General features: G+C 44.4%; 2 protein-coding genes and 1 non-coding gene across 10 annotated transcripts; 2 read left to right on the top strand and 1 right to left on the bottom strand.

The window, feature by feature from the left end:
- The first annotated feature begins 19854 nt into the window (after positions 1 to 19854).
- Positions 19855 to 19927, top strand: TRNAK-CUU (transfer RNA lysine (anticodon CUU)). Its single transcript has one exon. It is a non-coding gene; the product is annotated as a tRNA-Lys (tRNA).
- A 39694-nt stretch (positions 19928 to 59621) lies between these two features.
- LOC133628591 (ubiquitin-conjugating enzyme E2 R2-like) lies at positions 59622 to 78831 on the top strand (the record flags this gene model as incomplete). The annotated part of the gene is made up of 4 exons (XM_062016980.1): positions 59622 to 59714; positions 73480 to 73577; positions 77426 to 77560; positions 78615 to 78831. Coding segments are annotated over 4 exons (543 nt in total), but the record flags the coding sequence as incomplete, so codon positions are not given.
- Positions 78832 to 88544: 9713 nt separating this feature from the next.
- On the bottom strand, positions 88545 to 223697 carry LOC133628520 (ubiquitin-associated protein 2-like). Of its 8 annotated transcripts, none has more exons than XM_062016794.1 (30): positions 223551 to 223697; positions 183626 to 183765; positions 178485 to 178562; positions 176738 to 176848; positions 166256 to 166409; positions 164489 to 164566; positions 156852 to 156906; positions 155663 to 155766; positions 140460 to 140512; positions 131839 to 131889; positions 130149 to 130216; positions 129671 to 129860; positions 128754 to 128967; positions 125816 to 126090; positions 123339 to 123499; positions 122079 to 122289; positions 119784 to 119823; positions 110547 to 110730; positions 109525 to 109569; positions 106934 to 107000; positions 105417 to 105615; positions 104861 to 104952; positions 104205 to 104252; positions 98315 to 98393; positions 95438 to 95640; positions 94037 to 94136; positions 93845 to 93952; positions 91896 to 91963; positions 90788 to 90979; positions 88545 to 88707 (listed from the first exon to the last, which is right to left on the bottom strand). In XM_062016794.1, the coding sequence occupies exons 2-30, from the start codon at positions 183722 to 183724 to the stop codon at positions 88612 to 88614; spliced, it is 3423 nt and encodes a 1140-aa protein (XP_061872778.1). In that variant the 5' UTR covers positions 183725 to 183765; positions 223551 to 223697; the 3' UTR covers positions 88545 to 88611. The 8 variants fall into 8 exon arrangements, with proteins under 8 accessions (XP_061872778.1, XP_061872777.1, XP_061872781.1 ...); XM_062016793.1 differs by having other exon boundaries at positions 104205 to 104255; XM_062016797.1 differs by lacking the exon at positions 109525 to 109569.
- Positions 223698 to 259222: the final 35525 nt, after the last annotated feature.

Here is a 259222-nt window from a genome sequence, read left to right on the forward strand (position 1 = left end):
ATCTTTGAGCAGTATCTCTTCTGCTTGCATAGGTGGTATTGGTATGTAAAGGCAATTACACACAAGTGATGTCTGGCAGCTGTTCGCATATGCAATTTTCCTGTCTTTTGTTGTCTAACCTTTACATTGAGCTTAACATAAATCTCAATAAACAATACCTTAGTTCATAGTTTCTTACAATCCCCCCTTTTTCTTTTATCCTATTATTGTTTATTAGACACTATTTTCATTTTCGGCACTGCAGGTAAACCTTTTTCCACAATTTCGACACTTATCATAACACTCACAATACAATCCCTTACAGTTACAATCATAGTTTTCACGTGGCATATCACATTCACAGTAATTCTCGTCATCTTCATCTTCATTAGTAGATACACTTTTATAATTTGTCTCAGGCCTCGTAGTTAGAATGAGCAGTTTAGCTATGTCAAACCGCTCCTTAACAAAATAACCGCTCCTTAACAAAATGTAAAATATAGCGTAATATGCATGGTCCAAATATAAGCCCCAGAATCAACATAATAAGTGGTCCTGCTAAAGCAGACAATAAAGTGGTTAGCCAGGGTGAAACGTTAAACCAATTTTCATATTTATCTCCTGTTGTTTTCTACTCTGAAGCTATTGTCTCACAACCCCAATATCCACAATAATAATGCCCAGGGTAGTTACAATAACTTTTTCCAGGGTTTGATGCTGGGCATACGTACCATGCCTTGCATTGTGCTTGTTTTCTAGCTATTTGTCTATCAGGGGTGTCACATATAGTCCCTCAACAACCCGTTTCAAAAGATATTAGTGAAAATAAATGTACAGTAAAATTCCAATTTCCTCCCGAAGCGCTTAGATTTTGTATGATCTTACTCTCTTCCAGATTATATATTTTCCAGAGCATCGGTTCATGAGGGTTTCCATTTACTTGGATTATTACTAAGAACAACACTAACGGTATACCAAGAGAAAGGGTATTTATCAATTTTGCTAATTTAAGTATGTTTTTACCAGTCCTGGGGAAGTTTGACCATTGCTGCTTTTGCGTCCCACTGTTCTGGTTCTTTTCTCCACAGTTTGTTCCTCCTCTGCCTCGCCCGTCGACTCGGTTGCTTCGAGCCACGGGGTGTACCATCTTCTCGGCAGCAAGGGAACTCTTCAGGAGAACAGCTGTTTCGGGCTTTCTGCCTGTTTACATAGGCTTCCCACTTCGCAGCTTTAACTAATGGGACAAAGCAAGACACAGTTAGCACTTCCCTTCTGCACTTTATAGCTAGGATTTCAGCTACAAAGGGGACTGATTCATTGAAATGGTAACAATAATATTGAGAGTTTATTCCTTTGGCAAAGATTTCCCACCACTCATGGGATTTTTGAGTAATTTCTTGTTTAGACTCTAATTGTTTTAATTTCCACTCAGTGAGAGTTCTTTGGATTCATCAACACTGTGTGCAAACTCCTATTGGAGGGTGTTCACATTCACAGTGGGTCCACCATTTATCTTGGCATACCTTACTCCTAAAACAAGTAAATGGATAACGATTACAGTTCAAAGATTATAATTCAAATCATTAAGCCCAATTCATATACTCTGAGTGCATATATTATTTACATCAGTATATCCTCTATATTCAATATTTTATAGTTGCATAAGTTTAGTAATTTACTTCAGCACACTTTGTACGCTTCCATATAATAGATAAACAAAGAAATAATTATTGCAAATGTAAACAACAATACACTCTTTATACCGAAAGGTAACACAACAAAATAATCAAATAAAGTCTTAAATAATCAAATAAAGTCTTTGTCATTACGTTATCTTTTCAGGGTTATCTTGGTGTCACCTGGAGTACTGATTACTTTCCAGTGGGGTCTCGTTACCGGGCCTTTAATGTGACTGGCATGAGTCCATCCACGCTCAGCAGTCCGGACAGCTGTTTCTGTTGTAAGCAAAACAAGATAAGGTCCCTCCCAATTGTGCTTTAGAGTTTCTTCCTTCCATACTTTAATCAATATCCAATCTCCAGGTTTAATATTGTGAATTTTTAAATCCAACGGGGGTCGTTGTACAATCAGTCCATGTTCCCAAAGCTTGTTACGATGTGCTGCTAATTGCGAAACATATTCATTAATCACACGATCTCGAATTAAAACATTTGTTTGTGGACTTTCAATTCTATATGACATTCCATACACCATTTCAAATGCTGATATTCCCACATCTGCTCGGGGCCTGGTTCTGAGAATTAATAGTGCCATAGGTAGGCACTTAATCCATGATAATTTGGTTTCTATCATTAATTTAGTCAAAGTAGTTTTGATTTCTCCATTCATCCTTTCAACCTTTCCCGAACTTTGTGGATGCCATGGTGTATGGTATTCCCATTTAATACCCAAGTTTTCTGTTAGATCCCTAACAATTTTTGACACAAAATGTGTTCCCCTGTCCGAATCGATTACATCAGGTACTCCATATCGAGGTGTAATGTGTTCAAGTAATATCTTAGTAACTTGGTTAGCAGTTGCCTTGGAGGTAGGAAAAGCCTCAACATAATGTGTTAAATGATCCACCATTACTAATAAATATTTATAACGCCCTACCCTAGGTAGTTCAGTAAAATCCACTTGTATGTGTGAGAAGGGTCTGTATGCTGGGGAATGTCCTCCAAGAGGTTTTTGTCTCATGTTGTTTCGATTAACCCTTTGACAGGTCTCGCAGGCTGCTGTGACCGTTTTTGCTATGTTATATACGCCTATACAGGCAAATTGCCGATTGAAATGATCAACTAACGCCTGGGTTCCCCAGTGTGTTTTACTGTGTATTTTTGAAAATATTTTGAGTGTTATGCCCTTTGGCAAGACTTCTCTCCCATCTGGCAATATGTGCTTACCATCCTGTTCTTTAGCTCCCATTTGTTCTAGTTTTTCCTTTTCTACAGGTTCAAAACTCAAATTTTTACTAACAGGTACTTGTTGCATAGTCAAAATCATATTATAATTGCCTGCCACTCGTTTTGCTTCTGTATCAGCTGCATTATTTCCCCTAACCTGATAATTTGTATCTCGCTGGTGTCCCTTTATATGTACAACTGCTATTTTATTTGGCATTTTCAATGCCCCCAGAACTTGCCAAATCAATTCCGGGTGTATCAATTCTTTTCCCTGTGAGTTAACAAATCCTCTTTCCTCCCATATTTTTCCAAAAGTGTGTACTACTCCGAACGCATAGCGTGAGTCTGTATATATAGTTCCATCCTTTTCCTTCAGTGACACTAATGCTTTCTACAATGCATACAGCTCACAGGCTTGAGCCGACCAGCTGGCACTCAGGGGGCCTGATTCTATTGTCTTAAATTCTCCTTTTTCCAACTTAACGATGGCATATCCGGACAATCGTTTACCTTCCACTATTCGTGATGACCCATCTATAAATAATACTTCTCCATATTGTAGTTCTTCTTCTTCTAAGTCTGGCCTAATGCGTGTTTGCTGTTCAATTGTTTGAAAACAATTGTGCAATAGTTCATTACCTTCTCCTGGGTACAAAAATTCCGCGGGGTTAACCGCTCCAATAGTTTTCAAAGATAGTTTAGGGGATTCTATAAGTATCCCCTCATACTTTAATAATCGGCTATCTGTAAGCCATTTCTCTGCTTTTTGTTGTAACACTCCCCTGATGTTATGAGGCGCATATAAGACAACTTCTCCATTAAAGGTAATGCGATTTGTTTCTTCAAGTAATAAGGCAGCTGCAACAATGATTTGTAAGCAGCTCGGCCAACCCCTGCTCACAGGGTCTAACAGCTTTGATAGATATGCCACCGGTTTCTTCTGTCCGGCCCATTCCTGAGTTAATACTCCGAATGCCGTTCCTTCATGTATGTTAACAAATAAATGGAATGGCCGCTTTAAATCTGGTAGACTTAAAACCGGTGCTTGACTTAGCTCTCTCTTTAGACTGGCAAACTGCTCTTGATCCTGAGGTCCACTTGGATATTCTGTCTTTAGACAGTTGTTCATATAAGAATTTAACTTTAAAGCTATAGTTCTCTATCCATTGCCTACAATACCCAAATAGCCCTAATGCCTGCCGAATTTGCCTCTTAGTGACAGGCATAGGTAATTCCAGAATTCCTTTAATGCGTTCTGGATCCAGTATCTTTTTTCCGTTAAACAAATAATGTCCAAAATATTTCACTTTTTCCTCCACAAATTGTAACTTTTCTCGTGATACCCGTAGTCCCTTTTGTGCAAGAAAGTTTAGGAGTCGAATGCTTTCTTTTCTTACATCTTCCTTATTATTCCCTGCTATGAGCAGATCATCTACATATTGTAACAGTACGTTTCCCGTTTGTACCTGCTATTCCTTTAAGAGCTCTTCCAGGGCCTGTCCAAACAGATTAGGAGACTCAGTGAACCCTTGGGGGAGCACGGTCCATCTCAATTGCTGTCTACGGCCTGTTTCTATGTCTTCCCATTCAAAGGCAAAATAATCACGGCATTCTTCTGCCAGTGGACAGGCCCAAAAGGCATCCTTTAAATCAACCACACTATACCAGGAGTTATGGGGTCCTAGCTTGCTTAGCAGTGTGTATGGATTTGCTACTACAGGGAACCGGGTGATAGTTCTTTTGTTTATTTCCCTTAAATCATGCACGAGCTGATATTTTCCATTTGGTTTTTTTTTACAGGCAGAATGGGGGTGTTAAAGGGTGACATACAAGGCTCTAAAATTCCTTATGTTAATAATCGATCAATTTCTGGTTTTAATCCTCTCCGTCCTTCTAGGGATATGGGATATTGCTTTACCCTCACAGGTATGTGGGGTTCAGAAATTTGGATTTTAATCGGTGGGATTTCCAATCTACTAATTGTGTCTGGGGAGTACCAGACATCGGGATTAATTTGTTTTTGATCATCCACGGTCAAAGGATAAGCAGACACTGTTAGCTCTTGATTTTTTACTTTAATTTCTAATTGCAATTCAACAATTAAATCTCATCCTAGCAGATTAAATTCTGCTTCAGGGACGAGCAAGAGTTCACCCATTCCAAATTTATTTTCAGTTTCGAATACCACATTTTTGATTTTACTTACTTTAAAGGGTTCTCCTTTTGCCCCAATTACTTGTACTTTTTCAGGGGAAACTTTACATCCCTCAGGTATTTGCCTAATAGTCGATTTCTCAGCCCCAGTGTCTACTAAAAAGGTGAACTCTTGTTTATGGGGACCTATTTTTAATTTTATCAAGGGCTCATGATGACTCCAGTCCCCTAAAATATAGAGCCCCTGACTCTCCTATTCCGCTTTCGATATTTCCTCATCCCTAATCCTTTCTCTGCAATTCTTCTTTATATGTCCCTTCTTTCCACAATAAAAACAACATCTCTGTTCCTTCTTTACTACTACATTCCCTTGTTTCGTTCCAGCAGCAGTTTGTCTTTTACGATCCTCTCTGACCGCTGCTACCATCATTTTCACTTGCCGCTTGCTGCTCTCCTCCTCTCGCCTTACATAGACTTTCCGGGCTTCCCTCAATAATTCTTCCAACTCTCTAATTTGCCAGTCTTCTAACTTTTCAATCTTCTTTCTGATATCTTCCCACGATTTTGCTGCAAACTGAGTTTTGAGGAGTGCTTGCCCTTCATCAGGATTTACCCCGGAATACAGCTGAAGGGCTTTCCTCAGTTGTTCTAACCACTCAGTAGGGCTCTCATTTTTCTTTTGCATTTCATTAAATGCTTTATTGATATTCTGGCCTTGGAGTGGCCATTTAATATTTGCTTTAGGTCCCTGGGCATGTTGCCAATTCCGGTGGGGGAGTGGACGCCCTGGGGACCTCTGGAGGGGCTGTGGGAGCAGGAGGTAAAGTCTAGCTCCCGGTCTTTTTAGCCATACTTCCGCATATTGACTTTCTTCCGGGTTAAGGGGTTTTTTATTATTAACCCAGAGATTTAATTGTTGTCTTATCCAATCTTCTCCTGACCCATAAACTGGCCAAAAAACGTTTTTAGAAATCTTCTTCCCTCCCCATATCTTAGTACAGTATTCTATCATTTTTTGCTTATCTTTCCCTAAGGTTCCAGGGAAATATCTCCAGTTATCTAAGATATATGCCAGAGGGGTATTCTTAGGTACAGCGGATACCCTTCCCATGGGAGTCGAAGGCTTGCTGCCCTTCGCCCCCATCTTCTGGATTATCCACAAACATGGTATGTGGAGTCCTACACGACAAGTTGTTGAGGCCACTGAAGGAGAAGATGAGTCAAGTCAGTTTGCTGAAGTGAAAGCCATCCAACTAGCTCTAGAGATTGCGGAACGAGAGAAGTGGCCAGTACTCTGTCTTTACATTGACTCCTAGATGGTGGCTAATGCCCTATGGGGATGGCTACAGCAATGGAAGAAGACCAACTGGCAGCACAGGGGTAAATCCATCTGGGCTGCTGCATTGTGGCAAGACATTGCTGCTCGGGGGGAAAACATGACTCTGAAGGTACGTCATGTAGATGCTCACGTGCCCAAAAGCCATGCCACTGAAGAACAATGGAACAACCAACAGGTAGACAAAGCTGCCAAAATTGAAGTAGCTCAGGTAGACCTAGACTGGGAGCGTAAAGGTGAGCTATTTATAGGTCGATGGGCCCATGAAACATCAGGACATCTGGGAAGAGATGCAACATATAGATAGGCTTGTGATCGAGGGGTGGACTTGACCATGGAAGCCATCACACAGGTCACCCACGAATGTGAAAAGTGCTGCAATCAAGCGAGCCACAAGAATCAAGTCTCCCTGTGTTATAAGTTGCTGTGATAAAGTTCACAAGCCAATTCAAGTGACTCATAGATCAAATTTATTAAGCAAGCGGCAAATAAGCAAAACAGCGCTGGGCGGCTGGGAGACTCTGCTCCACCAACAGCGCGCCCCCCCCCCTCCCGTATCAGAGTCCTTTTATACAGTCCTTATCGGTCGGGTGCATCACTCCCTGATGTACTCTGCACATGTGCCCCTCTTGTTACTAGGGGGTCTTCTTCTGCCTCCTGGTGGTCGTAGGGTGGTCGCTGGGATGAAGTCAGTAGTCTTCCTCTAGTGGCCCGCTCATGAACTCTTCTTTTGGCTCTTATCAGCTCATGCACAACCTATTGTACCTCCTATAAGCATCTCAGCCAACTGCACCTGTGCACATTGTAGGAACTTTACGGTTAAAGTTTTACAAGACTTTTACAATGACTTTAAACGGTTCCTTGCACAACTATTCTTTCATGATTTGATTAACAAACATGACCTCTTCCATTACAATTGGAACAGAGGCTGATGATAGGGTTTTCAATATGGTGAGGCCTGGCAAATTGAGTATGTTGGACCACTACTGTGAACAGACCAAGGCAAGCATTATATACTCACCATGGTGGAAGCAACTACCGGTTGGTTGGAAACATACCCTGTAAACCATGCCACTGCCCAAAATACTGTCTTGGGCCTTGAAAGGCAAGTTTTGTGGTGACACAGTACTCCAGAAAGAATTGAATCAGACAATGGGACTCATTTTCGAAATAATCTCATAAACTCCTGGGCAAAGAAACACGGCATTGAGAGGATATACCACATCCCCTATCACCCACAAGCCTCTGGAAAGATTGAAAGATATAACGGATTACTAAAGACGATGTTGAGAGCACTGGGCAATGGGGCATGGAAGCCATGGAAAGTGGGATAAAAATTGAGCACAAGCCACTTGGCTGGTTAACAGCAAAGGTTCAACTAACCGTACTGGTCCTGCCCAAACAGAACATCTACATACTGTGGGAGGAGATAAGGTCTCTGTAGTGCACCCAGGGAAATGGCTGGGTGTCCTGGTTTGAGCCAGGATAGAGTTAATTCCCGTGAGGAACCAGGAAAGGGCACAGCCTGAACAGCTGATCCAGGCTGGCCAGCAGGTATTCGATACCATCCTAACCGTCATGCCCAGGGTACAGGTGGGCTCTTCCCCGGAATAAGCTCTTTCGGGGGGGGGGGGGGGGGGGCGCGGATCTCTCGGTCGCGGGTCCGGAGCGGTCGCTCACGTCGGGTCCCGGGTGGTGAGCAACTGTATCACTCACCAGTTTTCTTTGTAATATCCCCTTGTCTTTGTTATAGTTGTTACTCTTCAATTTCCCCAGTAAACTGTTCTTATTTCAACTTACGCGGGCTCTTTTACTTTTTTTTTTCCTCCCTCTCCGATCCCCTCCGCATTCCGTCGAGAGGGGGAGGGGGAGGAATCGCGGTTTTCTTCCCCTTTGCTCCGGCTGGGCAAAACCACGACATTAATTGGCGCCCAACGTGGGGCCCGCGAGGTTGAAATTGAACAGAATGGATTTAAACAAAATCCTTGTGTACACTCCTGATACTAACTGGTTGCTGATCACAATGTTGGTTGATATGCTCGTATGGTGGTATTACATGTCCTCTTATCTGCATAATGTATATCTTGTGATAGTGTTTCTCGTCGGTGGAAAATGTATAAAAATTCTCATGCTACTGCACTGGATGGTATTGGCTTATGATATGATTTTGTCATGGATTATTAAGTTGGGTTGGAATGTGTACATGGCTTTTCTGTCTCTTCCACACTTTCTCCTAGAACTTAATAATGGCACTCAATTTATGGGAAAAGCTGACGTGTAATTCCTCTCACTATGTCACTTACCCTCATTTCTTCAAGATGCTTCTAATGGATTCTAACAATAATACTTTGAATGTTCTAATTACCATGTCTGTATTATTTTCACATGTTTCTACCTTGGCTTGGATTGTAAAAATTTTTTTGAGAGCTGTGAGGAAAGGCATACAGAATATGGACAGGTGTCCAGGGAGCTTTTTACCTGTAAAGATTTGGAGAACTCAGGAACCCATTCCTAACTCAGCTGTGCCAGAACCAGTTGCTGTTACCACTGTGGACACTCATACCCAGACTGTGAATATCGTTGTTATGTCCACTCAGACTGCTGCTACAACTGTGGATGCTCAAACCCAGACTGTTGCTATTACAACTGCGGCCACTCAAACTGAGACAACTGATACAATTGCTGTTGAATCAGAGTGTCAGTTTGTGCCAGTATCAGTTGCCCCTGTACAGAAAAAGAAATAAACAAAAAAACCAGTTCGCAGCACTAAGGATGAAGATGAACAAGGGATATCACAGAGGGAAGAAGAGTTGGAGCCAGAGATAATCAGCCGGTCCTTGTCCCTGAGTGAACTGCGAGATGTGCGGAAAGATTACAGCCGTCACCCAGGTGAGCACATTATCACCTGGATGCTCCGATGCTGGGAAAATGGAGCCCACAGTTTGGACTTAGAGGGCAAAGAAGCCAGGCAATTGGGCTCCTTGTCCCGGGACGGGGGTATTGATAAGGCTATGGGAAGATCGTCACAAACCCTCAGCCTCTGGAGGCGACTTTTGTTGGGCGTGAAGGAAAGATACCCCTTCAAGGAAGATATTACAAGCCCCCCAAGTAAGTGGACCACCATGGAGAAAGGCATTCAGTATTTGAGGGAGTTAGCTGTGCTGGAGATTATTTATAATGACTATACACCCACAGACCCAGATGAAGTTCAATGCATACAAGTTATGTGGCGAAAATTCCTACAAAGTGCACCACCAAACTATGCCAGTTCATTGGCAGTTGTCTCCTGGAAAGAAGATGAGAGGCAAACGATGGAACAACTAGCCGCTCAACTTAGGCAATATGAAGAAAATGTGTCTTCTTCCCTACAGGCTGTTATTTCAGCTGTAGAGAAAATGTCACGGAAGTTTGACCAATTAATGTCTCGCTCTCCACCTGCCAGTACTCCAGCTTTTAAGAATAAGCATCCCCATGCTCAAGAGCAGGAACATAAGGAGTATACACCCCAGGATGTTTCACGGTCCCATCCACAGGACCAAGGAGAGAATATGAGCAAGTGGGATAGGCCACCTACCCCATCTACTCCAAGAGCACAGGCACAGGAGTTGCGTAAAGGAAGGGTTAAAAGAAGTAACTCTCCTTGGAGGAATGTCGCTCCAGTTTCCAGTGAGCAACCCCCTAGACAAGATAGGAGGGTTGATTTCAATTCTGATTCCCTCGAGGGGACCTCTGGTGTTTCCTGGGAAACAGTAAATGATGACTGCAATGACCAGTATTAGGGGGGCCCTGCCTCCAGCCAGGTGGAGGAAAGGGATAATCGGGTTTATTGGACTGTGTGGATTCGTTGGCCTCGCACATCAAATCCACAAGAATACAAGGCTTTAGTGGACACCGGTGCACAATGTACTCTGATGTCATCAAATTTTAAAGGGACAGAATCCATTTGTATTTCTGGAGTGGCAGGGGGATCTCAACAGCTATCTGTATTAAAAGCTGAAGTGAGTCTGACTGGCACAAATTGGCACAAGCATCCTATTGCGACAGGCCCCAAAGCTCCATGCATCTTAGGCATAGATTATCTTAAGAGAGGGTATTTTAAGGACCCAAAAGGATACAGGTGGGCCTTTGGTGTGGCTGCAGTGGAGGCAGAAGTGATTGAACAATTATCCAGCATGCCTGGCCTTTCAGAGGACCCTTCTGTTGTGGGGTTGCTGAAGGTTGAGGAGCAACAGGTACCAATTGCAACCACAACAGTGCACTGTTGGCAATACCGCACCAACAGAGACTCTGTGATTCCCATTCATAAGTTGATTCGCCAATTGGAGAGCCAAGGGGTGATCAGCAAAACTCACTCACCCTTTAACAGCCCTATATGGCCAGTACAAAAGTCTACTGGAGAGTGGAGACTGACAGTAGACTATCGTGGCCTGAATGAAGTCACGCCACCGCTGAGCGCGGCTGTGCCAGACATGTTGGAACTGCAATACGAATTGGAGTCCAAGGCAGCCAAATGGTATGCCACCATTGATATTGCCAATGCATTCTTCTCAATCCCTTTAGCAAAAGAGTGCAGGCCTCAGTTTGCTTTCACTTGGAGAGGGGTGCAGTATACTTGGAATCGACTGCCCCAGGGGTGGAAACACAGCCCCACCATTTGCCACGGACTGATCCAGGCCACGCTGGAGGAGGGTGAGGCCCCAGAACATCTGCAATACATTGATGATATTGTGGTGTGGGGTGAGTCAGCAGTGGAAGTCCTTGATAAAGGAAAGAAAATAATTCAAATTCTTCTAAAGGCTGGCTTTGCCATTAAACGCAGTAAAGTCAAAGGACCTGCACAGGAGATCCAGTTTTTAGGAGTAAAATGGCAGGATGGACGTCGTCATATTCCAATAGAGGTGATAAACAAGATTGCAGCCATGTCTCCACCAACTAACAAAAAGGAAACACAAGCTTTCCTAGGTGTTGTGGGTTTTGGAGAATGCATATTCCAAATTACAGTATGATTGTTAGCCCCCTCTACCGTGTGACACGGAAGAAGAATGATTTTGAATGGGGTCCTGAGCAGCAACAAAGTTTTGAACAAATTAAACAGGAGATTGTTCATGCAATGGCGCTTGGGCCAGTCCGGACAGGACCAGATGTTAAAAATGTGCTCTACACCACAGCTGGGGAGAATGGCCCTACTTGGAGTCTTTGGCAGAGAGCACCTGGGGAGGGTCGAGGCCGACCCCTCGGGTTCTGGAGTCAGGGATACAGAGGATCCGAGGTCCGATGCACTCCAACCGAGAAGGAGATACTGGCAGCATATGAAGGAGTTCAAGCTGCATCAGAAGTGATTGGCACAGAAACACAACTCTTCCTGGCACCTCGACTGCCAGTGCTGGGCTGGATGTTTAAGGGGAAGGCATTCCCTATGCATCATGCAACTGATGCTACATGGAGTAAGTGGATCGCACTGATCACACAACGAGCTCGCATAGGGAAGCCTAGTCGCCCTGGGATCCTGGAGGTGATCACAAACTGGCCAGAGTGTGAAGATGGTGAAATATCACCAGAGAAGGTGACACGTGTTGACGAGGCCCTATCGTATAATGAACTGTCAGAAGACGAGAAGCAGTATGCCCTGTTTACTGATGGGTCCTGTTGCCTTGTGGGAAGGCATCGGAGATGGAAGGCAGCTGTATGGAGTCCCCTACGAAAAATTTCAGAAGCTGTAGAAGGAGAGGGTGAATCGAGCCAGTTTGCAGAGGTAAAAGCCATCCAGTTGGCTTTAGACATTGCTGAACGGGAAAAATGGCCAAGGATCTACCTCTACACTGATTCGTGGATGGTGGCAAACGCTCTATGGGGATGGCTACAGCAATGGAGACAGAACAACTGGCAATGACAGGGCAAACCCGTCTGGGCTGCTCCACTATGGCAGGACATTGCTGCTCGAATGGAGAAACTAGTTGTGAAGGTGCGCCATGTAGATGCTCACGTACCCAAAAAGCAGGCCACAGAAGAACATCTGCATAACCAGCAAGTTGACAAGGCTGCTAAGATTTTTCAGATAGATCTGGATTGGCAACATAAGGGGGAGTTATTTTTAGCTCGATGGGCCCATGATACCTCAGGTCATCAAGGCAGAGATGCTACCTATAAATGGGCTCGTGATCGAGGGGTGGACTTAACCTTGGACACTATTGCACAGGTTATCCATGAGTGTGAGACGTGCTACAATTAAACAAGCAAAACGATTGAAGCCCATATGGTATGGAGGACGATGGCAGAAATATAAATACGGAGAGGCCTGGCAGATTGATTACATCACACTGCCACAGACTCGCCAAGGCAAACGCCATGTGCTCACAATGGTGGAGGCGACCACCGGCTGGTTGGAAACGTATCCTGTGGCTCATGCCACCGCCCGGAGCACCATCCAGGACCTTGAAAGTCCTCTGGCGACATGGCACCCCAAAAAGAATTGAGTCAGACAATGGGACACACTTCAGGAACAACCTCATAGATGCCTGGGCCAAAGAGCATGGCATTGAATGGGTTTATCATATTCCCTATCATGCACCAGCCTCAGGAAAAGTTGAGAGATACAATGGGTTCTTGAAAACCACACTGAAAGCAATGGGAGGTGGAACTTTCAAGCATTGGGATACACACTTGGAAAAGGCCACCTGGTTAGTCAACTCTAGAGGATCTGTCAATCGAGCTGGCCCTGCCCAATCAGAACCCTTACATATTGTAGAAGGGGACAAAGTCCCTGTGGTACATATAAAAGACGTGTTAGGAAAGGCAGTCTGGGTGTGTCCTGCCTCAGGTAAAGGGAAACCCATCCGTGGGATTATTTTTGCTCAGGGACCTGGGTGTACTTGGTGGGTGATGTATAAGGATGGGAAGACCCAATGTGTGCCTCAAGGGAATTTAATTCTGGGTGAGAATAACCTGTGAATTAAATTGTATAATGATAGCTGTTGAATGTCACAATTCCTATAGTTGCTCTCCGTTATGTATGTGTAGGTGATTATGATGTTTAAACCTAGACATGATGTGTAGATGGTATAGAATAAGGGGTGGAATGTCCTGGTTTGAGCCAGGATAGAGTTAATTCCTGTGAGGAACCAAGAAAGGGCACAACCTGAACAGCTGACCCAGGCTGGCCAGCAGGTATTCGATACCATCCTAACCGTCATGCCCAGGGTACAGGTGGGCTCTTCCCCGGAATAAGCTCTTTCGGGGGGGGGGGGGGGGGGGCGCGGATCTCTCGGTCGCGGGTCCGGAGCGGTCGCTCACGTCGGGTCCCAGGTGGTGAGCAACTGTATCACTCACCAGTTTTCTTTGGAATATCCCCTTGTCTTTGTTATAGTTGTTACTCTTCAATTTCCCCAGTAAACTGCTCTTATTTCAACTTACGCGGGCTCTTTTACTTTTTTTTTTTTTTCTCCCTCTCCGATCCCCTCCGCATTCCGTCGAGAGGGGGAGGGGGAGGAGTCGCGGTTTTCTTCCCCTTTGCTCCGGCTGGGCAAAACCACGACACTGGGGAAGGCAGTATGGGTTGCACCTCCAATGGGAAAGGGCAAACCCATTTGTGGGATTGTCTTTGCTCAGGGGCCTGGGTGTACTTGATGGGTGATTGTAGAGAAGTTTCTTGCTGATACAGGACATGGAGTCCTGTTAGAAGCATGTTTACACAATCCAAGCTTTCACATAGATAGCAAGGTCAGCTTGACCTTGGGTGCATGCCAGGAAGAGGCTGCCTGAAAACAGTGAGCAGCTAAGAAAAAGCAGGATATTTTTAACCACAGCTATGCTGAGATATTACTTAAACTAAGAGTGTGAGCATTAGCAATTAACCAATTAGCTTGTGCCGAGTAGCATATGGCTTTGTAGATGTAACCAATTAACGTTATGTTACTATCACCTGAATTCTGTACTATTGTATAAATATCAGTGTGCATTACTAATAAACGAGCACTGACTCTACCTCCATGAGGATACATCTCTGACTCCAAAAGCTCCCGTGCTTTTCAATTGCTTCAGGTGATGAGAAAGGATGGGGAAACTTGATGTATACCTCAAGGAGATTTAACTGTTGGTATCAATATTATGACTACTGCTCGCACAGCATCAGGGCTGTCCCTCCAGCATTCCTTACCCCACCTTCACCAATAGCTGTGAGTGGGCACAATCTTGGGAGGGACCACGGCCAGAACAGCTGACCCAGGCTGACCAAGGAGATATTCCATACCATATGACGTCAGCTCAGTAATATAAACTGAGAGAGAGGAGCAGGAAGGGCCGGACATTGCTGCTGATGGGAAGTAGAGAGTAACAGCTTTATTTGCTTTTGCTTCGGTGCTCGCACACATGGCTTTGCTGCTTCTTTATTAAACTGCTTTTATCTCAACCCACGAGACTCTCATTTTCTCTCCTTCCCTGGCTTGCTGTGGAGGTGGATGATAGAGTGGTGTGGTGGGCACCTGGCATCTATCCAGGATCAAACTACCACAATCCCCCTCCCCATGCATGCACAGTGGGGCTGAGTGGCTGCAGCTTCACTGGCTTCCCACATCACCTCCCCGCCCCAAACCCCACCTCCTGAGAAGTAGAAGTCCAGAGAAAAGGTTCTAGGTTAGAGGCATGTTTTAGGGAAGCATTAAATTACGGGGACCCTGTGGCATTTCTGGTGATTTTAAGACCCCACCAACAGCTGCAACATGAGCCGCTGCCATATGCGTTTTTTAAAAAACTGCAGAAAAGTATCAATGAGAAGGGGCTTCAGAGCCCATTTACAGCAGGTACATTGGAGGGAATCTCTAGTGGATATCAATTGGAACCATAGGACTGGCAAGCACTTATAAAAATAGTGTGAACTCTAGCACAGTATTGCATTGGGAAGAATCACAGAATCACGGAAGCTCAAGGGCTGGAAGGGACCTTGAAAGATCATCTAGTCCAAACCCCCTGCCAGAGAAGGCCACCTAGAGTAGGTCACACTGGAACTCATCCAGGTGGGTTTTGAATGTCCCCAGAGAAGGAGACTCCACAAGCCCTCTGGGCAGCCTGTTACAGTGCCCCGTTACCCTCACAGTGAAGAAATTCTTCCTTGTATTTATTTGGAACCTATTATGTTCCAGCTTGTATCCATTGCCCCTTGTCCTATCATTGGACATTATTGAGAACAGCTTGGCTCCATCCTCCTGACACCCGCCCTTTACATATTTGTAAACATTAATGAGATCACCCCTCAGTCTCCACTTCTCCAAGCTAAAGAGCCCCAGCTGTCTCAGCCTTTCATCATAAGGGACATGATCCACTCCCTTAATCATCTTGGTGGCCCTGTGCTGGACTTTGTCCAGCAGCTCCCTGTCCTTCTTGAACTGAGGGGACCAGAACTGGACACAATATTCCAGATGTGGTCTCACAAGGGCAGAGTAGAGGGGGAGGATAAACTCTCTCAACCTACTAACCACACCCCTTTCTAATATACCACAGGATGCCATTGGCCTTCTTGGCCACGAGGTCACATTGCTGGCTCATGGTCATCCTGCTGTCCACCAAGACCCCCAGGTCTCTTTCCCCTGTACTGCTCTCTAAGAGTTCATTCCCCAACCTGTACTGGTACGTGGAGTTATTCTTTCCCAGATGCAAGACTACACTTGCCCTTGTTGAATTTCATTAGATTTCTCCCTGCCCAACTCTCCAGCTTGTCCAGGTCTTATTGAATGGCAGCACAGCCTTCTGCTGTGTCAGTCACTCCCCCCAGTTTAGTATCATCAGAAATCTTGCTGACACTTGTGGTTTTGTCCAGCCAGAAAAAAAGCACCACAACAGTCTCTTGCTCACTGCCCTCCATCCACCCCCATCCTCCTTAGGACAGCAGAGGCCGCAGCAAGATGGGAGGAAGAAAAAGATACCCAAGGATGTTGTGGATCGAGACAAGGGCAGGGAGGGCTCACTGACAATTACGATTCCAGGCAAAACAGACACCACTACTCAACTGAGAGAGGAAAGTAAGGAAAGTTTATTCTACTGTCTACAAGAAACAGAATAGAACAAAAAGTAAAAAGATAAGAGGATGATGAGAAAATTACAACCAGCATTTTAAGATCTCCCTCCCCCATCCCTCCTTTCTTCCTGGGCTCAGCTCACTGTTTCCAGTATCAATGCCTCAGGAAATGGGGGATGTGGACAGTCTCTCACAGATGGTCTCTGCCACTTTTCTCAGAGGAGGATGACTCCTTGCATTCTTCCCCTGCTCCAACACGGGGTCCCTCCCACAGGACATAGTCCATAACAAAATTCTCTGGCGGGGGTTCTTCCCATCAGCTACGGCTTCTGCAAATATGAAGTCCCTCACACGGGACACAGCCTCTTCTGCGTACAGTCACTGCCCCTGTCACAGGGTCTTTTACGAAGTGCAAACAAAACTCTGCTTCACCTGTCCTCTCTGCAAGATGCAGGGTGGAGTCTCTGCTCCAGCACACCTCTTCCTCTCTTCCCTCACTGACCTTGGGGTCCACATTGTCACTTCTCTCTCTCCCAACTCCTTGCACCACCACCAGTCAGAAAAGAAGGAAGGAGGGAAGAAGAAGAAACAGGAAGAATCCTTCTCTTCTGGTTGCTTCTTCTTGAAAAGCGATCATGGAGGCATCTAATTAGCTCAGTCCCAGAAGTGGGTCTGGCTCAGAGCTGGGGAGAGTTTTGAGCAACTTCTTCCATGAGTCATCTTTACAGCCCCTTCCCCATTAGCAGAAATGGCTTCATGTCAAACCATGACAACAGTGCCCTCTCAATGGGCACTCATCAAAGTCATTAATGAATAGATTGAACAGTACCGGTCCCAGCACTGACTCCTGAGTGACTCCACTAGATACAGGCCTCCAACTAAACCCTGTCCCACTGATCACAACTCTCTGCCTCCTTCCCTTCAACCAGTTAACAATCCACCTCACTACCTCATCATCCAGCCAACACTTTCTTAGTTTTGCTGCCAGGATGCTGTGGGAGATGGTCTCAAATGCTTTACTGATATTGAGATAAACCACATCCATTGCACTCAGATCTTTGTACTCAGCAAGCCATGGAATATTTGACTGATGGCACACCAATGGATTATGAGATGCCAGTATTTTACATGTATTAGCTTTCCTGAACACTGGAGTTGAAGTTACTGTATTACACAGTGATATCAATAATAAAAATCTGTATCACAGTTATGTGGATTGGAGGGAAGTTCGATCCCACCCTCCAAGCTAAGGTTGCCTTAACAATAGGAAATGCTGTGCCATTTACCACTATGGTGTTAATTACCCCAAATAAGGAGTGTGTTTTCAGTACTGATGTGTTGGCAGGACACATGGTTGAAACTTTAAGTGGTCACTTTTTCTCCGGACTTCCCAGGCAGCATTTGCCATTTGATCTGTAACTGTCCTGCATGGAGTCCCAAAGTGGGATCTGGTTGTGCTGCCTGTGCCTAGCAAGGTGGTAACTGTATTTCAATATCATATTCCAGGGGGAGAGGAGAAAATTACCCAAACCATTCAGGCACCGCAAGAATCAGGAATCATTAGGGAAACTGTGACTGCCTTTAACAACCCCATTTGGTCAGTCAAAAAAAAACAGATGGCACTTGGAGAATGACTGGAGGTTATAGAGAACTGAATAAAGTTACCCTCCCCTTGCAGTTATGGTAATGGACACAGTAACTCTTATAGTAAAAATCAGCAAAAATGTACAGCCTTGGAACATGGTGATAGATCTTGCTAATCTTGTCTTTTCTATAATTGCTTCAGAAAAGCAAGACCAGTTTGCCTTTACCTGGCAACAAAAGCGTTGTACGTTCCAGGTATTGTCTCAGGGCTACAAACACAGTCTTTCCATTTGCCACCAAATGATAGCAGCTGATGTAGCACTATGGTCTGGTATTGTCACTGTTTACCATTATATTGATGATCTATTGATTATATCAGACTCACAACCAGAAATTGAAACAGCTGCTGAATTGGTGACAGCCCATTTACCAAGGCTGGACAATAAATCCAAAGAAAATACGGGACCCTAGTGCTACTGTACAATATTTGGGACTATTTTGACATGGACAGATTAGAGACATACCAAATAAGGTACAGCAAACAGTCCAGAGATTTCCTGTACAAACTGCAGTGAAACAGTTACACACCTTCTGGGGATGTTTAGGGTATTGTAGAACTTTTATGCCCATACTAAGGGAAACTCCTCCTTGGAGATATCCCTACATTTACTGTGGAGGAGGCCTACCCTTATGACAAGTTAATAGAAGAGCACAAAGAAGATGCCTGGTTTACTGATGAAAGCACAATATACACAGAAACTACAGGGGAAATTGAATCGATTCCACCTACAGGTTACACAGTGGGACTGAGACCTATTAGTCTACATGTGAAGATCCATATAGTAATCCCTGAGAATGTCGTATGGTTCTGTACCCCAACTTCTCTTATTTTAAATCCTTTGCTGATATCAAATTCCCGAGTTCTTATATTTCAGGTATCGTTGACAAACACCTGTATCTGATCTAGAAGAGACAGTATTGGAACAGTATTACTGATATCGTGAACCCAACATCGGATTGAAGTCCACTCTGAAAAAGTGAAGCCACAGCTCTCCAATGTGTGGGCAATTATCTCACATCAGGTTACCAGACTCAGACTAATATTAGCTGAAGTAGCTGGAGCTACTGAAAGATCATACTCCTGTTTTCCTCTTTTATCACAGGTTGGCTTGTTGTGCCTTGTAGTCTGTGCTTCAAGCACGTATACTGCACATATTTCTGCAAGATCACTATGGCAATATTTAATTCAATTAGACTCTACCTTTCACATTGAAAGAGGTTTATATCTTTTAACAACGTGTTTCACTGGTGTGCCAATCCCAGTAGAACAATAGAAATTCAGGGCAGAACTTTTGAAGGTCTTATAGACACAGGAGCAGATGTTTCTGTGAGCATACATCATCTGAGCTTGCCCAGACTGCCAGAAGACCAAGGGTACTCTCCTGTCAATGTAATGAATCCAAGAGGCCTGGAAGTCAATGAAATTTGGCAAACAGGCATAATGCATATACCATCGTTTGGTTACTGTAGTGATATTATGACTTGGTGGACATCTGGCTAAACCATCACAGTCTTTTTTGGAAAGAGCCTGCGTCTTAGGAGCCCGCATCTCTCTGTGTTGCCCAAGCTATGCTGCAGTGGCTATTCACAGGCACAATCCCGCTACTGACCAGCATGGAAGCTTTGACCTGCTCCATCTCCAACCTGGGTCGGTTCATCCATCCTTAGTCAACCTAATGTGCCTTGTCTCCCTGTGGCTCACCATAGTGATGCTGGCCTTAGCGTGGACGCCCACTGGCATAGCGCACTGCAGCTCAGAACTCCTGGGCTCAAGTGATCCAGTGGGCTCAGCCTCCTGAGTAGCTGGGACTAGAGGCTCATGCCACCTAGCCTGGCTAGCTCAGTTGGTAGAGCATGGGACTCTTAATCCCAGAGTTGTGGGTTCGAGCCCCATGTTGGGCGCCAAAAAAGACTGTGGTGATTTAGCCAGGTGTCCACCAAGTCATAATATCACTCCCCCTCCCAAATTGGACAGGAGAGAGAGTAATATAACGAGCGGTTTGTGAGTTAAGGACACAGCAATTAGCGTCACGGGCAAAACAGACTCAACTTAGGGAGAAAAAGGTTTGATTTATTAAAGGAACAATAAGAACAGGGAGAGGATAAATAAAACTGAATCCTCAGCCCTCCTTCTTCCTTCTTATTTCCCTCCCAGTGGCATGGGGGATGGGGGTTGCGGTCAGTTCATTACAGATGAACTTTGCTGCTGCTTATTCTCAGGGAAGGCCTCCTCACACTTCCCACTACTACACTGTGGGGTCCCTCCCCATGGGACACAGTCCCTCATGAACTTCTCCAGCATCTAGCATGGGGCCTCCCACGGGGGCAGCTCCTCACACACTGCCCCAGTGCGGGTCAGCCACTGGGAGTACAGTCCTTTAGCTACTGACTGCTCCAGTGTGAGTCCCTCTCAGGATCACAAGTCCTGACAGCAAACCTGCTCTGGCATGGGCTCCTCTCTCCCCACAGACTCCCAGGTCCTGCCAGGAACTTGGTCCAGGGTGAGCTTCCCACAGAGTCACAGCCTCCTTCAGCCATCCACTCACTCTGGCGTGGGGTCCTCCACGGGCTGCGAGTGGATCTCTGCTTCCTGGTGGTCCTTCATGGGCTGCAGAGGGACAACCTGCCTCACCATGGTCCTCACCGCAGGTCACAGGGGGAGTCTTTCTTCAAGTACCTAAGCACCCTCCTCCCCCTCCTTCTCCACTGACCTTGGTGTCTGTGGAGATGTTTTCACATTCTCACTCCCTGTTGCTGCTGCAGTTTAGCAACTGCACAACAACTTCTTCTCAAATATGTTATTCACAGAGGTGTTGCCTCAGACACTAATTGGCCAGGCCTGGGTCAGGTGCAGGGTCCACCTTAGAACTGACTGGCCCTAGCCCTATCAGCTACAGGGGAAGCTTCTGGCAGCTCTTTGTTTAAAGAAGCCACCCTTGTAGTCCCCCTGCTACCGAAAAGTTGGCCCAGGCAAAACCACTATAGTCACCTACGGTGGTTTAAGTTAAGCTGGAAGGATCAACCATTCAACCTGATACCCTATGTCGTGGTTTGGCCCAGCGAGCACAGCAGCACCACGACAGTCTCTCGCTCAGTGCCCCCATTCACCCCCACCCTCGTTAGGATGGTGGAGGACCCAGCAAAATAAGAGTAAAAAGATAAGCAAGGTTGTTGTGGATTGAGACAAGGGCAGGGAGGGCTCGCTGCCAATTATGGTTCTGGGCAAAACAGACTCCAATACTTGACTTAGAGAGGAAAGTAGGAAAGTTTATTCTACAAGAAACAGAATGGAATAAAAGCAAAAAGGGAGTAGGACGATGAGAAAATTACAACCTGCACTTTAAGATCTCCCTCCCCCATCCCTCCTTTCTTCCCGGGCCCAGCTCACTGCTCCCGATATCTCTACCTCCTCCCCCCTTAACAGCTCAGGGGGGCAGGGAATGGGGGATGTGGTCAGTCTCTCACAGATGGGCTCTGCCGCTTCTGTCTTCTCAGATGAGGATGACTCCTGGCATTCTTCCCCTGCTCCAACACAGGGTTCCTCCCCCGGAACATAGTCCTTAACGAACGTCTCTGGTGTGGGTTGTTCCCAACAGCTGCGGCTTCTGCCGATACAGGGTCCCTCACACGGGATGCAGTCCTTGGTGAATATCTCTGGCGTGGATTCTTCACCATGTTTGCAATTTCTGCAGTTGCAGGGTCCCTCTCTCAGGACCAGGCCTCTTCTGGGCATAAGTTTAATGAGCTGCTTTGTCGTGGGTTCCACCCCACAGTTACAGCTGTGGATATTGGGTCCCTTCCTCAGGACACGGCCTGCTCCGGCCATAGTGATAAAGTGTCCCTCCTTCGGGACACGGCCTCTTCTGGTCATAGTTTTAAAGAAGAAAATCACTGCCCCTGTCTTGGGGTCTGCAGTGAAGTGGTTGGGTCGCTCTCACGGGACACGGCCTCCTCCGGCCATAGTCACTGTCCCTGGCTCGGGGCCTTTAATGAAGTGAATTGTTGCCCCTGGTCCCTGACCAGCTTTAGCAAAATGAGTCTCTGCCCCTGATGCAGGCTCATTATCAAAATGAGTCTCTACCACTGATGCGGGATCTTTAAAGGAATGAAAATAAATCTCAGCTTCACCAGTCCTCTCCATAGTATGCAGGGGAGTCTCTGCTCCAGCACACCTCCTCCTCTCTTTCATCACTGACCTTGGAGTTCGCATGGTTGTTTCTCTCACTGTTCCTACTCCTTGCACCACCACCAGCCAGAAGAAGAAGAAGGGCAGAAAGAAGGAAGAAGATGGAAGAAGAAATCTCCCCTTCTGGCTTCTTCTTAAAAAGTGATTGTGGAGGGTCTGGCACAGGGTCTAGCTCAATGCTGGGGAGAGTTTCAAGCAACTTCTTACATGAGCCATCTTTACAGCCCCTTCCCCCTTACCAGACAAGGCTATCATGTCAAACCATGACACCCTAGATCTCCCCACTGACGGTGCGGGAATCAACACACAGGCAATGGATTCCTAGGAACTTGGCGACTGCAGCTGTCACTTGGGAAAGTTTGAAACAACTACAACAGAATGCAGAGTATATGATGGCATGAGTAGGAGCAATGTCAATGCTGGAAAATACCTTTTTTTTACCTATTCGGCCCTAATTTAAACTAACTCAACAGTAAGTATAATTTTACTATTCTTATTTTGTCTGGAAGCAACTAGTCACATATACTGGGCACATGTCACCTACCGATTTTGCCCCGGTAAGTTGATGGGATCCCAATATACCAATAGGCAGTAATAACACACAGTAGACTGGAGGAGCTTGGCTTCCTCCTCAGGGCGCATCATTTGAATGTTACTAACATAACATTGTATGTGGAACCACACAATTTATAGCCTTTACAATGATGGCGCCATTGATCATGAGATCACTATCTGCACAACTCATCCCTGCATTTTGTTGGCTAGAATTCAGGCATAATTAAGCAATAGTGTTGGTTGTTATCAGATTACCATCACAGACAGAAGTGCTGAGGCCTGAGCAACAGGCTCTGAACCAAAGTTGACCTCTAGATGAACATTTCAATGAAACATTAAATAAGTAGCTCATCATAAGTGAAATATGCATGATTATTAGCGTAAGATGTAGCTTAGACAAAATGTAATTATTGACGAGGATAAAGTTTCCGATTATTAGTGAAGGATGTAGCTAAAATGTTTAGAAGAATGTATTTTTAGATGTATCTATTTCTGTATGTACAGGGGCTGGTATTCAAGGCTGAGAAATCAGATGTTTAGCCTTAGTCGATAGTACATGAAAAAGAACCAAGTAGATAAGGAAACTCCCTTCATTCCTTCTGTGGCATTGGCCAAGCTTCAGGTGGCATCTCAATGGAGAATAAAACCAGATGCTCCGCTGGTAAAATTATGTAAGATTATTCAACAATATAAAAGTCTGGACCCTCTTGCAGTGATTTTGGAGATCTCATCTATGGGTGAATGCAATGCGTAGGATCTCCCAGTTTCCAGGACAGGTTCCCCAAATCCTCACTGCAACAGGGACTCCCCAGCGGCTGCAGGTCTTGATGATGGTAAAGTATTAGGGAAATGGGTTGTGTATATTCCTTGATCACTATTCTCATGTAGTAATGATTAGATGCATTGCTTTGCTTATGCTCTTTGCTGCTTAGAAATAACAGATTGTTGTAACTGAATGCATTTTGTTTATGCATTTGTCATTGCATTGTGAAAGGGAACAGGGGATATATATGGGGAAGCAATACTTTAAAAGCTCAAGATGTTTGCTTAGACACTGAACAGAGTGTATGTCATTTTGAAATGTATTCTGATAATGATCCAGAGTCTGTCCTAGAGTATGTTGGAAAAGGCTGTGTATGTCTGAGAACACTTTGTGATAATTTGTTAATAGACAACCTGGAAGCATCACTTAACAATCACTCAAATCTAGGCATTTGCAATTTTACTTGCATTTCAGCGTATGACTTTAACTACTCAATACTGAGGACTGTATACCAGAATATACAGTGACAATGCCTTATTACCATCAGATTCCTAGGAATCTGTTGCCTGCATGTTGATTCCCGCATCGTCAGTGGGGAGGTCTTGGGTATCGAGTTGAAGGGTTGTTCCTTCCAGCTCATGATATGGCTTAACTTTTCTTGCCAGTATCCACCAAGGACCTGTGGGCGATAAAACACAAGCATATCCCTCCCCCACACCAACAGGTCTACTGTCTCTTTCCAATCTGGGTCTTCAGGATCCTTGTACAGAACCCATGTCCGTTGTAGTGCTGAAATGGCGTTCCACAGCTGTCAGGGCAAAACAATTTCTGTTTAAAAAATTAAGAGTATATAAAGCCATTGCTAGCTGATTATGTGGTGTGTCCGAAGAATTCCCCCTTCTTTGTTTTAAAATCAGAGCCTTCCATGCAGCATGTGCACATTCGACTATTGCCTGTCCTGTGGGGTTATACAGAATACCTGGCTCATGTCAAATCCACCATTGCTGCAAAAACAGTTGTATATTTTGAACTGCGTAACCAGGGCCATTAACAGTTTTTATTTCTTTCGTCACCTGCATATTCACAAAACAGCTCAACCAGTGTAGGCACAGATGTAGCTTGGACCAGCCAGTTTGAATAAAGATGGTATGGACAAGTTAATGCAGCTGGCAAGCTACTTAAAACAGGTGCTCCAAGTTAATCAATTGGGCCCTGGGTGATCTCATGGTCAGAAGCAGCATATAAGGAGGTAGCTAGCAAAGGAAGGGTGGTATTGAGTAAACTCTGTTGGTTGTGCTATGTTGCCTGTGTATGTCTCTGCATGTGCATTACCTAGTTTCTCTACATCTTTGAGTGAATATTGCTTGCACCACTACATTTGGTAACTCGATGTGATTCGCCAAATTGGTTGGATTAAGAACCCTTGGCAGAAAAGCACCTGGATTCCTGCTTGAAAAGACAAGTGATCTGAGTAAACCGATATAATGGGAAAAATGATAAGCAAAGAGTAAAATTCTATTGACACCCTCCAGCATATCCTTGCTGAGAAAGGATTCAATTATGAAAGAGAGGATTTGCGAAGACTTGTAAGATGGGGACAGGAAGTAGGTCTCTTTGTCTCCCCCCAAGAAGTATATGAAAAGGGACATTGGGAAAATCTAGGAGACACGTTGAGTAATGCTATTGGTCTGTGTAAATTGATATAATCCATTATACAACAGCTAGAAGCTGAGCATACTACAGCTGCTGCCATGAAAGCAGAAAATGCTGTACCATCTGCGTTCCCAGTAGATGCTAAAAGGTTCTTTGGAGGTGGTGACTTTATAGTGCCATCGGCTCCACCTCTAGAAGAAAATACTAAGAGACTCTTTGGAGGGGATAATGTTGTAATACTGTTATAGATTGCTGTGATAAAGTTCACTAGCCATTTTAAGTGACTCATGGATCAAATTTATTAAGCAAGCGGCAAATAAGCAAAACAGCGCTGGGTGGCCGGGAGACTCTGCTCCACCAACGGCTTGTGACCCCCCCTCCGTATCACAGTCCTTTTATACAGTCCTTATTGGTTGGGTGCATCGCTCTCTGGTGTACTCTGCACATGTGCCCGTCTTGTTACTAGGGGGTCTTCTTCTGCCTCCTGGTGGTCGTAGGGTGGTCGCTGGGATCAAGTCAGTAGTCTTCCTCTAGTGGCCTGCTCATGAACTCTTCTCTTGGCTCTTAGCTCATGCGCAACCTATTGTACCTCCTATAAGCATCTCAGCCAACTGCACCTCTGCACATTGTAGAAACTTTACGGTTAAAGTTTTACAAGACTTTTAAAATGACTTTAAACGGTTCCTTGCACAACTATTCTTTCATGATTTAACGAACATGACTTTTCCATTACAATAGCCTCAGCTCCACATTTAGAAGAGGAGAGTATGGATGTGAGCCCACCTCCCCCAGAACTCCCTAGAGCACCATTCCAGGAGCCAAATGCACGCATTGCTTCTCCTCCCCTCCCACCCACCCTTCACCATCCTGCCCTGTCCCATCCTGCTGCTATGCCTGAAAGAGTACCTGGCAGAGAATGAAAGGTACGCTTTACAAATGACACTATGGATCTGCCATTGCCCCTGAGCTCATCAACCCCTGAGTGTATTTCTCTTCCATCATCACCCCCAACATCTAGTGAAGTTGAAGATCAACAAAGACAATTATTAAAGGAAGAATTAATAAGACACAGAGGAGATATGAAACAGACTTTGGCCCATTTGGAGGAACTGATGGAAAAGCCAAAAGCAACAGCTAATCAACTGTTGGAACAGATTAATGAATTAACTAAACCAGAGATTAAAGTTTCACCCCCACAGGTGCTCAGAGACCCCCGGCCAGATGACTATGATCCAGCTAAGAAATGGAGAGGCCTCATACGTGACACAGTAATTGGAAAGAGAATTTATTCCACAAGCCTTTCCAGTAATAGTAGCACAAAGAAAACAACAATGGGCACCTTTGGATTGGGAGTTGGTAAGGGAAGGCCAGAAAGCTGTGATGCAATATGGGTTGACCAACCCATATGTTCAGACTTTATTGGATCATATTTTCACCAGTGGATTAATGACTCCATTTGACTGCCGGAAGCTAGCAGAAACCTTCCTGAAGCCCACTCAGGTATTACTATGGGAGTCTGAACGGGAAAAAAGAGTTGATGTGGCAATAGTAGAAAATATGGACTTACAACAGGGAGATCCACGGCGAGTCGTCACAGCAGATATGATGTTAAGAAAAGGACCGTTTGCTGACCCTCAGGTACAAGCCCGACTCCATGAAGCTATTTTGCAGCAAACACAGACACTGGCTCGTCAAGCGTTTAAGATCGTCCCTGACATGGAGGTCCCAGTTCCATCATACACAACCATTATACAGAAACCCAATGAGCCTTTCATGACCTTTTTAGACCATCTAAGAGCAGCTCTGGATCATATACCTAACATGTCGGCTGAAGTAAAAGCGGAAATAGGATTCCACTTAGCAGTTGCGAACGCTAACCATGATTGCAAAAAGATCCTGCAGGCTCTTCCGCGGACGGCAACTTTGATCAACATGATAGAAGCCTGCTCTTGGGTAGGATCATCAGCACATTTAGCTGAAGCCATGGCAACAGCATTGAAACCATTAGTTCAACAGCACAAAGGAAATGGGAGGCCAAAATGCTTTAACTGTGGAAAAATAGGACATGTGAAAAATCAGTGTCGGTCCAGACCATTGGTATGGACTAACAGCTCCACCAGACCATCGGGGTCCAACGGCAGATTTAATGGTAATTGTTACAGATGTGGCAAGTTTGGACATAGAGCCACTGAGTGCCGTTCTCAAGTGGCTAGACACGTAAGGCCTAAGGGAAATTGGTTAACAAGTGTGGAAGCGTGGCTTACATTAAAAGGTCATGTTCCCATCAGTGAGATAAAACAGAACAATACAGAGTTGAAACTGTAAATATGTTAAGTATGCTTGCAGACCTTAGTGGCACCAGCTAATAAGCAAATGTAGTAATCTGGACGATGTATCCTTGGCGGTTATCTGTAACTCATAAACAAGAACAGATGCCTGAGAAAAAGGATCTGAAAAGGTACTTTGTAACCACAAAAATATCTGTCTTATGTAATGCCATCAGTTATATCAAACCAATCATAGTGTGTGTATTTCCATATTCATGAGTTAGTCTTATATTAATCAAGCGTAGACCTGCAATAAACGAATCGTGTTTATCGATCATATTGGTCGTATTTGATTCCTCTCTGCTGCAACAAACGAGAACAAAAAGGGCGAGCGCGATGACACAAAAACATCCTTCAACACTAATGGCTGCCTGGTTGGCCTCAGATGAGCCACTGCACGAAGCGCAGGAGTGGATGTGGAAACAGCAGTAGATGTAACCATCCACAATACAGAGGTAACGGTTATCTCATCAAATGCTAATGGAACCCTTGGCTATGGTTTAAGTGCTCTACTTTTAGGACAGTCGTCGGCCTCTCGACAGGGTATTTTTGTGCTCCCCAGTGTTCTTGATGCAGATTATGAAGGAAACATTGGAATAATGGTTAAAGTTTGGCAGCCACCAGTTGATATACCTAAAGGAACTAAAATAGCTCAGTTAGTTCCTTTCAGGGCTAAAGTTCCATTTGCGGGTAGTCGTAAGCATCGAGATGGTGGTTTTGGATCCACTGGAATACCTGAGGTAAGACTGACAATGCCACTTTCAAGGGAAAGCCCACTCAGACAGTTGTTTTTCAAAATCCAAATGGTGAACACGTGATTGGGTACAATAAGTTACTGGATATGGGAGCAGACGTTACCATTGTTCCATTATCCTATTGGCCAAAAAGCTGGCCTTTAGAGAACTGAGATACTCCTGTTGTTGGAGTAGGAGGAACAAAGATGACAAAAATTATCAGAGACCTGATTTCAGTATGGATACGGGACGAAGAGAATAAATGTGTACAAATTAAACCCTATGTAATGAACAGTTCAGTTTGTCTTTTAGGTAGAGACACCTTAAGCCAAATGGGCTTTCGTCTGTCGAATGAAAATTTTTAATGGCGGTCATTGATGGGCGACCAATCCTGAAGTTAACCTGCCTTACAGATAAACCAGTTTGGATTGATCAATGGCCACTAAGCAAAGAAAAGCTCGCCCAGATTCATGAATTAGCAAATGAACAATTAGAAAAAGATCATATTAAGCCATCCACTAGTCCATGGAATACACCAATTTTACTATCCCTAAAAATATCAGGGAAATGGTGGCTGTTACATGATCTAAGAGCTGTTAATGCAGTGATGCAGGACATGGATGCTTTACAGCCAGGATTACCCTCTCCTGCAATGCTTCCAAAAGAATGGCCCCTGTTGGTGATTGACCTAAAGGACTGTTTTTTCACTATTCCCCTACATGAGGATGACAGTGAGAAGTTTGCTTTTACAGTATCATCTATTAACAAACAAGAGCCAGCAAAACGATATCAATGGACTGTTTTACCTCAGGGAATGAAGAACTCACCAACTGTTTGTCAAATTTATGTTGCCTGAGCGCTAGCACGTCTGCGCAAAAAATACCCTCATGTCTTATTTTACCATTATATGGATAATATCTTGATTGCAGGAAAAGACTTGGACCAGCATCAGATTCTACAAGAAGTGAAGCGACAGTTGAGCATCTCTGGGTTAGTAATTGCACCATAGAAGGTACAAATGCATGCCTCTTGGGAATATTTAGGTAATATTATCCTCAAGTACACGCATTTATCCTCAGAAGGTGGCAGTTAAAACTGAAATTGCTAATTTAACAGACGTTCAAAAGCTAATGGGTGATATCCAATGGGTACGAACCATATGTGGTATCATGAATGAGGATCTTGCACCACTAATGCATTTGTTAAAAGGCTCAGTAGAGGCTGACAGTGCGCGAAAACTGTCCTGGCAGCAAATACAAGCAATAGAAAAGATAGGAAACAAGATAGTCAATAACTACAGTCACCAATATGATCATGACTTGTCAATTAACATTGCTGTGATAAGTCAAAACCAGCATGTAATGGCAATCTTGATGCAATGGGATTCCGTAGCGAAAGACCCATTGAGGATCCTGGAGTGAATATTTTTGCCATATAATTTGCAAAAAACAATTGCCACGAGGCTAGAGGCAATTGCTAAAATAATAGTTAAGGCCAGGAAACGTCTGCTGGAAATAGGAGGGATTGAGGCAGACGTCATTTTCGTTCCTCTCACAGATGAATTCTTGAACTGGGCACTGCAACAATCTGATGAATTACAGTGGGCCCTATTGTCAAATCCAGGAACTATAAATAATCATTATCCGGCCCATAAATTGTTTTCTGTTAAATTTCAAATGGAAGACCAGCCGTTGAGATCAGCAGTACCCGTTAAAGGCCTGACTGTTTTTACCGACGCAAGTAAGATCCAAGCCAAAGCAGGAGTGGTTTGGTGGGAGAATGGAAAATGGCAAAATCTAACTGTTCACTGCCCAGGCAGTTCAGTTCAACTGCTGGAGCTGATGGCTGTAGTTAAAACTTTTGAGAAATGGCCATATGTCCCATTAAACATCATCTCTGATTCCCTCTATGTGGTCGATGCCGTCATTCGATTAGAGAGATCATTGTTGAAAGAAATCTCTAATCAGAATCTGTATAACTTATTCCTGCGGCTCTGGCATCAGATAAATGAACGTCAAACTGCTTATTATATTGGACATATTCGAAGTCATTCAGACTTAAAAGATGGCCTATCAGTTGGCAATGAAATTGTTGACAAGATAGTGGCAGCTCCTTTATTGATACCTATGAGGCCAATAATTGACAAATTTTCTCAAGCCTGAAGATCACACGTTTTTTTCATCAAAGTGCGAAATTGCTGACAAAGCAGTTTGACCTGACCATATCAGACGCTCAGGGTATTGTTTCCACATGCCCTGCATGTCAGAATCAAATTGGTCAAGGAGTAGGAGTCAATCCCAGGGGTCTGGCACCATTAGGAATATGGCAATCGGATATCACAGTCTATGCTCCCTTTGGGTGATTTAAACGAATACATGTCGCTATTGATACTTATTCAGCCATGGTTTGGGCCACAGCCTTAACCAGTGACAGTTCTCGAGACTTCATAAGACATTGGAGGAGTTGCTTTGCAGTCCTTGGTGTTCCAAGAGAGATAAAAACTGATAATGGCTTGGGATACATAGCCAGTAAAACATGTAAGTTTCTGAACTTATGGGGTGTTAAACATACTACTGGAATCCCAGGAAATTCCACCAGTCAAGCCATTATCGAACATACATATCAAACCTTAAAGGGACTGCTAGAAAAACAAAAAACGGGGGAAGAGGGGGTGAGCCCTCAAGATAGACTAATGAAAGCCCTTTATACAATGAATCATCTCAGAATTGTGGCAAACCAGAATGAACCACCAGCATTAAGACACTTTGCCCAAATGAGTCGCGATTTGGATTTTACTGACAAACCTAAAGTTTGGTATGAGAATCCTGCTACTGGAGAGTGGCAAGGACCTGCAGATCTGTTAACATGGGGAAGAGGCTATGCTTGTGTCATTACAGTTCAAGGTCCCTGGTGGATTCCAGCAAAATGGATTAAGCCACATCAACAGAAAGGACTTAATGACTGTAAGACCAATGGAAAGAACAATCTTGAGGAAAGAACCAAGTGATCCACCCTCAATCCATCACCCTATTAAAATGTAAACCCTGTCAACTGTGGCACCACGTACGCTGCTGTAAATTCCTCCAGTTATCTGTATTGCATTAAAAGAATTGAAGAACTTAACAAGACGACCAATGAGAACTTGAAAGCAAAAATGGTGTATTTTCTACGGATGAAGAGATACTTCCATCTTACAGATAATGCTCATAGATCAGCACATTAAAGAATCTGAAGAAAAGTCCAGAACTACATTCAGGAAACAGAAATATCAGTGGAGCTACCAAGAACTCATCCCTTCTTGCCAGTATGCGTCCCTCCTAGCAACATATACCAGATTATGTTTATTTTGAGTTTATGGATTTCTGTATTATATTGTTCAGCGATGTAGCTGTTATTGACCTTTTGTTGTTAACTCATGGCCATGGGTAAAAATATTTATGTTTTCTTCATGTACCTTTAATTTTGAAATGTTTTGCTAAAGGCTGGCTGGTCCAAAAAAAAAAAAAAAAAGAAAGAAAAAAAGAAAAAGAGGGGAATTGTAGGCACAGATGTAGCTTGGACCAGCCAGCTTGAATAAAGATTAATGCAGCTGGCAAGCTACTTCAGAAACAGGTGCTGTAATTTAATCAATTGGGCCCTGGGTGATCTCATGGGCAGAAGCAGCATATAAGGAGGTAGCTAGCAAAGGAAGGGTGGCTTTGAGTCAACTTTGTTGGTTGTACTACGTTGCCTGTGTATGTCTCTGCACGTGCATTACCTAGACTCTCTACGTCTTCGAGTGAATATTGCTTGCACCACTACAACAAACCAGTGACTTGGTATACACGTAACCTTTTCCCCAGAGGCTGCAGTGGCATGTATCATCCCAGAAAATGAATCAACCATTATATGAATCCACCATAGACAACCAAACGATGGTATATGTTTTATGCCTGTTTGCCAAATGTCATTGGCTTCCAGGCCTCTTGGATTCACCCCATCAACAGGGTGGGTACCCCTGGTCTGCTGACAGTCTGGGCAAGCCCAGATGACATATGCTCACAGAAACATCTGCTCCTGTGTCTATAAGACCTTCAAAAGTTCTGTCCTGAATTTCTATTGTTCTACTGGGGTTGGCACACCAGTGAAACATTGTTCAAAGATCTAAACCTTCTTCAATGTAAACTGCAGATGAATTACTTACAGTGGAGGCTCAGTTAAATATTGCCATACTGATCTTGCAGAAATATATACAGTGTATGTATTTGTAGCACAGACTACAAGGCACAGCAAGCCAAATTGTGATAAAAGAGGAAAACAGGAGTATCATCTTTCAGTAATACATACGCTGTTGCTCCAGCTACTTCATCTAATATTCGTTTAAGTTTGGTAACCTGATATGGGGTAATTGTCCACACACTGGAGAGCTGTCTCTCAAGTCTTGGCTTTCTGAAGCAATTATAGAAAAGACAGGATTAGCAAGATCTATCACCATATTCCAATGTTGTAAAATTTTTTGGCTGATTTTTTTTCTATAAGAGTTACTGTGTCAAGTACCATAACTGCAAGGGGAAGGGGGAAATAACTTTATTCAATTTTGTATAACCTACAGCCATTCTCCAAGTGCCATCTGGTTTTTGAACATGCCAAATGGGGTGGTAAAGAGCTGTCACAATTTCCCTAATGATTCCTGATTCTTGAGGTACCTGAATGGTTTGGGAAATTTCCTCCTCTGCCCTTGGAATACGATATCGATTTACAGTTACCAACATGGTAGGCACGGGCAGCACAACCAGATCTCACTGGATTGGAGATGTGAAGGTTGGAGGCAACCTTGGCTGCAGCGACCATGAGATGGCAGAGTTCAAGATCCTATGTGGAAGAGGCAGAACACAAAGCAGGACTGGGATCCTGGATTTCAGGCAAGCCGACTTTGACTTCTTCAAAGATCTACTTGGACGGATCTCATGGGATATGACTCTAGAAGTGCCCATTATAGCTGGTCAATCTTCAAGCACCACTTCCTCCAAGCCCAGGATCAGTGTGTCCCAATGTGCAAGAAAGGAGGAAAAGGAGGTAGGAGGCCTCCAAGAATGAGGAAGGATCTGCTGGGACAACTCAGGCAGAAAGCAGCCTTCTATGAGAGGCGGAAACAGGAGCTGGCTTCTTGGGAAGAGTATAGGAACATTGCCAGGGCATGCAGGGGTGCAACTAGGAAGGCTAGAGCCTTTCTAGAATTAAATTTGGCCAGGGATGTTAAGGACAGTAATAAGGCATTTTCCAAGTACATCAGCAGCAGAAGGATGGCAAGGGGGAATGTGGGCCCGCTGCTAAATGTTGAAGGTGCCCTGGTGTCTGAGGATTCAGAGAAAGATGAAGTACTGAATACCTTCTTTGCTTCAGTCTTTACGGCCAAGGCCGACGCTCGTGAAGCCCAGTCCGGCAAGGATAACAGGTTGGCCAGGACAGCAGAGAACTTGCCCTGGGTGGAAGAGGAAGAGGTTAAAGACTTGTTAGCCAAGCTTAAGACTCATAAGTCAATGGGTCCTGATGAGATGCATCCTAGAGTGCTGAGGGAGCTGGCTGATGTGACTGATGATCTCTAAAGGTTCCTTCCAACACTACCATTCTATGACTCCATGATTTTTTAACAATCATGAAGGACAGGCAAGATGACTGAGGACTGGAGAAAGGCCAATGTCACTCCAGTCTTCAAAAAGGGCAAGAAGGACAACCCAGGAAAGTACAGGCCGGTCAGTCTCACCTCCATCATTGGAAAAGTGATGGAACAACTCATCCTGAATGTTGTCACTGAACATATGAAGGATAAGATGGTTATCATGGGGAGTCAACATGGCTCCACCAAGGGGAAAACCTGTTTGACCAACCTGATAGCCTTCCATGAGTGCGTAACCAGCTGGCTAGATGAGGGCAGAGGAGCGGATGTTATCTATCTTGACTTCAGCAAGGCTTTTGACACTGTCTCCCATAACATCCTCATCAGAAAGCTCAAGCAGTGTGGCTTGGATTAGTGGACAGTGAGATGGATCAAGAGCTGGCTGAATGACTGAGTCCAGAGGATGGTGATCAATGCCACAGAATCGAGTTGGAGGCCTGTGGCCAGTAGACTTCCACAGGGATTGATTCTGGGGCCAGTCTTGTTCAACATCTTCATGAACGACCTGGATGAGGGAACTGAGGGTACTCTCAGCAAGTTCGCTTATGACACCAAACTGGGAGGACTGGCTAATTCCCCAGAAGGCTGTGCTGTCATTCAGCGAGATCTCAACCAGCTTGAGAGTTGCCAGGTCCAAGAACCTGGTATCAACAAAATGATTGACAGCATCCATAATTCCATTTTATCACTTCTGTAGTTTCAGCTTTAAAGATCCTTGAAGTTCAGAAGTCCACTGTCCTTCTGGAGCTCTTTTTGCTCGGGAGTAATGAATCCAGGCAGGTTGCTCCCATATCTTAATAGCTGTAAAGGTTGTCAGCAGTACTTGATATGGTCCATCCCATTTCCTCCGAAGAGGATCATCTGAGAAATTTTTAACATAAACTCAATCTCCTGGGTTAAAAGGATGTATAGGGTGATCCAAGCCCCTGATTCTAGTTCCCAGTACATTCTTATTAATTAGTTTAAATTGCTTTCCCAGAGAGATTATATAATTATGAAGGTAAGAATCTCGCAGTTGACTCAGATCCTCCCCCTTATACTCAGTGTGGTATGGCCTCCTATACAGTATTTCAAAAGGACTGAGATTTTCTTTAGCTCTTGGTTCTACATGTATCCTGAGCAAAGCTACTGGCAATGCTTGATACCAATACAGGTTTGCCTCTTGGCATATTTTGGCTATTTGTTTTTTTATTAAATGGTTCATTTTTCCACTTGTCCACTTGCCTGAGGCCTATGGGGAGTGTGTAATTGCCAATTAATTTCCAATAGCTTGCTCACCTGCTGCACTATTTGTGCATAAAAGTGGGGTCCTCTGTCTGATGAGATGTTTATAGGTATCCCAAACCGAGGTATTATTTCATTTAAAAATACCTTAGTTACTTCTCTGGCTTTGTTGGTCCTACAAGGGAAAGCTTCTGGCTATCTGGAAAAGGTATCTGTCAGTACCAACAGTTATCGACAACCCCCTTTCCTTGGGAGTTCTGAGAAATCAATTTGCCAATTTTCTCCTGAAGCATTTCCCTTCTGAATTGTACCTAATTGTACCCAATTCCCAGTATTAGGATTATTTTTCAAACATATTTCACATTGTTGTGTCACTTGTTGAACTGTTGTATATAAATTTCTCCCTATCCATTTTTTATTAAGGTATTTGTACAGGGCATCCGCTCCCCAATGAGTTTTGTTATGTTCTGCTTTAACCAGACCCCAAATTAAGAAGGAGGGTATTATTGTCCTTCCATCTTCTAATCATGCTCATCCTTTATGAGGGACTTTTATCCTTAGGTCTGTCATTAATTCCTGGTTTAATTTGAAATATTTAATAATTCACATTCTCTTTCAGCTGCCCGCTTAGCCTCAATATCAGTCAATCTGTTACCTTTTCCTAGATCAGTGTTACCTCTCATATGTCCATGGCAATGCATAATGGCAACTCTAGCTGGTAATTTGTTTTCCTTGACTGGTCAAAAGTCCATGTTCCTTCCAGATTGCTCCATGGGTATGTACAACTACAAAAGCATATTTAGAATCTGTCCATATATTTATCTCTTTACCTTTTGCCAATTCTAATGCTCTGGTTAGGGCAATGATTTCTGCTTTCTGAGCAGATGTTCCAACAGGTAAAGATGCAGATTCGATTACCTTGTCAGTGGTGGTTATTGCATATCCAGCTTTATGAGTACCTTGTTGGACAAAACTGCTACCATCTGTGAACCAGGAATCGTGAGCATCATTCAAAGGCTTCTCCTTTAGGTCTGGTCTGCTGAAATATACAACCTCCATCGTCTCTAGGCAATCGTGGGTCAATGGCTCAGTAGTCGTTTCACTAAGGAAAGAAGCTGGGTTCACAATGTTAGTGACTTCTATTACAACATCATCAGATTCCACCAGGATAGCTTGATATTTCAAACATCTGGATGGGGAAAGCCAGTGATATCCTTTTTGCTCCAGAACAGCCGATATAGTGTGAGAGACCATCACTGTCAGCTTTTGGCCTAGAGTAAAGTTTTGAGCTTCCTCGATATTCAGTATTACAGCAGCCACAGCTCGTAAACATCCTGGCCAGCTTTTGCTTGCTACATCTAGTTGTTTGGAGTAGGCCACAGCTCTTTTATGAGGCCCTAGACGTTGGGCCAAAACTCCCAAGGCAATGCTTTCTTTTTCATGAGAAAAGAGCCAGAAGGGTTTTGTAATATCCGGCAATCCAAAGGCTGGACTATTTTTCAAAAGTTCATAGAGAGGCTTTACTATTATCCCATAGTTCTAGATCCACAGCCGGCACCAACCTGTCATCCCCAGGAAAATGACAACCAACACTTTAAGATCTCCCTCCCCCATCCCTCCTTTCTTCCAGGGCCCACTGCTCCCAATATCTCTACCTCCTCCCCCCTCAACGGCTCAAGGGAGCGGGGAGTGGGGGGAGTGGGGGATGTGGTCAGTCTCTCACAGATGGGCTCTGCCGCTTCTGTCTTCTCAGATGAGGACGACTCCTGGGATTCTTCCCCTGCTCCAACACAGGATTCCTCTCCTGGCACACAGTCCTTAACGAACTTCTCTGGTGTGGGTTGTTCCCAACAGCTGCGGCTTCTGCCGATACAGGGTCCCTCACACGGGACGCAGTCCTTGGTGAATATCTCTGGCGTGGATTCTTCACTACGGTTGCAGTTTCTGCAGACAGAGGATTCCTCTCTCGGGACAAGGCCTCTTCTGGGCATAAGTTTAATGAACTGTTTTGTCATGGGTTCCTCCCCACAGTTACAGCTGTGGATATTGAGTCCCTTCCTCAGGACACGGCCTGCTCCGGTCATAGTGATAAAGAGTCCCTCCTTTGGGACACGGCCTCTTCTGGCCATAGTTTTAAAGAAGAAAATGACTGCCGCGGCTTGGAGTCTGCAGTGAAGTGGTTGGGTCCCCCCCACGGGACACGGCCTCCTCCGGCCATAGTCACTGTCCCTGGCTCAGGGCCTTTAATGAAGTGAATCACTGCCCCTGGTCCCCGGCCAGCTTTAGCAAAGTGAGTCTCTGCCCCTGATACGGGCTCATTATCAAAATGAGTCTCTACCACTGATGCGGGGTCTTTATAGAAATGAAAATAAATCTCAGCATCACCAGTCCTCTCCGTAGAATGCAGGGGAGTCTCTGCTACAGCACATCTCCTCCTCTCTTTCATCACTGACCTTGGAGTCCGCATGGTTGTTTCTCTCACTGTTCCTACTCCTTGCACCACCACCAGCCAGAAGAAGAAAAAGAAGGGGCAGAAGAAGGAAGAAGATGGAGGAAGACAGAGGAAGAAACCTCCTCTTCCGGCTTCTTCTTAAAAAGTGATCGTGGAGGCGTCTAATTGGCTCAGTCCCAGAAGTGGGTCTGGCTCAGAGCTGGGGAGAGTTGTGAGCAACTTCTTACAGAAGCCATCTTTACAGCCCCTTCCCCCTTACCAGAAAAGGCTATCATGTCAAACCATGACAAGTGTGGACTCTACATCATCAGACCAAGATCCCTCTCCATGTGGCAAAGCGGGTAGTTGCTGCTTGCCCTCAATGTGCTTGGGCGCCACCATGGGAAGACGGAGTTAATCCCTGAGGGTTGCTCTCAAATCAGATCTGGCAAACGGATGTCACAATTTATGAGCCCTTTCATCCCAACCATCACCTCCATGTCACCATTGACACCTGCAGTGGCTACATACTAGCTACTCCTATGCGCCGAGCCACAGTGCGCCACGAGATTAGGCACTGGCTACAATGTCCTAGGATGCCCTCAACAAATCAAAACTGACAATGGGCCTTGTTACACCTCCCATGTGACACAGGAATTCTGTCGAACTTGGCAGATTAAATTGGTGCATGGCATCCCTTACAATAGCCAGGGACAGGTGATTGTTGAACGTGCTCACACTACTCTTAATGTACAGCTCAATCATCTTAGGGAGGGGGAGAGCATGGGACATAGAACTCCCCCCAATAGTCAGCACCGGTAGCAGTAGATAAATTACCAACAGTCAAATTGCGGCAAATCAACACTGAGGAGTGGGAATCAGGATGGAGGCTTAGATGCCTGGGCCGAGGGTATGCTTGTGTAGAAAAGGAGGGAACCCAGCAGTGGGTCCTGGTAAAATGAATACAACCAGAAATACGAGTCTAACAGTCTACTGAGTTTCTTTTGCAGGTTGGCGTGTTCTTTGGAGTGCTCATCGCAACGCAGATCCAGCTGAGATCACTCAACTATTGGTGAGATTGGGCAGCGAAGTGGAACACAACCAGCACCTGTTTATATCTTCCCGCAACTGGCTCAACTAGCATGTGTGCTGGGCAGACTTGTTATGTATCAGCCCGTGCCACAGGATGCTGGAGTCATCGAGCATAGGGAGGGGGAGATGTTGTAGGCGTCCGGAAGATCTCGGGCTGTAATACGAGAGATGGAGGGTACAGAAGAGGCAGGCATGGGGTGGAGTGAAATGAGGTGGAATAAGCTGGAATAAAGCATCATCCATACTGAGTATGCAGTGGTCTTGTCCCCTCAGCGGTTGGTGAGCTGAGTGAGCTGATGTTGCCGGTAGTGGCAACATATTTAGATAAATACAATTTAATTGAACACCTCAAGGAGAGAAGAAACAGCTGTAAAGGAATAGACAAAGCAAGCAATGCCTAGTGTAACTGCTCACCACATGGAACATGACGGTCAGTCCCAATGGAACGGCCACAGTTCCTGCACCAACCAGTTCCCCCCTCTATACTGAGCATGTCAGCATGGTATGGCATAGCCTGGCCACACCCCCTTGCAGTGACTTGTGATAATTAACCCTATCCCACTCAAGCCAGGACACTGATTAAAATTAGAATTTCACTGCCATCCGTTAATGAGTCACAATTCTCATCTTCTTCCCAAGTTTGAGTTTTTGTCTGGTGGTTTGATTTGTTTTCACAGAATGAGAATTGCAAAATAGTTGAGGTTGGAAATGACCTCTGGAGGTCATCTTGTCCAACTGCTATAAGCCAGACTTAAAACATTTTTCATTTCCATTGTATTTTTACTCAGGAATACTATTCAGTCATTTGTGCAATTTCTTAGGCATCATCTATACTGATATTCCATTAACTTTTATCCATAAGAACTTAACTGCCTCAGAATATTTTTGAGTCATTTTCTTGGATTTGGAAGGCAAGGTTTTAGTAGCAGGGGGCTATAGGTGTAGCTTCTGTGAGAAGCTGCTAGAAGCTTCTTCTATATCCAGTAGAGCCAATGCCAGCCAACTCCAAGAAAGACTCACCACTGGCAAAGGCAAAACTAATTAGCCATGATGGTAATGCCTCTGTGATTAGCATATTTGAGAAGGGGAAAAAAAATCCATCACAGGAGCAAACTGCAGGCACTGAGGTCAGAGAAGGAGGGGAGGAAGTGCTCCAGGTGCCAGAGCAGAGATTCCCCTGCAGCCCATGATTAAGACGACGGTGAGGCAGGCTATCTCTCTGCAGCCCATGGAGGTCCATGGTGGAGCAGAGATCCACCCTGCACCTGTGCTGGAGCAGGTTCTTGGCAGGATCTGTGAACCCATTGTAGAATAATTACTAGAAGTGACTTATTGAGACATTGAAAATAGTTATATCCACATTTTAAAAGCAGCTACAGCATTAAGGAATCTTTCAGGGTGGAATGCAGGCAATATGCACAGAATCTATTCTGTTCCACTACAGTTCTGTAGGCAACATAACCTGCAACCTTGGGTGTTAGTTACACTAGGGGAGCTTGGTACGCTGACTCTAAGAGAAATAGCAAAGAGGGTAGAGTGAAGACATCACGGGCAGGGTCTGTGATATCACTGCAGGGATGGGAACTTAATGGTGCCACAAAACTGATAAACTGTCAAATTACTACCTTGAACAAACAGTTTTTCATTTTTTGTCAAAATCGTGTCCTTTGGGTGAACTTTGCTCATTATAATACTAAAATACACTTCCATCCCACCTCCAAGGTGTGACCACCCCTTGATGAGCATGCACTCTGAATTTCTTCTAGTCTATACCTTTAAAAGCAAAGCAAGGAAATTTTACATCAATTATAACAAAGGTATGTATGACTAGAGTCACTCAAGCTCCACTTAAAAGAGGATATTAGAAGAAGACAGCATGGCAGATGAGTCAGGAGGACCTCATTGCTGCTTTTGGGATCAATTGACAGACTGAACCTCTCTTCTCCCCCATAGGGACATCTATTGGGTGAGATTCAAACACTGGACTGTACTGAGTGCTTTCCCGGGAAAATCAGAAATGTCTATAGAGTCATTTCATTTGGGATGCATCAAGAAGTGTGTGGCCAGCAGGTCGAGGGAGGTTCTTCTTCTCCTCTACTCCACTCTGTTGAGGCCACATCTGTAGTACTGTGTCCGGTTCTGGGCTCCCCAGCTCAAGAGATACAAGGAACTTGTGGAGAGAGTCTAGCGCAGAGCCACCAAGTTGATCAGGGAACTGGAACATCTTTCATATGAGGAAAGTCTGTAGGACCTGGGACTGTTCAGCTTGGAGGAGACTGAGGGCTTATGTCATTAATATTTACAAATATCTAAATGGTGGATGTCAGGAGGTTGAGACATCATATTTTTCTGTTGTATCTACTGTCAGGACAAGGGGTAATGGACAAAAGTTGGTACACAAAAAGTTCCACTTAAACCTAAGGAAAATCTTTTTTACTGTAAAGGTGAGGGAGCCCTGGCAAAGGCTGCCCAGGGAGGGTGTGGAGCCTCATCTGGAGATTTTCAAAACCCACCCCTTCCCTCTTCCAAGGCTCAGAGCCCTGATCCCAGTGTCTTTTTCTTCCCCCCCTCTACTACACAAGCCACACGCAAACGTTAGGCAGACCCCCACCCCCTGGAACCTGCATGGTCCCGATACTCCTGTCTGAGTGGAACTCCCTCTCTCCCCAAGGGGAATATGAAGTTCTCATTAATTCCCTAACACCGGGAAGTTGAAACTACCAGCAAATTTCTTGTTCCCATTCCTTGTTCTTGTTCTCTACCTTGATCAAGTAAAATAGTACTATTAAAATATATTTCTTGATCCCCTTGATTTGCATTAAACATATGTAGACAAATTAACAAACAGTAGAGTTACTTCACATGCTTTATCCTTCTCGGGCCAGTCTCCTCACGGAGATACGGGACCGTGGATAAGGACTCTGCACTCACTTCACAATCCACACTCATTACAGTTTTGACTATAGTTAAAATAAACCTGGGCACCTCCAACATAATAATAAAAATATTATTATACCAGTTGTTATCCCTCCAGCAGCTGAAAAATAAACTAAGTTGCCACAAACCCATCCTTTTAGGGACACTGAGTTACTGAATCACCTTATGGCTAATAACCCCCATCCCAAATGCCTATGTTCATTTGTTTGGAGCCACTGAGTCATTAAGCCGCCACCCCTTGTGATCAGTAACCCCCTCCCCAACTGCCAGTATCCCTCCCTAGGGCTAACCTTTACCTATACCTACTGGGGGAATTCTATCGTGTGCCAGACTTCTCTGGGTGACTTACCGATCACCTTGACCACTGTTCTTTTTCACAGACCTTGTCTGCAGAACAGATGGTCATTGTCTGCTCCTGCAGTGAGTGGCTGGGAGCGGAGTTCCTCCGAGAAAAGCCTCGAGCCACGGCTAGGACGTCTGTTCCTCAGTCGCTCCTGCAGCTGAGCAGAGTGCATCTCATCTGGGGTGACAAAATGACACGCAGAACAGACTGTACAACTCAAACAGTTATAAAGAAGGTACACTGAGCACAGGAGAGATCGCTCCACCATAAACGTGTGCACCCAACTCAGCAACTTACTTGACATATTAACTAAAGAGTTACAAATTCATGAGATTGCATCATCCGCCTATAGATATACATAACCTGTCCCCACTTTGCATGTAAATTAGATCTCCTCTTCCCTGCATTTGCAAAATGTCTCCAGGTGGTGATCCTCAGGGGCCATGGGGGATGAAGTCTGAGAGTCTTGAGTCTTTCTCATCCCTGATCTTTGCCCAACCTCAGATACCACTTGGCCTCCACTGAACGGGTTTCACTCTTTTTTCTGCCTTTAAGGAAGTTGGAGGGTCCCTGAGTGCAGAAAATGTTAATGTTGTTTTTGCAGGATGGAGCCAAGGGGATTAAGACAAAGAATTTCTACCCATATCTGTTTCTTTGAATTGTTAACCAGATACATGATGAGCTTTAAATTTTAAATAAGACTGTGGGGGTATGGGTGATAAGATCGTGAATAAGAACCAGACATCTTCTGAGGGGATTGTAGTCACCTAGGGAGTAGGATACCTTGGAGTATCTAATCAATGGGGAAACAAGGGAGGGACCTTGTGGCCAGGATAGGGAATAAAAAGCCGAATACTATATCTATCAGGTGTGTCTACTAGCTAGGACACCTGCTCTTGCAAGAACGTTTAATAAAAGTGCTTCACTACATATTCTGACCTGAGCCTTTCGCGAGAAAACTTGTTTGTTTGTTACAGATGGGGGCTAATCCAGGATCCCAAGTCGTCTTCCTGGGGAACCTCTGTTGCTGAAGGACAGAAAGACACATCCTGTTGATTTCAACGGTCTCGTGGATCATCAGCAGGACTTCCAGAGGAGACGGACCGGATCCTGAGAACAAGTTTGAAGGCAGACCCAGTGAACCACAGGGGGAAGGATAGGAATAGTAGACACGATCATACTGACCTGGCAACTCTGTGCACGGACCAAGGTAAGAAAATGGATCGGGGCATTCTGAAAGACTTTCTGTGTGCAGAGGCCTATGGCCAGTGGAGTTCCACAGGGATCGGTTCTGGGGCCAGTCCTGTTCAACATCTTCATCAACCACCTGGATGAGGGGACTGAGGGTACCCTCAGCAAGTTCGCTGATGACACCAAACTGAGAGGACTGGCTGATTCCTCAGGCTGTGCTGCCATTCACTGGGATCTCAACCGGCTTGAGAGTTGGGCAGAGAAGAACCTCCTGAAGTTCAACAAGGACAAGTGCAGAGTCCTGCATCTGGGAAGGAACAATCCCATGCACCAGTACAGGCTGGGGGTTGAACTGCTGAAGAGCAGCTCTGCAGAGAGAGACCTGGGAGTCCTGATTAATAATAAGCTAAACATGAGCCAGCAATATGCCCTCGTCACCAAGAAGGCCAATGGCCTTCTGAGATGCATCAAGAAGAGTGTGGCCAGCAGGTCGAGGGAGGTTCTTCTCCCCCTCTACTCTGCCCTGGTGAGGCCTCATCTGGAGTCCTGTGTCCAGTCCTGGGCATGTCAGTTCAAGAGGGGAACCAAACTGCTGGAGAGAGTCCAGTGCAGGGCCACCAAGATGATCAGGGGACTTGGAACACCTTCCTTATGTGGAAAGGCTGCAGAACTGGGACTGTTTAGTCTGGAGAAGAGAAGACTAGGAGGGGATCTCATTAATATTTACAAATATCTAAATGGTAGATGTCAGGATGTTGGGGCATCACTTTTTTCTGTTGTATCCAGTGACAGGACAAGGGGTGATGAGATGAAGCTGGAACACAAAAAGTTCCATTTAAACATAAGAAAAAACTGTTTTACTGTTGAGGTTAGGGAGCCCTGGCCCAGGCTGCCCAGGGAGGGTGTGGAGTCTCCTTCTCTGGAGGTCTTCCAAACCTGCTTGGACAATGTTCCTGTGTGACCTGATCTAGGTGGACCTGCATTGGCACAGGATTTGGACTTAATCTCTAAAGGTCTCTTCTAACCCCTACTGTGCTATGATGCAGATAATGTGCATCAGCCTGATTACTGGCCCTGAGCTTGGATTTTTTTCTTAAGCTTGACTTCAAAGCTCTTGTGTTCCTTCTTGACAAAGCAGGCTTTTGAGAGTGCCTGATAGCCTTCTTCCCGACGTATGGAGTGTTTTATAGGAAGCTTCACATTCATAAAGAAAACAAAGCATCTATGTCCCTTTTTTGTAAACTTGAGTTGCATTGCTGGATCCCGTTCTGCTACTTTCAGCTTAACTATGCTCCTCTCCTTACGCATGGCTATGATAGAGGAGGAGTGGTAGCTGGTGTTCAGACACTTTAGATGTCTGATCTGGTGTTTGTTTAGCTGTGCTAGGCTACCAGAGAGGCCTCTTCACTTGGTGATTTTGATTCCTTGTTCTTCCTTTCTCAGATGCATTTGTTCTAGGCAAGTTTGATTGTTCAAGGTCAAAGTTCTAATTAACTTTAAGGAATAATTCAGGCTTCTTAAATAATCCCTGCTATTCTTTTGTTGCAATATTTTTTATCTTGTATGATCCTGCCTTGTAACACAGTTTTAGAGCAATCTGTGTTAAGTAGGGTGAAGAACTAAAATTGTGCTGAAGTGTCTGAAATATCAACTTCATTATGGAGGAGTGATATTAAGGGCCACCTCACTTATTTTAAGTGCCCAGCTTTGTAGTGGGTCTTGGAGGGATTCAGCCTTATCTTTTCTAGGGACAACTGTGCCCTCCCTAGGGCTAGGGCTTGCATGCAAAGTTTACTATGTGGCTCCAGTCAAAACCTGGTCAGCTTTGGCTTATAGCTTGGAGATGTGTTCAGTTTCCTCTTCATCTTGAAGGGATTAAGCACATATCTTCTGGTTCTTTTGGGGTAATGTAGTCATCAGACTGAGTTTATACTAAGGAATCCTTTGTTGAAACTTTTATTTCCCGGGCTTTTGGCTACACAGTGGAGCAGGGCCAAAACCCATCTGGCAGTGAGGAAATGTGCCTCTGAAGCCTAAAGTGCTCAGCTGGAAGAAGGGATTGCTCCTGTTTATCAGCTCACTTTCCAGTGTGAAATATAATCCTGACATCTTTTTCCAAGATGACTTTAAAATCTATCCTTATAAACACTTTGACATTGACTGACTTTTTTTGCATGTTTTTAGTTTTTTCCAGTGAAATTTTCTAATTATTTTGCTGTATTCAGCCATCTCTTGGATGAAGCTGTGATTTTTAAAGACATTATTTCACATTGGACAGAACTTTAATGTCCTATGATAACATGTACAAGAATGTCAGATCAGTCTGTTTAATTTGCAAATTTAAAAAACTTGCTGTTGTGGCGTTGTGTTAAACTACTGAACTGTAAGGATAATGAAGATGCAGACTTCCATGATCATTAATCTGATATTGCACTTAGCTGTGTGTTAAAACTAACTGTTCACAGTAAAAAAGCAAATGAGCTGTGTTACCTTAGATGTGCTGCCTTGTGTGTTTATTTTGGAGATTAGAATGGAAACATAAAGAAGCCCTATAATAGAATCTACAGTGCCCAGCACAGAAGTGATTCTACAATGAATGAGAGCTCTGCAGCACATACGGCTTAGTGCATGATATGGATTACTGTGCTTTGGATTGGCTGAGAATTTTTTCCCATGCTCATAGAATGGCAGCATTTTGATCCTGATGGCAGCAGCTAGTTAAATGGCCCTTTGTGACATAGGAAATCTGGTGTCCTCAGACTTAGGACCTTGAAAGGGAGAGCAACCTTGCAACAACACGAAGGAGCTTATGCTGTGTATGTCATTGCATGGATACTCTGAGGTCACTTCCTCAGCATCCAACTCTTTGATTTTCTTCTCTGATTAAGATCAGGACAATTGAGCCTGAAATGCTGTCCTACTTCTTGTTAATATGGGCTGTGAACAGCCACTGTGTTCAACCTTTATATCTCTGCAGACCTTCTATCTTGAAAAGATTACATGACTTTGAGCAACAGTAAACAGTAGTTAATTATGTAGATGTCTTTCAGATATCTGTTTTGAAACACTTTGAAGCCATAAAATAGACTGGATCTGCAGCAAAGCTGTCAGTATATTTGCTACTAGCATGAGAGCCATTTTGCCAGCAGGAGAAAGTACTTTTTCTTACAAATCCTGAAGTGTCTCAAAGGTTTTTGGTTGGTTGTTCTTGGTATGCTTAAAAAAAAAAAAAAAAAAAAAAAGTATAAGGACTTGGAATTGACTTTGTAGCTAGAGGTTCAGCATTACTTTCAGCATCTGATTCTTCTTTTTCTGCTTTCATACATTGATACTTACTTTGATGCCCTGTTGGGAAGAGGCTAACTGAAAATATTGTCGAGTAGCTTGAGCAGCAAAAAATGGAGTGCTCAAATGAGGCTAATTCCGCATAGTGAGTAAAGGAAAATATTTTGAAACTTGTCTCCTCTTCCAGGAGGCAGTCAGTGCTGTTGGTGTATTTTAAGGGTGAGATGTGTTACTGCTTGTGTAATGTCCAGTATGATGAGGCTGGGACTTGCAATAAGGGGTTGATGACCACTAATGAGCTGCAAAAATGATGGTTACTGTACAGCTTGTGGTATGCAAATAGAAGTAAATTAGAGCTCTCTTAAAAGCCCAGTGTATTCTGAAGAGTTGCAACAGGTGATATGTTGTAGTGGTGCAAGCAATATTTATTCAAAGACGTAGAGAATCTAGGTAATGCATGTGCAGAGACATACACAGGCAACATAGCACAACCAACATAGTTGACTCAAAGCCATCCTTCCTTTGCTAGCTACTTCCTTATATGCTGCTTTGGCCCATGTGATCACCCAGGGCCCAATTGAATACCTTGCAGCACCTGTTTCTGATAATTGGAAGTAGCTTGCCAGCTGCATTAACTTGTCCCTACCATCTTTATTCAAGCTGGCTGGTCCAAACCACATTTGTGCCTATAGTGATATATTTATTTTCCTGCTGTAACTAGGTTATGTAAGAGCTGGCTTCTGGTGAGTGCTTGCTTCTTCCACTCCCCAAAAAGTTACACATGGGATGTTAATGACATGCTTTGTAGAGGTGCATATGCCGTGAAAGCTGTAACTTCAAAATCTACTTTTTAAATTGGATGATCGCTAAGTCTGGCCAAAAATTCCTGGCTTGACTATCTTTATCTCTAAACAAGCAAGTAGGTCATTAATTTAACTTGATTAAATTCTTTTTCCCTGCCACCATCCCCCTGCACTACAACTGCCAAGATAATGTTCAGGTATTTAGGATGGAAAAGGAATTAAAATCCCATCTGTCTTTTGTCTTCCCAAAGTAGAAAAGTACTGATAGAGTATATGTATGTAGTTTTCAAATTATCAACAGATATTAATACTTAAACCCACAATTCACAGTATATAAAATTGTCCTATCATGTGTTTTCTGTTAAGAAAGATAACAGACATTTGTGCAGGACTTCAGTAGTAGACAAAGGCTTCTGGTTGGGATTTTTCCTGTGTGCTTACTGAAAGAACCAAGTGGCTGCTGGGTCTAAGAGCAACTGGCCTAAACTGTTGACAGTTAACTCCAGAAATGAAGGACTAAGTGGTCGCATCTTCCAAAATAAACCATTTAAGTTAAAAGGGAGGATCTTTCTGGCTAGTTTACCCGGCTGCACGAATGGTGATGCCAGGAGGAGTGGGAGGAGGAACCTCTGCTGTGACTTGTGTTGGTTTGTTCTTGCTTAGGGCTTAGTGTTTAGATGCTAAATTTGTCTGAAAAGAGCAGGAGTAGTGCAGGTACTTCCTCCACATGTTACTTGAAACTCTTTGCAGTATGTCAGGGTGCGTAACCCAAGATGACTTTTGTGAGCTGCTATGTTCTATTATTGTCCCTGGTATGGCTTGGTACTTCTAAAACAGAAAACATATATGTAGCTGTAGTGGGTCTGGGATTTTAGTGATTTTCCACAGCAGCTCTTGCAGTTCTAGTCAATACTGTGATCTCTCAAATCTACCAAGAGATACAGTGCTGGTCTTGGGCCAACTGGGATCCGGGCGATGCGCTGAAACTAAACCCATTCAGGATTGTTGAATGGGGAGCATTGCCATGAGCAAGTACTGCTCTGCCGTATGCAAGGCCCCAATGTATTGTCAAAGTTACATAATATCTGGTTTTACTTTTACATCCTGCTGACCTTCAGGCTCTGTTTTCCACTCTCACGCTGCTGCTTCTCACACTCGCAACTGGGCATTCTATAACATTATCTCATTCAGCAGCAATCAGTCTCATGCTCTGAAGGTCGATTTACGTTTTTTGCCAATTACCAGTTCTTTTATTCCCACATTTACCCCTTCTTTGTTTTGTAGCTTTATTTTCATGGAGATCATCACAATCAGCCATAATTCGGCTTTTATTTCATAGAGAATGATGTTATTCAATCATGTCAAAGAGAGCAAGAGGATCTCTCAGCTCCAGAGGGTACCCTTAAGAGGTATCCCTGCTAAAAAGGGAGAAAATTTTCAGACACACTCCAAAAGAGAGTATGCAGAAATCCTCTCACCCCACAGAAATGGGACTGGGCTTTTATAGAATAAAGTGACTGTCAGTCATCTTGTCATTTGACTTACGTCTCTGTAGGGCTAGCAGGAACATCTAGTTTCCTACAATGATGTGATCACAGATGTCTGTTTCACTGCCTATTGGCTCAAGAATCTTCTCATCCTCCCAAGTTATCCTTGGAGATGATTAAGTCAAGCTGAGCTGTAAATGGCCTTTGCCACTAGAAAACAGCATGACCTTCAGCTTGTATCTTTTCACCAGGAGGAGTGTCCTGCTACACTCCATCCTGAGACTGCAGTCAATCATCTTTACCTGATGAAGTGGTAATGAAGGTACTGTTATAAGTTGCTGTGAAAAAGTTCACAAGCCAATTTAAGTGACTCATAGATCAAATTTATTAAGCAAGCAGCAAATAAGCAAAACAGCGCTGGGCAGCCGGGAGACTCTGCTCCACCAATGGCGCGCGTCCCCCCCCCGTATCAGAGTCCTTTTATACAGTCCTTATCGGTCGAGTGCATCGCTCCCTGGTGCACTCTGCGCATGTGCCCGTCTTGTTACTAGGGGGTCTTCTTTTGCCTCCTGGTGGTCGTAGGGTGGTCGCTGGGATGAAGTCAGTAGTCTTCCTCTAGTGGCCCGCTCATGAACTCTTCTCTTGGCTCTTATCAGCTCATGCGCAACCTATTGTACCTGCTATAAGCATCTCAGCCAACTGCACCTGTGCACATTGTAGGAACTTTATGGTTAAAGTTTTACAAGACTTTTACAATGACTTTAAACGGTTCCTTGCACAACTATTCTTTCATGATTTGATTAACAAACATGACCTCTTCCATTACAGTACCTCTTGCCTCCGTGCTATAAAAGTGCTCCATTTTTCATATGTTACCATCAAATCTGTTAAGAAGCATCATTCTCCATGTTTAATGTGACAGGCCTAGGTGGTGTTAATTAAGTCTTAAATCATATACCACACTCTAGGAATAACTTGTTTAGTATCAACAATACTGTTTCAGAATGTAGTCTTGTTAAAGATTCCAGTAGCAGTCAAAGTCCATCCAAACAAAACGTCCCACCAGTGATGTTCTCCGTCCTTTTTCACTCATTTTGGCACATGATGTATATGTCCTGTGTGTCATGATAAACTGTAATCAGAAGTCTGAGTTCTCTCCTTCAGTCTTTCTATTAAGTTGTGTAGACCAGGGTCCTCTAGCAGCTTCTTGACCAATATGATGTTCATTCTCATAGATGTTGGTAATGAGGCATTGTCACTATATATTCTGGTACACAGTCCTCAGTATTGAGTAGTTAAAGTCACACCCTGAAATGCAAGTAAAATTGCAAATGCTGAGATTTGAGTGATTGTTAAGTGATGCCTTCAGGTTGTCTATTAACAAATTATCACAAAGGGTTCTCAGACATACACAACCTTTTCCAACATACTCTAGGGCAGACTCTGAATCATTATCAGAACACATTTCAAAATGACAAATGCTCTGTTCAGTGTCTAAGCAAACGTCTTGAGTTCTTAAAGTATTGCTTTCCCATATATATCCTCCTATTCCCTTTCACAATGCAATGACAAATGAAAAAAAAAAATGTATTCAGTTACAACCATTTCTTATTTCTAAGCAGCGAAAAGCATAAGCAAAGCAGTGCATAAGCAAAGCATTACTACATGAGAGTAGCGGTAGTGATTAAGAAAGATACATAACCCATTTCCCTAATACTTCACAATCCTCAGGAGGAACCAAAGGAGTTTATCTATTTGGTTCTTCTTCATGTACTGTTGACGAAGGATAAACATCTGATTTCTCTGCCTCAAACACCAACCCCTGTACATATATGATGCACAGGAGCTTTCCAGAGTCAAAGACATATTCTCATGGAGGTACAGTTAATGCTCGTTTATTAGTAATACACACTGATATTTATACAATAGTACAGAATTCAGGTGATAGTAATATAACATTAATTGGTTACAGCTGCAAAGCCATATGCTACTCAGCACAGGCTAATTGGTTAATTGCTAAAGCTCACACTCTTAGTTTAAGCAAAATCTCAGTACAACTGTGGTTAAAAATATCCTGCTTTTACTTCTTCTCAACTGCTCACTGTTTTCAGGCAGCCTCTTCCTGGCATGTGCCCAAGGTCAAGCTGACCTCACTATCTGTGTGAAAGCTTGGATTGTGCAAACATGCTTCTAACAAAACCCAATGTCCTGTATCAGCAAGAAACTTCTCTGCAGTTCCCCCTTTTTCTTTTTGCACAATCCATGCTTCATTGGTTATTCACAAAATTAGTTTCTTTACGCAAGAGAGCACACAGCTAAATACACATAACCCTACAATTATTAGGATCAATATAAGCAATCCAGTTTTCAACAAACTTTGTATCCATCCTTCAAGGCCCATCCAGGACATTAAACCATCTAGGCAAAAAAAAAATCCCACATCTTGCTTAATATTAGAAGTGTGCTCCATAAGTTGCTGTATTTGTTTGTTAATTGCTTTTGAATGATCATTTAGATCCATACAGCACGCCTTCAAAATCTTCACAACCACGACCATGAGCCAAAAGTAAAAAACCTATAGCAGCTCTATTTTGCAAGGTTGCATGTCTAATACTACTTACATCACTAATCAAGCCTTCTAATGTTATTGAGGTTTGATTACTTTGTTTGCTAAGCCAGCATCCTAATTTGCATATCTGAGTTAATAAAGCAGATACTCCTACACCTGGAGCAAATATACTAGTTGCTATTATTGCTAAGGGAGACCAAAGGGTAACATGATCATCACATTTGCTAGTAAATGCATGCAGAAATCATTTTGGACGATGTTTCCAAATCATTGTGTGATTAGGCATCAAGATGGTCAGTCGTCCCAAACTGCATGGTCTTCCTTGTGATCTCGAGGGTATTCCAGGCTATACCTGGTCCCCACAAATCAGAAAAATTCCCTTTGGTAACTGTATAGGCACAAGACTAGACCTGGATCTTTTTGGTGAAGTATAATTGCACCAAGATGTCGTGTTCTTATACACGCCCAGGATGCTATTCTGTCTAAATTTTTTTATATTGCTGGTAAAATTAAACATAACACAAAAATCCATCTTTATAGATCCCAATAATTCTAACTCCTGTGGCTCTGTTGTCATTATTGGCAACCATGAAATGATCAAATCCCAGTTGTCAACTTTGCCATTACCCTTAACTAAGGGATTTGTTTTTAATGCATTTGGTACAGGCCATTGTGCCACATCTAATGGAACTCCCACCAAACAGGTAGAAAAAAGGATTATCTGGAGTGGCCATTGATAAACATATTGTAGACTGATTGATTTCTTTGGCCAGTGTAACCCACGTGTTTTTCTTGGGTTGTTGAAATTGCCTAAAACCATTTATCACAATCATTTGAAGCATCAACAGTATGACAAAATCCATTTTTTACTCCTGATTAAAAAAACACAATCCTTCACCAATGAGTCCAAAACACAAACCACTTTTTATAAATCTTTTTCCCCTTTTTTGTTTTTAATATGTCAATGACTTCTCAATGCCAAAATGTTCTGTTCTTCCATGTTCCATTCCTGACGCCTAAAACACCTTAGAAAGTTTCCACTGTAAGAAAACCACTATTCATCATCATATTTATAGCAGAATGCATGGCATCACGACCAACAGTTTTTACACTCGTTGAGGCAACGGATTGAGGATGGAAAGGACGAGCCCAGCGGTCCGTGAGGGCTGGGACCGGTGGTGTCCGCGCGGTGTCGGGGGGGCACTCCGGAGAAACTTAACGGACGCAGGCTGCGGATGGAAGGAGCGGGGGGAGGGGGGTCTGGCTCACTCCGTGCCGTCCCCGGCACCGGCGACAAAGTCGTTATTACTCTCTCCTGCGTTTCCTTTTTCTTTTTCTCCCCTCGCGTGCCCGATGGTGTCCAGTCTAACACGGGGTCGCGCCCCCCGACTCTCCCCTGATCATCCTCCGCTGCACCCCCGCCCGACTCCGCCCGCTCGGCATTCCCCGTCGGCATCCTCTGCAACTCGTCCCAGGGGTAACTCGGGCTCGACTGGGAAGCAGATCTCCCGCGGGGGCTCTGCTCCGGGGCCTTTTCGCCTCCTTGACTTTGTAAAACCTCTTGTATAGATATATTTTTTTTCCTTCTTGGTTTTTTTTGGGTTTTTTTTTTTTTTTTTTCTTTTTTGTCGCAGCACGCCCCGCTCAGCGACGGGCTGCGCACCGGGCCGGCTTTCAGCGGCGACGGGCTGTGTCTCGATGGTCTCTAGTCGCTCCAATTTCTTTAATACTTCCTGCAGGAGCTTGTCCGTCCCCCTATCTGTCTCTTTCGGCTTCGGCGTAGCGGCCAACGCCTGGGCTGCAGCCATAGCCACACGCTGTTCTGCTTGCATTTCTTTTAAAGTATTTATCAGGTCTCTCCAAACGAGACCTAGATCTTTACTGATCTTACTATTGTCCTTATTGCCTCTAATAGTGGCTTCCCAAAGAAGGTTTCCCACCTCTCTTTATTCTTCTGGGCTAAAGATCAAGGGTATATCTTGCATATGACCTCTCTCTCTTGGCCATTTAATCAACTCATGGAGTTTCTTCATGCTGGCTGCCAGAATTCTCTTAGAGAGTATGCTAGCCAACAACTTTTGTGCCGCTAAATACTCATCTTCCATTTTTCCGCAACACAGACAGGGGGAAGGTAGCGACCCTTCTACCTCGGTCAGATGTCTCTGGTGCTGAGCTCCTCTGTCCAGCTTCCCTTCAGCCTTCCTCCGTGGTGCAGCCGCGGAATCAGCAGGCTGTTTGCATCCGCATTTAAACAATTTGCATTTAAGCACTGTCCCAGTCCCTGTTCAGAGCGTCAATTGATGCGCAGGAGCTTCCAGAGTCAAAGACGTATCCTCATGGAGGTACAGTTAATGCTCGTTTATTAGTAATACACACTGATATTTATACAATAGTACAGAATTCAGGTGATAGTAACATAACGTTTATTGGTTACATCTGCAAAGCCATATGCTACTCAGCACAAGCTAATTGGTTAATTGCTAAAGCTCACACTCTTAGTTTAAGCAAAATCTCAGTACAGCTGTGGTTAAAAATATCCTACTTTTACTTCTTCTCAGCTGCTCACTGTTTTCAGGCAGCCTCTTCCTGGCATGCGCCCAAGGTCAAGCTGACCTCGCTATCTGTGTGAAAGCTTGGATTGTGCAAACATGCTTCTAACAAAACTCCATGTCCTGTATCAGAAAGAAACTTCTCTACACATACAGAAATAGACACATCAAATAATATATTCTTATAAACATTTTAGCTACATCCTTCACTAATAATTGGAAACTTTATCCTCATCGATAATTCGTATTTCACTAATGATGAGCTACTTATATGACGTTTGATTGGGAGGTTCATCTATAGATCAACTTTGGTTTGGTGCCTGTTGCTCAGGCCTCAGCACTTCTGTCTGTAATGGCAATCTGAGAACAACCAACACTATTGCTTAATTGTGCCTGAGTTCTAGCCAACAAGATGTAAGGATGAGTTGCACAGATGGTGACCTCGTGATCGATGCCACTGTCATTGCAAAGACTATAAACTGTATGGTTCCACATACAACGTTATGTTATGATATGACTGATTCTCTGCATCCCAAGGAGGAAGTCAAGCTCCTCCAGTCTACTGTGTTATTACTGGCTACTGGTAGCTTGGGATCCCACCAGCTTACCAAGGCAAAAATGGTGGATTGATGACATGTGCCCAATATACGTGACCAGCTGCTTCCAGCCAAAATAAAAATAGCAAATTTATAGTTACTGCTGAGTTGATTAAAATAAGGACCAGATAGGTAATAAAAAAAAAAAAAGGTATTTTCTGGTGTTGGCATCACTCCTACCCATGCCATCATATTCTCTGCATTCTGTTGTAGTTGTTTTAGACTTCCCCATATGACAGCTACAGTTGCCAAGTTCTTAGGAATCTATTGCCTGCACATCGATTCCCACATAGTCAATGGGGAGATCTGGGGTATTGGGTTGAAGGATTGATCCTTCCAGCTCATGATATGGCTTAATTTTTCTTGCTGGTATCCACCGAGGATCTGTGGATGATAAAACACAAGCATATCCCTCCCCCACACCAACGGATCTACTATCCCTTTCCAGACTGGGTCTCCTTCAGGATCCTTGTACAGAACCCATGGTTTAGCTATAATGTCCGTTGTAGTGCTGAAATGACGTTCCACAGCTGTCAGGGCAAAATGATTTCTATTTAAGAAATTAAGAGTATATAAAGCCATTGCTAGCTGATTATGTGCTGTGTCTGAAGAATCCCCCCTTCTTTGTTTTAAAATCAGGGCATTCAATGTAGCACATGCATGTTCGACTATTGTCTGTCCTGTGGGGTTATACGGAATACCCATCTTATGTCAAATCCTTCATTGCTGTAAAATCAGTTGTATATTTTGAACTGTGTAGCCAGGGTTGTTATTGGTTTTAATTTCTCTCGGCACCCCTATGTTCACTAAACAGCTCAATCAGTGACTTGGTATACACACAACCTTATCCCAGAGGCTGCAGTAGCATGTATCATCCCAGAAAACCAACCGTTACATGAATCTACCATAGGCAACCAAATTATGGTATATGTGTTATGTCTGTCTGCCAAATTTCATTGGCTAACAGGCGTCTTGGATTCACCACACTGAAAGGGTGTGTACCCCATGTCTGCTGGCAGTCCGGGCAAGCTCAGATGACGTATGCTCACAGAAACATCTGCTCCTGTGTCTATAAGACCTTCAAAAGTTCTGCTCTGAATTTCTGTTGTTCTCCTGGGGTTGGCACACCAGTGAAACATTTTTGTTAAAAGATCTAAACCTCCTTCAATGTAAAAGACAGATTAATTAGTTACAGTGGAGGCTGAGTTAAATATTGCCTTATTGATCTTGCAGAAATATGTACAGTGTATGTGCTTGTAGCACAGACTATAAAGCACAACTAGCCAACCTGTCATAAAAGAGGAAAACAGGAGTATCATCTTTCAGTAATACATACACTGTTGCTCCAGTTACTTCAGCTAATATTAGTCTAGGTTTGATAACCTGATGTGGGGTAATTGTCCACAGATTGGAGAGCTGTGGCTTCACTTTTTCAGAGTGGACTTCAATTCGCTGTTAGGTTCATGATATCAGCAATACTGTTCCAATACTGTCTCTTTGAGATCAGACACAGGTATTTGTCAAAGATATCTGAAATACAAGAACTCAAGAATCTGATATCAAAGGATCTAAAATAAGAGAAGATGAGGTACAGAACCATATGGCATTCTCAGGGTTTACAATATGAATCTTTGCATATAGACTAATAGGTCGCAGTCCTGTCGTGAAATTTGTAGGTGTAAATGATTCCATTTCCCCTGTAGTTTCTGTGTATGTTGTGCTTTCCTCAGTAAACCAGGCATCTTCTTTGTGCTCTTCTGCTAACTTGTCATAAGGGAATGTCTTCTCCACAGGAGATACAGGGGTATGGCCAAGGGGGTGAGTTTCCCTGTGGTGGTTTAGCCCGATGTCCACCCAGTCATAAAATCACTCCCCCTCCTAAACTGGACAGGAGAGAGAGAGAAATATAAAAAACGGCTTGTGAGTTGAGATAAGGACAGTGAGATCACTCAGCAAAACAGACTCAACTTAGGGAGAAAAAGATTTGATTTATTAAAGAAACAATAAGAGCAGGGAGATGAGAAATAAAACCATCTTAAAAACACCTCCCCCCACCCCTCCTCTTCCCAGGACTCCCTTTCTTTCCCAGCGATGCAGGGGATGGGGGATGGGGCATGGGGGTTGCAGTCAGTTCGTTACAGCTGGACTTTGCCATTGCTTCTTCTCAGGGGGAGGCCTCATCACACTTCCCACTGCTACACTGTGGGGTCCCTCCCCACATCAGACAGTCCCTCATGAACTTCTCCAGCCTGGGTCCTTCCCATGGGCTGCAGCTCCTCACAAACTGCTCCAGCATGGGGACTGCCACGGGGCAGCTCCTCACACACTGCTCCAACATGGATCATCCACAGGGAGAACAGTCCTTCAGGGACAGACTGCTCCAGCCTGGGTCCCTCACGGGATCACAAGGCCTGACAGTAAACCTGCTCTGGCATGGGCACCTCCCCCACGAACTCCTAGGTCCTGCCAGGAACTTGCTCTGGGATGAACTTCTTATGGAGTCACAGCTTCCTTCAGGCATCCACCTGCTCTGGTGTGGAGTTCTCCACGGGCTGTGAGTGGGTCTCTGCTCCCTGGGGCCTTCATGGACTGCAGGGGCAACTCCTGTAGCCCTTCTGCTACTAAAAAATCTGGCCCAGGCAAAACCACTACATTCCCCTAGTATGACCATAAAAGTTCTCCAATACACTATACATCCCAAAAAGGTCTGTAACTGTTCCACTGCAGTTTGTACAGGACTGTTTGCTGTACCTTATTTAGTATTTCTCTAATTTGTCTATGCCAAAATAACCCCCCAAATCATACAGTAGTATTAGGATCCTGTATTTTCTTTGGATTAATTGTCCAGCCTTGGTCTTGTAAATGTGCTGTCACCGATTCATCAGCTGTTTCAATTTCTGGTTGTGAATCTGACATAATTAATAGATCATCAATATAATGGTAAACAGTGACAGTACCAGACCATAATGCTACATCAGCTGCTATCATTTGGTGGCAAATGGAAGGACTGTATTCATATCCCTTAGACAATACCTGAAACGTATATTGCTTTTGTTGTTAGGTAAAGGCAAAATGGTCTTGGCTTTTCTGAAGGAATTCTAGAAAAGACAGGATTAGCAAGATCTATCACCACCTTCCAAGGCTATACATTTTTGCTGATTTGATTTTCTTTTTTTTTTTTTTTCTGAAGGGGGAGCATTGCCATGAACAAGTGCCACTGCTGTATGCAAGCCCCCAATTTATTGTCAAAGTTACATAATATCTGGTTTTACTTTTACACCCTGCTGACCTTCAGGCTCTGCCTGTTTTCCACTCTCATGCTGCTGCTTCTCACACTCGCAACTGGATATTCTATAACATTACCTCATTCACCAGCAATCAGTCTCATACTCTGAAGGTCGATTTACATTTTTTGCCAATTACCAGTTCTTTATTTGCACAATACAGGGCTCTTGCAAGCATGCAATGATGTGCATTTTCCACAATAGCATCTGGAGAACTCTGATTTTGTGTTGGTTTTCTTTTTTTCGGGAAACAAATTCCATGCAAGAATGTAATTGTAACTAGGTAAAAGTATAGCATTGTAGGTTACATGGAAGGCAAAAAAAAATATTTTATTTCAGTCAATTGCAGTATAATTTTCAGCTACAAATCTAATGTAGCAGCATGGTTTATTATATTTATAATTTAAATAATATATGATGATGCTTAGCTTTTAATATATTAGGCAGAGAATGCCTGTTTCTTTATACCCAGATCTTCTAAAGCAAACTGACATGTAGCAATCACTGTAAACATACTGGTCATGTGTAGATGACTTTTAGATTTGTTTGGAAACAGTTGTATATCTTCTGATAGTATTTGGGGGAAAAAAACCAGCATCAATTCTGTTAATAACTTTATTTTTTTGTTGTTGTTGAAATATTCCTTATGACTCCTGATATGCAGAGTAAGATAGAGACCAACAGTTGTCTGACAAATCCTTTGGCTGCTAAAAAAACTATACCTTTGAAGTACTTTGTCTAGTCTGCAATTGTTGTTGGAAAGCCAGCAATGTGCCCTCGTGGCCAAGAAGGCCAATGGCATCCTCGGATGCAGCAAGAAGAGTGTGGCCAGCAGGTCAAGGGAGGTTCTTCTCCCCCTCTACTCTGCCATGATGAGGCCTCATCTGGAGTACTGTGTCCAGTTCCTGGGCTCCTCAGCTCAAGAGGGACAGAGAACTTCTGGAGAGAGTCCAGCGCAGGGCCACCAAGACGATCAGGGGACTGGAACATCTTTCATACGAGGAATGGCTGCGGGAATTGGGTCTGTTTAGTTTAGAGAAGAGGAGACTGAGGGGTGATCTTATTAACATTTACAAATATCGAAAGGGTGGGTGTCAGGAGGTTGGGGCATCCCTTTTTTATATAGTAGCTAGCAACAGGACAAGGGGTGATTGGATGAAGCTGGAACACAAAAAGTTCCACTTCAATATAAGAAAAAACTATTTCACTGTAAGGGTGAGGGAGCCCCATCCCAGGCAGCCCAGAGGGGTTGTGGAGTCTCCTTCCTTGGAGGTCTTCAAGACCCGCCTGGACATGTTCCTATGTGACCTGATCTAGGTGAACCTGCTTCTGCAGGGGAGTTGGACTAGATGATCTCTAAATGTCCCTTCCAACCCCTACCATTCTATGATTCTATTATTAGGAACATAAGTAGACAGACCAGTTTAACTCTTGCACAAGGCAGGCAAAAAAACTTTGCATCTCACTAGAGCAAGTATATAAATATTTTTCTTCACAAAAATAATAGCTTAAAATATTTGCACTGGCAAATGTAAAACAAGTCTATTCACCTTAGCAAACATTTTTAGCTGGTTTCTGAACCCAGAAAGGCAGTAGTAGTATCTTAATTTTCATCTTTTCAATTATTTTACACCCTATTTAACAGTTGTTGGATACTGCTTGTTGAATTAGGACATGGTAGAGGCCTTTTGGCTTCTTTAGTGAGCACTCCCATCCCAGATAAATCCTTATATTCAGTTTTTTCTTGTTCAATTAGTGTTTTTTCTCATAAGAAGTTGTGTAAAGTTATACTGTGGGGCTACATGGGCACCCATGGAATGAGCAATCTAATGGCCTTAATTGAACTTGGCTTTTTCATTTTTTCACTATAATCATTGCTTGTTGATCTTTCTTGTTCTATTTAGTAACTAAAATATTTTGCTTTTTTTTTTTTCAAGGCTCACATTAAATTTCCTATTGACTGTCCATATTCACCACCTACCTTCAGATTCCTGGCCAAAATGTGGCACCTTGACATTTATGAGGTAAGTTGTTTTTTAAATAACTTTCAGGCATGAAAGGCGGTATATTAGATCTGGAGTGGTGGTGATTTTTCACAGCAGTCCTTGTAGTGCTGTGCCTTCTGTTGGCAGCTAAAAATGTGTATTGATAGCACATCAATGTTTTGGCTACTGTTCTTTTTGGAGAGCATGAGACTCACATTGGATGCCAAAAAGGCTGTGGTGATTTGACCCTGGTTGGATGCCAGGTGCCCACCACGATGCTCTATCATCCCCCTCCTTAGCAAGCCAGGGAAGGGAGAAAATAAGCGTTGTAGGCGTCTGGGAGATCTTGGGTTGTAATGCAAGAGGTAGAGGGTGCAGAAGAGATGGGCATGGCGTAGAGTGAAAGGACGTGCTTGTGTTAGCAAATAAAAGCACATGGTGTAAACAATTAGTTGGAATAAAGCATCATCCATACTGTGTATGTAGTGATCTTGTCCCCTCAACGGGGGTGGGCTGAGTGATCCGTGTGGGCGGCCTGATGATGTTGCCGGTAGTGGCAACATATGGTGACCCCAACATGATCGACGGAACGCAGGACGTCCGTGGCCATGGCAGAATTGGAACAAGTGATTAAGGTACTCAAGGCAGTGGCGCCTGAGTTGGATGAGCAGATTAATCACACGCCCATGGCCATGTGTATCCTATGGATGCGGAGGCGTGTTGTGGCACAGGCACGCACAAAGTTATTAAACTTCCAGAATTGGACGGCAGTGGAAGAGTAGACGTTACAGGCTGCCTTAGCGGGGACCAAGGGGATGGATCAGTATCGTAAAGCCTTGGGGGAGATTAAGAGGACTCTGTCTAAGGAAGCAGAGGCGAAACAGTTTTTGTTGTCGGTGCAGGAAGCTATCCGGGCGGAGGGGCGGAAAGCATAGAGGAGTTTGTAGTGATCAGGAGGCTCAAATGAGCATGGAAGTGGAGAATCTGGAGGCTCAGACGAGTCCGTCACTGTGTGGGGATGCAGAATGTGATAAACTTGACAGCGAGGAGGAGAGTGAGGGGTGTGGCCCCGGAGCAGAGCTCCCGTGGGAGAGCTGCTTCCCAGTAGAGTCCACCCCGCCAGGTTAACCCTGGGACAAGTTGCAGAAGATGCAGACAGGAATGCCGAGCAGGCAGAGTCAGATGGGGCTTAGGATGATCAGGGGAGAGTAGGGGGGCGTGACCTCGTGTTAGACTGGGCACCATTGGGCACGCGAGGGGAGACAAAGGAAAATGCAGGAGAGTGTAATACCGGCTGCGCCGCCCGTGTCAGGTGTAATGGGAAAGGTCATGCTCGTTAATCAAATCATAAAAGACAGGTCAAGCAAGGGACCATAAAGACCATTGTGAAAGATAAGTCTTGCAGAACCTTAACCACGAACATTGTGTAATGTAACAAGTGCAGCTTGCTTGAGACGCATACCGTAGAGTTTACATAAGATGCACCTAATTGCGCATGAGCCAACAGACTCCAAGAAGAAGAGTCACGAACAGGCCACTAGAGGAAGACTACTGACTTCATCCCCACCACCACTGAACAACCACCAGGAGGCAGAGAAGGACCCCCTAGCAAAAGAACCAGCACATGCGCAGAGTACTCCAGGAAGCGATGCACCTGGCCAATAAGGACTGTATAAAAGGACTCTGGTATAGGGGAATGTTGCGCACCGTTGGTGGAGCAGAGTCCAGCACTGTTTTGCTTATTTGCCGTTTGCTTAATAAATTGCTTTAATGACTCATCTAAATTGGCTTGTGAACTTTGTCACAGTAATCTATAACCTCGGGGATGGCACGGAGTGAGCCAGACCCCCCCCCCGCTCCTTCCATCCACAGCCACCGTGGCGCAGCTGCTTCCAGTGCCCATTAAGTTTCTCTGGAGTGCCTCTCACCCCACGCGCCAACATCACTGGCCCTAGCCCTCACGGACCACTGGGCTCATCCTTCCCATCCTCAATCCGTTGCCTCAACGAGTGTAAAAACTATTGGCCATGATGTCATGCATTTTGCTACAAATGTGATGATGAATAGTGGTTTTCTTACAGTGGAAACTTTCTAAGGTGCTTTAGGTGTCAGGAATGGAACTCAAGAAAAGAACATTTTGGCATTGAGAAGTCAGTGACATATTAAAAAAAAGGGGGGGAAGGGGAGAAAAAGTTTATAAAAATTGGTTTGTGTTTTGGACTCCTTGGTGAAGGATTTTTTTTTTGTTTGATCAGGAGTAAAAAATGGATTTTGTCATACTGTTGATGCTTCAAATGTTCGTGGTAAATGGTTTTAGGCAATTTCAACAACCCAAGCAAAACATGTGGGTTACACTGGCCAAAGCAATCAATAAGTCTACAATATGTTTATCAATGGTCACTCCAGATAATCCTTTTTCTAGTCTTGTGCCTATACAGTTACCAAAGAGAATTTTTCTGATTTGTGGGGACCAGGTACGGCCTGGAATACCCTCGAGATCACAAGGGGGACCGTGCAATTTGGGATGACTGACCATCTTGATGCCTAATCACACAATGATTTGGAAACAACATCGTCCAAAACAATTTGTGCATGCATTTACTAGCGAATGTGATGATCATGTTACCCTTTGGTCTCCCTCAGCAATAATAGCAACTTGTATATTTGCTCCAGGTGTAGGAGTATCTGCTTTATTAACTCAGCTATGCAAATTAGGATGCTGGCTTAGCAAACAAAGTAATCAAACCTCAATAACATTAGAAGGCTTGATTAGTGATGTAAGTTGTATTGGACATGCAACCTTGCAAAATAGAGCTGCTATAGATTTTTACTTTGAGCACAAATGTAATAATTTTGTTTCTCAGCTGTGCTTTTTTTTTTTCAGTGTATAAAAAGAAGCTTACCAGGCATGAGTTGCTCAAAAAGAAAAAGGGGATTTGTGGAGGAATTTCTGTTTGAAAGATGTCACTGCCTGGTAACAGTGAACAACCCATGCTTTGAGAACTAATGTGCGGATTGTCCTTGAGCCGCTCTCGACTGTGAGAAAAGAAGAAGAAAGAATGCCTACATGATAACAAACTCGAGTAAGGCAGAGGCTGAAGCAGTATGTAAAACTGCAAGGCTTATCGCAGAAAAGTGCAGCTGGTTTTTAGAGAAAGGACCAATTAGAAGTAGTGTAAACATGCAAGCTTTGCTGTAGATTATAAAACTCTGATGCTTGTTAGTAAAATTTGAGTTATGACTTAAAAAAAAACAACAAAAAAGTTGCCTCTTAGATTCAAGGAAAGGCTGTGGGAACTGGGGTTGTTTGGTCTGAAGAAGAGGAGACTAAGAGGAGATGTTGTTGACATTTATAAATATCTAAATGGTGGGTGTCAGGAGGTTGGGACATTCTTTTTCTTAATGTAGCTAGTGACAGGACAAAGGGTGGTGGGATGAAGCAGATAGTTGCTGCTTGCCCTCAATGTGCTTCGGCACAACCATGGGGAGCTGGAGTTAATCCCCGCGGGTTGCTCCCGTATCAGATCTGGTAAACGAATGTCACAGTTTATGAGCCCTTTCTCCCCAACCATCATCTCCATGTCACTGTTGACACCTGCAGTGGCTACATACTAGTTACCCCCATGCGCCGAGCCACAGTGCGCCACGTGATTAAGCACTGGCTACAATGTATAACCGTCCTAGGATGTCCTGAAGAAATCAAAACTGACAATGGGCCTTGTTACACCTCCCATGTGACACAAGAATTCTGTCGAACCTGGCAGATCAAATTGCTGCACAGTATTCCTCACAATAGCCAGGGACAGGCAATCGTTGAACGCACTCATGCTACTCTTAAAGTACAGCTCAGTCATCTTAGGGAGGGGGAGAGCATGGGACATAGAATTCCCCCTGATAGGCAACACGATATTCTAATGCACTGTCTGTACATCCTTTACCACTTTGTTCGAGGGTCAGGACCCATACCGGCGCAAGCACAATTTAGGGAGCAAGAACCGGTAGCAGTAGATAAATTACCAGCAGTCAAATTGCGACAAATCGACACTGAGGAGTGTGAGTCAGGATGGAGGCTTAGATGCCTGGGCCGAGGGTATGCTTGAGTAGAAAAGGAGGGAACCCAGCATCGGGACCCGGCAAAATGAATACAACCAGAGATATGAGTCTAACGGTCTTTTGAGTCTCTTTTGCAGATTGACGTATTCTTCGGAGTGCTCACCGTGACGCAAATCCAGCTGGAGTCACTCAACTATTGGCAAGATTGGACAGTGAAATGGAACATGACCAGCACCTGTTTATATCTTCCCGCAATTGGCTCAGTTAGCACGTGTGCTGGGCAGACACGTTATGTATCAGCCCGTGCCACAGGATGCTGGAGTCATCGAGCTTAGGGAGGGGGAGATGTTGTAGGCGCCCAGAAGTAACGCGAGAGGTGGAGGGTGCAGAAGAGGCAGGCACAGGGTGGAATGAAAGGAGGTGCTTGTGTTAGCAGATAAAAGCACATGGTTTAAACAATTAGTGGGAATAAAGCGTCATCCATACTGTGTATGTAGTGATCTTGTCCCCTCAGCGGGAGTGGGTTGAGTGATCCGCGCGGGCGGCCTGGTCATGTTGCCGGTAGTGGCAACAAATAAGATGGAAGCCTCACAGGTTGAGATAAAAGCAGTTTAATAAAGAAATAGCAAAGCCGTGCACGTGAGAAGCGAAGCAAAGCAAATAAAGTTGTTACTCTCTACTTCCCATCAGCAGTGCTGTCCAGCCACCTCCTGAGAAGCAGGGCTTTGGTATGCGGAATGGTTGCTTTGGAAGGCAAAAGTGAATCACAAATGCCTCCCCCTTCCTGCTCCTCTCCCCAAGTTTATATTGCTGAGCTGACGTCTCCTTGTTCAGCCTGGGTCAACTGTCCTGGCCGTGACCCCTCACAAATCTTATGCAGGAGTTAAGTGGGAAATGGTTATCAAAATGGTATATACAAAATCGGCCTTGGGAAGGATTTCTCCCAGCTCTGGTGGGAAAGATGAAAAATGTGCTCTAGAAACAACTGAAGGTAGGAGAAGCTAACCCAAAACTCTATAGGTGTATTTTGGAGTTACTCTTCAAATACTCCAGATTGCAGCTTTGTACTTTATGTTCATAGCAGTATTTCTTAGAGTTGAGGGAATCTGAAGGAACTTGTGGGCTGCTAAATGTTGCTAAAGAACATTTAAGCAGTGAAGATAGGGAACGCTAGGATAACTCCAAATGGAACTGAGAATAAATCAGCAAAGGCCTTGAGGTTTGAGGGTTTGTCAGGAGGAGGAGGGGAATAAAATCTTTTAGTGTGAGGAAGGTGAAAGCAAGCAGTAGTTTTGCACAATGTGCTGGGGAGACCAGATACAGAGGTTGGGGCTGACATTCTAATTCTGAGCAAGGAGACTTGAGTAACTTGCCTAGTTGCCCCATCTCCAGTTTACTTGGGTCATCTAATTGAATATTAGTAAAATAATTCTTTGTTCTTTGTTTTTGACATCACAGTTCTCAGTCTTAATAGTATAGGCCATTTCCCATTGGCAGATGAATATTTTGTCCTCCTTGTTTATATCTTCAAAAACGTACATGGGGAAAGGCTCTCCCATCAACTATGTAGATCCCTAAAGAACTTGTGCTGATCTCATCAGGCCCCACAACACCTTTACTCTTCCAAACTCTAAGGCAGCGCTATTTGAATTCCCAAACATGTAGCATTGTTGCAAGAGGGAAACTTCTCACATCCTTGCTTCCCTCTGTTTTCATATTGCCAAATATCTGCTTGTCCACATGCTGCTGACCTGATCACTTGAACTTCTCTTGAGTGCTGCGATGCTTTCTCCTAGCCACCAGCACTGCATTCTCTCAGGAGATGATTAAAGAAAAAACTAGTTGTCCTGGTTTAGGCCCATCTAGAAACAAAGGACCACAATCAGCCATAAGTACCAAGAGCCTTTGGAACTTCCTAAGGACAGTGATGGCTTAATTGCTACTTATGGTCCCCTGGCAAAACAGACAAGACTACTCCACTTGGGTAAGAAAAAAGCCATAAATTTAGTCCACCACCAACCAAAACCATAAAACAAAAAAAATCATAACAAAGAGAAAACAAAGAGTGGTACAATAATGAAGAACACAACCAGCCCTTTAAGACCACCTTCTCCCCACCTCTCCCCTCTTACCAGGCTCAGAGCCCTCATCCTGGTTATCTTTACCTCTTTCCCCACAAATGGTACAGGGGGGTAGGGAAGGGGTATTTCAGTCAGTCTTTCCACAATGGTTCCTGCCATTTGTCTCTCCTCAGGGCAGGTGAGCTCCTAGCTGGTCCTCCCTGCTCCAGCACAGGGTCCCACATAGACTAGACAGCCCTGCACAGGCCACTCCAAAGTGCATTCATCCCGAGGGCTGCAGCTCCTCTCTGCCTCCTATGTGGGTCTGCTCTGGGGCCCACAAGCACTCCAGCACAGCCTGCACCATGGCCACCTCCTCACACAATCTCCTGCCTGTCCGGGCACACTCACTCCTCTTTCCTTCCCCCTTCTCTGACTGTGGAATCCACATGGTCATCTCCTCTTCCACTGCAGATTTCCCTTCTTAAATAGTCATGGCAGAGGCTCCAGATTGGCCCAGACAGACTGGAGGTGGGTCCACCTCAGAGTCAGGGGCTGATTTGAGAACTGCTTACGGGGACCAGCACTGCAGCCTCCTTCCCCTGTTACTAAGCAAAAAGTGGCTCCACACAAATCCATGACACTAGGTTAAACTCATGGAAATAATAAAACTAGAATAGGCTGTGAACATAATCTTAACATTAGATTAGCTTCACCTTAAAATCATATTAAAATATTTGTACATTGCACAAGCCTGTGGGACTCCTAAAAGGGAAACTGCCTAAAAGGGAAGCATGCCAGAGCTCATGGTATGGTGTGATAGTGAAGACTCTGCCTTCTCAGTGGATACAAGGGATAGCCATATAATGAGAAACGAAGAGGCAAGGGCTGTTGATGATTTAGAAGTCAGATAAACACCTGAGAAGCATCTGGTAGGAAATGGCCCCACATTCACAGAAGGTGTTGGGATCATTATCTCATCTGAAGTGCACAGAGTATGTGCAACAAACAGGGGGAGCTTGAAGCCACGATGCAACAGGAAAACTATGACATAGTGGCTATCACAGAAACGTGGTGGGATACCTCCTATGACTGGAGTGCTACAGTCAATGGCTACAAGCTCTTCAGGAGGGACAGACAGGGAAGGAGAGGTGGCCTTGCATGTTAGGGACTGTTATGAATGTTCAGAACTTAAGTGTAGTGATGATGGAGTTGAGAGTGTTTGGATTAGGTTAAGGGGCAAGGCCAATAAAGCTGATAGTAGGAGTCTGCTATAGACCTCCCAACCAGAGCAGTGAGGTAGATGAAACGTTCTATAAGCACTTGGGAGAAATCTCGCGGTCAGTTGCCATTGTTCTTGTTGGGGACTTCAACTTCACAGATATCTGCTGGAAATACAACACAGCAGAGAGGGAACAAACCAGGACGTTCCTGGAATGTGTGGAGTATAGCTTCCTCACACAAGTGGTAAGTGAATTGACCAGGCAGGGCGCCTTGCTGGACCTCTTGTTTGTGAACAGAGAAGGTCCTGTGGAGGATGTGGCAGTTGGAGGCTGTCTGGGGAACAGTGACCATGAGATTATTAAGTTCTCTATTCATAGAGATGTTAGGAGGTGGGGCAGCAAATCTGACACTTTGGACTTTGACTTTAGGAGGTTACTTGATAGAATCCCTTGGGAGTCAATTTTGAAGGGTATAGGAGCCCAGGAAGGCTGGACACTTTTTAAGAAGGAAATCTTAAAGGCCCAGGAACAGGCCATGCCTACATGGTGTAAGACGAGCTGGAGGCAAAGAAGACCGACCTGGCTGAATAGGGAGATTTGGCTTAAAATCAGGGGAAAAAAAACAAGCACTTTCCTGGGCAAGAAACTGTTTACATGGTTGGGTCCAAAGAGTTGTGATCAATGGAGTTGGTGGCCATTCATGAGTGGTGTCCCCCAGGGCTCAGTACTGCGGCCACTCCTGTTTAACATAGAATCATAGAATGGTAGAGGTTGGAAGGCACCTTTAGAGATCATCTAGTCCAACCCCCCTGCCAAAGCTGGTTCACCTAGATCAGGTCGCATAGGAACATGTCCAGGAAGGTCTTGAAGACCTCCAAGGAAGGAGACTCCACAGCCCCCCTGGGCAGCCTGTTCCACGGCTCCTCACTCTCACGGTGAAATAGTTTTTTCTTATATTGAAGTGGAATTTTTTGTGTTCCAGCTTCATCCCATTACCCCTTGTCCTGTTACTAGCTACTATAGAAAAAAGGAATGTCCCAACCTCCTGACACTCACCCTTTAGATATTTATAAATGTCAATAAGATCTCCCCTCAATCTCCTCTTCTCCAGACTAAACAGCCCCAGTTCCCTCAGCCTTTCCTCGTATGAAAGATGTTCTATACCCTTGATCATCTTGGTGGCCCTGGCTGGACTCTATCCAGCACTTCCCTGTCCCTCTTGAGCTGGGGAGCCCAGAACTGGACACAGTACTCCAGATGAGGCCTCACCAGGGCAGAGGAGAGGGGGAGAAGAACCTCCCTCGACCTGCTGGCCACACTCTTCTTGATGCATCCCAGAATGCCATTGGTCTTCTTGGCCACGAGGGCATATTGCTGGCTCATGGTTAGCTTATTGTTAATCAGGACTCCCAGGTCTCTCTCTGCAGAGCTGCTCTTCAGCAGTTCAACCCCCAGCGTGTACTGGTGCAGGGGGTTGTTCCTTCCCGATGCAGGACTCTGCATTTGTCCTTGTTGAACCTCATGAGGTTCCTCTTTGCCCAACTCTCAAGCCGGTCGAGATCCCACTGAATGGCAGCACAGTCTTCTGGGGAATCAGCCAGTCCTCCCAGTTTGGTGTCATCAGCAAACTTGCTGAGGGTACACTCTGTCCTCTCATCCAGGTGGTTGATGAAGATGTTGAACAAGATTGGCCCCAGAATCGATCCCTGTGGAACTCCACTGGCCACAGGCCTACAACTCAATTCTGTGCCATTGATCACCATCCTCTGGACTCAGTCATTCAGCCAGCTCTCGATCCACCTCACTGTCCACTCATCCAAGCCACACTGCCTGAGCTTTCTGATGAGGATGATGTGGGAGACAGTGTCAAAAGCCTTGCTGAAGTCAAGGTAGGTGACATCCACTGTTCTCCCCTCAGCTAGCCAGCCGGTTATGCACTCATAGAAGGATATCAGGTTGGTCAAACAGGATTTCCTCTTGGTGAAGCCATGTTGAGTCCACCTGATAACCATCTTATCCTTCATATGTTCAGTGATAACATTCAGAATGAGTTGTTTCATAACTTTTCCAGGGATGGAGGTGAGGCTGACCAGCCTGTAGTTTCCTGGGTCGTCCTTCCTGCCCTTTTTGAAGACTGGTGTGATATTGGCCTTTCTCCAGTCCTCAGGGACCTCACCTGTCCTCCATGATTGTTCAAAAATTATGGGGAGAGGCTTAGCAATCACATCAGCCAGCTCCCTCAGCACTCTAGGATGCATCCCATCAGGACCCATTGACTTAGGAGCCTTAAGCTTGGCCAACACGTCTTTAACCTCTTCCTCTTCCACCCAGGGCAAGTCCTCTGCTGTACTGGCCATCCTGTTATCCTTGCCGGACTGGGCTTCACGAGGGTCAACCTTGGCCGTAAAGACTGAAGCAAAGAAGGCATTCATTACTTCAGCCTTCTCTGAATCCTCAGACACCAGGGCACCCTCAGCATTTAGCAGCGGACCCACATTCCCCCTCACCATCCTTCTGCTGCTGATGTACTTGAAAAATGCCTTATTGGTGTCCTTAAAATCCCTGGCTAAATTTAATTCTAGAAGGGCTCTAGCCTTCCTAGTTGCACCCCTGCATGCCCTGGCAATGTTCCTATACCTTTCCCAAGAAGCCAGCCCCTGTTTCCAGCTCTCATAGATGTCTGCTTTCTGCCTGAGTTGTCCCAGCAGATCCTTGCTCATCCATGGAGGCCTCCTACCTCCTTTTCCTCCTTTCTTGCGCATTGGGACACACTGATTCTGGGATTGGAGGAAGTGATGCTTGAAGACTGACTAGCTCTCATTGGCACTTCATGGGATATGACATAGAGTCATATCCCATGAGATCCGTCCAAGCAGATCTTTGAAGAGGCCAAAGTCGGCTCGCCTGAAATCCAGGGTCACAGTCCTGCTTTGTGTTCTGCCCCTTCCACACAGGATTTTGAACTCTACCATCTCATGGTCACTGCAGCCGAGGTTGCCTCCAACCCCTCCATCCCCTACCAGGCCCTCTCTATTCGTCAGTATCAGGTATAGCAGCACACCCCTCCTTGGTGGTTCCTCGATCATATGTGACAGGAAGTTGTCCTCAACAATCTGTAGGAACCTCCTCGACTGCTGGAAAGCTGTCAGGCAGAGAGGGACCTGGGAATGTTGGTTGACAGCAGCTGAACATGAGCCAGCAGTGTGGTCATGTGACTAAGAAGGCAAATGGTATCCTGGACTGTATCAGGAACAGTGTTGTCAGTAGGAGTAGGGAAGTGGTCATTCCCCTGTACTCGGCTTTGGTGAGGCCACACCTCAAATACTGTGTCCAGTTTTGGGCCCCTCTCTACAAGAACATTGAAGTGCTGGTGTTGTGGTTTGTCCCAGATAGCACAGCAGCACCACGACAGTCTCGTGCCCCGTGCCCCCATTCACTCCCATCCTTGTTAGGATGACGGAGGCCCCAGTGAAATGGGAGTAAAAAGATAAGCAAGGTTGTTGTGGATTAAGACAAGGGCAGGGAGGGCTCACTGCCAATTATGGTTCCAGGCAAAACAGACTCCACTACTCGACTTAGAGAGGAAATTAAGGAAAGTTTATTCTACTACCTACAAGAAACAGAACAGAACAAAAGCAAAAAGGGAGTAGGATGATGAGAAAAATGACAACCAGCACTTTAAGATCTCCCTCCCCCACCTCTCCTTTCTTCCCGGGCCCAGCTCACTGCTCCTGATATCTCTACCTCCTCCCCCTCAACGGCTCAGGGGGGCAGGGAATGGGAGATGTGGTCAGTCTCTCACAGATGGGCTCTGCCACTTCTGTCTTCTCAGATGGGGACGACTTCTCACATTCTTCCCCTGCTCCAACACATAGTCTCTCCCTCGGGACACAGTCCTTAAACTTCTCTGGTGTGGGTTCTTCCCAGCAGCTGCGGCTTCTGCCGATAAAGGATCCCTCAAATGGGACGCAGTTCTTAATGAACATCTCTGACGTGGATTTTTCTCCATGGTTTCAGTTTCTGCAAATACAGGATCCCTCCCACAGGACACAGCCTCTTCTGGGCATAATTTTAATGAGCTTCTTTGGCGTGGGTTCCTCCCCACAGTTACAGATTCTGTGAATATCGAGTCCCTCCCACAGGACATGGCATTCTCCAGCCATAGGCCTTGTCCCTGGCACGGGGTCTTTAATGAAGTGAATCACTGCCCGTGGCTCAGGGTTCTTAGCAAAATGAGCCTCTGCCCCTGATACGGAATCATTATCAAAATAAGTTTCTGCCGCTGATTCAGGGTCTTTAGCAAAATGCAAACAAATCTCAGCTTTACCAGTCCTCTCCGTAGAATGCAGGGGAGTTTCTGCTCCAGCACATCTCCTCCTCTCTTTCCTCACTGACCTTGGAGTCCACATGGTTGTTTCTCTCACTCTTCCCACTTCTTGCACCACCACCAGCCAGAAAAGAAGAAATAGAGGAAGGAAGAAACAGGAAGAAGCCTCCTTTTCCGGCTTCTTCTTAAAAAGTGGTCATGGAGGCATCTAATTGTCTCAGCCCCAGAAGTGGATCTGGCTCAGAGCTGGAGAGAGTTTCAAGCAACTTACAGGAGCCATCTTTACAGCCCCTTCCCCCTTACCAGAAAAGGCTGTCATGTCACACCATGACAGCTAGAGAGGATCCAGAGGTGGGCTACCAAGCTAGTAAAGGATTTGGAGCACATCTCATATGAGGAACGGCTGAGGGATCTGAGGCTGTTTAGCCTGGAGAAAAGGAGCTTCAGGGGAGACCTTATTGCTCTCTACAACTACCTGAAAGGAAGTTGTAGCGAGACGGGGGTGGGTCTGTTCTCCCTAGTAACAAGCAATAGAATAAGAGGAAATGGCCTCAAGTTTTGCCAGGGGAGGTTCAGGCTGGATATGTGGAGGAATTTCTTTCCTGAAGGAGTTTTCAGGCATTGTAACAGCTGCCCAGGGAGGTGGTGGGGTCACTGTCCCTGGAGGTGTTTAAGAGACGGTTGGATGTTGCACTTAGGGAAATGGTCTAGTGGTTGATAGGGCTGGGAAAAAGGCTGGACTTGATGATCTTAAAGATCTCTTCCAGCTGAAATGATTCTATGATTCTCTTCGGCAGCTCCAGGTGATACATTGTTGTGCATAATTGTGTTCTTGACAAGAACTTGCTTCAAAATGACAAGGGCTTGCTAGATTAGTATACCTGTCAGGGTTAGCAAGCCACTGAGGTCTGGATACCAATCACAAACCTCCAACATTGAAGTAGGATCTTACTTGGCTATAAAACAACTGTCATCGTTTATCAAGGCGAGTTGAAATGGTTTTAGGAGGCCCTTCAGGTGAGCTGTTGCTATCTGTAGCTGTTATCACTGGCTTGGGCTCAAAGGCACAGATGCATCACTGTTAAGCAGCGTTGGAGGGTCCTTGGGATGTGGGCACAGACCCAGGTGCCTTCTGTCTCTCATAGAACTGATCTGCAGCTTCTCTTGTTCCTGTCATCAACTTCTGCCTTAGATCAGGGTGACAAGGGACAGCATGAGCTGTGGGGCTGCCTCTGGGAACTCTTAAGTCATCCCAGCAGCTGTCTGCCTTGGGCCCCATCTGCACCTTCAACTCATCCTGCACTAAGGTATTGGGACCCCACAAGTCCCTGGAGTCAATTTGAGTGGAGAATACCAGCTGTGGTGAGGACTGCTACAGCACTCCTATGAAATAATTGTGTCAGTGGTGTAGCTAATGAAGAATGGGTTTTACGGGCTTCTTAAAGTATTTATAAATGATAGGCATTATGGAGCTTTAAAGGCTATTGAGGCTATAACATTGGTGAGTAAAACACAGCTTGAGGATTATGTGTCTATATGGTTTCCATATGCTGCCAGAATATTTTTCCTCTTGCTGGCTGGAAGAGCATCTCTTCTTTTATTTTTTTCACCTGATACTTCCGCAGCTGTGTCCTTGGGGAGCAGCATAAGCCTGTCCTACACTCTGTGCAGCCTCTTCCTGTCCTGGGAGAAGCCTTTTTTTGATAACTGAGCTAATAAAGAGGGCTAAACCCTTACATCCAGAAATTCCTGTAGCTAACTCAGCTACTACTGGGAATTTAAGAAAATTTTAACCCTATTTTGGGTCTCCTGTGACTAAAGCTCATTTCTATCACTAACAGTTCTTATTATCTGGAGACCAGTTTAGTTTTATGTGACTTTATTACTGATTTTGCTTGCTTTGTTACATTCTATAAACCTCTTGACTTGAGATTGTTTTGTACCAATTTGTAGACTAATGTTGTTTAATGAGGGAAACTTTTGAAGGAAGAATTGAGAACCATTTCCAGTTCTTGCCTATTTTTACTGACGGGATGTTCATATCAAGGTTAAACTACTCAACATAGTCATAGTGATGGAGTTAAATCATTAGACCTCTGCCTTGAGCCAGGTGATTCTCAGCTTTGGTTTCTGTCTTGCAGAATGGAGATGTATTTATTTCAATTCTTCATTCACCTGTAGATGACCCTCAAAGTGGAGAGCTGCCATCTGAGAGATGGAACCCTACCCAAAATGTCAGGTAATGTGAATCTGATGGACAACAGTGACCTCAAAAGCCTATTATCTCTCTCTTCAAGACTAAGGCCTGTGGTGGGAGACACTTGGGAGGGAATTTAAGACTTTGGGATTTTTTTTAGGGCTTGAATCAAGTAGAAACTAGACTGAAGATACTGAAGTGCTGTGTCCTGATCTTGAGCCAACAATGTGGAGCCTTTTGTCCTGTTCACGGGGTTTCACACACTTAAAGCAAATTATCTCAAATGCTCTAGCTTTTCCCAGGCTATGTTATTCTACACTTAGATTTTTTTTCAAACTCTTAGACACCACTAGTGGAAAAGAATATTTGTGAGTATTCAGGCCCAGTAGGAATAACACTGTATATAATCCTGTTTGCCTTCCAGTATTTGTCTCTTGTCTCCTGTCCTGGTATCTTGAGCAGTTAGACAGTTAGTTCCTGACACAAAAACCCAAAGGATTGCTAAGTACCAGATACATTCAAAGCTGACTTCTCCACTTCTCCATTTATTTTTTTTTTTTTAAACACTGGCTGAATTTCATTCTCATTAAAAAATGCTGCCAATAAAGAACTGACTATGTAACAAGCCTCAACTCCTAGTTAGGAAAGAGATTTGGGCATTAATTACTTATTGCACCTGCATTTTGAGCATTTCATTATATACAACCCTAAAGATTGACAGAAAACCTCTCATGGTGCTAGTTCTGAGAAATCACTCTGATTTCTGCTCTGCCTTACCATGGTCCAAGTTTTGGTTCTTACTCTCTTGGAACATGTTGAGCTTAAGGGTGATAATTTGGGGAGAAAATATTCCTTGGCTGTATCGGCAAATGGAAATAAAACTTGTTCTTAACTGTCAGCTTGATACCAGCATCCCTCCTTAGGCAAAATACAGAAACACATCCTGCTAGGGTCCCATCTGGCTTTGCAAGGCTCAGCCGGGAGGCTGAAGGTGTGGGAGGGGAAAAAGCTTGTAAGGAGCTTCCTGTGTAACCCAGGGCTTCTCTTCAGCTGCTGAATTTGGTAAATTCTGCTGAGTATTGACCACTTACTACAGATAACTGTGGTTTGAAGTGTCTGAAGGGAGAAGGAATGTCATTCTTTGACTTGGGAGCACCTGTGTTTCCACTTCTAATTGTCAAATATGCTCATGAATTTTTTTGAACACAGTATGGGCTTTCCCATCACTCAGAGCTAGATGAGGCAGGCATAAGTAAATACGGCAAACTTCCAGTAAGAGGTGAAGGAATGTAGCTGTGATCTGTGTGGCAGAAAACTGCTTTTCTTGCATCCTGAGTCCTGTAAAGCTGAGGAAGTGGTGGCAGGGCTTAAAGTTGAGGCTTTTTGATCCATTTTAGTTGCCCTTCTCCATATCTCTCCCCTCTCTTTTGATGTTTGCAGGCCAGAACTGAGCACAATATTCAAGATGTTGGCACATGTGTGTCTTGTGAAGATGGATGATGCCCTGTCTCATTATTGCTTTGTTTCCCTTTTGATGGCCATTTTTGTTAGGTCTCTTTTTTTTTTTGGGGGGGGGGGGGGGGGCTGCACAAGATCTGGATAGTTTCTACAACCAGCTCAATGTACTGTCAGTACAGCCAAAGACAAAACTTTACAGTGGAGAGCAAAAATGTGCTAGGAGAAATCTAGACCTACCTCTAAAGGTGGCTCAGAGAGGCTATGATGTGGACAGCAGCTGGAATAGAAGAAACTATCCTTTTTCAGTGAGGTAACAGGATGTGCTGTTTGAGAGCACCAGCAAGTCCACATCATGTCTGTTTTGGATGGAATTCATCTGTATCTGAGCCTTCTGGTAATACGTGGAGAGAAAAAGGCACTTATCAGGTCTATTTGCTTAAGCCTCTTCTTGGCTACCCTTCCCTGCTGGTAAGGAGATGTGGAGGGACTCGCTCTGAAGACAACAATACTATAAACACTTAAAACAGCTCACTGCTCCCCAGAATGGGGTAGGGGATGTAAGAAAGCAGAAGGCAGGCTTGAAATCCCCATGCTTCATACAATCTAACAGAACAACCTCACCTGAGAAGGAAACCAATCCCTGATGATATTGAAGAATGTCAGTCTCTATCCAATGCAGGTCACATCTGATGCTGAGGGTGTTTCCAGTTCCATGTGGTCAATTTTTTTTTGTGGCTTCGATCCTATCAGATCCCATGTGCTTGGTCCCTTCCTGTTACAGTCCCTTGTTGACCCACAGTAGCAAGGTCTGAGTTGGAGCAAACTGTCCAGCTCTTAAAGTATTGGCAGTGATGGAGTTGATCTAAGGTGCTGGTCGGGAATGAAGAGTGCAGAGAGCCTTGTCTCTAACAGACAGTTGCCTTGGTGTGTTTAAGTAGCTTTGCAGTGACTTTGGAGTCTAGGGCACCACAGTGGAAATCTGCTTCTCCTCCCTTTGTTGTTGGAAGTGTGGTGGAACAGATGCTACATCCAGACATGAGTTCCTGTCCTTGGCCTTCTGTCCTTGCTCTCTAGTAAAGCTGCTGGAGCTGACATACTGCCTTTACAACCTGTTTGCTGAAAATCAAAGGCTTTTAAATTAATTCTTGAGATAAAGTATAAGACTTCATCTTCTGCCCATCATTCTGATCTGACCAGACAGGTTTTTTTTTTCCAGAGCTGTTGTGTTCTTTTCCTAGTGAATTATATTATTTGGAAAAGAAATTGTTCAAGACTCTCCCAATAGCTGTGCTGAACAGTGTGGCCAGACACAAGTATTGAGTTTCAAAAACCTTTCAAGAAACTCAGCATCCAAATAACCAAGCATTTCCTGGAATTGTATCCCAGATAGATGATCTGGGAGATGTGCTCAGCACATGTTGCTCTGCACATGCCCCTGAATCAATGCAAAACAGCTGGGACTGTAGTCTGCTTTCATCAACTTCTGCAAAACAGTTGCTATGTACTACTGTACTTAAAGATCTATTCCTTGTCTTCTATTTAATTCAAAAGCTATTGCCACAGGGCCACCTCAGACAGCTGAAGCTGTTGTAGTAGCTCTGGGTAGGTGACTGAATGATGGCACTCACTGTTGAGCTTCTGTGCTGGTCATGGCACTGAGGAGGAAAAGGATGAATCTCAAGTGCAAAGGGTTGTAGGCAATGCAGGAGAAGGATCTGGATGAGGGAGGTGGGGTTTGCTCCTGGTGAAGGGCAGCTACCTGGCTCTGGGATGCTGCTAGGAATCCAGTAAGGGAGGCTGACTGTTGGGGGTTATGTGACTGGCTTGTGCTGGCTTTGATTACCAGAAGCCAAATCCTGCTTGGCCCTTGACAGCTTGCCTGATTATTGAAAAACATCTTCCTTGTCTTCCCTTTGCTGTGCTCCAGTGCTGCTACAGCAGCCTTGGTGGTGCAGGAGCTGAGATGAGACCTGCCCACAGCTTCAACTTCTTAACACCAAGTGGGGCAGGGAAAGCCTTATCTGATATCTTTGGGTCATAGTGGTCCTTTTACCTACACAGGACAGGCAAAGATCCCAGCTTTCTGCTAGGGGACTGAATATCACCAGGCACAGACTCACTAAGCAGGTTTTTAGCCCTGCACTGTCCATGGGAGAATTATGTTGTGACCTGAGCTTTGTTTGTCAATGAGGCACAAGCATGTGCACAGACATGAGGATCTGTAGTCAGATCAAATCCTTGAGGTTTTATGACCTTCCCTACACTGATAGCCAGGGTCTGAGGTTCATAAATACCTGTTCTCACTTCAAATATTATCCTTAGTTATCCTTAGCTTAATATTTGACTTGGTACAAGTTTCTGATGGATCACCAAGTTATCAGAATCTGGGGGTATGTTCGCTCTGACTCTGCTGTTGTTGTTACCTTTTTCAGGACTATCTTACTGAGTGTAATCTCTTTGCTTAATGAGCCCAACACATTCTCTCCTACCAACGTGGATGCATCAGTCATGTTCAGGAAATGGAGGGACAGTAAAGGAAAAGATAAGGAGTGCGCTGAAATCACAAGGTAAACTTTGCTGGGTGTGATGCTGGGCTACTAGCCTCCTGCTTTGAGTCCTGTAAAACAGGATGCTTGCAGAATTTGCTGCAACCAGCTTCTCGCTGTGGTTGTTGCTTTGGAAATGAACTGTATTGTTTTATTCTAAGTCCACACTTCTGGTCCCTTTAGGATTTTCAGCACACAGAAGCAGCACAAGCTTGTGGAGCAGGAAGGACTGGGTTTGATCTGTCTTTAGTCTGAAAAAAGAACAATTTAATCTGACGTGATGCTCTGCAAAACCTGTCAGTGACTGCAAGTAAATCCCAGACCAAGTTCCCACTTGCCTTTGAACTCTGCCTGCATTGCCTGGGATGTGATTCAAACCAACTGCATCCTACCAATTCTGTGCTTAATGCACTCATGAAGCATAATCTTGTCCTTACAATTTGAGGGAATATCTGTGGGATTTAGTGAACTGCTTGCAAAGCTGAGTTTGAGCTGGAAGCACTGTTCGGTCTTGACTCTGCTGAGAAGCTCAGGGTTCATCAGGAAGATGGTGGAAACTTGAGACAAGATCACTGCAGAGCAGCTGATGGGCAACCTGTACTGCAGAAAACCACCTTGGCATTGACTCCATGGGCTGGGCATGTGGGATATAGCCCTGACTGGAGCTCTGTGGGGCAATGAGTGCAGAGAGTCTGGCTGGGGGATTGTCTTCATCCCCCAGCTCCCTTGACTTTGGCGTAGCTGGATGTCCTTGGTAGAGTTCAGCAGAGTGGGCGGGCAGCAGGGATGAAGAGGGGGGCTGATGCTGGGATCAGTAGGTCGCCTTGACCAGCCCTTCTGTAGCAAATGGAATGAAGTTTGCTCTGGCAGGTCTCTGACATGGAGGCCTGTCTGATAACCTGCTACAAATCCCCTTAGGGGGCTCCCAAGCCCTGGGGCTATGGGAACTAAATCTGTTTCTAATGTTGCTTCAGCCAAACATCAGCTCTCCTGACTCAAGGTGGTGGTTAGAAGAAGGGGAGGAGTGGAGCTGCTGGCACATGGCCCTGCTTACCTTGTGTCCTCCTCCCTGCAGGAAACAAGTTTTGGCTACCAAAGCCGAGGCAGAGAAGGATGGCGTGAAGGTCCCCACTACGTTGGCAGGGTACTGCATCAAAACTAAAGTGCCTTCCAATGACGACAATTCAGATTTGCTTTATGATGACTTGGATGATGATGACATCGATAATGAAGATGAGGAGGAGGAAGATGTCGACTGTTACGATGATGATTCTGGACACGAGGAGTCGTGACCTGCTCCTTCTATGCCCCTGTACTGCCCTGCCAACTCAGACCAGAAGGGAGCAGAGGTAACCTAGCAGCACTCCAGCAAAAAAGTGTGTGTGTGGGGAAGGGGTCTAAAAATAAATAAATAAATAAAAATTAAAAAATCTCAAAACACTTTTTGTCTCCTGTTGTATGGATCTGTTTGCTCTTTTTTTATGGACCTCTTAGAGACCCTCCACAGAATGTCTGAATTCTTGCATTCTTAACCCTTTCATCACTGTATTACGATTTCTTTTTGAGAAAAAAAATTCCCCTTTTCACTTTACAAAACACTCACAGCAAACCAGGTTTGCTCGCATTTAGATTCTTGAATTAGTCTTGCATAGATATGTTTAATGTATTTAGGGCCAGAAAAAAACCTGTTTGAAGCTGGGTTTTCAAGAGCTCAAGTGCTGCATTTACTGGGAAGAAAAAAAATCCACACAGAGCAAATTGCCAAGGTTTAGCTGCTCCATTTACAATAATAGTGTGTGTACATTTATTTAGCCTTGTGGTGGTGGCTTTTCCTTTGAGGTGTGGGGCAGAGAGTGTATGGCTACTGGGTGTTGAGCTTGATGGGATATCACTGAAAGGTACGGTATCCCTTTTCAGTCTGCTCAAGTTAGGAAAGAGCTGGCCCCTGGAGCCCCAGAGGGCATAGTCAGCTTTGTCTCTGAAAAATACTTGTGATATAAACCCTAAAATAACACTTCATGTCTGTACAACTGAGCTCTGGTTTGCTATTTCTTTATTTAATTATATTTTTGTTTTCAGACTAGGTTGGGATTGAAAAAAAGTTCAGTTTAGGCTGTGCTGCTGAGATTTGCCACCAGCTAACCCTCTCCCATGGGAGAACAACCCTTGCCACCTCCCAGGGGCCAGTGTTTATTCCATTTGGCAATGGGAGAGATCACTAACCTCCTGTCCCAGGGCTGGCTACCAGCCCTTGCTTCCCACAGCCCAACTCCAGTGCTGTCCTGAGCCTGCTTGCTGCTGCTGCTGGAGTCTGTCAGTTGATAAATGTGACCCTGCAGGGTTGGCAGGAGCCCAAAGCTGCCTTTGGTGCCTGCCTGGGCTGGGCTGGGCTGGTCTGGTTGCTGCTGAGGCATGGGGCAGAGGGGATGGATGTGTGCTGGGCTCGCAGCCCGGGGGGGGGGGAGGGCACTGGGAGACAAGGCTGGCAGCAGGGCTATTCAGCAGCAGCCTCAGCTAGCACATTGAGCTCAGCTCCTGCATGTTTTTGGGAGCTCTTGCCAGAGCTTTAGGCCCTTCCCTAGTGAGCAAGTGGGGTGTCCTGCATGCTTGTGTCTGCAGAAACTTCTTCCCCTCTCCTTCAACACTCTCACTCCCTCATAGCATACTTGCCTTGTTCGGCTGTGGTGTAGTGGACTGAATTCACCTTCCATGTGATCCCTTGATGGGCAGCCAACCCTGATCTTAGCCTTGGCACCTCCAGGAGCAGATCTGAGATGCTGGCCCTGCTTTTGGGTGAGACTCTCCATTCCCCCAGGTACAGAGGTAGTTGTCTGAACCTGCAGCTCTGATGATGGTATTTCATTCATACCCTTCCCTTCCTATATCTCAGGGTTTTCAATGGTGCATGTCGTGGTTTGGCCCAGCTAGCACAACAACACCACAACAGTCTCTCGCTCAGTGCCCTCATTTACCCCTACCCTCGTTAGGATAGCGGAGGACCCAGAAAAATGGGAGGAAAAAGATAAGAAAGGTTGTTGTGGATTAAGACATGGGCAGGGAGGGCTCACTGTCAATTATGTTTCTGGGCAAAACAGACTCCACTACTCAACTCAGAGAGGAAAGTAGGAAAGTTTATTCTACAAGAAACAGAACGGAATAAAAGTAAAAAGGGAGTAGGATGATGAGATCTCCCTCCCCCATCCCTCCTTTCTTCCAGGGCCCACTGCTCCCAATATCTCTACCTCCTCCTCCCTCAACGGCTCAGGGGGGCAGCAAGAGGGGGATGTGGTCAGTCTCTCACAGATGGGCTCTGCCGCTTCTGTCTTCTCAGATGAGGACGACTCCTGGCATTCTTCCCCTGCTCCAACACAGGGTTCCTCCCCCGGAACACAGTCCTTAACAAACTTCTCTTGTGTGGGTTGCTCCCAACAGCTGCGGCTTCTGCCGATACAGGGTCCCTCACACAGGACGCAGTCCTTGGTGAATACCTCTGGCGTGGATTCTTCACTACGGTTGCATTTTCTGCAGTTACAGGGTCCCTCTCTCGGGACAAGGCCTCTTCTGGGCATAAGTTTAATGAGCTGCTTTGTTGTGGGTTCCTTCCCACAGTTACAGCTGTGGATATTGGGTCCCTTCCTTGGGACACGGCCTCTTCCGGCCATAGTTTTAAAGAAGAAAATCACTGCCCCTAGCTCGGGGTCTGCAGTGAAGTGGTTGGGTCCCTCCCACGGGACATGGCCTCCTCTGGCCATAGTCACTGTCCCTGGCTCGGGGCCTTTAATGAAGTGAATCGCTGCCCCTGGTCCGGGGCCAGCTTTAGCAAAAGGAGTCTCTACCGCTGATGCGGGGTCTTTAAAGAAATGAAAATAAATCTCAGCTTCACCAGTTCTCTCCATAGAATGCAGGGGAGTCTCTGCTCCAGCACAACTCCTCCTCTCTTTCATCACTAACCTTGGAGTCCGCATGGTTGTTTCTCTCACTGTTCCTACTCCTTGCACCAACACCAGACAGAAGGAAAAGAAGGGGCAGAAGAAGAAAGAAGATGTAGGAAGATAGAGGAAGAAACCTCTTCTTCCGGCTTCTTCTTAAAAAGTGATCGTGGAGGCATCTAATTGGCTCAGTCCCAGAAGTGGGTCTGGCTCAGAGCTGGGGAGAGTTGTGAGCAACTTCTTACAGGAGCCATCTTTATAGACCCCTTCCCCCTTACCAGAAAAGGCTATCATGTCAAACCATGACATGCATCACCAGCTGCAGTCCCTCAAGGGAGCTTTGGTGGGAGTAAACTTTCTGCAATCAAGCTTGGTGTCACCAGGAGCAGGATAAGAGTGAGCAAAGCTCAAAGTGTCCTGCATTGGAGGGAGAGGAGGGGAAATATAGCCCAGGGGGAGGGGAGGAAGGCTGGTGGGGCTCTTCAAAATGTTGCTTGGCTGGGATTTACTGTGGCAGGGACAGGTGGTGTATTGCTTTGCACCTGCGGAGCCAGGGCAGCCTGGGGAGGTGATGCCTTCTCCTCAGTGCTCGCTGTGATGCTCCCTTCCTTCTTGCATGTTACCTGGGGAGGAGGAGGCAGTTGGCCCCCTTCCAAAGGGTCTCCCACTGGTTCTTTCAGCTCAACCTTCCACTGATTGACTTGGCCCCTGATGCTTTTTTGTTTTGGAGCTGGCAGCAGGAGCTCCTCTGCATCTAGCAATTGGGTAGGGCACGCTCTCGCCCCAGCCCCATGAGGACAATGCCAGTGCTGGCCAAGGGGTCCCTGGCACTCCTGGATGGGTCTGGGACAGGGCCACTAACCTCCAGCTTTTGGGGGGCAAAGGAGCAGAGCGTGGCAACTCTGGCTGTGCTGATTAATTGGCTTGAAATGAGAATACTGAATCTTCCAGGATTTCCCTTGTATTTTTTACCATCTTCACTGTATACTCTCCAGTGACTTGTATTTTCAAGCTTGGTATAAGGTGCATTATCATGATTTTTCTCTTCTCCTTTTTTAAAGACAAAAAGCGACTTATTTTGAGAGCTCCACTAACCAGACTAACTTTTCCTCACCTTCCTGTGCAGTGTTATTGCTTGTTGACTTGCTGGTTTCCTTTTTTTCTTTCTTTTTTTTTTTTTTTTTTTTTTAATACAAACTGAAGTAAAAGGGTTTGGGGGATTTTTGAAACTATTTAAGAGATTGTGGGAAAAAAAGTTTACCTGATCTGAGTATTTTGGATTTTTTTCTTAATTTTTTTCTCCCGTCTCAGCCAATATTAGCATTTATATTTGCAACTACAACCCCCTCCAAATGCAGTTTTCTACCATTCTGAAACCAGAAGTGTACACTAGATTTTAGCAGTTTTCTTAGCTGAAATCCCATATAATCCATGAAATCCATATAATTTACCAGAAATAATTACTTGCTGCATTTTTTTTGTGTTGTGTTTCCATTCAGTAGTTATATTTTTTCTTTTCTGCACATCTGTCCACTAGTGTGTTTCACTAAATGTGAAATTAAAAGATACTTGCACTGTCAGTACTAAACACATGAAGGAAAAGATGGTTATCAGGGGGAGTCAACATGGCTTCACCAAGGGGAAATCCTGTTTGACCAACCTGATATCCTTCTATGAGTGCATAACCGGCTGGCTAGCTGAGGGGAGAACAGTGGATGTCACCTACCTTGACTTCAGCAAGGCTTTTGACACTGTCTCCCACATCATCCTCATCAGAAAGCTCAGGCAGTGTGGCTTGGATGAGTGGACAGTGAGGTGGATCGAGAGCTGGCTGAATGACTGAGTCCAGAGGATGGTGATCAATGGCACAGAATTGAGTTGGAGGCCTGTGGCCAGTGGAGTTCCACAGGGATCGGTTCTGGGGCCAGTCTTGGTTAATGACCTGGATGAGGGGACAGAGTGTACCCTCAGCAAGTTCACTGATGACGCCAAAGTGGGAGGACTGGCTGATTCCCCAGAAGGCTGTGCTGCCATTCAGTGGGATCTCAACCGGCTTGAGAGTTGGGCAGAGAGGAACCTCATGAGGTTCAACAAGGACAATTGCAGAGTCCTGCATCTGGGAAGGAACAACCCCATGCACCAGTACAGGCTAGGGATTGACCTGCTGGAGAGTAGGTCTGCAGAGAAAGACCTGAGATTCCTGGTTGACAATAAAGTAACCATGAGCCAGCAATGTTCCCTCATGAATTAAGAAGAGTGTGGCCAGTAGGTCGAGGGAAGTTCTCCCCTTCTTCTCTGCCCTTATGAGGCCTCATCTGGAGTCCTGTGTCCAGTTCTGGGCTCAAGAGGGACAGGGAACTGCCAGAGAGTCCAGTACAGGGCCACCAATATGATCACGGGACTGGAGCATCTTCCTTATGAGGAAAGGCTGTACAACTCAGGCTGTTTAGTCTAGAGGAGACTGAGGGGAGAATCTCAGTAATATTTACAAGTATCTAAATGGTGGATGTCAGGAGGTTGAGACATCCCCTTTTCTGTTTTATCTGGTGACAGGACAAAGGGTAATAGGATGAAGCTGGAACACAAAAAGTTCCACTTAAATATAAGAAAAAACTATTTTACTGTGAGGGTGAGGGAGCCCTGGCACAGGCTGCCCAGGGAGGGTGTGGAGTCTCCTTCCTTGGACGTCTTCAAGACGTGCCTGGACGCGTTCCTGTGTGATCTGATCTAGGTGGGACCTGCTTTGGCGGGGGGGGTGGACTAGATGATATCTAAAGGTCCCGTCCAACCCCTACCATTCTATTATTCTATGAATTTCTTTCCTTAAAGGGTTGTCAGGCATTGGAATGGGCTGCCCAGGGAGGTGCTGGAATCACCGTCCCTCGAGGTGTTTAAGAGACAGTTGGATGTTGGAGTTAGGGAAATGGTGTAGTGGTTGATAGGGTTGTGATAAAGGCTGGACTCGATCTTAAAGGTCTCTTCTAGATGAAACTATTTTATGATTCTATGATAGATACGCTGCTGTTAAAGGAGCATGGCGTTTGTGAATTTCTAAAGGATAGAATGGATCATTGATGCATACATGTTCTTAATGTTACTGAAGATATAGAACATGATTCAGGGCTATTAGGAAAAACAGAAAAATAAACACATGCAGAAGAAGAGGAAGGTAAAATGGATAAACTTTTTAGTGGATGGGAATCAAATTCAAGTTAATGAAAAAAAATCATTGATTGAAACATTGCTCATTTTGATATTGGTATTTGTAATAATTGGTCTGGCTTATGCTTGCCTTAAATGACAATAAACCCATAAACCAAAATTTAATTGAATGATTATACGAGCATTAACGAAAGAAAAAAATAAACCAAGATCCACCATCACATGACAATTCAGCATATAATTATATTCCATTGTAAATAGGTGAAAGTATTGAGTAAACTTTCAAAGGGGGGAAATGTTATATAAGTATAAAAAATTAAGTGATTTTATCAAATAGTTTTAAGTAAATTTGTAATTAAGTTAGCATTACTAAGCAAAACTAGGCCTCCTTGGTAAAGCTGCTCCCAAAGAGAAGAACATGCATGAAAAATCAGGCACAATGGGGATGAGAGCGATAACAAGGGGGATTATTCAGATCCATGCACCTGCAAGCCATAAAAAATCCAAGAACAATGTTGGGAGTGACTGCTTCAGAGGAAGAAGAAAAGGGTTTGTTCCATTAACCAGTAGGTTGTTCACTGTCCTGAACCCCTGTAACATTGTGGACCAGAACACCAAATAGTATCATTCTGACCGAGAACACCAGATAATCAATAGCTTAAATCAGTTAGTTGGTCAAGTGATTTTAAAATATATATGTGTAACTTGTGTAATAAGGGACCAATCAATAAGAGTGATGTAATATGTAAAAGTAACAAATAACCAACTGTCATGGTTTGACATGATAGCCTTTTCTGGTAAGGGGGAAGGGGCTGTAAAGATGGCTCCTGTAAGAAGTTGCTCGCAACTCTGACCAGGTCAGAGCCAGACCCACTTCTGGGGCTGAGTCAATTAGACGCTTCCACAATCACTTTTTAAGAAGAAGCCGGAAGGGGAGGTTTCTTTCCTCCATCTTCTTTCTCTCTTCTGCCCCTTCTTTTTCTTCTGTCTGGTGTTGGTGCAAGGAGTAGGAACAGTGAGAGAAACAACCATGCGGACTCCAAGGTCAGTGATGAAAGAGAGGAGGAGGTGTGCTGGAGCAGAGAATCCCCTGCATTCTATGGAGAGAACTGGTGAAGCTGAGATTTATTTTCATTTCTTTAAAGACCCCGCATCAGCGGTAGAGACTCATTTTGGTAATGAGCCTGCAACAGGGGCAGTGATTCACTTCATTAAAGACCCCGAGCCAGGGACAGTGATTTTGGCCGGAGCAGGCCGTGTCCCGAGGAAGGGACCCAATATCCACAGCTGCAACTGTGGGAAGGAACCCACAACAAAGCAGGTCATTAAACTTATGCCCAGAAGAGGCCTTGTTCCGAGAGAGGGACCCTGCAACTGCAGAAACTGCAACCGTGGTGAAGAATCCACGCCAGAGATATTCACCAAGGACTGCGTCCCGTGTGAGGGACCCTGTATCGGCAGAAGCCGCAGCTGTTGGGAACAACCCACACAAGAGAAGTTTGTTAAGGACTGTGTCCCGGGGGAGGAACCCCGTGTTGGAGCAGGGGAAGAATGCCAGGAGTCGTCCTCATCTGAGAAGACAGAAGCGGCAGAGCCCATCTGTGAGAGACTGACCACATCCCTCTCTCGCTGCCCCCCTGAGCCGTTGAGGGAGGAGGAGGTAGAGATATTGGGAGCAGTGAGCTGGGCCCTGGAAGAAAGGAGGGATGGGGGAGGGAGATCTTAAAGTGCTGGTTGTAATTTTCTCATCATCCTACTCCCTTTTTGCTTTTATTCCGTTCTGTTTCTTGTAGAATAAACTTTCCTACTTTCCTCTCTGAGTAGTGGAGTCTGTTTTGCCCAGAACCATAATTGGCAGTGAGCCCTCCCTGCCCTTGTCTCAATCCACAACAACCTTTCTTATCTTTTTACTCCCATTTCGTTGGGTCCTCCGCCATCCTTATGAGGGTGGAGGTGAATGGGGGCACGGAGCGAGAGACTGTTGTGGTGCTGCTGTGCTAGCTGGGCCAAACCAGGACACCAACCAAGGTAAAGAAGGGTGAATTTAATGAATAATTCTAAGCAGGCTTTTACACAGAGTAAAAAAGAACAAAAGAATGTTGGGTATAAGTATCTGATAATTTTGATGGTTTGTTGGACATTCCATGTCCCCCCGGTGCATCAACAAATAAAGGACATCTGTGCTTATCTAACTTTGTCTAGGTAAGTTTTTCTTCCCAGCAGATTTGCTACAGGACAGCAGGAGCCCAGGGTTTACAGCAGCTGCTGAAGTTGGAGCAGGACAAAAGTTGGGGCAGAGGAAGACCCACGCAGTTCAGGTTGTGATGCTCAGAGGCAGAGGAAAGGCTGGGGGACACTCTATCTTCCAAGCCAACTAGGTCCCTGAGTTGGTAAAGTGTGGTTCTTGTGGTAAAAAAAAAAATCATTTGTGTTTTTGTTTTGTTTTTTTTTTTTTTACCTTCTTGTGAGTCTTGTAACAGCAATTAGCAAGTGCAAAATAAAGGCCCCTTTCCTGTGGCATGGACATATTTACCACTGATGTGCAGGGCCAGGATGCTCAAGGGGAAGAGCCTGGGGCCAGAGCCCTTCCTCCAGGGAGAGACCATGCACACCTCCCCGGCAAAGTGAGGAAGGGCAGTGCTGGGGCTGGGTTCCCTCCATCCCTACAGGGACATGGGGCAGGAGCAAGGGTGCTCCTGAGGTCCCATCCCCACTCCAGCACCAAGGGGCACTCACCTTCATCATGGGCTTCAGCCTCTTCTGACACCTCAGTTGATACCTTTACCCTCCCCACTCAGATTTTTTTTACACAAAGAAGTGGAAAAGGACAGCCTGGGAAAGCAAAACTGCTGCTGGAGCCTTTGAAAATGTAGACAAACAACCAGTGATATGCTCAGATCTTTATTAGGTGGAAGAAGGCTCCTAAGAAGGCTCAAAAGAAATGAAGCTCCTAAAACAGTCACTGCACTGGTGGAGGACAAGAAGGATCAGGAGGTGCCTCCAGAGTCTTTTGTTTTAAAAAGAAGTGGGAAGGGATGGGTAAAGTTTCCATCCAGTAACTCTGGCTTTCCTGGGCAGGGTGGCTCAGGGCAAAGAGAGGTACAAGACACAGCTTATACCTAAGAAATCACTACATATGGGGCTTTTTTTTGCCTCTAATGATGCAAAGGAGGTTCTAGGACACACTGAGCCATCCAAAGTCTCTTGATAGAGAAACAAACAAACAAAACACAACTCCTAGATGTAAAACAAAACCCTGTCCTTTTTTCAATTTTTTCAAGTTTTGAATAATAACAGGTGAGGCTGCAGCTCAGGGCCACAGTGACCAAACTGCCCACGAGATAACTTCCACAGCAGGAAGAAGGTGGGAAGACAATAGAAAATGGAAGGTCCACAAAATATTATTTTTCTTTCTTTTTTCTTTTTTTTTTCTTTAAAGTAACAGTCAGATTGGGGGCTGAGGGCAGAAATCAAATCAACAGGAGACATCTCGAGTCATGGGATTTTTTGGGGCAGGGCAGGGCAGGCCTCTTCATTTGCCTCAATTTGGAACTGCATTAAATACTCAGGCTCCAGCTACAAAAAAAATGGTGCAGTTTGACAGAATTATAAAGCCCATAGAGCTTAAAAAACCCAAAACAAAATAAAAAACAATAACAAGAAAAAGGAAGGATGCCTTGGTGCATATGCAAAATGAAAAAGAAAATAAAACAGGCTTCAAGATGCAGAAAATCACACTTAGGCTCTATTACATTTACAAATACATATATAAATATATTACATACAACAGCAACTCAAAGAAGCAGTAGGCGAGTCACACACAGGATGGCTGTCTGACTGGCTGCAGTTCTCCCTGCACAGGTGTTTGGCTGAGCAGTTACTTCTCCTAATAACTCCAGGAATGGGCTTTGGCTTTCTTCCCCCTGTCCTCCTTTTTTTTTTTTTTTTTTTTTTTTTACTCCTCTCTCCCTGGTTTCAGATTTAGCTTGTCCAGTATGGAGAAGTGCCATAGGCAGCTTTGGTAGCCTGAGACTTTTGCTGCATGGTGCTGGGTTGATTGCGTTGGCCAGATCCACCCTAGAAATGGAAAATGAAGGAGATACAGGATCAGCAGCCACAGCACCAGTACTCCTGGGAAGGAGTTGCTACTGCCCCTGGGGAAAGCCACAACAACCGCCACACTCTCCCCAAGCAGATCTGTTTCTGCCCAGTGACATATGAAGTTCAATCCAGTTGGTGGCCAGTTACCAGTGGTGTTCCCTAGGGCTCAGTGCCGGGGCCTGGATGAGGTAATTGAGTGCACCCTCAGTAAAATTGCTGATGACACCAACCTGGGCAGGAGCATAAACCTGCTTGAGGGCAGGAAGGCTCTTCAGAGGGACCTGGACAGGCTGGAGTGATGGGCTGAGGCCAATTGCATGAGGTTCAACAAGGCCAAATGCCAGGTCCTGAACTTGGGCCACAACAACAAGCCCATGCAATGCTACAGGCTTGGGGCAGAGGGGCTGGAAAGCAGCCTAGAGGAAAAAGACCTGAGGGTGTTGGTTGAGAGCTGTATGAACATGAGCCAGCAGTGTGACCAGGTGGCCAAGAAGGCCAATGGCATCCTGGCTTATATCAGAAATAGTCTGACCAGCAGGACCAAGGAAGTGATCATCCCCCTCTACTCAGCACTGGTGAGGCTGCACCTCAAATACTGTGTTCAGTTCTGGGCCCCTCACTACAAGAAGGACATTGAGGTGCTGGAGTGTGTCCAGATATGGGCAACAAAGCTGGTGAAGGGTCTGGAGAACAAGGCTTATGAGGAGTGGCTGAGGGAGCTGGGGATGTTTAGTCTGGAAAAGAGGACGCTGAGAGGAGACATGATCACTCTCTACAACAGCCTGAAAGGAAGTTGTAGTGGGTGGGTATTGGTCTCTTCTCCCAAGTAATAAGTGATAGGACAAGAGGAAATAGCCTCAAGAAGCACCAAGGGAGGTTTAGATTGGATATTAATAAAAACTTAGTCATTGAGAGGGTTGTTAAACACTGGAACAGGCTGCCCAGGGAGGTGGTGGAGTCCTCATCCTTGGAGATATTTAAAAGATGCATGGATGAGGTGCTGAGGGACAAGATTTAGTGATGGGCTTGGCAGTGTGAGGTTAAAGGTCTTTTCCAACCAAAACAATTCTACGATTCTATCATCTCAATGTCTCATGGTCTGGGATGAGCAGCCACAAAGACATTGAGAAGGAGCACAGGGACGCACTATCCCACTGCCTGCACCTGGTTCAAGCACTGGTGAGGAGAGTAGCAGGTCTGGGGACAGCAAGGGAGCTCTCTCCAGGGGAATGGAAGTGGTGCACCGGCCAAGGACATTGCACATTTGGAGAAAGAAATCATTTCCTATTTGTGGACTCTAAGGCAGAACATTTTTACAGGGAACTTTTCTAGTGAGGAAAGGAAATGCAGGGGCTGGTGAAACAAATCAGAGCCGACAACCTGCAAGGGGATGCTTGTTTTCCCCCCTGCCAGAGATACAAGTGCTGTACAGCAGCACTTGCCTCAGCTTTACTCCTCACAGCCCCTCTCTCCATAGCCCACACAAGGATTGCAGGCTGGCTGAGGATAGCAGGGACCTATCATGCTCCCATCTCTTCATCATCCATGTGGCCCTTTGTTGGATTCTCTCCAGTACATCCACACCTCTCTCATACTGGGGTGCCCAGAACTGGACACAGCTCTCCAGCTGTGGCATCATCAGTGCCAAGTGGAGGGGAAGGATCTTCTCCCTCAATCTACTAGCAATACTTTCTGTAATGCAGCCTAGGATCCCATTGGCCTTTGGGGCAAGGGCACATTGACAGTTCATAGCCAACTTGGGTGTTCACCAGGACCTCCAGGGCCTTTTCTGCCAAACTGCTTTGGCTCCCAACATGTCCTAGTGCCCAGGGTTGTCCCTCCCCAGGGGCGGGACCTGGCACTTCCCCTGGCTGAACTTCATAAGGTTCCCTTCCCAAGCTGAGTCTGTCAGTTTACAATCATTGTCAAGACTCTTTCCCAAAGAGCAAAGCAAAATCCAAAAGGAACACTCCCTCTTTCCCCCGACCCTGCTGTGATGTGGAGGGGGAGCAGTCTGCCCTTGGACATACTGTAGAGGTGGAAGGGGCCAACTCACCTGCCCATCTGGCTGAAGATGGTGATGCAGCACCTGGGAATGAGGCTGCTGATGTACAGGCAGGATATGGAGAAATGGGGCTGGAGCATAACCTGGGGCAGCACCAGGGTTCAGAGGCCCAGTTGATCCAAGAGCAGAGGGCAGGCTGAAAGGAGGTGGTGTGCCAGCGTGAAATCCCTGCTTGTCAAACGTCTGCATGGGAGGCGAGTGGGACAGCATCAGAGACTGGTGTGAGCAGCCCCACGATGACCAGAGAACAAGAGTGGCCCAACCACACATCACCCAAGCCTTCCAGCAGGCCAAGCCATGAGGAATACCTGCGAGCCCTTCAGCAGGGGAGTTTCAGCTCCTGTTTTCACCCATATTTCTGCACTAATGCCTCTGACATTTTATTTTCATTTCCACAGCTACTGTATTCTTTCTCTCCTCGACCTCTTTTTACTCAGTGGGACATGGGATGGTAGCAGCTGCCTGAAATCAGTCCTTCACTCATTGCAGGGGTTCAGCCTGGAATTACTCAACCTACCCAGGGCAGCCCAATAAAATCACAAGGAGAACTTGCAGTAAGATTTTCCTCCTGCTGGCCAAAGCTTGACCACTCACTCTAAGGGTGTAGCTGAGAACATGGATGAGAGCCAGACACCTTCAGCTGGGGGTACAAGGAGGAGAAAACAGTAGCTGGACATATGCCCACTGCACACCATGGCTTATCAAAGCACTTTCTGCTTTCCCTGGGAAGCTGAGCAACGGCCAAAGGAGAGCATGGGACAAGGACCCTCAGGTGAGGGCACTACTGACTGGACTGGGCTCTCTGGTGAGAAGCAGATGGCCCCTTGACTCACTTGCTTTGGTGAGTAAAACCATTTGCACCATCACATTTTATTTGCAGCCAGGCCACAGCTTGCATGGGGCAGTGCATGGCAGTGTGGAGGACTGTGCCTGCGCCAGCAGCTGCTTTCAGGAGCTGACAGGGCAGAAACAGTGGGACAGAGAACAACAGCAGAGACAGTATAAGGAACCCCATGGCCTGCTGACCCTGAGACTAACCAGGCTGGGAACCATTGGCTCAGCCTCAGGCCATGGGGGAGGATGGTCCAGCATTGCTCACCTGAGTCTTGTTATAGACTGTGCCACTGATATCAGGCACACCTGTGTTACTTGAGGTCACAGAAACACCTGGAAAACAACAACAAAAAGAATCCACTGACAATGAGAAAGTCAACCATCACCCAAGTGTCAGCCCTGTGCTTCGCTTCTGGCACCTCTGGGCAGCTGCGGCTTTGCCCACAACCATGGGCCATGGGTCCATCACAGCCCTCTGCCTGTAGCCCACACTGCACAGCAGAGAAGGAAGAGCTTGGTTCCTCACTCTTGCTGACAAAGGAGAAACCAGCCTGCTGGGTGAATCATCCCTGTCCACAAGCCAGCAGTTACTGTGGGAGTTCAAAGGCACTTCACCAGGCAGCAGCTGGCTGCATTGAGCACTCCTTTCAGCTCAGGAAAAGCCAGCTGTCCCCTAGGATTAGGGATGCATTTAGCTCTCTGGCAGCATTCAAGAGCTTTCCAGGAGTCTGCTAAGCCATGAGACTTGGCATCTGCTACACATTTGAGCCCTTGTCCTTTGACATCCTGCAGAAGGGTGAGGTCTGCAGTACTCCTCTACCCATGAAGAATTAATATCACAAATTTGGGCTGGCTTCCACCTGGACCAGCTGGTGCCACAACAGGATCAGAAACACCAGTGAGGTGGCCACTTACTAACAGTCTGGCTCTAAGGATTTTCATTTGGATCAGAAGAATCCAGTGGTTCCTTTGGCCAGTGAATTGGGACAGGGCTCAGAGGGTTTGCAGTGCTCTAAGGTTGTACCCCTTTCCCTTTTCAGAGGAGAGTGTGATCAGATAAAGGCAATGAGGTGCTGGAGCATTTTCAGAGACAGGCAATGGAGCTGGGGAAGGTTCTGGAGCACAAGTCTGATAAGGGGTGGCTGAGGGAACTTGAGGTGATTAGTCTGGAGAAGAGGAGGCTGAAGGGAGACATGATCACTCTCTGCAACTCCCTGACAGGAGGTTGTAGTGAGGTTGGGGTTGTTCTCTTCTCCCAAATAACAAGTGACAGGACAAGAGAAAATGGCCTTAAGTTGCATCAGGGGAGGTTTAGATTGGAGATTAGGAAGAACTTCACTGAGAGGGTTCTTAAATACTGTCCCAGGCTGGCCATGGAGATGGTGGAGTCCCCATCCCTGGAGATATTTAAAAGCCATGTAGATGAGGTGCTGAGGGACATGGGTTAGTAGTGGGCTTGGCAGTGTGAGGTTAGTGGTTGGACTCAATGATCTTAAAGGTCTTTTCCAATCAAAACAATTCTATGAATCTATGAACAGGTTTTGGCTGAAGACAGTCCAGTTGGTGTTTCAAATGCACAGCAAATGCTTGGTATTTGCTTAAGTCCAAGGATGAACTAGTTAGTGCTAAGCGGTTCAGTACACATTTCTCAGGTCTAACCAGCGTGTGCAGAAAAAAAAGCTTTCATAGAAGCTGTAAAAATTCTTCAGCCTTTATAGTCACAAAGGAAACATTTCCAGGCATAAAACAATGCAATGAGTTACAGGGTGTACAGACAGCAGCTGAAACAACAGTCAGAAATGGGTGAACTGCCCTGCCAAGATACTCAAAATGTAGCCCTCATTTTACTGAGGACCGTTTCAGTTACAGCATCCAACTGCTTAGGCTTCAAAAACACAGAACTGCTGCAGGACCACTGTTCTTCATCAAAAGAAAACTTTGGCAGAGAAAATAGCTCACCATTTCTCCCATACATAACTGTGGACAAAGCTATGCATTAGCCACGCAAATCTTTAGGCAAAGTTCAGCCATGAGTTTCAGAAGGAAGACTCAGACCGTTAAAATAACAAAGCTTTTTTTATACAAGAGATAGAGAAACAGCTTGGATTGTGACCCTGTTTAGAGTTGGCTGCTGTGTTGACTGCACAGCACTGGCAATATTGGGAGTTTGCCCTACTAAATCCCACTTGAGCAACCTGAAGTCTCATGTGTTACCTTTCCCAGGTCCACTGCCAGCAGATTTGTTTTGTGCTTGAGATGACCCACTGTAGCCTCCTTTGCTGTAATCTCCAGCTGCCGTTGCCTGTGTTAAGTCATCGTAGCCTGTCAGTGTGTACCAAGACAAGGGGTTAGAGCATGCAAGCAGCTCTGCAGAGGCTCAGGTGTGAAGCAAGGCAAGACACGTACCTGCTCCATAGCTGTGCTGCCCATAGCCACTTGCTTGCTGGAAAGGAGTTGATGCTGTGTTCAGGTTGACTCCGTGTTGTTTAGCAGATGCTGGAGGTACCTGGACAAAAAGGGAACAAAAGATGCTGTAAAAGCGGGGAATAGATTACAAAATGCAAACTCCCTCTGCCATCTACTGGGGGAGGCACCTCCACCTCATTGGGAAATTTTATCTGGAATTGGGAGAACTGGGATGGCAGGGGACATGGCACTCACGTTTACAGCAGTGACTTGCTGTAGGGGATTTGTGCAAAGTTCAAGTTTTGTGCTCTGATTGCAGTGCAACCATCTTGGAACAGGGTGCAGATTTCTTTTATGCACTGGATGTAAACAGCAAATTCTTACGTACAAACATAAGAAGGAGCAACCATAGTGCTCTCCCTCCAGAATCAAACAAAACATCAAGCCCTGCCTGAGGCTGTTTCATAAAACACTGTCCTAGAGGGCTCTAAACCAGACTCATCTAACTCTCCTGCCTGGAGCATCATCTCTTCCCAAACAACCTTCTTCCTCGTGGGATACCAGCGCTGCTCTGACTTAATGGGGTCTCCTCCATCTTCAAAAGGCTTTCCCAGGCACTCTCAGCTTACTGACTCAGCTTTGGGTCTCCCCTACACTTTTCAGAGGCTGTCACTGTCTGCTATTTACAGTAACTTGCACAGGAGTCCATGAGTTCTGTCCTTCTACATTTCTCGCTTTCTTGGGGAAAGGACTGCAGTTATTTTCTCATGCTTGCACATTTCTGAAGATCCCTTGCAGACTGGAGACAATCATTAATTTCTCAGGAGATCCCACCTGAGTACTGCATCCAGCTCCAGGATCCCCAGTATGAGAAAGACACAGACCCACTGGAACAGGTCCAGAGGAGGGACACAAAACGATCAGAGAGTTGGAACAACTGTCCTATGAGGGAAGGCTGAGAGTGTTGGGGTTGTTCAGCCTGCAGAAGAGAATACTCCAGGAAGATCTTCTTGTGGCCTTTCAATACTTAAAGGTGTTTAGAAGATGGAGAAAACCTTTTTACCAGGCCCTGTAGTGACAGGACAAAGAGTACCAGTTTTAAACTGAAAGAGGGTAGGTTTAGATTGACATTAAGACATTTTTCACAACCAGGGTGGTGAGACACTGGCACAGGTTGCCCAGAGAGGCTGTGGATGCCTCATACCTAGAAATGTTCAAAAGCAGGTTGGATGGGGCTTGGAGCAACCTGGTCTAATGGAAGGTGTCCCTGCTCATGACAAGGAGGTTGGACTAGGTGATCTTCGAAAGTTCCTTCCAACCCAAATCATTCTATGATTCCAAGATGGAGAAAGAAAACCAAAGGCACAAAGGGAGGGTTACCATTTAGGCTGTCACACTTACAAACATGGTTGGCCCATACTGGAATGCACTGGGTACACCAGGCACACCAGCATAATAAGGTAACCCAGCGTAGCTGTAGCCTGGGGGCAGGGTCGGGTTGAGGAAGGGCTGTTGAGTCTGCGTCTGGTTCTGCTGCGGCTGGGCAAGCGTGGTAGCAGGAGCAGGGGAGGCAGAATCCCCCCGGCCAAATTTTGTTACATCACCTGTGAAAGAAAGAACTGATCAGAAAAGCTGTCAAAACTACTCCATAAGCAGCAGACTAAGAGGACTCAAATCCTCTGGATACAAGCAGACAACTACAGAAGAGAGCACATCCTACACTTGAAAGACTGCAGTTGTTCATGGGAAGTGCTCTCTTGGTCTCTGCTCCAGAGTGCCACAGGGACATTGCCTGTTTGTGGCACAGAACTCACATAGCTAATAAAATGGAGATACCAACGCCTACCTATCTCACACGGTCTGAGCAGATTCATTCCTATCAGATCTCATTTAAACATAAGAAAAACTATTTTGCTGTTGAGGTGAGGGAGCCCCATCCCAGGCAGCCCAGGGAGGGTGTGGAGTCTCCTTCTCTGAAGGTCTTCAAAACCGACCTGGATACGTTCCTGTGTGACCTGATCTAGGTGGACCTGCTTTGGCAGGGGGATTGGACTGGATGATCTCTAAAGGTCCCTTCCAACCCCTATCATTCTCTGATTCTGTGATTGTAATAAAACATGCTAAAAGCAGAACTACGGTAAGTAGCCAAAGAGCAAATGGCTGTTGGGTTAAAGTGTCACTCTCCTAAACATTAAACTGATTAGATAAAGCTTCATGAGTTGAAAGCAAGTTAGTATTTACAGGCAGTGATGAGCATATTTTTGTCAATGTCTGTTTATTTGTCGAGCATGTCCGGTTCCTCACACCAAAGTTCTGGAGATAGTAGCTGAAGGCCAGGAAAGCAAGGCTTGCGTTGCCTGTCACCTTATTGAAGTAGGAAGGGAAATTCACTTAATAACCCAAAAGCAGCCTTCTGAGAGACATGATTACAAAGCAGAACACTTTTAAACACTTGCATTTTCTGGCAGCTTACAGAGCAGCATGTCCATGTGGTTTTTAGGAAGGTAACATTCATCAATCACATCTCAGTCCCAACCAGTATGAATTTTTGTTGGTTATGACAACACTTGTCATGGTTTGACATGATAGCCTTTTCTGGTAAGTGGGAAGGGGCTGTAAAGATGGCTCCTGTAAGAAGTTGCTCGCAACTCTCCCCAGCTCAGAGCCAGACCCACTTCTGGGGCTGAGCCAATTAGACTAATTTTGCTAAAGCTGGCCCCAGACCAGGGACAGTGACTATGGCCGGAGGAAGCCGTGTCCCATGGGAGGGACCCAACCACTTCACTGCAGACCCCAAGACAGGGGCAGTGATTTTCTTCTTTAAAACTATGGCCGGAAGAGGCCATGTCCCAAAGGAGGGACCCTTTATCACTATGGCCAGAGCAGGCCGTGCCCCGAGGAAGGGACCCAATATCCACAGCTGTAACTGTGAGAAGGAACCCACGACAAAGCAGCTCATTAAACTTATGCCCAGAAGAGGCCTTGTCCCGAGAGAGGGACCCTGTAACTGCAGAAACTGCAACCGTGGTGAAGAATCCACGCCAGAGGTATTCACCAAGGACTGCATCCTGTGTGAGGAACCCTGTATCGGCAGAAGCCGCAGCTGCTGGGAAGAACCCACACCAGAAAAGTACATTAAGGACTGTGTCCCGGGGGAGGAACCCCGTGTTGGAGTAGGGGAAGAATGTCAGGAGTCGTCCTCATCTGAGAAGACAGAAGCAGCAGAGCCCATCTGTGAGAGACTGACCACATCCCCCATTCCCTGCCCCCCTGAGCCGTTGAGGGGGGAGGAGGTAGAGATATCAGGAGCAGTGAGCTGGGCCCAGGAAGAGAGGAAGGATGAGGGAGGGAGATTTTAAAGTGCAGGTTGTCATTTTCTCATCATCCTACTCCCTTTTTGCTTTTATTCCATTCTGTTTCTTGTAGAATAAACTTTCCTACTTTCCTCTCTAATTCGAGTACTGGAGTCTGTTTTGCCCAGAACCGTAATTGGCAGTGAGCCCTCCCTGCCCTTGTCTCAATCCACAACAACCTTGCTTATCTTTTTACTCCCATTTCGCTAGGGCCTCCATCATCCTAATGAGGGTGGGAGTGAATGAGGGCACCGAGCGAGAGACTGTCATGGTGCTGCTGTGCTAGCTGGGCCAAACCATGACAACACTTAATATCATCATTATAGGAATTATAACACCCATGGCTACAGTTTAAGCTGTAATCAGATGGCAGTGGATGAAAACTGCCAGCTGAAAATCCCAGACGACATAAATGTCATCTTTGCATAATGATAACTGAAGAGCAAGAGTTTCTTAGACCATATGCTTTTGGGGAATGAAGTCCATTAGGTTTGGAGAGAGTGAGCCTTGCTCTGCTGGGAACATACAAGTGCTAAAAGAGCAGTAACAAAGCATGAGGAGCTGCTCAGGAGGGTCTTATTCCACTTCCAAAAGAGGAAAGCTAGTCAGTTGAATTTCAAGAACAATTAAGCTGTGGAATACTTTTCAAGCACCCCTATGTGCTTGGGAAGGGCACAAGAAGCTGCTGCTGTTTATACTCATAATGATTTTGGGACTTATTCTCAAAGGCTATCCAATTTAGTCCCAGAAGTTGTCACATATGAATTACTGACCAAAACTGTGAAGAAATATGTCAGGACTGAGAAGGAGATGCTCAATTTTGTTTGACTAGTTTAGACTGATGGTCTTTCAAAACCATCAAGATGACCTGCATTTAGAATCCAGAAAACCTCACTTGCCATCCTCAGCTTATGACAGCACTCACCTGAGTATGGGTTGTTAGCAAGGTTCCCATCTCTGCCTGTCAAGGTTGCAGGAGCAGGGAATGTAATTCCGTAGTATTCCTTGGAAAGAGATATCATTTGTTAATAGTTGAATCTGTAACAGGGCAGCTCTTATAAATCACGGATTAGAGGCATAAGAAAATTTAAAAGGGAAGAAGTAAAATTTGGGCAGAGGATGACTTTCTCATCCTTCTGCCCAAATTTGACTTCTTCCCTTTTAAATTTAAATCACAGTTCTGAGATTCTCCCTTCTAGCAGAGCTGGATGTACCTGGATCCTCACCTTGAAAATAAATATTTAAAAAATAAAAAGTAGATTATGTACAAATACTTAATTTCTTAACAGTAAATTAAAGACAATGCCTAAATGTTTTCCCCTCCCAACCCTCAGCTGTCATCTTCCATCAAGACTGCACCTGGAAGAGCAACAGACCATGAGGGGGTCAAAGAGCCACAGTCAGACTGGGGCAGTAATCGCAATGTGGATGTAGTCTAAATCCCTGTACCATAATATGTTTTCTATAAGTCGAAATGTCAGCTAGGAAAGCAACACACACATAGAAAAAAATTAAATGGAGAGTGTTACTACTGAAGAGTGGAAAATTTATTTAAACAATGTTAGAGGGGACCTCAGAAAATCCAGTGGGGTGTACAAAGAAAATGGGGTTTGGCACCATTAATAAAATAAGAAAATTCAAACCAGTGTTTGTTTAAGCTTTCTCTCATCCTTTTTTAATTTTAATTTTTTGTGTATGTAGTGGTTTTGCCTGGGCCAGATTTTGGTAGCGGGGGTGGGGGGGAAGCTATAGGGGAGGCTTCTTTAAACAAAGATCTGCCAGAAGCTTCCCCTGTAGCTGATAGGGCTAATGCCAATCAATTCTAAGATAGACCCTGCAGCTGACCCAGGCCTGGCCAATTAGTGATGGAGGTAGCGCCTCTGTGATTCACCTATTTGAGAAGGGGAAGAAGTTGTTGCGCAGTTGATAAATGGCAGCAGCAACAGGGAGTGAGAATAACATCTCTGCAGACACCAAGGTCAGTGGAGAAGGAGGGGGAGAAGGTGCCCAGGCACTGGAAGAGAGACTCCCCTGTGACCTGTGCTGAAGACCATGGTGAAGCAGCTGTGCCCCTGCAGCCCATGGAGGACTGTGGGGCAGCAGAGATCCACTCGCAGCTCGTGGAGGACCCCACACCGGAGCGGGTGGATGCCTGAAGGAAGCTGTGACTCTGGGAAGCCCATGTTGGACCAAGTTCCTGGCAGGACCTGAGAGCCTGTGGGGAAAGAGGAGCCCACATCAGAGCAGGTTTGCTGTCAGGACTTGTGATCCTGTGAGGGACTCACACTGGAGCAGTCTGTCCCTGAAGGACTGTTCTCCCGGTGGATGACCCACGTTGGGTCAGTGTGTGAGGAGCTGTCCCCATGGGAGGCCCCATGCTGGAGCAGTTCATGAGGAACTGTAGCCCATGGGAAGGACTCATGCTGGAGAAGTTCATGGAGGACTGTGTCCCATGGGAGGGACCCCACACTCTAGCAGTGGAAAGTGTGATGAGGCCTCCCTCTGAGAAGCAGCAGTGGCAAAGTCCATCTGTAATGAACTGACTGTAACCCCCATCCTCTGCCCCACTGAGGGGAGAGGAGGGAGTCCCCGGAAAAGGGAGAGGTGGGGGAGGTGTTTTAAGATTTGTTTTTATTTCTCATCTCCCTGCTCTGTTCTGATGGTTCATTAATAAATCAAACTATTTATCTCCAAGTTGAGTCTGTTTTTCCCATGATGCTAATTGCTGTTTGATCTCCCTGTTCTTAGTCTCCACTCACAAACCTCTTGTTATATTTTCTCTCTCCCCTGTCCAGTTTAGGAGAGGGAGTGCCAGAATGACTTGGTGGGCATCTGGCACCCAGCCAGGGCTAATCCACCACAGCTTGATAACATACATATTAGTATAGTAGCATATGTACATATTTAGAAATAAAAACACATTGGGGACAAGAACCCACAGATATTTTTTTTACTGACAGGTTGTGTGATCAAAAAAGATAGAGACCACTGTCTGAGATCTTTCTTCTGGGTCCTCTAAGTGCAGGTAAGACAGTTCTCTCCCTGGAGGGTGGGTCACCTTCACCTTAATAACTAATAACTTAGAAAAGACTTCTTATCTCCCATCAGATGAGGTTTAAAGAGAAGAAAGGGAAGCAGACTGTAGAAACTTCAATCAATATGCAATGTTCAAGTGCTTGGACCTAAAGCCGCTCCTCCAAGGAGCTCTAGAACTAGAGAGCTCCTGAGAGGTTGCCAAGAAATGTGTCACTCTCTGGATCTCCCAAAGTGTAAAAAGAAATCACGTATTCATAAGAAAATAAGGATGACAAACCAAAAGTTAAAAAACACAACCAATACTGGAGCCTTGCACAACAGCAAGAACTGAAGGGAAAGGAGAAACCGCAAAACCCTGCAATAGTAGCAAAACCTGCCCCATCTATCGCTAATCCAGTGCTTTTACATTTCCCACTCAACCACTACAGGCAACGTCCCCCTCCCAAACCACCTGATCCAATACACTCCCAAGTCAAGCACTGCCACCACCCTCTCCCCATCCCAATGCACTTCCAAGTCCACTGCGGCTAATGGCCAAAACCAAAAGTCACAGGCAGAAAACTCGCCACCAGCAGAAAGCCCAGAAGGGAAAGCCGCTACACTACATGGTCATGACTTTGGCTGGGACAGATTTCCTTTTCTTCCAAGTAGCCAAAACAGGGCTACAATTTGGGTTGAGGCTGAAGAGACTGTTGATAACACAGGAATGTTTTAATTAGTGCTGAACCGTGACACCACAGTGTCAGGGCCATTTCTGTTTCTCACCCTGCCTTGCCAGTGAGTGGGCTGGGGGTGCACAAGAAGCTGGGAGGGAGCATGGCCAGGACAGTTAGCCTGGGACCACATCTGCCTTGAAGCCCTCCTCTGCTTCCAACACCTCCATAACCTCACCTACAACATGCACAGTTCGACCAACTCCTTGAACCACCTGCACGGCCTCACTGAACCCCACACCTTCTGGACACTGTCCTGGACCCACCTCTCTCCTCCTGACATGAACACCCATGGGAACAGCCACTGCCAGGATGGCCCTGCACCCTCAGTCTCCACTGACTGATTGCTCTGCTACTTATAGAACTGACCCTATTTATTGTGATAATGGCTTTTATCTATTTATTCATCTATTTATTCCACAGAAAATAAAGAGCTATTGCAAAAAGCTTGCCAGTGCCTCTCATCTCTGCAATAAGCCTTTGGGCTGGGGGGAAGCCACCTCCACTCAACACCCTCTCCAAGCCCTGCTCCAGACAGGGCTCTGCACATCCCCTGACTGCTCTTCTCTTGGACACCTTCTCAGCGAGGCACTTGCCTCAATCTCTTTCCAAAACCTCTGTCAGGGTTTCACTGTCCTCATCAGAATCATCTTCTCGGTCCTTGTCTCCTCAACACTTTCCACCTTCTAAGCTCACTGTCCTGAGCTAATCATCTCTGGAGGCCTCAGCACAAGGTAGACATGGACTTATTGGAGCAGGTACAGGGGAGGGACACAAACATCCGCAGAGGGTTGGAACACCTCTCCTAGGAGGAAAGGCTGAGAGCGCTCCCCTTGTTCAGCTGGGAAGGTGGCTCCAGGGAGACGTTCTGGAGGCCTTTCAGTCCTTAAGGGGTGCTTGTAAGAAAGATGGGGACAGACATTTTCATTAGTCCTGTAGCAATAGCACAGGGGGTCATGGCTTTAAGAGGTGAGATTCAGACTAGATACAAGGCAGATGGTTTTGACCATGACGGTGGTGAAACACAGGAACAAGGTTGCTTACAGAGCTAGTGGTAGATGCCCCATTCCTGGAAACAGTCAAGATCATTTTGGATGGGGCTCTGAGCACCCTCATCAGAACCTCAAGATGGCCCTGATCACTGCTGGGAGGTTGCACCACATTATCTTTCAAGGTCCCTTGAACCCCAACCAGACCATGACACCAGCAAGGAGAAGTATGGCAGAGATTGCTTGGATGATGCTGAGTTCCCCTACTCTTGCCCCTTCAGGAACTGGTCACAACAACTCACTTCTTGCAATGCTCCAAAAGCCCCTGCAGCACCAACTATTCTGAGGCAACACACACCAGGTATCAATCCTTACATTTCTCCTCTTCAGCTTTACTCTTGGAATTAACGGACACAGTAAGGATTTTTTTGTCCATGTACTTTACTATCTTGATTTTACTTTGAGTATTATCCAATGTTTTTTCCTCTCTGTTTGCTATGACTACATGGAAATATCATCAGTAATTCTCAGCTCCTGGCCCCTCAGAAACAAATCACCTCACCAAGAGGCATGTTCTACTCCAGCCCCTCTGCTCAAGTCGTACAGGTTCACGGAAAAACCTACTGCTACCCAGAGAACAACAAAAATATTCACCAAACACATGGGAAGCTCAGGCTGAGTAAAGTTGAGCAGCACTCATAGAAAACACTGTCTCCTACCATTTAATCACGTGTTGGATTTGCCTGGCAAGGTTTTGGTAGCACAGATATACAGGGGTGGCTTCTGTGGGAAGCTGCTGGAATATTCCCCCATCTCCGACAGATCCAATGCCAACTGGCTCCAAGATGGACCCACCACTGACCAAAGCTGAGTCTATCAGTGATGGTAGTTGGACCGCTGGGATAAAGTATTTAAGAAGTGGAAAAAATGATGTGTGATGGCAACTGCAGCCAGAGAGACAAGTGAGAATGAGAGAAACACCTCTGCAGACACCACAGTCAGTTTTGAAGGAGGGGAGGAGATGCTCCAGGTGCTAGAGCAGAGGATCCCCTGAAGCCCACAGTGCAGTCCATAGAGGTCCACCGGGGAGCAGAGATCCACCTGCAGCCTGGGGAGGACCCCACACCGGAGCAGGTGGATGCCCAAAGAAGGCTGTGACCCCATGGGAAGCCTACACTGGAGCAAGTTTCTAGCAGGACTTGGGAATCTGTGGAGAGAATAGTCCACGCTGGAACAGGTTTTCTGGCAGGACTTGTGACCCCATAGGGGACTCACACTGGAGCAGTCTGTTCCTAAAGGATTACACGTCATGTAAGGGACCCCCACGCTGGAGAAGTTTGTAGAGGACTGTCTCCCATGGGAGGGACCCCACACTGGAGCAAAAGAGTACGAGGGTGGAGGAGCAGCAGAGACAACTGACCACAACCCCCTTTTCCCCTGTGCTCATGGCAGGGAGGAGGTAGAGAAAATCAGAAGTGAAGCTGAGCCCAGGAAGAAGGGAGGGGTAGGAGTAAAATATTTCTCACTACTCTGATTTGATTAAACTAATTTCCTCAAGTCAATTCTGTTTTGCCCGTGACAATAACTTTTGAGTTATCTCTTTCCATCCTTATCTCACCCCATGAGCCCCTCATGATATTTTTCTTACAATTTATAAGCAAAGATCTCCATCTATGAGCACCTTCCAAACCTGTCAGATGTACCTAGTGACTGCCAATTTTTGTATTTGCTGTTCAACCCTACCTCTTGATAAAAGAAAACATTCACACTCAGATTTCAACTAGATTTAACAAGATGTCATAGTGTTGCTACAACGATTAAATATTTCTCCACTTAAAAGAACAGAGCACGCTTGCTTCTATTTACAGAGTCTGCAGATGGACAAATGCACAGTGCAATAGTTGTTCTGCATCAATTTACATCACCTAGAGAAATTGTTTGTGGATATTCAAAACAACAGAATACAGAACATAAGGATAAGCTCTTAAACATCATTAAATGAAGTAATTTGTGTTGCACAAATGATCAACACTGAAGATAAATTGTTTAAATGAAATATATGAAGCCATTTACTTACCATTGGTAGCCTGGATTGAAGCAGCTGGAGATCATCATAACCATAAATCTGCTTAAAGACAGATAAAAATACAACATAATTGTAACACTTCTTTGATGTTGACCAATTTGAGATTTAAAACAGAGTTTGACCTAGGCCCAGTCTATTTTCAAGATGTGAAGCTATATGTTGCATTTTGCCATCATGGTGCACTGTAGCATTTTAAGACTAGTAGAGCTAAGCTTAATTAAAATGTCTCATCACCCTGCTGATGTTTCTTGGTGACAGCAGACCTCTTGAGGAGAGTTTGACTGTCTCCAATAAGGTCAAGACACACAGCATGTTTCCACCATTACTACAGTAAACCTGTTCCAGGAACACAAATCTGAACAAAATAATTTTACTCAAAGGATCTAAAACTTGATACCACCGAAAACTACAGCAACATGCATGTTTAGCTTTGACAGCAGCCAAATCAGGTTTGTACCAACATTTCTGCAGTTTACCATCAACAGTAAACCCCCAGGGAATGTATTTAATCTATTCTTCAGCATTTGGAACAAGAATTCTAGGTGCAACAGATGTTGACAGAAACTCCCCGGCACAACGGCAAGTCTGGAGGGCCCACTTGCACCAAGAGTTAAGCAATCAAGGACAGGAACAATTAAATTGCTTACTGGGTAGGCAGGTAGAAGACCTCCAGGTCCCACAATATACTGGTTATGCAACAAGGGTGGTACGCCTTGGGGCAGGTTTGGGGGAGCTTTTCCTGTAGAATCAAAATACAGACACTTGAACAAGCCTTTAGAGAAGAAAAGACTTCAGCACTGAGACAAGACAGTTCACAAACCCTGGTGGCTGTGCTGTCATCATTTGTAAAGAGCAGAACTCTGTAGAAGAATTTTGGGCTGGTTGATGAAAATGCTCAAAATAGCCTCAAGAGTTTAACCATGCCTCAAGTAAGGGAAAACAGTGGCTACTTAAGACTGAAAACTGTCCCATCAGAGAATAGTCTAATTTTGTAATTTACTTTGCCCAAGAGGATTATAAGAATTACAGAAACTTCTCCAAAACCAGGCAACTTTATTTTATAAGTCAGCAAATAAAGCATGCTGAAAATGCTAGTCAAGAGTGTGGATTTCTCAGCATAGCTATGGCTGGTGAGATGCTCAACTGACAGCCCTGACAACTGAAGTCCTCTGTCTATCCACATGATCTGTTAATGTTGCGAACCTGAACACAATAAGGGAGCTGCTCGTGTGGTAGCAGCTGGTAGAGACACACTGGTAATGCTCAGGCCAAAGACGTTTGTAGTGTTCATACTGCTTGCCATGTTGATAAATGAAGAGGTGGTGCTAGTGGCTGAGGTTGAAGCAGTTGAAAAGGTTGTTGAGGGCTGGAGTGAAGAAGTTGTGTTCTCAACACTAGTGTGCTAAAAAAAGAGACAAAAAGAATGAGGATCACGGAGCAAATAAACCACAGTGGAAGATGCTGGGGGAAAAATAAAATAAAAAACCTCAACCATCTTTTAAGTAACAACAGCACATACAAAAGAGATGCATTATCTATATACCAAGCAAGCAATCAAGCTACATGCTTGTAATTTTTAAGTATTCAAAGAAAATTATTATGAGAGCTAAATTGTAACTGCTGTGTCATCACAAAATTATACCACAGTAACTCAGATGTCACTTGACTGCGTTACCTTCTTGCCCTTTGCTTGTATACTCCAAGCTAGTACTTGTTATGTTAAATAAACTTCTATATTCTTCCAAAAGACAGTATTTGTTTTCAAAACACAGGACATTGCTACTGTCGTTTCCTCAATGTATTTATGGAATTTCAAAGATTAAAACTGTAGTGCCCCACAACAAAATCAATGTGGTAAATTCACACACAGACCAGGTGCATTACAGGAACGCATGAGGATAAAGGAGTCCCTGGTTTAAAAGTAGTCCAATACAGTGCCTTAGCTGTAAAGTTGATCACATCTGGAGAACAGTGTCAGCAACACAGAAAAGCCAAATCAACTCTGACAACGGCAAAGAAGGACATTTGGATAAGTGTGGATTTTTAAGTCACATATTCAGTAGGGATGGAGCATTACAAAGCAAAATACAGACATAAAGAAAAACAGGAACCTATCTGCACCCCCCAACTGGGACTGTACAGAAGCATCCCATCACAGAACAAGGTAGTGCCTCTCTGACTTGTGTTTGTGTAACCTTATCCAGAGCACTGTGTTCATTACCAGTCATCTCATTAAATACACAGGTGACAATGCCACATGGTAAGCTCTAAAATCATCTGTCATGAGGCATTTGTCATAACATGTATCATTCCATCATCTGCATTTTGCTAGCTAACCTCTCCAGCAGAGACTGCTAACAGTCCACATTTTGAAGTAGTTTCAGACAGACATGTCTAAATGTCTTTTTTATTATTACTTGATACATTTGTTAAAATAAATTATTTTTTTTATTATTCCACACCCCCTTGCTGGCACAAAAATTTCCTCTGCAGTTCTGTGACTTGGCAAGTCTCTATAATAGCTATTCCTGACCTAGTACAAATCACAAGTGGTAAAGACTTATTCCAACTAGAGGGCTGGCAGTCCTCCTTCCCCCCAAGACAAGGATCTTGTTTTGGTTTTTAGTGTGCTGGGACACAAGGAACTTTAAGAGAGGGTCTTAATAATCAGATAAACGTACTAAATGTCAAACATTTGTTGAAATGCAAGTATTACTTACTGCATGTGATGTGCTTGAAGACAACACTGAGGCAGGGGAGAGGCTGCTCTGATGATTGGAAAGGGAGCTAGAATGAAATTGCAAAGAATAAAATTAATTTTTCCTAGAAGTATTTTATATATATATATATGTTTATAGATATATGTATGCCTCTACAGGCATTTTTTCCTCAAACTAATGTCCTACTACTTTTTAATGAAAAAAAATCAATGTACAGAGACAACAATTACTAACAAGAAACATCTAAACCATCATTCATTTGTATTTATCCATTTACTATATTTTTAGAAAAATAAACAATAGCTGTTTCAGGAACTATGTGGCAATAACTCAAAGATGCAAAGTCCAAAACCAGAACAAGGTTTACACAACACATGACATGTTTTTCATTCTTTCCCTGAGCAACTGCTGATGCCTGCCACAGGCCACAGATATTTATTAGGTGAGGTGGTGCTTTGGTTTCACTCACTGTGGTATGTCTCACATTTTATCTTGCATAATATTAATTCAACCAGTTACAACTACATAGTATTTGTCCCATAGTTCTGTCAAATCCCCAACACACACAAAAGACGGGGCTCAAAACAAACCAGCAAATGAAAAGCTTCTGTCAAAGGCCCCAAATTTATCATACCACTAGAGAATCTGGTAATTTAATCAAGGTCGGTTCATATCACTACACACTACCAAAAGCCATTTTCTCCTTGAAAAGATGAATCAGAACTATCGGTTCAGTTTTATACGTACACTGTAAAATACAAAAAGAAATAATTCCCTGCTGAAAAACATCTGTTTTAGGAATTAACTCTGCTTTAGTATCACCCTTTTTACCCTAGCTGACCAGGCCTAGTAACTTTTGGCAGTAACAGTAGCATTGACGTTCATCTATAATCCAAAGATCTTTAAGTATCTGCTTGAAAGGTAACTGAAATTGGTTCTTAAAGACTTATACTCACTGGAGTTATACTTTACATTTGAGGTCAAGAATATAACTTACAGTACAGTATGTAATTGCAGTGGTTTTGCCCGGGCCAGGTTTTTTGTTAGTGGAGGCAGCTAGAGGAGTAGGTTCTTTAAACAAAAGACCTGTCAGAAGCTTCCCCTGTAGCTGATAGAGAGGAGCCCATGACAGAGCAGGTTTGCTGTTGGGACTTGTGATCTTGTGAGGGACTCACGCAGGAGCAATGGTGGATGACCCATGCTGAGGCAGTGTGTGAGGAGCTGCCCCCATGGGAGACCCCATGTCAGAGCAGTTCATGAGGAACTGTAGCCCATGGGAAGGACCCACGCTGGAGAAGTTCACGAAGGACTGTCTCCCATGGGGAAGGACCTCACACTGTAGCAGTGAGAAAATGTGAGGAGGCCTCCCCCTGAGAAGAAGCAGTGGCAAAGTGCATCTGTAATGAACTGACCATAACCCCCATCCCATCCCCCATGCCGCTGGGGGGGGAGGGAAGGAGAGTCCTGGGTAAAGAGGGGGGTGGGGGGAGGTGTTTTAAGAATCAGTTTTATTTCTCATCTCCCTGTTCTTATTGTTCCTTTAATAAATCAAACCTTTTTCCTCCCCAAGTTGAGTCTGTTTTGCCTGTGACGCTAATTGCTGAGCGATCTCTCCGTCCTTAACTCACAAACCGCTCGTTATATATTTCTCTCTTTCTCCTGTCCAGTTTAAGAGGGGGAGTGATATGATGACTTGATGGACACCTGGCTAAACCACCACAGTAATAAACAGAATGAACACTGAACAAAGGCAAAAAAACCCCAAAGCTATAAAAAATAGGTATGGTTTGGTGCTCAAAAAGCCCCTCCTCCTGTGAAATCAGAAGCAAGAGAGATCCTAACCAGAACAAATATTTTGGTATTCTCTAAGGAAAAAGCTACAAGAAAATATGAGTTTTCATAACAAAGGTGCAGGCTACTCGTGGTGGTTTGACCCTAGCTGGATGCCAGGTGCCCACCATGCCGCTCTATCACTCCCACCTCAGCAAGCCAGGGAAGGGGAGAAAATAAGATGAGAGTCTCGTGGGTTGAGATAAAAGCAGTTTAATAAAGAAGCAGCAAAGCCACATGTGTGCGAAGTGAAGCAAAAGCAAATAAAGATGTTACTCTCTACTTCCCATCAGCAGCGATGTCTGGCCACCTTCCAAGAAGCAGGGCTTTGGTATGTGTAACAGTTGCTTTTGGAAGGCCAAAAATGAATCTTGCCCCCGCCCCCCAGTTTATATTGCTGAGCTGATGTCATATGGCATGGAATATCTCCTTGGTCAGCCTGGGTCAGCTGATGTTGTGCGAGCAATAGTTATAACATTGATGTGCTATCAAAACCAACATTAAGCACAGCACTGCAAGAGCTGCTGTGGAAAATCACCACCACCCCAGACCCACTACACTACATTATATGCCTTAATTTAAGGGCAAACACTTTTGGCAACTCTTCAACATTGTGGGATCAGAATAAATCTTGACAGTTTCATAGACTAATTTTACTTTGATTCTTTAAAATTGTTCACCATCTGCAAGAATTACAATGACACCACTTCAGGGAGCAAGATATAGTTAGTCCAACATACAGTTTTAAACTATTCCCTTACCCACTCTCCTCAGCTCTTCTAATAAGTCTTAATTCACCATTTGACCTATGGTAGACACATAGACAAGAGTCACCAGCACAACCAAGTCAGCCATGGTTGGAATTCAGGGATCATCTCTTCATGATGATATCTCACATCTGTCCAACAGCATCAACCCTCCAACTAAAATGTCTACCAAGATACACAGCTTTTCAACAAATGTGGAGACATGATGTTTCTAACGTGGAGTGATTCTTGTTGTTTGACATATTTACTATTTTATTCAACAGAAAACACTAGTGTATTAAACGAGAATCAACTATGTCCTAGCTATGAAACAGGAAATAAAACCCTATTATTCCATCAAATTAGTTTCTTACATTAACAAATACAGTACAAATGTGACTATCAAATCAGTATGGCCTCAGGATGTCACCTGCCTGAGGATGAAAGCTCAAGTAACAGGCACTGAGAAAAATCAGACAGAAAGTGCAGATGAGCTAAACTGTGCTGAATGTACTTCCAGGAACATCAATTTGATCTTCCAACACATCTTAAAAAATGTCTTAGTAAAAGAAAACATGCATGCTTTTCCTGTGGAATTTTTTCTGGTTTTTATTAAAAAAAAAAATACAAATATAAGAAATGCAATATTTCAAAACTAGCAAGGAAGTAAACTGTTAAGGAATGATTTCCAACATATGATGCTGAACAAACAGCAGGCACTGTGGACCAGATAAGAAAAACAAACCATAGGAATCGATTCAGCTAATTTAGCTGACATGACTGAAGCAAGAGCCCCTTGAAACACAGTTGTTTCTATACCATAAAAACTTGAGGGCAGCAGCTGCTCTATCATTAAGAGGCAGCCCAGAGCTCATACTTTGCAACCAGAAGCACCTGGTTCTTTGAATCGCTCTCCTATTTCTAGTTCACCTCAGAAAAGGGGACTCTGGTGTCTGACAGCCCCCTATGTGCAATCACCCTTTGTTTGCTCCTTCCCCAAAACTGAACCCATTTGTTTATCATGACTTCTACGGTACCTGCTTAACTGGGAAAGTGAGTTGCTGGCCAAATCACCCGACTGTGGCAAGCTGGGCAATGTTACCACATGCTGCGATGTTGAAGGCAGAAGTGAAGCAGCAGTGGATACCACACTAGGCAGAGAACCAGCAGAAGGTAGTGAAGGAGAAGGCTCTGTCTTAGGCACTGGAACTGATGAAATAGCTGCAATAAGTTAAAAAGAGGCATTCAAAGACAAATTCCAGCATACTTGACATCCCAGCCTGGATTCAGGAACACAGTAGTGTTCTCCTCTTGGTTTACAAAAACCTGACCATTAAGACCAGTAACAGTATCAAGCAATCTGGTTATTAAGGAAAATACAGTAATTTTTTTCCCCTTTAAGCTCTTCACCTACAATAGAGTTGTAATTTTCACTGCTACACATGTTGTAAATTACAGTCTTCTGCGCTTCACCTCCCACTTGGCTTTTGCTCACAAGTCAACCCTCATTTTAAAATTCCTTGAATTTGGTTCTGAAATCAGCCATTGGCGCTTTTCAAGACACTATACAAATCTACTTGTACTCTGCTTCTTCATTCCAACCTTTGATGATCAAGACTGAGGTCTTACTGAGTAAAAAGGTACATATAACACCAGTTTGTAGTACTCAGTCAAATGTGTAATGCAGTAGGAATAAAAGAAGCCTCAATAAAAGGCCACAATAGAACATCACATTAAGAATTTTTAATGGCTAACAAGTTGTCAAATATCAACTTACTTTGACCTAGATAACAAAAAGTGTTTAGCTTTAATTTTATTTTTTAGACTACAGTTAAACTTGTTTACTACAAATTGCCTTTCCAAAGGATCACTATACTGTAATAAGACACTGAATGACTCTATTGCCCAATGTAATTCCCAGCTGTTTCTACACTTAGCTCTTGTCCTGCAAAGATAATATAAAGAATTAGAGGCCCTCACCCACCAATAAAACTCAAGAGTTGAGCCCTGTGTTTTGCTGGGCCACATTTCCATACCACACCAGAGGCAACTACCCAGCAGATCATCACTAACTTGCAATGCACGTGAAGGCAGTTTTAGAATGGTGACCCACCAAAAGCCAGATACAAGATTGGAAATAACATGCTACAGTTTGTTCACATTATTGGTTTGCTTTCCTCACTAAATGACCCAAGTCAGGTTGTTGGACTGGGTGTTATGCAAACAGAAATTAAGAGGTCTTGGCCTTGGCAATAAGTATGAGGGTAACTGATGACAGAGAAAGAAATTCAAGCAACAAACAGAAACGTGGTTACGAAGGTGACAAGCGTATCACCTGTTACCTCCTGGCAAGGTTCATATAAAAGTAAATAACATTTACAACTCAATACATTTAAAGTAGAGTTCCCTTCTTGAATTAGGAGATGACATCCTCAATGCACAGAATCACCACCTTCATTAAAACTCCTTCCAGGATGCCCAAACACATTGTGCAAGACAAAGAAAACCAAGAGACAAGTAGTTTGGGTCAGAATTATATCGGTCATGCTTGCTAAGGGTTTAGGAAGCATGAAATCTGGATATTAAGAGGACAAAAAGAGCAAAGAGAAGAGGTGAACAAGTAAGAATATTATCAGCACATGCAGAAAAGAAAAGGTCGATACTTCCAAAAGTTTTAAAGAGAATTTCAAAGTCATTTGGATGCATGAGATATGTGGAAGAAGGACTGATTCAAGCTCATGTGCTTGAGATAAAGAAAAAAACAAAAGTGTTCTCAACTGGCCTAGAAAAAGGGACTAAAAAAGTCGTTATAAAATAATTTTGAAATTGCCAAGAATTCTCAGATCTTTGTTTTCCATAGTAAAGAGACAAGTCTTGTAGTGAATTTCATATATCATTTACCAATTCTGTAAACAAGAGTAAGAAAGTTTTCCACTAGAAAAGTTATCTTTAAATATAACAGTCTTTCAAGTGGTATCTCTTTGGGCATATACACTCCTCCTGCTCATTTAAATTCAACTTGGTACTAACAAAACACTGTTTAAAGGTCTGAATACCCAAGCTTATTTCTACTCAGAAGAAGAAAAAATGCTGCTCCACTAATGACCTACCTGAAGAGATGTTTAAAAAAAGAACAGATCTAAAATGGAAATGCTAGAGTTCCAAAATATGTTTATTCACACTGCTGCCCTTGAAAACTTCCACAGAGGGTAAACACAAATGTAGCTTGCACCAGCCAGCTTGAATAAAGGTGGTAGGGATAAGTTAATGCAGCTGGCAAGCTACTTCAGAAACAGGTGCTGCAAGTTAATCAATTGGGCCCTGGGTGATCTCATGGGCAGGAGCAGCATTTAAGGAGGTATCTAGCAAAGGAAGGGTGGCTTTGAGTCAACTCTGTTAGTTGTACTATGTTGCCTCTGTACATCTCTACATATGCATTACTTAGACTCTCTATGTCTTTGAGTAAATATTGCCTGCACCACTACAACATTTGGTGACCCTGACATGATTTGCTGAATTGGTTGGATTAAGAACCCTTGGCAGAAAAGCACTTGGATTCCTGCTTGAAAAGGCAAGTGATCTGAGTAAATGGGAAAAATGATAAGCAAAGAGGAAAATCCTATTGACACTCTCCAGCATATCCTTGCTGAGAAAGGATTCAATTATGAAAGAGAGGATTTGCTAAGACTTGTAAGATGGGGACAGGAAGTAGGTCTCTTTGTTTCCCCGCAAGAAGTATATGAAAAGGGACACTGGGAAAACCTAGGAGACATGTTGACTATTGGCTTGTGTAAATTGGTATCATCCATTATACACCAGCTAGAAGCTGAGCGTGCTGCTGCTATGAAAGCAGAAACTGCTGTACCATCTGCATTCCCAGTAGATGCTAAAAGGTTCTTTGGAGGTGGTGACTTTATAGTACCCTTGGCTCCACCTCTAGAAGAAAATACTAAGAGACTCTTCGGAGGGGATAATGTCGTAATACCCTCGGCTCCACCTCTAGAAGAGGAGAGCATGGATGTGAGCCCAGAACCCCCTAGAGCACCATTCCAGGAGCCGAATACGTGCATTGTTTCTCCTTCCCTCCCACCCACCCTTCACCATCCTGCCCCATCCCATTCTTCTGCTATGTCTGAAGGAGTACCTGGCAGAGAACGAAAGGTACGTTTTACAAATGACACTGTGGATATGCCATTGCCCCTGAGCTCCTCAATCCCTGAGTGTGTTCCTCTTCCATCACCACCCCCAACATCTAGTGAAGTTGAAGATCAACAAAGACAATTATTAAAGGAAGAATTAATACGACACAGAGAAGATATGAAACAGACTTTGGCCCATTTGGAGGAACTGATGGAAAAGCCAAAAGCAACAGCTAATCAACTGTTGGAACGAATTAATGAGTTAACCAACCCAGAGATTAAAGTTTCATCCCCCCAAGTGCTCAGAGACCCCCAGCCAGATGACTATGATCTGGCTAAGAAATGGAGAGGCCTCATACGTGATGCGGTAATCAAAGGAGAATTTATTCCACAAGCCTTTCCAGTAATAGTAGCACAAAGAAAATGACAATGGGCACCTTTGGATTGGAAGTTGGTAAGGGAAGGCCAGAAAGCAGTAATGCAATATGGCTTGTCCAACTCATATGTTCAAATGTTATTGGATCATATTTTCGCCAGTGGATTAATGACTCCATTTGACTGCCAGAAGCTAGCAGAAACCTTCCTGAAGCCCACTCAGGTATTACTATGGGAGTCTGAATGGGAAAAAAGAGTTGATGTGGCAGTAATAAAAATATGGACTTACAATAGGGAGATCCGTGGCGAGTTGTCACAGCAGATATGATATTAGGAAAAGGACTGTTTGCTGATCCTCAGGTACATGAAGCTGCATGAAGCTATTTTGCAGGAAACACAGACGCTGGCTCGTCAAGCGTTTAAGATCGTCCCTGACATGGGGGTGCCAGTTCCCTCATATACACCTATTATACAGAAACCTAATGAGCCTTTGATGACCTTTTTAGACTGTCTAAGAGCAGCTCTGGATTGTATACCAAGCATGTCAACTGAAGTAAAGGAGGAAATAGGGTTACACTTAGCAGTTGCTAATGCTAACCATGACTGCAAAAAGATCCTGCAGGCTCTCCTGTGGACAGCAACTTTGGTCGACATGATAGAAGCCTGCTCTAGGGTAGGATCGTCAGCACATTTAGCTGAAGCTATGGCAACAGCATTGAAACCTTTAGTTCAACCTCACAAAGGAAATCGGAGGCCAAAATGCTTTAACTGTGGAAAAATATGACACATGAAAAATCAATGTCGGTCCAGACCATTGGTATGGACAAACAGCTCCACCAGACCATCTGGGTCCAATGGCAGATTTAATGGTAAATGTTACAGATGGGGCAAGTTTGGACATAGAGCCACTGAGTGCCGTTCTTGAGTGGCCAGACATACAATGCCTAAGGGAAATGGGTTAGCGAGCGCAATGACACAAAAATGCCCTTCAACATCAACAGCTGCCTGGATGGCCTCAGATCAGCCACTGCAGGAAGCACAGGAGTGCATGTGGAAATAGCAGTAGATGTAACCATCCACAACACGGAGGTAACGGTTATCTCATCTAACGCTAACGGACCCCTTGGCTATGGTTTAAGTGCTTTGCTTTTAGGATGGTCATCGGCCTCTCGACAGGGTATTTTTGTGCTCCCTGGTGTAATTGATGCGGATTATGAAGGAAATATTGGAATAACGGTTAAAGTTTGGCAGCCACCAGTTCATATACCTAAAGGAACTAAAATAGCTCAATTGGTTCCTTTCAGAGCTAAAGTTCCTTTTGCAGGAAGTCGTAAGTGTTGAGACGGTGGTTTTGGATCCACTGGAGTACCTGAGGTAAGACTGGCAATGCCACTTTCACAGGGAAAGCCCAGTCAGACAGTAGTATTCCAACATCCAAATGGTGAACACATGGTTGGGTAGAATACGTTACTGTATATGGGAGCAGATGTTACCATTGTTCCATTATCCTATTGGCCAAAAAGCTGGCCTTTAGAGAATTTAGACATCCCTGTTGTTGGAGTAGGAGGAATGCAGATGACAAAAATTAGCACAGACCTGATTTTGGTATGCATACAGGGCGAAGAGAATAGATGTGTGCAAATTAGACCCTAAGTAATGAACACTTCAGTTTGGCTTTTAGGTAGAGATGCCTTAAGCCAAATGGGCTTTTGTTTGTCAAATGAAAATTTTTAATGGCGGCCATTGATGAGCGACCAATCCTGAAGTTAACCTGGCTCACAGATAAACCAGTTTGGATTGATCAATGGCCGCTAAGCAAAGAAAAGCTCGCCCACATTCATGAATTACTAAATGAACAATTAGAAAAAGCTCATATTAAGCCATCCACTAGTCCATGGAATACACCAATTTTTACTAAAAAATCAGGGAAGTGGAGGCTGTTACATAATCTAAGAGCTGTTAATGCAGTGATGCAGGACATGGGTGCTTTACAGCCAGGATTACCCTCTCCTGCAATGCTTCCAAAAGAATGGCCCCTGTTGGTGATTGACCTAAAGGACTGTTTTTTCACAATTCCCCTACATGAGGATGACAGTGAGAAGGTTGCTTTTACAGTACCATCTATTAACAAACAAGAGCCAGCAAAACTATATCAATGGACTGTTTTACCTCAGGGAATGAAGAACTTGCCAACTATTTGTCAAATTTATGTTGCCTGGTGTGCTGGCACCTATGCGCAAAAAATATCCTTGTGTCTTATTTTACCATTATATGGATGATATCTTGATTGCAGGAAAAGACCTGGACCAGTATCAGATTCTACAAGAAGTGAAGCGACAGTTAAGCATCTCCGGGTTCGTGATCGTGCCAGAGAAGGTACAAATGCACGCCTCTTGGAAATATTTAGGTAATATTATCACCGATGCGCGCATTTATCCTCAGAAGGTGGCAATTAAAACAGAAATTGCTAATTTAAATGATGTTCAAAAGCTAAAAGGTGATATCCAATGGGTACAAACCATATGTGGTATCACGAATGAGGATCTTGTGCCACAAATGCCTTTGTTAAAAGGCTCAGTAGAGGCTGAAAACTGTCAAATGAAAACTGAAAACTCAGCTGAAAACTCAGTAGTGCGCGAAAACTGTCCCAGCAGCAAATGCAAGCAATAGAAAAAATAGGAAACAAGATAGTCAATAACTACAGTCACCAATATGATCCTGACTTGTCAATTAACATTGCTGTGATAAGTCAAAACCAGCATGTAATGGCAGTCTTGATGCAATGGGATTCAGTAGAAAAAGACCCATTGAGGATCTTGGAGTGGATATTTTTGCCATATAATTTGCAAAAAACAATTACCACAAGGCTAGAGGCAATTGCGAAAATAATAGTTAAGGCCAGGAAACATCTGCTGGAAATAGCAGGGATTGAGGCAAACGTCATTTTCGTTCCTCTCACAGATGAGTTCTTGAACTGGGCACTGCAATAATCTGATGAATTACAGTGGGCCTTATTGTCAAATCCAGGAACTATAAATAATCATTATCCGGCCCATAAATTGTTTTCTGTTAAATTTCAAATGGAAGACCAGCCGTTGAGATCAGCAGTACCCGTTAAAGGCCTGACTGTTTTTACTGACACGAGTAAGATCCAAGCCAAAGCAGGAGTGGTTTGGCGGGAGAATGGAGAATGGCAAAATCTAACTGTTCACTCCCCAGGCAGCTCAATTCAACTGCTGGAGTTAATGGATGTAGTTAAAACTTTCAAGAAATGGCCAGACGTCCCATTAAACATCATCTCTGATTCCCTCTATGTGGTCGATGCCATCACTCGATTAGAGAGAGCGTTGTCGAAAAAAATCTCTAATCAGAATTTGTATAACTTATTTCTGTGGCTCTGGCATCAGATAAATGGACGTCAAACTGCTTATTATATTGGACATATTCGAAGCCATTCGGGCTTAAAAGATGGCCTATCAGTTGACAATGAAATATTTGACAAGATAGTGGCAGCTCCTTTATTGATACCTATGAGACCAATAATTGACAAATTTTCTCAAGCCCGAAGATTGCACAATTATTTTCACCAAGGTGCGAAAATGCTGGCGAAGCAGTTTGACCTGACCATATCAGATGCTCAGGGTATTGTTTCCACATGCCCTGCATGCCAGAATCAGATCGGCCTAGGAGTAGGAGTCAATCCCAGGGGTCTGGCACCATTAGGTATATGGCAATCGGATATCACTGTCTATGCTCCCTTTGGGCGATTTAAACGTATACATGTCACTATTGATATTTATTCAGCCATGGTTTGGGCCACAGCCTTAATAAGCGACAGTTCTCGAGACTTCATAAGACATTGGAGGAGTTGCTTTGCAGTCCCTGGTGTTCCAAGAGAGATAAAAACTGATAATGGCTTGGGATACATAGCCAGTAAAACATGTAAGTTTCTGAACTTATGGGGTGTTAAACATACTACTGGAATCCCAGGAAATTCCACCGGTCAAGCCATTATTGAATGTACACATCAAACTTTAAAAGGCCTGCTAGAAAAACAAAAAACGGGGGAAGAGGGGGTGAGCCCTCAAGATAGACTAATGAAAGCCCTTTATACAATGAATCATCTCAGAATTGTGGCAAACCAGAATGAACCACTGGCATTAACACACTTTGCCCAAATGAGTCGGGATTTGGATTTTACTGACAAACCTAAAGTTTGGTATAAGAATCCTGCTACTGGAGAGTGGCAAGGACCTGCAGATCTGTTAACATGGGGAAGAGGCTATGCTTGTGTCATTACAGATCAAGGTCCCCGATGGATTCCGGCAAAATGGATCAAGCCACATCAACAGAAAGGACTTAACTGTAAGACCAATAGAAAAAACAATCTTGAGGAAAGAACCAAGTGATCCACCCTCAATCCATCACTCTATTAAAATGTAAACCCTCGCAACTGTGGCACCACATACGCTGCTGTAAATTCCTCCAGCTGTCTGTATTGCATTAAAGGAATTGAAGAACTTAAGACGACCAATGGGAACTTGAAAGCAAAAATGGTGTATTTTCTACGGATGAAGAGATACTTCCATCTTGCAGATAATGTTCAGAGATCAGCATGCTAAAGGATCTGAAGAAAAGACCAGAACTACATCAGGAAAAAGAAATATCAGTGGAGCTACCAAGAACTCATCCCTTCCTGCCAGTGTGCGTCCCTCCTAGCAACACATAGCAGATTATGTTTATTTTGACTTTATGGATTTCTGTATTGTATTGTTCAGCGATGTAGCTGTTATTGACCTTTTGTTGTAAACTCATGGCCATGGGTAAAAATATGTTTTCTTCATGTACCTTTAATTTTGAAATGTGTTGCTAAAGGCTGGCTGGTTCAAAAAAGAAATAGGGGGGAATTGTAGGCACAAATGTAGCTTGGACCAGCCAGCTTGAATAAAGATGGTAGGGATAAGTTAATGCAGCTGGCAAGCTACTTCAGAAACAGGTGCTGCAAGTTAATCAATTGGGCCCTGGGTGATCTCATGGGCAGGAGCAGCATATAAGGAGGTAGCTAGCAAAGGAAGGGTGGCTTTGAGTCAAGTCTGTTGGTTGTACTATGTTGCCTGTGTATGTCTCTACACATGCATTACTTAGACTCTCTATGTCTTTGAGTGAATATTGCCTGCACCACTACAACACAGAGCAGCAAATAAAGGTAAAAAGAATGAATACTGTATTATAATTATTTTACCTCCAGGAAGATAGATGTAGGGGTGCTACAAGTAAAATACCACCTTAGAAACAGGCTAAGATAAAGATATGAGTAAAGCCTGGACTGCATTATTATTATTATGCTACTTGGCAGAGGGAGCATGTTAGTCCTTTTTCATCACAGTCTCCTAACAGGGCATAAGTAGCACTATACTGGGTGAGAAGTGCATTCAAAGAACGTGACTTTGATTACAGCTAAATGCTACTTGCAGCTTGACAACTGAGACCTGGCAGATTTTCTAAGAAGTTTTACTAATGCAGCTTCTCTAAGGCTGCTTCAGTATGTAGATTTAATAGGGCTGCTTTCATCTTCAAGTTTAGTCAAGAAGCCAGTGTATCCTATGCAAGTACAAAATAAACTCAAATGGGTCAGCCAAAAATCAGTCAGGGAGTACAATATAAAACCTTAAACTAGCTGTCACTGCTGCAGTTGTGCACACAGCAAGTAAAAAGGAAAGATCAGAAAGTCCTGTGCACTGCCAAGCTTTGTAAACTTACTGTCAAGAGTTGATTGTGTTCTAACACCATTATGCCCATTCTGTAAATGAAGGAGAAAAAAAAAATCATCTTAGAGGTATAGCAAATTTTCAGATCGAATCACACATCAAACATGGTTCATGTAAAACTCTATATTCATTCTAAATTGAAAGACAAAAAAGACAAAAATTAATTCTTATTGCCTTTAACAAAACCACATAATAGTTGTTTCAAGTGCAAGGTCTTCTGAACATACAGAATCCCATACACTGCCCATACTATACCCCTCAGCAGGAGACTTTCCCATGTACTGTATGTAACAAACTTCAGATTCACACCAATATGAAAGAAAGAATTCCATTAACATGTAAGAAATGGTTGTGCTTTTGATCTAATGAAACTCACAATTTTAACTGTAAAAGTTAAAAGACAAGACTTGAAAAGGATCAGTTGTTTTTTGGAGTACACAAATTGCTAGGTCTAGCATTGCTAGATCCTCACCAGTACATGAGCTAGAAGACAAGCGTGACCGAGTCATTACGTAACAAAGGCCAGAAGTAAAAAACTTACAAGCTTTCAAAAGTTCCATAAACATTTAATAAATTAAATGCTCTTTAAACAAATCTACATATACAAAAAGAGGCACTTCTGAATCTCCCAAGAGAGGCTCTCCCTCTGTCCTAGATTCTCTTCCCTATGCTTTTTAAAATAAAACATGAAACTAATTCCCACTGCTATTTAAATCCAACAGAAGAGTAATGCTGGAGGGGCCACAAGCAGTTTGGGATCCATTAGATAGGTGCCATATAAATGGAATAAATAATACATCTTTGGAAAAAAACTGTCAAGTTGCAGAAAAATACCATGACTAATATTTACATACAGAGAACATAGAATCAGAATGGTGGGGGTTGGAAAGGACCTTTAGAGATCATCTAGTCCAAACTCCCTGCAGAAGCAGGTCCACCTAGATCAGGTTGCACATGAATGGGTCCAGGCCGGTTTTGAAGACCTCCAAGAAAGGACACTCCACACTCTCCCTGGGCAGCTTGGGCCAGGGCTCCCTCACCCTCACAGTGAAATAGTTTTTCCTTATGTTTAAATGGAACTTTTTGTGTTCCAGCTTCATTCCATTACCCCTTGTCCTGTTGCTAGATATGATAGAAAAAAGGGATGCCCTAACCTCCTGACATCCACTATTTATATACTTATAAATATTAATAAGACCTGTCCCCTCATACATTGATGAAGATGTTGAACAAGACTGGCCCCAGAACCGATCCCTGTGGAACTCCACTGGCCACAGGCCTCCAACTTGATTCTGTGCCATTGATCACCATCCTCTGGGTTCTGTCGATTCTCTGGGTAGATCACAACCTTACCCTCCACCCATCCAAGCCACACTGCCTGAGCTTTCTAATGAGGATGTTATGGGAGATAGCATCAAAAGCCTTGCTGAAGTCAAGGTAGATGACATCTGCTGCTCTCCCCTCATCTAGCCTGCCGATTATGCACTCATAGAAGGCTATCAGGTTGGTCAAACAGGATTTCTCCTTGGTGAATCTGTGTCGACTCCCTCTGATAAGCATCTTTTCTTTCATATGTTTAGTGACAACATTCAGGATGAGTTGTTCCATCACCTTTCCAGGCTGATCGGTCTGTAGTTTCCTGGGTCGTCCTTCCTGCCCTTTTTGAAGACTGGAGTGACATTGGCCTTTCTCCAGTCCTCAGGCACCTCACCTGTCCTCCATGATTCTTCGAAAATTATCGAGAGCGGCTTAGCAACCACATCAGCCAGCTCCCTCAGCACTCTTGGATGCATTCCATCAGGACCTATTGACTTATGAGTGTTAAGCTTGGCGAACAAGTCTTTAACCTCTTCCTCATCTACCAAGGGAAGGTCCACTGTTGTCCAGATCATCCTACTATCCTTGCTGGACTGGGCTTCCCGAGGGCCAGCTTTGGCTATAAAGACTGAAGCAAAGAAGGCATTCAGTAGTTCAGCCTTCTCTGCATCCTCTGTCATCCTCTGTTGAGGAAACTCAAGCAGAATATTAAGTGTTACTAAGAAAAAAGGCCAAACAGCAATTCAAGATGTCAAACCCCATAAAATCCAGAGACATTTATTATCCCCAAATACAGTATGGCCAAAAATGGCTATAAAATAGGAAAAGCAAAACCAAATAACGAGATGGACTTGGGACTCAAAATGCCACTTGGCTTAGTTAAAAGTGTTAACATGGCAGAGTAATACAAATCTAACATGGCTAAGAGTATTTCACCTTTTTCAAGGTCTTATTTCTGAAATTCACTCACCATAACAGCAACATGGGTTGATTCAGATGGAGCTATGGAGCTTTGGTACACTATCCTACTATGAACAGATGTCTGGTCATAGGAGGAAGTTGTTGTTACTGGGCTAATACTCTGGGATGAGCAGGTTAGACTGGAAGAGGTGATGGCAGAGGTTGTGTAGGTGGACTCCTGTACTGTATTGGATATTGGCAAAGAGGTATTCAAAGGATCACTGGAAAAAGTAAAAGTTAGTGATCATCTTGGCAAATATCTCAAACACCTTCATGAAAATATCATCTCCTATACAGTTATCTAGAACTACCTTAAACATGCAGTTGAATCTACATTACTTATGCTAGAAAATCTAATAATGAAAAAAACCCATAATTTTACTTGGGTCTCCAGTAGTCCATGTTTCAATACCATCAACTGTGCTATGCACCATTCACCTTCCTCCTGTCAGCTCAACTAAAACAAGAGTTTACACACAAGCACTTTTTAGTCATGTAATTTCTACCTTCTCAAAGGACAAATTAATGATCATAATCTCTCTTTTTAAAATAGCTAGTCATAAAGTTTGCTATATGACAAGAAACATCCTGTTACAGCAGTAGTCTAATGAAATGAACTATACAATGAGGGAAAAAACCCCATGCAGGAGTGTTTCACTTTCTAAACAGCTTAAATAATGTCTAGAACTAGAAATTTATGTGAAAGTTCATTTTTCGAGTATTTCTGAATTAACTTCATGAAGCTTTTTACTGAAGTCAATTTTTGAATAAGGAAGAAAAAAAATATTACTGGTACACTAGCATTTATCATTGGCTATTTTAGCATTTCAGTAAGAGCTTTTGTGTACTGATAGCTTGGCTTCTTTTCTCATCGCACAGGACCATCAGATCTGTAACCTGGTGCCAATCTACTAACACACACATACAAGGGTCATCTCTCCTGGATCAAAAGTAGAAAAATTTGAGTTGTAAGGGACAAATCCTCAAATACATTTGAAAATCAACCTAATACGAGACAGCAATTCTAGAAAGAGTAGCTTATTATACAGTTATTTACATACATGTCATCTCCAGCTTCACATAGCCCCATCTAGGGAGATTTTGATTGTCATTAGACATGAAATTTCTCCTTCAAGATGTCATACACAGAAAAGAGCCTTACAAGTCATAATATTTGCCCCTCCCATTACATACTAACCGTGCCTTGATGTTTTTGGCATAAACATGGCCCCCTAAAGAAGATATGTAATAATGCACAAGGGAAACTCACATGCACTTCACAGATTTTGAGTACAAGCTATTGTTGGTTGCCTGTCTGGTTGATGCAAACTCTGGGAGTGCAGGCTCTGATCCAAACTCCAGAGCTCCAAACTGAACATTTAATCCTGTCACATCTGCTGATCCAGGCATCTCCACTGCAGAGGCAGGAATCTAAAAGGAGGAAAAACAAGTAATAATTCTTTTGCATGCACTATCTGCATTAAAAATAACAGGAACTGACACCCTTTCCTCCCTTAACTTCAGTTACTGCCTCAGTCATCACTGCTAATTAGATCTGCGACAACCCACCAGTCTACATCACATAAATTAACTACATTCTTGTAACCTTAAATTAATTCATTGCTTCTGTGTCCTGATCTGAAAAAGTGCCCTCGTGGCCAAGGCGGCCAATGGCATTCTGAGATGCATCAAGAAGAGTGAGGGCAGTAGGTTGAGGGAGGTTCTGCTCCCCCTCTACTCTGCCCTGTTGAGGCCTCATCTGGAGTCCTGTGTCCAGTTTTGGGAACTGCTGGAGAGAGTCCAGCACAGGGCCACTAAGATGCTGAGGGGACTGGAGCATCTTTCTTATGAGGAAAGATTTGGGACTGTTCAGCCTGGAGAAGTGGAGACTGTGGGGGGATCTCATTAATACACCTTTCAAATACTTTTAAGAATGTTAAGAGGATGAGACAACACTTTTTTTCTGTAGTGTCCAGTGACAGGACAAGGGGTAATGGACAAAAGCTGGAACGCAAAAAGTTCCATTTAAACTTCAAGAAAATCTTCTTCACTGTAAGGGTGAAGAAGCCCTGGCACAGGCTGCCCTGGGAAGGTGTGGAGTTTCCTTCTTGGGAGGTTTCAAAACCTGCCTGGACACATACCTGAATAAACTGATCTAGGTGGACCTTCTTGGGCAGGGGGTTGGACTAGATCACCTTTAGAGGTTCCTTCCAATGCCTACCCTTCTGTGATTCTCTCTGAAAGAGTAAGATACACTACTCTAAAATATCAAAGTGTCATCTGTGTCCATCCCTCTTCAGCCAACATTCATCTTGTTGCTACTAAGTCACACAAAAAGAAACACTCAGCAACAGGGATTTTCCACACAGGGCAATCAAGATATGCTTGAAAAACACAACACTACTGTATATTGGATCTAAAATATATCCAGTTTAGAATTTCCTGCTTTATAAACAAAAACAATACCATGGTTTTTCCTCACCTCCCCAACAACTTATATGGAAAAAGACGGTTATCAGGGGGAGTCAACATGGATTCATCCTGTTTGACCAACCTGATAGTCTTCTATGAGGGCATAACTGGCTGGCTAGATGAGGGGAGAGCAGCGGATGTCATCTACCTTGACTTCAGCAAGGCTTTTAACACTGTATCCCATAACATCCTCATTAGAAAGCTCAGGCAGTGTGGCTTGGATAAGTGGACAGTGAGGTGAATCTAGAGTTGGCTGAAGGACAGAGCCCAGAGGGTGGTGACCAATGGCACAGAATTGAGTTGGAGGCCTGTGGAGTTCCACAGGGATCGATTCTGGGGCCAGTCTTGTTCAACATCTTCATCAACAACCTGGATGAGGGGACAGAGTGTACCCTCAGCAAGTTTGCTGAAGAAAGGCTGCGGGATCTGGGGCTATTTAGTCTGGAGGAGACTGAGGGAGGAATCTCATGAATATTTATAAGTATATAAATGGTGGATGTCAGGAGATTGGGACATCCCTTTTTTCCATCGTATTTTTCTATCGTATGTAGCAACAGGACAAGGGGTAATGGGATGAAGCTGGAACGGAATAAAAAGTTCCATTTAAATGCAAGAAAAAACTATTTCACTGTGAGGGTGACGGAGCAGTGGAACAGGCTGCCCAGGGAGGGTGTGGAGTCTCCTTCCTTGGAGGTCTTCAAAACCTGCCTGGACATGTTCCTGTGTGACCTGATCTAGGTGGATCTGCTTTGGCACGGGGGTTGGACTAGATCTCCAAAGGTCCCTTCCAACCCCTACCATTCTATGATTCTACATATAGAATAGAATTAATTTAGGTTGGAAAAGACCAATCTCAACTTCCCCTGGTGCAACTTGAGGCCCTTTCCTCTCATCCTGATGCTTGTTACTTGGGAAAAGAGACCAACCCCCACCTTGCTACAACTTCTTGTCAGGGAGTTGAAGAGTCATCATGTCTCCTCTCAGCCTCCTTTTCTCCAGGCTGAACACCTCCAGTTCCCTCAGCTGCTCCTCATCACACTTGTTCTCCAGACTCTTCCCCAGCTCTGTTGCCCATCTCTGGACATGCTCCAGCACCTCAATGTCTCTCTTGTAGTGAGGGGCCCAAAACTGAACACAGCACTCAAGGTGCAGCCTCACCAGTGCTGATTACAGGGTGACAGTCACTTCCCTTGTCCTGCTGGCCACACTATTTCTGATAAAAACTTTCGTAAGTTTTTATGTTTAGTAAGGACAAGTCACTACTCAATTACCCACCTTGGATGCTGGAGTTACTCTTCGTTTTGGTGGTTTTATCTGTTTCTGCTGGGTTTGGTGGGCAGTCACTGCCTGGTTATCCATAGATATAGTGGGGAGTTGCAACATTTTGCTAACAGCTGTAGAGGTGTCTACTGGCAATGGCTCTTGGAGTTTTACCTGGGAGGAGGAGGACTCCATCCCAGAAGGAGGAACAGGAACTGTCTGTGTTTGCTGATACTGTTGTTGGGTCAGCTGACTCAGAACTGGGGATGGTTCAGGCTGGGATTTAATGTCTGGTCGTCATTGGAAAAAAACAAATATCAAAATTAAAGCAATAAATTCTGCTCTTCACATTTCTACTTTTTAGAAAAAGTATCTGAGTGACTTGACATACTCGACAGCTATGATTTTATAGCATGGGCAAGTCTCTTCCAGATATCACACAAGTTTCACGTTGAATGTTACACTGCAATAATAAGGGCAATATTTGATTTTCTCTACTTCAAACAAACAGTTGTGGGCAAGCATTATTAAGCTTTCTTCAAAAATATGAAAACAAATCTACCTGTATAGTCAGATAATATTATCACACATAAGTCCTCAAAAACTGTTTCAGATTATTTTAATCAAATGCTGCAAGTTTAACTGCAATTAAATGTGTCGATAAAATGTGATTACCTCCAAGGAGTCTGGAGTTGCAATTTAGAGGTACCGTGAGTTAAGATTTCCTGTCCTTATAAAAGAGAAAATTTTCAACACAAACATCAAGTCATTTACCATCTCAATCTAGCTGAAAGTCAAGAGACACTAGACCTTGACAGTTGTTTTTTTCTTTCCAAGTCTTTCCCCTTCATATTTTTCAGAAGCTGAAAGTCATGCAGTAGCTCAGCACTGGTCAAGAACCATAAGAGATCCACAACATTTGCAATGTGAAGAGGTTTTTTTATTCATCTAGTTAAGTGCACTAGAAAGCAACTGTCATGGTTTGACATGACAGCCTTTTCTGGTAAGGGGGAAAGGGCTGTAAAGATGGCTCCTGTAAGAAGTTGCTTGCAACTCTCCCCAGCTCTGAGCCAGATCCACTTCTGGGGCTGAGCCAATTAGACGCCTCCATGATCACTTTTTAAGAAGCCGGAGGAGGAGGTTTCTTCCTCCATTTTACTCCATCTTCTTTCTCTCTTCTGCCCCTTCTTTTTCTTCTGACTGGTGGTGGTGCAAGGAGTAGGAACAGTGAAACAAACAACCACACGGACTCCAAGGTCAGTGATGAGAGAGAGGAGGAGGTATGCTGGAGCAGAGACTCCCCTGCATTCTATGGAATGAACCGGTGAAGCTGAGATTTCTTTTCATTGCTTTAAAGACCCCACATCAGCAGTAGAGACTCCTTTTGCTAAAGCTGGCCCCAGACCAGGGGCAGCAATTCACTTCATTAAAGGCCCCGAGCCAGGGGACAGTGACTATGTCCAGAGGAGGCCGCGTCCCGTGGGGGGGACCCAACCACTTCACTGCAGACCCCAAGACAGGGGCAGTGATTTTCTTCTTTAAAACTATGGCCAGAAGAGGCCGTGTCCCGAAGGAGGGACCCTTTATCACTATGGCCGGAGCAGGCCGTGTCCCGAGGAAGGGACCCAATATCCACAGCTGTAACTGTGGGAAGGAACCCACGACAAAGTAGCTCATTAAACTTATGCCCAGAAGAGGCCTTGTCCCGAGAGAGGGACCCTGTAACTGCAGAAATTGCCAGGAGTCGTCCTCATCTGAGAAGACAGAAGCGGCAGAGCCTATCTGTGAGAGACTGACCACATCCCCCATTCCCTACCCCTCTGAGCCATTGAGGGGGGAGGAGGTAGAGGTATCGGGAGCAGGGAGCTGGGCCTGGGAAGAAAGGAGGAATTAGGGAGGGAGATCTTAAAGTGCTGGTTGTAATTTTCTCATCATCCTACTCCCTTTTTGCTTTTGTTCTGTTCTGTTTCTTGTAGGTAGTAGAATAAACTTTCCTACTTTCCTCTCTAAGTCGGGTACTGGAGTCTGTTTTGCCCAGAACCGTAATTGGCAGTGAGCCCTCCCTGCCCTTGTCTTAATCCACAACAACCTTGCTTATCTTTTTACTCCCATTTCGCTGGGGCCTCCGCCATCCTAACAAGGGTGGAGGTGAATGGGGGCACCAAGTGAGAGACTGTTGTGGTGCTGCTGTGCTAGCTGGGCCAAACCACAACATTAAAATGCATGTAATTTTTTTTCCCAGAATTGCTGTGTGTCCAAAATTATAACTGCTACCACATTGGTTGCTTATCTATCTGGAAAGATATATACATATACATGAGAGAGATACAAGAGCTGTATCACTCTTCACAGTGAGATTACTGCTAGGAATTACATTGTAAAAAACAAGTTTGTGTCATTTTCACTATTTCTACTAATTTTACTAAATCAAAGGAAAAATTCCCAGTATAGATCAAACCGGTAACCTGCATCCTTCTGAGCACACTAGGGAAAGAACACTGAAATTGAAGAAATAATATAGTACTCATTCAAAATCCATGTAATAGTTAGAAGAGAAAAATTTGGAAAAAAAAAAGATAAAATATGGTACAACCTTATATTCTGCTAGAAGAAGCATGGGCACAATGAAAGTGTTTTCCAGGACTCATTAAAAAAAAAAAGTCCCATTAAATTCCACTTAAATATTAAAAGCAAGGGTGTCATTATATGAAGGCTCAAGAACTTCTGAAGATACGATGACATTTATGGACACACTTAAGCCTATGAACACTTAATTTGTGGTATACTCCTAATGTTTATTAATAGCAAGCAAGTCTCTTCTTATGTTGTAACCAAATGTATTATTAGGATTACATTTTTTAGAAAAACTCTTTCATTAAGGTAATTTTAAACTGTCATTAGCATTAAGAAATCCTACAGGCTAATAGAAAGAAAGCTACATCAAAGTACTTACCAAACTGACTAAGGACTGAGGACTGAGTAATGGGTAGTTTTAGATCCCAGGATGATGTGGTAGTTGTGGTAGTTGTAGTAGAGCTACTATTGTTTTGTTGAGAGGCAAACTGACCCAATCTTGGAGATTTCGATCGGTCCAAGATTTGAGATCCTGTAGAGTTTGCCAATTTAGACGTTCTGAGTTCTCCAAAGCTGGAACAAAGAACTACAGACTACCAAAAAAGAAAAGGAGTGGATTTAAGTATTTAATAAATAATTTGAACATAAATGTAGAGTCGGTGTTTACAGCTGCTATTTGACAGCAACTAAAATCTCTTCAGCCCTAGATTACTAACAAAAGACCAATAAATAATTCAGCAGTTGCAGCATGTGGCTAGATACTCTCTGATTATCACTGATGCAACTTTCAGCACAGTAGTTGCTAAAATACTGATTTACTTGAAAGTATGTAGCTCAAAAATAACATATATTTACTTGTAGTTGAACTGGTTACCAAAGAATAAATATAAGTGCCCAATTTCAAGCCCTCACAATCAACTACAAAATAGGCAGGTTTCCATATAAAGCCGTCAGATGTGTGCTTGGAAATCACACATTTTTCTGGCATAGAATTCAACTATAAACAGATTATTTCATCCTAAATCAGCATGCAGTAAACACACCTGCTCTCTACTTAAAAATTAACATAAGCACTTTGTGTAAAACAAGAAGCAACTAATTAGAAAAAACAGAAAAAAAGCATTTTCTTGAGTATATGTGAATGGAAGGAAAGGAGTTCTTAATTCCATTTCTTCAACATTTGCAACCTGAATTTTACAAATACTGAAACACCTCACGATATGACCAGTACTGGAGAAGTTGTTTTGTTGAAATATTTACTCATGAAGAATACTTAGAAAGCTAAGATAATTTTACCAGACTTTGAGAAGAATAATCGTTTATAGCACTGGAGCTGCCATTTCCTGATGCCATCTGGGTGCTGTGCTGAGAATTTGTGAAGACTAGGGCTTGGCCAAAGGTCTGCTGCTGGGAAGCCTCAAATGAGTTGCCTTTTGTCTCTTGTGCAGAAGTCACAGGCTTCTGAAGCAGTGTTACCAAATCAGTGCTGTAAGAAAAAGCAAAATTTAGCAAGAATAAAAACAGTTAGGCTGTGCTGAACTACTATCAATAATAAAGCTGCCATACTAACAACAGAATTATTACTGATTAACAGTCTTTTCAAATATTGCTTGTCTGTCATGCAAAAACAGGTAGAATAATTTGCCAGGAAGTAATATTCTGCTAGCTGAAACCCTCCACTGCAGTTAGAATAGAAGTTATCTTAGCTGCAAGCTAACATTACTTCACTAAGCAGGTTTTTAAGGTATAGGGAAAATGTGGAAGAGGAGCTTACCTTTGCCCAGGCATCACATGATTCTCAGCTGGAACAGAGGAAGAAGTGAAAATTTTTGTTTCAGAAAGCTGAGAGAGGGAGAAAAAAAAGTGGTAATTTAATCATAGACATGCTCCCACTTCACTTCTGTGACATATGCAGAAATTCCATTATAGTCACACACTAAGAAAAAAGTAAAGTTAAAATACCATTACCATCAGTTATGCTGCAGCTCTGCTTAAGATGACAACAGTCAAACTTCAGCAAAGCCTTCTCCACAGAATCAAGTACCGATTTAATTAAAATGTTTGTTTAGAACTTCAATCTACTGAACACAAACAAAGGTATACTAATGTAACTACATCTGTTTGAGCAAGAGTTTAACTGAAAACAAACAAGTAGAAAGTAATTAATGTGACAGGTAGTATATCATCAGCTTGAAGATACCTTGCACAAACATAATTTAGGACTCCATAGAGCAGCTCTGATAAATCTTGTGGCAGAAATTTGACACATTGCACCATTCCCACTCATTTAATGTATCCTTGTATTTTACATTTCAGCTCACATCACAAACAAAAGTAGGTTTACACTCAGGAGTGAGTTCCTTCTTGCAGTTTCTGTTAGGGGTGGCAATAACATCTTAAACTAATTGCTCTCCAAGTATAGGTTTGAAAACAATAATTAAGGGAGAAGTATATAATTGCTTCTAGTAGTATAACTAGTCAAACCACTCACAGGAGAAAACTGTTTGCCTTTTTTAAAAAATAACTTTCTTAAAAAACAAAGTAGTAGTAAAACAGCTACAACTTCCTAGGGCTAGTTCATTTCTATTAATAGGAACACTTGCAAAACAATATAGGTTTTAAGCTAGTACAGGTTAGGTTTAAGAAGATAAAAATATGCATGTATAATGGTTATATTTTAAATTAAATTTGCACAAAGTCACCCTTAACCACTTTGGTGTTGCTTTGTATTTGGACTAAAGAAGAACTGACCTATGCCAACACTCACAAATAATTCCTTCAGAATGTGACATTTGAATACAGCTCTTCCAGGAACTTATGCATTTTTTATAGCATACATTGCTAGCAGCCCAGTTTAAAGGACAGCACGGACACGAGCCAATTTCATTTGCCATCCAATGGGTGGCTCTACTGAAAGCAAGTATATCTCTGAACATGGTCACCTGATTGGAATTCTCCTATGAAATACTGTTGATTTAAGCAGAAGAGCTAAAGAGTAGCAATCACTTACAGCTCAGAGATTAAGTTCAAACATTTCATGCACTCTCCTAGCGGCCACTTATGTGCAACACTGTTATGTAAAAATGAGTACTGCCACAGTTCCTCACTCCATTTCCTTCCCTTCTCTTGCTGCTAACGTACCATACTTTAATGCCATCTTTCTTGAACACAACTCTATCCTGTGCATAATGCTGCCAGCCCGTAACTCTATGTACTGACCAAAATAAAGAAAGAAAATTTAACTCAAGTATATTTCCAATTAAAAAGGATGCTTCTCTATTGCCCAGCCCTTTACCAACTGTACAGGTTATTTTAGAACATGTATTGTACTTTTTGTAGTGTTAAGAAATTCCTGCATCATATGGGACAAAGAGGTCAGCTAATGGCACAAGCAGCAGCCTATGGTCTGCAACCCTTGGTTAAATATTCAATTATTTGTCACATCAACAGTTTCTTATACTCACATAACACCGATGAATCGTGAGAACTAAGCAAATGGAAGAATCTGAGGATGTCTGTGACAATGCAAAAGCATGTTTCATGTACGAAAGAGAAAATCACAGAATTGTTACATTTGGAAAATACCTTTAAGATCATCAGAAGACCTTTAAGATCAACAAATCCAACCACTAACCTCACACTGCCAGGCCCATCACCAAACTAAGTAAACCATCATGCAGAACAGAAGTCTCCAGCTACCAGTTTGTCTGCATTGAAGTTCACACTACACGCTGTGACAAACTCACTGGCCCAACCTCCAATCAAGCACCTAATTCAGAAATGTGCAGGGATCATGGCATTTGTCAAAATACATAATTCATTCAGCAGCAGTTGCAAACTTTTATTATACTAATGTATTAAGTATTTCTTACAAGTAGTATGTCATAGTTTGTCACAGCAGGCAAAGAAGCACCATGACAGTCTCTCACTTGGTGCCCCCCATTCACTCCCACCCTCGTTAGGATGGCAGAGTCCACAGCAAAATGGGAGGTAAACAGACTCCACTACTCGACTTAGAGAAGAAAGTAGGAAAGTTTATTCTACAAGAAACAGAACGGAATAAAAGTAAAAAGGGAGTAGAATGATGAGAAAATGACAACCAGCACTTCAAGATCTCCCTCCCTAATTCCTCCTTTCTTCCCTGGCCCAGCTCACCGCTCCCGATACATTCTATGATACCTCTACATCCTCCCCCCTCAATGGCTCAGGGGGGCAGGGAATGGGGGATGTGGTCAGTCTCTCACAGATAGGCTCTGCCGCTTCTGTCTTCTCAGATGAGGACGACTCCTGGCATTCTTCCCCTGCTCTGATACAGGATCCCTCCCATGGGACACAGTCCTTAACAAACATCTCTGGTGTGGGTTCTTCCCAGCAGCTGCGGCTTCTGCCGATACAGGATCCCTCACACGGGACGCAGGCCTTAGTGAATATCTCTGGCGTGGATACTTTGCCACGGTTGCAGCTTCTGCAGATACAGGGTCCCTCCCTTGGGATGTGGCCTCTTCTGGGCATAATTTTAATGACCTTCTTTGGTGTGGGTTCTTCCCCACAGTTACAGCTTCTGTGAATATTGGGTCCCTCCCACAGGACAGGGTCTTCTCCAGCCACAGTCACTGCCCCTGGCGTGGGGTCTTTAATGAAATGAGTCGCTGCCCCTGACGCAGGGTCTTTAATGAAATGCAGATAAATCACTGCTTCACCAGTCCTCTCCACAGGATGCAGGGGAGTCTCTGCTCTAGCACATCTCCTCCTCTCTTTCATCACTGACCTTGGAGTCTGCATGGTTGCTTCTCTCACTGTTCCTACTCCTTGCACCACTACCAGCCAGAAGAAGGGACAGAAGAAGGAAGAAACAGGAAGAAGAAGGAGGAAGAAGCTTCCTCTTCTGGCTTCTTAAAAAGTGATCGTGGAGGTGTCTAATTGGCTAAGCCCCAGAAGTGGGTCTGGTTCAGAAATGGGGAGAGTTTCAAGCAACTTCTTACAGGAGCCATCTTTACAGTCCCTTCCCCCTTACCAGAAATGGCTGTCATGTCAAACCATGACACTCTACCATTCTATGATTCTATAAAATGTGAAGGAAATATGGAAATGATCTAGTCCAACCCCCCTGCAGAAGCAGGTTCACTTAGATCAGGTCGCATAGGAACATGTCCAGGCGGGTCTAAAGAAAGCAGTAGAGACTCATTTTGATAATGACCCCATATCAGGGGCAGAGACTCATGTTGCTAAAGCTGACCCCGGACCAGGGGCAGCGATTCACTTCATTAAAGACCCCACGCCAGGGGCAGTGACTGTGGCTGGAGAAGACCCTGTCCTGTGGGAGGGACCCAATATTCACAGAAGCTGTAACTGTGGGGAAGAACCCACGCCAAAGAAGGTCATTAAAATTATGCCCAGAAGAGGCCACATCCCAAGGGAGGGTCCCTGTATCTGCAGAAGCTGCAACTGTGGCAAAGTATCCACGCCAGAGATATTCACTAAGGCCTGCGTCCCGTGTGAGGGATCCTGTATCGGCAGAAGCCGCAGCTGCTGGGAAGAACCCACACCAGAGATGTTTGTTAAGGACTGTGTCCCATGGGAGGGATCCTGTATCAGAGCAGGGGAAGAATGCCAGGAGTCGTCCTCATCTGAGAAGACAGAAGCGGCAGAGCCTATCTGTGAGAGACTGACCACATCCCCCATTCCCTGCCCCCCTGAGCCATTGAGGGGGGAGGATGTAGAGGTATCATAGAATGTATCGGGAGCGGTGAGCTGGGCCAGGGAAGAAAGGAGGAATTAGGGAGGGAGATCTTGAAGTGCTGGTTGTCATTTTCTCATCATTCTACTCCCTTTTTACTTTTATTCCGTTCTGTTTCTTGTAGAATAAACTTTCCTACTTTCTTCTCTAAGTCGAGTAGTGGAGTCTGTTTTGCCCAGAACCATAATTGGCAGTGAGTCCTCCCTGCCCTTGTCTTAATCCACAACAACCTTGCTTATATTTTTCCTCCCATTTTGCTGTGGACTCTGCCATCCTAACGAACGAGGGTGGGAGTGAATGGGGGGCATCAAGTGAGAGACTGTCATGGTGCTTCTTTGCTAGCAGGGCCAAACCATGACATAGGGGTTGGAAGGGACCTTTAGATATCATCTGGTCCAACCTCCCCGCAGAAGCAGGTCCACCTAGATCAGGAGCCCAGAACTGGACACAGTACTCCAGATGAGGCCTCACCAGGGCAGAATAGCAAACTCCTGCAACTCCCCTTGTCCTGTTGCTAGATACCATCAAAAAAAGGGATGTCCCAACTAGGGGCATTATTCAGCAGTTATTTTATTTTTACTTCCATATAATTGATAAAGACACTAGATGGCATCTGGTCTGGGAGTGGATTCCTTTGTAGTTCTAGAAATGCTCACGTTCAATAAGGGTCGCCTTCAGAAGACTTATTTGCTAAATTTGCAAAGCAAAGATTTTAATCAACTTAATGTGCTTTGTGATAGCATGTAATTATTTTTGGAACAATAGATATAGATCAAATCTCTTACAAGAATATACTCTAGCTTCACATTTAACTCATAATTTACTTAAAGACGAAATCACGTTTATTTGAAGAGGAACTATTTTCTATGAAACTAAACTGAATGGAACAACCTGTACTCTTATGATTCTATTTTTTTTTTTAATCAGATGAAATACTTTTTCTTTTTTTTTTTTAACCCAGGCACGCTTTGGGCTAGTATGTCTTCACCTCACCATTTAATTCACTCTTTCTGAACATCAGATGTTCAGATGTTATCGTAGATTACAGTGATTTTTCCAGAACTCCAATATTAATAAAAATTATGAACAGGCTAGAGATTTCATCAGTTGCTTTTTCAACATTCATGTGCAAATTACTCAGATTTAATATTAATAATTCTATCACTACTCAGCATTGCTCAACACTTCTCCCAGACTACAAATGCTGTACTGTAGCGAGATAAGAATTAAAGGATCTTACTGAGAGAGAATTAATGGGCAGGGTAGTGTGGGAGTGTCATGTTTTGACATGACAGCCTTTTCTGGTAAGGGGCTGTAAAGATGGTTCCTGCAAGAAGGTGCTCGAAACTCTCCCCAGCTCTGAGCCAGACCCACTTCTGGGGCTGAGACGCCTCCATGATAACTTTTTAAGAGGAAGCCGGAAGAGGAGGGTTCTTCCTGTTTCATTCTTCTTATGTCCCTTCTTCTTTTCCGACTGGTGGTGGTGCAAGGAGTGGGAAGAGAGAGAGAAGCAACCATGTGGACCCCAAGGTCAGTGAAGGAAGAGAGGAGGAGGTGTGCTGGAGCAGAGACTCCCCTGCATTCTACAGAAAGGACTGGTGAAGCTGAGATTTGTTTTTATATTTTGTTAAAGACCCTGCACCAAGGGCAGAGACTCATTTTGCTAAAGAAGACCCTGAGCTAGGGGCAGTGATTCTCTTCATTAAAGATCCCGTGCCAGGGGCAGTGACTATGCCCAGAAGAGTCTATGTCCCGAGGGAGGGACCCTGTATCTACAGAAATTGCAACCGTGAAGAACCCACACCAGAGAAGTTCGTTAAGGATTGTGTCCCATGGGGGGACCCCATATTGGAGCAGGGGAAAAATGCAAAGAGTTGCCCTCATCTGAGATAAGTGGCAGAGATCATCCGTGAGAGACTGACCACATCCCCCATTCCCTACCCCCCCTGAGCTGTTGAGGGGGGAGAAGGTAGAGATATTGGGAGCAGTGAGCTGGGCCCGAGAAGAAAGGAGGGATAGGGGAGGGAGATCTTAAAGTGCTGATTGTAATTTTCTCAGTCATCCTGCTCCCTTTTTGCTTCTGTTCTGTTTCTTGTAGGTAGTAGAATAAATTTTCCTACTTTCCTCACTGTCTGTTTTGCCCGGAAATGTAATTGGCAGCAAGCCCTCCCTGCCCCTTTCTCCCGCCTGATCAGGAAGAGGAAGTGGATGAGGCCTTCCACAAAAAGCTGAAAGCTGCCTCACAATCACAGTCCCTGTTACTCAGGGAAGACTTCAATCACCCTGACATATTCTGGCAAAGCCATTCAGCCAAGCATACACAGTCCAGGAGGTTCCTACAGAATGTTGATGACAGCTTCCTGTCACAAGTGGTTGAAGAACCAACAAGGAGGGGTGTGCTGCTGGATCTTGGGCTGACAAATAAGGAGGGTCTGGTTGGGGATGTGAAGGTTTCAGGGAGCCTTGGCTGCAGTGACCATGAGATGGTAGAGTGCAAGATCCTCTGTGGAAGAAGCAGGACACCAAGGCAGGTTGTGACCCTGGACTTTAAGCAAGCTGACTATGGCCTCTTCAAAGCCCTGCTTGGAAGAATCTCATGGAAGAGGATTCTAGATGGTAGGAGTGCCCAAGAGAGCTGGTCAATCTTCAAGCGCCACATCCTCCAAGCCCAAGATGGTGTGTCCCCACAAGTAGAAAATCTGGAAAAGGAGGCAAGAGGCCTGTGTGGATGAAGAAAGAACTACTGGACCTACTCAAGGAGAAGAGAGCATTACATGTAAGGTGGAAAAACGGCCTGATTGCTTGGGAAGAGTATAGGAACATCATCAGAGTATGCAGGAACAAAAGCAGGAAGGCCAAAGCACTTTTGGAATTAAACTTGGCAAAGAAATTAAAGGAAAGCAAGAAGGGATTTTTCAAATACATCAGCAGCAAAAGGAAGATTACAGCGAATGTGAACCCACTGCTAAACACAGAGGCTCTCCTGATGACAGAGGATGGAGATGTGAGAAATATTGATGTTGCTTTTGCAGAATTAGAAAGAAATTAAGACAAGGAATTGAGACTGTTATCTGCCTCTGTGTAATGTAGATCAGTGGACTGACCATGAGACTGTTATCTGTTTGTTTGCAATGTTAACTAGAGTTTTAAATCTCAGGACTGTGGGGGAATGGGTAATAAGATACAAGAACCAGACATCCCCTGAGGGGATTTTAGGTGCCTCGAGAAGTTGTAAATCTTGGAGTACGTAATCAATGGGGAAACAAGGGAGGGACCTTGTGGCCAGGATAGGGAATAAAAAGCCGAATATTGTATCTATCAGGTGTGCCTACTAGCTAGGACACCCGCTCTTGCAAGAACGCTTAATAAAAGTGCTTCACTGCAGAGTCTGACCTGAGTCTTTCGCGAGAAAGTTTGTTTTGTTTCTCACAGAGAGAAGGCTGAATTACTGAATGCCTTCTTTGCCTCAGCCTTCACTGCCGAGGCCGGCCTGTGGGAAGCCCAGTCCCTGGAGGAGAGTACAATAGTCTGGAGAATGGAACACTTTCCCTTGGTGGATGATGATGGGGTTACAGACCTCTTGGGCAAGCTTAACAGCCACAAATCTATGTGACTGACAAGATAGACCCACAAATGCTGAGGGAGCTGGCTGATGTTATTGCTAAGCCACTCTCCATCATTTCTGAAAGATCATGGAGGACAGGCGAGGTGCCTGAGGACTGGAGGAAGGCCAATGTCACTCCAGTCTTCAAAAAAGGGAAGAAGGAGGACTCAGGAAGCTATATGCCAGTCAGCCACACCTCCATCCCTGGAAAGGTGATGGAACAAATCCTGAATGCCATCTCTAAACACATGAAGGAACAGATGGTTATCAGGGAGGCTTGACATGGATTCACCAAGGGGAAATCCAGCTTAAGCAACCTGATAGTCTACTATGAGTGCATAACCGGCTGGCTAGATGAGGGGAGAGCAGCGGATGTTATCTACCTTGACTTCAGCAAGGCTTTTGACACTGTCTCCCATAACATCCTCATCAGAAAGTTCAGGCAGTGTGGCTTGGATGAGTGGACGGTGAGGTTGTGATCTACCCAGAGAATCGAGAGGGTGGTGATCAATGGCACAGAATCAAGCTGGAGGCCTGTGGCCAGTGGAGTTCCACAGGGATCGGTTCTGGGGCTAGTCTTGTTCAACATCTTCATCAACGACCTGGATGAGGGGACAGAGTGTACCCTCAGCAAGTTTGCTGATGACGCCAAACTGGGAGGACTGGCTGATTCCCCAGAAGGCTGTGCTGCCATTCAGTGGGATCTCGGCCGGCTTTAGAGTTGGGCAGAGAGGAATCTGATGAGGCTCAACAAGAGCAAGTGAAGTCTCCTGAATCTGGCAAGGAACAACCCCATGTACCAGTACAGGCTAGGGGTTGACCTGCTGGAGAGCAGCTCTGCAGAGAGAGACTTGGGTGCACTGGTTGACAATAAACTAACCGTGAGCCAGCAATATGTCCTCGTGGACAAGAAGGCCAATGGCATTCTGAGATGCATCAAGAAGAGTGTGGACAGCAGGTTGACTGAGGTTCTGCTCCCCCTCTACTCTGCCCTGGTGAGGCCTCATCTGGAGTCCTGTATCCAGTTTTGGGCTCCTCAGCTCAAGAGGGACATAAAACCGCTGGAGAGAGTCTAGTGTAGGGCCACCAAGATGATCAAGGGACTGAAGGAAAGGTTGCAGGATCTGGGACTGTTCAGCTTGGAGAAGAGGAGACTGAGGGGGGACCTCATTAATACTTACAGGTATTTTCTGTAGTGTCTAGTGACAGGGCAAGGGGTAATGGACAAACACTGGAACACAAAAAGTTCCCCTTAAGGAAAAACTTCTTTACTGTAAGGGTGAGGGATCCCTGGAACAGGCTGCCCACGGAGGGTGTGGAGTCTCCTTCTCTGGAGGTTTTCAAAACCCACCTGGACATATTCCAGAGTGACCCGATCTAGGCGGATGTGCTTGAGCAGTGGGGTTGGACTAGATGAACTCTAGAGGTCCCTTCCAACCCCTACCATTCTATGGTTCTATCAAACAGGGGTGAGGAATCAGGTCAGAAATTTTTACTATCCTTAGTCTACGTGTAGCATTATTAGCAGAAATAGAGGACAGGTTTAAACAAGATACCAGCTTTTGATAGCAGTAATTGATTCAGAAAGTGTAGAGTTTTAGAGCTGCTTTTTTGTTTTCTCAAAAGACAATACCCTCTCATCAGGTAAGGACAGAATTTTCCTATCTGTAATACGAATCACTCACACAGTTCTAGGAATAATACTAATATATCACCCTAGAGGAGGTGGCAAAAGGGATGACTTCCGAGACAATCTCTTATTCTGAAAATAAACTTGAAATAAGGAATATTCCCATCAATAACTAAAAACTTCTTAAAATTTAAGTTTTCTATTCCATATTTCTTGTTACCTCAATTGCTTAATTTTAATAGAGTAACTGAAAAAAAGAAATATCATAGAACCATAGAATGGTAGGGGTTAGAAGGGACTTTTAGAGATCATCTAGTCCAAACCCCCTGCCAAAGCAGGTCCACCTAGATCAGGTCACACAGGAACATGTCCAGGCGGGTCTTGAAGACGTCCAAGGAAGGAGACTCCACACCCTCCCTGGGCAGCCTGTTCCACTGCTCCGTCACCCTCGCAGTAAAATAGTTTTTTCTTATATTTAAGTGCAACTTATGTGATGGTTACAAATGACAATTATTTTGCAGTCATGAAGACACCTCTTGCCTGATAAAGATTGAGAACCAAAATGTTGTAATACTTCAAACAACACATAATGATGAAACAACAGCAATTAAACAATTCAGCACTAACTTCAGCATATCACTAACTCTTTTTTAATATTATGAACATGAAGTGGACTAAATGGAACAATTATGCTTATTTCAATCAAAAATCATCAAATGAGGGGTCTAAAGTTGACAATAAGCTTCAGCACTTCTTTACATATAAGTCTTGTGATAATATGACTTTAAACTCCTACACAATAGTAGGAAGAAATATGCAGTTATCCATCAGCATTGAGCAGTGGAGAACTGTAATTCACACTTAACTTGGGATAAAACGTTAAGTTTTATTACCTATGTAGCATCCACCAAGCCAAATAAATTAGTATTTGTTGATTCAGTTTTGTTTTAAAAATAAACTTACCCAAATACATATATTTTAAGCAGGAATTACAGTAAGAAATACCACGGCATGCATGCAGCGAAGTATTACTTAGAATATTTAGTTTTTGAAGGCAACACAAACTCTGACATGAGTAAATAATCAATCAGTCTATCCAACAAGGTATACTTACGTCTTCATTCCAGTCTTCTGCTGCCCATTCTTCTATTGAGTTTTTCCATGCTCCTATTGTAATTTGGAGAAGTTAAAAAACAGTTAGAAGCTAAAAGCACAATGTCGTCTTTCAACCTTTCTGCTTTTTAAGCCATCCTGTTTTCTTTATTAGTGGAACACTAAGTGAGGAAACATGGGAAGCTCTAGAAAATTGGTCTGTGGATTTAAAATTTTGGGAGATTGGGTTCTCCCCCCCTTTAATTTCCCATTTCAGGAATTTCTCAGACACTATGGTACCAGACAGAATTTGCACAAACATCTGCAATCACTGATTAATCCCAAACATTGGAAGAACTTCCTCCTATGTCTCCAATAACAGTGAGAGGTTACTCAATCTTCCCACAGGATCTCCCAGTTTCACGCACATCAGATAGAGTCTGAACAAAACACAACCACATCACCTCCTCCAACATCTATAATCCTACTTTCAATATCTTCAAATTCCTGATCAAGCTATACCTGTGCAGGCTCCTTTTGCAACCTGTTAACTCTCTGAGCAGAGCAACCCCAATCCCATTCCCTGATAGAATAATTTTATTTTAAAACATATGTAATTCAAATAATGCCAGCAGAAGAGTCAATAAGCTTCCACTGTAGCTGCAAAACATTACTTCTCATAACATGTGGCAGTTTATTTGGCACAGCGCACCATCCAAAGCATGTGGCAATGGGAAAACTACAGGAAACAATCCTATGGATACAAAAATTTGATCCCTTCCATAGAAAACCGCAGGCACAGACATGCAAGAGCATTAAAGGAACAGAAGGCCTTGCCCATCAGTGTAAGCACAGAGAAAGTTATCCCAGCAAGAACCAATCTTCATTTAAACTATATAAACACAAGGAAAGACAACACCAGCAGTAAAGTTTCTGCCACCATCACCTTTGATCAAATACAAAAGCAAAAGAACCACTGCTTTAATCATCTCCATTTACTTAACCAGGAACCCCGAGACACGTTCATCCAGGAAAAAAGCCCCCTGAACACATCATCAAAACCAGGTCGTGCTAATGCCATCACTGCATTAGTGTTTCTGGTTTTTTGGATGCCATTAGAAATCAACGTCTTGGTCAAAGAAGGGTCGAATGGCACTAATCCAGTGAGGCAATCAGTCCTCTCACAAAGATATACACAGAGTAAGGTGAAGAGGGGGGGTTTATACCTTGGAATCCAAAATTATTTGGCAGGTCTTGAGCAAGGTAACATTTGTTGTGGGTTGGCTCTGTGGAGCAATATCGAGTTGCCTGAACCATCTCATGCTCACATTTTACCTCCCCTAACAGGAGATTTCTACATGCTGCAGAATAACTAATAATCATAACTGAGCACAGCAAAATTACTACAATGCTTCCAGTTTCTAGATTAATCCACACATTTCCACAGAGATTTTGGAAAGAAGAAGTCCAACGAGCAGCAGTTTTTAGAGAAACAGTTGATGTTCTTTCCATTCTGACCAGCACAGGATTGCTTCCTCTGTTATTTCTTCTTTAAAGTAATCTCTAAACGTCCCTTCCAACCCCTGTCATTCTATGATTCTATTTGTCCTGCTTATATTTATCTCCCATCAGTCAGAGCAAGGCCTGCTTCTGTAGAAGACAAACCTCGTGAGGGTGCCAGAACTGTAACAATGAAAGCTCAGATCTTCCACATTCCTCACCACCTTTAGAAGACAGAATCTGTTTGGAAAAATACTTGGGACGTTTTCCTGACATCCAATTTAAACATTTATCTATTGCTTCTACTTATGAACGTGTTTCTATGTATTTATTTTTAAAATACTGAACACAACCCTTCACCCTTTTATTAGTTTACCCAAGTGTGCTGGTTTTGACTGCAACAGAGTTAATTTTCCTCATAGTAGCTAGTATGGGGCTATATTTTGAGTTTTTGCTGAAAACAGTCTTGATAATATACTGATGTTTTCATTATTGCTGAAAAGTGATTACACAGAGTTAAGGCCTTTTCTGCCTCTCACCCCACTCCACCAGCAAGTGGGCTGGGGATGCAGAAGAAGTTAGGACAGCTGACCCCAACTGACAAAAGGAATAGCCCAGACCATATGATGTCATGCTCAGCATATAAAGCTGGGGGAAGAAGAAAGGAGGAATATTTGGAGTGGTAGTGTTTGCCTTCCCAAGTAACCATTACGCGTGTGAGGTGTGCGTTTGGACTCGATCTCTAAGGTCTTTTCCAACCCTAATAATTCTATGATTCTAGGTGACGGAGCCCAGCTTTCCTGAAGACAGATGAACACCTGCCTGTCCATGGAAAGTGCTGAATGAATACCTTATTTTGTTTTGCTTGTACACAACGTTTTTGCTTTCCCTATTAGAATTGTCCATGAATTTTGTCACTTTTACCCTTCTGATTATCTTCCCCATCCCACCAGAGGAAAGTGAGCAAGCAGCTGTGTGGGGCTTAGCTGCCAGCTGGGATTAAAACACAACACAAAGCTGCTAAGTTTATTATTATTGCTCAGTAACATCCGACCTTCCCAACTCAATCCTTCCAGCCTCAATTATTTCACTGCTCTTCTCTATATTAAATCAAGTAACTTCAACCTAGATAGCTATCTGTAACTTTCCTGTTACCCTTTCTAACAATTTAAGTTTTAGAAAGTTATAAAGCCAATAAAAAGTATACAATCTGGTTTTGATAAGACTTCAGCTATTTTCCTCCAATTCCTCACTGCCTGTCATATTCTTTTTTTTAATAATCAACCATAGATATTAGCTCCAAATTTTTGTCTATCCCAAACTTATGTATTAATCCTTTCCTTTTCGATTATAACATTCTAGAATGACATGAAGCTTTCCATAAAATGTTTATTCCAACTTTTACATAAGCCGTGAAAAAAAAAAGCACAACTTTCTTGTAACTTGCAAGCTACAAAATTTTCTTCTCCCTTGAAAGTTACACTATAATTCATTTTGTTGTGTTTTTCCTGTCATTCTTCATTTTCAGTCATTTAAGGCTGCTCATAACTAAGATAATGAAGGAAGTTTTTCCCATTAAATTTATGAAACTCTTATTAAAGTAGAGGTATCACCAGGTATTACCAGAACACAATCCCATTTTTATGACCTACTTTGAGAAGTGACCACTCCCAACATTTTTAATTGTGTAGGAATTTCTGTCTGAATGAGGCCACAGCCTGGTAACAGTGAACAACCCATGCTTTGAGAACTAATGTGCCGATTGTCCTTGAGCAGCTCTCGACTGTGAGAAAAGAAGAAAGAATGCCTACATGATAACAAGCTCAAGCAAGGCAGAGGCTGAAGCAGTATGTGAAACTGCAAGGCTTATCGCAGAAAGCGCAGCTGGCTTTTAGAGAAAGGACCAATTAGAAATAATGTAATCATGCTAGCTTTGCTGCTGATTATAAAACTCTGATGCTTGTTAGTAAAATTTGAGTTATGACCTAACCATATTGGTGTCTGTCATTCCTCCGGTGGTGCTCTCTCCGACATTAATCTATAACAGATGTGATTTGTTGCTCAGGATCTCCTTCTGCTTTGTACATTTCAAGAAAGGTAGGAGACTGAACACTCCACATGCCCATAAGAAAATGACAATCAAGTTGCTTACTACCTTTTGGATGAGGATTGGTTGTTTTGATTCCTCCGACCTGACTCTTTTCTTTGACTTTGAGTTGTACATTACCTCTATAAAAATTAGGAAGATGGAAAACCAATGCTGAATTATTTGGAATACAAATAAACTTAAAAGTTATGAACCATTAAAGATCCACTCTTTACTCTGTTCAACCAAAACCACTAAATTTTATCTCCACAGAATCACCTAACTTTCCTATAGGATTACAACACGCTACACCTGGAAATACATTTCAGTCAGGCTCTAGAGGACTTCCAGAGAATGGGGCAACATTTTGGAAATAACACCTGTATCTCTTTTTAACTGAAAATATTGATCACTTCCCAACACTGGCTTAAAGAGGAAATACTTAAAACTTCATAAGAGAGTTTATATTTCACAGAATCATATAATGGTAGAGGTTGAAAGGGACCTTTAGAGATCATCTAGTCCAATTCCCCTGCCAAAGCAGGTCCACCTAGATCAGGTCACACAGGAACATGTCCAGGTGGGTCTTGAAGGCCTCCAGAGAAAGAAGGAAACACCCTCCCTGGGCAGCCTGTGCCAGGGCTCCTTCAACCTCAACAGTAGAACAGCTTTTTCTTATGTTTAAATGGAACTCTTGTCCTATCACTAGATACATTAGAAAAAAGTGCTTCCCCAATCTCCTGTTTTCCACCATTTAGATATTTGTAAGTATTAATGAGATGAAACTCCCTCTCCTCCCCACCTCCCCCAGTCTCCTCTTCTCTAGACTAAACAGCCCCAGTTCCTGCAGCCTATCCTCATTAGGAAGATGTTCCAGTACCCTGACCATCTTGGTGACCCTGCACTGGACTCTGTCCAGAAGTTCTTTATCCTTCTTGAGCTGGGGAGCCCAAAACTGGACACAGGACTCCAGATGAGGCCTCACCAGGGCAGAGTAAGTCAAGGGGGAGAAGAACTTCCCTCGACCTGCTGACCACACTCTTCTTGATGCATCTCAGGATGTCAAGGCCTTCTTGGCCATGAAGGCACATTGCTGGCTCATGGTTAGTTTACTGTCAAACAGGACTCCCAGGTCTCTCTCCAGAGAGCTGCTCTTCAGCAGTTCAACCCCCAGCCTGTACTGGTGCATGGGGTTGTTCCTTCCCAGATGCAGGACTCTGCACTTGCCCTTGTTGAACTTCATGAGGTTCCTTTCTGCCCAACTATCAAGCCGGTCGAGATCCCACTGAATCACCACCCTCTGGGTTCTGACATTCAGACAGCTCTCGATCTACCTCACTGTACACTCATCCAAGCCACACTGCTTGAGCTTTCTGATGAGGATGTTATGTCTTCAGAAAAAAATGTAAAAAAATGGTTTTGTTTCTCCAGGTAGAGGCCTAGTTATTTCCTTTTTAATATTGTTTTAGATAAAAGATGCTATTTTTCCAAAGAGCTGCTATGAGCTAATTTTATTTTCTTTCCATCTAAATTAAAGAATAAATGGAATTGGGTAATGCTGAATAAATAGGAGGATTGCCATCCTGCTCTTTCTCTATATATACTGCTATCTGACATCATTCAATTAGCCACTGCAGGCTTTATAGATTTTCATTTATAGATATAACCCTCATTCACTTCTTTGGTAACTCCACATTGGTAACTTATTTATTACTGAGAATGCTAATTTATAAGTAAGATAACAGTACTGTAAATTAAGGAAAAAAAACCCCACAAGAAAAAAGTAAATATTTGTGATAAGGTAAACCACTTAACTTAACTTGATAAAACCTGCTTCCAACCCATACCTTGTCTGTCACTCTTTCCCCCTACCATTGCTTTCATCTTCCTTCTGAGCACTCATTCTTCCACTTCAAAACTAGTATCCCAGCTGCATCCTCCGCTAATGTAGTGAGTTTGTGTCATGGTTTGGCCCAGCTAGCACAGCAGCACCACAATAGTCTCTCGCTCGGTGCCCCCATTCACTCCCACCCTCGTTAGGATGGAAGAGGCCCCAGTGAAATGGGAGGAAGAAGATAACCAAGGTTGTTGTGGATTAAGACAAGGGCAGGGAGGGCTCGCTGCCAATTATGGTTCCAGGCAAAACAGACTCCAGTACTTGACTTAGAGAGGAAAGTAGGAAAGTTTATTCTACAAGAAAAAGAATGGAATAAAAGCAAAAAGGAAGTAGGATGATGAGAAAATTACAACCAGCACTTTAAGATCTCCCTCCCCCATCCCTCCTTTCTTCCCGGGCCCAGCTCACTGCTCCTGATATCTCTACCTCCTCTCCCCTCAACAGCTCAGGAGGGCAGGGAATGGGGGATGTGGTCAGTCTCTCACAGATAGGCTCTGCTGCTTCTGTCTTCTCAGATGAGGATGACTACTGGCATTCTCCCCCTGCTCCAACACGGGGTTCCTCCCCCGGAACACAGTCCTTAATGAACTTCTCTGGTGTGGGTTGCACCCAACAGCTGTGGCTTCTGCCGATACAGGGTCCCTCACACAGGGGACAGTCCTTGGCGAATATCTCTGGCGTGGATTCTTTGCCATGGTTGCAGTTTCTGCAGTTACAGGATCCCCCTCTCGGGACAAGGCCTCTTCTGGGCATAAGTTTAATGAGCTGCTTTGTCATGGGTTCCTCCCCACAGTTACAGCTGTGGATATTGGGTCTCTTCCTCAGGACATGGCCTGCTCTGGCCATAGTGATAAAGAGTCCCTCCTTCGGGACACGGCCTCTTCTGGCCATAGTTTTAAAGAAGAAAATCACTGCCCCTGTCTTGGGGTCTACAGTGAAGTGGTTGGGTCCCCCCCACAGGACACGGCCTCCTCTGGACATAATTACTGTCCCTGGCTCGGGGCCTTTAATGAAGTGAATCGCTGCCCTTGGTCTGGGGCCAGCTTTAGCAAAGTGAGTCTCTGCCCCTGATACGGGCTCATTATCAAAATGAGTCTCTACTGCCAATGCGGGGTCTTTAAAGAAATGAAAATAAATCTCAGCTTCACCAGTCCTCTCCGTAGAATGCAGGGGAGTCTCTGCTCCAGCACACCTCCTCCTCCCTTTCATCACTGACCTTGGAGTCCGCATGGTTGTTTCTCTCACTGTTCCTACTCCTTGCACCACCACCAACCAGAAGGAAAAGAAGGGGCAGAAAAAGAAAGAAGATGGAGGAAGATGGAGGAAGAAACCTCCTCTTCCGGCTTCTTAAAAAGTGATCGTGGAGGCGTCTAATTGGCTCAGCCCCAGAAGTGAGTCTGGCTCAGAGCTGGGGAGAGTTGTGAACAACTTCTTACAGGAGCCATCTTTACAGCCCCTTCCCCCTTACCAGAAAAGTCTGTCATGTCAAATCATAACAGTTTGTGTGGCCAGGTTTTAGTAGTGGGGGACTACAGGAATGGCTTCTTTAAACAAAGAGCTGCCAGAAGCTTCCCCTGTAGCAATTAGGGCTAATGCAAATCAATTCTAAGATGGACCCATTGCTGACCAAAGTCTGGCCAATTAGTGACTGAGGTAACGCCTCTGTGATTTACCTATTTGAGACAGAGAAGTCGATGCACAGATGGCTAAACTACAAAACTGCAGCAAGCAGCAGAAGGGAGTGAGAATCTGAGAACATCTCTGCAGACACCATTGGTGAGTAGAGGAGAAGAAGGTGCCCAGGCATCAGAGGAAAAATTCCCTTGTGATCAGTGGTGAAGAATATGGTGAGGCAGGTTGTCTCCCTGCAGTCCATGGAGGTCCATGGTGGAGCAGAAATCCACTTGCAGCCCGTGGAGGACCCCACAGAATAAAAAAATCTTGAGGGCTGGAAGGCACCTCGAAAAATCATCTAGTCCAATCCCCTTGCCAGAGCAGGACCACCTAGAATAGGTCACACAGCAACTTGTTCAGGTGGTTTGGAATGTCTCCAGAGATGGAGACTCCACAATCTTTCTGGGCAGCTTGTTCCAGTGCCCCGTCACCCTCACAGTAAAAAATTTTTTCTTATGTTCCCTTGGAACCTCTTATGTTCTAGCTTGTATCCATTGCCCCTTGTTCTGTCATTGGAAAACATTGAGAAGAGCCTGGCTCCATCCTCCTGACACCTGTCCTTTACATATTTGTAAACATTAACAAGATCACCCCTCAGTCTTCTTCAAGCTAAAGAGCCCCAGCTCCCTCAGCCTTTCATCATAAGGGAGATGATCCACTCCATCATCTTGGTGGCCCTGTGCTGAACTCTCTCCAGCAGCTCCCTGTCCTTCTTGAACTGAGGGGTCCAAAACTGGACACAATATTCCAGATGCGGTCTCACAAGGGCAGAGTAGAGGGGCAGGACAACCTCTCTCGACCTACTAACCACACCCCTTCTAATACATCCCAGGATGTCACTGGCCTTGACCATGAGGGCACATCGCTGGCTCATGGTCATCCTGCTGCCCACCAGGATCCCTAGGTCCCTTTCCCCTACACTACTCTCTAAGAGTTCATTCCCCAACCTGTACTGGTACATGGAGTGATTCTTTCCCAGATGCAAGACTCTACACTTGCCCTTGTTGAATTTCATTAGATTTCTCCCCACCCAACTCTCCGGCTTGTCCAGGTCTCCTTCAATGGTAGTATAGTCTTCTGGTGTGTCAGCCACTCCCCCCAGTTTAGTATCATCAGCAAACTTGCTGACAGTGCCCTCTGTTCCCTCATCAAGATCATTAATGAATATATTGAATAGTACTAGTCCCAGCACTGATCCCTGAGGGACTCCACTAGACACAGGCCTCCAACTAGACCCTGCCCCATTGATCACAACTCTCTGCCTTCTTCCCTTCAACCAGTTAACAATCCACCTCACTACCTGATTATCCAGCCCACACTTTCTCAGTTTTGCTGTGAGGATTCTGTGGGAGACAGCATCAAATGCTTTACTGAAATCAAGATAAATGACATCCACTGCACTACCACCATCTATCCACCTGGTTACATCTTCATAAAAGGCTATCAGGTTGGTCAAACACGACTTCCCTTTGGTAAAGCCATGTTAACTGCTCCTGACCCTCTTCTCCTTTAAATGCCCAGAGACAGCACCCAGGATAAGTTGTTCCATCACCTTTCCAGGGATGGAGGTGACGTTGACCATTCATAGTTACCCAGCTCCTCCTTCTTGCCCTTTTTGAAGACTGGAGTGACATTTGCTTTCCTCCAGTCCTCAGGCACTTCTCCTGTTCTCCACGACTTACTGAAGATGATGGAGAATGGTTTAGCCATCCTTTCCTTCCATGATCTATAGCCTCTCTTCTTCCACTTGAGTTTGCCCAACAGTTCCCTGTTTAACCATGTGGGTCTCCTGGCTCCCTTGCTTGACTTCTTACCCACTGGGATGCACTGATCCTGAGCTTGGAAAAACTGATCCTTGAATAGAGACCAACTATCTTGGGTCCCTTTACCTTCTAGTACCCTGTCCTGTAGGATGTCCCCTAGTAATTGCTTGAAAAGGTCAAAGTTGGCCCTGCTAAAGTCCAAGGTTGTAATCCTGCTTGGTATTCTGTTCCTAGCACACAAGATCCTGAACTCTGCCATCTCGTGGTTGCTGCAGCAAAAGCTGTCCTCAACCTTCACCATTTCAACCAGATTCTGCTTGTTCATGAGTACAAGATCCAGTAGTGCTCCTCTCCTAGTTGGCATATCCACCATTTGCATCAAGAAGTTATCACTGATGCACGCCAGTGTAAATTCCTGGCAGGACCTGAGAACCTGTGGAGACAGGAGCCCATGCCAGATCAGGTTTGCTGGCAGGATTTGTGACCCCATGAGGGAGTCATGCTGGAGTAGTTTGTTCCTGAAGGACTGTTTCCCCCGTGGATGAGACCCATGCTGGGGCAGTTCATGAAGAACTGTAGCCTGTGGGAAGGACTCATCTTGGAGAAGGTTGTGAAGGACTATCTCCTATGGGACCCCACACTGTAGCAGTGGAAAGTGTGAGGAGGTCACACAAGAAGCAGCAGCGGCAATGACTGTGTGATGAACTGACTGTAATCCCCATCCCCTGTGTTGCTGAGAAAGAAGGGAGGGGTGGGGGAGGGTGTTTTAAGATTCAGTTTTTATTTCTCATTTCCCTAGTCTCTTTTGATCGTTCATTTATAAATCAAACCAATTATCCTTAAGTTGAGTCTGTTTTGCCTATGATGGTAATTGCTGAGTGATCTCCCTGTCCTTAAACTCATGAGCCCTTTGTTATATTTCTTTCTCCTCTATCCAGTTGAGGAGGAGCGATAGAATGACTTGGTGGGCACCTGGCACTCAGCCCAAGTTAAACCACCACAGTCCTCAAGATGCTTTCCATCAGAAGACTGAAAGCACTTCCCACTTGTGCCAAACAAAATGATTCAATTGTAAAACCTTTTCTTTTTAAAGAGATCTCTTCTTTTTGCTTCGGGACTTACATTAGACAAGCAACAGGCATGTCTGAAGAAGAAACACTGAAATACAACACTTCATATAGTTATACAGAGACATTTTTCTTTTGTCAGTTATGGTGCCTTTTCCATTTGCACTAAAACTAAATTAATTCTAATCTTCATCTTAAATTCTAATTTAAAATTAATGTTAATCTTAAGATTAGCAGTGAAAAGATACTTAGCACCCAGAAAGAACATTCACACTTAACTAGTTTACTTTAAATTTCCATCAACCAACCAAATGATTTTGCCAAAACTCCCCACACTCACTTCAATAAGAACCGTTCATCTGATGAGGCCAGGCAAAATTTCCCAAATGCCTTCTCACATCACCTTCATACTATGCTCCCCAACTTTCCATATATGCCCTAAGTTGCATTACTGAATTTCAGCACAGTTCTGAGACATGCACACAGCCTAACAGCAAAACTGCACTCGACATCCAAAAAGTTCCACTTCAACTAGTATGCTCTGAATTTCCACCAATCTGTTTGCTCAGTAGCAAAACCCTCATGCAGACACGTTCATACTCTTACAGGGATCTGTTTACCCACATCAAGCTACTCCTATTCCTAGGCAGAATTCTTCCATTACTGATAACTGAGAAGGTGCCTACAAGAAGGAAGAGAGGTTCACAGAATGGTAGGGGTTGGAAGGGACCTCTAGAGATCATCTAGACCAACCCCTTGCTAGAGAAGGTTCACCTCAATCAGGTTGCACAGGAACATGTCCAGGCAGGTTTGGAAACCTCCAGAGAAGGAGACCCAATACCCTCCCTATGCAGTCTGAGCCAGGGCTCCCTCACTGGAAAGACATTTCTTCTCATGTTCAATTTTAACTTCCTGTGTTCCAGCTTGTGCCTGTTATCCATTGCCCTGACACTGAGTGCTAACAGAGAGAAGACTGGTCTCATACTCTTAGAACTGTAGAATGGTAGGGGTTGGAAGGGACCTTTAGAGATCATCTAGTCCAACCCCCCTGCAGAAGCAGGTCCACCTAGATCAGGTCACACAGGAACATGTCCAGGCGGATCTTGAAGACCTCCAAGGAAGGAGACTCCACACCCTCCCTGGGCAGCCTGTTCCAGGGCTCCTTCACCCTCACAGTAAAATAGTTTTTCCTTATGTTTAAATGGAACATTTTGTGTTCCGGCTTCATCCGATCACCCTTTGTCCTGTTGCTAGATACAACAGAAAAAATGGATGCCCCAACCTCCTGACAACCACCATTTATATACTTATAAATACTAATGAGATCCCCTCTCAGTCTCCTCTTCTTCAGACTAAATGGCCCCAGGTCCCATAGCCTTTCCTCATAAGAAAGATGCTCCAGTCCCCTGATCATCTCGGTAGCACTGCGCTGGACTCTCTCCAGTAGTTTTCTGTCGCTCTTGAGGTGGGGAGCCCAGAACTAGACACAGGACTCCAGATGAGGCCTCACCAGAGCAGAGTAGAAGGGGAGCAGAATCTCCCTCAACCTGCTGCCCACACTCTTCTTGATGCATCCCAGAATGCCATTGGCCTTCTTGACACTCATCCTTTTTATATTTTTGTTAAGATCCTCCCTCTGTCTTCTCCAGGCTAAACAGCTCCAGGCCTTTCCTCATGAGAGAGATGTTCCAATTCCCTAATTATTTTTGTAGCCATAGAGGAGGCACATGAAAGCTACTCAAGAGTTAGCAGGGAGGGTCAGAAAACATTTGAACACACTTGGGAAGTGGAGCACAAGTCCAAGTCATTCATAAGCCACAGTCTTACAGTTGATGACTAACCAGTCAATTTTCTACCCCTAGTCCAGTCTCCTCATGCCTTTCTTATATGTCTTCCTTCTTTAGGTAGTTAACCTTACTGCTTCTCCAAACCTTGCAACAAGATATCCTGCCCTCCATAATCACAGTGAACACTGGTATCAATATTCCTAGGGAAATTTTCAAGTCATTAAGTATCCTTCTACCTCATTAGCTGATAAACTTATTTGAAAAACTAATATGAGTGAAAGTAAAAAGTTTATTTCTGTTTGTGCTATAGTACCAAGTCGTTTCAAAAGTAATTCCTTGGAAAGACACAATATTTAGCTCACTTTCAATAAGCATTAATATACTCAGGGCTACTCTCCCACAATCGACTAGAAGGCACTCAGAGGGACAAGATAGCCATCTAATAAGCCCTCCTAAACTCTGAGCCTGTTATTATCTTCTCTGGTTAAATGGAAAATGGCTTGTATGAAGTTTCAAAAGCTGCAGCTCAAGCAGCTCATAGCAGAGCTCTATGGAGCATGTCGTGGCCTCCACTATTTGTATTCCGCTTTTGAAACAGGGGTTGCTGAAAAATCATGAGTAGGCTTCAACAATCAAGACATCAGGAGAGTTACCCTTTGTTGGGGTTAAAAAAAAAAGCCCACCACCCTTTTGCATCACTCAGTGGTTCCCAAGCATGGACAGTCAAAGAATGGTAGGGTTGGAAGGGACCTTTAGAGATCATCTAGCCCAACCCCCCTGCAGAAGCAGATCAACCTAGACCAGGTTGCATAGGAACATGTCCAGGTGGGTCTTGAAGACCTCCAAGGAAGGAGACTCCACACCCTCCCTGGGCAGCCCATGTCAGTGCTCCATCACCCTTCACAGTAAAATATTTTTTTCTTATATTTCAATGGAACTTTTTGTGTTCCAGCTTCATCCCATTACCCCTTGTCCTGTTGCTAGCTACTATAGAAAAAAGGGATGTCCCAACCTCCTAACACCTACCATTTAGATATTTGTAAATATTAATAAGATTCCCCCCTCAGTCTCCTCTTTTCTAGACTAAACAGCCCCAGTTCCCGCAGCCTTTCCTCATATGAAAGATGTTCCAGTCCCCTGATCATCTTGGTGGCCCTGTGCTGGACTTTCTTCAGAAGTTCTCTGTCCCTCTTGAGCTGAGGCGCCCAGAACTGGACACAGTACTCCAGATGAGGCCTCACACCAAGGCAGAGTAGAGGGGAATAAGAACCTCCCTTGACCTGCTGCCCACACTCTTGATGCATCCCAGGATAGCATTGGCCAATGGTCACCACCCTCTGGGTTCCGTCATTCAGCCAGCTCTACATCCATCTCACTGTCCACTCATCCAAGCCACACTGCCTGAGCTTTCTGATGAGGATGTTATGGGAGACAGTGTTAAAAGCCTTGCTGAAGTCAAGGTAGATGACATCCGCTGTTCTCCCCTCATCTAGCCAGCTGGTTATGCACTCATAGAAGGCTATCAGGTTGGTCAAATAGGATTTCCCCTTGGTGAATACATGTTGACTCTCCCTGATAACCACCTTTTCCTTCATATGTTTAGTGATGACATTCAGGATGAGTTTTTCCATCACCTTTCCTGGGATGGAAGTGAGGCTGAATGACCTGTGCAATAATGTACATGAATTTCTTTGTCCTGAGCCAGAGTTTCCTTTGTCTTTGTCATCATTTCGCGAGGAATCACTTTAGCTTGGTTACAGAGGGAGGGGGCTGCAGTGCAGTCCCAGTAAAGAGTTCTCGGACTTCCCCCAATTCTTGGGTACAGACTCACCTCCAGCCCGGCTGGGCCAATCTGGGTCCTCTGAGATCACTATTTAGAGACTGAAATTTGAAGTGCTAGGTAGGAGGTGTAAGAGTGATACAAGATGGAGGTGACCATGCGGACCCAACAGTCAGAGAACAAGGAAGAAAGGAGGAGCACCAGAACGGAGATCCCTCTGCAAGCCATGGTGAGAATGCGGCTGTACCCCTGCAACCCATGGAGGGCCATGGCAGGACTGAGAGTCACCAGCAGCTCTGGGTGAGTGTACCTGGATGGGCAGGAGACTGTGAGGAGGCAGCCATGGTGCAGGCCATGCTGGAGAGCCTGCGGGCTGCAGAGCAGACCCACACAAAATGCAGAAAGGAGCTGCAGCCTTTGGGATGAATGCCCATGCAACCCCGTGCAGGGCTGCCATGTGTGTGAGGTACCCCATGGATGTGCAGGGAGAACTGGTCCGCCTGCCCTGAGGAGAGACAAATGGCAGAAGCCATCAGGAATAGACTGACTAAAACTCCCCATTCCCTGCCCCCCTGAGCCATTCAGCGGGAGAGGAGTGGGGAGAATGTGGTCTTAAGGGGTAGTTGTGCTCTTCATCGTTGTACCGTTTTGTGTTGTTTTGTGTTGGTTATGTTTTGGGGTTTTATGGTTATATTTTAGTTGTTGGTGGATTATTTCTGTTTTCTTCCCCAAGTCAAGTAGTCCTGTCTGTTTTGTCCAGGACCATAAGCAATTAAGCCCTCCCTGCCCTTTGGCAAGACTCAAGTCTGGGTACTTGAGACTAATCTTGGTCCTTTGTCCCTTGATGGGCCTAAACCAGGACACTCTTCATCTCCTGTCACAGAATATGGAAGCAGCAAGGTATCCTCTTTTCCCAATCACAGACAAGCAAGGTCACATTCATAATTTCTAAATCACAAAACTTGCTGTTAAGTGGTTCCTTTCCAAACTGTGTCTGTCTCTTGCCTTTAGCTAGGAATATATACTTCACATTTGAAACTTCACACACAGAGTTGCCTCTGTCTTCAGATAGGCAGACTGTTCTTTTCGCTTCCATTCAAGTGTCTAACTCATGCTTTAGTTAATTCTTCTCTTCAAAAGTAGCAGATCTTTAAACTCTCCTCCATCCCAAAGACTCACATCTTTACATTCCTGCATTGTACATGTGGGGCTTCCAAAGCCATCCCAGCATCACTGAATGTATTCGTAGCTGTAAAAAGTTTTTTTCTTCTTCTACTTAGATACTCACACCCTATTGCCCAATGCCTATAGACCAATCACTTTTAATAGGACTTATACTTCTTAACTACATTATGTGAACTCTTAAGCAGTATTTAAGATATCTAAACAGTTCTTCACATAAAAGATTCTTCCAATAACTCTTCAAATCCCTTTGTCTCTCAAGGGGGTGTTAGTACTGAAATAAACTGCAAATTGCCTTCCCATCATTATAACCAGGCTACAGCATGTGTTCTGCACATTATTAACAGTTAAGCTATAAAAATTAACTAGTATCTGTTTCCCGTGAAACGTATTCACATTTTGAGAACTGAACACTAACAAAATGGATATTTTAACTGTAATTTGCCACAGATCTTCATTCCAAACCTTCCACTTCTTGAAGCATCTTACCAGTTCCATCATCTGCATCATTCTGACCAGTCTCACAAACCTCTGATTTTGTCCCAAAGCCATCAGTGGCAGAAGACTCCATATAGTCTGCAGGGTTAAATGTCCTAGAGTTTTAAAAGTTAAGAAATGGAAGAGAACACATGGGTCATTCAATGAACACAACTGTCATTTTTAGAGATGTTTAATACAACTTCAGCTATTTCAAAATAATTTATCTTGATAGATTTGGTTTCTAAACAAATGTTTTCTCTGTGAGCAGACATAAAAAAGGAAAAAAAGAGAAAAGTAGTAAAAGGAGAAAAAAGTGAGGAGACTGGAAAAGAAATTACTGTAAAGAAACTGAACCAAAACAATTCCTGAAAAAGCAATTAACAGCATACCTACTCCTCCCAGTCTTATAAAGCTTTAGCTTATATGCACAATGATAAGCCCCTCTCAGCTGATAGTTTCTCAGCTGGTGGCTGACTGTTGAGAAACCAGTATCATGTCCTTTCAGAGCACCAGACCTGCACAGGACAGGAGGCGGAATAGCAGTAAGATTATTTCAGAATGCACTCCTGACACCCATGCCAAAACACATAGATGCAGCTAAAAGGTGAAAAAGGATTATTGAAAATGTCATTCAAGACAAACACTGAGTGTATTGGAGGCTACACTTCTACAAAGCAAGTTATTCTAACAAAATTGAGAAAAAAAAACACCTTTAGAGCTGCTGAGTAACCTCTTTTGATTCTGTTTCAGTGTCCCCGTATGTCCAAAACAGCTAAATCTCAAAAACAGGAGATGATTTATAATAGCTAGACTTTCTGAGTTTATATAGAACTTGCACATTTCTACATTACACTGAAACAAATTTATTTTTCAATTGACCTAGGACTATACACAGCACACAGAACTGTCAGCCTCCAAGGCACTATGTGGCTGCTACTGATAGGTACAAACTTCAAGTTGGAGATATTAACACTGAATGAACATACATTATGTTTGTATGGGTGTCTCCAGTTAGAAATAGTGGTTTAAGACAAAAATAATCCATTAATCTTCTAACAGATTTGTGATTTTTTTTTTTTGCATCCATATTGGTTTATCAAACATACAGCAATATTAATACATCCAGTGGCAACACCGTCAATGAATATTGCCACTGAGTTTCATTCTTGTCAAAATCTGTGCTCTGCATGTTTCTTACCCCATGCCTTGGGCTGAAAATCTCCCTGCTCCTCTCTCTCTACCACGTCCAAACCCTAGGAGAGAAAACACCGTTTAACAGCAACAGCAGAGGAGCCACCAATCACTAGTCTGTCACGTTAGAAAAGATCATGGTAGAAGAAGAAAACTACTGTAAAGTTGAAGTTAAATATCCTTTACTTCCCAAATTTGCTCATAGGAAAATTTGTTTCCCTAACACACAAGTAAACCACAGGTCATCTAAGACTAGGCATTTGAATAGGATTTCCAATTCTTTGCTATATCTCTCTTTTGTAGCTAGTGAAGTAGCTCCAAATGCCAAGAAAAAGACTTACCTAAAGATCCATTCCACATGTGACTGTTATTGCCAAATCATTACATGTTCAAAATTTTCTCTCTACTTTCTATTTCTTGCCTAAGGTGCTCTAGAATCCCAGTCTCCCCGCATAATCTGATCTCTCAAGAAAGTCCCTATCACTCCTTGTCTGTGAGGAGAAAACTTAAATGCTCCATTTGTTTCCTTCTCTGACTCAGCTCACCTGTCCACTCCTCCCCTCCTGTGCTTTCACCAACCTGCTACCATACACTCCTTCAGCTTTCCCCTTAAATCATAGTTACTGACATGAAGATTAACCAATCCAAATTACTCAAACAACTTACTTGCTATCACCCAAAAGAACATGCATTTCTATTTTAACAAAACCAAATACTTGTTGCCTCCAATTTTGGTTAACAGCCTTAGTTTATGAGCTTCTTGATATGGTGAATGGCTTTATTGTTGCATGTTGCATAGTGACAACAAGGCATGTAAAGTTTTACATTTCTTAACCATCCATAAAGCACATGACTACAGAAATTGCTAGAAACTATTTCTTACCTATGCCATATTCCTACATAGACTTTTACTTTTTCTTCTTTGCTTTTTTAGGACCTCAATATCTGAGGCATTTCCAGTTTGTTGTTTTTTTTGAGGAAGATTATTAATATTATTTTGTATTACAAGAACAGGAGAAGTTCAAGAGCTGCAGAGTGAAAACAAAATGGTATTTGTTTTAACAACAAAATTATGTGGTAATTATGTGAAACCACCAAGGAACTACAAGTTTACCAGAGCACAAATTTAAAATCCTAAATCGCCAATTTATTTTCCTTTCCTTCACCCATCAGTCACTGTCCAGCGAATAAGCACAGCTAGAGCCAGCCATACTCCCATCTATGATGGAAGCTTAAGCCCAAGGAAGAGATAAGGAAGCTAAGTATAGAAAGTTTCTATTTTAGGTATTCCATCTTACCAAAACAACCACTTAAGTTAAATGTAATAATTCAAATCACTTGTTTTACTCATCATAAAGCTGGTCCACTTTTATATACTGCATGTACTCTACTAATCATTTTTAGAAGCACGTGCAGAAAATTTTCAACTCTTACGGTTGAATATAATGTGTTAAAGCTAAGTTCTTTCTAATCTTAACAAAAAATTACATGACACACAGCTTCTCAACCGATGCAGAATGAAGTGCAGCAAAACTAATCAGCCTTCAGATCGTAACTACCAGAAGGTCTGCTCTACATTCATGTTTTAGAAAAAAACATCCTTACTAGTTGTGGCAAACAAAATCCAAAATAAATCCCGTGCCAACTATGTTAAGCTTTTAAAATGAGAAAATTATTAGATATGCAATTCCAGTAACAGAAGCTTCATTTTTTCAAGGATAGCATACTTGTTACCTAAAAACATTTAAAAAGAGAGATCAAGAATACAAGCTGGACAACAGTCAGATATTTACAGAAATGGTAAGCTGCTTTGCTGTCTTATACAGCCAGTAGAAAAAAAAATAAGAGTTTGAAAAGCTCTTTGTCACACTAAGTCCCAAATTAAAACAATATTTTTACCTTTTGTCCTGGTTTTGGTTGGGATATAGTTAATTTTCTCCCTAGCAGCTGGTACAGGTCTGTGTTTTGGATTTAGTGTGAGAATAATGTTGATAACACACTGATGGTTTAGTTGTTGCTAAGTTGTTGCACTTATAAGTTAAGAATTTTCTCAGTTTCCCAGACTCTGTCAGCAAGCAGATGCACAAGAAGCTGAGAGGGAGCATGACCAGGATGGCTGACCCCAACTAGCCAAAGGGCTATTTCATACCATAGAATGTCATGCCCGGTATATAAACTGGGGGGAATTGGTGGGGAGGGGCAGATTTCTGCTCAGGCATCGGTCAGTGGATGGTGAGCAACTGTATGGGGCATCAATTGTCTCTTGGGCTTTGTTTCTCTCTCTCCTATTCCCTTTAATCATTATCATTTTTTTTTCTGATTCTCCTCCCCATCCCACTGAAATGGGGAGGGAGGAGTGAGCAAGGAGATATGGATGATGGTAAAGTATTAGAGTAATTGGTGATGTATCTTTCTTAATCACTATCGCTATCCCTATGTAGCAATGATTAGGTGCATTACTTTGCTTATGCTCTTTGCTGCTTAAAGATAGGCTTACTGTTGTAACTGAATGCATTATCTTATTTTCTGCAATATTTTGAAGTAGACAGTAAAGTAAGATTAATCTTTTTGTTGGTGTCTGTGTCTTTTCCATCGACCCCTTTATTTGGCAAAACAGAAGGCAGCTTAAAATAACAAGACAGTGTGTGGCTCAGACATTAGCTGACCCCTAAAATTTGGTATCCAATGTCTAGACTGAAACACACACACACTGCATAAAACATTTCTAAAAAAAGGGTTCTATGGTAGGTACCAACAATCTCTCGCTTTCAGCTGAAGTACTTCAATCCACATTTGACACTTCTATGTAACAGAAAAGCTGACTGAATGAAATGGCAGTAAGTGTTTTAAAAAAAATATTTCTACTAATATCCAAAGAAAGAAGGCCATGCAGCCCTGAAATACTGAGAAGTGAATTACACTGCTTTATACAACTCCCTGCAGATTTCAAGGGCTTGCATTATAAAATTAAAGTAGGTATTTGTGGAGGAATGGTTGAGGGAGCATGGACATGGATCCCGGGGTATAATGTTAGGCCTGTTGGGGCAAGGCAGCCTGAGCTCTAGTTATATGAATTTAATGCACAATCAAGACCAGAGTCAGAGCCATGGTTAAAGCAGTTGCTGTCACATAATCAACATAGACAGCAGGCCGCTTTCTGTTCCCTCAAGGTCGGACTGTTTTCAGCTAACGAGCTAACAGCTCAAGGTGGAAAACAACTTTGGAGAAAAACAAGATGGGAAAATGTGAGGGAGCTTGCTTATCGCAGAAACCGCAAGTAGGATGAACATAAGAATGTAATCTATTAGCTGCTGTTGCTGAGCTAGCTTTGAAGCTGCTGGGTATATAAGTTAGAGCCTGCTTTCAATAAAGAAGAAGATTTCTGCTATCACTCACATTGAGTAGGACTGATTTCTTCCCACCCAGCTGAGAATCGGACCCTGGGTTGATCGCCGCATGAAGTAGGCTTGGAGCTGGTTTTTCAGGCTTCGAGCCTGGTTTCAGGCTTCAAGCCTGGGTTTTTCAGACTTAGAGTCTGGTTTCAGGCTTCGAGCCTGGTTTGCAGACTTCGAGTCTGGTTTTTCAGGCCAAGAGCTGAAAACTTCGCGGCAGGTATTTCCTGCCACAGAACACACACTTGTAATATAATGATCCTGAAGTCATTCAACAGCTTTAGCATAGACACCTGAGAACACTTAATCATAGAATGGTAGGGTTGGAAGGGACCTTTAGAGATCATCTAGTCCAACTCCCCTGCAGAAGTCAACCTAGATCAGGTTGCATAGGAACATGTCCAGACAGGTCGTGAAGATATCCAAGGAAGGAGACTCCACACCCTCCCTGGGCAGCCTGTGCCACTGCTCCGTCACCCTCACAGTAAAATAGTTTTTTCTTATATTTAAATGGAATCTTTTGTGTTCCAGCTTCATCCCATTACCCCTTGTCCTGTTGCTAAATATGATAGAAAAAAGGGATGTCCCAAACTCCTGACACCCACCATTTAGATATTTGTAAATATTAATAAGATCCCCCCTCAGTCTCCTCTTTTCTAGCAGCCTTTCCTCGTATGAAAGATGTTCCATTCCCCTGATCATATTGATGGCCCTGCGCTGGACTCTCTCCAGCAGTTCTCTGTCCCTCTTGAGCTAAGGAGCCCAGAAATCATCACAGTACTCCAGATGAGGTCTCACCAGGGCAGAGTAGAGGGGGAGAAGAACCTCACTCAGTCTGCTGGCCACACGCTTATTGATGCATCCCAGGATGCCATTTGCCTTCTTGGTCGAAGGCACATTGCTGACTCATGGTTAATTTGTTCTCAACGAGGACTCCCAGGTCTCTCTCTGCAGAGCTGCTCTCCAGCAGTTCGACTCACAGCCTGTACTGGTGCATGGGGTTGTTCCTTCCCAGATGCAGGACTCTGCACTTGTCTTTGTTGAACCTCATGAGGTTCCTCTCTGCCCAACTCTCAAGCCAGTCGAGGTCCCGCTGAATGGCAGCAGAGCCTTCTGGCGAATCAGCAGGGTCATGGTTCTGCTTTGTGTCCCGCCTCTTCCACACAGGATCTTGAGCTCTACCATCTCATGGTCACTCATGGTTGCCTCCCACCTTCACATCCCCAATCTGATCCTCCTTATTTGTCAGTACTAGGTCCAGCAGCACACCCCTCCTTGTTGGTTCCTCGATCACCTGAGACAGGAAGTTGTCAACAATCTGTAGGAACCTCCTGGACTGTGTGGGTTTCCCAGCAAATATCAGAGTGGTTGAAGTCCCCCATGAGGACCAGGGATTGTGACTGTGAGGCAGCTCTCAGCTGTTTGTAGAAGGCCTCATCCACTTCCTCCTCCTAATCAGGTGGTCTGTAGCAAACTCCTACAACAATATCACTTCCCTTGCCCTGCTCATTAATTTTTATCCATATGCACTTTACCCGCTCCTTATCCCCACCCAGGCACAGTTCGGTACACATTAATTGCTCCCTTACACAGAGAGCAACTCCACCTCCACGCCTTGTCAGCCTGTCCTTCCTAAATAATACATAGCCCTCCATGGCTGTGCTCCAGTCATGGCAGCTGTCCCACCAGGTCTCTGTGATTGCAATAAAGTCGTAGCCCTGCATCCGCACCCACATCTAGAGATGTCATGACATCATTCATACCTACATGGAACACAAGTAAAGGGTAGTATCCCGCATCCCTGACGAGCCGTGGCACTCTCTCGGCCACATCCCTGACCTTGGCTCCTGGCAGGCAGCACCTCTTGTGACTTCTTATCCGCTCCACAGATGGGTCTCTCAGTACCCCTTAGCAGTGAGTCATCCCCAACAAGCACCTGTCGCTTCTTTCTACAGTGCCCATTACCTGGTGCTGGTGGAGCAGCTGATGGTGAGTTGTTTGATGGGTTTTCCCCTTCTGGAGCTTGCTCGTCGAAGTCCCTTGTTGCCAGTGCCTCATACTTATTTGTAGTGGGCACTCTGGAAGGAGGGTTTTGAAGATGAGCCCTTGCTTGCCCTTCTTTTTTTTTTGTTACCAGGGTCCAAAGCATATTAGATTCACTGGAGGCTTGCACCTGATTGTGGAAGCTTCTGTCTTTCTCCACCTCTGCTCCTTTAATACTACAGTCTACTCACAGTTTCCTGCATCTCTTTCACCAGGTGCCACAGTTCTTGAACTTGAGGGCACCTATGACACATGGTTACCTCAGAAGCATAGGTCCCTAAGCATCCTAAACACTCCCTGCACTCCACCTGGACTGAAGCATCTCTACTAACCAGCTCTGTCTGGGTGGATGCATTGATCTTCACCTGGGTTTTGTCTACCTGAGCCTTGGCTTTAGCACTCAGGCTACATTGAAGCAGAGGCTCTTCTCTGACTTGTGTTTCTCTATGTAGGCTGTGGGGTCGTACCCTGCCTGTCGTCCCTGCTTGCCCTGCCTGCGCAAAGTGCTGCACCACACCTGAGTGCTGCGCTCCCTGTTTGCCAGTCCTGTTTGCTGTGCTCCTGGTCGCTGGCGCTCCCTGAGGGAGGAATAAATCCCCTGCAGTTGCTGCGGCTCCGCCTCCCAGCAAGACGGTCCCCCTTGCGAGAGCTGCCTGCTCCTGGTGGCTGTCCTCGCTTTTCCTCCACTCCCCATGCTCCAGGAACCCCTGGATTACCTCAGTCGGCTGCACAGCCGCAAATAAACAAGCCTTGCCTCCTCCATGTGTCCCTTCATTAAGCTACTTTGCTCACATGGAAAGTATAGTCTAAAATATTTGGTAGAGATACAGTAATACTATGTACACTAAGCCTGTGAACAGAAATGGACTGAAGTTGTTTCTGTTTCTTCACTCAGATATGTCAGTTTGATCTTATGATGAAGTGCTTCAGCTTGAGACACAGGATATTCATCTAGAGACCTACAGTGTTGACAATGTATTGTTCATAAGGTCATAAAGCAAAAAAAAACCAAACTGTGTTTGAAATTAATGTTTCACCCAACAGCTTCAAAAAATCCTACCTTTATAGTTATAATATGAATATAAAGGATTATTTTAAATAACAAATATTGAAAATCACATTCCATCTATTAACAGTGCTAATATATCAAAAACCATAACTGTGAAGTATACCATACCCTCCCCTGTACCTACCTCTCTGCGCATACCATTTGGTATTTGCTGATTCACAGGCACAACTGAGTCATTCTCACAACCCTCTAGGAGCTACATGTCTTTGCATCTTTCCACTCCTTCAAGATGCACATCTTGAAACAATGAAGTCAGATCTGCTCATCTTTGAATATCTCATTAATGGATATTCCAAAGAGAAGGAAGCTCTTTGAAGGCAGAATTTTTCACAAGTCAGACACTAAGTACATTCGCTCTGCTGTGCACTTGATTAATTTGACTCATTTCATTGCACTTCTCCACATGATATGCACTGTACCTAGGTTATAATTTTCATTCCTCCTGCTCTGAAAAAACAAGTCTCTTTCCACTCCAATCTGTGAAAACCCAAACCATCTATACATCCCTTGATTCCACATCAAATCCATTATTAACATTTTTCCCCTTTCGTCTACTCGATAGAATCAGTTGTACATAAGACTCCACAGTACTTTTTTTCCACAGTTCTCCTCATCAACTCTTCCATGCCAAATTCTTTCTTTTACCAAAAAGTCTCTATAGTAGCTTAGTACTTTCTCTGATTCGCTACTGAAAACAGAAGACAAGCCTGACAACTGGATCTGCCCCAAAGAAACAGAACAAGTACACATCAAATCCCTCTCTGGGAGCCCTACAGATGGAATCTTGTACTCTTCTGCTGCCAAGGTACATCCTGAGGAGCCCAGTGCACTCCCACTTGCAGAAGCCTAGTATGAGTAGATCTGGGAAAACAGCTCTCCACAGCCAGATCACACCAACCTGCTACATTGGAAATTACTGTAAAGGTGATCTGCATCAATTTGTTTAGGTTGTTCTGAGACCAGGACATGATAAGGGGCAAGGGAGGGGGATGTACCTAAACTAAAGGTGGCTGAAGAGCTTATGGAATCAAAGGATAACCAACAAATGCTTAAAAAGTAGTCTTTAAAAGAAATAAATGGGAGAGTTCCATTTCAGGACATGAAATCAGTGTCAGTTCCACACCAATGCCATCACCTCACCTCTCCCACGGCCACGTTTCCCACGGTCTGAAGGCCTGTCTCCTTGATCGTTGTCCACTCCATTCTCTTCAGCTCTAACTGTGGATAGAGGACAGCTTAAGAGAAGCTTTAGACTCATACATAAGACAATATAATCAGTTGCCTAATCCAAACCCCAAAAGAAGAGGCAAGTTTTTCGAGTGGGATGGTCAACAGATCTCAGTCATCCCTTTACTTTGGGGCTCAGCTACATGCAAGTTATTTTTACTTTGCACTAGACAATTTGGAAGCAAAATATCCGATGAGGGAAATGTCCTTCAGCAGACACACTTCTGTTTCTCTGGCATTAAATTAATTATGGCCTCATCTCTTTAACAAGGTAGGAAATACAGCTGACTCATACTAATCTTCCTTGAATATACTCTGGGTGGCAACAGTGAAAGAATAAGGGATAACTAAGAACACCAACTCTTCTCCTATACAACTATGGAAACATAAAATCTCTCTATTTAAATCAGAGGAATGATAACTAGATGAGGGCAAGAACTACAACTAAATTATTTTGTGGAAAACTCCCGAGAAGGTTTCTCTGAAAGACTGCTGGCTCCTTGAAGAAAGAAAAAAAACTAACACCACCAACAAAAAAAACCCAAAAAAAAAAGACTGGCCACTTAAAACACTGACAAGATTTTGTACTGCTCAACTTCTAAGGACAGCAACAAGATCATTAATGCTTGGACATAAAGCTAAGAATATCAAGATTTGGTAAACATCTGAAAAATCTTGAATTTCAGTTTATAAAAGGTGACAAGTAGCATCTGGCTCTGGCAAAAACTTTGCCCATCACTTCCATTTTGATGGATCTGATTTCAATTTGTTCTATGTGTAGTTGCAAGTTTTATTACTATTTTTTCCTATCTTGACATTTTTCTGTTCTACAAATACTCCCGTCTTCATTGGCACAATATATAATATATTCACATAATTAATTAGAAGAGTTGGCTAATACTGTAAATATTTTTACTGCTCTTAAATGAAAAGCTAAACATATGGTTTTTGTTCTGGTTTCTCTGCTCATCTATCAGTACTGTGTATGGTCCTTACAGGCAATGTACATGGCCTTGACACTGCTGATAAAATAGAGAAAAAGAGCAACATGTATCCAACGATGATCTAACCTGATGCTACCTAACTTGGAGACATGAGTTTGCTTTTGTGCAATGTATTATTGCACTTGTATAAACTGTAGAAAATTGTTAAATGTTTCAACTCACAAAGCATTTCCTCTGTTGTAGAAACTCAGCTTTAGTTAGATTATGTGAGTAATATATGCTACAGATTAATAATGTTCCCAGTCTTTTCATTTTCCTTATGAGAAGATGAGAACATCTTCAGGTTCTCCCACTCATAAAAGGAGATGGGAGTCAAAGCTGGATATTTTTTTTTTTTTATTAAAAGAAACAAAACAGCTGTGCAGCAACATATTTGCTCTCAAGCAGTCTTACAAAGAGTCAAATCTAAAACTTACATCAAGAACAGCAACTTGTGCAGGATGAATTCATCAAAAAGGACCAAAATTTCAAGTCATCTGAGTGGCTCTCAACAAGCATAGATCATTCCAAAACCAAGTCATGAAGGCAGATAAAGCATACCTATGGCACAAACAAGTTCTGATCCCTTCAGCATTGAGCTATTGCTTGAATGGACTTCAGTCCATTAAACATTTGCTCTTAACTCAGCAAGTTTCAGTTGAAAGGACAGTGCTTAAATCTTTATCCCTATACGTACACTCTCGGCCACGGCTGCCTCCTCTTCCCCGTCTGTTGGAACTTCCCCGTCCACGACTCACTTCTCTGTCCCCTCGTTTTTCTCTGTTCTCTTTGTTTTCCGAATTTTCCTTTCCAAGGCTTTTCTTCTTTCCCCCTACAGTCTCCCAAGAAGTCTATTTGGGTAGAATATAATTACAAAAGTAAAAAAGGAAGAGACAGCTCTCAATGCATATGTCCACCTCACACCTCTCCACTCATAGGAAAAAACACAGGTATTTGCATAACATCACAAATGTAATACTTTGTAAATTACACTGATATAAATGGAAATGCAGGCTGTATTTTTGGAAAGATGAGAAATAAATAAGTTTTAGAAGTCAGACAGTCTTATGGAATGTGAGAATCCCAAATATTTCTGGCTATAATGGACTTTTACTAGTTCAAGGAAACCTAGATATGACCACAATACAGAAAATCTGCAAAGCAAGCAACAGTTTCCCTCTCAACTATCTCCATAAATCTAGCAAGACAGCATGCACAGAGATATCTTTTTCTCTCAAAGAAATGAAAAAATTGCTTATAAGCATCACTGAACAAGACACCGATAAGAGTAAGTACATGTCCTAAGGGGGCTAAAAAGAAGAAAAATCACTATCCAGAAGTACTTGAAATCACGCAGCAAGAGGCAGAAAAGCAGAACAATTTGGGAAAACTGGGGCCATAGTAAGTCAGATCATCCACAGCTATAGCACATCACACAGCAAAATACTAAAAAAAATGTCTACACAAAAAGGGAAGAGACCAAGGTCCAAACATCAGGCTTCATCTTTAATATTAAACTCAATCTTCAAATGAAATTTAGGGATTATATCAGCTCCATAGGAATATCTGTAAGAGTTGAAAATTACTAAAACACTTGCTAAGAATAGTACAGCACAGCATATATTATGGAATCGCATGGTTAGTATATTGAGCCATAGTTGCAAAGCAAAAAGAAAGATATTCTTTGCAAACAATCAAGATGGCAGATAGATTGTCTGGTTCTGGCTGAGACAGAATTTTGTCCCTAGCAGCTGGTACACATGAGAAGTGCAGATCACTGCTCAAGCATTGGTCAGTAAGTGACAGGCAACTGCATTGGGCATCACTCGTCTTAGGTTTTATTTCTCTTTCTGTTATCTTCTTTTCCTTATGATTAATCTTATTAAATTTTATTTCAATTATTAAACTGTTCTTATCTCAACCTATGAGTTTTACTTTTTTTCCCCCCTAGATTGTGGAAGAGGCAGAACACAAAGCAGGACTGTGACCTGCCGACTTTGGTCTCTTCAAAGACCTGCTTGGAGGGATCTCATGGGATAAGATCCTAGAAGGCAGAAGTGCTCAAGACAGCTGGTCAGTCTTCAAGCATCACTTCCTCCAAGCCCAGGATCAGTGTGTCCCAATGCACAAGAAAGAAGGAAAAGGAGTTAGGAGGCCTCCATGGATGAGCAAGGATCTGCTGGGACAACTCAGGCAGAAAGCAGACATCTACGAGAGGTGGAAACAGGGCCTGACCTCTTGGGAAGAGTATAGGAACTTTGCCAGAGCTTGCAGAGGTGCAACTAGGAAGGCTAAGGCCCTTCTAGAATTAAATCTAGCCAGGGAAGTTAAGGAAAACAAGAAGGGGTTTTTCAGATACACTGGCAGTAAGAGGAAAATAAGGGGGAATGTGGACCCGTTACTAAACACAGAGGGTGCCCTGGTGACTGAGGATGCAGACAAGGCCGAAGTACTGAATGCTTTCTTTGCTTCAGTCTTTACGGCCAAGGCTAGCCCTCAGGAAGCCCAGTCCGGGAAGGATAGGAGAATGGCCTAGAGAGCAGAGGACTTGGGTGGAAGATGTTAAAGACTTGTTGGCCAGTCAATGGGTCCTGATGGGATGAATCCTAGAGTGCTGAGGGAGATGGCTGATGTGATTGCTAAGCCTCTCTCCATCTTTTTTGAATGATCATGGAGGACAGGTGAGGTGCCTGAGGACTGGAGAAAGGCCAATGTCACGCCAGTCTTCAAAAAGGGCAGGAAGGATGACCCAAGAAACTACAGGCCGATCAGCCTCACTTCCATCCCTGGAAAGGTGATGGAACAACTCATCCTGAATGTTATCACTAAACATATGAAAGAAAAGATGGTTATAAGGGGGAGTCGACACAGATTTACCAAGGAGAAATTCTGTTTGACCAACCAGATAGCCTTCTATGAGTGCATAACCAGCTGGCTAGATGAGGGGAGAGCAGTGGATGTCATCTACCTTGACTTCAGCAAGGCTTTTGACACTGTCTCCCATAACATCCTCATCAGAAAGCTCAGGCAGTGTGGCTTGGATGAGTGGAGGGTGAGGTGAATCGAGAGCTGGCCGAATGACAGAGCCCAGAGGATGGTGATCAATGGAACAGAATCGAGTTGGAGGACTGTGGCCAGTGGAGTTCACAGGGATCGGTTCTGGGGTCAATCTTGTTCAACATCTTCATCAACGACCTGGGTGAGGGGACTGAGAGGAACCCTCAGCAAGTTTGCTGATGACACCAAACTGGGAGGACTGGCTGATTCCCCAAAAGGCTGTGCTGCCATTCAGTGGGATCTCGACCGGCTTGAGAGTTGGGCAGAGAGGAAAGTCATGTGGTTCAATAAGGACAAGTGCAGAGTCCTGAATCTGGGAAGGAACAGCCCCATGCACCAGTACAGGCTGGGGGTTGAACTGCTGGAGAGCAACTCTGCAGAGAGAGACCTGGGAGTACGTCCTGGTTTAGGCCCATAAGGGAATAAAAGACCACGATCAGCCTCAAGTACCGAAGACCTGAGGATTGCCAAAGGGCAGGGAGAGCTTAATTGCCACTTAAGGTTCAGGACAAAACAGACCAGGCTACTGGGCTTGGGGAAGAAAACAGAAAATCATTTAATGCAACATCAACTAAAACATAACCTTAAAACCCCAAAACATAACCAAAATAAAACAAAACAGAGTGGTACAACAATGAAGAGTCCGACCAGCCCTTTAAGACCACCTTCTCCCCACTCCTCCCATCTTCCTGGGCTCAGAGACCTGATCCAGGTTTTTTTACCTCCTCCCCCCTTAACAGCCCAAGGAGGCAGGGAGTCCGGGGTTTCAGTCAGTCTATTCCTGATAGCTTTGTCCCTCCCCAGGGCAGGTGGGCTCCGCACCAGTCCTCCCTGCAAGTCCGTGGGGTACCTCACACACACAGGACCCATCATAGAAGTTCATATAATGGTAGGGGTTGGAAGGGACCTTTAGAGATCATCTAGTCCAACCACCCTGAAGAAGCAGGTTCACCTAGATCAGGTCGTAAAGGAACATGTCCAGGCGGGTCTTGAAGACCTCCAAGGAAAGAGACTCCACAACCCCTCTGGGCAGCCTGTTCCACTGCTCCTTCACCCTCACGGTGAAATAGGTTTTTCTTATCTTTAAGTGGAACCTTTTGTGTTCCAGTTTCATCCCATTACCCCTTGTCCTGTTACTATCTACTATAGAAAAAAGGGATGTCCCAACCTCCTGACACCCACGGGCTGCTCCGACATGCATTTATCCCAAAAGCTGCAGCTCCTTTCTGCCCCTAGTGTGGGGTTGCTCTGCGGTGTGCAGGCTCTCCAGTACGGCCTTCGCCATGGCTGTCTCCCCACACAGTCTCTCGCCCGTCCGGGTGCACTCACATGGAGCTGCTGGTGGCTCTCAGTCCTGCCATGGCCCTGCATGGGTTGCAGGGGTACAGCCTGCATTCTCACCACAGCTTACAGAGGGGTCTCTGGTCTAGTGCTCCTCCTTCTTTCTTCCTTCTCTGACTGTGGGGTCCGCGTGGTCGCCTCCATCTTGTATCACTATTACACCTCCTGCCAGCACTTCAAATTCCTGTCCCTAAATAGTGATTGCAGAGGCACCAGATTGGCCCAGCTGGGCCACAGATGGGTCTAAATCCAGGAGCCGGGGGAGCGTCCAAAAACTCTTAAACGGGTCTTCAGTGCAACCCGTTCCCCCTGTTACCAAGCAAAAGCTGTTCCTTGCTAAACCATGACAGAGTGCTGGTTGATAATAAACTAACCATGAGTCGGTAATGTGCCCTTGTGGCCAAGAAGGTCAATGGCATTCTGGGATGCATCAAGAAGAGTGTGGTCAGCAGGTCAAGGGAGGTTCTCCTCTCCCTCTACTCTGCCCTGGTGAGGCCTCATCTGGAAGTTGGGACATCCTTTTTTTCTATAGCAGCTAGCAACAGGATAAGGGGTAATGGAATGAAGCTAGAACACAAAAAGTTCTACTTAAATATAAAAAAAACCTATTTCACTGTGAGGGTGACAGAGCCCTGGTACAGGCTGCCAAGGAAGGTTGTGGAGTCTCCTTCCTTGGAGGTCTTCAAGACCCGCCTGGACATGTTCCTGTGTGACCTAATCAAGGTGGACTTCTACAGGGGGGGTTGGACTAGATGATCTCTAAAGGTCCCTTCCAACCCTACCATTCTACGATTCTATGATTCTCTTCTCCATCCCACTGTTAGGGGGGAGGAGTGAGCAAATGGCTGCATGTTGTTTAGTTGCTAGCTGAGGTTAAAACACAACATGGGTTTCTAAGTATGTCCCCATTTCTAGGAGCTTACAGAATAGGTAAGATATGTAAGTAAGAAATTAGCATATGCAAAGAAGTTGCCATCTTCTGTGAAGCACTGAAGTCATGACCTCTGACAGGCACCTGCATCAAACAAAAAAGCTTGGCTATCAGTACTTTTAGGTCCTGTCCTATCTTCTCTCCATTCAGACAAGAGCAGCTCAGAAGCCCCAAAGAGGCAGTCAATGACAAGAATGTCCAAGCTGTCTGAACTGAGAAAATTAACATTAGTGAGAAAGTAGCAACAAAGCAGTTTATAAATATAAATGCAATGTTTCAGTACTTCCTGTCTCAAAGGAGACACTAAGAGAAGGGTTACACTCTTATTTCTTTAACATGGTATAAGGTGAGAGAGAAGGGTGAAATCACTTTTCAATTTCATCTCCAGTATAGAAGAATAGGTCAACTCAGGTGAAGTGCTGACAGCACAGATTATAAGTCTAAAACTACATATTATAGCAAATATTATTATAGCATGTTGGTTTTCTGTCACACAAATAACATTTCTTCAAGTAAGTATCACATGGCCTCACCTGCCATAGCCTGAATAACAGCATTAGACACTAAAACACCCCCAGAACTTTAGAGACACTTCACAGGGAGAAAGAAGTAACTGCACTGACAGCAAGAAGACAAGTCAATACAGTTCAGAACATACTACTATTCCACTGATGGTGCTGAAAGATCTTTGATCATTTAAAAAAAAGGAAAACCGGATGATCTCGCAAAGCTTAAGAGATTCTACAAGACTTTGAATCCTAGAATCATTATGGTTGGAAAAGACATTTAAGATTATCAAATCCAATCACTAACCTCACACTGCCAAGCCTATCACTAAACTAAATCATATCCCTCAGCATTTCATCTATGCATCTTTTCAATCTCTCTAGGGATGGTGACTCCACCACCTCCCTGGGCAGCCTGTTCTAATGATTAATAATCCTCTCAGTGTAAAAGATGTTCCTAATGTCCAATCTAAACCTCCCCGGCATAACTTGAACCCATTTCCTTGTGTCCTATCATCCATTACTGGAGAGAGGATATCGACCTCCACCTGACTACAATTCCCCTTCAGGTAGTTGCACAGAGTGATTATGTCTCCTCTCAATCTCCTCTTCTCTAAGCAAAACATCCCCAGCTCCCTCAGCTGCTCCTCATCAGACTTTTTCTCCAGACCCTTCACCAGCTTCATTGCCCATCTCTGGACACACTCCAGCACCTCAACGTCCTTCTCGTAGTGAGGGGCCCAGAACTGAACACATATTTGAGGTGCAGCCTCACCAGTGCTGAGTAGAGGGGGAGAGTCACTTCCTTGGTTCTGCTGGTCATACTATTTCTGATATAGGCCAGGATGCCATTGGCCTTCTTGGCCACCTGGTCACACGGCTGGCTCATGTCCAGGTGGCTGTCGATTAACACCTCCAGGTCTTTTTCTGCCTGGCAGCTTTCCAGACACTCTGCCCCAAGCATGTAGCATTGCCTGGGGTGGTTGTGGCCCAGGTGCAGGACCCGGTCCTTGACCTTCCTTGTTAAACCTCATACAACTTGCCTTGGCACATCACTCCAGCCTGTCCAGGTCCCTCTTCAGTAAACTTACTGAAGGTGCACTCAATTCCCTCATCCAGATCATTGATAAAGATGTTAAACAGAACAGGCCCCAGCACTGAGCCCTGGGATACACCACTAGTAACTGGCCACCAACTGGACTTAACTCCATTCACTATGACTCTCTAGGCCTGGCCATCCAGTCAGTTTTCCACCTATCTCAGAGTAGGTCCCATCCAAACCACGTGCAGTCAGTTTCTCCAGGAGGATGCTGTGGGAGACTGTGTCAAACACCTAACTCAAGTCCAGGAAGAACACATCCACAGCCTTTCCCTCATCCACTAAGCAGATCATCTTCTCACAAAAGATTAGATTGGTCAAACAGGACCTGCCCTTGATAAAGCCATGTTGACTGTCCTTGAACCCTTGGTTGTCCTGTATGTGCCTCAGGATGGCACTCAGGATACTCTGTTCCATAACCTTCCCCAGCACCGGGGTCAGGCTGACAGGCCCGTAGTTCCCACGATCCTCCTTCCAGTCTTCTTGTAGATGGGTGTTACATTTGCCATCCTCCAGTCCAGTGGGACCTGCCTGGTGAGCCAGGACTGCTGGTAAGATGATAGAGAGTGGCTTGGTGAGCACTTCCACCAGCTCCTTCAGCATCGTCAGGTGGATTCCATGTGGCCCCATCAACCTGTGTTCATCAAGGTAGAGCAGCAGGTCACATACTATTTCCCTTTGGACTAAGAGGGCCTCATTCTGTCCTCCATCCCTGTCTTCTGACTCAAGTGGACGGATGCCCAGAGAAGAGTTGGTTTTACTATTGAAGACTGAGGGAAAGAAGACATTATGTTCCCTAAGACATTAAGACATGGGAAGGATCAGTAAAAGGATGACTGTGAAAGCATCAAATCTATGCTTTCCCACCATACCATTTTGAGGAAAGCCCTGAGAAGTTGGACATATCCTTTAAGACAGAGGATACTGCTACGTCTGGGCATAGGAATCTATCACAGCTTATCAAAACTATCTGGTTTTGTAAAATAGCTACCTGATCACAATTTTGGCTGACAACGTCTGAGGCAACCCAAATGACTGTTGTGGCCCTGATCTTTGAAATTATGTAACAGAAGCCTTCTTGATGGCCTGATCTTAAATGGAAAGAATAATCATATGAAAGGTTCCCTTTGTTCTATGTTCAAAGGTTTAGGAAGTAAAACATGGTCAGGCATAAAATGCCTCTCACACTTTTAAGAAATTAAATGACTACAAGTCTTGGGCAAAGAAACATGCCCTTCTCTACTCTCATCCACAAGATTGTCTATCCAAAGCCAGACTGTCACAATTCTTGCAAGTGAAAAGTCTTCAAAGAGAGAAAGTCATGAAGCATAAAGTCTTAAGGATTATTGCATGGAAAAAAAAAAAAAAGACAAAACTGGCAGAGAACCAAAAAAAATTATAAGTAGACATTCTGGTTATCATTCCTTAATCTTCTAATTCCTCAAATTGGATAAATACATCTTCCAAATGAGGCAAAACTCCCAACTTTTAGCACATCAAAGCAGAGTAAAAGCAGAAACTGAGATTTTGGAACATGCATTCAGAACTAGTAATACTTCTGCTTCCAATTTTACATCAAATCCATGGTTAAACTATTCTGGAGTATAAAGGCCTTAAAAGAAACCCTTCAAGTTGGAGGTCCACAAACTTCCATTAAGAAGAATTAATTTATTCACACCAGTCATGGTTTGACATGACAGCCTTTTCTGGTAAGGGGGAAGGGGTCTGTAAAGATGGCTCCTGTAAGAAGTTGCTCCCAACTCTCTCCAGCTCTGAGCCAGACCCACTTCTGGGACTGAGCCAATTAGACGCCTCCACGATCACTTTTTAAGAAGAAGCCGGAAGAAGAGGTTTCTTCCTCTATCTTCCTCCATCTTCTTTCTTTTTCTGCCCCTTCTTTTCCTTCTGGCTGGTGGTGGTGCAAGGAATAGGAACAGTGAGAGAAACAACCATGCGGACTCCAAGGTTAGTGATGAAAGAGAGGAGGAGGTGTGCTGGAGCAGAGACTCCCCTGCATTCTATGGAGAGAAATGGTGAAACTGAGATTTATTTTCATTTCTTTAAAGACCCCGCATCAGCGGTAGAGACTCATTTTGATAATGACCCCGGACCAGGGACAGCGATTCACTTCATTAAAGGCACCGAGCCAGGGACGGTGATTTTGGCCGGAGGAGGCCGTGTCCCGTGGGAGGGACCCAATCACTTCACTACAGACTCCGAGACAGGGGCAGTGATTTTCTTCTTTAAAACTATGGCCAGAAGAGGCCATGTCCCGAGGAAGGGACCCAATATTCACAGAAGCTGTAACTTTGGGAAGAACCCACGACAAAGCAGCTCATTAAACTTATGCCCAGAAGAGGCCACATCCCGAGAGAGGAACCATATAACTGCAGAAACTGCAACCGTGGAGAAGAATCCACGCTAGAGATATTCACCAAGGACTACGTCTCATGTGAGGGACCCTGTATCGGCAGAAGCCACAGCTGTTGGGAACAACCCACACCAGAGAAGTTCGTTAAGGACTGTGTCCTGGGGGAGGAACACCATGTTGGAGCAGGGGAAGAATGCCAGGAGTTGTTCTCCTCTGAGAAGAGAGAAGCAGCAGAGCCCATCTGTGAGAGACTGACCACATCCACCATTCCCTGCTCCTCTGAGCCGTTGAGAGGGGAGGAGGTAGAGATATCAGGAGCAGGGAGCTGGGCCCAGGAAGAAAGGAGGGATGGGGGAGGGAGATCTTAAAGTGCTGGTTGTAATTATCTCGTCATTCTACTCCCTTTTAACTTTTATTCTGTTCTGTTTCTTGTAGAATAAACTTTCCTATTTTCCTCTCTCAGTTGAGTACTGGAGTTTGTTTTGCCTGGAACTGTAATTGGCAGTGAGCCCTCCCTGCCCTTGTCTTAATCCACAACAACCTTGCTTATCTTTTTACTCCCATTTCGCTGGGGCCTCTGCTTTCCTAACGAGGGTGGGGGTGAATGGATGCACCAAGCGAGAGACTGTCGTGGTGCTGCTCTGCTAGCTGGGCCAAACCACGACAACACCCTACAATTACAGCCCCTACAGTGGGTTCAGAATGACTTGACAGAAGAGTAGAGCATAAAATTGATAAACAATTTCAGCAGTTTCTTCCATGTCATGATCACTTACAACAATTTTGAGAATAATTTTCAACTAGAAAATAGCAAATATGACAAGCACAGGATAATAAAACCAGGACATTACCAAGACAGATTTAATCAAGGTGAGATGCTCTCTTTTACTCTCAACTTGCCAGCTCACTCGATATTATATACTTCTGTGTTTTAGATGACCTCAACTCTGATAAATGAAAAGTGGATAAGAAAAGAAAGACCCCTCAGTCAGAATGGCATGTATCCTAGATTTAGGGTGTGGGGGTGAGTGAGTTTCCTCATTAACAATGAGCCAGAGTACACATCCTGATAAATCGCAAGAAATACTCAGTGTTCAGCATTGAGAAAGGAAATCCAGGTTTCTTTCCAAATTAAATGAGATGAAACCTAGTTTACTGCCTCAAACTGCAAGAAATCCCTCCAGCAAAAACTCCAATCACAGCAAGACATATTTTCCTGATCTCTTGGGATAAAAAATTGCTGTATACAACATTCTAAGAGACATTATTTGTTGTTACATACATATTGTATTGTCTACTCTGTTTTTCAAGAAAGTCAGGCAAATGAGCAACAGTAAAAGAAGCAACTACTTGCTGGATCCTCTTCTGCCATTAGTAGTGTTGTCAATGTAACTTTCAGATGTGCAAACCTCTTCCAACTTCAACACTGGCAAGGCACACCTACAGAAGTTGCACAACTTGAAATATCTGCCTGCTCTTTATGTTTATAAAGATTGCGGTTAATAAAAATTGCCTTTTGTGGCAAACACAGTTTCAGGGTTGCTAGTGAGTAGCTACAAACACTCCAGCAAAAAAACCCCAGCCTGTGTCTGACAGAGCACTGAGTTCTGTTGCAGTTAAAAATGCTGCATGTAAATGAAAGCCAGAGGACTCTGCATGAGACCAGCTGAACATCCACAACATTTTCAAAGTTCAGCCTACTCTAAGGTATACATGCAGTAGAAAAGCTGCTCTGGTCTCCATTTCCTTCAAAGTAATTTGAATGGAAACACAGAAATCAAAAGCTTCTGAAATATGAATTTCCCTATCAGTGCTTTGAAGTAGAAAGACTCAGTACACAGAAGGAATTGTTTAATATGAAAGTAAAACCTTACCGTGTCTGAACTTCCTTCCAGCAGTAGGTTGATTGCTCTGTTCACATCGCCGTTACAATCATGTAGTGCCACTATGCACTCATCCTGGTTTTTCCCCGTCACTTCCATAAGCTGTCAAAGTCAGACATGTTAAAATATCTAAATTATCATCATTACAAAAAGTTAGTACCACCACAGATTACAAGAAAGTGCATAATTACTGTGACAGAGCAACTAAAAATCTAAATAAAGGTATCTGCATTTTACAGGTCTGCTCGCGTTCAGACAAGAGATAGGACGAAACCTAAATTACACTGTAGTCAAGAAAGCACTCTCACTTTTTTCCTTTATACTTGCAGCAAATGCTGTCACCCCACAGACAGCAGTATATGAGGATTAAGATATAAAAGACCAGGATAGCTCCAGTATCATAGAATAGTTTTAGATGGAAGAGACCTTTAAGATCATCGATTCCTCTTTCCCTCCACAAACATCCCCCTCTTTATCCCACTGTGTGACAACAGATATAAAGGTAAGCAACAGCAGAGAACAGATCCATCTGGAAAAACAGAGAGACTATGAAAAGGGTTTTTCTTCATCCAGATCAACTCCCTCCATTTCATCATAAGGTCACACAAAAGGCATAAGCAATTGCTGCTTAAGGAGAGCTAGTACTAAATTATACCCCATGGATCTGCACATCCTGAAGAGTGTGGGGATGGAAATAATCAGTCTGTCATGGGACATAGAGCAACTTTACCAAAGAAAAAAAATCCTATATGAGCTAGAAATATATATGCACAATTTAAAATTTTTGAGATTTTCTATGCAGAACTTAATTTTTATCCTTCCCACCAACAGAGCTACAGGCACTATTGATGAGGGTCCTTAGGCTTCAGGAAGTACAAGACTTCACTTCTGGCACAGCAACAGAACAAGTTTATAAGAAGAACAACAAGAAGTACTTAATAATGCTTTGGAGGAGGTTTTACAAAGGAAAAGAAATCAAGAAATCTGCTCCTCTACTGCATTAATGCATTCACACTAATTCTTCTCTCCTGGGTATACTCCTAGGTTCTTTGTCAGTTATGGTATATGGTATGGTGTATTCCCTAGAATAAAATCACCAATATCCACAGCAGAACAAGGACCCAGATTCTCAGTACTGCTTGAATTACTGGTCTCAGCTATAATTGGGTAACAGAAGCTTAAGCATCTATACCTGAAAATCAGCATGGTAGAGGAAATGGTGTGAGATCTTCACAGCGTAATTCTATAATGCATACACAGATCTAAGAGGTCAGATTAGTTTTTTGAAAATAACACCACTTAAATTCACCTTTAAGCTATGGTTCGATTTTTACTTCTGAAAAAAGAGCCAAGATACTAGCAAACTCAGTTTATGCTGGTGATAAGTTTTCCCATGTGCACGTGGACAAGCTGAATACACTCTGACAATGATTAAACGTCAGTATCATACTAGAAAGATACAGTCTGGAAGAGACATCAGCACAGATGAGTTTTGGCTTAAAAGCTTGTCTACAAAGGAAAATACACTGATGTAACTATACAGCCAGAGCTATATTACCATGTAATTTATTGTAAACAGACTTTACAGTGCAATAAGAACACTTTTTCCTAGTTAAACTTATGTCCTTTTTCAAAAGGTTTCATCTAAATCAGAAACAGACACTCTAGCTCCAAACGTAAGCCGGCTTTGGAGCACCTTATTGCAGGGCATAAAAACTTTGTACCATAAGAAACATACTTGTTTCACTTTATCTTCAAAATCTGTGTCATTCTTATCATAGATCATCTGAGCAAGGCGAATCTGTTCTGCTGTTGCCTGAAAAACACAAACATCCAATGAAGTACACAAAAGACGGGTGATACTTTAAAAAAATATATTGCTAACGTAATTCTTTTTTTCCTCCAAATTCTCAAAAAGAACTTCAACAACAAGCACAGAAGTGCTATAGGAAAGGGGATTAACACCTCCTCTCTGCCCATTTTAGAGTAAAATGTTAGCTGGGACAGCGGTAATTTCAACATGTTCTAACATGTCTAAAACACAGTTAAAGGTCACCACATAAACAAGTCAATCGTGTAATCAAATAACTTACCACAGAAGCCTACACTTCGATAATATTACTTTACCACTCCAAAGTCAACTATTTCTAAATTAATTCCACCTCTGGTGATTCCTGTTCACATTCCCATCCATGATTCTTCCAATATAACTGTAATTTTATGAACATTTAAAAAGAGATCAAATCATGCCTCAACATCTTGCACATGACCAGTTGCACTTATTTTCTGGTCTCTAGAAACTGCTAAAAGATCTTGCTATTGATCAAATACTTAGTGTTCCTGTAGTGTTTCTGGATCATGAATCCATGCTGGCAACTTCTCCAAAAGCTGAAAGACTAAAATGGATGGATGCAGTCAAGTGCCATAAATGTGAACAGGACACAATTGTCCCAGAGAGGAAGTAACTCGAGAACACTCATGTTCCATCATACAGGCCACTCTTCACAATATATCATTTCCAGTCTACTTCAGCCACACTCCCATGACAATATGTGGTGGTTTAGCTCTGGGTGGGTGCCCGAGGCCCATCAAGTCCTTCTGTCACTCCCCCTCCTAAACTGGACAGGGGAGAGAGAAATATGACCAGAGGTTTGTGAGTCGAGATAAGGACAGGGAGATCACTCAGCAATTAGCATCACAGGCAAAACAGACTCAACTTGGGGAGAAAAGGTTTAATTTATTAATGAACAATCAAAACAGAGTAGGGAAATGAAAAATAAAACCAGAATCTTAAAACATCTCCCTCCATCCCTCTCTCTTTCCAGGGCTCTCCTTCCTTCCCCTGCAGCAGCACAGGGGGTGGGGGTTGCAGTCAGTTCATTACGAATGGAGTTTGTCACTGCTTATTCTCGGGGGAGGTGTCCTCACACTTCCCACTGCTACAGTGTGGGGACCCTTCCATGGGACACAGTCCTTCATGAACTTCTCCAGCGTGGGTCCTTCCCATGGGTTCTTCATGAACTGCTCTAGCTTGGGGTCTCGCACGGGGGTAGCTCCTCACACACTGCCCCAACGTGTGTCATCCACCAGGAGAACAGCCCTTCAGGTACTGACTGCTCCAGTGTGGGTCCCTCACAGGATCACAACTCCTGACAGTAAACCTGCTCTGGCGTGAGCTCCTTGGCCCTGTCAGGAACTTGCTCCAACATGGGCTTCCCACAGAGTCACAGCCTCCTTCGAGCATCCACCTGCTCTGGTGTGGGGTCCTCCACAGACTGAGAGTGGATCTCTGCTTTCCGGTAATCTTCCATAGGCTGCAGGGGCACAGCTGCCTCACCATGGTCTTCAGCACGGGTCAGAGGGGAGTCTTTCTTCCAGGGCCTGAGCATCTCCTCCCCCTCCTTCTCCACTGACCTTGGTGTCTGTGGAGATGTTTTCACATTCTCACTCCCAGTTGCTGCTGCCATTTATCAACTGCGCAGCAACTTCTTCCCCTTCTCAAATAGGTGAATCACAGAGGCATTACCTCAGTCACTAATTGGCCAAGCCTTGGTCAGCAGCAGGTCCATCTTAGAATTGACTGACATTAGCACTATCAGCTACAGGGGGAGCTTTTGGCAGCTCTTTGTTTAAAGAAGCCTCCCCTGCAGTTCCCATGCTACCAAAACCTGACCCAGGCAAAAGCACTACACAAAACCAAAAGATAACTCTATGTTACATGATCCTGCATCTAATTTGATTTCTGTTCAAACACAAGAGCTAGAGAAGGCTGACAGAGAAGTTGATGTGTTGCAGAAGATTTCTTCACTGAGAAGACAACCACCTCATCCACTGATATTCTTGATGGAAAGGATTCATACTGGGCAGCTGGTTGAATCTCACATTTCAAAGTCTCACTTCATAGTATACTCATATGAAATTCTGTGCCTTATGAGTTCAGACTTCGTCAGCCCCAAACTGCTTCACTTCTGGAGTTTATCACAAATACAAGCTCTAGAGGAGGTCGTCAAGTTTAAATGCTGAGAAGAATCTAAACATTACTGCATCATACCCCACCAGCTGCTTATTTTCTGAGAAGCTGCTGCAGCTGTCCCACCTCCTCAAGGGAAGCAACATTTGCTGTGCTCAGAGGCAATGTTCCAAGACAATTAGTGTTTGCAACAAAGTACTCTGTGCTACCTCACATTTTCAAAGTGTCATAGTGACAGCTTCATACGTCACTCTAACACAGAGGATAGCCTGCTCTGGAATTCCCTGTGCCAGCCCTGGTGCTACCCTCCATGAAAGCCTCCCAGGAAGGGCAGTGCTCTGTGTGAAGGAGCTCACTCGATGTCTGCTGAAAGTTCAGCAGAGAACAAAAACAAAAGGTCTGCTGATTTCAGGAATTAAGCCTTGGAATTAAGTCTCGCTCAGACTTCAGTCTTCTCAGGCCCATTGCAACTTTTGTGTAGTGAAGAGACTTCCTTTAAAGATATCCAGAGTTACATTCAGACAATGTAATTTCTGGAGAGACATGATGGCCTGGCCCATTTGACCAGAAACAGGAAGTCATTAAGATTCATTTTTGCCATAAATCAACTTTTTCCAAGTCCATGTTAGAAGACAAAATATACCAATTTTATAACAATATCAAATGTATGTCAGTATCTTCAGTTTTCCTGTGTAAGCAGAGCACTTAGAAACAAGTAGGTGCAGTGTTGCTAATATTTATACCAGTGGATTACACCCAGATGGAACTGAATATTAAGAAAAACACAACAAAAACCCACAAGATGCATTTACTACACAAAAATCAAAATCAGTGTCACAAAAAGTGGTTTTTTTTTCCCAGCAAGAGGCTCTTCTTTAATTTTAAGGCACCATTGTTACATGTAACATTGTAGTATTCTATGAAAAAAATATAAGTTTTGGTAAGGAAATAATGTCATCTTAAGACACCTAAGACTTTACTCAGCCTTAGAAGACATATTATCTTTGCAGGATAAGAGTGAAGGAAATTTTTAACTAACAACTTCAAACTACCAGAGAACAGAAGTGGGCAGAACACAAAATAAAGCAACAGTAATAGGCCCACATCTTACAATAAAATAGTATATTTATTATCCAGAAGCAATGGAAAATAACTGCAATGTGTTTTCTTCAATAACTTACATGATATTATGCAATATTATGACAATGAAATCTTCATTTGGGAAAGCAACATGATTCTGCATTCAGAAAAATTAATCAGTGGTGATTAAACAGTAAAATCCCACACATTTATGTCGATCAGTAAAGCCTGACTAAGCAGGAAGGTCGATCTGATATCTAAACAAGAAAAAAAAATCATATAGTGCACTAAAACATAATTGCTGTATATTAAATAATCATCTTCTCTACTGAATTGACCAAACCAGTACCTATTATGCAAGAAGTACAGTAAGTGGACAAAACACAGACAAAAGGTCTGTAAGATTTAATGCTTAAAAACAATGAGTCACATAGGTTGGAAAAGTCCTCCAGCAATACTCCCACTGAGAGCAAGTCCCATCAAAGGAGCTGCTTGGGGCCAGTCAGAGATCCCACAACCTCTCTAATCCATGATTGTGTTCATGGTAAACTTTCTCTTTTTCTCCTTTTAACAGCAGGAATTGCCAGTCTTCCAATTTGTGCCATTGTCTCTCTAAGAAGAGTCTGGCTTTACCTTTTCTATACCATTTCATGTGGTATCTGAACAAAAGATACAATCTTCCCTTGCCTTCTGAAGACAACTCCAGTTTCCTTAGCCCTCACTTATTCATCCTGTGCTCCAGCCTCTCAACCACCTTCAGAGCTCTTTGCTGGACTTGGCTCCTATCTGACAATATCTGTCTTGTGCCAGGGAATCCAAAATTGGGCAGAATACACCACTGCTGTCTTGCAAATGTCAACAGAAGGGGAAACCATCACTTCTGTCAACCTGCTTACTATACTCTCGTATCCTTACTTGTAATAAAACAAAATCAAACTCAACTTCATCTGTTGGAAGTCACTTTCTAAATCCACACATTATCATGAATCATCACTATGCAAAGTGCTGCAATACAATGAGAAAAGGGCTTGAGCTCGCATAATGAACACTGAACAAAACAGAACAAGAGCCCCTCTATGTTAGAAATCAGCCTAGAAAACAATAAAAGACTATTTCCCAGAGGAGCACCTCAAGACTGATGCACTTTCTGCCAGCAGAGAACTGAGGCAATTCTTGAATTGAGTCCAATTTTGAGAAGTACCTAAAAGAATAGAGTTGCTAAAAGCAGAGATGTTTTGCACTCTCTGTAATTCAGAAAAGCACAACTTCGCTACTCTGCTGCTGAGAATCAAGACAATGGGGCCAATCTCTCACAGACACTGGAAACAATTTTAGTCTGCTAGCAGCCAACCATCTTCATTTTACTTTGTGAGGAAGTTGCACAAGAAGTTTAGGATTTTGAGACTTACAGATAGGTTGAATCATGCTGTAGAACACAGTATGCATCTAATGAGGCTTTTACCACCCACCCAAATTCCTCTATCGACCAGAAATCTTCTAGTAACAAGCAGAAGGGTTGGCATATATGGAAGAGCTGAAATCCAAGGACACTGAAGTTACAGGACAGAAATCCTGACATAGGCATAGAACTCCTCACCGATGAAAAACATTTCTGAAGAATACAAAGTTCCTTTAGAGACAAGAATATATGGACAGATTAATAATGTGCTGGATTACTGAGTAATTGGAGAGATATCAAACATACTCTTCCAAAATTGACCGTCATTTTTCCTCCCGTCAGTTTTTCTCAGTTTTAATGACTTAGGGAAGAAATGTGTATCATGATATGCTCACTTTCAACTCAAAAAAGATTATACAGTATCACATACCTGTACTGCTTGTTTCTGTGATTGCGTTGGCTGAGTGGTTGAAATTTGTATTTTGGCCCAAGTACCCCGGGAACGTTCACTGCCCACGGAAGTCATCATTTACAGTATATACAAAACAACGTATGTACAAAATAGAAAATCTGAAAGAAATAAAATTATTTTTTTGAAGAGCATGAGTTAAGGCAGGGTACTGATTCAATACCCAGATAAAAACCAAATGCAGTAACTTGAACTCTTCCTGCCTTTACCACTTAAAGAAACTCCAGAGAAAGCCATTTTAATACACTATTTTTGGATTTATCATAGTTTTTACAGTAAAGGGGGAAATGCACTACATAAAAAACACTTTTTGTCAGTTGATTTGGATCTGTCTAGATCTATACTTCCAGGTGACATCAAAATCTCACATCTTTTCCCAGTTACTTAACATACAGACTTTTTTATCTGCTACTCTGCTGAAATTTCAGCTCCAGCTATATCACTCTTACTTTTCTGCAATATCTGCCTGTCTTGTTTTGATGTCTGGAAATTAACTACTCAGAACACTAACACAAAAATCCCATTCACAAATTAGGTAGCCCCTTTCTTCCCTATTATCATTCCTGCACAAATACAGAGATCATGGCCAACATCCACTCTACTTCTCACCTCTCATTTATAAGAGAAATTATCATGTTTACCTTTAAATCCAGCGTCTGTGGCTAGTATATTTTGTTTGTTTTCCCTTATACTTGCAGAACTGATTTACAAAACTACTCTGCTTTAAATATACCTTTGCTGTATGGCAACAAAGAAACCCCAAATCCCATATGCACGTCACTGCTATCCTGTTTCTGGCAGTCAGCTTTCATTCTCATTTATCCTCTCACATTAAAATTACTTTGAAACAAGAAATTTATTGTTCCGCCTGTGTTTGTACACCATCTAACACAAGGCTAATTGACAAGTATAGTTTATAGGACTTCCTGTGTGTCCTACTCTAGGTGGTCCTGCTCTGGCAAGGGGGTTGAACTAGATCTTTCAAGATCTCCCAGCCCTTGAGATTCTGTGAAAGAGAGGTCTCAACTGGTCACAACAGTCACAGTCAACTATCTGGTTTCTGTCCTCATGACACTGGGAAGTGAAACTGCAAATATAGAGAACTAAGGACAACCTGAAAATGGTGCATCTGGGCAGAAGGAGAGGTGCAAGCAAGCAGCAAAGCACTTTTACTGCAATCCCAATGTATGAACGTGCCTCAGCAGGGCAGCAGCTTTGGTGCAAGGTGGTCAGCACCAAGTTCAACGTACAATAATGCTCAGATGTGTGAGAAACAAAACAAACTTTCTCGCGAAAGACTCAGGTCAGACTCTGCAGTGAAACACTTTTATTAAGCGTTCTTGCAAGAGCGGGTGTCCTAGCTAGTAGGCACACCCAATGGGTACAACATTTGGCTTTTTATTCCCTATCCCGGCTGCAAGGTCCCCCCCTTGTTTCCCCATTGATTAGGTACTCCAAGATTTACAACTTCTCGAGGTGCCTAAAATCCTCCTCAGAGGATGTCTGGTTTTTGTATCTTATCGTGGATTCCCCCACAATCCTAAGATTTAAACTCTAATTACAAACAAACAGATAACAGTCTCATGGTTAGTCCACTGATTTACACTACACAGAGGCAGATAACAGTCATGGTTAATCCACTGATTTATATTACACAGAGGCAGACAGCTGTCAAAATTCCTTGTCTTAATTTCTTTCGGATTCTGCAAAAGCAACATCAATATTTCTCACAGATGAAAACTGAGCAACCTGCTGCACTTGCATGGATGAGGACATGTTCACTACCCAATCACTCACTAGCACAAGTAATAAGTAACGCAACAATTCCATTTACAATGAGATGGTTCAGTTTAAACATCAATTCATGATGCCCGAGAGCCTCATCTAGAATTAAAAAAAAGATAATTAACCCCATTATATCCTCTCAATCTCTTCCTCAGTTTAGAAATACATTTTTGTCAACCAAAATTGAACTCTTCACATTGAAATTCTCTATGTGCAAGTTAAAGTACTTTATCATAGAATCATAGAATGGTGGGGTTGGAGAGGACCTATATAGATCATCTAGTCCAACTTCCCTGCAGAAGCAGGTCAACCTGGATCAGGTCACATAGGAACATGTCCAGGCGCGTCTTAAAGACCTTCAAGGAAGGAGACTCCACAACCCCTCTGGGCAGCCTGTGCCACTGCTCTGTCACCCTCACAGTAAAATAGTTTTTTCTTATATTGAAGTGGAACTTTTTGTGTTCCAGCTTCATCCCATTACCCTTTGTCCTGTCGCTAGCTACAACAGAAAAAATAGATGTCCCAACCTCCTGACACCCACCATTTAGATATTTGTAAATATTAATAAGATCGCCCCTCATTCTTCACTTTTCTAGACTAAACAGCCCCAGTTCCTGCAGCTTTTCCTTGTATGAAAGATGTTCTAGTCCCCTAATCAACTTGGTGGCCCTGCGCTGGACTCTCTCCAGAAGTTCTCTGTCCCTCTTGAGCTGAGGAGCCCAGAAATCATCACAGTACTCCAGATGAGGCCTCACCAGGGCAGAGGAGAGGGGGAGAACCACCTCCCTCGACCTGCTGGCCACACTCTTCTTGATGAATCCCAGGATGCCATTGGCCTTCTTGGCCACAAGGGCATATTGCTGGCTCATGTTTAGTTTATTATCAATCAGGACTCCCAGGTCTGTCTCTGCAGAGCTGCTCTTCAGCAGTTCAACCCCCAGCCTGTACTGGTGCATGGGGCTGTTCCTTCCCAGATGCAGGACTCTGCACTTGTCCTTGTTGAATCTCACGAGGTTCCTCTCTGCCCAACTCTCAAGCTGGTCGAGATCCCACTGGATGGCAGCACAGCCTTTTGGGGAATCAGCCAGTCCTCCCAGTTTGGTGTCATCAGTGAACTTGCTGAGGGTTCCTCTCAGTCCCCTCATCCAGTTCGTTGATGAAGATGTTGAACAAGACTGGCCTCAGAACCGATCCCTGTGGATCTCCACTGGCCACAGACTTCCAACTCAGTTCTGTGCCATTGATCACCACCCTCTGGGCTCTGTCATTCAGCCAGCTCTTGATCCACCTTACTGTCCACTCATCCAAGCCACACTGCTTGAGCTTTCTGATGAGGATGTTATGGGAGACAGTGTCAAAAGCCTTGCTGAAGTCAAGGTAGATGACATTCACTGCTCTCCCCTCATCTAGCCAAGTGGTTATGCACTCATAGAAGGCTATCAGGTTGGTCAAACAGGATTTCCCCTTGGTGAATCCATGTTGACTCCCCCGATAACCATCTTTTCCTTCATATGTTTAGTGACAACATTCAGAATGAGTTGTTCCATCACCTTTCCAGGGATGGAGGTGAGGCTGACCGGCCTATAGTTTCCTGGGTCATCCTTCCTGCCCTTTTTGAAGACTGGAGTGACATTGGCCTTTCTCCAGTCCTCAGGCACTTCGCCTGTCCTCCATGATTGTTCAAAAATGATAGAGGCTTAGCAATCATATCAGCCAGCTCCCTCAGCACTCTAGGATGCATTCCATCAGGACCCATTGACTTATGAGCCTTAAGCTTGGCCAACAAGTCTTTAATCTCTTCCTCATTCACCCAGGGCAAGTCCTCTGCTGTCCTGGCCATCCTCTTATCCTTGCTGGACTGTGCTTCCCGAGGGCCGGCCTTGGCCATTAAAGACTGAAGCAAAGAAGGCATTCAGTAGTTCGGCCTCTCTGCATCCTCGGTCACCAGGGCACCCTCAGTGTTTAGCAGAGGGCCCACATTCCCTCTCGTCATCCTTCTGCTGCTGATGTACCTGAAAAACACCTTATTACTGTCCTTAACCTCCCTGGCTAAATTTAATTCTAGAAGGGCTCTAGCCTTCCTAATTGCACCTCTGCATGCCCTGGCAATGTTCCTATAGTCTTCCCATGAAGCCAGCCCCTGTTTCCACCTCTCATAAATGTCTGCTTTCTGCCTGAGTTGTCCCAGCAGATCCTTGCTCATCCATGGAGGCCTCCTACCTCCTTTTCCTCCTTTCTTGCGCGTTGGGACACAGTGATCCTGGGCTTGGAGGAAGTGGTACTTGAAGATTGACCATCTCTCTTGGGCACTTCTACCATCTAGAATCATATCCCATGAGATCCATCCAAGTAGGTGTTTGAAGAGGCTCGCTGTCACATATTTAACAAGAAAAGGCATGCCTTTACCAGGAACTGACTGTAGTATGAGCTGAACTCTGCTTCTGCAGCTTTATGAATACATTCGCCAAAGTCAATCTGTCTCCCAGGCTCTTAAGGCAGTCTAAGTTTGTTGTCTTCTAACACACACAGATCTTCACAGCATTGCACTTGATCCCCACTCTAAGTCAGATACAGACAGAAGTTACTCAAACTTGTGACATGTTCTATGGAAAGTAAAAGATTAAGTAGACATGGGAACACTCTGAACAACAAGTTTAATGATTTTTGCCAACTATTTAGTTGTCGTTGTCCACTGATATTTTAAACATGTTAACAGTCTTTTGTTGAGTTTGCAGTAGATATTACTTCCGCTCTTTGTGTTGAAATCTGATATTGACAGTTTCTAAAGTAAAAAACTTTACATTTACGTAGATTAATAATGACCTTGGGTTGATTTTTGTTGTGCCATTTTCAATTATCAGCCCATTATGATTCAAACCTAGCCCAATGAAAGAAGAAAAGTCCTGAGCAGAGAACATGACAGAGAGCACTAGCCTCTCTGAAAGACAGGCTAATAGTTTCAAATAGGATTGTCTGGAATTAAGCCACTGTGATTTAAGATACGTTAAGAAATTCCAACTCCACTGGGTCTCAATTCTGAGTTAACGTCATGTACCTAGAAATTCTGACATACATTTCAATGTTATTTTTTCTAATTTCACCAAAGCTACTCAAAATATTGCAATCCATATTTTGGACATGACAGCAGTAAATTTATATTAAAACAAAGAGATTTCTGTTTGTAAAGCATATGCTGAGCTATAGTCTCTATTTCAGATAGTCAGGCAACTTATGGTACCTGCAGAGGATTGTGTTTTTCCTCCCACTCCTAACATGTATTTTACAGTCTCTGTGCCACAGCTCTTTAAGTCACGTTTGTGTCTCAGGGTGGAAGGATATTTTAAGGAAGGCAGGCATCCAAACATTTGAAACACTGGCTGCTGGTAGGAACAGAGCCAAACAACCTGAACAGGATAATGGGATCTTTGAAGACCCTCATCTTGCTGACAGTGCAGTCTGCAAGCAGCACAATTTGGCAACGAGTCCTAAGCAGAAAACCAACAAAGGTGAGAGTCTCTTCCTGGAAACAGTATGGACTTATAGTTGTTTCAGACAAGTGTGGAAACACACCATTAGTTTGCCATTCCCCATCAAGCCAACACATACATGTTATAATCCACTTCACACACAATCCAGTGCTCTTAAAAGTACAAATAGCAGCTTGATATAAAAAGAGCTTTCAAAATAAAGCTATTGGCTCCTGCTATCTACAGGCAGCGTCCAGACACAGCAACCCACCCAGTCCCAGCCCGCACGGACAGCTGAAGGGCTCTGCTCCACTGCCAATAGGGCACTGATCAAGGAAACATCACAGCTCCCTGGCACGGGCATTCCTTCACCACACCAGGCTGAAGCTTCACATCCTACCACACTTACCCTTCAGAGTAATGAAGGAACAGGCAGAAGGGAGGTAGACAGCCACTGCCTTCAAATTACAGTAGTGGCTACAATTTTGAGCATTAAGTGGGATATTATTAATAAATAAGATAGGGCTGAACAAGAACAACATTTCCTTGCTTACAGAGCAGCTTCTTATTCTCTCACATTCCTCATATTTAAGTCTGTTTAGCAGGCTGTTGTCATAGCAATGAGTAGGATATCCAAACAAATCAATTTTAACTGTAGATCAAATGAGGAAAGAAGATTTGAGACTGGAAGACAACTCTTCATTAAAATCTGTTTAATAAAGATAAAAATATTCAGACAACCAGATGTTTCTGTTTCCATGTCAGAGTCTGGCTCAGTGCAAAAGTCCCTCATCAGCAGTCAATACTTGACCTTCTAGACACATTGCAACTCTAGTAAGTAGACAAAACAGCTGATAGATACACATTAACTGAAACAGATACCCAGAACACTAGTAAAAAAGGAGGAAAAGGCATTAATGAAAAAGGTTGGACTTCCCCAAACTCTTGTGTGGTCATACTTTCCTTCATGATGTTGTGATTTAACCCCAGTCAGAAACTAAGCACCACAGGATGCTTGCTTACTCCTCTCCACCTGGTGGAATGGGGAGAACTCAAAACAAGTAAAATGTGGTCTAAAAACTGGATAATAAATGAAATAAAAATTAAAATAATAATAGTAATGAAAAGGAAGATGAGGAAAATAAAACCCAAGAAACAGATGAGTGATGCCCAATGCAACTGCTTACCATCTACTGACCAATGTCTGAGCAGCAGTCCGCCCTTCCCCACCAACTCCCCCCCCTTTCTATACTGGCCACGACATCCTTTGATTTGTAATAGTCCTTTGGCTAGTTTGGGTCAGCTGTCGATGTTCTGTCTCCTCCCAATTTCTTGTGCCCCTCCAGCCTTCTTGGTGGCAGGGTACGAAAAGCTAAAAAATCCTTGATTTAATATAACCACTACTTACCAAAAACTAAAAACATGACTGTGTTATCAATATTGTTCCCATACTAAATCCAAAACACAGCCCTATACCAGCTACTAGGGAGAAAATCAACTCTGTCCCAGCCAAAACCAGGATACATGACAGGAAAAAAAGCAGCGTAACACTGCTGTAAAATCTTTTTTTTCACTGATAGAATCTAGAACTTCCAGAGGAAGGTAATCTTAGCTTCTACTTTAAAATCAAAAGAAACCCCAAATAAAAATGTTTACAAAATCCTTGATCGCTAGTTAAGAAAATTGTTGAGTTCAAGTATGTCTAGCTTCAAGCTTTAAAGATTTCAATTTCAGCATTTTGTCAGAAAGTAAATAATCAGACTTAAAGGTAAAGCAACAGAGATATTTAAAAGAAAAATCATCCCAAATATCAATGTTTTGTCTGTTTCAGTGTTTCTGTCTGTACAGAAAGTTTAGCCCAAGGACCTAAACTAAACGTCCATGCATCCACCCAGACAGAGTTGGTTAGTAGAGATGCTTCAGTCCAGGTGGAGTGAAGGAAGTGTTTAGGACGCTTAGGGACCTATGCTTCTGAAGTAGCCATGTGTCATAGGTGCCCTCAAGTTCAAGAACTGCAGCACCTAGTGAAAGAGATGCAGGAAACTGTGAGTAGGCTCTGTAGTATTAGAGGGGCAGAGGTGTAGAAAGACAGAGGCTTCCACAATCAGGTGCAAGCCTCCAGTGAATCTAATAAGCCTTGGACCCTGGTAACAAAAAAAAGGACAAAGGCTCATCTTCAAAGCTCTCCTTCCAGAGTGCCCACTACAAATAACTATGAGGCACTAATGACGAGGGACTTCGCCAAGCAAGCTCCAAAAGGCAAAAACCCAGCAAACAACTCGCCAAACAATCCATCAGTTGCTCCACCTGCAACAGGTAATGGGCACTGTAGAAAGAAGCCACGGGTGCTTCTTGTGGGTGACTCACTGCTAAGGGGCACTGAGAGACCCATCTGTGGAGTGGATAGGGAGTCACGAGAGGTGCTGCCTGCCAGGAGCCATGGTCAGCGATGTGGCTGAGAGAGTGCCACAGCTCATCAGGGATGCAGGCTACTACCCCTTACTTGTGTTCCATGTAGATATGAATGATGTCATGAAGCATGACATCTCCAGGATCCAGAAGGATTTTAAAACCTTGAGGGAGCAAGTAAAAGGTAGGGGGGCTCAGGTTATTTACTCCTCCATCATGTTCAATAAAGGGGGAGTCTGCAATGGAAAAATCAGCCAAGTGAACTCCTGGTTGAGAGGCTGGTGCTGGCAGGAAGGCTTTGGATTCTATGACAACCGATCCTTCCTTGGGGACTACAGCTTGATAGAACAAGATGGGGTTAATCTCTCTCATAAGGGAACTGCAATATTTGGGAGTAGGCTAGCAAACTTAATAAAGAGGTCTTTAAACTAAGGGACTTGGGGGGTGGGGGAAGAAGCAAAATAGAACAAGCTGTTCCCTCTAGCTGGGAAACAGGGCAGGACAGGGAATGCAATCATAACTGCCCTTCATCCGGACAATGTGCTGAGATGCAGAAGGCTGACCACCCTGAGAAAGAGTCAAACCGGGGAGGATCCTCCTGCACCTGTCCAGGGAAACCTTTCTGTTTGAGTAAGCCCCTGCGCTGCCTCTACACCAATGCACGCAGCCTGGGGAATAAGCAGAAGGAACTGGAGATGTGGGTGTGGACATGGTTGGACAGCTGCCATGACTGGAGGACAGCAATGGAGGGTTATGTATTGTTCAGGAAAGACAGACTGACAAGGTGAGGAGGTGGAGTTGCTGTCCATATGAGGGAATAATTAATGTGTACTGAACTGTGCATGGGTGGGGATGAAGAGCGGGTAGAGTGCTTATGGTTAAAATTAATGGGGAGGGCAAGGCAAGTGATATTGTTGTAGGAGTTTGCTACAGGCCACGTGATCAGGAGAAAGAAGTAGATGAGGCCTTCTACGAACAGCTGAGAGCTGCCTCAGTCAAAATCCCTGGTCCTCATGGAAGACTTCAACCATCCTGATATTTCCTGGGATAGCCACACAGCCAAGCACATTCAGTCCAGGAGATTCCTACAGATTATTGACGAAAACTTCCTGTCGCAGGTGATCGAGGGACCAACGAGGAGGGGTGTGCTGCTGGACCTACTACTGCTGACGAATAAGGAGGGTCTGGTTGGGGATGTGAAGGTTGGAGGCAACCTCGGCTGCAGTGACCATGAGATGGTAGAGTTCAAGATCCTATGTGGAAGAGGGAGAACACAAAGCAGGACCATGACCCTGGATTTCAGGCGAGCCGACTTCGGCCTCTTCAAATATCTACTTGGACGGATCTCATGGGATATGATTCTAGATGGTAGAAGTGCCCAAGAGAGCTGGTCAATCTTAAAGCATCACTTCCTCCAAGCCCAGGATCACTGTGTCCCAACGCACAAGAAATGAGGAAAAGGAGGTAGGAGGCCTCCATGGATGAGCAAGGATCTGCTGGGACAACTCAGGCAGAAAGCAGACATCTATGAGAGCTGGAAACAGGGGCTGGCTTCTTGGGAAAGGTATAGGAACATTGCCAGGGCATGCAGGGGTGCAACTAGGAAGGCTAGAGCCCTTCTAGAATTAAATTTAGCCAGGGATTTTAAGGAGAGCAATAAGGCATTTTTCAAGTACATCAGCAGCAGAAGGACGATGAGGGGGGATGTGGGCCCTCTGCTAAACACTGAGGGTGCCATGGTGAGGATGTCGAACTACTGAATGCCTTCTTTGCTTCAGTCTTTAACGGCCAAGGCCAACAAAGATAATAGGTTGGTCAGGACAGCAGAGGATTTACCCTAGGTGGATGAGGAAGAGATTAAAGACTTGTTGGCCAAGCTTAAGGCTCATAAGTCAATGGGTCCTGATGGGATGCATCCTAGAGTGCTGAGAGAGATGGCTAATATAATTGTTAAGCCTCTGTCCATCATTTTTGAAAAATCATGGAGGACAGGCGAAGTGCCTGAGGACTGGAGAAAGGCCAATATCACTCCAGTCTTCAAAAAGGGCAGGAAGGATGACCCAGGAAACTATAGGCCGGTCAACCTCACCTCCATCCCTGGAAAGGTGATGGAACAACTCATCCTGAATGATGTCATTAATCATATGAAGGAAAAAGTGGTTATCAGGGGAGTCAACATGGATTCATCAAGGGGAAATCCTGTTTGACCAGTCTGATAGCCTTCTATGAGTGCATAACCGGCTGGCTAGATGAGGGGAGAGCAGTGGATGTCATCTACCTTGACTTCAGCAAGGCTTTTGACACTGTCTCCCATAACATCCTCATCAGAAAGCTCAAGCAGTGTGGCTTGGATGAGTGGACAGTAAGGTGGATCAAGAGCTGGCTGAATGACAGAGCCCAGAGGGTGGTGATCAATGGCACAGAACTGAGTTGGAAGTCTGTGGCCAGTGGAGATCCACAGGGATCGGTTCTGGGGCCAGTCTTCAACATCTTCTGGGATGCATCAAGAAGAGTGTGGGAAGCAGGTCCAGGGAGGTTCTTCTCCCCCTCTACTCTGCCCTGGTGAGGCCTCATCTGGAGTACTGTGTCCAGTTCTGGGCTCCCCAGCTCAAGAGGGACAGGGAACTGCTGGAGAGAGTCCAGCACAGGGCCATCAATATGATCAAGGGTATGGAACATCTTTCATACAAGGAAAGACTACGGGAACTGGGGCTGTTAAGTCTGGAGAAGAGGAGAGTGAGGGGTGATCTTATTAACATTTATAAATATCTAAAGCATGGGTATCAGGAGGTTGGGACATCCCTCTTCTCTATAGTAGATAGTAACAGGACAAGGGGTAATGGGATGAAGCTGGAACACAAAAAGTTCCACTTAAACATAAGAAAAAACTATTTCACTGTGAGGATGACAGAGCAGTGGAACAGGCTGCCCAGAGGGATTGTGGAGTCTCCTTCCTTGGAGGTCTTCAAGAACCGCCTGCACATGTTCCTATGCGACCTGATCTAGGTGAACTTGCTTCTGCAGGGGAGTTGGACTAGATGATCTCTGGAGGACCCTTCCAACCCTACCATTCTATGATTCTATGATAAGAACAGATAGATTCTTGTATAATAAGCTGTCACCAGACTGGTGATGGAATGGTAACAATAATTCTAGCCCTTTTTGACTCAAAATCAGAAAAGCTAGATACACAGAATACAAATTAACTTGATGGTTGCAAGTCTCACAAGATACAGTAAATCTATTGCTGAACTTCCAGGGACAGACCACATACAACAATACCACCTGACTTTCACCAATCCTTCTGAGGTTAAATATTCACTTCCATCAACTGAATAAAACATTTGCAGTTTCAATTGTTTTCCTGAGGCAGTCTCAAAATTATTTTCTTAACTCTCTAGACAAAGAGCTATGATAAAGAAGACTCGGCAAAAGTGTCCATAAACACCATAAAAGTGTGACTGCTTTTTTATCTTCTAAACACAAAGCTACCCAGTCAAGGATTCCTCACAATCACAGGGTTGAAAAAAGGCTGCAGGACATCACCTCATGATGATATGCCTACTGTACATGTACAAGAAGTCTAGATTTTGCTGCTACAGCAGTAGCATGACATGAACAAGAGGGAAAAGAGTGGAGGAAAAAATTCTGTCTCCAAAGAAACAATGTAATGACATTTGCATCAAGTACTGTTGTCTAAAGTATTTCACCACCTTCATTCCTGCTTGAAAGGAGTGTTGATGAATTTCTGTCTGAAAGAGGCCACAGCCTGGTAACAGTGAACAACCTATGCTTTGAGAACTAATGTGCAGATTGTCCTTGAGCAGTTCTTGACTGTGAGAAAAGAAGAATGCCTACATGATAACAAGCTCGAGCAAGGCGGAGGCTGAAGCAGTATGTGAAACCGTAAGGCTTATTGCAGAAAAGTGCAGTTGGCTTTTAGAGAAAGGACCAATTAGAAGTAGTGTAAACATGCTAGCTTTGCTGCTGATTATAAAAGTCTGATGCTTGTTAGTAAAATTTGAGTTATGACCTAACCATATTGGTGTCTGTCATTTTTCTGGTAGTGCTCTCTCTGACATTTGGTGCCCAAACAGGGACCATTGACTCTTGCAGGCAAATTGCGGGCAAATTGCAGCAAGTGATGGATGGTCAGAGAATACTGGACAGAAGTTGGCATTGCGTGGCAAGTGGGCCACAGAAGCCAGGTGTGAGGTCACGACTCACTGCCTATAAGGTAGAAAATCTGCCCCCCCCAGCACCCAGGAATACTAGTTGAGGGATGGAGACTGAGGCGGCGGTGCAGTTGTTGGCTAGCATACTCTCTAATAGCGTTCTGGCAGCCAGCATGAAGAAACTCCATGAGTTGATTAAATGGGCAAGAGAGAGAGGTCATATGCAAGATATACCCTTGATCTTTAGCCCAGAAGAATGGAGAGAGGTGGGAAACCTTCTCTGAGAAGCCACTATTAGTGGCGATAAGGACAATAGTAAGATCAGTAAAGATCTAGGTCTCGTTTGGAGAGACCTCATAAATACTTTAAAAGAAATGCAAGCAGAACAGCGTGTGGCCATGGCTGCAGCCCAGGCATTAGCCGCTACACCGAAGCCAAAAGAGACAGATAGGAAGACAGACAAGCTCCTACAGGAAATATTAAAGAAATTGGAGCGACTAGACACCATCGAGACGCAACCCGTCACCGCTGAAAGCCGGCCCAGTGTGAAGCCCGTTGCTGAGCGGGGTGTGCTGCGAGGGGAAAAAAAAAAAGTTCTCCTCTACACAAGAGTTTTTACAAAGTCAAGGAGGCGAAAAGGCCCCGGACCAGAGCCCCCGTGGGAGAGCTGCTTCCCAGTCGAGCCCTGCCCACCGAGTTACCCCTTAGATAATTTGCAGAGGATGCCGATGGGAATGACGAGCGGGCGGAGTCGGGCGGGGGTGAAGTGCAGGATGATCAGGTAAGAGTGGGGGGGCATTGAATCAATCTTGCTTGCACCACTACTACATTTGGTGACCCCGACGTGATCAGCCGAATTTGTTGGATTAAGAACCCTCAGCAGAAAATCGCCTGGTTTCCTGTCTAAAAAAGGCAAGTGACCAGATTAAACCAGTATAATGGGAAAGATGATGAGGAAAGAGGAAAACCCTACTGACACCCTCCAGCATATCCTTGCTGAGAAAGGATTCAATTATGAAAGAGAGGATTTGTTAAGACTTGTAAGATGGGGACAGGAAGTAGGTTTCTTTGTCTCCCCACAGGAAGTATATGAAAAGGGACATTGGGAAAATATAGGAGATGTGTTGAATAATGCTATTGGCCCGTGTAAACATGTATCATCGATTCTACAACAGCTAGAAGCTGAGTGTGCTACAGCTGCTGCCATGAAAGCAGAAAATGCTGTACCATCTGCGTTCCCAGAAGATGCTAAAAGGTTCTTTGGAGGCGGTGACTTTATAGTACCCTCGGCTCCACCTCTAGAAGAAAATACTAAGAGATTCTTCGGAGACGATAATGTCATAATACCATCGGATCCACCTCTAGAGGAGGAGAGTATGGATGTGAGCCCACCCCTCCCCAAAACCCTCTAGAGCACCATTTCAGGACCTGAATGTGCGCATTGTTTCTCCTCCCCTCCCACCCACCCTTCACCGTCCTGCCCCGTCCCATCCTGCTGCTACCATGCCTGAAGGAGTACCTGACAGAGAACGAAAGGTACGCTTTGCCCACAATACTACGGATCTGCCATTGCCCCTGAGATCATCAACCCCCTTGTGTATCCCTCTTCCATCATCACCCCCAACGCCTAGTGAAGGGGAAGATCAACAAAGACAATTGTTACAGGAAGAATTAAATAAGGCACGGAGAAGATATGAAACGGACTTTGGCCAACGTGGAGTAACTGATAGAAAAGCAAAAAGCAACAGCTACTCAACTGTTGAAACGGATTAACGAATTAACTAAATCAGAGATTCAAGTTTCACCCCCGCAGGTGCTCAGAGACCCCTGGCCAAATGACTATGATCCGGCTGAGAAATGGAGAGGCCTCATACGTGATGCGGTAATCGAAGGAGAATTTATTCCACAAGCCTTTCTAATAACAACAGCACATAAAAAATGACAATGGACACGTTTGGATTGGAAGTTGGTAAGGGAAGGCCAGAAAGCTGTCATGCAATATGGCTTGACCAACCCATATGTTCAAACCTTATTAGATCACATTTTCGACAGTGGATTAATGACTCCATTTGACTGCTGGAAGCTAGCAGAAACCTTCCTGAAGCCCACTCAGGTATTGATATGGGAGTCTGAATGGGAAAAAAAACTCGATGTGGCAATAGTAGAAAATACGGACTTACAACTAGGAGATCCGCAGCGGTTCGTCACTGCGGATATGATGTTAGGAAAAGGACCGTTTGCTGACCCTCAGGTACAAGCCCGACTCCATGAAGCTATTTTGCAACAAACACAGACACTGGTTCGTCAAGCGTTTAAGATTGTCCCTGACATGGGGGTGCTAGTTCCCTCATACACAACCATTATACAGAAACCCAATGAACCTTTTTATGACCTTTTTAGACCATCTAAGAGCAGCTCTGGATCATATACCAAACATGTCAGCTGAAGTAAAGGCGGAAATGGGATTACACTTAGCAGTTGCTAACGCTAACCATGATTGCAAAAAGATCCTGCAGGCTCTCCCGCAGATGGCAACTTTGGTCGACGTGATAGAAGCCTGCTCTAGGGTAGGATCATCAACACATTTAGCTGAAGCAATGGCAAAAGCATTGAAACCATTAGTTCGACAGCACAAAGGAAATCGGAGGCCAAAATGCTTTAACTGTGGAAAAATGGGACATGTCAAAAATCAATGTCAGTCCAGACCATTGGTATGGACTAACAGCTCCACCAGACCATCTGAGTCTAATGGCAGATTTAATGGCAATTGTTACAGATGTGGCAAGTTTGGACTCAGAGCCACTGAGTGTCGTTCTCAAGTGGCCAGACACGCAATGCCTAAGGGAAACGGGTTAATGAGTACAAAAAGGGTGAGCACAATGACACAAAAACACCCTTCAACACCAATGGTTGCCTGGATGGCCTCAGATCAGCCACTGAAGGAAGTGCAGAAGTAGATGTGGAAACACCAGTAGATGTAACCATCCACAATACAGAGGTAACGGTTATCTCAACCAATGCTAATGGACCCCTTGGCTATGGTTTCAGTGCTCTGATTCTAGGATGGTCATCAGCCTCTCGACAGGGTATTTTTATGCTCCCCGGTGTTACTGATGCAGATTATGAAAGAAACATTGGAATAATGGTTAAAGTTTAGCAGCCACCAGTTACTGGATATAGGAGCAGACGTTACCATTTTTCCATTATCCTATTGGCCAAAAAGCTGGCCTTTATAGAATTTAGACTCCCCTGTTGTCAGAGTAGGAAGAATACAGATGACAAAAATTAGCAGAGACCTGATTTCAGTATGGATACAGGATGAAGAAAATAGGTGTGTGCAAATTAAACCTTATGTAGTGAACACTTCAGTTTGGCTTTTAGGTAGAGACACCTAAAGCGAAATGGGCTTTTGTCTGTCAAATGAAAATTTTTAATGGCGGCCATTGATGGGCGACCAATCCTGAAGTTAACCTGGCTCACAGATAAACCAGTTTGGATTGATCAATGGCCGCTAAGCAAAGAAAAGCTCGCCCACATTCATGAATTACTAAATGAACAATTAGAAAAAGCTCATATTAAGCCATCCACTAGTCCATGGAATACACCAATTTTTACTATCCCTAAAAAATCAGGGAAATGGAGGCTGTTACATGATCTAAGAGCTGTTAATGCAGTGATGCAGGATATGAGTGCTTTACAGTCAGGATTACCCTCTCCTGCAATGCTTTCAAAAGAATGGCCCCTGTTGGTGATTGACCTAAAGGACTGTTTTTTCACAGTTCCCCTACAGGAGGATGACAGTGAGAAGGTTGCTTTTACAGTAGCATCTATTAAAAAACAAGAGCCAGCAAAACTATATCAATGGATTGTTTTACCTCACGGAATGAAGAAGTCACCAACTATTTGTCAAACTTATGTTGCCTGGACGCTAGCACCTCTGCGCAAAAAATACCCTCATGTTTTATTTTACCATTATATGGATGATATCTTGATTGCAGGAAAAGACCTGGACCAGTATCAGATTCTACAAGAAGTGAAGTGACAGTTGAGCATCTCCGGGTTGGTGATCACGCCAGAGAAGGTACAAATGCATGCCTCTTGGAAATATTTAGGTAATATTATCACCGATGCGCGCATTTATCCTCAGAAGGTGGCAATTAAAACAGATATTGCTAATTTAACAGATGTTCAAAAGCTAAAAGGTGATATCCAATGCGTACGAACCATATGTGGTATCACGAATGAGGATCTTGCGCCACTAATGCCTTTGTTAAAGGGCTCAGTAGAGGCGGACAGTGCGCGAAAACTGTCCCAGCAGCAAATGCAAGCAATAGAAAAAATAGGAAACAAGATAGTCAATAACTACAGTCACCAATATGATCCTGACTTGTCAATTAACATTGCTGTGATTAGTCAAAACCAGCATGTAATGGCAGTCTTGATGCAATGGGATTCAGTAGCGAAAGACCCATTGAGGATCTTGGAGTGGATATTTTTGCCATATAATTTGCAAAAAACAATTACCACAAGACTAAAGGCAATTGCGAAAATAATAGTTAAGGCCAGGAAACGGCTGCTGGAAATAGCAGTGATTGAGGCAGATGTCATTTTCGTTCCTCTCACAGATGAGTTCTTGAACTGGGCACTGCAACAATCTGTTGAATTACAGTGGGCCTTACTGTCATATCCAGGGACTATAAATAATTATTATCCAGCCCATAAATTGTTTTCTGTTAAATTTCAAATGGAAGAACAGCTGTTGAGATCAGCAGTACCCATTAAAGGCCTAACTGTTTTTACTGACACAAGTAAGATCCAAACCAAAGCAGGAGTGGTTTGGTGGGAGAATGGACAACGGCAAAACCTAACTTCACTCCCCAGGCAGTTCAGTTCAACTGCTGGAGCCGATGGCTGTAGTTAAAACTTTCGAAAAATGGCCAGACGTCCCATTAAACATCATCTCTGATTCCCTCTATGTGGTCAATGCCATCACTCGATTAGAGAGAGCGTTGTTGAAAGAAATCTCTAATCAGAATCTGTATAACTTATTTCTGCGGCTCTGGCATCAGATAAATGGACGTCAAACTGCTTATTATATTGGACATATTTGAAGCCATTCGGGCTTAAAAGATGCCCTATCAGTTGGCAATGAAATTGTTGACAAGAGAGTAGCAGCTCCTTTATTGATACCTATGGGGCCAATAATTGACAAATTTTCTCAAGCCCGAAGGTCACACGATTTTTTTCACCGAAGTGCGAAAATGCTGGCAAAGCAGTTTGACCTGACCATATCGGACGCTCAGGGTATTTTTTTCACATGCCCTGCATGCCAGAATCAAATCAGCCTAGGAGTAGGAGTCAATCCCAGGGGTCTGGCACCATTAGGAAGAGGGTATTTTGATATCACTGTCTATGCTCCCTTTGGACGATTTAAACAAATACATGTCACTATTGATACCTCTTCGGCCATGGTTTGGGCCACAGCCTTAACAAGCGACAGTGCTCGAGACTTCATAAGACATTGGAGGAGTTGCTTTGCAGTCCTTGATGTTCCACAAGAGATAAAAATTTATAATGGCTCAGGATATATAGCCATTAATACACGTAAGATTCTGAACTTATGGGGTGTTAAACATACTACTGGAATCCCAGGAAATTCCACCGGTCAAGCCATTATTGAATGTACACATCAAACCTTAAAAGGACTGCTAGAAAAACAAAACAGGGGAAAAGGGGGTGAGCCCTCAAGATAGACTAATGAAAGCCCTTTATACAATGAATCATCTCAGAATTGTGGCAAACCAGAATGAACCACTGGCATTAACACACTTTGCCCAAATGAGTCAGGATTTGTATTTTACTGATAAACCTAAAGTTTGGTATAAGAATCCCACTACTGGAGAGTGGCAAGGACCTGCAGATCTGTTAACATGGGGAAGAGGCTATGCTTGTGTCATTACAGATCAAGGTCCCCGATGGATTCTGCCAAAATGGATCAACCGAAAGGACTTAATGACTCTAAGAGCAATGGAAAAAACAATCTTGAGGAAAGAACCAAGTGATCCACCCTCAATCTATCACCCTATTAAAATGTAAACCCTGTCAACTGTGGCACCACGTACGCTGCTGTAAATTCCTCCAGCAATCTGTATCTCATTAAAAGAATTGTAGAACTTAAGACAACCAATGGGAACTTGAAAACAAAAATGGTGTATTTTCTACGGATGAAGAGATACTTCCATCTTACAGATAATGTTCACAGATCAGCATGCTAAAGGATCTGAAGAAAAGACCAGAACTACATCAGGAAAAAGAAATATCAGTGGAGCTACCAAGAACTCATCCCTTCCTGCCAGTGTGCATCCCTCCTAGCAACACATAGCAGATTATGTTTATTTTGAGTTTATGGATTTCTGTATTGTATTGTTCAGTGATGTAGCTGTTATCGACCTTTTGTTGTAAACTCATGGCCATGGGTAAAAATATTTGTTTTCTTCATGTACCTTTAATTTTGAAATGTGTTGCTAAAGGCTGGCTGGTTCAAAAAAGAAAAAGGGGGGAATTGTAGGCACAAATGTAGCTTGGACCAGCCAGCTTGAATAAAGATGGTAGGGATAAGTTAATGCAGCTGGCAAGCTACTTCAAAAACAGGTGCTGCAAATTAATCAATTGGGCCCTGGGGGATCTCATGGGCAGAAGCACCATATAAGGAAGTAGCTAGCAAAGGAAGGGTGGCTTTGAGTCAACTCTGTTGGTTGTACTATGTTGCCTGTGTAGATCTCTCCACATGCATTACCTAGATTCTCTACATCTTTGAATGAATATTGCTTGCACCACTACAACAATTGGTGAAGGATTTTTTTTGATCAGGAGTAAAAAATGGATTTTGTCATACTGTTGATGTTTCAAATGATTGTGGGAAATGGTTTTAGGCAATTTCAACAACCCAAGAAAAACATGTGGGTTACACTGGCCAAAGCAATCAATCACTCTACAATATGTTTATCAATGGCCACTCCAGATAATCCTTTTTCTACCTGTTTGGTGGGAATTCCATTAGATGTGGTACAATGGCCTGTACCAAATGCATTAAAAACAAATCCCTTAGTTAAGGGTAATGACAAAGTTGACAACTGTGATTTGATCATTTCATGGTTGCCAACAATGACAACAGAGCCACAGGAGTTAGAATTATTAGGATCTATGAAGATGGATTTTTGTGTTATGTTTAATTTTACCAGCAATACCAAAAAATTTTAGACACAATATGGATTCCATCCTGGGTGTGTATGAGAACACAACATCTTGGTGCAATTATACTTCACCAAAAAGATCCAGGTCTACTCTTGTGCCTATATAGTTACCAAAGGGAAGTTTTATGATTTGTGGGACCAGGCATGGCCTGGAGTACCCTTGAGATCACAAGGGGGACGGTGCAGTTTGGGATGACTGACCATCTTGATGCTTAATCACACAATGATTTGGAAACATCATTATCCAAAATGATTTGTGCATGCATTTACTAGCAAATGTGATGATCATGTTACCCTTTGGTCTCCCTCAGCAATAATAGCAACTAGTATATTTCCTCCAGGTGTAGGAGTATCTGCTTTATTAACTCAGCTATGCAAATTAGGATGCTTGCTTAGCAAACAAAGTAATCAAACCTCAATAACATTAGAAGGCTTGATTAGTGATGTAAGTTGTATTGGACATGCAACCTTGCAAAATAGAGCTGCTATAGATTTTTACTTTGAGCAGAAGTGTAATAATTTTGTTTGTCAACTGTGTTTTTTTTCAGTATATAAAAAGAAGCTTACCAGGCATGAGTTGCTCAAAAAAAAAAAAGGGGGAATTGTGGAGGAATTTCTGTCTGAAAGAGGCCACAGACTGGTAACAGTGAACAACCTATGCTTTGAGAACTAATGTGCGGATTGTTCTTGAGCAATTCTCGACTGTGAGAAAAGAAGAAGAAAGTGCCTACATGATAACAAGCTCAAGCAAGGAGGAGGCTAAAGCAGTATGTGAAACTGCAAGGCTTATTGCAGAAAGTGCAGCTGGCTTTTAGAGAAAGGACCAATTAGGAGTAGTGTAAACAAGCTAGCTTTGCTGCTGATTATAAAAGTCTGATGCTTGTTAGTAAAATTTGAGTTATGACCTAACCATATTGGTGTCTGGCATTTCTCCGGTGGTGCTCTCTCCTACAAGTGGAAAAGAGTTTTCAAGAGTAAGAAGTTCCTCAGGAGCAGTGCTCATTACTCAGTACCTATACTGCCCCAAGCCAACCATATTGAACCTGAGCTTATGGATCCTGGGAGTTGTAGTGGGTCTGGGATGGTAGTGATTTTCCACAGCGGCTCCTGCAGTGCTGTGCTTACTGTTGATATCAATATTATGACTACCGCTTGCACAGCATCAGGGCTGTCCCTCCAGCATTCCTTCCCCCACCTTCACCAATAGCTGTGGGTGGGCATGATCTTGGGACGGACCATGGCCAGGACAGCTGCCCCAGGCTGACCAAGGAGATATTCCATACCATATGACGTCAGCTCAGGAATATAAACTGGGGGAGAGGAGCAGGAAGGGGAGGCAAGATTCATTTCTGGCCTTCCCAAAGCAACCGCTACGCGTACTGAAGCCCTGCTTCTCGGGAGGTGGCCGGACTTCGCTGCTGATGGGAAGTAGAGAGTAACAGCTTTATCTGCTTTTGCTTTGCTTCCCGCGCGCGCTGCTTGGCTGCTTATTTATTAAACTGCTTTTATCTCAACCCACGAGACTCCCATCTTATTTTCTAACCTTCCCTGGCTTATGAGGAGGTGGGGGATAAAGCGGTGTGGTGGGCACCTGGCATCCAGCCAGGCTCAAACTACCACAGCCCTTTTGGCACCCGAACAGGGACGAGATAATAGCAGTTTTACATTAACTGCATTGCAATTACAGTAAGCCAATGAGTGCAAAGTTCCTGTGCTGGTCACAGAGCCTTGCTGTTATGCAGCTTATCTTACACTTTCTAATGTTTGGGAACATGATGCTACTAACATTGACTCTGTGCTATGCTTTAACCTTAATAGCTTTGCTAAGCTGGCTATATAATTTTGTGAAAAGGATGAAAGGGCCTGGGAACATGATGGCCCAAATAATAATAGCAAGTCTCATTCTATTACTGATGAATTTACTGTGCTGTGGGAGCTATCTTGTGGAGGTCATGGGGCAAAGCACCTCTTTCCCCTCAGCTCGGACTGATATAGACAATTTTGTTATACAGACTTCCCAGGTCCTTAGTCACCCTTATATGAGAGTTTTAATATTACTAATTAACATGGTTGGTATATTACATATTTTGTGGAATCTGGACTCATCTGGGTATCAGAGAGGACAAATTTGCGATGGAAACATTTTACAATGCCCCATGAAGCGGCCAGTCCCTGGGTGGCAGGGTGTGTGGATGAATTTAGGCAAATTCCTAGGACAGTTATCACCTCCTGTAACCTGGGATTTTATATCTGAACAGATAAAAAACCCTGCTTTACTGGCACACTACCTGATAGAAGGGTGTCTTACCTACCCTAATGAGGCCCATCAGGTTCAGGCACTATATTGGGGCCTAGCCTCTGCCTACCGAGCTGCATTCCAGTCCTCTCAGAGGACTATGATTGAAGTGGAAACTCAAACGGTACCTGAGACCAACATGGTTGAGTCAGTCGCAGTCCAGTCCTCTCAGAGAACTATGGCCGAGGTGGAAATTCAAACTATACCTGAGACTACCATGGTTGAGTCAGGGAATCAAACAACAACCACAGTGGTTGCCCCAGTAGTGAAAAAGAAGCAGTGGATAAGGAGGTCAAGTCCATATCATCGATTAGTAAGGGCAGAAGAGGAGGAAGAGGAAACGCTAGAAGAAGAAACTGGTCCTTCGGTAAGGAGATCAGGAGAAGGAGTGAAAGAAATCGAAAAGGAAACGGAAACTACTCGGTCCCTCACCTCAACAGAACTTAGAGATATGCGAAAAGATTACAGTCGCCAGCCAGGTGAGCGGATTGGTGCCTGGCTGCTCCGATGTTGGGATAACGGGGCTGACAGTCAGCAATTGGAAGGCAGAGAAGCCCAACAGCTAGGATCTCTTGCTAGGGACTGGGGAATTGATAGAGGCATTGCAAAGAAGACCTCAATTTGTAGTCTCTGGAAACAGCTCCTCTCAAGTGTACGGGCAAGATACCCATTCAAGGAAGACCTTGCAAATGCCCAAGGAAAGTGGACTAGAGCTGATGAAGGGATCCAATATCTAAGGGAATTAGCTGTGTTGGAAGTCATCTATGGTGATCTAGATAATGCCGAGGCCTCCACAGATCCAGACGGTGTCCAGTGTACACGGGCCATGTTGAGAAAAGTGATTCAGAGTGCCCCAGCTACATATTCTAATATCCTGGCAATGGTGTATCACCCAGACATGGATATACGAACACTGGAGAGGATATCTTCTTGGTTACAGAACTATGAAGAGAGCCTTTGCACCTCCTCATCAGTGTGGGATGATGGTCTGACTGTCAGAACTGCCTCAAGAATTCGGTCATCCACTGTCCCGACCAGGGGAAAGGGAAGTCCCAGACGCAGGAGTACACCGCAAAATGAACTCTGGCTCTTTTTGCGTGGCCAAGGAGAGGATATGAGGAAGTGGGATGGTGAACCCACTTTTAAGCTGGAAGCGCGTGTACATGAACTAAGGGGGAAGACAGCTGTTAGAAAAGGACCACCCAAGAAGGCTGTCAGCATAGTAGCTGCCAAAACAAAAGAGGACAATCAACAATCTCCAAGACATAGAAGAAATGCAACCACTTCCTTCGATGCCAATGAGGAGACTTCAGGTCTAAAATTGCAAGGATCAGATAGCGAATACTCTGATGAAGAACAGAAATAGAGGGTCCCTGCCTCCAGCCAGGAGGAGGAAAGGGATGACCGAATCTACTGGACTGTGTGGGTTCGATGGCCTGGCACATCACAAAAGTATAAAGCCTTAGTAGACACAGGGGCACAGTGTACATTGATGCCATCAAGGTATAGAGGCACAGATTCTGTCTGGATTTCTGGAGTGACAGGGAGATGTTAAGAATTATCTGTATTAGAGACTGAAGTGAGCATAACAGGGGACAAATGGGAAAAACATCCCATTGTGACTGGTCCAGAGGCCCCTTGTATTCTTGGCATAGATTACCTCAGGAGAGGGTACTTCAAAGACCCCAAGGGGTATCGATGGGCTTTTGGTATAGCCACTGTAGATACAGAGAAAATCAAACAACTCTCCAGTTTACCTGGCCTCTCAGAAGACCCTTTTGTTGTGGGATTGCTGCCAGTTCAAGAGCAACAGGTACCAATTGCTACCAGGACGGTGCACTGGAGGCAATATCGCACGAACCAAGATTCCCTGACTCCCATCCGTGAGTTGATTCATCAACTGGAGGCTCAAGGAGTAATTAGCAAAACTCATTCCCCATTTAATAGTCCCATATGGCCTGTGAAAAAATCTGATGGAGGGTGGAGGTTAACAGTAGACTATTGTGGCCTGAACTAAGTGACACCACCACTGAGTGCTGCTGTACCAGACATGTTAGAGCTCCAGTATGAACTGGAGTCAAAAGCAGCCAAGTGGTATGCTACAATTGACACTGCTAATGCATTTTTCTCAATTCCATTGGCAGCAGAGTGCAGGCCACAATTTGCCTTCACATGGAGAGGTGTCCAATATACCTGGAATCGATTGCCCGAGGGGTGGAAACATAGTCCTACTATTTGTCATGGTCTAATCCAAACTGTGCTGGAAATGGGTGATGCCCCTGAACATTTACAGTACATTGATGACATAACTGTATGGGGCAACAAGGCAGAAGAAGTGTTTGAGAAAGGGAAAAGAATAATACAGATTCTCCTAAAAGCTGGTTTTGCTGTAAAAAGAAACAAAGTAAAGGGACCTGCACAAGAGATACAGTTTTTGGGCATAAAATGGCAAGATGGGTGTCGGCATGTGCCTATGGATGTTGTGAACAAAATAGCGACTATGTCTCAACCGACTAATAAGAAAGAAACACAAGCTTTCCTGGGCCTTGTGGGATTCTGGAGGATGCATATCCCAGGTTATAGTCAGCTTTTGAGCCCTCTCTTTAGAGTAACCAGAAAGAAGAACTGTTTTGAGTGGGGCCTTGAGCAACAACAAGCTTTTCAACAAATTAAACAGGAAATAGCTCGTGCAGTCGCCCTTGGGCACATCCGTACAGGATCAGATGTATAAAATATCCTCTACACTGCCGCTGGAGAGCATGGTCTCACTTGGAGCCTCTGGCAGAAAACATCTGGAGAAACCCGAGGTCGACCATTAGGGTTTTGGAGCCGAGGATATAGAGGATCAGAAGCCCACTACACCCCAACTGAAAAAGAAATACTAGCAGCATATGAGGGACTTCGAGCTGCTTCAGAAGTCATTGGCACAGAAGGTCATCTCCTCTTGGCACCACGTCTGCCTGTGTTACACTGGATGTTCAAAGGGAAAACCCCTTCTATACATCATGCAACCAGCGCTACATGGAGTAAGTGGATGGCGTTGATTACACAACAATCTCGGCTGGGGAAATCTAATCGCCCAGGAATCCTGGAAGAAATCATGGACTGGCCAGAAGGCAGAGATTTTGGAGCATTGCCTGAGGAAGTAGCTCGCGCCCAAGTGGCACCACCATATAATGAACTATCAGAAGATGAGAGGCATTATGCTTTGTTTACTGATGGATGAGACAGAAGTTATGGCCTGCTCCAGTGAACATCTACAGAGGATGAAAGATATAAGAATGTTGTTTGTTTGATGCAAGATGCAAGAGGGAATACAAGAATGATGTTTTTCTGTTGAAGAGTGGGGGTACTGGTTAATTAGAATATATAAGAATGTATATGGGTTGTTAAGATGGTTTGTCTGAGCATGACATAAATGGTATGGAATAAGGGGTGGAGACTGTAGTGGGTCTGGGATGGTAGTGATTTTCCACAGCAGCTCCTGCAGTGCTGTGCTTACTGTTGATATCAATATTATGACTATCGCTTGCACAGCATTAGGGCTGTCCCTCCAGCATTCCTTCCCCCACCTTCACCAATAGCTGTGGGTGGGCATGATCTTGGGAGGGACCATGGCCAGGACAGCTGCCCCAGGCTGACCAAGGAGATATTCCATACCATATGACGTCAGCTCAGGAATATAAACTGGGGGAGAGGAGCAGGAAGGGGAGGCGAGATTCATTTCTGGCCTTCCCAAAGCAACCGCTACGCATACTGAAGCCCTGCTTCTCGGGAGGTGGCCGGACATCGCTGCTGATGGGAAGTAGAGAGTAACAGCTTTATCTGCTTTTGCTTTGCTTCCCGCGCGCGCTGCTTTGCTGCTTATTTATTAAACTGCTTTTATCTCAACCCACGAGACTCCCATCTTATTTTTTCACCTTCCCTGGCTTGCTGAGCAGGTGGGGGATAAAGCGGTGTGGTGGGCACCTGGCATCCAGCCAGGCTCAAACTACCACAGGAGTATTCATGTCTCATCTTACCATCTTCTACAGTAAATAAGAAAAAACACTGATGGCCAGAAGTAGACCTGCATCACTGGCAGAACACCACAGGAGAGAGAAATTGTACTCTCCCCATCTGCTTTCATATTTTACCAAGACAAGTGCTGGGAATGGTCAGAAAACCAGTGGCAAACAATCATATATGCTTCCAGTTGTGCTTGCAAAGCATACTGAATAAACAAGCCTCTATCCAGTGTTGTGGTTTAATCCCAGCCAGCAACTAAGCACCAGATAGACACTCACTCCCTGTGGGAACAAAGAACTGGTAATTAGCAAAAAATGTATAACCGACCCTTAGAGTATGAGATTGATTGTTGGCAAATGAGGTAATGTAACAGAATGTCCTGTTGCCGAAGCAGCAGCGTGAGAGTGGAAAACAGGCAAAGCCTGAAGGTCAGCAAGATGTAAAAACAAAAACAGATATTATGTAACTTAGAATAAATTGGGGGCTTGCATACAGCACGGTAGCATTTGCCCTTGGCAATACTCCCCCTTCAGCAAATCAGACTGGGTTTGGTGTGTTTCAGTGCATCGCCCCAATCCCAGCTGGCCTGAGACCAGCAACTCCCTCCTCTCCATCCCAGTGGGATGGGTAGAATTGAGGGGAAAAAAGTAAAACTCATGGATTTGATAAGGAACATTTAATAACTAGAATGAAATCAAATAATAAAAATACTAAAATATATAACAATAGTTATTGTAATGAAAACCAAAAATTGATGCCCAATGCAATTGCTCATCACCTCCTGTCCGATGCCCAAGCAGCGATCTGCCCCTCCCCATCAACCACCCCCCCAGTTTCTATCCCAGTCATGACGTTCTATGGCATGAAATAGCCTTTTGGCCACTTCGGGTCAGCTGTCCTAGCCACGCTCCCTCCCAGCTTCTTGTTCACCTCATGGCTAGCAGAATATCAGAAAGTAAAAAGACCTTATCTTAGGATAAGAGCTAATTCACAACAACTAAACAATCAGTGTGTTACCAACATTATTCTTATACTAAATCCAAAACACAGCCCCAAATCAGCTACTGAGGAGAACATTAATTCTATCAAAAAAAAAACCACCACAGATCCAAAACAAAGACACTTGCCTTTCTTAAATTCCACCTACTTGAAATTATTATTCTACCAAGTCAAACTAAAATTAGCTAACATACCACGATCTACAGATATCTGTAATTTATCGTTAGCAGCAAATAAAAAGGATAATTTCAAGGATCAGTATTTCTAAGTAAATGTTAACTAAAGGCAGACAAAAAAATATATATAAAAAATACACCTATCCAGAGTCCCTCAAAAGCATGCTGTGGAAAGGGTCTGAACATGGCATGTTTTTGACCACTAGAGCAGGTTTAAATCATGAAAGTTAAGTAATATCATTACAGAATCACAGAATAGTTGTGAACTTTAGTTTGAACTTTAGAGATCATCTAGTCCAACTCCCCTGCTAAAGCAGGTCCCACCTATATCAGGTCACACAGGAATGTGTCCAGGCAGGTTTTGAAAACCTCCAGAGAAGGAGCCTCCACATCCTCCCTGGGCAGTCTGTGGAACTTTGTGTTCCACTTTTTGTCCATTACCTGTAGTCCTATCAGTGGAACACTACAGAAAAAATAAAAAACAAACCTGTTTCCCCATTTCCTTGACATACACCTTTCAAATACTTTTAAGTATTAATGAGGTCACACTAAGTATCCTCTAATCCAGGTTAAACAGCTCCAGATTCCACAGCCTTTCCACATGAAAAAGATGCTCCAGTCCCCTGATCATCTTGGTGGCCCTGTGCTGGACTCTCTCCAGCACTTCCCTGTCCCTCTTCAGCTGGGGAGCCCAGAACTGGACACAGGACTCCAGATGAGGCCTCAACAGGGCAGAGTAGAGAGGGAGCAGAACCTCCCTTGACCTGCTGCCCACACTCTTTTTGATGCATCCCAGAATGCCATTTGCCTTCTTGGCATCCTGATTTTGTCCCAGCATACTCTAGCAATGTTGCTATACTCTTCCAAAGAAATCAGGTCCTTTTTCCACATTACATATAATGGTCTCTTCTCCTTCAGTAGATCCAGTAGGTTTTTTTTCATCCACACAGGCCTCTTGCCTCCTTTTCCGGATTTTCTACTTGTGGGGACACATCATCTTGGGCTTGGAGGAGGTGGCACTTGAAGATTGACTGGCTCTCTTGGTCACTTCTACTATCTAGGATCTTATCCCACGAGATCCCTCCAAGTAGGTCTTTGAAGAGGCCAAAAGTCAGCTCGCCTGAAATTCGGAGTCACAATCCTGCTTGGTGTCCTGCTTCTTCCACACAGGATCTTGAATTCCACCATCTCATAATCACTGCAGCCAAGGCTGCCTCCAACATTCACATCCCCAACTAGACTCTCCTTATTTGTTAGCCTGAGGTCCAGTAGTACGACTCCCCTTACTGGCTCCTCAATCACTTGTGACAGGAAGTTGTCCTCAACATTCTGTAGGAACCTCCTGGACTGGGTGTGCTTGGCTGAGTGGCTTTGCTAGCAAATATCAGGGTGGTTGAAATCCCCCGTGAGGGCCAGGGATTGTGATTGTGAGGCAGCTTTCAGCTGTTTGTAGAAGGCCTCATCTACTTCCTCCTCCTGATCAGGTGGCCTGTATTAAACTCCAACAATAGTATCACCCAAACTACTCTCTCCCTTAAGCACTCAACCTGCCCCTCTTCCCCACCCAGGCAGAGCTCAATGCACTCTAATTGCCAATAGCCTATTATTAATCAAAATCTGCTCACTACATCCAATAAACATCTAGAGGACTTGTCCTCATGGGAACAAAAAAAGGAAATCCTAAAGTCAGGAGAAGCCTAATCTACTTCTGTGTAAGGCTTGATCTTCCACACAAACAAAGCAATCTTCAGATTTGCTAAAAACCTGGTTAGCAAAAGCCACCCAGAAATGCTGCTATCAGAAAACACTCCTGAGTCTGGACAATCTAAAGGCAGTAAATGTCCTAGAAGGTGCATAAGATTTGACTTGATGGTTCATACATCACTATCTACAAGGTCACTATTCTCATCTTTTGCTGCCTTTTTGCAAGAAGGTTGTCATTTTTTATAGCAACCATTTCAACTTCCACATGCAAAAAGAATCAAGTCTTGCTCCGTATCCTAAATTTTTGCAAGGATCTGCAAGACGTAATGAAGCTTCAAGTAACAGAGACACAGTTAGACTAACTGCACGTTATTTGCTATATAAGGACTGCTATTAGGACTATCAGAACTAGAGGATGTTACTAAGCCATAACACAAACCAGACCACAGCTGTTGATATGAACTAGAGGAAAAAAAAAATATCTTGAAGAAGCAGCAATCATGAGGATCCTATGAGGAAGAGGCAAAAACAAGTTCACTTTTGAAGTATGTTTCTTAACTCTGGCCTAGCCTGATATACTAAGACCTGAAGGAAAAATTAAATACATCCTCCTGTCATCTTTGATGAGATTACCTCATTTCTTGCCCTGTCATTGGAAAGGCTTTCCTTATGCAAATCCTCTCTAAAAGCTACCGAAGTCTAAGAGATAATGTATTACCATCACTGATCATACCATATGCTGTCTTGAACTATCAACTGAGTCAGTACCTCAGGTTAGAAAGTATAGAGAGACCCGAGTGGCTCAGAGATGGTTCCCGGTGCTTGCACAACCATTCACATACTGCTTCCTCTTGCTACAGGAGGAACAGGACACCTCAATTTCAGAATCCTCTACTCTCTTATTTTCTAGTCTAAAATGTGATAATCAAATATACTAGAGAAGTCAATACACAGAATATTCACTGTTTATTCCATCATTGCTGTAGTCAGTGGTGAAGAATGATCAATATTCCAAATCTCCTCTTCATACCTGTCTCTCTGGGTTTATCCTCTCAAAACAATGGAAGAAAGAAAACCAGAAAAGGTAAATCCCTAAGTGCTTTCCTCCCTAAGGTTTCCTGAGTAGTGCCCAGCGAAAGGGCACTAGAGCATCTACAACTTCCAACAAATTAGTAACTAGCAGAACTACAACCTAATCCTCTCCTGCATCAATTACCAGACTTAAACACTGCACTAACTAGAAGGCTTGTAAAAAAACCCTTAACTAGCTTGGTTACAGGGAGAGCAGGTTGCAGTGAAGACCCAGCAAAGAGTTCTCAGACTTTCCCCCAGCTCTTGGGTTCAGACCCACCTCCAGCCCAGCTGGGCCAATCCGGCACCTCTGCAATCACTATTTAGGGACGGGAATTTGAAGTGCATGGGAGAAGGTGCAAGAGTGATACAAGATGGAAGCAGACCCCATAGTCAGAGAAGGAGGAGCACCAGACCAGAGATCCCTCTGTGAGAACACAAGCCGTACCCCTGCAACCCATGCAGGGCAATGGCAGGACTGAGAGCCACCAGTAGCTCTGGGTTAGTGCGCCTGGATGGGCGACAGACTGTGTGAGGAAGCAGCCATGGCCCAGGCCGTGCAGGAGAGCCTGCGGGCCCCAGAGCAGCCCCACACGAGAGGCAGAAAGGAGCTGCAGCCTTTGGGATGAATGGACATTGGAAATACTTCTGCAGGGCTGCCAGGTGTGTGAGGTACCCCGCGGAGGTGCAGGGAGGACCAGCCCAGAGCACGCCTGCTTTTAGGAGAGGCAAACAGCAGAAGCTATCAGGAACAGACTGACTGAAACCCCCATTCCCTGCCCCCCTGTGCCATTCAGTGGGGAGGAGAAGAAGATAAAGACACCAGGATCAGGTCTCTGAACCTGGGAAGAAGGGAAGGGTAGCAAGAAGGTAATCTTAAAGGGCTGGTTGTACTCTTGATCATTGTACCACTCTGTGTTGTTTTGTGTTGGTTATGTTTTGAGGTTTTATGGTTATGTTTTAGTTGGTGTTGAATAAAATTCTTTTCTGTTTTCTTCCCCAAGCCCAGTAGCCTGGTCTGTTTTGTCCTGGACCATAAGTGGTAATTACACCAGTACAGGCTGGGGGTCGAACTGCTGAAGAGCAGCTCTGCAGAGAAAGACCTGGGAGTCCTGATTGATAGTAAGCTAAACATGAGCCAGCAATGTGCCCCTGTGGCCAAGAAGGCCAATGGCATCCTGGGATGCATCAAGAAGAGTGCGACCAGCAGGTCAAGGAACGTTCTTCTCCCCCTCTACTCTGCCCTGGTGAGGCCTCATCTGGAGTCTTGTGTACAGTTCTGGGTTCCTGTAGTGGGTCTGGGATGGTAGTTTGTTTGTTTGATGCAAGAGGGAATACAAGAAGGGGGGGGGGAGGTACTGGTAAATGAGAGTATATAAGAATGTATATGGGTTGTTAAGATGGCTTGTCTGAGCATGACATAAATGGTATGGAATAAGGGGTGGAGACTGTAGTGGGTCTGGGATGGTAGTGATTTTCCACAGCAGCTCTTGCAGTGCTGTGCTTACAGTTGGTATCAATATTATGACTACTGTTTGCACAGCATCAGGGCTGTCCCTCCAGCATTCCTTCCCCCACCTTCACCAATAGCTGTGGGTGGGCACAATCCTGGGAGGGACCACAGCCAGAACAGCTGACCAAGGAGATACTCCATACCATATGACATCAGCTCAGTAATATAAACTGGGGGAGAGGAGCAGGGAGAGGAGGCAAGATTCATTTCTGGCCTTCCAAAAGCAACCGCAGCGGGAGGTGGCCAGACATCACTGCTGATGGGAAGTAGAGAGCAACAGCTTTATCTGCTTTTTGTTTTGCTTTCCATGCACACGGCTTTGCTATTTTTTTTTTTGAACTGCTTTTATCTCAACCCACGAGACTCCCATCTTATTTTCTCCCCTTCCCTGGATTGCTGAGGAGGTGGGGGATAGAGCGGTGTGATGGGCATGTGGCATCCAGCCAGGGTCAAACTACCACAGCTCCTCAGCTCAAGAGGGACAGGGAAGTGCTGGAGAGTCCAGCACAGGGCCACCAAGATGATCAGGGGAATGGAACATCTTTCATATGAGGAAAGGGTGAGGGAACTGGGGCTGTTTAGTCTGGAGAAGAGGAGACTGAGGGGAGATCTTATTAACATTTACAAATATCTAAATGGTGGATGTTAGGAGGTTGGGACATCCCTTTTTTCTATTGTAGTTAGCAACAGGACAAGGGGTAATGGGATGAAGCTGGAACACAAAAAGTTCCACTTAAACATAAGAAAAAACTATTTTACTGTTAGGGTGATGGAGCACTGGAACAGGCTGCCCAGAGAGGGTGTGTAGTCTCCTTCTCTAAAGATTTTCAAAACCCGCCTGGATACGTTCCTGTGTGACCTGATCTAGGTGGACCTGCTTTTAGTAGGATTTTGAGCTTTGTTTTCCTCACGATCACCACTTCTCAACTTGGTGTCAGGTGTAAACTCACTTATTCTTGTTCCATCATTCTAGAAGTTCACATAAGGTCAGGTCTATCCGAGTTGCACCAAAACAATACCAAACTATCCAAAAGGATGAAGGATTAACAAATCTTTACAACTTCCAACATACAAAGCACTAGAAAGGAAGAGGTAATTAAAGAGCCCCCCATATCAATTCAAATCTAAAAGCAGAAATGAAGTCATCCAGGCTGTTATTTTGTGTTAATATAATAAAAAGCAAAATGAAATTGATCTTGATTTTTTCAAGAAGATACCAGAGACAAGCTGCTCTCATATGATGTCATATTACCCAAAGTTTTACTGTGCTTAATTCAGCAATTATTTTCTCTCCAACATATGAAGGGTGAACCATCCATAGGCTTCATCTGAAACCCAGTTACTGTTAAAGCACCCCCAACCTTTAACTTTTCCCACAACTCTGGACTGATTTATATGTGGCTTGGCTGCCACTTGTTTTTTTTCTCCAGCAGGAGGGGTCTCACTCTCCTCCACCATTTCTTTACAAGCCAGACAAGAAAAAAACTGAAGTGCAAATAAACCTTTATTTTTTTAAAGTTTGCAAAATCTGAATGAGCAAATATAGTATTTCTTCAAAACTTCCTTCCTATTGATAGATCATTAAAAAACTGCTTTTCAAAGGAACTTGCTCATTTTCTTAAATTGTTTAAAAGAGAATGTAAGCTTTTTTTATTCTGATGAGTTAGTTTAGCACAGCATTGTAATAAATAACAGCCTCTCACTCCACAGAGGTATGCTGGGTTTATATACTGTGCAAGGGAATATTTAAACGGTTAAGTAGAAAATCTGTTTTTTAAGTTATCCCAAGAAAATGTGTCACCTGGCTCTTTTACCATCAGTCTAAAAGACCAAGTATGCTGTTGCAAGATGAAGTTACTTTTAAAAGAAAAGGAACTTAGTCTTTATCATTTAGTATAGGAAGCAGCTTCTTTATATTCATTGCAGCACTTCACTCTCAATATCCATTTGAGGTCTGAGATTGCACCTGGGACAAGCATTTTGTTAACTGCAGCACTCTAACAACAGTATTCAAATACTACAGGTATCGACTTTAGAAACACTAAACCTAGAAAAACTTCACTGAGCAAACTGGCAATAACAATCTTTAAAACCATTTCAGCAGATGTGCGGTAAACATCAATTTTCTCCAAGAAAACAATAAAAATCTCTGTACACAGAAGTCACAGAATAGAAACATAGAATCATAGAATGGTAAGGGTTGGAAGAGACGGAATGGTAAGGGTTGGAATGGTAAGGGTTGGAATGGTAAGGGTTGGAATAGATCATCTAGTTCAACCTCCCTGCAGAAGCAGGGTCACCTAGATCAGGTCACATAGGAACATGTCCAGGCGGGTCTTGAAGACCTTCAAGGAAGGAGACTCCACAATCCCTCTGGGCAGCTTGTTCCACTGCTCCATCACTCTCACAGTGAAATAGTTTTTTCTTATGTTTAAGTGGAACTTTTTGTGTTCCAGCTTCATCCCATTACCCCTTGTCCTTTTGCTAGATACAATAGAAAAAAGGGATGTCCCAACCTCCTGACACCCATGCTTTAGATATTTATAAATGTTAATAAGAACACCCCTCAATCTCCTCCAGACTAAACAGCCCCAGTTCCCACAGTCTTTCCTTGTATGAAAGATGTTCTATACCCTTGGTCATCTTGGTGGCCCTGTGCTGGACTCTCTCCAGCACTTCCCTGTCCCTCTTGAGCTGGGGAGCCCAGAAATCATCACAGTACTCCAGATGAGGCCTCACCAGGGCAGAGGAGAGGGGGAGAACCACCTCCCTCAACCTGCTGGTCACACTCTTCTTGATGAATCCCAGGATGCCATTGGCCTTCTTGGCCACAAGGGCACATTGCTGGCTCATATTTAGCTTATTATCCATCAGGACTCCCAGGTCTCTCTCTGCAGAGCTGCTCTTCAGCAGTTCGACCCCCAGCCTGTACTGGTGCATGGGGTTGTTCCTTGCCAGATGCAGGACTGCACTTGTCCTTGTTGAACCTCGTGAGGTTCCTCTCTGCCCAACTCTCAGGCCAGTCAAGATCCTGCTGAATGGCAGCACAGCCTTCTGGGTTATCAGCCAGTCCTCCCAGTTTGGTGTCATCAGTGAACTTGCTGAGGGTACACTCTGTCCCCTCATCCAGGTCATTGATGAAGATGGCAAACAAGACTGGCCCCAGAATCGATCCCTGTGGAACTCCACTGGCCACAGGCCTCCAACTCAGTTCTGTGCCATTGATCACCACCCTCTGGACTCAGTCATTCAGCCAGCTCTCGATCCACCTCACTGTCCACTCATCCAAGCCACACTGCCTGAGTTTTCTGATGAGGATGTTATGTATGTCAAGAAGATGGTGCAATACTTTTTTCTGTAGTGTTCAGTGACAGGACAAGGGGTGATAAATGCATCCTGTGCTCCAGTCATAGGACCCGTCCCACCACATCTCTGTGACCGTATCCTGTGCAATCTGATCTAAGTGGACCTGCTTCTGCAGGGGAGTTGGACTAGATGATATCTAAAGGTCCCTTCCAACCCCTACCATTCTATGATTCTGTGACCAGAGGCCATGGGCACAGACTGTAACAGAGGAATCTGAACATTAGGAAATGCTTTCTTACTGTGAGGGTGATCAATCACTGGCCCAGGTTATCCAGGGAGGTGGTGGAGTCTCTATCCTTGCAGATATTCAAAAGATGTCCAGACATCTCCATAGGTCCCTACCAACCTCAGCCAGTCTGTGACTAAGCAAAGTAAAAAGGGAAGGAAGCCCTGTAACAGAAAAGCTGTTATCAAAAATACCTTACAAGCTTCATTAAGAACAACTCTCAAGCTCTAGCATTTCTACTCAGTCATTTAAAAAAAAATTAACCAAGTGAATATCTCTCTTAAATTAGATAGGGTAAAAGTCATGGGGACTCAAAATCCAGTAACATGTACTACTACAGCAACAGATAAACTGGCAAACAATATACCTGTACTCTAGTTTTCAAAGTTGCAAGGAGTTTTATACTTGCAGTGATATCAGAAAAATACTTATGATAGTTATATTCAAGAAAGATAGTGTCTTTTCATAAGACGCAAAGAAAGACTTCCTGGGCATGGCTGCTACCTGGACATCAAGAAGCAAAGAAACCCAGCAGGTTGTAGACACATATTAGAAGCCACCAGGTTTTCTACAAGTGAAAAAAAAAAAAAAAAAACCAAAAACAACAAAACACTTTTGCATACTCATTAACTTGCCTTCACCAAGCTCACGACACTACTTCAATCTTACTCTAAAATGCATTTCAGACCGCTACTCCCTGGCACTTACTCCACGTTCAAAACACTCAAATTCACTCAGTGACTAATAAAAAAAAATGTTAAGCACTAGACCAGGAAGTGCAGTACTGCTCATCCTCTTCACATTTAGTCACCCAAATTTAACATAATCAATTTAGGTCCCTCATAGATCAGTCTCAAAATGGATCACAAGTCAGTGACACAAAGAATGTGTGACTGAAAGTTGAAATAAAAGCCCAGTAATAAAACATGGCCTAAAGTTTCTCAAATACAATATATTATTCCCAACAGCAGAGCAGGGTTTAGCACCCGGATTCCTTTCAGATTCATGTTGCTGTAACAACATCCAAGACAACATGCAAGTTTGAAAATCAAGGAAGAATGTAAATAGGAAAAAAGAAAAATACATCAGCAATAGCCTTCAAAAACAGGGAAACATGGACAGTATGATAATAGGAGATATCAGTCAAGTGTTTGCCATAAAATAACCACAATTCAGTCAACACAAAACCAAATAGAAAGAGGAAATGAACTTGTGTTCTGAAGCCACGTGCTTCATTCTATACTATTATATCCACCATCTTCAAAACACTTAACAGAACAAATACATCAGAAAACGTGATTTCATTTTCTTTGCTCAAAAGCAAATCTCAATAGAGTCTCTAAAACATCATGCTACATTGTTTTAGTCCTAAGAAATACAACTGTGTTCTAGATGAAATCTACACCATACACTAAAAACTGCAAAAAGACTTCCTCTCTTTACAGATCACCATCAAAGATATTTAGGAATATGACAGCTACTGAATTCAAGCTTTACACCTTCAACCACAGGGATGTCTAACAGAAACAGATTAAGATTATCCCACTCCTACCATTAAACCAGGTTTAAAAAAAGTACAATCTGAGGATTCAAATCTGGAGATTAAGAAAGTATTTAAGTTTTCTTCATTTAACATGGGATTAAAATACAAAATGATTCTGTAACACAAATTCCATTGAACCTGCTGATCTGGAATAAACTGTTTCCTGTGTGATAAAGAAAAAAAAAACCTCCAAACTATAAAGTTTACCATAGGAGTACTACTTTGGGCAAATCTTAAGTCTTGAGAAAGATCAAAGCTTTCTCAATATGGAAAACATTTCATTGTTTTAAATGCAAAATGCTACACTCAACCAGATTAAGGACTCCTCCGAGCTCATCTGTAGGAAGACCGATTTAAGAAACTAGGGAGAGAGAGGTAAAAAGCTTGACAAGTTTACCTTCAAAAGAAGACACAGTGCCTTGCAACTTTCACAAAGACAGCTGGACAAGAAAAAAGATAATATCAAGAGACCTAAGAAACAACTTCATCCAAGGCAACTGTGCAAAGTTGTTCACATAACCTTAAAAGTTTTACTGTCTAGAGAGAACATAAATAAAACAACATGCTGCTCAGCCAAATAGTTACAATGTAGCAAAAGCAAGTTGAGCAAGCCATGGCATCAGATTCTATCACCTCTGATCTGTCTTCAGTCACTGTTTACTCTTCACAGCACTGAGAAGTAGTGGGGGGAGAAGGGCCAAAGATATCACACCTGTGACAGGGAAAAACCGCCAGTTTAGATGGCCAAAATTAAAGAGCATGGATTTTCACATTAAAGCAAAGCAAAGAAATCCTTTGTACCTTTTTTTTTTTTGGTAAAATACGGACCTTAAGCAATTGAGAAGGAGCTACTTCATAATCTTTCAACTTATATGAAAAACAGTACAAGCCCAAACTACATCTTCTCTGCAAAGCAAAGAGAACACAAAAAACCAAAATTCAACAAAAAGCTCTAGCACAATAACAAAACACCAATGACATTTCCTCCAGCACTTTCCATTTAATACTTTTGAAGTATTCAACACTGAGTTTCTTTAATCTATCATCTAAAAAAAAAAAAAGGGGACAAGTCACTTAGCTTCTCTTTTACCAAGGTTGTATTTGGCTGTTGCAAATCTGAGCATAGAACACAGCTCTTCAGAGTCCTGCTCATGCACTTCAAGCAAATAAGAGACAAAGGTAAATAAAAAGATTAATAAAAGATATGAACGTTGTATTTGTATTCTTTCATGAAGAACCTATTTTAGGTACTGAAGTAATAAACATTGCTGAAATTGCAAGTAATCATTACTATTAATAGTAATATTATCAATACTAATTATTAACAGAGTATTAACAGCCTACGATGCAGACATTTCTCAAGCACTATCAATCAGCATCCTATTCTGCTATGATCAGCAGCACTAGGGGAACACGAGCAACAAAGATAAGACATACCCAAAAAAATGCATTCTATGAGGAAAGCATCACATAAAAGTCCATGGATGAAACAGAAAACCATCAAAAATCTGCTTCTAAGTTCTAAAACTGTAGTTTAAAAATGGGAAGAACTAATAAATAAAAATAATAAGCTTCTGGTAAGATACAAGATTTTTTTGTTTGGGTTTCCCCTTAGCTTCCTTAGATTTTTTTTGTGGTAAACCTGTAACTCAAGTCCCCTCAAATGGTCAAATCCTTTTGCAAGTCATGGCACTAAGAGCTTTTTTGAGGACTTATCAAAAAAAAAAAAAAAAAAACCACAAACACACACAAACCACCCACACCCCACAATTGAAAAGGCTAAAATTTCTGAGTTTCCATGCATTTGGTTTTATTAATATAAATACTTTTTAAAAAATCAATACATTGATATAACTGCAACTAGAACAAAGCAGAAGAGAGCTTGCCCAGTACCCACTCCTTCCTCCTTTATATTACCAAGACTGCTGAGGTTATAAACAGAAAAGCTAGCTCATTTTCTAGGCTCTGCATCAAAATTGGTTTACACTGGTTAATCCAGTTTCTCCATGTAACCCTCCAGGAGTCCCAAAACATCATTAATGCTGCAAAGTGAGTTAGCCTTGCTTCAAGTTACCTAGTGTTAGGATAAAAATAAATTTCTTTCAACAGGTTAGGTCAAACCACCACTGAGAGATTGGGCCCAGGTATACTGAGTCAGTCAGGTAGGAATTCAAACCTGGATTCCACTAGAGAACAGGATATAATCATGGGAAGTAGTAAAAGAGCCTAGTAAATATTAAAAAAAAAAACAAAAAAAACCAAACAACACACAACAAAATCACAACCAAAATCAAACTCAGAAGGTTGAGTTGCTGTCCTATATTGTGAAAGACTCTGTTTCAATAGCAACCACTGCTCCCCCAGGCCTGCACATCCTCCCCCTCCCTTCCCTCACATCCAGCTTCAATTTCTCTTCTTAAAAAAAAAAAAAAAAGAAAAAAACAACAAAAACAAACACTCACAAAAAAAAACAGCTGGTCTCACACCAGGACAGCCCCTCCATTTCACCAGACACCACTGCCCCATTAGCTATCGACTTGATCCAGTGCTATATTATATGCATTCAACATTTACTCAAATTGAGATGACAAGGAATCTGCTGCTTGGTAGCTAGAGACAAATCAAGCTGGCCCTACTGAGCTTCTCCTTACATAGCTCCAGACCAAACTCAAAGTTTCTGTTCCACAAGACTGCATATCCCTTTGAACACAACCAAGAGAGCTCTACACATCCATGCTCCTTTTGTTAACACACCTATAAAAAAGGAATTTCAAAACAGGTTCACCCTGAGCAGCTCCCAAGTGGCAGAAAAGGTTAACAGAGAGAACGGTTAATTCATTGCCATATCCTTGAGTAACCTACTGTTGCTGTCGAGATGTTATTGTCAGAGAATCCTGTAGCTATGTGACAGGGCTGCCCTACCCATCCTCCACCAGCGAAGGAGCACCCAGGAAGGAAATGGGGAAACATAACACGGAAGTAAAACCCTTCACAAGACATAAATCAATAGTTTATTCACCCACTCGTTCCCTTCCCATGCTGTCAGCCCTCCTTTAGCCTGTCTCGAGATGAGGAACGGGTTGAAAAGTATGCCTCCCTCCACCACAGCCACTTCTCTGAGGGGTCCAGCTGCAGCCCTCTTTCCTCACACTGCCAGCCCACAGAGGCAGGAGGAGCACAAACTCACCAAAAGAGAGCTCCTCCAGCTGTAATGAAATGAGAAACCCAGAGGAACGGATACAGGACCCTCTCCCCCAAAAGCAAGAGGGTGGAAAACTAACATACCTCTCCCGACACCCATCAGGAGTCGGGTGAGCCCCCCCCCCCAGACGAGCCCGGGCAGGAGAAGGGCGGGAGTTCCCCACAACCGTGGCCTACTCAGCAGCCCCTACACGCGCCTCCGAGGAGGGAACGGAGGAAAGAGGGGCGGCAATCTAGGCTAAGACAAAGCTTCTCCCGGGCGCCCGCCAGGAAAAATAGGGCAGAGCCACCTCCCCTTATACGTCGCTATCCCCACCCAACTCCTCCGCGGCCGGGAAGAGGCGGCAGGCCCTACTCTAGCAGGCACTCGCCATCGAACAAAAGCTCCGAGTAGGACAAGGAACCGGCCGCGGGGACGCCTCAGACCGCTAAGGGAGCAACGACCGTCCCCGGAACGTTGAGAGGGAGGAGGGGCGCCGGGTCTGCCCCGGGACTGGGGGCCTATTTACACCTCCTCCATTCCTGCCGCCACGCGCGCGGACTGGGTAGAGTGACGCGCCCCCCATCCTCCTTCAGCCCCCTTTCACCCTGCGGGCGGACACACGCTGCCCCAGCTCCCCCCCCCCGGCGCGATACCTGCCCCATGTGTTCACAAAGCAGCAGCACCCACCACCGTCACGTGATCGCCCCGCACCTCTCTCGTTTGTTCCTCCTCCACGCACGCGTGAGACCGGCGTGGCCTCGCGTTGCACATTCACCTGCTGCTGCCACCCTACCCCGCCCCGTGCGCCTCAGCCCTCACACGGCACCAACGCGCCCCGATCCACCGACCCTTCTACCCACGTCAGCACCACGTGAGCAGGGTGAGGGTAGATGGCCCCTTCCCTTTCACATGATCGGAGCTCCGCCTCCCGACTGCGCGCGCGGCGAATGAGGTGGTCCCACCCATGGCTGCGTGATTCTGAGGTTTCTCCGATTTTGCAGTTGTCAGTGCTGGCTTGTCATTGCGGCAGACCCCGGGGGAAGGCCTCAGCCACACCTGCGATCGCGTCGTGGAGGGTTGACGCGCCGGACAGAGCTTCTGTGGGGACAGATGGCCCTGCCTCCGTGCCCTGTCAGGCTGCAGGCGCAGCCGGGGCCTTGGCTTGGGGGGAGGCCTTAGGAACAGAATACACGTTCAGAATCGTCCTTCAGTTACTCTCTTGCAGGCCGAATGAGCGGTTTGAACAAGGAGTTGATTCTTGGGGGGTTGATTTTTTTTTTTTTTTTTTTGTTGGTTTTACTTCTTATTTAGAGGTGATTTCTATTTTGTGCTCTACAGGTTTTGGGCAGGAATGATTATGAGTGGTTTATGTCACAGGTTAAAGCTTGTACAGATTGCCAGGTTATGTTCACTGCTTTTGGTACCTCAGTCCCAGGCAGTGTTCAAGCTGAGACAACACAGGTTCTGGGCTTTATGGAGCTCCCTTATTCCTCCTGTAGTTATTGTTCTTTTGGGGGCTTCATCCAGACTTATTTGATATCCCAAACAATCTGCATGATTAGAAAATCACAAGGCACCTTCATGTTCTCTCCACAGTTGCTGAGACCAGTACCTGAGTAGTGAGGAAACTGGAACTAATTCTGCACTCACATTAATTTAAGTGTTACACTCTTTTGCTAAGCAGGACACAGGCAGGCACCCCATTGACATGGGAGGAATGACCAGCTTCACCACAGGAGAAAAGGCTCAAGAAGAGTATGCTAGGGGCTAATGGAGAATAGTAAGGGGACGAGTGGCATGGCATACATATGTCAGAGCACTTGGTCTAGCTTCTGGCAACCTAAACTTAATGGTGACAGGAAGGATAGCAAGAAAGGATGATTGCTTGACTCCACAAGAAGAGGAGTTTCAGGAGAGTGTAGTGGTTCTGCCTGGGCCAGTTTTTTTGGTAGTGGAGGGCTACAGGAGTGGCTTCTTTAAAACAAAAAGAGTTGCCAGAAGCTTCCCCTGTAGCTCATAGGGTTAGGGCCACAGTGTAGCAGTGGGAAGTGTGAGAAGGCCTCCCCCTGAGAAGAAGCAGCGGCAAAGTCCATCTGTAATGTACTGACCACAACCCCCATCCCCTGCGCTGCTGGGGGGGAAGGAAGGAGAGTCCCGGGAAGAGGAAGTGGTGAGGGGAGGTGTTTTTAAGACTGTTTTATTTCTCATCTCCCTGCTCTTATTGTTTCTTTAATAAATCAAACCTTTTTCTCCCTAAGTTGAGTCTCTTTTGCCCGTGACAATAATTGCTGAGTGATCTCTCTGTCCTTATCTCAACTCACAAGCCGTTTGTTATATTTCTCTTTCTCTCCTGGCCAGTTTGGGAGGGGGAGTCATTTTATGACTTGGTGGACACCGGGCTAAACCACCAGAGAGAGTCAGGAAAGAAAAAAAAAACACCAATTTTTTTCCCTTTAGGCTTTTTCTAAATGTGCTGCCATTCAACAGGACCTGGACAGGCTGGAGGGTTGAGAAGAGAGAAATCTAATGAACTTCAATAAGGGCAAGTGTAGAATCTTACATCTGAGAAAGAATAACCCGATGTATCAGTACAGATTGGATAATGAACTCTTAGAGAGTAGTATAGGGGAAAGGGACCTGGGGGTCCTGGTGGGCAGCAGGAAGACCATGAGCCAGCAATGTGCCCTCATGACCAAGAAGACCAATGGCATCCTTGGGTGTATTAGAAGGGATGTGGTTAGTAGGTCAAGAGAGGTTCTCCTGCCCCTCTACTCTGCCCTCGTGAGACCACATCTGGAATATTGTGTCCAGTTCTGGGCCCCTCAGTTCAAGGACAGGGAGCTGCTGGAGAGAGTTCAGCTCAGGGCCAGCAAGATAATGGAGTGGAGCATCTCACTTATGATAAAAGGCTGAGGGAGCTGGGGCTCTTTAGCTAGGAGAAGACTGAGGGGTGTGTTGCCGCTACCCTACCGGCAACATGACCAGGCTGCCCACACGGATCACTCAGCCCACCCCCGCTGAGTGCACAAGATCACTGCATACTCAGTATGGATGATGCTTTATTCCAACTAATTGTTTACACCATGTGCTTTTATCTGCTAACACAAGCACCTCCTTTAACTCCACCCCATGCCCACCTCTTCTGTACCATCCACCTCTCACATTACAGCCCAAGATCTTCCAGACGCCTAAAACATCTCCCCTTCTCTATGCTCGATGACTCCAGCATCCTGTGGCACGGGCTGATACATGTCTGCCCAGCACACGTGCTAGCTGAGCCAATTGTGGGAAGATATAAATGGGTGCTGGTCGTGTTCCACTCTGTAGTGGGTCTGGGATGGTAGTGATTTTCCACAGCAGCTCTTGCAGTGCTGTGCTTACTGTTGATATCAATATTATGACTACTGCTCGCACAGCATCAGGGCTGTCCCTCCAGCATTCTTTCCCCCACCTTCACCAATAGCTGTGGGTGGGCATGATCTCGGGGGGGACCATGGCCAGGACAGCTGACCCAGGCTGACCAAGGAGATATTCCATACCATATGACGTCAGCTCAGTAATATAAACTGGGGGAGAGGAGCAGGAAGGGGAGGCAAGATTCATTTCTGGCCTTCCCAAAGCAACCGCTACGCGTACTGAAGCCCTGCTTCTCGGGAGGTGGCCGGACATCGCTGCTGATGGGAAGTAGAGAGTAACAGCTTTATCTGCTTTTGCTTTGCTTCCTGCGCGCAGGGCTTTGCTGCTTCTTTATTAAACTGCTTTTATCTCAACCCACGAGACTCCCATCTTATTTTTTCTAACCTTCCCTGGCTTGCTGAGCAGGTGGGGGATAGAGCGGTGTGGTGGGCACCTGGCATCCAGCCAGGCTCAAACTACCACAGCCCTTTTGGCGCCCAACGTGGGGCGAGATAATAGCAGTTTTATATTAACTACATTGCAATTATAGTAAGCCAATGAGTGCAAAGTTCCTGTGCTGGCCATGGAGCCTTGCTGTTATGCAGCTTATCTTACACTTTCTAATGTTTGGGAACATGATGCTACTAACACTGACTCTGTGCTGTGCTTTAACCTTGATAGCTTTGCTAAGTTGGCTATATGATTTTGTGAAAAGGATGAAAGGGCCTGGGAACATGATGGCCCAAATAATAATTGTGAGTCTCATTCTGTTGCTGATGGATTTACTGTGCTGTGGGAGCTATCTTGTGGAGGTCATGGGGCAAAGCACCTCTTTCCCCTCAGCTCGTACTGATATAGACAATTTTGTTATACAGACTTCCCAGGTCCTTAGTCACCCTTATATGAGAGTTTTAATATTACTAATTAACATGGTTGGTATATTACATATTTTGTGGAATCTGGACTCATCTGGGTATCAGAGAGGACAAATTTGCGATGGAAATATTTTACAATGCCCCCTGAAGCGGCCGGTCCCTGGGTGGCAGGGTGTGTGGACTAATTTGGGCAAAGTCCTGGGACGGTTATCACCTCCTGTAACCTGGGATTTTACATCTGAACAGATAAAAAACCCTGCTTTACTGGCACACTACCTGATAGAAGGGTGTCTTACCTACCCTAATGAGGCCCATCAGGTTCAGGCACTATATTGGGGCCTAGCCTCTGCCTACCGAGCTGCACTCCAGTCCTCTCAGAGAACTATGGTTGAAGTGGAAACTCAAACAGTACCTGAGACCACCATGGTTGAGTCAGTCACAGTCCAGTCCTCTCAGAGAACTATGGCCGAGGTGGAAATTCAAACTGTATCTGAGACTACCATGGTTGAGTCAGGGAATCAAACAACAACCACAGTGGTTGCCCCAGTAGTGAAAAAGAAGCAGTGGATAAGGAGGTCAAGTCCATATCATCGATTGGTAAGGGCGGAAGAGGAGGAAGAGGAAAGGCTAGGAGAAGAAACTGGTCCTTCGGTAAGGAGATCAGGAGAAGGAGTGAAAGAAATCGAAAAGGAAACGGAAACTACTCGGTCCCTCACCTCAACAGAACTTAGAGATATGCGAAAAGATTACAGTCGCGAGCCAGGTGAGCGGATTGGTGCCTGGCTGCTCCGATGTTGGGATAACGGGGCTGACAGTCAGCAATTGGAAGGTAGAGAAGCCCAACAGCTAGGATCTCTTGCTAGGGACTGGGGAATTGATAGAGGCATTGGGAAAAAGACATCAACTTGCAGTCTCTGGAAACGGCTCCTCTCAAGTGTAAGGGCAAGATACCCATTCAAAGAAGATCTTGTAAATGCCCGAGGAAAGTGGACTAGAGCTGATGAAGGGATCCAATACCTAAGGGAATTAGCTGTGTTGGAAGTCATCTATGGTGATCTAGATAATGTCGAGGCCTCCACAGATCCAGACGGTGTCCAGTGTACACGGGCCATGTTGAGAAAAGTGATTCAGAGTGCCCCAGCTACATATTCAAATATCTTGGCAATGGTGTATCACCCAGACATGGATATACCAACAGTGGAGAGAATATCTTCTTAGTTACAGAACTATGAAGAGAGCCTCTGCACCTCCTCATCAGTGTAGGATGATGGTCTGACTGTCAGAACTGCCTCAAGAATTCGGTCATCCACTGTCCCGACCAGGGGAAAGGGAAGTCCCAGACACAGGAGTACACCGCGAAATGAACTCTGGCTCTTTTTGCGTGGCCAAGGAGAGGATATGAGGAAATGGGATGGTGAACCCACTTTTAAGCTGGAAGCGCGTGTACGTGAACTAAGGGGGAAGACAGCTGTTAGAAAAGGACCGCCCAAGAGGGCTGTCAGCATAGTAGCTGCCAAAACAAAAGAGGACAATCAACAATCTCCAAGACATAGAAGAAATGCAACCACTTCCTTCGATGCCAATGAGGAGACTTCAGGTCTGCAATTGCAAGGATCAGATAGCGAATACTCTGATGAAGAACAGAAATAGAGGGTCCCTGCCTCCAGCCAGGAGGAGGAAAGGGATGACCGAATCTACTGGACTGTGTGGGTTCTATGGCCTGGCACATCAAACCCACAAAGGTATAAAGCCTTAGTAGACACGGGAGCACAGTGTACATTGATGCCATCAAGGTATAGAGGCACAGATTCTGTCTGGATCTCTGGAGTGACAGGGGGATGTTAAGAATTATCTGTATTAGAGGCTGAAGTGAGCTTAACAGGGGACAAATGGGAAAAACACCCCATTGTGACTGGTCCAGAGGCCCCTTGTATTCTTTGCATAGACTATCTCAGGAGAGGGTACTTCAAAGACCCCAAGGGGTATCGATGGGCTTTTGGTATAGCCACTGTAGATACAGAGAAAATCAAACAACTCTCCAGTTTACCTGGCCTCTCAGAAGACCCTTTTGTTGTGGGATTGCTGCAAGTTCAAGAGCAACAGGTACCAGTTGCTACCAGGACGGTGCACCAGATGCAATATCGCACGAACCGAGATTCCCTGACTCCCATCCGTGAGTTGATTCATCAACTGGAGGCTCAAGGAGTAATCAGCAAAACTCATTCCCCATTTAATAGTCCCATATAGCCTGTGAAAAAATCTGATGGAGGGTGGAGGTTAACAGTAGACTATTGTGGCCTGAACTAAGTGACACAACCACTGAGTGCTGCTGTACCAGACATGTTAGAGCTCCAGTATGAACTGGAGTCAAAAGCAACCAAGTGGTATGGTACAATTGACATCACTAATGCATTTTTCTCAATTCCATTGGCAGCAGAGTGCAGGCCACAATTTGCCTTCACATGGAGAGGTGTCCAATATACCTGGAATCGATTGCCCCAGGGGTGGAAACATAGTCCTACAATTTGTCATGGTCTAATCCAAACTGTGCTGGAAATGGGTGATGCCCCTGAACATTTACAGTACATTGATGACATAACTGTATGGGGCAACAAGGCAGAAGAAGTGTTTGAGAAAGGGAAAAGAATAATACAGATTCTCCTAAAAGCTGGTTTTGCTGTAAAAAGAAACAAAGTAAAGGGACCTGCACAAGAGATACAGTTTTTGGGCATAAAATGGCAAGATGGGTGTCGGCATGTGCCTATGGATGTTGTGAACAAAATAGCGAGTATGTCTCAACCAACTAATAAGAAAGAAACACAAGCTTTCCTGGGCCTTGAGGGATTCTGGAGGATGCATATCCCAGGTTATAGTCAGCTTGTGAGCCCTCTTTTTAGAGTAACCAGAAAGAAGAACTGTTTTGAGTGGGGCCTTGAGCAACAACAAGCTTTTCAACAAATTAAACAGGAAATAGCTCGTGCAGTCGCCCTTGGGCCCATCCGTACAGGACCAGATGTGCAAAATATCCTCTACACTGCCACTGGAGAGCATGGTCTCACCTGGAGCCTCTGGCAGAAAACATCTGGAGAAACCCGAGGTCGACCATTAGGGTTTTGGAGCATAGGATATAGAGGATCAGAAGCCCACTACACCCCAACTGAAAAAGAAATACTAGCAGCATATGAGGGACTTTGAGCTGCTTCAGAAGTCATTGGCACAGAAGCTCATCTCCTCTTGGCACCACGTCTGCCTGTGTTACACTGGATGTTCAAAGGGAAAACCCCTTCTATACATCATAAAACCAGCGCTACATGGAGTAAGTGGATAGCGTTGGTTACACAACAATCTGGGCTGGGGAAATCTAATTGCCCAGGAATCCTGGAAGAAATCATGGACTGGCCAGAAGGCAGAGATTTTGGAGCATTGCCTGAGGAAGTAACTCGTGCCCAAGAGGCACCACCAGATAATGAACTATCAGAAGATGAGAGGCATTATGCTTTGTTTACTGATGGATCCTGCCGCGTGGTAGGAAATCATCGTAAGTGGAAAGCTGCTGTGTGGAGTCCCACACGACAAGTTGTTGAGGCCAATGAAGGAGAAGGTGAGTCAAGTCAGTTTGCTGAAGTGAAAGCCATCCAACTAGCTCTAAAGATTGCAGAATGAGAGAAGTGGCCAGTACTCTATCTTTACACTGAGTCCTGTATGGTGGCTAATGCTCTATGGGGATGGCTACAGCAATGGAAGACGACCAACTGGCAGCGCAAGGGAAAACCCATCTGGGCTGCTGCATTATGGCAAGACATTGCTGCTCGGGTGGAAAACATGACTCTGAAAGTACGTCATGTAGATGCTCATGTGCCAAAAAGCCGTGCCAATGAAGAACAATGGAATAACCAAGAGGTAGACAAAGCTGCCAAAATTGAAGTAGCTCAGGTAGACGTAGACTGGGAGCGTAACGGTGAGCTATTTATAGCTCGATGGGCCCATGAAACATCAGGACATCTGGGAAGAGATGCAACATATAGATGGGCTCGTGATCGAGGGGTGGACTTGACCATGGAAGCCATTACACAGGTCACCCACAAATGTGAAACGTGTGCTGCAATCAAGCGAGCCACACGAATCAAGTCTCCCTGGAACAGAGGCTGATGGCTGGGTTTTCAATATGGTGAGGCCTGGCAAATTGACTATGTTGGACCGCTACCACGAACACACCAAGGCAAGCGTTATATACTCACCATGGTGGAAGCAACTACCGGTTGGTTGCAAACATACCCTGTAAACCATGCCACTGCCCGAAATACTGTCTTGGGTCTTGAAAGGCAAGTTTTGTGGCGACACGGTACTCCAGAAAGAATTGAATCAGATAATGGAACTCATTTTCGAAATAATCTCATAAACTCCTGGGCAAAGAAACATGGCATTGGGTGGATATACCACATCCCCTATCACCCACAAGCCTCTGGAAAGATTGAAAGATATAACGGATTATTAAAGACCATGTTGAGAGCACTGGGCAATGGGACATGGAAGCAGTGGGATAAAAATTTAGCAGAAGCCCCTTGGCTGGTTAACAGCAGAGGTTCAACTAACCGTCCTGGTCCTGCCCAAACAAAACCACTACATACTGTGGGAGGAGATAAGGTCCCTGTAGTGCACCCAGGGAAATGGCTGGGGAAGGCACTATGGGTTGCACCTCCCATGGGAAAGGGCAAACTCATTCGTGGGATTGTCTTTGCTCAAGGGCCTGGGTGTACTTGGTGGATGATGAGAAAGGATGAGGAAACTCGATGTGTACCTCAAGGAGATTAACCTTGGGGGAAAAATAACCTGTTATGTGAGTTATCTGTTGTAGATGAACTTCGCAAGAAAAACCGGACAAGTGGACAAACCAAGCCGGTGCTGGTGCCCAACACTGGACATACTGTTTCCCCTGGCCTGGATATCCATCTTGATGGATGAGATAGAAGTTATGGCCTGCTCCAGTGAACATCTACAGAGGATGAAAGATATAAGAATGTTGTTTGTTTGTTTGATGCAAGATGCAAGAGGGAATACAAGAATGATGTTTATCTGTTGAAGAGTGGGGGTACTGGTTAATGAGAGCATATAAGAATGTATATGGGTTGTTAAGATGGTTTGTCTGAGCATGACATAAATGGTATGGAATAAGGGGTGGAGACTGTAGTGGATCTGGGATGGTAGTGATTTTCCACAGCAGCTCTTGCAGTGCTGTGCTTACTGTTGATATCAATATTATGACTACCGCTTGCACAGCATCAGGGCTGTCCCTCCAGCATTCCTTCCCCCACTTTCACCAATAGCTGTGGGTGGGCATGATCTTGGGAGGGACCATGGGCATGATCTTGGGAGGGACCATGGCCCATGGACAGCTGCCCCAGGCTGACCAGGAGATATTCCATACCATATGAAATCAGCTCAGTAATATAAACTGGGGGAGAGGAGCAGGAAGGGGAGGCAAGATTCATTTCTGGCCTTCCCAAAGCAACTGCTACGCGTACTGAAGCCAGGCTTCTCGGGAGGTGGCCGGACTTCGCTGCTGATGGGAAGTAGAGAGTAACAGCTTTATCTGCTTTTGCTTTGCTTCCCGCGCGCAGGGCTTTGCTGCTTCTTTATTAAACTGCTTTTATCTCAACCCACGAGACTCCCATCTTATTTATTCTCCCCTTCCCTGGCTTGCTGAGGAGGTGGGGGATAGAGCAGTGTGGTGGGCACCTGGCATCCAGCCAGGCTCAAACTACTACACATGTCTGCCCAGTCTCGCCAATAGTTGAGTGACCCCAGCTGGATCTGCGTCACAGCGAGTGCTCCGAAGAACACGTCAACCTGCAAAAGAGACTCAGTAGACCGTTAGACTCATATTTCTGGTCGCATTCATTTAGCCGGGACCCACTGCTGGGTTCCCTCCTTTCCTACAGAAGCATACCCTCGGCCCAGGCATCTAAGCTTCCACCTTGATTCCCACTCCCCAGTGTCAATTTGCCATAATTTGACTGCTGGTAATTTATCTGCTGCTACCAGCTCTTGTTCCCTAAAGCGTGCTTGGGCCGGTATGGGTCCTGACCCTCAAACAAAATGGTTAAGGACGTACAGACAGCGCATTAAAATATCATGTTGCCTATTGAGGGGAGTTCTATGTCCCATGCTCTCCCCCTCCATAAGACAGTTGTACTATACTTTTAGAGTAGTGTGAGCATGTTCAACGATTGCCTGTCCCTGACTATTGTAAGGGATACTGTGCACCAATTTAATCTGCCAGGTTTGACAGAATTCCTTTGTCACATGGGAGGTGTAACAAGGCCCATTGTCAGTTTTGATTTGTTCAGGACATCCTAGGACAGCTATACATTGTAGCCAGTGTCTGATCATGTGGCGCGCTGTGGCTCGGCACATGGGAGTAGCTAGTATGTAGCCACTGCAGGTGTCAATGGTGACACGGAGGTGATGGTTGGGACAAAAGGGCTCATAAATTGTGACATCCATTTGCCAGATCTGATTCCGGAGCAACCCTCGGGGATTAACTCTGGCTTCCCATGGTAGCGCCGAAGCACATTGAGGGCAAGCAGCAACTATCTGCTTTGCCACTTGGAGAGGGATCTTGGTCTGATGATGTAGAGCCCGTGCTCCACAATGCAAAAAGGCGTGTAGCTGTCTGGCTACTGGGAAATCCTCTTGAGCAGAGAGTGACATGCGTCACTGCTTCGTCCGCCTTTTGGTAACCTTCGGTGAAGGCCCCCGGAATATTGGTGTGACTGTTGATGTGTACAATAGAGCAGGGGGCAGCATGAGTTTGTAAAGCATTCAATATGAGGTCTGCTATACCGGTGGAGGCACCAATGGCTCGTGCACATTGTCGAACTAGTTCAGCAACGAATCTCTGTTGCCGCTACCGGCAACATCACCAGGCCACCCGCATGGATCACTCAGCCCATCGACCACTGAGTGGACAAGATCACTGCATAATCAGTATGGATGATGCTTTATTCCAACTAATTGCTTGTACCATGCACTTTTATCTGCTAACACAAGCACCTCCTTTCACTCTACCCCGTGCCCACCTCTTCTGTACCCTCCACCTCTCTCATTACAACCTGAGATCATCCAGACGCCTACAACAAATCTCGAGTCGGTGACGATATTGAGTGGCATTGAATGCCATGCTTCCAGGGCAAGGGCGACAGCCTTGGCCTCCAGATATTGCACCGATTTTGTGGTGTCAGTATGCAAGATTTTCTCATATCTGTCTCCCTGTTTCCACACCACTGCCTCTGTGTTGGTCTTTGATGAGGCAGCTGTAAAGACAGTGGGGCCTTCCACCGGCGCCGTGGACAACTGCATGTCAGGTGTGCACTGCATGTTCCGCAGCAAGTGCAACAGCGGGTGTTCTACCGGGCCAGAGAGCTGACCGGTAAAATCCGCTAAGGCATTTTGGAGCTCCCACTCCATCTGAAACATCTTTTTCCATTGTGCAACTGAAATAAGCAACATAAGGACAATTGGGTCCATTCCCGACAGTTGCCGTGCACGCTGTCTTACCCATCTAATCATGGCCGTGCATACTCGAGTCCAAAATGGCGTGGCCAGCTTTTCATGGCTCTGATAGATCCACTGCAGGACGGTGAGACGACAACTACCATCAAGTTGCTCCAGGAAACCGTGCTCTCCTTGTGGAATCAAATGGATAGCGGCGACCAACAGCTGGCCTGGTTGCCATCTGGTCAAGGCATGACTCTGCACACGGTCGATAATGTTCATCAGTAATGCTTTCTGGTGGTCAGACAGCGTCCTTGGGGCTTGCGCTACCGGCTCGCCTCTGAGAAGTGGGTTAAATGTCTGCATCTCATCCTGGGTGATTGGTACGAATGATCGCAGCCACTGTAGGGTAATAGCCGTCATTTCCCTGATTTTTTACGGATAGTAAAAATTGGTGTATTCCATGGACTAGTGGATGGCTTAATATGGCCTTTTTCTAATTGTTCATTTAGTAATTCATGAATCTGGGCGAGCTTTTCTTTGCTTAGCGGCCATTGATCAATCCAAACTGGTTTATCTGTGAGCCAGGTTAACTTCAGGATTGGTCGCCCATCAATGGCCGCCATTAAAAATTTTCATTCGACAAATGATAGCCCATTTGGCTTAAGGCATCTCTACCTAAAAGCCAAACTGAAGTATTCATCACATAGGGTCTAATTTGCACACACCTATTTTCTTTATCCTGTATCTATACCGATATTAGGTCTCTGCTAATTTTTGACATCTGTATTCCTCCTACTCCGACAACAGGGGTCTCCAAATTCTCTAAAGGCCAGTTTTCTGGCCAATAGGATAACAGAACAATGGTTACGTCTGCTCCCGCATCCCGAAACGCATTGTACTCAACCATTTGTTCACCGTTTGAATGTTGGAATAAAATCGTCTGAGTAGGCTTTGCCTGCAAGAGTGGCATTGCAAGTCTTATCTCAGGTACACCAGTGGATCCAAAACCACCATCTTGACACTCTCGAACACCTGTGAGTGGCACTTTAGCCATTAAGGGAACTAACTGAGCTATCCTAGTTCCTTTAGGTATATAAACTGGTGGCTGCCAAACTTTAACCATTATTCCAATGTTTCCTCGATAATCAGCATCGATAACACCGGGGAGCACAAAAATACCTTGTCAAGAAGCTGATGACCCTCCTAAAAGCAGAGCACTTAAGCCATAACCCAGGGGTCCATGAGCATTGGATGGGATAACCATTATGTCTGTTTTGTTGATGGTTACATCTACTGCTGTTTCCACATCCACTCCTGCGCTTCGTGCAGTGGCTGATCTGAGGCCATCCAGATAGCCACTGGTGTCAAAGGGTGTTTTTGTGTCATCACACTCCTCCTTTTTGCGCTCCTTGGTCCGTTTCCCTTTGGTGTGATGTGTCTGGCCACTCGAGAGCAGCACTGTTGTGGTTTTCGCCCATCAGGGAACAAAAGACCACGATTAGTCTCAAGTACCAAAGACCTGAGGATTGCCAAAGTGCAGGGAGAGCTTAATTGCCGCTTAAGGTGCAGGATCAAACAGACTAGGCTACTTGGCTCAGGGAAGGAAACAGAAAATAATTTAATGCACTGCCAACTAAAACATAACCATAAAACCCCAAAAGATAACAAACATAACACAACACAGAGTGGTACAATGGTGAAGAGTCCAAGTAGCCCTTTAAGATCACCTTCTCCCCACCTCTTCCTGGGCTCAGAGTCCTGATATCCAGTGTTTTTACCTATTTCCCCCCTGAATGGCCCAAGGGGGCAGGGAGTGGGGGTTTCAGTCAGTCTATTCCTGATAGCTTCTGCCGTTTGTCTCTCCTCAGGGCAGGTGGGCTCCGTATCAGTCCTCCCTGCAAGTCCGTGGGGTACCTCACGCACACGGCAGCCCTGCATGGGCTGCACTGACGTGCATTTATACCAAAGGCTGCAGTTCCTTTCTGCCTCTTGTGTGGGTCTGCTCTGCAGCGTGAAGGCTCTCCAGCACAGCCTGCGTCATGGCTGCCTCCTCACACAGTCTCTTGCCCATCTGGGTGCACTCACATGGAGCTGCTGGTGTCTCTCAGTCCTGCCATGGCCCTGCATGGGTTGCAGGGGTACAGCCTGCATTCTCTCTCTTGCAGAGGGGTCTCTGCTCTGGTGCTCCTCCTTCTCTGACTGTGGGGTCCGCGTAGTCACCTCCGTTCCTCCCCCGGAACACAGTCCTTAACGAACTTCTCTTGTGTGGGTTGTTCCCAACAGCTGCAGCTTCTGTCGATACAGGTTCCCTCACACGGGACGCAGTCCTTGGTGAATATCTCCGGTGTGGATTCTTCACCGTGGTTGCAGTTACAGGGTCTCTCTCTCGGGACAAGGCCTCTTCTGGGCATAAGTTTAATGAACTGCTTTGTCGTGGGATCCTCCCCACAGTTACAGCTGTGGATATTGGGTCCCTTCCTCGGGACACGGCCTGCTCCGGCCATAGTTTTAAAGAAGAAAATCACTGTCCCTGTCTCGGGGTCTGCAGTGAAGTGGTTGGGTCCCCCTCACAGGACACGGCCTCTTCCGGCCATAATCACTGTCCCTGGCTTGGGGCCTTTAATGAAGTGAATCGCTGCCCCTGGTCCAGGGTCAGCTTTAGCAAAATGAGTCTCTGCCCCTGATACGGGCTCATTATCAAAAGGAGTCTCTACCGCTGATGTGGGGTCTTTAAAGGAATGAAAATAAATCTCAGCTTCACCAGTTCTCTCCATAGAATGCAGGGGAGTCTCTGCTCCAGGACACCTCCTCCTCTCTTTCATCACTGACCTTGGAGTCCGCATGGTTGTTTCTCTCACTGTTCCTACTCCTTGCACCACCACCAGCCAGAAGAAAAAGAAAGTGCAGAAGAAGGAAGAAGATGGAGGAAGAAAACCTCCTCTTCCAGCTTCTTCTTAAAAAGTGATCATGGAGGCATCTAATTGGCTCAGCCCCAGAAGTGGGTCTGGCTCAGAGCTGGGGAGAGTTGCGAGCAACTTCTTACAGGAGCCATCTTTACAGCCCCTTCCCCCTTACCAGAAAAGGCTGTCATGTCAAACCATGACAATCTCCATATTTTCTACCACTGTCGCATCTCAAACCATGACAATCTCCATATTTTCTACCACTGTCGCATCTCCTCTTTCCGCCCACTCAGATTCCAATAAATCTGAATAAAGCACTAATACCTGAGTGGGCTTTAAGGTTTCCGCTAGCTTCTGTCAGTCAAATAGAGTCATTAATCCGCTGGCGAAAATATGATCTAATAATGTTTGAACGTATGAGTTGGTCAAGCCGTATTGCATTACAGCTTTCTGGTCTTCCCTTACCAACTTCCAATCCAAAGGTACCCATTGTCATCGTGCAGGACTATTACCTACTGTTATTACTGGAAAGGCTTGCGTGATTAATTCTTCAATTACTGCATCGCGTATAAGACCTCTCCATTTCTTAGCCGGATCATAGTCATCTGGCTGGGGGTCTCTGAGCACCTGTGGGGCTGAAACTTTAACCTCTGGTTTGGTTAATTCGTTAAGCCATGGCAACAGTTGATTAGCTGTCGCTTTTGGTTTTTCTATTAATTCATCTAGGCTGGTTAAAATCAGTTTCATCTCTTCCCCATGTCTTATCAATTCCTTCTGCAAAAGCACTCTTTGTTGATTGTCCCCTTCCCCAGACGTCGGAGGTGATGATGGAAGAGGAATACACTCAGGGACTGATGATCTCAGGGGCAATGGCAGATCCGTAGTGTCACAGGCAAAGCGTACCTTTCGTTCTCTGCCAGGTGCTCCCTCGGGCATGATGGCAGGATAGGACGGGGCAGGATGGGGAAGGGTGGGTGGGAGGAGAAACAGCACACACTCGGCTCCTGGGACGGTGACCTAGGGGGTTCTGGGGGGGGAGGAGGTGGGCTCATGTCCATACTTTCCTCTAGAGGTGGAGCCGATGGTACTATAAAATCACCACTCCAAAGAATCTCTTAGCATCTACTGGGAATGCAGATGGCATAGCATTTTCTGTGTTCATGGCAGCAGTTGCAGCCTGTTCAGCTTGTAGCTGTTGTAGAATGGATGATATCAGTTTATACAGCCCAATTGCATCATTCAATGCGTTTCCTAGATTTTCCCAATGACCTATTTCATATATGTCCTGTGGGGAGGTAAAGAAACCTACATCCTGTCCCCATCTTACAAGTCTTAGCAAAATCTCTTTCATAGTTTAATTCTTTCTCAGAAAAGATATGCTGGGGAGTGTTGATTGGGTTTTCCTCTTTGCTTACTGCCTTTCCCATTATACTGGTTTATACTGCTCACTTTTCAGATGTCTTTCAGGCAGGGATCCAAGCGATTTTCTTCCAAAGGTTCTAATCTGACAAATTTGGCTGATCACATCAGGGTCACCAAGTGTTGTAATGGTGCAAGTAATATTTATCCAAAGATGTAGAGAAGCTAGGTAATGCACACATATAGACGTACACGAGCAATGTAGTGCAACCAACAGAGTTGACTCGAAGATCAAGTTGGCTTGATCTAGCAGGTTTGGCATATCACGTTAGGGTCACCACTTATTGTGATGAATGTGAGAGATGCCCATTCAAAGATGTAGAAAAGCTAGGAAATATACACACAAAGACACACACAAAGACACAGTGCAACCAGCAGGTCAACTCAAAGCCACCCTTTGTTTGCTAGCTACTTCCTTATATGCTGTTTCTGCCCATGTGATCATCCAGGGCCCAATTGATTAACTTGCAGCACCTGTTTCTGATAATTGGAAGCAGCTTGCCAGATGCATTAACTTGTCCCTACCATCTTTATTCAAACTGAGGAAGTATCTGCCTGGTCCAAGTCATATTTGTACCTACATGGAGGCACCAGGGGCTTAACAGTCTGCTATCTAGTGGTCCCATCACCTTCACCAACCCTGCCTGTTCAGCAGAGCACCAAGCAGGAACCCATTTCCACATAGGGAAAGCAAGCCCATTAAACACTAGGCCTTACAGAGAAGGGATGCCAGAAGGGTACATTTGCTACATTTTGGGCAACCAGAGGTGGTGTACAGAATCAGAATCACAGAATCTCAAGGGCTGGAAGGGATCTCAAAAGATCATCCAGTCCAATCCCTCTACCACCTAGAGTAGGTCACACAGGAACTTGTCAAGGTGGGTTTGGAATGTCTCCAGAGAAGGAGACTCCACAACTCATCTGGGCAGCTTGTTCCAGTGCCCTATCACCATCACAGTGAAGCAGCTGTTCCTTGTGTTTCTTTTGGAACCTATTATACTCCAGCTTGTACCCGTTGCCCATTGTTCTGTCATTGGAAGGAATGGCACGGAGTGAGCCAGACCCCCCGCCCCCCTCCCCCCGCCCTTTCCATCCACAGCCACAACCGCACAGCTGCTTCCCACTCCCATTAAGTTTAAAGGAACTATCTGCTTTGCCACTTGGAGAGGGATCTTGGTCTGATGATGTAGAGCCTGCGCTCCACAATGCAAAAAGGCGTATAGTTGTCTGGCTGCTGGGAAATCCTCTTGGGTGGAGATAGGCATCGCTGCTTCGTTCGCCTCTTGGTAACCTTCGGTGAAAGCCCCCGGAATATTGGTGTGACTGTTGATGTGTATAATAGAGCAGGGGGCAGCACAAGTTTGTAAGGCATTCAATATGAGGTCTACTATATTGGTAGAGGTCCAAATGGCTCGTGCACATTGTCAAACTAGTTCATCGACAAATCTCGAGTCGGTGACGATATTGAGTGGCGTTGAATGGCATGCCTCCAGGGCAAGGGTGACAGCCTTGGCCTCTAGATATTGCACCAATTTTGTGGCGTCAGTATGCAAGATTTTCTCCCATCTGTCTCCCTGTTTCCACACCACTGCCGCTGTGTTGGTCTTTTATGAGGCATCTGTAAAAGTGTGTCTTTACAGTCCCATGCAGCTCCTTCACAACCTTTGTTTCTAGGGGAGCTCATTTATATCTCCCCCCATCCGTCACTGAATCATAGAATCATGGAATCATAGAATGTTAGGATGTTAGCATGTTAGGGGTTGGAAGGGACCACCAGAGATCACCCAGTCCAAACTCCCCTCCCGCAGAAGCAGGTTCACCCAGACCAGGTCACATAGGAACATGCCCAGGTGGGTCCCGACGACCTCCAAGGGAGGAGGCCCCACAACCCTTCTGGGCAGCCTGCTCCACTGCTCCATCAACCTCACAGTAAAACAGGTTTTTTTGGTTTTTTGTTTGTTTGTTTGTTTTGGTGTTTTATACTTAAGTGGAACCCTCTGTGTTCCAGCTTCATCCCACCACCCCCTGTACTGATATTTATAAATGTTAATAAGATCTCCTCAAGCCTTTCCTTGAATCTGAGGCAATTTTTTTTTTTTTTTTTTAGATCATAACTCAAATTTTACTAACAAGCATCAGACTTTTATAATCAACAGCAAAGCTAGCATGATTACACTACTTCTAATTGGTCCTTTCTCTAAAAGCCAGCTGCACTTTCTGCGATAAGCCTTGTGGTTTCACATACTGCTTCAGCCTCCTCCTTGCTCAAGCTTGTTATCATGTAGGCATTCTTTCTTCTTCTTTTCTCACAGTCGAGAGCGGCTCAAGAACAATCCGCACATTGGTTCTCAAAAGCATAGGTTGTTCACTGTTACCAGGCAGTGGCCTCTTTCACACAGAACTTCCTCCACAATTCTCCCTTTTTCTTTTTGAGCAACTCATGCCTGGTAAGCTTTTTATACACTGAAAAAAAAAAAAAAGCACAGCTGACAAAATTATTACACTTGTGCTCAAAGTAAAAATCTATAGCAGCTCTATTTTGCAAAGTTGCATGTCCAATACAACTTACATCACTAATCAAGCCTTCTAATGTCATTGAGGTTTGATTACTTTGTTTGCTAAGCCAGCATTCTAATTTGCATAGCTGAGTTAATAAAGCAGATACTCCTACATCTGGAGCAAATATACTAGTTGCTGTTATTGCTGAGGGAGACCAAAGGGTAACATGGTCATCACATTCACTAGTAAATGCATGCACAAATAGTTTTGGACAATGATGTTTCCAAATCATTATGTGATTACGCATCAAGATCATCAGTCGTCCCAAACTGCACGGTCCCCCTTGTGATCTCGAGGGTATTCCAGGCCATGCCTGGTCCCCACAAATCATAAAAATTCCCTTTGGTAACTGTAGAGGCACAAGACTAGACCTGGATCTTTTTGGTGAAGTATAATTGCACCAAGATGTCATGTGTAGGCACACGAAGGAGGGACCCTTTATCGCTGTGGCTGGAGCAGGCCGTGTCCCGAGGAAGGGACCCAATATCCACAGCTGTAACTGTGGGGAGGAACCCATGACAAAGCAGCTCATTAAATTTATGCCCAGAAGAGGCCTTGTCCCGAGAGAGGGACCCTGCAACTGCAGAAACTGCAACCGTGGTGAAGAATCCACGCCAGAGATATTCACCAAGGACTGCGTCCTGCATGAGGGACCCTGTATCGGCAGAAGCCACAGCTGTTGGGAGCAACCCACACCAGAGAAGTTTGTTAAGGACTGTGCCCCAGGGGAGGAACCCCATGTTAGAGCAGGGGAAGAATGCCAGTAGTCGTCTTCATCTGAGAAGACAGAAGCAGCAGAGCCTATCTGTGAGAGACTGACCACATCCCCCATTCCCTGCCCTCCTGAGCTGTTGAGGGGGGAGGAGGTAGAGATACCAGGAGCAGTGAGCTGGGCCCGGGAAGAAAGGAGGGATGGGGGAGGGAGATCTTAAAGTGCTGGTTGTAATTTTCTCATCATCCTACTCCCTTTTTGCTTTTATTCCGTTCTGTTTCTTGTAGAATAAACTTTCCTACTTTCCTCTCTGAGTCAAGTACTGGAGTCTGTTTTGCCCAGAACTGTAATTGGCAGCGAGCCCTCCCTGCCCTTGTCTCAATCCACAACAACCTTGCTTATCTTTTTACTCCCATTTCGCTGGGGCCTCTTCCATCCTAATGAGGATGGGGGTGAATGGGGGCACCGAGCGAGAGACTGTTGTGGTGCTGCTGTGCTAACTGGCCCAAACCACAACACACATCAAACCAACAAGAGTACAAGGCTTTAGTGGATACTGGAGCACAGTGCACTCTGATGCCATCAAGTTTGTATTTCTGGAGTGACGGGGGATCTCAACAGCTAACTGGAGAGCCAAGGGGTGATCAGCAAAACTCACTCACCCTTTAACAGTCCTATATGGCCAGTGCAAAAGTCTAGAGGAGAATGGAGACTGAGAGTGGACTATCGTGGCCGGAATGAAGTCACGCTGCTGCTGAGCACAGCTGTGCCGGACATGCTGGAACTCCAATATGAACTGGAGTCCAAGGCAGCCAAATCGTATGCCACCTTTGATATTGTCAATGCATTCTTCTCAATTCCTTTGGCAGTAGAGTGCAGGTCCCAGTTCGCTTTCACTTGGCGAGGGGTTCAGTATACCTGGAATCGACTGCCCCAGGGGTGGAAACGCAGCCCCACCATCTGCCATGGACTGATCCAGGCCACATAGGAGAAGGGTGAGGCCCCAGAACACCTGCAATACATTGATGACATTGTTGCGTGGGGCAACTCAGCAGAGGAAGTTCTTGAGAAAGGGAAGAAGATAATTCAAATTCTTCTGAAGGCTGGTTTTGCCATTAAACAAAGGTCAGAGGGCCTGTGCAGGAGATCCAGTTTTTAGGAATAAAATGGCAGGATGGACATAGCCATATTAGATGTATTGCATCTAATGATGCAATGATTACATCTAATGAATAGATGTGATCAACAAAATTGCAACCATGTCTCCCCCAACTAGCAAAAAGGAAACACAAACTTTCCTAGGTGTTGTGGGTTTTTGGAGAATGCACATTCCAAATTACAGTATGATTGTGCGCCCTCTCTACCACATAAGACAGAAGAAAAATGATTTTTGAATGGGATCCTGAACAGCAACAAAGTTTTGAACAAATTAAACAGGAGATTGTTCATGTGATGGCGCTTGGGCCAGTCCGAACAGGACCAGATATTAAAAATGTGCTCTACACCGTAGCTGGGGAGAATGGCCCTACTTGGAGTCTTTGACAGAGAGCACCTGGGGAGACTCGAGGCCGATCCCTTGGATTCTGGAGTCGGGGATACAGAGGATCCGAGGCCCGATACACTCCAACCGAGAAGGAGATCCTGGCAGCATATGAAGGGGTTCAAGCTGCGTCAGAAGTGATTGGCACAGAAACACAACTTCTCCTAACACCCTGACTACCAGTGCTGGGCTGGATGTTCAAAAGGAGGGCCTCCTCCACACATCATGCAACTGATGCTACATGGAGTAAGTGGATCACACTGATCACACAACGAGCTCATGTAGGAAATTCTAGCCGCCCTGGAATTCTGGAATTGATCACGAACTGGCCAGAGTGTGAAGACAGTGAAATATCACCACAAAAGGAGGTAACCCGTGCTGAAGAGGCCCCATCATACGAGGAACTTCCAGAAGATGAGAAGCGATATGCCCTGTTCACCGATGGGTCCTGTCGTCTTGTGGGGAAGCATCGGAGGTGGAAGGCAGCTGTGTGGAGGTCCCTACGCAAAGTTTCAGAAGCTGCAGAAGAAGAGGGTGAATTGAGCCAGTTTGGAGAGGTAAAAGCCATCCAGTTGGCTTTAGACATTGCTGAACGAGAAAACTGGCCAAGGCTTTATCTCTACACTGACTCGTAGATGGCGGCAAATGCTGTGTGGGAGTGGTTACAGCAATGGAGGCAAAACAACTGGCAACAACAGGGCAAACCCATCTGGGCTGCCCCAATATGGCAAGACATCGCTGCTCGGCTGGAGAATCTAGTTGTGAAAGTGCGCCATGTAGATGCCCATATACCTAAGAACAGGGCCACAGAAGAACATCTGCATAACCAGCAAGTGGACAAGGCTGCAAAGATTGGAGCAGCTCAGGTAGATTTGGACTGGCAACACAAGGGGGAGTTATTTTTAGCTCGGTGGGCCCATGACACCTCAGGTCATCAAGGAATAGATCCCACCTATAGATGGGCTCATGATCGAGGGGTGGATTTAACCTTGGACACCACTGCACAGGTTGTCCATGAGTGTGAGACGTGTGCTACAATCAAACAAGCCAAACGGTGGAAGCCCATATGGTATGTAAGATGATGGCAGAAATATAAATATGGAGAGGCCTGACAGATTGATTACATCACACTGCCACAGACTCGCCAAGGCAAACGTCATGTGCTCACAATGGTGGAGGCGACCACCGGCTGGTTGGAAACATATCCTGTGGCTCATGCCACCGCCTGGAGCACCATCCAGGGCCTTGAAAAGAAAATCCTCTGGCGACATGGCACTCCAGAAAGAATTGAATCGGACAAGGGGACACACTTCCGGAACAACCTCATAGATGCCTGGGCCAAAGAGCACGGCATTGAATGGGTTTATCACATCCCCTATCATGCACCAGCCTCGGGAAAAATTGAACGACATAATAGACTATTGAAGACCACACTGAGAGCAATGGGGGGTGGGACATTCAAACATTGGGATACACATTTAGAAAAGGCCACCTGGCTAGTCAACTCCAGAGGATCTGTGAACAGAGCTGGCCCTGCCCAATCTGAACTTTTACATACTGTAGAAGGGGATAAAGTCCCTGTAGTGCACGTAAATGATCTGTTAGGGAAAGCAGTCTGGGTGAGTCCTACCTTGGGTAAAGGCAAACCCATTCGTGGGATTGTTTTTGTTCAGGGACCTGTGTACACTTGGTGGGTAATGCGCAAGGATGGGGAAATCCAGTGTGTACGTCAGGGAAATTTGATTTTGGGTGAGAATAGCCTGTGAATTCCATGAATCGAATTGTATTATGTAAGTTGTTAAATAACTTTGCTGTTATATGTCACCATTACCATAGTTGCTCTATGCCATATCACTGACACTACAGTAAGAACCACCCAGATCACTGAAAGATGGACCTGGACGAGCAAGATACAGAATGGCGGGATGTGAATTGGCGCCCAGTGACGTCCTCAAGATCAGTGCCTTCAACTTACAGATAAGACACACCGAATAGACCAGCTGTAAACTCCTGATACTGCATGCAGTGACCTATCTCTCACACACACCCCATCTGCCCTGTTGCGAAAGATTTATAACAAATAAGACCTGAACTTATGGACTAAATGGACTCAACGGGAATGTTAGGGGAATGACCTATAAACTGAGGGAATTATATACTTCTCTGTGTGTGCCCATATTTTTTCAGGGAGAGGAAATGCGATGTTTAGATGTTGTATATTGTGAAACTAGGCATGACGTAGATGGTATAGAATAAGGGGTAGAATGCCCTGGTTTGGGCTAGGATAGAGTTAACTTTGATGAGGAAGTAGGAAGGGGCACAGCATGGGCAGATGACCCAGGCTGGCCAACAGGCATTCGATACCATACTGACATCATGCCCAGTACATATAGGCAGGGAGCTAGTCGGGGGCGCGGCTGCAAGAAAGTGGGCTCGACTGCTGGTCGGGAGCAGTCGTGTTGGGTCCTGGGTGGTGAGCAACTGTGACACGCACCATTCCTTTTGTACATCCCCTCATTTACTGTTAAAACTGGTTTTTTTTCCTGAACCTGTTTCTTATTGTTGTTCTATTAAAACGTTCTTTTTTCAACCTACGCGGGTTTTTCCCCTTTTTCTCTGGTTCCCCTCCCCGCTCCGCTGGGAGGGGGAGGAGTGAGCAAGCACCCTCGTGGCTCTTTGTTCCCGGCTGGACAAGACCCCGACAGGTAACTGTATAGGCACAAGACTAGACCTGGATCTTTTTGATGAAGTGTAATTGCACCAAGATATCATGTGTAGGCACAAATGTGGCTTGGACCAGCCAGCTTGAATAAAGATGGTAGGGACAAGTTAATGCAGCTGGCAAGCTACTTCCAATTATCAGAAACAGGTGCTACAATTAATCAATTGGGCCTTGGGTGATCACATGGGCAGAAGCAGCATATAAGGAGGTAGCTAGCAAAGGAAGGGTGGCTTTGAGTCAACTCTGGTGGTTGTACTACGTTGTCTGTGTATTTCTCTGCATGTGAATTACCCAGATTTTCTACGTCTTTGAATCAATATTGCTTACACTGCTACAACATTTGGTGACCCCGATGTGATCAGCCGAATTGGTTGGATTAAGAACCCTTGGCAGAAAATCGCCTGGGTTCCTGTTTGAAAAGGCAAGTGACCCGAGCAAACCGGTATAATGGGAAAAATTATGAGCAAAGAGGAAAATCCTATTGACACCCTCCAGCATATCCTTGCTGAGAAAGGATTCAATTATGAAAGAGAGGATTTGCTAAGACTTGTAAGATGGGGACAGGAAGTAGGTCTCTTTGTCTCCCCCCAAGAAGTATATGAAAAGGGACATTGGAAAATCTAGGAGACATGTTGAATAATGCTATTGGCTTGTGTAAATTGGTATCATCCATTATACAACAGCTAGAAGCTGAGCGTGCTACAGCTGAAGCCATGAAAGCAGAAAATGCTGTACCATCTGCGTTCCCAGTAGATGCTAAAAGGTTCTTTGGAGGTGGTGACTTTATAGTACCCTCGGCTCCACCTCTAGAAGAAAATACTAAGAGACTCTTCAGAGGGGATAATATCATAATACCCTCGGCTCCACCTCTAGAAGAGGAGAGCATGAATGTGAGCCCACCTCCCCCAGAACCCCCTAGAGCGCCATTCCTGGAGCCGAATGCACGCATTGTTTCTCCTCCCCTCCCACCCACCCTTCACCGTCCTGCCCCGTCCCATCCTGCTGCTACCATGCCTGAAGGAGTACCTGGCAGAGAACGAAAGGTACGCTTTGCCCACAATACTACGGATCTGCCATTGCCCCTGAGATCATCAACCCCCTTGTGTATCCCTCTTCCATCATCACCCCCAACGCCTAGTGAAGGGGAAGATCAACAAAGACAATTGTTACAGGAAGAATTAAATAAGGCACGGAGAAGATATGAAACGGACTTTGGCCAACGTGGAGTAACTGATAGAAAAGCAAAAAGCAACAGCTACTCAACTGTTGAAACGGATTAACGAATTAACTAAACCAGAGATTCAAGTTTCACCCCCGCAGGTGCTCAGAGACCCCCGGCCAAATGACTATGATCCGGCTAAGAAATGGAGAGGCCTCATACATGATGCAGTAATTGAAGGAGAATTTATTCCACAAGCCTTTCCAGTAATAACAGCACATAAAAAATGACAATGGACACCTTTGGATTGGAAGTTGGTAAGGGAAGGCCAGAAAGCTGTAATGCAATATGGCTTGACCAACCCATACATTCAAACTTTATTGAATCATATTTTCACCAGCAGATTAATGACTCCATTTGACTGCTGGAAGCTAGCAGAAACCTTCCGGAAGCCCACTCAGGTATTGATATGGGAGTCTGAATGGGAAAAAAGAGTTGATGTGGCAATAGTAGAAAATATGGACTTAAAACAGGGAGATCTGCGGCGAGTCGTCACAGCAGATATGATGTTAGGAAAAGGACTGTTTGCTGACCCTCAGGTACAAGCCCGACTCCATGAAGCTATTTTGCAACTGTAGTGGGTCTGGGACGGTAGTGATTTTCCACAGCAGCTCCTGCAGTGCTGTGCTTACTGTTGATATCAGTATTATGACTACCGCTTGCACAACATCAGGGCTGTCCCTCCAGCATTCCTTCCCCCCACCTTCACCAATAGCTGTGAGTGGGCATGATCTTGGGAGGGACCATGGCCAGGACAGCTGACCCAGGCTGACCAAGGAGATATTCCATACCATATGACGTCAGCTCAGGAATATAAACTGGGGGAGAGGAGCAGGAAGGGGAGGCAAGATTCATTTCTGGCCTTCCCAAAGCAACCGCTATGCATACTGAAGCCCTGCTTCTCGGGAGGTGGCCGGACATCGCTGCTGATGGGAAGTAGAGAGTAACAGCTTTATCTGCTTCTGCTTTGCTTCCCGCCCGCGCGGCTTTGCTGCTTATTTATTTATTAAACTGCTTTTATCTCAACCCACGAGACTCCCATCTTATTTTCTCCCCTTCCCTGGCTTGCTGAGGAGGTGGGGGATAAAGCGGTGTGGTGGGCACCTGGCATCCAGCCAGGCTCAAACTACCACAGCCCTTTTGGCGCCCAACGTGGGGCCAGATAATAGCAGTTTTACATTAACTCCATTGCAATTACAGTAAGCCAATGAGTGCAAAGTTCCCGTGCTGGTCACGGAGCCTTGCTGTTATGCAGCTTATCTTACACTTTGTAATGTTTGGGAACACGATGCTACTAACATTGACTCTGTGCTGTGCTTTAACCTTAATAGCTTTGCTAAGCTGGCTATATAATTTTGTGAAAAGGATGAAAGGGCCTGGGAACATGATGGCCCAAATAATAATAGCAAGTCTCATTCTGTTACTGATGAATTTAGTGTGCTGTGGGAGCTATCTTGTGGAGGCCATGGGGCAAAGCACCTCTTTCTCCTCAGCTCGCAATGATCTAGACAATTTTGTTATACAGACTTCCCAGGTCCTTAGTCACCCTTATACGAGAGTTTTAATATTACTAATTAACATGGTTGGTATATTATATATCTTGTGGAATCTGGAGTCATCTGGGTATCAGAGAGTACAAATTTGCGATGGAAACATTTTACAATGCCCCATGAAGCGGCCAGTCCCTGGGTGGCAGGGTATGTGGATGAATTTAGGCAAATTCCTAGGACGATTATCACCTCCTGTAACCTGGGATTTTACATCTGAACAGATAAAAAACCCTGCTTTACTGACACGCTACCTGATAGAAGGATGTCTTACCTACCCTAATGAGGCCCATCAGGTTCAGGCACTATATTGGGGCCTAGCCTCTGCCTACCGAGCTGCATTCCAGTCCTCTCAGAGAACTATGATTGAAATGGAAACTCAAACGGTACCTGAGAACAACATAGTTGAGTCAGTCGCAGTCCATTCCTCTCAGAGAACTATGGCCGAGGTGGAAATTCAAACTATACCTGAGACTACCATGGTTGAGACAGGGAACCAAACAACAACCACAGTGGTTGCCCCAGTAGTGAAAAAGAAGCAGTGGATAAGGAGGTCAAGTCCATATCATCGATTAGTAAGGGCAGAAGAGGAGGAAGAGGAAACGCTAGAAGAAGAAACTGGTCCTTCGGTAAGGAGATCAGGAGAAGAAGTGAAAGAAATAGAAAAGGAAATGGAAACTACTTGGTCCCTCACCTCAACAGAACTTAGAGATATGCGAAAAGATTACAGTCGCCAGCCAGGTGAGCGGATTGGTGCCTGGCTGCTCCGATGTTGGGATAACAGGGCTGACAGTCAGCAATTGGAAGGCAGAGAAGCCCAACAGCTAGGATCTCTTGCTAGGGACCGGGGAATTGATAGAGGCATTGGAAAGAAGACCTCAATTTGTAGTCTTTGGAAACGAATCCTCTCAAGTGTACGGGCAAGATACCCATTCAAGGAAGACCTTGTAAATGCCCGAGGAAAGTGGACTAGAGCTGATGAAGGGATCCAATAACTAAGGGAATTAGCTGTGTTGGAAGTCATCTATGGTGATCTGGATAATGTCGAGGCCTCCACAGATCCAGACGATGTCCAGTGTACACGGGCCATGTTGAGAAAAGTGATCCAGAGTGCCCCAGCTACATATTCTAATATCCTGGCAATGGTGTATCATCCAGACATGGATATACCAACAGTGGAGAGGGTATCTTCTTGGTTACAGAACTATGAAGAGAGCCTCTGCACCTCCTCATCAGTGTGGGATGATGGCCTGATTGTCAGATCTGCCTCAAGAATTCAGTCATCCACTGTCCCGACCAGGGGAAAAGGAAGTCCCAGACGCAGGAGTACACCGCGAAATGAACTCTGACTCTTTTTGTGTGGCCAAGGAGAGGATATGAGGAAGTGGGATGGTGAACCCACTTTTAAGCTGGAAGCGCGTGTACGTGAACTAAGGGGGAAGATAGCTGTTAGAAAAGGACCGCCCAAGAGGGCTGTCAGCAGAGTGGCTGCCAAAACAAAAGAGGACAATCAACAATCTCCAAGACATAGAAGAACTGCAACTACTTCCTTCGATGCCAATGAGGAGACTTCAGGTCTGCAATTGCAAGGATCAGATAGCGAATACTCTGATGAAGAACAGAAATAGAGGGTCCCTGCCTCCAGCCAGGAGGAGGAAAGGGATGACTGAATCTACTGGACTGTGTGGGTTCGATGGCCTGGCACATCAAACCCACAAAGGTATAAAGCCTTAGTAGACACAGGGGCACAGTGTACATTGATGCCATCAAGGTATAGAGGCACAGATTCTGTCTGGATCTCTGGAGTGACAGGGGGATGTTAAGAATTATCTGTATTAGAGGCTGAAGTGAGCTTAACAGGGGACAAATGGGAAAAACACCCCATTGTGACTGGTCCAGAGGCCCCTTGTATTCTTTGCATAGACTATCTCAGGAGAGGGTACTTCAAAGACTCCAAGGGGTATCGATGGGCTTTTGGTATAGCCACTGTAGATACAGAGAAAATCAAACAACTCTCTAATTTACCTGGCCTCTCAGAAGACCCTTTTGTTGTGGGATTGCTGCAAGTTCAAGAGCAACAGGTACCAATTGCTACCAGTACAGTGCACCGGAGGCAATATCGCATGAACCGAGATTCCCTGACTCCCATCCGTGAGTTGATTCATCAACTGGAGGCTCAAGGAGTAATTAGCAAAACTCATTCCCCATTTAATAGTCCCATATGGCCTGTGAAAAAATCTGATGGAGGGTGGAGGTTAACAGTAGACTATCGTGGCCTGAACTAAGTGACACCACCACTGAGTGCTGCTGTACCAGACATGTTAGAGCTCCAGTATGAACTGGAGTCAAAAGAAACCAAGTGGTATGCTACGATTGACATCGCTAATGCATTCTTCTCAATTCCATTGGCAGCAGAGTGCAGGCCACAATTTGCCTTCACATGGAGAGGTGTCCAATATACCTGGAATCGATTGCCCCAGGGGTGGAAACATAGTCCTACTCTTTGCCATGGTCTAATCCAAACTGTGCTGGAAATGGGTGATGCCCCTGAACATTTACAGTACATTGATGACATAACTGTATGGGGCAACAAGGCAGAAGAAGTGTTTGAGAAAGGGAAAAGAATAATACAGATTCTCCTAAAAGCTGGTTTTGCTATAAAAAGAAACAAAGTAAAGGGACCTGCACAAGAGATACAGTTTTTGGGCATAAAATGGCAAGATGGGCGTCAGCATGTGCCTATGGATGTTGTGAATAAAATAGCGACTATGTCTCAACCGACTAATAAGAAAGAAACACAAGCTTTCCTGGGCCTTGTGGGATTCTGGAGGATGCATATCCCAGGTTATAGTCAGCTTGTGAGCCCTCTCTTTAGAGTAACCAGAAAGAAGAACTGTTTTGAGTGGGGCCTTGAGCAACAACAAGCTTTTCAACAAATTAAACAGGAAATAGCTCGTGCAGTCGCCCTTGGGCCCATCCGTACAGGATCAGATGTGCAGAATATCCTCTACACTGCTGCTGGAGAGCATGGTCTCACCTGGAGCCTCTGGCAGAAAACATCTGGAGAAACCCGAGGTCGACCATTAGGGTTTTGGAGCCGAGGATATCGAGGATCGGAAGCCCACTACACCCCAACTGAAAAAGAAATACTAGCAGCATATGAGGGACTTTGAGCTGCTTCAGAAGTCATTGGCACAGAAGCTCATCTCCTCTTGGCACCACGTCTGCCTGTGTTACGCTGGATGTTCAAAGGGAAAACCCCTTCTATACATCATGCAACCAGCCCTACATGGAGTAAGTGGATGGCGTTGATTACACAACGATCTCGGCTGGGGAAATCTAATCGCCCAGGAATCCTGGAAGAAATCATGGACTGGCCAGAAGGCAGAGATTTTGGAGCATTGCCTGAGGAAGTAGCTCGTGCCCAAGAGGCACCACCATATAATGAACTATCAGAAGATGAGAGGCATTATGCTTTGTTTACTGATGGATCCTGCCACGTGGTAGGAAATCATCGTAAGTGGAAAGCTGCTGTGTGGAGTCCCACACGACGAGTTGTTGAGGCCACTGAAGGAGAAGGTGAGTCAAGTCAGTTTGCTGAAGTGAAGGCTATCCAACTAGCTCTAAAGATTGCAGAACGAGAGAAGTGGCCAGTACTCTATCTTTACACTGAGTCCTGTATGGTGGCTAATGCTCTGTGGGGATGGCTACAGCAATGGAAGAAGACCAACTGGCAGCGCAAGGGTAAACCCATCTGGGCTGCTGCATTATGGCAAGACATTGCTGCTCGGGTGGAAAACATGACTCTGAAAGTACGTCATGTAGATGCTCACGTGCCAAAAAGCCGTGCCAATGAAGAACAATGGAACAACCAACAGGTAGATAAAGCTGCTAAAATTGAACTAGCTCAGGTAGATCTAGACTGGGAGCGTAAAGGTGAGCTATTTATAGCTCGATGGGCCCATGAAACATCAAGACATCTGGGAAGAGATGCAACATATAGATGGGCTCGTGATCGAGGGGTGGACTTGACCATGGAAGCCATCACACAGGTCACCCATGAATGTGAAACGTGTGCCGCAATCAAGCGAGCCACACGAATCAAGTCTCCCTGGAATAGAGGCCGATGGCTGGGTTTTCAGTATGGTGAGGCCTGGCAAATTGACTATGTTGGACCACTACCACGAACACACCAAGGCAAGCGTTATATACTCACCATGGTGGAAGCAACTACCGGTTGGTTGGAAACATACTCTGTAAACCACGCCACTGCCTGAAATACTGTCTTGGGTCTTGAAAGGCAAGTTTTGTGGCGACACGGCACTCCAGAAAGAATTGAATCAGATAATGGAACTCATTTTCGAAATAATCTCATAAACTCCTGGGCAAAGAAACATGGCATTGAGTGGATATACCACATCCCCTATCACCCACAAGCCTCTGGAAAGATTGAGAGATATAATGGGTTACTAAAAACCATGTTGAGAGCACTGGGCAATGGGGCATGGAAGCAGTGGGATAAAAATTTAGCAGAAGCCACTTGGCTGGTCAATAGCAGAGGTTCAACTAACCGTCCTGGTCCTGCCCAAACAAAACCACTACATACTGTAGGAGGAGATAAGGTCCCCGTATTGCACCCAGGGAAATGGCTGGGGAAGGCAGTATGGGTTGCACCTCCCATGGGAAAAGGCAAACCCATTCGTGGGATTGTCTTTGCTCAAGGGCCTGGCTGTACTTGGTGGGTGATGAGAAAGGATGAGGAAACTCGATATGTACCTCAAGGAGACTTAACCTTGGGGGAAAAATAACCTGTTATGTGAGTTATCTGTTGTAGATGAACTTTGCAAGAAAAAACCGGACAAGTGGACAAACCAAGCCGGTGCTGGTGCCCAACACTGAACATACTGTTTCCCCTGGCCTGGATATCCATCTTGATGGATGAGACAGAAGTTATGACCTGCTCCAGTGAATATCTACAGAGGATGAAAGATATAAGAATGTTGTTTGTTTGTTTGATGCAAGATGCAAGAGGGAATACAAGAATGATTTTTGTCTGTTGAAGAGTGGGGATACTGGTTAATGAGAGTATATAAGAATGTATATGGATTGTTAAGATGGTTTGTCTGAGCATGACATAAATGGTATGGAATAAGGGGTGGAGACTGTAGTGGGTCTGGGACGGTAGTGATTTTCCACAGCAGCTCCTGCAGTGCTGTGCTTACTGTTGATATCAATATTATGACTACCGCTTGCACAACATCAGGGCTGTCCCTCCAGCATTCTTTCCCCCACCTTCACCAATAGCTGTGAGTGGGCATGATCTTGGGAGGGACCATGGCCAGGACAGCTGACCCAGGCTGACCAAGGAGATATTCCATACCATATGACGTCAGCTCAGTAATATAAACTGGGGGAGAGGAGCAGGAAGGTGAGGCGAGATTCATTTCTGGCCTTCCCAAAGCAACCGCTACGCATACTGAAGCCCTGCTTCTCGGGAGGTGGCCGGACATCGCTGCTGATGGGAAGTAGAGAGTAACAGCTTTATCTGCTTTTGCTTTGCTTCCCGCGCGCGCGGCTTTGCTGCTTATTTATTTATTAAACTGCTTTTATCTCAACCCACGAGACTCCCATCTTATTTTCTCCCCTTCCCTGGCTTGCTGAGGAGGTGGGGGATAAAGCGGTGTGGTGGGCACCTGACATCCAGCCAGGCTAAAACTACCACAGCAACAAACACAGACACTGGCTTGTCAAGCGTTTAAGATCGTCCCTGAGAGTTCCATCATAGATAACCATTAGACAGAAATTCAATGAACCTTTTATGACCTTTTTAGACCGTCTAAGAGCAGCTCTGGATCATATACTAAACATGTCAGCTGAAGTAAAAGCAGAAATGGGATTACACTTAGCAGTTGCTAGCGCTAACCATGATTGCAAAAAGATCCTGTAGGCTCTCCCGCAGACGGCAACTTTGGTCGAAATGATAGAAGCCTGCTCTAGGGTAGGATCATCAACACATTTAGCTGAAGCAATGACAACAGCATTGAAACCATTAGTTCAACAACACAAAGGAAATCGGAGGCCAAAATGCTTTAACTGTGGAAAAATAGGACATGTGAAAAATCAATGTTGGTCCAGACCATTGGTCTGGACTAACAGCTCCACCAGACCATCCGGGTCCAATGGCAGATTTAATGGCAATTGTTACAGATGTGGCAAGTTTGGACTCAGAGCCACTGAGTGCCGTTCTCAAGTGGCCAGACACTTAACATCCAAGGGTAACGGGTTAACAAGTACAAAAAGGGCGAGCGCAATGACACAAAAACACCCTTCAACACCAATGGTTGCCTGGATGGCCTCAGATCAGCCACTGCAGGAAGCACAGGAGTGGATGTGGAAACAGCAGTAGATGTAACCATCAACAAAACAGACATAACGGTTATCTCAACCAATGCTAATGGACCCCTTGGCTATGGTTTAGATGCTCTACTTTTAGGAGGATCATCAGCCTCTCGACAGGGTATTTTTGTGCTCTCTGGTGTTATTGATGCGGATTATGAAGGAAACATTGGAATAATGGTTAAAGTTTGGCAGCCACCAGTTCATATACCTAAAGGAACTAAAATAGCTCAATTAGTTCCTTTCAGGGCTAAAGTTCCTTTCGCAGGAAGTCGTAAGCGTCGAGATGGTGGTTTTGGATCCACTGGAGTACCTGAGGTAAGACTGGCAATGCCACTTTCACAGGGAAAGCCCACTCACACATTTGTATTCCAACATCCAAAAGGTGAACACATGGTTGGGTACAATATGTTTCTGGATACGGGAGCAGATGTTACCATTGTTCCATTATCCTATTGGACAAAAAGCTGGCCCTTAGAGAATTTGGACACCCCTGTTGTCAGAGTAGGAGGAACACAGATGTCAAAAATTAGCAGAGACCTGATTTTGGTATGGATACAGGACGAAGAGAATAGATGTGTGCAAATGTAATGAACACTTCAGTTTGGCTTTTAGGTAGAGACGCCTTAAGCCAAATGGACTTTCGTCTGTCGAATGAAAATTTTTAATGGCGGCCATTGATGGGCGACCAATCCTGAAGTTAACCTGGCTCACAGATAAACCAGTTTGGATTGATCAATGGCCGCTAAGCAAAGAAAAGCTCGCCCAGATTCATGAATTACTAAATGAACAATTAGAAAAAGGCCATATAAAGCCATCCACTAGTCCATGGAATACACCAATTTTTACTATCCGTAAAAAATCAGAGAAATGGAGGCTGTTACACGATCTAAGAGCTGTTAATTCAGTGATGCAGGATATGGGTGCTTTACAGCCAGGATTACCCTCTCCTGCAATGCTTCCAAAAGAGACATTCTGTCTAAAATTTATTTGCATTGCTGGTAAAATTAAACATAACACAAAAATGCATCTTTATAGATCCCAATAATTCTAACTCCTGTGGCTCTGTTGTCATTGTTGGCAATCATGAAATGATCGAATCCCAGTTGTCAATTTTGCTATTACCCTTAACTAAGGGATTTGTTTTTAATGCATTTGGTACAGGCCATTGTGCCACATCTGATGGAACTCCCACCAAACAGGTAGAAAAAGGATTATCTGGAGTGGCCATTGATAAACATATTGTAGACTGATTGATTGCTTTGGCCAGTGTAACCCACATGTTTTTCTTGGGTTGTTGAAATTGCCTAAAACCATTTCCCACAATCATTTGCAGCATCAACAGTATGACAAAATCCATTTTTTTCTCCTGATTAAAAAAAATAAAATCCTTCAACAATGAGTCTAAAATACAAACCACTTTTCAGAAAAGTTTTTCATCTTTTTTTTTTAATGCGTCACTGACTTCTCAATGCCAAAATGTTGTGTTTTTCCAAGTTCCATTCCTGACACCTAAAACACCTTAGAAAGTTTCCACTGTAAGAAAACCACTATTCATCATTACATTTATAGCAAAATGCATGACATCATGGCCAACAGTTTTTCAATCGTTGAGGCAACAGATTGAGAATGGAAACGATGAGCTTAGCGGTCCGTGAGGGCTGGGGACAGCGGTGTCGGCACGTGTAGGGAGTGGCATTCCAGAAAAACCAGCAAAACCAGCCTTCAGAAGAATTTGAATTATCCTGGATTTGAAGATCCAGGTCTAGTCTTGTGCCTATACAGTTACCTGTCGGGGTCTTGTCCAGCCGGGAACAAAGAGCCACGAGGGTGCTTGCTCACTCCTCCCCCTCCCAGCGGAGCGGGGAGGGGAACCAGAGAAAAAGGGGAAAAACCCGCGTAGGTTGAAAAAAGAACGTTTTAATAGAACAACAATAAGAAACAGGTTCAGGAAAAAAAACCAGTTTTAACAGTAAATGAGGGGATGTACAAAAGGAATGGTGCGTGTCACAGTTGCTCACCACCCAGGACCCAACACGACTGCTCCCGACCAGCAGTCGAGCCCACTTTCTTGCAGCCGCGCCCCCGACTAGCTCCCTGCCTATATGTACTGGGCATGATGTCAGTATGGTATCGAATGCCTGTTGGCCAGCCTGGGTCATCTGCCCATGCTGTGCCCCTTCCTACTTCCTCATCAAAGTTAACTCTATCCTAGCCCAAACCAGGGCATTCTACCCCTTATTCTATACCATCTACGTCATGCCTAGTTTCACAATATACAACATCTAAACATCGCATTTCCTCTCCCTGAAAAAATATGGGCACACACAGAGAAGTATATAATTCCCTCAGTTTATAGGTCATTCCCCTAACATTCCCGTTGAGTCCATTTAGTCCATAAGTTCAGGTCTTATTTGTTATAAATCTTTCGCAACAGGGCAGATGGGGTGTGTGTGAGAGATAGGTCACTGCATGCAGTATCAGGAGTTTACAGCTGGTCTATTCGGTGTGTCTTATCTGTAAGTTGAAGGCACTGATCTTGAGGACGTCACTGGGCGCCAATTCACATCCCGCCATTCTGTATCTTGCTCGTCCAGGTCCATCTTTCAGTGATCTGGGTGGTTCTTACTGTAGTGTCAGTGATATGGCATAGAGCAACTATGGTAATGGTGACATATAACAGCAAAGTTATTTAACAACTTACATAATACAATTCGATTCATGGAATTCACAGGCTATTCTCACCCAAAATCAAATTTCCCTGACGTACACACTGGATTTCCCCATCCTTGCGCATTACCCACCAAGTGTACACAGGTCCCTGAACAAAAACAATCCCACGAATGGGTTTGCCTTTACCCAAGGTAGGACTCACCCAGACTGCTTTCCCTAACAGATCATTTACGTGCACTACAGGGACTTTATCCCCTTCTACAGTATGTAAAAGTTCAGATTGGGCAGGGCCAGCTCTGTTCACAGATCCTCTGGAGTTGACTAGCCAGGTGGCCTTTTCTAAATGTGTATCCCAATGTTTGAATGTCCCACCCCCCATTGCTCTCAGTGTGGTCTTCAATAGTCTATTATGTCGTTCAATTTTTCCCGAGGCTGGTGCATGATAGGGGATGTGATAAACCCATTCAATGCCGTGCTCTTTGGCCCAGGCATCTATGAGGTTGTTCCGGAAGTGTGTCCCCTTGTCCGATTCAATTCTTTCTGGAGTGCCATGTCGCCAGAGGATTTTCTTTTCAAGGCCCTGGATGGTGCTCCAGGCGGTGGCATGAGCCACAGGATATGTTTCCAACCAGCCGGTGGTCGCCTCCACCATTGTGAGCACATGACGTTTGCCTTGGCGAGTCTGTGGCAGTGTGATGTAATCAATCTGTCAGGCCTCTCCATATTTATATTTCTGCCATCATCTTACATACCATATGGGCTTCCACCGTTTGGCTTGTTTGATTGTAGCACACGTCTCACACTCATGGACAACCTGTGCAGTGGTGTCCAAGGTTAAATCCACCCCTCGATCATGAGCCCATCTATAGGTGGGATCTATTCCTTGATGACCTGAGGTGTCATGGGCCCACCGAGCTAAAAATAA

The sequence above is a fragment of the Colius striatus genome, chromosome W, assembly GCF_028858725.1.
Source record: "Colius striatus isolate bColStr4 chromosome W, bColStr4.1.hap1, whole genome shotgun sequence".
NCBI classification, from domain to species: domain Eukaryota; kingdom Metazoa; phylum Chordata; class Aves; order Coliiformes; family Coliidae; genus Colius; species Colius striatus.

What these genes read in the sequence shown, in the direction of transcription:
- LOC133628520 (XM_062016793.1), bottom strand. Translation starts at nt 183,724, where the DNA reads ATGATGACTTCCGTGGGCAGTGAACGTTCCCGGGGTACTTGGGCCAAA. An exon ending in CATGTGATGCCTGGGCAAAG is followed by an intron (nt 129,861 to 130,148) that starts GTAAGCTCCTCT and finishes TTTTTCTTACAG; the next exon opens with CACTGATTTGGTAACACTGC. An exon ending in CAACCCATGTTGCTGTTATG is followed by an intron (nt 119,824 to 122,078) that starts GTGAGTGAATTT and finishes CTTCATTTACAG; the next exon opens with AATGGGCATAATGGTGTTAG.